Below are 287,667 nucleotides of genomic sequence, written 5' to 3' on the forward strand. Positions count from 1 at the left end.
CAGAAAGGCCTGGGTTTGAATCTGGTTCTGTCAGTCCCCCAGCCGTATGACTTTGGGTATGTCACTTAACCTCTCGTCTCCTATCTTCTGTTCTAAACGAGACTGGCCAAGCTGTCCTGGAGGCCACTATGTTCACAGACCAAAGTCCATGATGTACTTCTGTGCTTGAGACAGGCTGGTCCTTTTTCCCCTGCTCTTTATGCTTAGGTATGAGAAGAGGTCCTGCAGGTGCAGGAAACCTGACTGGCTGGCCCTGCAGCGGCCACTTGGTGGAGCATAGCAGTGGATGAGGTCCCAGCTTGGATCTCTGCCAACCATCAGCTCCCAGTGTTTCCACAGCTGCAGAGGCTCTGGCCCCAGAGCACAGCCAGCCATGGAGTCTCCTGGCCCAACTGTGGGGGCACAGCTTGACTGGCAGGGTCCTGGGCCTGGGGTCTGGGGCCTTGAGAAGCCCACTGGAGGCTGTCATCCTGGGAACCAAGCTGTCATTAGTTGTTCTGTGCATAATTGAGCTATAATCACCCTCTGGCCCCAGATGGGGTGTCGCTGTGATTATGTGTTATTAGCCTCTCCGTGCCTCAGACTGCTGACTGCATGCTGTGCCTGGTGCCCACTCTCCACAGCCCCGCTGCAAACACAGGGACAATAGCCTCCTGCACAAACCCTGGACAGCATTCTCTCACCTCTGTTTTACGTGCTGAGGAAATCACAGCTTGGCCTGGAACCAGACACCACTGGATCACACCGGTTCTGAGCTGTAAGTTCCCGCTTGCTCCCATCCCAGCCAGGAAAGGAGCTGGGCATTCTAGAGATTACTTCCATCCAGCCAGGTCAGGAGGGCTGGGGGTAGAGTCCAAAGAAGTAAGGCATGCAGGCAGATCTAGAGCCGCTCTGATCTTGGGTAGATGAGATCTTTCTGAGCGTCTCATACCTGGCAGGGGCTCCAGGCTCGTGAGCCACAGTTAGGACCATAGGTCCACGGGCCTGTTGTCCAGCCAGTCAGCACGCTCTGAGCACCCCTGGTGCCAGGCGGAGCATCTGTGCTCCAAAGTGAGGGAGGTGTTTCCACTCCAGGGACACAGGAAGGGGCGTCGCTGGACCGGCCTAGCCAGCATAAAGAACAGAGGTCAGCATAGCCCAGAGCCACTACTCGGCACCCTGTGGCGCTCCTTGTCAGGCAGGCCCCTAGTGACTGAAGGGTTTCAAGAACTATGGTGTGAGTTCACCGGGATTTTGTACAGGACATGTGAGCAGTGTATCACAGAAGAGCCCATCTTTGCATGGGGAGCACAGAAGTTGCACCCCCAGACTGTCCTACTTGTACATGGCAGCTCCCCTGTGGAGCCAGGTTACAGCATTTATAACTTTAAGGAGGGTCCTTGTGAATCCTGTTAACTTTCTGATCTTCCTGAGCCTAGTAAGTTTCCTTAACTTCCTGAGTCTCAGGAGTCTTCCTGAGAGGACAGAACATTCAGTTCCCATGAAAGACTTAGTCAATGAGAACGGCAGGAGGAGAAGGCACTGTCTGGTGGAGTTAGCAAGGATGTCTCAGCAGAGGCTTAGCTAGACTTTTAAGAATGAGTATATCTAGACCCTCCTCTCCCCTTTTCCCTCCCTCTTCCCTTCTGCACCCCACCCCCACCTCCATGGCACAGACCCTCTCTGGGTTCAGGACTAGGCTCAGTTTTTCTTCCTGCACATTCCCCTTCAGCCTGATATGAGCATTTGCTCGGGCTGTCACAGCTTCAGGCCGAGCAGCTTCTGACCCTCTTCAAACTGCGCTTCTCCCTTCTCCAGTGAGGGCTGCCTGTCTTGGTTTTGTCCCCTCCTGGTGCCCGGAGTGCCATTTGTCTGTATCCTGACTTCTGCACTGGGGCCTCCAGTAGGACACTGCATTGAGGTTTTTTGTTGTTTGTTTTTCCTGAAACCGTGGGTTGCCCTCAAATCCCTCCACTCTAAGCCTCACAAAATACAGCTAAAGGCCTTTGACATAGCTATATCTGAATCCAGCCTGGTCTATGTCCCTTGGGGTATCACATGCCAACTTCATCTTCCTGTATCCTCATCCCTGCATCTCCTCCACCTACACACCCATCAGGCCCAAGCTAGGCTTTTCTTCAAGTAGACACAACAGATCTGTGTCTGCCCGGTTCTGCCCTGCATCCAATTTGCTCAAATATCTGAGCAGTGAGCAGGCATGGGGTTTGGCAGAGGCCAGGAAAAGCATCAGGGCTTCCAGTGACTGTTCAACAGGATCAGTGGTGGTCAACAGATCACGTGAATGGGGAGCCCATCCCCTTTGGAAATAGGCTTTCAGGTGGCCAGGCCCAAAGCAGGAAAGCCTGAGGTGGTGTAGGGACACCCCAGCCTGCTTGCCTTCATTCCCAGGATTGTGGAGGTCACATATGAACCAGACCCGTTGTTCCACTTACTCAGATATGTCCCTGGGGTTTCCAAACCAGCCTCAGCCCAGCCATAGAACATGATGCTAAGGCCGACGCAGTGATGCCCACTGAACTTGCATCCCCTTCCTTCTGACACAATATCCCACCTCCTTACTTCCCCAAGGGACCTTAAAAGAGTACCTTTTGTTCTTCCTGCCTGGACTCAGTGTTTCCCTAGATTCCATGTGCTCTGTTGTCTGCAGTGAAGGGCAGGGGTATTTGAGGGGAAGGAGAAGAGAAGGAAGAAGGCACAAACAGGAAGGCTCCTTGTCAAAGATCTGGCAGACAACCTGAATTTGTTTCTTGGGACCCACATGATGGAATGGGAGAATCAACTCCTGCAAGTTGTCCTCTAACATCTACATGTGTGCTGTGGCATGCACGTGTATACACACACACAGGAGTGTGCACATGTTCACATACATGCATATACACAAACGTGCACTTATGCACATGTACACCCACATACATACGTAATAGATAAATGCAATTCTTAAAAGTTTGGTTTTGTTTTCTGTTTAAGAGTAACTCTTTTTTATTTTGCAGAAGTCGGTGAGCAAGCCACCAAGCTATATGACAGGCATATGGAAATGGTCACATGGTGGGCAGCTTCAAGGAGCTAATGGTGTCCCTGTCAGTCAACAAGGGAACTGTGGCCTCAAGCCTAGAGTTACAGAGATAATCCTGCCCCAACCTTTAAGACTGTAGGCTGGCCACCTCCAGGACTATGGTTAGCGGGAGCTGCCACGGTGTGAATACGGAATGTCCCACACAGGGTCATAGGTGGAAGGCTTGGTGCTACTTGGTGGCACTACTGGAGAGGGTGCGCAGGCTCTGGGAGGTAGGGTATAGCTTGAAGAAGTGAGTCTTTGGGGACAGGTCCCAAAGAATATTTTGTCTCTGGACCCTTCCTGGTTTGTTCTATTTCTATCCACAAAGACTTGTAAAGCAACCTCCACTTCTGCGTAAGTCAGGATTCTCTAGAGTCACGGAACTATGGGCAGCTGTGAGTGGGAAGTCTCCAAGTCTATAGCTGCTAAGTCTCACGGAGCTGGGTGTTTCCTCTGGTCTGTATAAGCTGGAATCCTGAAGACGGAGATTCCATCAGATGTGCTGGCAAGTCAGTGCAAGCAGGCAAAGAGGAAAGCCTCTCCAACAGAAAGTGTTTCCCAGACTAAAGGAGTAACTACCACACCAGGATCTAACCTCTCCTTTACTTGGAACTTTCTCTGTCCCACACTGGCCTTGAACTCAGAGATCTGCTAGTCTCTGTCTCTGGAATTAATGGTTTGTATCACCTTTGCCTGGGTCTAAGCTTTTCACAGCCATTATGCCTCAAGATTCCGATCTTTTAGATCTTGATCATAGGTGTGCCATTCATTTCTGGATTGTAGTTTATTCCAGAAATGGTCACGTTGACAAATGGGAAGAGTCACCACAGCCCCACACTCCCACCACCGAGGTCCTTTGCTTCGGTGCATAAAGCCAGGCAACTGAGGGTCAAACCTTTGAAACTGTGAGCCAAAATAAGTCCTTCCTCTTTTTCATTGTTTGGGTCAGGAATTCTGTCACAGCCGGGAAAAGAGTACCCAAAAGAGCCCACAGCAGACCCACCCATATCCAGAACCACAAGAGCGCTGGCCTGTGTCCAGAGTGAAATCTCTGGATGGCAGTGGGCAAGCTCACCTGTTTCAGTGGTCTCATTTTCGCAGAGGTGGCAGAGCTGCCATGCCTAGCCTTTCTCTGCCTGGCAGCTTCTACCCATCTGGCTCACAGGGATGCAGGGAGAGATGTAGGCAGACACTGCTAAGTGCAAAGTGGGCACGCGCACGTGGTGATGTCATCAGGGTGGCTCCCGGCATCGTCCCCAGAGCCAATCTAATAATCTGGTTGATGGACAGGTAGGAGACAGTTTGCATATCTGATGTGCTGGTGAGCAGGGGGATGAGGAAGATCCTTGTGCAACTCCTCCCTGGGACCTCAGACAGACACAGGCAAGAAGGCCATTAGCACTAATGAGGAAGGCACTGCCAAGCTTCATCACGAACGTTTCATCCCAGCACTGACAGCTCAGATGGTGGTCCGTTTGAAGGTACTCAGCATGGGACAGCTATTCATACTGCTGGCAGGGGAGGTGATGTTTCCCTCATCATTAAGCCTAGTTCTTTCCCATCTCAGCTTAGAGCTCTGCGCGTCACTGTAGTCAAGAAGGGAATGAGAGAACATAATGGCTAAGGGCCTCAATAGAGGAATCAAACCTGGTAGACACTGGCCCAGCTCTCAGCTATAAAATTTCAATGTATCAGCTAGTTCCTGCTGTATAACAAGCAACCCCAAACACAGTCATTCAAAGCAAAGAAAGTTAATTCATAAGTCTGTCGTCTGGCCAGGCCGTTCAGCTGCTCTGGAGTCGGCCTGGCTGAGTTTTGCAAGGCTTGCTTAGTGATGGACCGTTAGTGAGCTTGCTGGCTACTCACAGGTGATATTCTCTAGTGTGGCAGAGCTGATTTGGCTCTGATTACTAGATACCCTTCGTAGTGTCTTATGTTGCACTGGGTTAGCTCTAGCTATTCACATGGGTAACTCCAGCTACCTAATGCTAGTTTGCAGAGCTCAAAAGAAGGAACAGAAACTCAGATGAGGTGTGGCTTTCTTCTTTTCTATTTTTGTTGCATGTGTATGTAGTATGTATGTAGTATGTGCATGTTGACACCTGTGTGGTTGCACATGGGTATGGAGATCTGATGTTGGTATTTGGTGTCTTCCTCCATCTCTGCTTGCTTTACTGAGACGTCTCCAACTGAACCTGGGGCTCTCCTGTTTGGCTCACCTAGCCAGCCTGCTTGTCCTAGGATCCTCTGCCTCTGCCTTTTGTACACCAAGATTACAGATGGGCCACCATGGCCACCCAGGTTTCACACAGATGATGGATAGTCAGATTTAGATCCTTAGGTTTGTGCAACAAATGCTCTATCCACTGAACCAATTTCTAACCCCAGCACAGCTCTCCTCTATTGCATTGTACTGGCCGAAGCATGCCTTACATCTAGACTCACGCAGCTCCGTTACACAATGACTGACCTATGGGTGCCTGTGAGCCCTGCTCACAGCATTCCCAGTCTCTGTGTGTAGCTTGTTTGTGTACACTTTCACATAGAGGCACTTCTGTGAAATCACATGGTTAACAGTGAACTCGCCACCAGCAGCACCAAACAAGCCTGGCTGGGACACTCAGCGACCCTTCAGCCTGATTTACCCAGGGAAATCATCAGCCCAGAGCAGGAACATCCGGAAAATAGGACACTAACTATCCTTCAGAAAGAATGCACTCTTACAGGGAAAGAGCGGGAAACAGGAAGGCGGGTGTGCCCTGGCCCACCCAAGTTTCTAAGGAGACCTTGCCCATTCTTGCACATTGTGGTGCAGGATTCCTTATGGCTTACGTATGCACTTTCCTTAAGTGGTGACTTCTCCAGGGGCTTGAAGTGTTGGTTCTGCTCACCTGTGGACTCTGTGGTCTGTCTCTTGGCCCGAAACAAGTTAAATCCAGGCTAGCTGAAAGATCTTTGTAGCCTGTGACCAGGAGAGCCTGCTCAAAGGAGGCGTCTGCAGGAGGAGGAGGAGTCCACAGGAAGAGGAGGTGTCTTCAGGAGGAGGGGTTTCCAGGAGGAGGAGTCTGTAGGAGGAGGAGTCTCCAGGAAGAGGAGTCTTTAGGAGGAGGAGTCTCTAGGAGGAGGAGTCTGTAGGAGGAGGAGTCTCCAGGAGGAGGGGTCTCCAGGAGGAGGAGCGTCCAAGAGGAGGAGTCTGTAGGAGGAGGAGTCTCCAGGAGGAGGAGTCTCCAGGAGGAGGAGTCTTTAGGAGGAGGAGTCTCTAGGAGGAGGAGTCTCTAGGAGGAGGAGTCTGTAGAAGGAGGAGTCTGTAGGAGGAGGCGTCTGCAGGAGGAGGAGGAGTCCACAGGAAGAGGAGGTGTCTTCAGGAGGAGGGGTTTCCAGGAGGAGGAGTCTGTAGGAGGAGGAGTCTCCAGGAAGAGGAGTCTTTAGGAGGAGGAGTCTCTAGGAGGAGGAGTTTTTAGGAGGAGGAGTCTCCAGGAGGAGGAGTCTTTAGGAGGAGGAGTCTCCAGGAGGAGGAGTCTTTAGGAGGAGGAGTCTCCAGGAGGAGGAGTCTATAGAAGGAGGGGTCTCCAGGAGGAGGAGGAGTAGATCTTGTGAGTAGTCCGCAGTAGAACATTTGCCATCTGCTCTACCCTAAGGAGTTCATCTGCACCAAACCTCCCCTACACAGGTACCCTGCCTACTTCCAGGGCGGTGTGACCACACTTTATTTATTTATTTATTTTACAGTCCCTTCTGTTGGCGAGGAGAGGCGTGTTTTTATCAGGAGTGAATGTATGTATGTGTGAGACCAGAGATTGAACTCAGGCCCTTGCTCACACTGGACTACTCTACTACTGAGCTAGAAACCTAGCCCATGTTGACCTTGAACTTACTGTGCAGTGCAAGGAGGCTTTGAACTTTTGATCCTCCTTCAGCTTCCTGTGTAGCTGTTATGACGTGTGTGTACCACCAGGCCAGAATCCCATCAGGGTTTTCTGATAGCCAAAAAATCTGCAGCATCAGGGGTCCAGCCTTGAATAAAACAATGGTATAAACAGCAGCAAAAACGAGACAACTCCTTATCAGAAAACCTAAGGTTCTTTAATTCTGAAGCACACACCTAAACGCCCTGCATAGCTTTATAAAGGGTGTGGCCAAGGGAAACGCCCACCTTTTCTGCCCCTGACCTCCTTTTAGATCAACAACATCCTCCCAGTAGGGCGTAGCAGAGTTTCAAGCTCCACCCAAGGATCTGATCACATGGAAAACTTGCTCTTGTATGAGACTGAGACACTGCCCTGGGTCTCCAGTGCCACTGATTTGCAAGGGACTCATGCCTGCTGATGGTCCTTTGTCAGCACTGTAGCTCCAGCATGTTGGGCCTTGTCTAGTGACATACAGATGTATTATTATATGAATTTTAAATAAAAATGTAAAGCAGGATACCACATCACACATGCCTTGTGTCTGTAATTACGGGAGAACCGGTCTGCTCCCAGCCAAATATGCAGAAATGCAATCAGAGCTGTTCAGGATGAGGTTCCAGACTATATACCAATAAACATTAAGTCCCTTGCTGAAGAATCAGAGCCAGTGACAGGGTGGCTCACACCCCTTGTCTTCCTAAACTTGTTGTAATTTTGCTGCCTTTACGACAGAAAAAGAACAAAAGCTTTGTTCCCCCCAGCACAGTGACAGAAATGACATATCAGAGTTTAACAGCTAAAGTTGCCTCTCTGTACAGGGCCTGCTGACCCTCTGGAAAATCACCATATTTATCATCATTATCAAAATTGGTGCCACAGGTCCCGCAGTGCGTGTGTTCTGCTGTGCTGTGGAAGAGGGTATTTAGGAGCTCAGGGGGAGAGCTTGGCGGTCTTAGCAGGGTGCGCTGCAGAGTGGCAATTACAGACCATTTGTAGCCAGGCAGAGGAGTGCCCAGGGTGCAAGCTCAGCTGTATGGAGCATGGGGAGTGGAGGGGTGAGGGATCGATTCTGCACACCTTAAGTCCAGGAGGCCCTAGAACGCTGGCTCTAAAGCGGGGCAAGTTTAGCATTTTGGAGAGACATTTGGACATGTCTGGACAAGATCAGTTGTCAGGACTGGGGAAGGGTCCTCCTAACATCTAGTAAGGAGAGGTCAAGAAGGCCACTTGGAGTCTCATGGGGGCTTGGGCAGTAGTGAAGGCCCTGATAAGGAAAGAGCCCAGCTCCCAGGCTGGTGCCATTGGTGACAGCTGACACTGCACAGGGAAGCAGCTGGAAAAGTTCCTTCTAAGCCAATTCTATTTCAGGATTAGGAGGCCAAGGCTCACTGGAATATCTTGGTTTGGAGTGAACCCCTGCCCCACTGACAATTTACCCTACCAGGTCACAGAGACTACAAACTAACCTGTGAGCATGCTCTACCTCCCTGTTCTCTGTGCTGTCTGCATCCCACCCCCTGCCTTTTCCTTCCTCTCAGTTCCTTTCCACTTGTTGTGACAGGCTCCATCTTTAAAGGCTTAAGTGCTACTTCCTGCAGAAAGCCTGCCTCGATTTCTTTCTCTTATTTCTGTGTGAATAAACTCTTTTCCTTCAATGGGCCAGGACGGAAATGGCCTGCCAACTGGATCAGTGCTGGGGTGGTATGGAGAAACCTCACTGTCTCCTGATGAAGCAAGCTGGCATCCTATAACTGTGCCTTTTGAGCTACGCTAGCCTGGGATATACTCGGTCGCCTCCTGGGGAACACAATGTTTCTGTATCTGAAATGCAACCAGAAGACTCAATGCTTATAATTTGTCTGCTAAGCTCAACACAGGGTGGACAGCTATGGGCCGTCGGTCAAATGGAAACCATGCCCAGCATTTATAAACATGTCTGGGTTCAGCTCTCTGAATGCTTTGTACCTGTGGATAACGACACTGTCCTCACCTTCCAGATGAAGAACTATTTAGAGGATTTGTTCCACCGAGAGATGTGACTGCATCCGCCCCCCCATAAGACCCCAAAAACAGACTAAACCACAGTTTCTTTAAAGTTCAGCCTGGGGAACCAGTGAGCTTGTTGGGCTTACAGAGTATCAGTGTTGGGTTGGTTATAGAGCATAGAGGACGCCAAAGCAGCCACACGGTACATCCTCACCCCGCATGGACACTGGCTTCCTATGGTTATATAGTTGGAGTTCTTTCTACCCATCCATTAACCTCTCACACTCTTCCAACACCTTCCAAAGGCCCTAAAACCATATGGCACTAGGGCAGAATTACCGGGTACAGGAGAGAGCCTGACTCTCAGACCCTTCCTAACAGCCTTCTCTGAGGGAACGTCCAGTCAACAGGCCTGCTAGTAATGGTCTCTTGCAAGCAGGAATAACCGCATGATAAAAAATGGTGGATGTTAGGTGTGGTTGTGCACACCTTTAATCCTAGAGTCATGAGGATCTCTGTGAGTTCGAGGCCAGCCTGGTCTACAAATTGAATCTGGGGGTAAAATGTGTTTTTTTCTTCTCCTCAAAGAACCAGCTTCTACAACAGGGTCTGAAACCCAAAGAATGTGAGCATCACCCAGTGCCCTGCTTTGGAAGCAGGGCTAGCTACAGTCTTCCCTGGTAGATGAGTTTGGGTGCAGGATCTTGCCTGGTCCAGCCTCTACCTAACTGACTCCTGCACAGCTCATACATGCCTGTTTCAGCTCCTTCTCCCAAGCAAGCCTTTGTACCTAGCCTGATACTGCTCTACAGTGACAGAGGAGATTCTGAGAGGCCAACAAGCCTGGACAAGGCCAGGTTCAAACCCTTATCTACTGTCCTCAGGACTAACCCACACTGTGTTTTCATGTTGACAATGGAGAGTCCATCACCAGTGAATTACAGTAGCTGTCAGCACATACCAAGTACAGATCCTGTGCTACAAGCACTCTGCAGATATCAACCTACACATCCCATTTTTGCTCCACTGACATATTGGCCAGGACACTGGGCTTTGCCAAGATGCCAGCTACTGATTTTCATATACCTCACAGCTTGCTAATGTTCCAGGTGCTTGGTCCCATGTCAAAAACTCTATGTCTACCTCCAGGCTAGCACGCCAGAATTTCTAACAGCCAACTCTGGACACACCATGGTGACAGTCCTGTATAGACTTATCTCAGCTGCTCTCTAATGAGCACCTCTGGAAACAAAGACAGCAGCTCCTTGTTCAGCTGGGACAAAGACACGAACAAAGATGCATCTCTCTCTGTCCCTTTGTAGAAAATAATTGGCTTCAATTAAGTGGGCTGGGTAGAAGGAGGCATGTGGAGGCCCGGGACGTGGAGCGGGTGGAAATGAAGGTGTAAGTGGCCCTGTGGGAACTGTCCTTCATTGCCACCCGGGGACAGAGCTTTGGCCTCTCTGGATTCATCTCTGTGGGGTGGGAAGAAGAAGAGCAATGTCTGGTCTTCAAATGGCAGTTAGCAAAGCCACAGGACATGGGCTGGAATGCTGAGAACAGACCCTTCTAGAACTCAGTGAAGCAGCCTCTTCCGACTGGCTCTCATTTGTCCTGGATCCTGGCAGCAGGAGAGAAAAAGTTTGAATCCCTAAATAGAGTCACAATAGCTCCATCCTGGCCACTGGTTTTCCTAAGCTTTCCCTGTAGTACGGGTCTTACAGTAGGGGTATCCATTGATCCCTTCAAGTGGGTGGATCTGTGGTTGGTCACCAGGTCTTGTCCCTCACCCCCATGCTTACTTCCTCCGCTGCACACAGGTGGCAGAGACAGTGACAGCAGCAGCAGTCCTCAGTCACCAGTCTCTGGGCTTCATGCTCTGACTCAGTGTCTGACCAGAGCTCTCATGAACCAGAAGCTGTGTCCTGGGGGTGAGGGTGGAGGATGTAGGGCTCCTCCTACCAGGAGGAGATTGGTACAGAAGTCAGAAGGCCACAGTAGAGCTAAATAGACAGTCCCAAGGATGCTTTTTTGAGAAGCGTGGCAACCCTTGTGGGGATAAGAGTGAGTTGGGCGAGGGGCTAGAATTGGCGATGCAGAGATTGATGAGTGATCCCAAGCACAGAGGATGTGATGGTTTGCATATGCTCGGCCCAGGGAGTGGCACTTTTAGAAGGTGCAGCCCTGTTGGAGTAGGTGTGTTACTGTGGGTGTGGACTTTAAGACCCTCATCCTAGCTGCCTGGAAGTCAGTGTTTTCTTAGCCTCTGGATGAAGATATAGAACTCTCAGCTTCTCCTACACCATGCCTGTTGGATGCTTCAGTGCTCCCACCTTGATGATGATTGACTGAACCTCTGAACCTCTAAGCCAAGCCCTCAATTAAATGTTGTCTTTATAAGAAGAATTCTTGGTCACAGTGTCTGTGAACAGCAATGAAAACCCTAAGTCAGAAGCCTTCTGCCTGGGTTGAGGGATTATCTTTGGGGACACAGATATGACAAGCAAGGATGACTCTGGAAGGAGAGGTGGGTGGATTAGGAAGGTACTGAGAAGGAACACGGTGGGGTGGGGGTTGGTATGGGGAGAAGAGAGGAGCTACAGAGGCCCATATAGGGGCGGGAGGACCATAGACTAGGGGCCCAACACTGAGCTGAGTGTCCAGCCTGGGCTGCTGTGTGCCAATGCCCAATAGCATTAAGGAGTCGACAGAAAATCTGCAGGACCCCCGAGGCTGCTATATGAGGTGTCAGAAGCCCATGATGACAGTTGGAGGTTGGGAGGAAAACAGAAATGAGGGGTTGGAGGAGAAGGAGGAGGAAGGTGATCACCATTAGTGCCCCTGACATGGTGCTTTGGGTGGGGTAAAGATGATAAAACTTGATGCAAATGGGCTAGAATGGGGTTGTTCTCAGACAGCCTGGCTGCTCTCCAGGGCCTTCACTGTAAGGGCAGTGGAGGACACAGGTGTGCAGGGTGGGGGTGGGGCTTCTGTGGGTTCCAGCTAAGGTAGAGAAACAAACTGTTTATATCCTGTTCGGAAGGGAAACTGATACTGAGGGATGGGGAGTGGGGGAGGGAGGCATCAGTCCAAGCATGTCGCTGCCCAGCGTCAGTCGTGGGCTGAGTGCCTGGATGGGAGGTCGTTGTGGGGAGGCAGATACAATACAGTTTCCTGCAGCAGGAGGTTGCTCATCTCGGAGGGTAGCCTGGAAGAGCTGTACCATGTCTTCCCTGATCCTCATGGTTGGTCCACAGCCACCGGTTCTAGCAGCCTCTCAAGCTGGCTGCGTTCCAGGAGTGGGGTGTTTTAGAATGCTTCTGAGGAAGGCCTGAGTGTTCTGGGTGGTCCTTGGGTCTGTGGAATTGTGCAGATGTCTGCACCTGCTGAGCTCACCTCTCCCCATTCAAGAACAAGAAGATTGGTGGGGGGAAGCTCCCTCCTCCCTTTGCCCAGCCAGGTGCCCGCTCCATTCCCACACCTGCCAGAGAGCCTGGAGTCCCAGGAGGCAGAACACAGGACACAGGGAACTCCAAGCCACCTCTCCACCCACTGCAACCTCAGCTTCCAGAAATGAAGCAGGTGTTTAATTTCATTCCCTGCAGAGGTGACACTGCAGAGCCACAGAAGGTGCAATTTCCCTTGTCACCTAGGTCACTTTTGCCTGTCCTCACCTCATCATTCCCCCTGTGAGCATCACCTGGCCAGTGAGTAGGACAGTTAGGGACTTATGCCTGAACTCCCAGTGCCTGGTTCTCAGCAGGTGATGGAGTGATCTACATGGAGAAGCAAGCAGGACTCAGTAGTACAGATGCTAGACCTGCTCTCTTACTGTCACCTTCTCTCTCTCTCTCTCTCTCTCTCTCTCTCTCTCTCTCTCTCTGTGTGTGTGTGTGTGTGTGTGTGTGTGTGTGTGTGTGTGTGTGAGTGTGTGTGTGTGTGCATGTTTCTGCATCTGTGTGTATGTGTGTGCACCTGTTTCTGCATGCGTATGTGAGGGGGGCAATGGTATTCAGAGTGTACTGTACATGTGTGTTTGCATGTTGGGGTGCATGTAGCAGTATCCGTTAAACTGCTCTAAGCTTCCAGCGGGTGATTGCACTTCTCGCCACCTGCCAGAGTTCTTTGGATTTGCAAATGAAAAGACACACAAACTTTATAAATCATCATGCCTTAACTAGCTCAATGGCTGGGCCACTTCCGAACCTTCAGGTGACTAGCACACTCCCCTCCGATATTTCTCAGTTAGTACTTGCTAAATCTATATTTCATCTCTGCTGCCCTAGACCTACGTGGGGAAGTGGCCCCTGGGGCAGCTTCCCTGACTCTTCCATGGCTGGATGCTTTCTCTCCTGCAGTGATTCTGCTCCTTCTTTCCTTCATCCCTTGTCTGGGAAATCCCACCTCCATCTCCCTACATAGCCACTGGCTGCTAGTAACTTTATCGCCCAATCAAAAGCCACCTGGGGTCAGGGACCCTAAGCACCTGGACATGTAGATTCCCATGTGATTTTGGGAGCTGAACTAAGACAGCATTATCCCTAACAGGTGCGTGTGCCTGTGGAGGTTTGAGGTGAGCATCATGAACGATCCTTGATGGCTCATCTACCCTATTCAGGGAGACCAGGTCTCTCCTCGAATTCAGTGCTCTGTGGTGTAGTTAATCTCCCTTACTACATTACTCTGGGGATCTTTTTACCTTTGAAGGCTGGAATCACAGGCAGACAAACTCCAGCCCTCAATACAGCAGTCATTGCAACCACTGAGCCATCTTCCCATCCTTCTCCTTCCTTTTCTTCCCCCTGCTGGGCAGTTGTTTGGGAAGGGAACAGAAGAGATGCCAGGCTAATATGGATGTAACTTCCCTCTCACTGTAAACCACTCCACGCAAGAAGCTTGGGTTGCACAGGACCCAGGTGCTAGTGGCTCAAATTGCTGTGGAAGTCAGCCCCAACCTTTCTGTAGAGGATAAAGTAGAATGTGGATGATGGAATATTACTCAGCCTTGAAAAGGAAGAGATTGTGATATGTAGGATGATACCACTTAACTGAAGGTCTTGAGGACACTACTTGATGTGAAATCATCCAGTCACAGAGAGCGACTGCTGGGGGGGGGGATTCTGCTATGGGGGGATTCTGCTGTGTGTGGGAGGATTCCTCTTCTGTGAGGAATGTGGGCAGTCAAGTACGTGAGACAGAGACTGAAAGGTGGAAGGATCTGGCACTGAAGGAGGAGAACAGAGGATTGTCAATGGGCTGTGTTTGTGCTTAGTGAGATGACAAGAGCCCTGGGGATGGATGGCACTGCAGGCTGCAAAGCAAAGCAAGTGCACTTACTGCCACAGAGCTGGACACTTACGGATGCCTAAAGTGGCAGATTTCACAGTAAGTGGCTTTATCACAGTGAAAAAGAGCTCCGAGGGGCCATCTGCCAGCTGCCGGGAAAGGGGGGCTGAAATGGGAGCCACAGGGGTGACTAAGGGATGCACCTACTTTATTCTTACCATTTTTCCCATGAGCCGCTGCATCGAAAGCTGGGGAAAGACGGGGGCAGGTTAGCGAAGCTGGAAATTCCTATGGACAGAAGCACACTCATCCTGGCTCTGGGACCTGGGGAACGTGGGTGGAAATGACTCAGACTCCATAAGAGAAGACCTCCAGCCTGTCCTGGGTGCAGGTTAACCAAAGAGAGGTTAAATACGTACAAAAATGGAGGTTACATGCACATAAAGGTCCAGTAACTACAGTGGGTAGCAGGAGGGAACCAGTCTATTCCATCTTGGGGTGCTTGGAAGCATCGGTTCTAATCACAGGGTAGAGAGAGAGATGAACGGGAGACAGGGCATGAGGTGTCTTTCTTCAGTAAGGTTGCTGCCTTAGCAATCTATAGTGGGACATGTCACTCACCCTGAGGGTGACACCAGGCTTGTATGACTAAGCAGGACTGAAGAGAATTAATTGGTTCTTTGTGTCTCAGCTCCTTGTTTTGTTCATGTTATAAAGCATCTTAGCTCCAGGTGCCATGGGTCCAGGGATCAGCCCATATCACTTGGGTCCATTTTTCTCTTCTCCATCTTACTTGTTCTGCCTTCTACCCCCTTTGTTTTTATAAATGAGGCTGACCTTGAACTCCTGAACTCTACCTAAGTGTTAGGACTACCATACAGGTGCACACCCAGTTCTATGTTTTACTCTCTTTACTTCATTCTAATCTCTCTTTTGTTGTCTATCTCTCCTCCTCCTGCTCTTCCTCCTCTTCCTCTTCCTTTTCCTCCTCCCTTCCCTCCTCCTCCTCCTCCTCCTCCTCTTCCTCCTCTTCTTCTTCTTCTTCTTCTTCTTCTTCTCCTCCCCCCCTCTCTTTCTCCCCCCCCCCGCCCTCTGCCCTTGTTTTAGTTTGAGACAGAGAACTCTACAGCCCAGCAAATACAGAGTTTATTAAGGAGCCCTGGCTGGGCTTGAACTTGCAACCACACTCTTGCCCTACTCCAGGTATGAGGCATTCTACCCAGCTCTGTCCTGACTCTGGCCTTTTCCTAAAACAGAATCTGTTCACCAGGCTTTCTTTCCCACACTGGAGGACTCATCTTTTTCCCCCAGGCTCTCTGGGTGACCACCTAGCACTGAACTGCTATACACTCAGAGAATGGTCTAGGCTGTGGCTGGGAACTTGAGAGTAGAGTCAAGTAGACGCTAAAAGGATGGGGATGGGAAGTAGGAACACCAGGCGTTCTCCAGGTGGCCAGAGCAAGGGCCATAGATAGCTCCTCTCCAGATCACAGCTGCACCCGGTCTGGCTCCTTCCCTCCCCAGCCTCCATCCTGCTCTACGAGATGCACCCAGTCTGGCTTCCTCTCTCCCCAACTTCCATCCTGTTCCACAAAATGCACTAAAATCTCACCTCCTGGTTCTTCTCACACAAGTTGCCAAGCGCCCAGGATGCTGGGTGAAATCTGGTCCTGCTTAGGTGCCAGAGACACATTCTGATGCTGCTGCACCCGCCAGCTGACACCCCCGCCCCTCTCCTCTCCGCTGCGCTGCAGGAGTTAGCAGGAACTGGTTGGCTGGGTGTTTGCCTTTGGTTACTAGTTTCCTCTTGCTTTTACCTCCTGCCTGCCACACCGTAGGCCATCTGAGGTAGCATGGCTATCTTGGTTACACATGGTGGCAGCCTATGGGGCCAGGCAGGAAGAGCTGTCTTACACAGGGCAGAGCTGGGAGGGACACTAAGGTTTGCTAGGTGAGCAAGAAGGCATTGCCCACAGTGAGCTGCCGGGGTGACTCCAGGGTCCTGCTGTTAGCCTCCAGGCCTCTGCACCATGCCAGTGGGCTCCCATGCTGTCTGCAGGCTCCGGCTGCTCATAGGCAGAGCAACAGGCTGTCTTGGGAGTGACTGTAGGGTTCCCCCAGCTTTGCCTCTTCGGGGCTAACTCGCGAACATTCATACAGCTCACACAATGTCTACCAGGGTGGGGCTGGTGCTGGGCTCGGCACAATCAGGACAGCACAGACTCTGGGGTTAGAGGGCGATGTAAAATGAATAAGATGCATGTGACGGAGGAGAAACCCTGACAGGATAAAGGAACTACCTCTCAGGAGAGTGAGCATCCTGCCAAGGACGCCATTGAGATGTGCTCCAGCCTGAGGCACAGTTAGGGTGGAGGTGTGGAAGCAGAGGTCTGGGTGACTTCTGCAGCAGAGGGACATTGGGGAAACTGAAAGGTGGCTTGAACTCCATCACAAAGCAAAGGACATACCGTGAGAGACTCTGGGTGGTGTCTGGCCTGACCTGAGGTGTCATGATTGACACTGTGAACACACTGGCCTTTATGTCCCAGATACAATGGTCACAGTTTGCTGCTTTGTTTTGAGACTGTGTCTCATGTAGCCCAGGCTGACCTCAGACTCCCTATGTAGCCAAGATGAAGGATGACCTTCAGCTCCAGATCCCCCAGTGATATCTCTCAAAGCTGCAATGTACCATGCACCACCACATCCAGGTTCCCGAGTGCTAGGGATTAAACCCAGGGGTCTGTGTATGGCAGGCAGGGGTCCTGCCAATCACCCATCCCTCACCCCTGCAAGCTTTACTAGTCACTTAAAAAACAAATGTGCCCCGGCCCCTGTACACTTGAGCTCAGAAACTACAGCCTATTTGGAATTCATCTTTGATCTGGCATGCTGCTTTGCTAAGTTTGCTGTTTGCTGAATTGACTGCCTCAGGGCCCCTTCTTACCTTCTGTCCTCAGCAATAAGACACACCTCTTGCTCTCTGTCTCTGACCAGTACCAGGAAGCAGTTACTACTTCCCACTAAGCCTCCAGTTGGACTTCCCTGGACCCCATTTTCCCAAGGCGAGCCGTCGGAATGCCATGGAGCTTGTTTTGTTTAGGCCCTAGTGGCCTGCAGGCTCCTGAATTTTCTTTATCTTTGCTCCACAGAAAACTCTGAGACACTCAGCCAGGGGTTCAAGGGCCCCTGTAATCCCATTGTCCCCAGCCTGAGGCTCGGGCTCCTCTCTCACCTCTGCTGCTCAAGTTACTGGGACCAGGTTCCCCAGAGTCTCTGCTGCCAGGCACCAGGAAGCAGACTGGGGATGGGCCGGAGGGAGCTTCTTTAATAGGAACTTGCTGAGAAAGACAACGGGGGATATGGATGTAATTGTGTGATAATAGCTCCTCATCATGAGTCTTTTTTTTCAGCACCTACTGTGTGTGCCAGAAAACATTTTCAGCTGTGTGGTATAGCCAAGGACACAGTGGAATCTTTTCCCTAGCAACCCCCTAGCAACACTGGTGTCCTTTGGGGGAGAAACTGCAACCCCTGCATTATCACCACGAGAGACCACAGCTACATATGGAGGTTTATACTTCAAACCTATAACACGATGGAAAAGTTAAAACCCAGGTTCTGTGTCACACTGGCCACATTTCAAGGGCTCAGGGGACGTAGGTGGCCTGTGATCATGGTCACAGAGCATATCAGGACAGTGTTGCTGGAGGCCAACAGGTAGCAACAGGTGGACACTTTGCAGCCAATGCAGACGGGAAGGGGCTGGAAGCCAGAGAGAGGCTGGGGTGCTGTCTGGAAAGAAGCACAGCATGGGTGTATGTCAAGATGTGTTCCTGGGAGGAATGTGAGGAGAGACATTTTCCGGAACAGCAAGCTAGCTCGTGCGAAGGCCCCGAGGTTCTAGCGAGGCTGCTGTGCCCGAGAAGAGACCAAACTGAGAGAGTGGGTTGACCTACAGAATCAGGATGAGGCTGAGAGGGATGTTTGGTGCCTTGGGCATCATGAGGAGGACTTTGGATGCAACAGCAAGATCATAAATGGGAATCAAATTGCAGAGGGAAGGATATGCTTCTCGGGTTAAGAGGACCATCTCAATACCAGGAGGAGGCTAGCCAGATGGTTCTCACCCGGGGCAGGGGTAGAGACAACTCGGGACTGAACACACTCCGGCTTGTGTCAGGTGAGAGACTGGGCCCACCCGGCTCTGAAGATGAGCACAATCCTTCTAAAGTTGGGGAATCCAGGCCCCCAGCCTCCTTTGTACATCTTTCAGGCTGCGTGTTTTTTCAGTCCACACTGAGCTTAAAACCTGCAACAGCTTCCAGAGGGCCAGGTAGCCTTGGTCCCACCCAAACCCCTATTTGTGACTGTGCACCCTCCAGCCTCAGTCTCAGCCAGGGTGACTCTGAGTGGGCTGACTTTCTTCATTTTCCACAGGGGCTTGCACTATTTTCACACAGCAGCAACCTGCCTTGCCGGACACCTGCCTGGCCACCTCCAGTCACATTTATGGACCAGGAATGTGTGAGGAGTTTCTGCCCCGGAGGAAATCTCACTGGTGGGTGGAGCCTGAAATAAATGCCTCTTCTGGTTGCTCCTGTCCCTGTTCCCTCAGTCTTTAACACACATGGCTGGACCTAGCTTCAGTTAACCCAGAGGGATAGAGCTCTAGGTTCAGTGAGAAGTCAGAGAGTGACTGGGGAGGACACTAGACATTGATGTCTGGTCTCCACACATGCACATACAATGCACATACGTGAAAACACAAACAGATAAAAGAGATTCACATAGAGCAGGCTGAGAGAGTAAATCTGGGCTTCCTTCTTCTTCTAACAGGAACAACAATCCCATCATCCCCCCACTGCTACCCCACCTCTAATAACTCCTTCCTACAGCCCCTCTCCATGGCACCACACCTTCCTTTCTACTAGAGGAAGGCTCCAACCTAGCCGAGGACTGGCTTTGGTAGTTTCACAGAGAGATACCATTGATAATGGCAGGTGAGCCCTCCTGAGGCCTCCAGGGTCCTTCCCAGTGCCCCTCTGCGGATCCCCTGCCCCACCTGCTTGGGGTAAGCAAGGGTCTCCTATGTAACAGTCCTTCCCAAGGTGACCCTGAGTATCATTCAGAGGACACTGTGGTTACACATGCCACAAAATGTCAATTTAAATAAGGCCAGGGCCTTTTCACACTAGGATCTTAAATATCTTTCTTTATAGTAGTAGTAGTAGTAGTAGTAGTAGTAGTGGTGGTGGTAGTGGTAGTGGTAGTAGTAGTAGTAGTAGTATTAGTAGTAGTAGTGGTAGTAGTAGTGGTAGTAGTAGTAGTAGTAAAGACAGGGTCTCGTGTAGCACAGGCTGACCTCAAACTCATTATGTAGCTGAGGTTGACCTTGAACTCCTGATTTTCCTCCGGTGGGACATAATGGCAGGTTAGCATGACACTGGGAATGGAAGCCATGCTTTGTACATGCAAGGGAAGCATGCAGCCCTACTCTGCAGTTCTAGGCTTGCCTCTTCTAAGTAGTACTTCCTGAATTTGCTGTCCCAGGTGACCAGATTGCCTCTGAGTTCTCGCCTGTAGCTTTCCTACCCAGACAGTGACTGCCAGTCCCAGAGGCAGAGCCAATCACAGGGAGGCATTTGCAGAGGGTCAGTGCTGGTTGTTAAAGGCTGATGGGTCTGGGAGTGCTGGCCCAGTGTGCTATGCAAGAAAGAGTGCCGAAGTTTGGATCCCAGTATCTACATAAGAAGGCAGTGTGGTTTGGTTCCTGCATTCCATTCCTGTAAGGTAGAGACAGAGGGACCCTGGGGCTAAAGGGCCAGCCAGCTTAGACAAAAGGATGGGCTCTGGGCTCAGTGAGAGACCCTGCCTTGAATAACAAGGTGGAGTGGAACAAAGGAAGTCACCCAATGCTGACCTCTGGCATTTGCACACTCCCTCGTGTGCATGCACACACACACACACACACACACACACACACACACACTCTCTCTCTCTCTCTCTCTCTCTCTCTCACACACACACACTCTCTCTCACACACTCTCACACACACTCTCTCTCACACACACTCAAACACATACTCATTCACACACACACTCACAAACATACACACACACTCACACACACTCTCACACATACCCTCTCACACACACACACACTCAAACACACACTCACTCACACAAACATTCTCATACACACACTCAAACACTCACACACACTCTCACACACACATACATACACACACATACACTCACACACACACTCACACACACACACTCAAACACATACTCATTCACACACACTCTCACAAACATACACACACACACTCACACACACTCTCACACATACCCTCTCACACACACACACTCAAACACACACTCACTCACACACACATTCTCATACACACACTCAAACACTCACACACACTCTCACACACACATACATACACACACATACACTCACACACACTATCACACACACACTCACTCACACATACTCTCACACACACATACACTCACACACACACTCACACACACATACACTCACACATACACACATACACTCACACATACACACATACACAAATGCACATGCACACCTTACAATTATGCCAATGAGGCTGCAAAGTGTTCCTACAACCATTACTGACCCTGAGGTGAAATTGAAAGACAGATCAATTGTGGGGACCGGGGAGGAAAGAAGCCGCTCACCCCAGAATCTGATTGAGGCCTTTGCCAGATGACAGCCAAGAATTTTATCACAGCCAAGGCCTGAAAGATGCCAACAGAGAGATGAGATTGCTTTTCTATAGCTCCATTCTAGCAGGAATACACCGACAGGTGCTTATGTTTCCCCTTACCCATTGGAAAGCTGCGATTTCCAGAGATCTCATCAGAAATCTCCCTTACAGTCATAGGGCAGGACTCTTCTGCAACACGCAGCTCCTGGTTTTATCTTATCAGAACAGCGTCCCGACAAAGGTATCTCCGGAGCCATACTATAATTTCATTTTATTGATAAAGTGGAGCACAACTTTGAGATGTTGCTTCAGAGGCACCAAACAGTATGCACAGGGCATGTGAAGGTGTGCATGACACAGGGTATGAAAGGTGTGCATGACACAGGGTATAGGAAGGTGTGCATGGGAAGGTGTGCATGGGAAGGTGTGCAGGTGTGCATGGGAAGGTGTGTATGGGAAGGTGTGCATGGGAAGGTGTGCAATGGAAGGTGTGCATGGGAAGGTGTGCATGGGAAGGTGTGCATGGGAAGGTGTGCAATGGAAGGTGTGCATGAGAAGGTGTGCATGGGAAGGTGTGCATGGGAAGGTGTGCATGGGAAGGTGTGCATGGGAAGGTGTGCATGGTTAGGTGTGCATGAGCGGCCACTCTTGGCCTAGCCCACACTCATGCTCTTGGGTATACCCTTCCCTAGAGTGGCCAGGGATGGGGCTGATCCAAGTCTAAGTCCCTAAAATATTTAGAGAGAGCCTCAGGCTGCTGCAGGCTACAGCATGGCTCTCTGCCTTTGTCCCAGCTTCCACTGACCCACAGAAGATCGGGTGTGCCCTGGCTGCTCACAAAGCTGAGCGTATGAAAGAGGAGCAAAGATATGGAAGAAGAGAAAAGGCGGGGCTGGAGAGATGGCGCATTTAGTGTGGAGTTTGGCTACTGCACTTTATGCCCCTGGCAGGTTACACTCCTCTAGCCACGGCCCAAACAGTTCTCAGGATCCAAGAATAAAAAATGAAACACACACACACACACACACACACACACACACACAAGCTTATTTTAACATGCCATCTAGCTCAATGACTGGGCAGTTCTAATCCTCCGCCTGCTACCCCAAGCCCAGTTGGGGAAGTGGCCAGTGGCCACTTACCAGGATTCTTACATGGTTTGTTGGCTCTAAATCTGACCTGTCTCCCGCTGCATCACAGTGATCCTCCGTCTCCTTTGTTCCAGTTCCAACCCACGCAAATCTAAAGGTCCCATCCTGTCTCTCTTCGCCCAATTGCTGGCTGCTGACATCTTTACTGATTGACCAAAAACCAACAAGGACCTTTAGCATTTGGACACACAGATTACTGATTAAATCAAAGTGTTAGAACTGATCACCCCCCCCAAACACACACACACACATACACACACACACACACACACACACACACACACACACACACAAAGGCTTGCACAGGATCCTGGTTCTGTCTCTCAAACGACAGCTCACAATGACCCACTTCCAGGAAATCAACACCCTTTTCCGGCCTCCACAGGCACTGCATGGACACGGGGCATATCCACACAGGCAGACAAAAAAATACCCATACACGTAAAAGATAAGTAAATCAATATGAGAGAGAAGGGAAGAGGGAGGGAGAGAGGAGGAGGGAGAGAGAGAAAGAGAGATGGTTGTACTTCTCACTGCTGTGGACCATGCATGGGAAGGTCTCACCTCTCTTTCTGGACCCCAGCACCGCTTGTCCTGTGTCAGGAGTAGGGGGCTTGGCTGGTGACCTCATCGTAGATGGTGGTGTCACCTCCTGACTCATACAGTTCCTATGCATCTCACTCACCCACTATTCCCATCCACATCTAAACCCCCCCATGCTGTCTCTGACCTGCTACTCCCCAGCTTGCTGTGTGTTCGCTTGGACTCTGGGCCACGTGGGCTCTTCGATTCCTCTCTGGCTGGGAACCACAGCCTGGCTAAGGCTGCCTGGGAATGACTTCCATTAGTGGGACCTTTAAAGATGGAGTTCCTAATCTGGCTATCCTGAGACAGTTGTGTAGTAGCAAGTTTAAGGCTAGCCTGGGCTCCCTGAGAAAGAAGGAAGGGAAGGAGGGGGGCAGAAGGCAGGCAGACAGGCAGGTGGGAGAGAGAAGGAAAGAAGGAAAGAAGGGAGGAAGAAAATAGAGACTGAGACAAGAGGGCAGTGAACATATACAACCCAAGATCATGTCTGTGGGAGTTCTGGTCCTTTTATTCTTCCCATACTCTCTGACGTTCATTCATAAAATACTTACTCAGAACACACTAGGTCCTGACTTGATTTCAGCAAGCCTGGGCTCCAGACACTTGGGTCCCAGACTTTCTCAAACCAGGAACCTTTGCAGCCATCACAGTGGCCTCTTTGTTCTGGCTGCCTCTCCCGGTGGAAATACTGGACCCTGGATTGGCCAGGGAGTCTCTCAGGTCACACTACAGTGTGTATGTAGCTGCTAATGTGGAGGGCTGGACGAGGCACACGGGCAGTGGAATGGCGTCTCCAGGCAGAGTTCCCTCCTCTCGTCATGGGCTTTCAACTGTCTTCTCTTCAGTGCTCTGATGGGACCTTGGCTGGATTGGCAGGCCATGTGAAGAGGGAAGGGCTCAGCATCATGTCTACCCCACCTCCCACGGACCCTCCTGCTAGATACACAGGCCAGACCCCTGGGGCTCTGCTAGCCACCTGCTGAATTCACAGTCATCCTTTGGTGTTTAAAGCCACCAAGAGTTGGGCTGTTCTGGTCTGCAATGAACTCTGCCCAATTCAACATTACCTCCTTGCCTCCTTCCCACCCACCCCTTCACAGGCTCAGCTAGTGACTGAGGAAGAGGGGCATCCTGGGAAGTCTACAGATTCAGGGGCAGGAGGACCTGAAGCCCACAGGCCCCATCTTCTGATCTGACATGGAAATCGACAACAGACACCCATTCGGGCTTTTCCACTGGAGGCACACACTTGCAAATGGGACTGTTTCACAGCACTTTTGTTGATGTCCAACCCACTGGCACTGCTGAGGCCAGAGCTAGAAAACAGTCATTTCCCTCACCAAATTGCCACTGCTGAACTTCCTGCCGTGCCCGGCCCCGGCCATGTGAATTAATTCACTACATGAAAATCTGGCAGAGAAGAGAGAAAACGGGCATGCTGGGTAGGCGGCAGATCTGAGCAGGAGTCCAGAAAGACATGGTATCAACAGATTCAAACTCAGAGGCAAGCAGGCATGCCCTGGGATCCATCGTCATGGTCACAGGATAGCCGCTACAGCCCCAGACCTCATGCAGATTCTGACAGAGCAAGGGTTAATTGAAAGGCCTCTTGGAACCTAATTTCAAAACCTCATATAATATTACACTTTCCACTTTTGACTGCTGGAATGACTCTTAGGCCAGCTGAGACTAGAAGAGGCAGGGAACTGGATCCTTGCTAGATGGGTGCCACATGGCCAGCAGTTAGTGGCCTGGGAAGGAAGCGCTTTGCAGCCACTGAACATTCTCCCAGGGACTGAGGCTGCAGCTCAGTCGACAGCATCTGCCTAGCGTGCGTGAAGCCCTGGGCTTGCTCTCATGCGTTACTTAAGCAGGGTGAGATGACTTGTACCCGTACCGGGGTGTGGAGGCGCCCGTGGAGGCAGAAGGATCAGAAGTTCAAGATCATGAAAGTGAAAAAAAAAAGTGCTTGCAGCAGCTAGAGGCACAGGACTGGTCTAGGTGACATTGGCTGCTAGAGTTCATAGGTCATGACAGAAAGCCCAGTGCAAGCCACCTTCAGGCTGTGGGTAGGCTCTCAGAGCTTTCAATCCGCCCTAGCACCCCTGTGGCTTAGCTGCTTAAGGGAGAAGTAAAATGTTAAATTGGGGGCTATGGTAAGGTGTGGTCAGGTATCAGCAGCCCTCTGCTCTCAGCCAAACACCCACGGGGAGAGTCAGGGCATTGTCTGTACTTATTAGGGAGGGAGCTCACCGAAAAGTCTGAGGGAGTCAGTCTGACCACTCCTACCCCTCTGCCTTTGCACAGTGTGGGGGCGCATCGTGGGCACTGAGTGGTTGGATCCATAACTTTGAACTTTCAGCTTCCAGAGCTGGGAGGGAAAACAAGCAAACGAACTTCTCCTACTTATAAGTGGCCCAGGGTAAAGCACTTGGTTATAGTTCCTGAACTAAGCCAAGAAGCTCTGCCTAGCATTTCTAATTTGGCTGTGCTTCCTTTCGGTTTGCTTTTTGAAAGAGCATCTCACATACCCCAGACTGGCCACAGACTCCCCATGTACTGAAGGATGACTTTGAACCTTGTTCTTTCTGTCTCCATCGCCCACATGCCTGGATTTGTTGTGTACCACCACGTGGTTATGCAGCTCTGAGATCAACACCAGGGCTTCACAAGTGCTGTGAAAGTGCTCTGCTAGCCGAGCTGCACCCCGGCCTTTATCAGCCTAACGTTCAATGACACATGAGAAAAAGAGATGTTTAAGAATCAAAGCAATGGCCGTCTCTGGGCTGTTCACAAGACACGTGCCTTCTGTCTTGCTGATAAGCCTGGCCACGGGGTTTCTCCTCTGTTAGTGACCAGGGGTGGTTGTCTAGTGTGTTCCTTCCTCTGTGACCAAGTGCACTCATTGTCCTGGGATGTTAGGTACTAAATACTTGTGTCCTCGAAGCAGAGCAGGCTGTCACTTGACATTAATACTGTTCTTTGGCTAGCTGTAAACTCCTTTTTCCAGAGCACCATCCTCCCATGCTCTGAGCACCGTCCTCCCATCCTTTGAAAAATTGACACAGGGCTCACAAGTTCTCCCTCCTTCCCCTTGTCAAAATATTTTTTTTCCCCAAACAGTATCTCATTCCTGTGACAGGAATTCTGATGCTAGCTGTTAGGTTAATAAGTGTACCTCCACTCCACATCTTTCTTGCTTTGCCCGTGGGTCCAGAGTCCTGGATTTCTGCTCGTTTGATCTCTAAATGGAAAATAAAACCCCAGAAACTAGAGCCCTTGGCCCAAGAAGAGAATCACACACTCACACACGCACTCGCACGCACACACACACGCACACCTGCAGCATGAAAAGGTAGATCAGAGAGTATCAGATGGGGACAAAGAGGCTAAGGTCACATGTGGAGAGCACAAAGCCTCAGCATGAGCCTTGCTTCCCAGCTTAAGAGGAAGCTAGGACATGTCCCATGTGTTTGTCTGCCATCCACATGTGCCCAGGGGACAGTTTTAAAATGACTTGTTTTGACTCATGCTTTCAAAGGTATCCGTTTGCACTCCTGGGCTCTCTTGCTTCCAGACACACAGTGAAGCAGGATGTCTTGGTGGCCTTAGCATGGAACACAGAACAGTTTACTTCCCAGGGGACAGGAAACAGAGCAGAGACAGGAGGGGCCAGGGTTGGATGTGTTCTCTAATGGAGACCAGAACTGCTTCCTGCAGCCAGACTAGGCTCCCCATTGTTTACTTATGGAGGATGCCCTGAGGGAAGAGACATCTAGTACCACAGATAGGCTCTAGATGGCCCTGTGATATGGCCCTGTGTCTGGGAGTTCAGCATCAGCAACAGAGGGGGTGATGAAAGATGCCCAACTCAAGTCAGTGCCAAGTTACCATGGCAATAGATGTCAGGAGGAAGACCATCCAAAGGCTTTGAGACCATTAGAGGTCCTGCCTGTGGATTAGGAAGGTTCTCCAGAGAGCTGCCATCTCTCCTGAGAACACAGTGCTCCCCTCAGGCTGAGTACTCCCAGAGGTCGTTGCCAGCAGAACCCACCAGTGGGAGAAGCAGAAGGTACTCAGCAAACAAACTCAGGCAAGAGGAAGGAGGCACTGGGCAGCTATAATGTGCTCTCATTACGACAAGGTTTGCACACCATGGATAGAACTGAGTGACTGAGATTAGCATTATCAGCCTAAAAGCACAATTGTTAGAAATGTTCTTATATGGAATGAGAATCCTCTGCCAGTGATTGGGATGAAAGCATGATGGCTGGAGCTCAAGCAGCCATTTTGAACTATGAGTTGAGAGCCTTGGGTTAATAGTAGTAAAACAAGGTAGACACAGCTTGTGACTTTAATCATTTTGGATGTTTTTTAATCTCCCCTAGACTTTATCTTTCCTAGACTTGTCCTACATTTTTGTGACTTATAAGGAAATCCAAAAAGTAAAATATCCTCTGAAAAAAGCCAGAAATCTGAGCACACCTAAGCTGGAATATGGATTTAGCTGATATTGCTGGAGTCACACGGTCTCTAGTCCCCAAAGCCAGGAACTGGGAGAATTTCCTAGAGACCTCAGTGTGGAGTGGTGGACCTCATGATTCTAGAGCTTTTTAGGCCTGTATACTGGTCTTCAAGCAGAGGACATAAAGAAGTAAAATTTCCTGTCCAACAGAGGCCAATGCAAGGGTCTAAAACCAGTGACATAAGAGACAGCCAAGCCTTGAGTACCGATTTAAAGACAGGATGTCATCAGGGGATCTGGGGTTCACAGTTGAGTAGGGGTGGGTGTTGGCTGGCGGTGTCCTCTCAGCCCAGCAAGGGATTACAGGTGTGTGCCACAATCTCTGGTCTTTTTTTTTTTTTATGGCTTCTGTGGATGGAACTCACAAGCTTGTTAGGCAAGTACTGCTTGTCTAAGCCTTCCCCTTGCCTAGGATCATGCTTCTCCTTTAAAGAGCTGCAGTAGAGGGGCTGGGAGTGTAGCTCAGCTTAGAATGCTTGCCTTGGCTTGTGAGGTCCTGGGTTCTGTCTCAAATACCAACAGTTCTTCCTCAGCTACACTTTCTGTGTTTGCTTGTCTGTATTCAGGTTCATTCTGGATCAGACAGCCATGAACTTGACTTCCCCCCACCAAGCTCATCCCAAACTGGAGCATAACTCAGTTTTTACCTCAGGACAAAAGTAAATACCCAGTTTTCACCTGGGTACCACTGGGTATGGGCCAAGGAGCATCCGCCTTGCTCAGTAAGTTCCTAAGCTGAGCAGTTCTTGCTCAAGCCAGTGCTGGGGTTCTCTAGGGGATGCACAGTTGACCTCAGGACTCAGACACTCAGGAAGGTGGCTGGAAGAGTGCTGGCCAGGCTTCTTGTGGGGTGACCACAGCTGGAAGAGTGAAGATGCCAGCATTCCCCAGAGCAACATTATCTCAGCCGAACCCAGAAGGAACCCAGGAATTTGCCAGGCTGACCCTTCTGAGAGTGCTCATCCCAAAAGGACAGGAGTTTGTTTGAGGGGTGAATAGCAGAAGAAAGCAGAGTTCCACAGTTCCTTCCCTCCCTTACCTGTCTTCCCGCACCTCAGGCTACCTGAGGGAGTACAGCAGAACAGAGGAAGAGCTTGCTTTACACATTTGGGAATTCCGGAAAAACGGGTGTCATGAGCTAAGGACCTGATGCTACTGTCCTAGCAACTCTGAAAGGTAACGGGTCTCAGATCTGAAGACCTACGTCCCCTCCAAGTCAGGGAGACTTGGTGGAAATACACACATAGGAAGAGAGGTAGACTCATCTCGAGCCTGCAGCCCTGTTCTGCCCTGCCAACCGGATGCCTGGGAGGCTGGGGCCTGCCATGCCCTCATGTAATAAGGGAGGCTGGTTTATATGTGGCCATGCACATAGCTCCCAAGTTCCAGCTTCTCTCCTGCAGACGTCATCACTCCCGATTTCTCCCTCTTCATCTCCTCTACAGCCCTTATCTGACTATTTCTCGCTCAGTGCAGATCTGACCCCAGAGAGCACAGCAATTACTGGCTAATGGGGATGATGCTGACGCAGAGCCGTCTCCAGGCATCCAAGGTGCGGGCTGAATGCAGAATCCCTCTTAGAAAGTGTACATCGGAGGCCTCCAAATGTCAGCACCATGCTGTGCCTCGGTTGGTACGTGTACACACACACACAACCTGTGGGCATGGCTCCTTGGGGCCCTGAAGGAATGATGTCATTGCTATGCTACTCAGCCACCGCCTACAGGAAGGGTCTCTCATGAGGCTTTTCCTCCTCTACATTGTCAACACCAGGAAGGGAGCACTGTACCCATCCCAGAGCATCAGTGGCTCCTGGAAATTGCTCTGGCTGTTGTGAGGCTTCTGCACCTTCATAGGAGTCGTACAGATTGCCTGCCTTCCTATCATTGCAAAGAATGCACTGTTTTATAATCCAAAAGAGGCAGCTTCAAATCGCCAAGGGACCAGAACTTGGGGTGTGGCACGCGTCTGAGCTAATACACTCTCCAGACGGTGCCTGCTTCCAGCTGAGCCTGAGACCACCCTGGACCCAGGTACTCTGGAAGAAGAAGGAACTTCTAGTGAAGGCCTGGGAACTTAGGGAGACGCTGTTTTAAAAACTGCAGAGGCTGGGGAGATGGCTCAGTGGATAATCACTTATGCAAACTGGACCCAAGCTTAATACCCAGAACCCAGGGTTAGAACGGAAAAATGCCACAAGTGGTGGTGGTGTGGAGGTCAGAGGACAATCTCCAGGGTTGCCCTTGCCATCCATTTTGTTTGAGGCAGAGGTTCTTCATTGTTTGCTAGCTCGCCCGAGAGCACGCGGAAGTTCCTTCATCTTTGCCTCCCATCTGCCTCACAGTGAAATGCCGAGAGGAGGTGAACTACGATGCCCAGCTCAATGTGAGTCCTGGGCACCTAAATTTTGCTTGCCCAGCAAGAGTTTTATCCACCAAGACCGTCCTGGCCTGGGTTTGAAATTCCTTCAGGGTGACTTTGGTCAGGTCTCCTGACTCAGCCCCGGGAAATCCTGGAAGTGGCCGCTTAAGAGTGAGGATCACACAAAATGGCGTTTGGTGTCAGCCCAGGGATCCAGGCTCTGCAGCTATGTAGCTTTGGTTAGAGTCCCAGATGCAGCTGTGTGGCTTTGGGTAGGTGCTGTCCCTCTCCGAATCTCACTTCATCTGTTTGCACAGGACTGTCCGGGGTGAGATGAGCCGCAACCACGAAGCAGGTTCAGCTGTAGGCAGTGTTTTCCGAGTTACCGAAGAAGAGCACGTGGCAGGGTGGGCGTGGAACAGCAGCCAGGAGCAGGGACCGGCACTTGTGAGGACTCCGGGCCCAGAGTTCTCAGTCCTAACTGCACATTGGCACTGCATGGGGGCCTTGTCCAGTGCCCACCTCCACATCCTCCATTTGGTCTACAGGAGACCTGGCATCCAGTGAGATTTTTAGATGCCCAGGGAATACTGACAAATAGCCAGGCCAGGCCCAAAGGCCACGGAGCGAGGTGAGTTAGAGAGGTGCTCTGACTAGGCAGGCCGGGCCTTCCCGAGGAGGTGATATCTGAGCTGAGGTCCGGGTGGTAGGCAGGAGCTGATGGCAGCAGAGGCTCAGAGAGTGGAGTGGGGGCCAGGGTCGTGGGGAAGCATGAATTTGGTATGTGACGAAAGCAGCAGGGTGGGAGAAAGGTGGGTGTGTATAAACTAGCTAAGGGCCCAAGCCCAGAGGGCAAGAATAGGAAAGTGCAGACCCCTCTGGCCAGAAGGACTATATTAGTCATTGGCACCCCGGGGAGTGCCCCACCCTTTGCTCACAGCTGACATAAGTCCTTCAAACGTCCTTGAGTAGGAGAACAAGGATGGTTCTGAGGGAGTACCTAGTCTCACGGACAGGTCACTGGCTGAGGAAGGGTCCTGAGGAGAATAAAGTGGGAAACGTTGTAGTAGCCAATGTAGAGGGGGTTGGCCAAGATGGACCAACTGTGCCCCTGGAACCCATCACAAAGACCTTGGGGGAAGTTGGCTGGCAGAGAGAGGCAGCAGGCTACCAAGAAAATGGTACCTCCTGCCAGGGCTTAATTACCGCTTTGCTGCGGTGTGGGCTGGGTGGGCGCAGGTGTTTCTATTTTCTGGCACAATTATCTGGGAGGCAAAAGCAGAAATGTCAGAGACTCAAGGATGTGTCTGTGTCAGGGGAAAGCATATCCGCTCTGCTGGCTGACTGGGGTTTGTGTGTCTGTGTGTCCACTGTAAGCATACAGGGCTATGCATGTGGTGTTCAGGTTTGTGTTTGGACATGTGTGTACCTATGTGCTCATGTGTAGCCAGCTGCAGGCTCTCCAAACAGCTTCTACCGCCCATACCTTGGATCACTGGCTGTTAGTGAGCTGTTGGTCTTGGTTCTTGGCCACACAGCCCTTGCCCACAGGACAGACGCCCCAACCTGGTGGCTCAGTCTCAAGAGGAATGTGTTTTGGAGCAGCTTCTTTGTCCATGGCATCCAGTTGATCCTTCCTGCTGCAGGGCCTAAGGTGGCCAGCTGCATCCTGTGGCCCGAGCTGACGTGGATCAACACACAGCCAGGCCTGGCTCCAGGCCATCTGGCCCGCTGTGCTTCTTGTGTGGAGGGAGCACTGGGGAAGATCTACAGGTCACTGTCTGGATGTCTTCCCAGAAAGCTAGGGCCCTAGTGAGAGGAAGAGGAAGAGAGGCCCCACCACAGGGAGGTGAGGGGTGTGCTCCCAAGCCGGACTGGAAGGTATAAGAACACAGACTGCTCAAATGATAAACTGGGGCAGGAAGGGTTTTCCAGTTACTCTGAGGCCTTCACACACTGGCCACTGTTCAGTCAGCCTTGCTGTAGTAACCTGGATGTCCTCTGTGAGGACGGGCTCCTCCCACTCACCTCTCACTATGCTGTGGTAGCACTAGACTTCTCTGAGTTCTGGAGCTCCACTCCAGGACCTGTGCACACACTTGTCTCCCTTGGAAGTCTGCTCTTCCTAAGAGTGGCTCTTTCCAGCCATCTGCTGTCTTAGATGTCCTGATCTGGTAGCCCTCAGTGATGGCTGTTCTTGGTTGTCAACTTGACTACATCTAGAATTAATTAAAATTCCAAAGAGGCACACTAGTGAGGAACCTTTGGCTTAATTTGAAGTTGGAAGATCGACTACTAATCTGGAATTCTGAAATGAGAAGGTCCACCTGTAATCTGGGCCACACCTTCTGTTGGAATTTTATATAAGGACTTGAAAGATCCTGCTTGCTCCGGCCTCGTAAGTCTGTTACTCTAGAGAACCCTGACTATTACACCCTCCTACCCCAGGTCTTCGTCACATGCTATCTGCTCTCTTCTTGTTTGCCTCTATCGCACTGTCTTCCCAGGAACTGGACCCTGTGCAGGTAACCTCTGTGTGTCTTGTTTAGTCTCCTCACTATATGGTCAGGGTCTGCATGGAGTATGCACACAACAAATCACAATGGCTTAATGTATACACTGAGCATGAAGCCATGCGTCAGGAACTGAGTTTTATTTCAAACTCATGATAACCCGTACATCAAATGCATGTGCTCTTATTAGCTCTCTTGCTGATGAGGGAAGGTGGTGTTTAGGGACATTGAGAGACCTGTCTGAAATGACGCAGTGGCCAGCATAAGAGTCTAGATTGTCTCAGGTTTGTCTAGCATACCTTCATGGTCTTAGTACTTCCCAGGGGTCAGGAGGCAATTAGAATAAGAAAAGTCTGACTCAGTCGATGGCAGAGAACTGACAGTTATCCATCATCTACCTTTCTGAAACAAAGTACTGAGATTTAGTGGCTTAAAATAGCCAAGTGTCCATCCAAGGGATGGAGAGATGAATCAGCAGAGGACCAAAGCTCAGTTCCCAATAACCACATGACAGTTCTCAACAGTAAAACTCTGATTTCAGGGACTCTGAAGCCCTCCCTGTTCTGACCTCTTAGGGACCACATGCTCATGGTGCAGATATACAAGCAAGAAGAACTCACATATGAATAACACAAAAATAAACTTTTAGAAAAATTTGGGAGGGGTGAAGGTTGTTTTATAATAGTAAGTTTTGATGACTTCCTTCCACAGCTTGGCAGTGCTTGGCTAGTCTGACCTATTCAGCTTCCATGATCGTGGGAGACTCAGTGGACACAAGGTAAGGAACCCTTGGTGGAGGGCTGTTGCTGTCTGCTCCCAGGCTGCCCCACTGAGAAGTCCGGCAGCTGGCTTGGGCCTCAGTGTTTGCTACAACTTCTCCATGTGACTACTGGATCTGGACCTAACAACTGTGTAGAACAATCACAAATATTACATCTGTCACATCCAGTTGACCAATTACAAGGCCAAACCCAAGAGGTACCTGAAAAGATGTTTCCTCTGTGTAGGAGACTGCAGGGAGGCCTTACTTAATCCACAGAGCTCTAGTGACCATAACTACAGCTGCTGTGTGTAACCCTCAGATAGACCCACAACCTTTCTGACTCTTGGCATCAGAGTTCACAGCCCTGTAAGGTACCCTGGAGACAGACCCTTGCCTCCACATCCTCCTACTCTGCAGAGGAGGCTGGCGGCAGATATCCTCTTGGCTTGTCCCCTAAGAAGGACCTGTGTGTCATCACTTTATGGACAGGAAAACTTGAGAAACTGATTGTCTCTGGGCTCCCTAGAGGACTTCTGCAAGGATCAGGTAAGGATCAGGGCTGAAGAAGTTCTTGACCAGGATAGCACCTCAGCCTCAGGGCAGAGCATATGCTGAGGGCAACCAGAACCCTGATCTTAAGGATGATTTTCTTCCCCTTCCTCGCTTTCCTGCCCTGAGAACAACCCTGACCTGGAAGTCACAGCAAAGAAAAGATTCAAGACCTCTAAGTCCTGGATCAAAGGCCGACCCTGCAGCCCTGTGTTCACCAGCCTGTGAGATTCAAGACTCATTGCTTTCTGACGCTGTACCATCTTCCTGTCTGTTTGCATCTAAGCAGGCAGCAAAGAGAAACGTCCCTGTAGGGACAAGCTTGAGGGTCCTAGGTCTGTGGCCTCCTGTTGAGCCAGGGGAGAGAATACCATCGGGAACCAGATTAAACCAGCCTAAACTAGAGTTCTCCACTTCTAGGTGATCTAGTATAAGCTATCTCTGTTCTCTCCCTCCCTCTCTCTCTCTCTCTCTCTCTCTCTCTCTCTCTCTCTCTCTGTGTGTGTGTGTGTGTGTGTGTGTCTGTCTGTCTGTCTGTCTTCTCTCCAATTTGTTTTTATTTCATTTGCATTGCTAGCATGCATGTCTGTGTGAGGGTGTCTGGAGCCCTGACAGTTGTGAGCTGCCGTGTGGGTGCTGAGATTTTGAACTGGGGTCATCTGGAAAAGTAGCCAGTGTTCTTAACTAACTGCTTAATGTAACTGCTGAGCTATCTCCCCAGCCCCATATCATCTCATTAGAATGCAGTTCTCTGCCCAGTTTTGGAGCACGGCATGTATGAAGAAGCATGATCTCACATGAAGAAGCATGATCTCACACTGAGCTCCACATGCAGCTGTCTGCTGGCCTCTACGCAAAGCCACTGGGGGCATGAGGAGTCTTCCGAGTAGAAGCCCCTTGTCCCCTCCACTCTGGGAACTGTCCTTGCTGATGCAGTCACCCTTCTTTGGTTTTCCCTGTCAGTTTGGGACCATGTACCAGGGGCTGAGCCATTAGACCATTGAAGAGGCTTGTATGAGAATGTTCCTCTGGCATTTGAGAACTGGATTCTCAGTTTGTGAAGGTCTAGGGGGTTCAGCATTGCTGTAGGAAGTACATTGTTAGGGGTGGACTTAAGAGGGTTCAAGGACTCCCCCATGCCCAATATGCACTCTCTGTCTCTCTCTTTGTTTCATGCTGTGGTTCAAGTTGTGAGCTGCTGCCTCTGCCCTGCTGTTATGGATTTTAACCCTCTGAAACTGTAAGCCAAAACAAACTCTTTCCGCCACAAGTTCTATAGTATTTATTCCAGCAACAAAAAAGCAATGCAGTCCCCTCCTGAGAGCACGCAGGGACATTGCAGAAAGCAGGCCCCAGCCTCAGAGCCAAGCAACTCCGTGCATTTCTTCTTGGCACGTTCGCCATCCTTCCCTAGTGTTAAGGATGTCAGTGCCCACTCCGAATCTCCTTCCTCTGTGGCCTCACTGATTTCTTAGGCTTAAGGAATGGGTTAGGACGCAGACAGTGGTAGTCAAGCCTTTAGTCCCAGCTCTCAGGAGGCAGAGGCTGGTGGATTTCTGAGTTTAACACCAGCCTGGTCTACAACCACGGCTACATGACAAGAGCCTGTCTTGAAATGAAAAAGGAGTTAATTAATAAATGTATGTGTTGGGGAGGTGTTGGATTTTGGACCTGTTGACAACTCCCCTTGAGACTGAACTTGGTCATTCCTCTCCAGATAAGTAGGGCTGACCCATTCCCACAACATGTCTGCATCTTACAGGATACTATAGCTCTGAAATACAAGAGATTGGAGGCAGACGGGAGGGTGGTCACTGAATGGCCACAATATGAGCCACCCACAAAAGCTGCCTTCCTCCTGGGGTATAGCAAACATCTGGTTGAATGGTACGGGAGGTGCTTCAAAGAAAACCCTCAGGGACTCAGACTCTAGGTGGTAGAATATTGCCTTGAAGGGTGTCCCAAGTTGCCTCCCAAGTGCTGGGATTATAGGTTTGCTCCCAGTTTACGCTATGCTGGGGATGCATCCCAGGCTTTCCCTTATTAAGCAGGCTCTCTATGGGCCGCACAGTCTCTCTAGGCTGCCGGTCAGACTCCAGTGTGTCGGAAAGCTAGGCCTGGGCTCTCCGGCTAGGAGACTCTTCTCTCCTACTCCACATTCTGCTGGGACTTACATAAGTCAGAATGTGTTTCCAGTCATCCAACCTCGAGTGGCCTCTTTAACGCCCTTCCTGGGAGTTTTAGCTCTGAGAGAAGCTCGGCAGCACACAGTGAAGAAAGGTATCCACGTCTCCGTGATGCCGCCATAGCTGGATGGCTTCCTGCAGCTGTAGGCGCCATGACACCTGCTTCCACAGGTTCCTCAGTGCCAGAAATACACCACCACATCCTTCCTCCTGCCCATTCGTGTAGGGCTCTGTGGGTCATCTCCCGTCTATCCCCTCCTGAGCTCTCTTGTCAGAGTTCAAGCCCACACCAAGGCGTTTCCATCCTGGCTGGTTCCTATTGGCTGTGTTATCTGAGGCAAACTACTTAACCTTTCTGGGCCGCCATTCTCTTTATACAGAATGGCAAGGGATTATTTTGTGTAGAGGTTTTCACCTACCTTTTTTCTCTTCTTTCCTTCCTTCCTTCCTTCCTTCCTTCCTTCCTTTCTCTGCCCCCCCCCCCCTTATTTCAAGACAGGGTCTCTCTGTGTCTATCTAGTTGACCTGGAATTCAATCTATAAACCAGGCTGCGTTTGAACTTGGGGGTCTGCCTGTTTCTGCTTCTTGCATATGAGTGTCTAAAGTGTGGGACACCACCCTCAGCAGAGTTTTGACTTTCAACCCACAGACTGAACGTCTGTTCTGAGAGGAAGACTGAGGCCTCAGAAACTCGAGGCCATCGCCTGCTCCAAACCATACAATTTGAAGTCAGTCTGGGGCCCTAGTATCAAGTTGAGATTAATGTGATTCCGAATTCACCATTTTCTCCTTTTTTCCTTTCTTCCCTTCCCCGTTTGTTCAGCTCTACTCTAACCGAAGGGGACAATCTGGCAGGCTCAGCTCAGCTTTTTGACCCTGGTGTGCCTCCTGCTCTTCTTCCTGACGACCTCCTGAGCTGAGAGCGGGTGAGTCCCACGGCCCTCTGCGGTGGCTGCCAACAGAGTGGGTTGGGCTCTGCCCAGATGTCACGCTGCCAGGACATTCTGCTGACAGCGACTGGCAGGCGTTTATTTCCTTTTAAGAAGCAAACAGCTGTGGTGTGTTTATGGTTTAATTTTTGTTTTCTCTTCCACAGGTAAGTAGAAGGTGTAGAGAAGCTCAGCTCTGCCCGTGCACCTGCTCCCTCAGCCCTGGAGACAGTCCCCTCTCAGTGGCAGCAGTCGCTCACAGGGTAGGGCTGCCTGGGCAAGCCTACTGTGTGCTCCTTGACCCACATTCTTAGTGAAGAGCCATTGAAGGCCGTGTCAGTTGTACCAGGAGGCTCGGCTGGAACCCTAGGCCCTGTGCTCAGGACCTGGGCATAGGTGACCATTATAACGCTTCCTTGTGGAGGGTGTGGCTTCGGGGGTGGTGTATTCTCTTACTATGGTTTGTTTGTTGTGTTATGTAAGTTGTGTGTTTGTGTGTGCATAGGCATGTGCATGTGCACACAGGTGTCAGCGCCTATCTGCACATATATGGATCCAGAGGAGGATGGGGTGTCTTTACCATGCTCCAATAATATAATAATATCTATTATTCCCTTAAGACTGAACCTGGAACAAGGCAGACAGAAATCCCAGCCATCCTCCGTCTCTGTTCCCACAGCACTGAGGTTGTGGGGCCCACAGCCACACCCAGGCAAAAATCTGGGTGCTGGGATTCGATTTGAGTCTTCATGTTTGTGCTGGACCACTCCCCCTGGCCCCCAATACTCGCTGATACATTTGGGCAGTACTGAAGCTCAGACCGAGTGCCCCTGCCTGCTGGGCAAGTGCTCTATCAGTGGGCAACATGGCAGCCATTTCTGTAATTTTTTAAAGTGATATGGCTTAAGATTTGGTTTAAATGGTTTAAACATTTCAAAAATAACCCTGAGAACCCTACACAGCTACCCTTACCCAGATGCCCCACACTGATGCCTTTGGTGACCCTGCTGGGGTCAGATCTACCCTAGGAAAACTTGAGACTCGCTTTATTCTGGCTTCTCCAGCTCTTGCCATCCTGATTTTTAATTTTCAGTTTTTACCATCTCTCCCAGTACTGACTCAAGACACTCCAGTCTCCAGCCCGTGCCTAGAGCCTCCTTCTGTCTGTCTTTACCTTCTCACTGTCTACTCTCACCCCATCCACCCCCAACCCTCCCAGCCCTGTTCCCTGCCATGCATGCTCAGATGATGGCGTGTTCCATTTCGGGCTGCACTGCAGGCAGGAACCGCAGGCAGGAACCGCAGGTCTCAGTCGGGGACCTCTCTTTCTCTGCCCTCTGCCCTCCCTTCCTCTGTCCCCTCTGTGATTTGGGGGAGAGGATGGCCTTTGCTGTGGCATCCACTGTTTATTTTATTTTCGTTCGCGGTAGTTGTCTGCTCGTGAACCGCTCATTTTCTAACCTCAAACTTTCCCTGTTTGCCCAAACCAGCCTGGGTGTTTTAATTCACATCAGCCTTTCTCCAGTTCGCTCTCTCAAAGGCATCTTCTTGGGACCTACCAGCCTGGACTTGTAGGCAGATGGCCTCATTATGTGAGGAGCCTTTTGCCAATCCTAGCTCCTGTTTCTTTAATCCATCTATATTTTTATGGTTTGCTCTCTCATTTGAGTAAGGGCATCCTCTAGTAGGTTTTTTTTTTTTTTTTACGGCAGCTGAAGGCAATTTTCTTGATATTTTAAATGACTAGGGCTATTTTTCTTTCTTTGCTTGAAAGAAGTCTGAATGGGGCCTGCTGGTTCCTCTGGGACCTTAAGGACAGTTTTCGGTCCTGTTGTCACCGAGAAGACTGCTGCTGAGAAGCTTGAAGCTCCCCTGAGGCTATCTTTAACTCTTGGGAGTCCCGCAGCCTCCACGAATCTCGTCCCTAGCACCTCCGCTGATGCTCTGAGGTGGGAACCTTGCTTAGCTGTTCTTGCTGGAACTTTCTAGAGTCCTTTCAGCTGTAAGAGCCACACCCTTCCTTGAGATATTCTCCTTGAGTGTCTTACTGACATTTCTTCCCCACGTGCCCCATCATTTTTCACAGCATCCTTGTCTACTATGAGCTCTCTTGTAGGGTTTGGGGAACTGTGACCAATTGTTCATATGGTTATCACAAGTGTGTCCTGTCTACCTTTCTAGTTTTCGTCACCTCTAGGACATCATAGTTGTGCCACCCAGGGCCCTTCACCATCCTCTGGTCACCTGGCAGCCATCCCAAAGGGTAGAAAAGCTAGAGTCAAGAGTAGGTAGCAGTGTGGTGTCCTTAGCTGTCCTCTTGGTTCATTGTTCCTAGGAGGATGCTCAGCCACTATTGCCTCAAAAAGTACAAGGTCCCTGGATGTTTGACTGGAGAAAAGGCAGCTAGTGCCAGCCTCCTATGCTAGACCATGGCTTTTCTCTGCCTCCTTCCATCTTCCTTATGCCTAGAGACCTCTAAGATCACACCAGAGGTTAACTTAGATTCTGGAGTGGGCTGCATCTCATGGGCTGGATTTCAGACTGACTAAAAAGGAGAAAGAGAGCTGGAACCTAGCATGCATCACTCTCTGCCTCCTGGCTACAACGTGACCAACTACCCCATGTCCAGCTGCAGTGACTTCCCCAACAAAGTTGGACTGTACCTTTGAACTGTGAGCCAAAATAACCCCTTCCTTCTTGAAGTTGTCTTCCTTGGGCATTTTGCCACAGCAGTGAGGAAAGTAGCTAATCCAGTCAGGGACTCTAAGACCTATGCGGCTGTGACAGAGCACTAATCTCTACTGTGGTTATAGTCTTCCATGTTTATCTTACTGATACTGCTATATAACTCTACAGAGACCTGTATTTCTGGTGATGATGTAGGAGAGGGACAGGACGCAGCAACAAAACCCTGAAATATTTTTAAAACCAGGCTTCGGTTTTCTGTCAGATGCACACATGAGGTCAGAGGACAACCTGTAGGAGTTAGATCCCTCCTTCTCAACTGGATCCCAGAACCCACACTGTCAGGCTTGATGGCAGGCACCTTTACACACTGAATCACCTTGTCTGCCCCAAACTATACCTTCAATGTGCTAATCCAAAGCAGTAGAATCGAAAGGCCTCAGTGAACCGAGTCCTGAAAGGAAGCCAGAGCTGGAAGAGTGCATAGTCTAGGACGGTCAACTGGAGATCACTTTAGCCTTGAGTGGAGTGCTGTGGGCAGGGCGAGTTAGAGTTTGGAAGACAGGAAGTCAGTGAAGCCAGCAGACCGGAGATGCTGTGACGCAAGAGGAGGTGTTGTTCTGTCACTCAACTTCCTACCCATTCCACCCAAGGTCTCCCAGAATGCAGAGATGGAAGAAACCGACGGAAATGAAGAAGGCCATGGTGGTCACACACACTCTCATGTTGAGGGTCTTACTGATGCGGCTGACCTTAGATAATAAGAAAACCCATCTGAAACTGAGGCTCAATCCTGACAGGAGAAGACAGGTGCCTGGGAGCTGTTTACAGGTCTTTCCAGCTCTCGGATCCAGATGAACTGCATGTAAAGAGAGCCAGCACCAGCTTCTCCGTCCTTCCACCAGGCAGCAGGAGGGTCAGACTCTAGAGCAAACAAAGAAGAAAATAAAGGAGAAATTGTGTTATTTCCATTGCATAATTCTCATACACACTCTCAAAAATGCAATGGAAGGAGATGGTAGAACACCCCGGAAGCTAAGTGGGAATATGTGACTTGTGACTAATAGCAAATAGAGATAATGGAAGGAGATGTGACATCATCTTTGTGTATGATTATTTATGAGGAGACTTAGAGGACAAAAATAGATGTATTGTGTGTGTGTGTGTGTGTGTGTGTGTGTGTGTGTGTGTAAGTGGTGTTTCAGGGATATCAAGTGAAACCTTAAAAAATAACAAAATGGCAGTTCTAGAAATAAAAATTAAAATCTCAGAACTGAAAATATGACCGGTGAGCAGCAGATTCAACTTGGGAAAAAGGGGATGGGTAAGGGGGAAGATGGAAATCAGCCTAGTACAGGCAGAGCTGGGGGTACAGAATGAGCATTTGCCTCCTGGTTTTGACATTAGCCAGTTTTCAAGTGTCTAGCTGGAATCCCCAAAGGAAGAATGTCATATAGGCACAGTGAAACCCATGGTCAGGCACATATACTAACATTGATATTTTTTAAAGCAATGGTAAATAACTGCATCTTTAATATGTTTTTTTTTAAGTCACACAGGAATGAGGTAGTAAGAGTGACTGCTGATTGGTAGTTGGAAACTATAAAAGTCAATAAGCAATTGAAAGTAGCTTTGTGGGGAGACAAGAGGCAGAGCACTGACCCGGGCTTGAGCTTGCTAGGCAAGCACTTTTCCATAGATCTTACCCAAGGGTTTGCTTTTATGTTTTGGATAGGGTCTTTATGTAGTATAATCTGACCTGGAACTTGCCATCCCCGACCTCAACGTCCTGGCTGCTGGAGTTATAAGTGTATGCCAGTAGGCCTGGCTGGAAAGAAGCTTTTAAATGCCTATAGAAACCAAACCTACTCACCTAGAATTTTAGATCTAGCAGCATTATGTTTTAAAATAAAAGTGGAGACCAGGGAGATGCCTGAGTAGGTAGAATAGTTGCCACACAGCATGAGGACCCGGGTTTGAAACCATAGCAATCATGTTAAAAGATGGGTGGGATTTTTGTTTGCTTGTTTGTTGTTTTGTTTTGGTTTGGTTTTTTGGTATGCCTGCAGCCACAGTACCAGAGGGACAGTCTGGCTGATTTGATGTGCTCCAAATTCAGTGAGAAACCCTGTCTCAAGAAACAAGGTGGAAAATGATTGAAAATGTATATACATGTGTGTGTGTGTACTGATATAATATATATAAGTATAAATATATAACCAGGCTATAGTCTGGTTAGTCTAACAGTAGATGTCTTCTAATAGAAAGTGCTGTAGTGCTTCCACTCACAAAACTGGATGTCTCAGATTGTCTTCAGTACACATTAGAATCCTGAAGAACCAGGATCTAATAGCAGTGAAGGAATGAACTTGCCAGCAAGAGCGAGTGCAAGCATCTATAAGGCAAATTCTTCTTTTTTTCCATGTCCTATATAGGTTGCCACCAGAAAGTATAGCCCAGGTTTAGGGTGGATCTTGTGATCTTGAATGATCCAATCAAGAAAAAAAAAAATATCTCAAAGGTTTATCCAACTGTTTGACATTTAGTTAATTCCAGATGTAATAAAGGTGACAACCAAGAACAGCTATCACACCTGACTCAACTGTCTTAGGGTCTACTGCTGTGAAGAGACACCATGACCACAACAACTCCTATAATGGAAAAATTCCATTGCTGTGAAGAGACACCATGACCACAGGAACTCTTATAATGGAAAAACAGTTATTTGTGGCTGTCTTACAGATTCAGAAGTTTAGTCCTTTATCATCATGGCAGGAAGCATGGCAGCACATAGGCAGACATGATGTTGGAGAGGGGGCAAGAATTCTACATCTGAATGGGCAGGCAGCAAGAAGAGGAAGACAGCTGGCCTGGCTTAAGAATTTGAAACCCCAAAGCCCACTTCCAGTGATACACTTCCTCCCACAAGGCCACACCTACTCCAACAAGGATACACTACCTAATTCTTGTCAAACAATTGCTACTCCCTAATAACCAAGTATTCAAATATATGAGTCTATGGGAGCCATTCCTATTCAAACCAGCACATTGACCTTTCACCTCCACACATGATCTATGTGTGCACACATGTAAATACACACTTCACTCAAGGATTAATCAATCTAAAGTAAAGCCACTTTAAAATGATCCCAATTGTAGAGTACTACACAGCAGCAAGACTGCAGAATGAGGAGTTCAGGGTGAAGGAGAAAGATGCTGGGCTACAGAGAGAAACAGAGCACCAAACCATCTGTGAACAACAGGAAAGACTGTCCCCTCCTCTGTAACTACTTTAAAGTTTGTCATCTTTTGCGAATGAGAATACCACTGGCAAAACCTCACCAAGACCAGTTTGGTAAGTTTGTTTGTTTGCTTGTCTGTTTGTTTGTTTATTTTTAAATATTAAACATAATCTTACTGCAGAACCAGTGATTGCATTGCTAAGGATAATTACTCAAGAGAAATACAAATCCCCAAACACTTGGGTTTAGAAGGAATGTCCCTAGCAGCAACAGAGCTGAAAACCACTAAAACCAATGATGGGTGGGTAAGCAAAGCACACTGACCTTTTTAACTTTCATTTTCAAAATGTGGGTGCCTGAGGAAACCAGAAGCATCAGGTCCCCTGGAGGTGGAGTTATAGAAGGTTGTAATCCACCTGATATAGGTTTTGGGAACCAAACTTCAGTTCTCTGCAAGAGCAGCAAATGTTCTAACCACTAAACCATCTCTTCAGCCCCCAATTCCTGCTTTATTATACTAGGTGTATGTGCAGATCACCATGTTACTGTTTTATCTCTAGAGTTGTTCTTCAGCATAAACAGAGCAAAAGTAAACTTAAAAATAATCAAAAGTAAACTTAAAGAAAACCTATGGGGATCCAGGCCCAGTTGTACAGGCCTATAAATGGGGAAGGAAGACCAGAAGTTCAAAGCCAGCCTGGACAACTTATCAAGACGCTGTCTCCAAATAGAATGTTTTAAAACAAAGGGTGATAATGTGGCTCAAACTGTAGAGCACTTGCCTAGCATATATGAGGCCCTGGGTTTGATCCCCAAGATCATCAAAAGAAAGACATATAAAAAAATTGAAGAGCAGAGGGAGAGGAAGGAGGGAGGGAGCAAAGGACAGAGAGAGAGAGAGAGAGAGAGAGAGAGAGAGAGAGAGAGAGCCTGGGATCCTGCAAGATGTGTCTGAGTAGTTAAGGAGGATCAGGAAAGAATAAACAAACCACATGTGACTGACTCAACCCAACTCCCCAAATGCCACCATTACATTAAATAATTAAATTTATACTCATAACACTGCATGTTCAAGCAAAGGTTATCTGACTGTACAAAAACGCAAGGTCTACCATATGCTATCCACCTGTTTTAGATAAAAACACAGAAAAGTAGAAGTTCTATGATAACCCTTGCAAATGTTCAGCAGAAGAAAGCGGAACAGCACCATGAAGGAAGACCAGGCCACAACTACAAGGTGAGCAACACCAGCTGGCATTTCTTACTGCTTAAACTGTCCGAAAGACTCAGTGGTCCTGATGTGTATGTGCCCACTAGCAGCACTGAGACACATGCAAGGACAAAGTTGGGAGAACAGACAGAAGTCAAAGAATCTTACTGTTGAAAATAAAGTGCCTCCAATAAAGAAGGAACAATAAAAGAAGAGCCATGCATCTCAACAATCAACAGAACTGCATTTAATAACTTAGATGCAGCAGAAGAATCTTTTTTTTAAAGTGTGTGGAACAGTCATCAGAGTCTTGACTCAAGATTATGTGTTGGAAAAGAATAAAATTCCCCCAAGTTCAAAGGATTGTAGTCATTTCTTACAAAGTTAAACATGCATTTATCTCGCTTGTGAGCAAAGTTCCTTTTCCTATGAGCCGGAGAGAAACAAAACATCTGTACAAAGAAAAACAGATGCAAATGTTCTGCTTCCTTTACAATTAACCCAAAGGGTAAATGACCACATGGCAGTCAATGAGGCAGATCTGCTGGCTGTGGTGGTGGCTCACACCTTTAACCTTGGCAGAGGGGAGGCAGAGGCAGGCAGATCTCTGTGAGTTCAAGGCCAGCCTGTTCTACAGAGTGAGTTCCAAGGAAGTGAGGTCCACACAGAGAATTCCTGTCTCAAAAACAAACAAGCAAACAACCCCCCACCAAATAAAAATAAGAACATAAAGGAGGAGGAGGAAGAGGAGGAGGAGGAGAAGGAGGAGGAAGCCCGGCTCCCCACTGGGACTCTAAGGGAATGATGAGGTCATCATGATAGTGCTAACCTCATAGATGAGTGAGTTCATAGCCAAATGCTCTACCAAAAGGTAGGTTTGGATGGAGGACAAATGCCACAAATGGGCCACTTTAGTCTGTTACACACTCCCCAAATGGTGTACCACATGGGCCCAGGAGCAACAGAGTAGCACCATGGTCTGAAATATCGGAAAGTGTAAGTCCAAACAAACTCATTGTTCCTTAGGTTGATTTCTCCTGGGCATTATACCACAGCAATGGAAAGCTTACTGGCACAGGTAGGCATCACAGGAGTTCTTGCTTCTTGAAGGAAACGTGGCAGCAGTTGGTCTGAGTGGACGGGGTATGCCCTGGGACTCTCTAGAGAGCTGCGAACAGGCTGTCTTCACTAGTATGGGCACACAGACGGCAGCTATAACTGGTATCCTACCAGCGAGGGTTCAACGTACAGGTTTCCAACATTTGACAGCATGAAAGCCATACACACCGTGAAAACCACACATCTGTTTCTGAATGTGGATCTCTGCCGGGGTCAGTGACACTGGGCTCTGCAGATGCTGCAAGAACAGCAGCTGGTGGCAGACCACAATATCAGGAAGGGAGACAGCTGCTGCCTGCGAGGTGCTGGGAGTTCTGCTAGAACCATCTGTTAGATATACATGCACATGCATGGCATACACATTCAATACAAACATATTTACATAGGATATGTGCATGTGCATACAGACATACAATACAGGCATACACATGCATGCATGCATAAAATGTGTTCCATATATTATATATGTGGTTATATGCTGTATATGTTCATATTTATATACAGTATATGTAAATAGTACCAGTATATAAACATATGCAAACATAATATGCACATGTATAAATATAATGTATACATATGTATTGTAAACTCTATACCTATATAAATTCTTGCAGGAGTGTATCAAACTATAATCTGGGAACTAAGGAGGTTGAGGCCAGAGGATTTTAAACAAACCCCAGATACACAGGGATACACTGCCTCAAAAACCCATACAGCCCTGCAGCTCAGTCATGGAGGGCCTGCATAGCAGGCACAAAGGCCTTGGATTACAGTCCCTCACTGTGGTGAAATAACACAAAACTTGAGCATTACCAGAGCCTTCACGGATCTCATATTTAACATGTATAAAGTCATAGATGCACCACAACCACACAAATGATGAAGCAGACACACCAAAAGTGGCTACAAAATCCAGGTCACAGCAGCCTGGTGCACCCAAGGGCAATGTTTGGGTCTGGTGTGCTCCTCTGCTCTGCCAGGTGCTCAAAGCTTAGCCTTTGTTACAAACAGCCCCCTAAAGGAACTGAGACTCTGAGTCTGGAGAAAGTGGTAGAACTAGGACCTGAACTTGGCTCTGGCCTCTCCGGCTTCCAATGAGCCCTGTTGAAGGGCAGGTCTGACCCGGGCAAGCCCCTCATGTAACTAGGCAAGCTTGACCTCACCCTGTTCTCCTCCCCTCCCTTTCCTGAAACCAACCACCCCGACCCAGGAGTCCATGCTCAATCTGAGAGGAGAGGTGACTTTCAAAGCAATGAGGCTGGAATCTCAGTAAAGAACAAAATTCCGAAGCTGCTGCTCTGGTGGGTGAGGCATGACCTGGAACACACGCCAGCCTGAGAGCTGAGTTATTCCCATGTGAGGAAAAGGAAAACAGTGGCAGGGAGGACACTGGTGGCCCCCATGATGTGATAGCTGAAGTGAGACTTGCAGGACATGTGCCTGGGTGAGTTCTAGGGTCATACTGCAGAGCTACGTGTGCTTGAGAGAGGCGTGAAACAGTGTGAAGGTGAGTGACATTGTGGTCTGCAGGTTGCACGTGTTATTTCTGTAGATATGGCCCAAGCCAAACACACTTGAGTTCTCTGAGACAATAAGGGGAAAAGGAAGACGCTAGATCTGGCCAGAATTAGGTCACAGCCCAGGGAGAGCCAGGGTCAGGCTTCCTGCTGAAGGAGCAGAGTTGTCTTTGGCTAGTGGCCTTGACTCTTCTGCGTGAGGCAGTTGTAGACACTTTGTGTGCACCCCAAGCAGAGAGTTCTCATTCTAGCCCACAGAGTCTCTGCTGTAGTCTAGGCGTGCTTCTCAGGACTAGTGTTCGCTGCTTCATCAAATCTTTGCAGTAATCCGGAGCTAGAAAGCATTAGTTCTATTTTCTAGTTAGGAAGACTGACATCACTTGCTGAGTGGTAAAAACCTCCCTTCAGATACTGCCAGGAAGGAATGACAAGGGTCATGGTGGGAGAGGAAATGTTCTGGACAGCATCAAGGGTGGACATAGACAAGGGGGTACTGGATGCTCTGGCCACACTCAAGCCCTCATTCTCTGCAACAGAACCAGACACATCTACAAAGTCAAGGAAGGCTTTGAACAATGGTGCTCTGGAACATTCTGTCTTCACATTTAAGAGCAGACATTTTAAGGAGAGGAAGGGAGAAATAGAAGGTTTTAGCCAGGCCCTGCATACTCCTACATTGTTTAGCTATCTGTGGTGCAGATACTGAGCCCAGGTTGCTGCAGAGAGGAGCAGGTGACTCAGGCACCGGTGACACTGACTAGAGTCCAGGAAGCTGGCAGAAGTAGCCAGCCTCAGCTCTTGGTGATAACCTTCTTTAGGCTCCCCAAGAAGGTGGGACTAGACCAAGCAAGATATCCGTTTGGTTCTCCTGCTTCCATCCGTGTGGGGATTGCCTGTGGCTCCTGTTTGGGAGCTATTGAAAAACAGCATTCTTGGCAGGGGCCAGTCCCAGGAGAACACCTAAGGAGCCTTTGTCTCCCGACTTTCAGCTCCAGTTCCTACACGGTATGGCGGTATGGCGTCTTGTGACTTGTATTTTCTACAGAAAGGCAGCAGGACCCAGGGTGAGTCCAGCTCTGCTGTTTGCTGACCTTGTAATCAAATTACCTATATTCTCCACAGACTCATCCCTGCACATCTATCCTGGTTGGACTCGTTTACTTAGGCTAGAGCCCCTTAGCTGTCCTCAGTCTATCTCCCAGCATGCCCCAGCAGCCCCCTCTTTGCCTCTTTTTCCCTAGGATTCATGCTCACTGTGGTTCCCTCTGAGAAACCTCTCTTCTCTCCGTGGTATGTTTTTATGGAAATACCAAGAGTTGAAACAAATAAACTTCAAACACTCTTGGTTGAAGATAACGGGTTTATTGATTGTTCTCACAGCAGGTGGGAAGAAGGTGTTTGAACCTTGCAGGTGACCAGTCCTCACATGCTGGGGTACAAGTGGGGGTATTCTTCCATTCCAACCTATCTCTGCCATTCCCGTCTTCATCTCTTTATCTGACTCCAGATGGGAAGGAGGAGATGCCTGAGAACACACACCTGCTTCTTAAAAGCCCATCTAGATTTGACACTCAAAACCTCCACACAAGATCCCACCATTAGCCCACACCAGTAAGGGGAGGGTGGGTTGCATGTTAGAGACCTTTTCCTGTGACAACTTCCAGACAGAGATAGACAGGGAGTCTGGATTCCTGGATTCAGGGAACCGTTCCCACCTTCACCACATCTGGCTAGCTTCACTTAATTCTTTATTTATTCTTTACATGGCAAGCTCCCATTGCCTCTTCCAGGAAGCCTGCCTTGAGCCTCCAGGCGCAGTGGTCAAATGTCCCCATCCTGTGTAGTCAACATCCCATCTTTCTTGGTGCTATTCTGCCCTGTAATAGCCTGGATATGGAAACTTTGGGGAGTGAAACCTGCAGGTGGAATCTGGGTTTACCTGAATACCCATGGCATAATTATATTACATGGCTAATAAGCTATTGGATGGGTGAGTGGATAGGTGTGGAGGTAGGTAGAAGGATCGATGGATAGACAGACAGATGGATAAGGTGGATGAATGAATGACGTAGGTCCGTGGTTAGATGGATAGATGGATGGGGTGGTTGTTTAGGTAGAGTAGGTAGATAAATGCGTGAGTAGATGGATGGACAGATAGGTGGATAGATAACAGTTCAATTGGTAGATGGATAAATAAATAGACAGTCAGATAAATGGAGCAAAGATTCGTTTTCCAGGAGGTGCTTTAATCCCGAGCCTGCGGACTCGCTAGGCAGCTTCGTGGCTCCTGAAAGCTTTAGAGAACTGGAAGTCTGCTGGGAAACTCCAGAAGGTTTCCACAGAAACTTTGAGGCTCTCCTGCTGTGATCCAGCAGCTCAGACCAAGCTGGCCTTGCCCCTGCTTCATTGTTCCTGGCAGCCTGAGGTGGGTGGATTTTAACCCCAGGGGTAACTAAGTCTTCAGGGTTCCTGAGACTGGTGGCAGCCCCAGTGAACCCTAGAACAATTTTTCTTTACTCTTCAGGGAGTGAGCTCCGGGCCCCACTGAGCTTCTCTCCTTGGCCTCATGGAGAAAATTTTTATTACTCTCATTTGACTGGATCAGCCCAATCTTATCCGAGACTCACTACTGAGAAAAACCAGCAGCCTGCAGCCCCTACCCATAGCTCTATCCCACAGCCCTGTCTGCCAGGCTAAGCCTTGCAGGAGGGAGGAGGCAGGACCTCCCCTGAGGGATGAGATCATTTCCGGATAGATGGACGGGCTGGTTGTGTGGGTAGAGTACATAGCTACCTAGAAAACATGGCTCAGTAACTGGGAGGAAAGGCTGAAGTGGAAAGCAGAGAGCTCAGAAGTTCCTTCTCTTGCTCCCGAAGAAGACATGCCTAGAAGGTTCTGGGGTGTGAGCACTGATTGAACACCCATGCAGGGATGCGCCCCGCACCAGCCAGAAGACAGCAAGGGCCAAGGGATTGGGTCTGGGGCAGAGCTTGGTCTATGGATGCACCTCTGTCGTGAGGAGCCAGTGTGTTTATTTCCCTGGAATCTTTCTGGAAGGATTGTTCTCTGAGTTTCAGCTCTGCTGGAGAAAGACGCCATGTTCAGCCAGCTCAGAGTGTCCATGGGGACACCTGTCAGCTCTTAGAATCCAAAAGAACCACTGTAAATATTGCAGGAACCCTAGCAGAAGCTACGGTTTATGAAGCAGCTAGGATATCTTGCGTGTTCTTAGCACTATTCTCCCAAGCATTCATGACGTAGGGGTGGTTGCTCTCCTCATTCTACAACTAAAGAAACTGAGGCAGAAAGAGTTAACATGTTGCCCAGTGACACCCAACCTCACCTCCCTCAAGGTCACACTCTAGGTAACACAATACACAAACCCTAAAGCTCAGGTTTGGGACTTTACATGGATGGACTTGCTGGTGTAAGAACCACTCCAATCAAGAAGTAGGACATTTCCCATCACTTGGTCAGCCTTGCAATCAGTCCCCCACCAGGAAAAGCTGCCATTGCTTCGTGCTGCCTGTCCCAAGCCTGGCATGGGCGGAGCTGCACAGTGGAGCTGCACTTGGCCCATCCCTTTTCCCCCTCACCGTGTGGGTAGGAACTGAGCTCAGGGGCTGCAGAGATGGCTCAGTGGGTAAAGCACTTGCTGAGCAGCATGAAGGTCTGAGTTCTGAGGCCCAGCACCCATGTGAAAGACAGACATGGTCTTTTGAACACATCTAACCCTGGCACTGTTAAGAAGAGACACAGGAAGAATGCTGAGGCATCCTGGCTGCAAGCCTAGCGCCAGGGTCAGTGAGAGAACTTGACTCAAAGGGGAAAAGATAGAGAATGATAAAATAGGACACTGTTTCCTTTGGCCTCCATTCGAGGTACTCACACATACATGGGGCACACACATACACACATGCACACACACACACATGTCTTTCACATACAAAGTGACACTGAAGTCTAATCCTGATGACTGTTGAGTCTTCAATAAACAGATTGCAATTCATATAAGCACCTTGATTAGGTGGAGATAGGGGATTAGTGGGGCGGTTAGATCACCCCAGGGAAGGGAAACAGAAGGGATGCATATGACGGGTGGGAGATGAGGGAGGCCTGGCATAGAAAGAAGGAAATAGGGAGAAGGGTAAAGGGAGGGAAAGGACAGCTGACACCAAGGGCCACATGAGGGGTCGTATGGAATGCTAACAGAGTAGAAGCTTTTTTAAAAGACACATCTATAAACATGATCTAAATGGAAACACCAAATTCTGGAGAAGCAGAGTCCTGACTGGACCTCTCTTATTACCAAATCAAGGCTCCAGTTCTGGGAATGGAATTGTTGGCTAAACGGGCTCCATGGGAACTCCAAAACAACCCAGACTGTTGCCAAGGCTACTGGTTGCTCTCCACAAACTCATGGTAAGGCCCTGTTGCTAGAGATACCACCTACATAACTCACTGACTGTGGAGAGGTATCTGCCTATAGCCTCTACTCTACACGCTACCAAAGGAGAAAGGTAAACACCAACCCAGCTACAAACTCAATCTACAGTGGTAACCTGCCTGCGTGACATGCTAGTACAATGGAGTCACAAAGCCGGTGGGTCTAATCGGATGAGATTCGATCCATCCCCAACACTGCTCAGGGGCCAAGACCTTGAGACCAAGTAGACCAGGGACTAAGGGAAAACCAAACGCTACTGTTCTGCTAAAGGAACGTAGCAATCAAATGACTCCTAATGACGTTCTGCTGTATCAGTAGATCAGAGTCTCACTCAGCCACCATCAGAAAAGCTTCCTCCTGCAGTGGATGGGAGTTGATACAGAGATCTACATCTGAATCATGTGCAGAGAGTGAGAACTCAGTTCTAAACAAAACGTCTCCACCAAATCCCTTCAAGGCTTAGGGAGCCCAGTCAAAGAAGAGGCAGGCAGAAAGAGTGTAAGGGCCAGAGGGGATGGAGAACACCAAGGAGACAAGGTCCTCTAACACAGCAGGACCAATATACATGTGAACTCAGAGACAGGGCCTGCGTGGGTCTGGGCCTGATGGTCCCATTGCCTAGAAGCTGAGAAGCCCCCATCCCTAACCCAGAAACTATCTCCAATTGATGACAAATGAAATATTAGTTTTCTCCAAGGGAGTCTCACTGGGTATACAAACCACACTAAAGGGCAGACCCCATGCCCAACAATAGATGGACAACATAAAACAGATTCAGTGGCATTTGAAGATTTTCTTTGTTATGTAATGCTTTATTTGGTCCTCCCCCTCCCCTTTCTTCCCCTCCTCCTTTCTTTATAGGTCCTTATGGTTTCCAGTTTTATGTCTTTATGGGATTTCTATGTGTTCAAATGCATGTGTCTATGACATAAACAAACGCCTATGAACTTTTTCTTTGGTTCTTTGTCTTCTGTTCATTTGTTTCATATTATTCTAATTTGTTTTTATTTTATATGGTTTCTTTTCATCATCCTTCTTTTTAGATATATCCAAAATCCAAACGGGGGGGGGGTGGATTTGAGTGAGTAGGGAAGTGGGAGGAGCTGGTATGATACATAATCAAAATATATTGTACTAAGAAAACTACTTTCGATTTAAAAAAGCATAAAGAAAAATTTTATGCTGATGTTTCTCAGGAATCTCTGAAATTCTTTTCATCTTCTCTAACTTTTTGACTGACTAAGAAAAAAGACAATATTACCATTATTAGAGAATGCTGACAACAGGAAATTGTGCTTGCCTCCCTGAGAAAACAAGCTTCCTAAATCTCAACTCCAGAATCAGACAAACAGGAGCCCCTGCCTGGAGTGTTGGACACTGTCCTGCTGGGGCAGCTGGCCTGAGCCACTGGCAGCTAAGATGAAATCCCAATGGCTCTGTGACCTGCACTAGTTTGATGTTAGACTAGATGTGGGGAGGGACTAGAAAGCAAAGTAGGGCAGCTCTTGTGTGTGTTGCCTGGGTAGGGTGGGGGTGAGTCCTATCAGTACAGGTGAAAGACATGGGGACCAGAGCAAGTAGCTTAGGAGGGAAGAAAACCACCAGACAATAAGGCAGTCCACACCATTTTTAATGGGCCTAGCTGGATACAGAACCAATGTGATTAAACCCTTCTTCCTAGCCGTCTCTAAGGTCTGGCTTTGCTGATAAGCAGAAACATGTGGCTTCCATTTTCACATGACTATGGCTCAGACACATCTTCAGGGGCTGGGGACCCTAGTAAGCATCTCTCTGAATGGTCAGTAGTCTCATGGGTGTCACTCTTCCTAGGTGCAAGTTCCTCTCCTAGCATCCTCTCAATGCTGGGGGCATCTGATGAGCTTACAAGGCACCCAACGAGCCTGGAGAGCTGAGAAACATAGCCCTGCTGGGCCTTCAGGAGGAGAGTATCTGGTAGCAAACTCTGCCCATGCAGCAGCTGCTCCTAAGAGGTGGCAAGGCCAGCATCAGCCTCTGATTCCTGGCCATGCCCAGCCCACTGGGAACGCAGTCCCCAGCTGCTGACCCCCTCCCATCTGAAGCATGGCTAGGATGGTTTTCCCATGTGACCTGTCTCATGAGGTCACAGCATGCTCTGTGTATCTCTCCTTGCAAAGCCATCCCAAGGTCACTCGCTGGGAGCTTTGCCTGAGACTGTACAGATTGTTTGGGGGAAAATATTATTCTCTCACACTGTGAACCAGCAGGTGTCAGAAGAAGTGTGGGTGGAGAGAGGAGGAGACTTTCTACCCTGTGAGAACTCAGTCCTCAAGAGTGGGCCCATCCCAGATATTGAATGACCCAAGGAAAATACCGCATCAGGACAGAGGCCCACATAAACAAGTTCAGGCAGCTGATGGCTACCAGGTCCCAGTACTGGCAAGTCTGACCCTAAGGGGATTAGCCTTCTCAGCCAAGGTCAGAGGCCATCACAGACCCAACCAGAGGAGAGCTGAGGACAGAGGGACTCAGTCCAAGGCTCCACCTTCCACTTGCTCTGTTTCCACAGCCATTTCTCTGTAGCCAGAGCCCATCAGCCAATAATTAAAGAATGTCCCTTGGTAGTGAAGCCATTGAGGAATTTGCCTGTTTAGAATCATTTTTAGGGAATAAAATAATCAGCTATCCATGCTGCTGTTGACGGCCTCTGTCATAGGCCACGAAGACCCAGCTCCATTCATTTTTCCTGCACCTCAGAAAGAGCTAGGTAGCGCATTTGGCTCCCGTGGAAGGCATAGAACCCCTAAAAAACAGGGGGCACATGGTGCTAAGCTGATACCCCACAGTACTCAGCAAAAGGACACATCACTGTGCTTACTAATAAATCCTTGAGGCACAGGTACAGGGCTTCCCGAGGCAACCCATTCCGCTCCTACTGTCCCTTCCTGGTGCCCGGCAGGAAGGGTTCCTCACCGCTGTCCCATTCTCTTTCTTGCCCACATTTCCCTGGCTATTCTCCAGCAATTTCTCTTCCAAATGTCCTTTACAGCCCCGCTGCTACCTTTCCTGAAATAAGATTCTGCTCTCTAATTCATATGGAGATGTTCACATCTTTCCCTGGGGACTTCCTTTCTAGAAACTCAGATGTGTCTCCATCTTACTCAGCTATTTTTTTCCTGCACCCAGCCCTGCAGAAAAGGGTTAAACATTCCTCCCAGCGACACTCAGGACTCTACAAATTTCACAGGTACCTCTCAGCTCCTGGTCTCCATTAGGAGGGGAATCCTCCTTCGAATAGCAGTTTAAAATTAATGATCGTGAGCAGTATTGTAGCGAGCTCATTTTTCCGAATTCCGACTCCTGGTCATTTCAGCAGCTCTCCCTGTAAGGGCTACTTGGACTCGCTCCTGGATGCTCACGGCCAGGGCATTTGTTCAAATTTTTCAATGTGGAAAAATCTCCCATCAGCAGATTCTTAGCGTGTTTCCTTCCTTTTCACTATTGATAATTTTGACTTGTGTTTCCTTGCTCTTGTAGCCACAGAGGGCTGCTTCATGATTTGCCAAAGCCTGATCCTGGTGAGATAGAAGCTCTTAGGCTGCTGCATGGGTCTTGACGTCTGCTCTTTGGAGGAGGGTTTTACAAGCCAGACCTCAGCTGGCCCTTGCATGGTGACTCTCTTAACCAATAGGGCTAAACCAACCCGTTTGTGCTGAGGGTTGGGCGTGTGGCTTGGTGGGTGTGCACTAAGCTGGGTCTATCCCCAGCACCATGAACATGTTGTGGCTGCACACTCTTGTAATCCTGGCACTTGGAGGGAGAGACAGTTAGATCATAAATTCAAGGTTCTCCTCAGTTACATAACACATCTGAGACCAGCCTGGCCTATGTGAGACCTTCTGTCAAAACACAAAAGATATCAAAAGCTGTGCTGCACCCCTCAGATGCACCAGGTGCTGTGGCACATGCCCTTGTCCTCATTGTCACAGCCCAGCATGAGCCTGGAAAGTTCACATGACACCCACCATCACAGTAAGCAGAGAAATCCAGAGCGCTTCAGAGTGAGAAGGGTCATCCTCATATTACAGTTGAGGGCAGAGCCCTGCACACAGTCCCACAGCCAGGGTGTGTCGGAGCCGAGGGGCTCCTGCTCTGCATCTCAGCCCGAAAACCCAGCTCACAGGTTCCTAAGGGCCAGCTGGCATCCGGGCAGTGCCAGAGTCCCTGCTGGCACCTGTCCTAGTTGGCCAAAGGCTAAAGACAAGGCTGGCTTTCCTCGATAGCCAGCCAAGAAAGAAAACATGGCTGTTGGTGGAGATTCCATGGAGGTCCAGGCCAGTCTGAAAACCTATATCCTATAAGTGCCACTTGACCCTGGGGTTCACTGAGTCTTGCCTTTCTATCTGGCAGGCTCCACACCCAGAAATATGGCTGTGGGATACGCCCTAATTCTGTTTATATCCTAGCTCCAAGGCCATTGCCAGGCCTCTAAAGGAGGGAATGGGCGTGGCCTTTGGCAGTGGGGCCATATTCACCTGAAGATACCCACTGGTCCCTAGTGGCTAAGATGTGGCAGTGCAGGGGTAGAAACCTCTGTGGTTGTCACTTGTCATAAAACCAATCCTAAAATGGGGAGTAGTGGCTTACACCTAATGATTCCAGGACGTTAAAACCCGAGGTAGAAGTAGTGCCATACATTTAAGGCTAGCCTGGGCTACATGTCGAGTTCCAGGCTGGGCTACAAAGTGAGACCCTGTTTGAAACAAAACTTGAAACACACACACACATACACACACACACACACACATACACACACACACACACACACACACACCAGAAAAGAAGGGGAATAAAAATAAATAAACAAAACAAAAACCCCCAAATGGAAATTCTAAGCCATCTAATTTTGGGCCATGTCATCCGGCCACGCACATTTCCCCTCCATGGTTTATATTCCAGGCCATCTTCTAGACTTGTTTCCTCTGTATCCTGGATCACCCTGTTCCTTACACTTAGGAGACCACTCTACTCTCACCCCAGTCCCGCCCTAATCTTTCCACATCCAAATCCCAAATCTTCCCAGCCACAAGCTGAATCCCATGTCCCCAACGAGTCTCATCCACTCCTCCCCATAAAAGATATGTCACTCCCTGTGTCAAGTCACACAGGATACTGGTGGCTCTCTCTGATCCTTGGCTTCTCTATTGGCAGAGTGGAGAAGGCCCAGAGATGAAATCTTGGCAGCTTCGGGTACTTGCTGGCTGCCAATTACTGTGTGAAATTGTTTTCAAATACTGCCTCCATTGGCCTCTCTTCTGGTGTCTGGATGGGAAAGAGAGCCTACAAGAAGGCTCCTGGGAGACACCGTGGAAGGGAGCAAAGTGGGTTTGGCTGATAGGAGCTGTGGTTCCCAAGACCCTAGGCTTTTGACTGTCTCCTCTCTGTATCTCCATGTCAGACTCACCCTGCTTCCTTGCTGTCTTCCCACCATCCTCTGAGCATCCTTGTAGAGATGTCCACTGTGAAGAACAGCTAGAAGTCAGCTCACGACCTCTCCAGCCTCCAGGGACTGCTTACCAACGCAGAGAATGTACCCTGTGGACACCTCCAGGCTCAGGAAGCTGGTGGTTACCACGATTCTTACAGGATGCTCCAGTTTATTACCATTTAATGGTTGCCACTCCTCTCTGTCAAGTGACCACTGCCCTCTCTATTCCTGGGGCTCAGAAATGAATCACCCGCCCAAGGTCACACAGCTAGGACACCAAGCAGCATCTGCAGTGTTTACTTTTTCTTGGACCCCCTGCTGCTTAGAGTAGGAAAGAGAACTCCCCCTGGCTTTGCGGTTGTTGTGGCTAGCAGGGCAGGAAGCTGGCTTCTTCTTCCTTTTTTGCCTCTACCTTTCTTTCCTTTCCTAGCCTGCTAGCCAGCCAATATGTGCCAGGTGAGGAGATAAATAAGCCATAGAAATGAGTAAAATGGTTTTGGGGATGTGGCTCAGTTAGAGCGTTTGCCTCCCGTGTAAAATGTTCTGGGTGTGGGTTAGCAGCCAATGAGGCCTCAGAACCTGATCTGAGCACTAGTAGCATTTGACCAGAAGGAAAGAGGGAAGGTGTGCCTACTGGGGAGCAACTGTTCTCAGGCTGGGGTTGAAATCCTGGGTCCTGCTGACCTCTCTACAAACTCGATAGCCCTCCATACTCTGAGTCTTGATTGATTGTTAACACTTCAGTACAAGGAGACATCCTTCCAGCATGAAGCTGTCGTGAGCTGAAGTGAGTAAAGTCACACACTGCACAGAGCCTGGTCCCGGTCAACAGCTCCCTGCTCTGACATCTCTCTTTGAGGGAATAATGGAAGCCAGTCTCCCTGAAGAGCCCTCTGCGGAGGGCTGTCCTTGGCATCAGGTCCAGGATGAAAGTTCCTCTGGGGCCCTGAGAGTAATTTTACCTCAGCTGTAGGAGACGCTCTTAGTGTCTCTTACAGTGACTTGAATGTTCATACGAGGTCAAGAGCATAGTCTGAGGGAGACTGAAATAGTTGCAAGGGTCCCTGGGCAGCTGGCGATTAGGGGCCGGAGAGTGGAGAAGACTCAACAAATACCAACAATGAGAAAGGAGAGTCTTAGAAGAGAGGTGAGTCAAGATGAGGGGAGGGGAAGTAAGGAGAGGGAGGAAAAAAGAGGAGAGAAGAGGTGAGGAGAGGGAAGGGGAGGGTTAGGGAAGGGAGGGCTAGGGAGGGGAGGGGAACAGAGGTGAGGAGAGGGGAGGGGAGGGGAGGGGAGGGGAGGGAGGGTTGGGAGGAGAGGCTAGGGAAATGGAAGGGAAGGAAGGTGAAGGGAAGTGAGGAGAGGTGAGGGTGGGGAGGGGAATGGAGGGGAGGTGGGATAAGTTGCAGTAGAGTATGAAGACAGTGTGGAGGGGAAGGGGAAAGTAAGGTGGAGGGGAAAGGACCTGAGGCTGAGGTGAAGTGAGAGGAAATGTAGTGAGGGGAACTGGAGATGAGGGGAGAGGATATGGAGGGACACAGGGATGAGATGTAGTAAGGTAAGTAAAAGCGAGGCAGAGGCAAGGGAGAGGATGTTGGAGATGGAATGAGGTGAGGTCTCCATGGTGGCAAAGTGAGAGAAGGCTAAGGTAAGGAGAGCTGTGGCAGACACGAGGTGAGGTAGAGATGAGGGAGATGGCAACATTTAGAAAGCAGTGTGGTGGGAAACTGCACTGTCTGGGGAGGAGACGTCTCCAGCGTGATGGGAACATGGATGCCAGGAGCTAAGGCCAACTGCGAGGATGCCTGTAAGTGAATAACCTGGGAAACCTTGTCTCCTGGGCCGCTTTAGTCTGAGGAGGAAGGATGGTGCGAGGGTTAGCTTTAAGTGGTAACTTGACAGGAATCAACTAGGACAAGACTGTCAATACAGGATTATCTATACTGGGTTGACCTGTGGGCGTGTCTCTGTGCGGAGGGATTGTCTTAACTAAGTTAATGAATGTAGGAAGCTCCAGCCCACTGTGGGAGGCACCATTCTCTGGGTGCTGCTGGAGTGGAGAAATCCTGTCAAGCAGAAACCAAGCAAAAAGCCCAGGCACGTTCACGTCTCTGGGTTCCTGACTGGGGTGCGATGTGACCAACTGTCTCTCACTCTCCTTCCGTTGTAACCTCCCCACCACACCAAACTGTAACCTGGAATTCTGAGATACCATAAATTCTCTCTCCCCTAGGCTGCTTGTTGTCAAGCATTTTATCACAGAAATGAAACTTGGACAGATGGCAAAGCGAAGTCTTCATCTGTGCCAGCTCTTAGTGCTGAGTGGCTCGAAGAAACGTCACGTTAGAGCAGTCTAAGCCCCTAGAGATTAGTAATGAGGTCTACGGTGGCATTGCTTACACCAGGCATTTCCCATCTTGGTTGAGGAGGCATCCTGTGGTGGGAAAAAGTTAAGGTGGAATGTTTGTGTCCTCTAGATGTATGTTCACTTCAATCCCAAGTGTGATGGTATTTAGAAGTGGGGTTTTTGAAAGGTGTGATAGTTTCAGTCTGAAGTGTCTGCCAAAGCTTCATTTAGAAAAGGCTTGGTACCCAGCCTTCGACGTTACATGTGGCCTTGGTACAGGAAGTTAAGTCGGTGAAAGCAAGCCCGTAAAGGGATTATTTGGCCACTGGTTCCTTCCGCCCTCTCTTTGTTTTCTAGCTGTCACAAAGTGAGCAGCCTCAGACTGCACTGTCAAATCCGGATGACCAAGCAAGCAAGGGTCTCTTTCGCACTCCAATATCCTTTTATTTGTACTAGATTTACTTCTTCTGTGTAGGTGTACCATGTGTGTACAGTCCTCACAGAGGTCAGAGGAGGCTGTTGTGAGCCACCACGTGGATGCTGGGAACTGAACCAGGGTCCTCTGAAAGAGCTCCAAATGCCTTTGACCACTGGTCATTCTCTCTGCCCCCCAGCCTTTTCTTCATGTATGTTGATTTATCTCAGGCTTTGTTACAGAATGGTAGCAGAAAATGGAGTCAGTAAGGTAACATCCATGAGAGCAGCAGTAGAGAGGACTGTGAACCCTGGAGAGACTCTGGTGAGGATCCTGATGGCCAGAATGTCCACCCTCAAGGTTATGCTCAGGATGGGAAGTGAGCACGGATTCAGCTGGGAACAGGAGCAGAAGCCATTCCTGTTAGTAACTGGACGAGAATTTGTGTGTGTTTCGTGCATGCCCTGAGACTAGGGAAAGGTGTGTTTAAAGACAATGAGATACCTGGTCAGGTAGAGCACGTTGCAGGCAGCCCAGCATTCAGACTCTGACGTAGCATTGCTGGCTGTCTTTGAAGTTCTACAGTGGGAGTAGGGAGCAAAGGCCAGAGTAGAAAGGTTTGAAAGGCATGCAGTTTGACCAGAAAAGGCATGGCCCAGAAGGGTGTGGTTAGCAGCGAGGTGAGTGCATCTCAGGAAACAAGCGTAAACTTCATTCAGACACTGACTGTGGGTAAGGTAGTTACGTGTGTCAGAGTGCTCCCGTGCAAGCTTAGGAATCGGTGGCAGCCAGCCAGCTCTGTGGTACAGTCCACTGCTGTGCAGCAGGGTGCGAAACAACTTGTGTCTGGTCTGTGTGTGAGGACTCAGGCTCCAGCCACACAACACCTGGTCAGAAGCCTGGTGACTGCTTGAGGAAAAGGGATCCTGGAACACACCTTTTGGAGAATCTGCCCCTGAGGTCTTAACTCCTCATTCACCCAAATGGAGAAGGCAAATCTTCTCTGATTTATCCCTGGCACACACACCCGCCTTGAACTATGTCAGGTAACCACACTTACTATGTAGCAGACAATTACCACATGCTGATCATTTCTTGCACGTATTTTAATTTTTATAATCGCACCCTGGATTCCTTTCCACTTTCAGAGAAAGGAAACCGAGGCTCGGAAAGAACCCAGTGAGCCAATAGGACAGGAGTGTAGCCCCTTGGGTTCGGCAAAACCTTGAAAAGCCGTCAGTGTGGTTGTCAGGTCCTTAGAAGTAGGAAGTAAGTGTTGAACTTTCCTCAGCCTGTGGGCTCCTGAGAATGTTGCGGGAAGGCTGCCTGCAAGCCTGGAGGCTGCCCACCTCCATTCAAGACCCTCCACGCTGGCCTAGTCTCTAAGAGCTATCAGCAATGGCCACAGTTATGGGTTCTGAGTTGACTTTCAGCAGCATCTGTGGACCGCATGACCTCTGACCTCCAGTCCCTCCAGTCCACATATCACAGAGGGTGAATGGTACAGTGCGGTTCCTGACACCTGGCGGTGATCCTGTCCGTCAGGCAGGCTTAGGAGACACCAGCAGGCTTAAGTGGCTGTGGAGGATCTAATCAAGGGGCATTTACTGGCTGTCATGGTGACTCTTGCCTGTAATCCCAATGCCCTGGAGATGAAGGTAAGAGGATTGCCACAAGTTTGAGGCCAGCTTGTTCTACATAGTGAGTTTGAGGACAGCCAGGGTTGAAGTGTGATATCCTGTCTCCATAAAAGGTAGAGGCAGAGCTTTTCCTCAACACTACTATAACTGTGGCTCAAAATGACACCAGCTTCTTCTCTGGAAATCAGAAGTTCCAACGTGCATCACACAGGGAGGAAATTGAGTCAGCTGGGCTGATTCCTTTGAGGACCCAAGAGAAGAATGTGACCCTGGCTTTTCCCACTTTCTAGAGTCGCTTTTGCTAAATGAGGGGACAGAGTCACAGGGCTGGGTGTAAGACCTAATGTTTTAGAGCCCTTATTCAAGAGGCTGCAGGAAAGTGGATGAAAGAGTGATTCTTTCCCCAAGCTCTCAAAGGAGCCTTGGTTGGGGGAGGGGAAAGGTGGCAGGCACCAGGCTGATCTCCATGGGGAAAGTGCTGAGGTCTAAGCATGAGTGTCCCAAATTCCTATACTGATGTTTTGTAGGTAGAGTTTGGGAAGATGACTAGAATCCCATGAGAGTTTGAGGACAGGGCCCTTACAATGGCATTTGTCACTTTAGAGGAAAAGAAGGTGACCCCAACTGGCATGCTTGCTTTATCTCACTGTGTGATGAGCTTGCTACACCAGAATACAACTTCATCAGATTCAGACAGGTGTGGGTGCTGTGCTCCTGAACTTTCTAGACACCAGATCTATAACTAAACAACATCTGTCTTTATAAACCAAGCAGCTTTGGGTGTTCAGTTATAGTAACAGAGAGCAGACTGGGAAACTCTGTGACTCCTAAAGTCTGGAAGAGCGAGGGTAGGGAAGAATAGAAACGTTCTCCTTTATCCTTGGGGTCCTACTGTTTGCAGCCTCACCCCTCTGTGTTGCCTGCCCCCAACCAGAGAGCAAGTAACTACCAGCCTTCAGGGTGCATCTGAGCAGGAAAGAGAAGGGTGTGAGGGGGAACACAGTGGGTTGCACTGTCTCACTATGACTTCCCCATGCTGAGGATCAGGTGACTCTGGAGAGGGTTTAGGGCAGTGACTTTCAAGCTTCCTAATGCTGCAACCCTTTCATACCATTTTTCATGTTATAACAATGTGAAGCATAGCATAATATTATCATCATTGCTACTTCATAACTGCGATTTTACTACTGTTATAAGTTGTAATATAGAGCTCTGTGTTTTCCCATAGCCTTTGGCAACCCCTGTGAAAAGGCCAGATGACCCTTTGTAGGTCAGAGGACAGCCCACAGTTGAGAACCATTGGTCTACGGCTCAGACTCACTTCAGAAGAGCAGACATCCCACCAGCCCTGGCATATGCTGGAGCTTCGAGGAATTCATTCTTCCCAAGCTAAGCTGTCAGGATTTGGGGCAGAAAAGCCACAGGGGAAATTCAAAGCAAACCGCCAGCAGGCTCTTCAATGCACAATTCTGTAACAAAGATTGAGAAAGCTAAATGCTCCAGGCTAGCAGGGAGCACACAAACAGCCCAGGCCCTCTGAGAAGGTGGGCAATTAGAGGAACTGGGAAGCAATTAGAGCCACCTGTCCTCTGCTGTCCTCTGACGTTCACAGAGCCCTCCAAGGCCTAACACTACCCCACAGTGGACTGCAAGCTGAGCAGGAAGCCAAGCAACCCAAGACTGCAATCTAGAGATGGAGATCCAGTCCTGGCACTGCCTCTGACATGCCTCTGACCTTGAGAAGGGCAGGGTCACTCCCTCCACACTTCAATATCATGTTAGTTGAGGAGAATCTGTAGGTGGAAAACAGCCTCCTGGGGGCCCATCATCCTTTGGAAGGAATGGATGCACTGGGCATGCTCAGTAAGGCATTTGCCCATAATGAGGGAGAAGCAGAAGCCTGCAGTCTGATCATAGTGGAATCCACAGGAACCTGGAGTGAAAACAGCCCACAGAGCAGACCTGGGGATTGTGGCAGGGCTTCAGGTGCCAGATGCCCTAACCATCCCCTGCCTCCATACCCACAAAGGAGTCTACGCCTGCATTCCATAATTCTCTGACTATGCTACTTACTTGGTGACCAAATCCAAATCAATTCCCATTCTTCACTCTTAAGACCACACATGTTTGGAGCATTGACCCATGAGGCCTTTTACAGACCTAGGGGCTGGGGGTAGCTCATGTAGAGGTTTAGGCAAGTGGCCCTTCCTAAAAAAAACATCCCCTGCAAACTTAACTGTTCAGCAAGATAATGAGATGTCTGACTACCATGCAGCTATGGCTCATGACATAAACCCAACAATTTTCTTTCAGGGTCCCTGTCGCAGTAAATATTAAAAAATAAAAAAATGTTTTATTCCTTTATCGGCCCCATGCCTCACTCCACAGGTCTGATTCTAGTACCTCTGCCACCCAGTCCAAGCCACCACCCAGGTCTCGCTCCCTTCGCACAACCCCCTTCTCTTGGCGGTTTCCTCCGCCTTCCCTATTGCCTCCATCCCGGGGTGTTTCTCTACCTCAAAATCCCACACAAACACAACTCTATAGCCCAATAGCTTTTCATATAGGTTTATATATTCAACTCTCAATCCACAAAGTCTCTACACAACAAGACTTCATCAAATAGACAAAGATACAAACTGCCCTTCTATATGAGATATTAGACCTATAAAATCCTTAAATGTTTGCAGCTATTTAATGCAAATTAAGCCCACCTGGATCTAGCTCTTGTTTACAGAGGTTCATCTTGGAACTCTCTTTTGTTCTCCTCCCTCCTCTGACCTCTCTTCTCTGACCCTCTCTCTCTCCACCTCCCTTACCCCACCCAGTCACTGGCTCTCCTTTATTTTTCTAATTAAAATGGGAAGGTTCAGATGAAGTCACCTCATGAGTATATGACTAGGCAGCCCTTCTTGGAGAAGTGGAATTAACAGTAAAATACTAATAGCTTCAGGACAATCTACAGGTCCCTTTCTGGAACTCATCCCCCACTGGCTCTTGTGTTTTGATTCTTGTCTCCAGTTGCTATCACTGATTGGGGAAGATGGGGAGCCTTTAGAAAGGGGGCCAGGCTGGTTCAGGTGGTCACTAGGAGCTGGCCTTTGAAAGCATAGCCTCTCCTGGTTCTGGTCTAGCTTTTTCTGCTTTCTGTCACCCACAATGAATAAACCCACTGCCACACAGTCTGCAACACTGAAGATGGATGGACCACCTTGTCACCATTCTGTGACAAGTGGAAAGCCTTGTGAAACCACAAATCAAAACTCTCTCAAGTCGCTACTGCTAGGAAGTTTGTCAGGGTCATGAGGAAAGAAGCTGCTTTCATTATTGTTGGTGGGATAAACTATTGTCTCCCAAGGCAACTTAGAGACAAAAAAAATGTCATTTGCTGTATGGTTTCAGGGGACAAGAGTTCCTCGTGGCAGGGAAGCAGGGCAGCAGGTTGCAAGAGCAGAAAGCTAGATCACATCTTCAACTGCAGATAAGAAGCAGAGAGAGAAACTGGAGGTCACTTGAGTTATAAACTCTCATCCCCCAGTTATCTATTTTCTCAACCAAGACTCAACGTCTTGAGAGTTCCAGACTTCCTCAAAATAACACCGCCATCCCAGGACAAAGTATTCAAATACATGGCTTCTGGTGACATTCCTCATTCAGACCATTGCACTGATAATACAAGGGGGCAGAAAATTATTGTCCAGTTCCAGATGACTTACAATCTACCCAGGATTCCCTGTGGTGCTGCTTCTCCTCTGGTAGTATGTCCATCCTGGTAGTATGTCCATCTCTGCAGAGATGGAAAAGCAGCTTCCAGAATTCCTGGAGAATGCCTCCCACCCAGCCCAGCAGCAAGACCAGAGTCCTTCTCAGCCTTATTTCCTGGGCCCTCTAGCATGCACTGTGAGCTTATGCCCCTCCCTTTCTTAAACTCCAATGTCCATCACAGAGCATATACATGGCTCTTCCATAGATCCCAGACACTCAGCCAGATCCCATGTGATCATTGGGCAGACCCCAAGATGTTTTGCAGGGAACCCCGAAACTGGGCAAGTAAGACTTGGATATGCACTCCAAAAGAATAACTTGTTAAATAAAACTAACCCAGAAAACAAAGTGAGTCTAGACCTAGCTATTCTGGAAGTTCTGGTTCCTTCTAGCCTGGCTCTAAACTGGATTAAGGTTGGGAGTAAACCACACTTCCCCAACAAGACTGTCACCATCTGCTAATAAAGAGATGGAAGGGGTCTCCAGGACATCTGTGGGCAGGATGGAAGGTCATATTTTCTACAAGATTTCAAGGCTTCTGCTAAGAGAACCATGTCACACAGCCTAGCTCCTTGGCCTGCTGGAAACTCTGATATTTTTGGTTTGGCTATCTCCTCCTGTGACACGTGGGGCCTCATTTTCCTGTTTCCGGGAAGCAGCTGCAAGCTTCATTTGCTTCAACCTCTTCTCTCACAGATTCTGCACCCTGGGTATGTAAACACATACACACACACACACACTCATGCATGTGTGCATACACGTGCATGTGCACTCAAAGACCCCTGCATGTACACACAGACACACACACAAACACACAGACACACACACACACACACACACACACACACACACACACACACACGGTCCCCTTGATTGTTTAAAGCAAGTTAACAGCCCCTTTTGTCACTGGAATTGTCCACTCCCACTGTCACCACTGTCCCAAGTCCCCTCTCCCCTGAAGAGAGTCAGCTAGGTGTTGTCCCTGAAGGGAATTTCTGTGATTCCAGCCTTTTCAATCTCCTTTCAAATTAAAAGCAGCCAGACTAAAGTGCTCCAGGATTTTAAAGCTCTGTCACCAGGCTTCAAAGCCTGTTCTTGCTAATGAAATTAAATGAGATAATGTACTGGGAACTCAGCACACTGCCTGCCAAGCTTGAGCTCCTGCGCCTGCAAGCTTAGTCTAGGATTCTGGGACTGTAGAGGAAGCTTTCAGTCTGCAGCTGGGAGGTCTCAGAAGGTTACAGAAAAGGAAGGGGTGGGCCGTGGGCACTATAACCTTGTCAGATCTCCCTTGGGGGAAGGGGAGAGTGGTCTTTGTGGCTCTTTCTTATCTTCACCATTATGGTGACATTAGGAAGTTACAATAGCCACCAGTCACTTCTGGCATGGGTGGAGCCCCTTTCTAACGGTTTCCTTACCTAGAAGAACTGATCATCTTTTCCTGAAGTACAAGGTAGGATCCATTTGCATCCTCTGGCCAGAGGGCCTAGAGATCTTGCTACTCTGTGAGTCTCCACCCTAGACTACCTTCAAAGACAAAGTGAATGCCCTGGGGACACAGCAAGTATACTTCTGGGCCACTAAGTGGAGGTAGAAAGGGATGCTGTATCTCAATCACCTTGCTTGGGCTCCAAATGAGCCTCGGAACTGCAGGCCAGTCTTTCATTTATCCTCAAAACAACCTCATGACAAACTTGCCTAAGGTCAGCATTGGAAACATGGCCCCATTTCTAGAACATACTGAGCCAAGTATATAGCTAATCCATATTATGCCTGTAAAATTGAGGGATTTTCCCAGAACTGCAAAACAAGGGCTGCTGCTGTCACTGCCATGTCATGAAGTAGAGACAGTCACCCTGAGCGGGCTAGGAAGTGTCTTCTTCTCTGCCCGATCCCAGATGTCTGGAGTCGTTGAGTAAACACAGCAGCTTCCAACTTTCTGAGGCCTCCAGTTAGGCTACATTAAATCTAGGGCTTTTATAGGGTTCAAAGTCCAGCCAGACAGAAAGAATGTGGCCATTCCTTCTCTCGGACTTAGTTGGAACAGAAACTCCAGATTCTGCGATCCTGGTGAGCCGTGGCTCCGTGTCCAATCATCTTCCTTCTTCCCCAGCTAGAGCCAGTCTTTCCTCTTCCCGAGACAGGCCTCTGGCTGAACCTAGGCTCTGTCATTTCGGTAGGGTTCCTGCAGTTCTCTGCTGCCGCTGAGACTGGCAGTTCTGACAAGAACTTAAGGTTTACCAAGTTCTTAGTCCTGCCATGTACAAACTATGTGACCTCAGGTATATCAACGCACCTCTCCGAGCGCAATACCCACCTACCTGAAAAGCTGCTATGCGGTTTAATTTTTCTCCTTCTCCCATTTTTAATCTCATAACATGATTTCTGTAATATTTATTTGGTGCCAGGCACTTATTCCAAGTCTAATCCCTTTGATAAGCCTACTGTGGCCATCAGTGGGGAGAGCACAGAGGCCTCCTGAGGCGTCCCTTTAATCTCTTAGGGATCTCCACTCAGGCAAGCCCAGGATTCTTGGCTTTGGCACAAAAAAGAACTTCAGGCTTAGCCAGATTGATACCATGTTGGGGGTTTATTGGAAATAGAAAAATACTGAGGGAAAGATGAAGGCACACATGAAAACATTGGTGTGGGCTTCTCGAAGAAGATGCAGGATTCATTAAAAGATGCTTTTCTTTCATTATTGCTGATGTTGGGTTTTCAAGACAGGGTTTCTCTGTGCAGTCCTGGCTGTCCTAGAACTTGCTCTGGAGACCAGGCTGGCCTCGAACTCAGAGATTCACTTACCTCTGCCTCCTGAGTGCTGAAACTAAAGGTGTGTACCACCATGCCTGGCTTTAAAAGAGATTTTTAAAACATAGATTCAAAGCCAGGGGGTTAGAGAGCAGGAGGCAGTATTGGGAAGAACAAGACAGGTCCAAGTGTGGGCACAAGGTTCCTCAAGGGAGAGGGACAATTACATGTCTTATCCTCAGCCATATATAATATGTTTATGGTTCTTAAGTTACATCTCAAAGGCTGCTATGAAGCCTTGTTTGTGTGTGGGGGGTGGTTTTGTTTTATATGTTTTTCTTTTTTTGGTGAGTTTTCAGTGCTCTGTAGGGACCTTGGGATTATAATCTGCTGAAATAAAACTAGGAGTCACTGTGGTTGCACAGGGAGGTTGGAGCAAGTCTTTTTGCAGGTCTTCAGCTAAGAGGAGAGAAAGGCCATGATCAGTGGTGAATTGTGCTGACACTTTCTGCATCTCTGGTAGTGAGAGGTTTCAACCAGACTCCAGAGGGCTCTCTCTCTCTTCCCACTTTCTCATACCATCCCTTGCCTGTCCCACCCTTCTTGGGGTAAGCACCCAGCTCTACCCAGCAACCATAGATCTACAGAGGGCCCATTGGAAGAAAGGTAGGAAGCATCCGGCAGAGGTGTCCCAACCAGGCAAGGAGTCAGAGGGTGCCAAGTCTGGTAAGGAGGGCAGACCTAGTTCAGGACAAGAACAGGCCACAGGTTTGGCTGGGGTCCCGCTCTGTACTAGGAAAGTTCTCCCGTGGTAGGAAGGACCCTGCCTCAGTAGAGTCACACTAAGTATCTCTCCCTCCACAGGCCTTAGCCTTTGGAGTCACAGGGGTAACAGGAGATCTCTTTGGAAAGGCTGTCTGCTGGCTACCATTCCCTGAGACCAGAGCCCTGTGGGAACCAGGCCTTGCCTGCTGCTGGAAACAGGGCTCAACCTCACCCACCGGCAGACCACTGGGAGCACAAACTCATTTTGGATTTTATTATTGTTGTTATTTTGTTTTTAGATAGTTCCTTTTTCCCTTTTTTCTATGGCAATGTCAGAAGCAGGGCGAAGGCAACTCATCCCAGTGCAGGGTCTTAGACAGAGTCTACTTCGGGGAAGCCTGGCTTTACATTTCTATGGGGATGTCTAGGATGCTGCCATGTGTTCCCAAATTCGTGCTATCAGATCACAGCTGAGCGTGGCAGGCTGGGAGTTTACATGGGGCCCACTGTGTGCATATATGTACTTAGGTCCAGGGGAGAGACATTTGGCAGACCTTATAGGGTGCCCCACTTTCCAATCTCTGAACTGAACCACTCTTCACCACTGTCTCCTGATGGATATTTCAGCAACCTGGTCTCCATAGCAACCAGCTTGGATGTCACAAGGAAACCCAGGAACCCTTAGGCAGAGTCAAGAAAGCATGAAGACGCGTTTAGAAGACAGTGTTCGCCCTGTTCCCTCAGCTATTCTCTGCCTTTGCTGGGTGTGTGAGGCACAGTGCGCACACGAAGGCCTTGCTGGAAAACGCCTGCTTTCCTGTGACTTACACTCACGGTTTCTCTGAAGATTTGAGCACAATCTCAATAAAACCTCTCTTCCTTTCTTTTCTCCTGGGGTTTAAGAAAATGACTTTCATTTCCTCCCATGTCGAGCAGGGATAAGGAAGCCAGTCTACGGGGAGCCTGTGAATTCTAAGCACCCGGCTCGTGGCTCACCCAATTCAGAAGCACCCAGGGCATGCTTTCATCCTCAGCAGAGGAAAAGGAGGCCGAGCAGCAGGGCGGGCAACAAGCCCTGCTGGCGCCCCAGCCTGCTCTCCCCACCGCTTGGGAATGGCGCGGTTTCCCCTGTGCCGCTTCCCGTGTGAACACGTCTCTATAAACAGCCGGTGGTGACAATCTGTGCCAGGTGGGCCTCGAGTCACTATAGTGCTCAGGCTCACTGGGGAGAGGAGGGCCCTGTTTCCTGCCCTGGGGTGCTTCTGGATTCTGCTGAGCCAATGGCTGTCTCCTGGCCTATAAGCCTAAGGGTGTCTCTACTGTTGGCCAGACTCAAGGCTGGAGCTCCAGTCTCCTGTGACTGAAACCCGCCTTGCAAATTGGCTTGTCTGCTTTCCCTTCTCTTCCTCTTATATCAGCCCCACACTTTTGTTCCCTGCTGTCAATGTGTACCAGGGAGGATTTCAGAGCTTCCCTAAGGCTAACAGGGCCCCATGGTTGTGGAATGTGGGAATGCAGGAATACGGAGCAGGGCAGCGCTGAAGACTCACCGCCACTTGTGGCTTAAATGAAGGGGTGGTAGACGGTGGGCGGGTGGGGGAGAGCTAACAGCTGGACAACGCTGAACAAGGATGACATGAGGCCTAGGGGCTGGCTTCCATGCGCTGCGCCTTCAGGGGTGTGTGGCAGTCCTGCTAGGGTGAGCTTGAAGCGTTTCTGTTTAGGGTCACTCTTGGAGACATGGCTCTGGCCCTTGTAGATCTAAGCAAACATACTCTGTGTCTAACTATATAGCGTGTTCTGTAGCTTTGCATGAGGAGATGTAAGCAATATCTGCTCATTCCAGATAGGGAGAGCAAAGCAAGGATTAGATCCAAGCTCCCCTTGGTTGTGTTATTGGGCTTTCCTGCAGGAGTATGGGTGACTCAGGCAGCTTCACGGATATGTGTTCTTTGAATGAGACAGTCTTTCTCAGCTCTTGGTCAGCTTACATCAGGGAGCTGTGGTGGTAAGATACAGGAAACCAAAGCCATTCTGAACCAGTAGCTTCGAGTTATCTCAAACCCAAGAAGAATAAGGAAATGCAGGTGAGGAGTAAGCAGAGAGCAGGGGTGGGGTAGGGAGAGTGGGGGGGGGAGCACAGACTTATTAAGGGACACTAAGGAAGAGCTCCAGAGGACTCCGGGGGAGAAATATACTTGTATCCCTGTTCAGTAGGCTTTGTTGGATTTTATAGCAGGAATTAGATGGAGACTTTATTGAGTCATCTTTATTGAGATCGATCCATTTTGAGTGCGCTGTGAGCCGAGCCAATAAGAAGTCCATATGAGGCTCATTTTTGTTGTTGCTGCTGTTTTGTTTGCTTGTTTGTGATTCCCAGCCCAGTGGAGAGCTACTCGTCCATTCAGGGAGGAGTTAAATGTGCTACCTGATGTGCTTATGATTTCCCATGGATGGCATCTCGTGGTTCAAAGGTTGCTTACCTCCTGTCTCAACGGCACTGCAGAGGACTTCCCTCAGACACTTTTCACCTCTTAGTGTAACCAGCATTTCAAGGGGATGCGTGTTTCCTATCCCCACGAGTCTGATCTTCCCTCCATAAGAGAAGGCTAGCATTCCTGACCCCCTGAACGTCTCTTGTAGGCCAGCACAGCTCCTCTGATGGAAGATGAAGACAGGCACATTCAGCTGGACGACATAGCTGCAAGGCAGCCCAACAGTAAAGAGGCCAGCTCCCTTGGTCACAGTCTCATGGCTTTCCTGGTGTCAGCTCTTACATCTAGGTCTGCAGGATGGAGCCCCAGAGTCCTTCTGTTCTCCATGGACGCACGGCATATGGGTTACCTCCTGAGTCATGAATCAAAGGGGACACCTTATAGCTTTCCCAGCCTAGTCAGCTAAGTGGGACAATCTCATGACTGTGAACCCCACCCCAAGCTGGTCTTTCCTTAACTAGTTGCGCCCCCCCCATTCCTCTTCTTAGCATGGTTGCCCTGAGCACCAACCCAGCCAGAGGAGACCCAAGCATGGTCCTCTTCTCTCTTCTCTTTCTCTTCCTAGGGAAGAAAGGAATGACTGGACCAGACTGAGCCATGTGTCTAACCTGGGTCCAACTACCCATGTGTAGGTATAACCTACAGGCAATATAGCCCTGCCCCTCCCTGGAAGCGGCTGGCGAACAAGGAGTCTTTGTCTCTGCCCCTTTAAGTGCTTCTCAAGTAGACGCTTGAGAGCCCAACACACCCATTTTGAATCTATACGAAGCTACCTCCAAGTTTCTCTGCAAGGAATATTTTTTTAAATATCTGGTTGGTTCTAGCTCTTGATCCATCTGTTGATCTTCAGATGATGGCTGATTCTGTCAGAGGAGTTCATTATATCATACTATTCCTGGTAGTTATTGTAGATGTTCTTGGTCACTTGTAGAGACCTTCCTGGTTTCCAGGCTCAAAGAACAAAGGGCGGAGCTGGGGCTGGAGCCCCTGAGCTGCAGCTTGGTTCTGTATGCACATGGAAGGTTCTAGTCCTTTCTCCAAGCCTCTCCCAAAGCAAGGAGGGGACCCAAGGAAAGATGCTAGGAGATACCTAAGTTGGAATGAGGGCTTCTTAGAGGTGAACTTGGACCCCAGAGGACAGGGGAGATTTAGAAGAAAACAGTGCTTTGGAAAAGTCCCAGTAGGATCAGCTGGGGTGTGGTCCAAGTGGCTTAAGCACTGGAGCCTCCCACAGATGTCTGTTGGATGGATAGTCATTTGGCTTCTTGGCTCTTGCTTCTTGCTGCACCTTGGTCCCTGGTACACTAAGGATCCATGCTCCCAGTGTTTGTTGCATGGAATTAACTTAGAATGATGGTAACAGTGAGTGGCCCAGAGCAGGAACGCAGGGGCCAAGTGAGCAGCTTACCTTCCAGATGCTCCCTAGGACCTGCAGATGTATCTCCAGGTCAGATGTGCGGTTTCTCACCAGTACACAGTGGAGTGGAAGCGTACCCTTCCCTCGTTCTGGGTAAGGGGAGCACAGACAGGAGATGCTGCCCACTCGCATACAGCAAGTTGGGGATCCAACTCCGTGCGCTTCAGGGATCCCACAGGGGAACATTTGGATCACACCTGTGACGGGGTTCCAAAGAGGAAGAGAATCCACGAAGTTCCCAAACGCTGACATTTAGAGCAGAAAGATGTTTTGAAAGCACACAGACCTGGCTTTCCTGTAGGATCTGGGGCAGTGACTCATCTTCCACGTGGAGATTAAAGGAATGGATGAATACAGGTTAGGATAGCGGGAGGAAGCCCTCGAGGAATGTCAGCTACATGTACTGCTAAGCTGCTTTGTCTCTGGCCTTAATTTTCTAGGATGCAAAATGGGCTGAGTGACCGACCCTTCCTAAGAAGGGCTGCTGTGAACATGAATGAGACGATGCGCTCAGGTCCTGTCCCAGTGTCTGGAACCCTCCCTCCCTCTGTTGAAGCTCTGCTTGCTGCTAGAGTAAGTGACACCCGCTCTAAGAAAAGCCCTACGTGTGAACTGGAACGCTCAGGCGCCAGCCAAGGAAACAGACCGCCCGTTCCACTTCCCTCTGCACCTGGCGAGAATTTCCAGCGATCAGGGTAAAGCGGATGAGTGTGTGGGCCCAGTGGGTGTTCCTGGGGCTAAGGAGCCCAGCTGGATCCAGCTCCCAGAATGCTCCTGGGGGAGGCCTGGAGAGGCGGCTACGGCACTCAAGATGCCAAGCCTGGCTAGAACTCCATCAGGCAGCTGGGCACTTCCTGTAGTATGGTTTGGGGCAGAATGTGCAGGGACACAAAGCTGAGACATCTCTCGTCCAAGAGTCTGAGCCCATGCAAAAGATGACCACAAATTAATGAGTATTTATGGCGCTCTGGGCACTGAGCCAAGCGGCTGAATGGATCCCAGCCACCACATGTGCAGCAGGGATCATAACTTCCTGTTACCTGAGCCTCAGTCTTCCTCTCTGAGAACTGCCCCAACAACCGGAGTGGCATCATCTCCAAGTGCATAGGGAATGGCTGACTAGAGGACTAGTGCAAATGTTACCTGGATCTGGGGTTTGGCCATAGGTATCCACTGGTGCAGCCTTCAATACTCTGAAGAACGGAAAAGCAGTTGATGTTAAAGGGTGGCTCCCCTGACTCCTGGTATACAGGGAAAGCGTTAATAAATTGTGTTTGTGGAGACGCTGGCTGAGAGCCAAGTATGAACTTGCTATGCTTGCAGTGTGGAGAGAAGTGGAGGCCCGTGGAGTCAGGGACTTGGAGGCAGGGCCTGATGGGAGACTTTGAATAGAAATCCTATAGGTCAGCGAACCTGGAGGTTGGGGAACAAGGCTGGGTCAGGGGATTTGACAAGAAGGGAGCTGTAGGCTCAGGACTCTTAGAGGTGGGAAAGCTGGTGAGCCAGGACATTTGGAGGAGGTGTGGAGCTTGTGATGTCAGGGTCCCCCTGACATCAGGAGACTTAGAGATGAGGAGCCTACAGATAAGGTGATCTGGCAAAGACCACACAACCAGTCAGGGGCAGGGGCAACACTGGAATGGCAGGTGACCCCTGTAGGTGATACTTAGCATAGCTTATTACACAGGGTATATCCCCAGCTCCTGTGCCAACCTGCCTTGTCACACTAGGCTGGGGTTTCTGGACTGCCTCCTACTCTGAAGGACAGTTGGGTGAGACTGTTGCCCAAGTGGCCATTTGCAAGCCACCCTGACCTCATCATAGCGGGCACCTTTCCCACATGCCATGGAGCCAAATCATGGAGATGCGCCCAAGCCCGTGGATTCAGAAAGTGTGACACCACTGGTCAGGGACACAGCCTCCGTGGCTCTCACAGACATTCCCCACCTCTACATTCTGGCGTCTCTGGGCTCTCAGGCTTCCCTGACAAGCCTTGGTGCTGCCAAAGCATTTGGTTATTTTGCTCATTTTATTAATAAATGTATCCTGATGCCAAGCACATTGAAACTGCTGCCTGAGAAAACATGCTCTGAGGAATTATCTATGTGAGCTGTGGCTTCAGGAGAAACAGACAGGGATCCAAGGCGAGAGGAGGCAGGCCACTGGGTGGCCCATGTGAGAAACCTGGGGGTCTGAGGACCTCAGCGACTTGGAGGAACCATATGGGAGTGTTGCTATTAACTTGTGAATGGAACTACCAATTTCCAGACAACACAGACAGGAGTTGTTCCAAAGAGGCATTTTTAAAAAGGCCTAACCCCCACTCCCCATCCTGTACCCTTTCTTGTTCATTAACTCTGGTGGGTGGTGGGCTTAAGAGGAGGTTAAAGCATTTAAGAACCATTATTAAAAGTAGTATTTGAAAAAAATTAAAGTTACATGGGAGCAAGCCTGTTGTCTTAAGCCCACAACCAGATGGCCCAAACACTGACTGATAGGCACACTTCCTCCCAGAGCTGCTGTGCCTCAGGCAGCAGGGATCAGAGTTCAAGGTAGCTACAATGCCCCTGCAGAGGACCTTGACATGTTCAATCAGAGAGTAAACCCAGCCTCAAAGAAGACAGAGGCCTAGGGCCTGTTCTATGGAGGGGCTGGCAACTTCACACGTTAAGGATATAGCCAGGGGACTGCCCCACCCCCTATACTGTGGACTCTGCTCCTAATAAGGATGCTGTCAAGGGAGGTACCCCTAAATCAAACACCTCATGAGCGCAAGTGGGCCAAATGGGCTCCTGATCCCTTTAGAGTCCCTTTCTCTCCAGCCAGGGTATGTGTTCCAGTCTTTTACTGGGCAGTGAATAATTAATCCCAGGGCCCAGGCAGGATCTTGAATAGAGCTCAGTTCATTTGAGAAGGAGAGGGCAGTGCCCCAGATCAAAGCTGGCCGAGGGAGTGCCGCTTGCAGGGGTTATCATGGCTTAAGCAAAGCAGACAGACACACAGGCAGCAGGCCGGTGAATAGAAAGATGGGTGAAAAGGCCAGGCAGATCAAGGGTTTCTGAGAGGGTCCCTCAGCAGTATCAGGACAAGCAGTGACTGTGCCACTGTTCAGACAGCCACCTCCTACGGATGCTATCAGTGGGCCCGTCCTGGGCTCTTTACATGCTAGCCTGGCCCCTCCTCCCGGTTGGATTCCAGCCTTGAAAACGGCAAGTCTGGAAACTCAAGCTGTGATCTAATTGGTAGAGTGCTTGCCAAGCATGCAAGAGGCCCTAGGTTCTATCCCCAGCATTGCAGAAGCTGGATACATCCTCTTACTTCTAGTTCTTGAAAGGTAGACACAGGAGGATCAATGCCAAGGAGCTATGTTTATGTAGAAAGTCTGAGGCCTCCAAGACCCTACCTCATGATAGTAAGGTCCTCCTGACTTTTCTTGGGCTGGCCATACTTCCCCTGTAGGACATGTGACTGACCCCCCCCCCCCACACACACACACACTCCTTGGTCTTAGCTGCAGTGTCAGCCTTAAAGGACCTCTATCTGATTTGGTACTATGTCAGTCTGGACACAGACTCTGTTGTCTGACTTATGATGAGATGTTAAGTCCGGGGATCATCAGAAGATCCAGCTACCTATACTGCCACATGCCCCAGCACTCCTGTACTGCAGGTGCTCAGATGAATAATGCTTGGGGAAATGAATGAATCAGGTTGAATGGCCTCAATTGCATCTTGAACCTGGAATGTCTGGCTTCTACCTTGCCTGGTCAACCATCTACCCTGTCCTGATACCACAGAGCAAGAGGTGCAGCCCAAGAAAGATTCAGGAACGAGGGCGGCAAAGGAGGAGGGAAGACAGAAAGTAGCCTTAGCACTCTGGGCTCCTTACAGAGAATGCCCATTTTCAGCCTCAGTCCTGGATAAGCCACGCAGTAAAAGACCTGGATGAGCCGTGTAGTAAAAGACCTGCACTCCTTGGTGTGGTGGCTCTGAACATCTCTCTTCCCGTTGTCCATCAATCACCCTTCCCTAAGGGCCTGATGGCTTGTCTTTCATGGGTTGGCTGGGCTGTGGCTGTGCCCAGCTGCTCAAACCTCTCTCCTCCTCACACTGTTCCTCTGGAATCTGCGAATCCCTTAGACCAGCTTCTTCCTGACAAAGATGACTTTTCTTCTCCCAGGAAGAGGGCCTTGTGACTTAGTAAGGGACAGGGGCTAACCATCTGTTCTTCAAGCTAGCTCCCTACAGAGAGGCCATTCAGAGCTCTGTGGCCTGTGTCTGCCCCTTCCTGTCCCAGGAAGGGGCAGATGGCCCAGCTGCCATCCAAGAGCACTAAGGATCATGGGGTGGTGGTGGGTCTGTCCTGCACGTACATATGTGAGCATCTTCCCTTCCCAGGTCTCTGCCCTAGGATTAGATCGGGAGTCAGCCTACCACATCCAGCTCCAAGACACCCATCCTAAATCTTTAAGGATGCCTTCTCCTTCTGGGGTCCTGAACTCTCCCAGGAGACACTAGTCACCTAGACCAGGCCTCACAAATAAGGCAGTGGTTCTCAACCTTCCTAACACTGTGTCCCTTTAACACAGTTCTTCATGTAGTGATGACTCCCTCCCCAGCCAGGAAATTATTTTCGCTGCTACTTCATAACGGTGATGAATCATCATGTGAATCTCTGTGTTCTCTAATGGTCTTAGGTGAACCCTAGGAGTCACAACCCACAGGATGAGAAGAACCCAGGACCTCAAGTGCTCTAGACAAGTGGTCTAGACTAGTGATCTGTTACTGAGTTGCATCCACAGCCCTCTTTTTACTTTTAAATCAACTCACTAAATTGCCCAGGCAGACCTCAGCTCCCCTTCCCATCTCACCCCCCCCCCCCCGTGCTGAGACTTCAGGGGTGCATCAGGCCCAGTTGACTGAAAGGTTGATTAAGATAGAATGTTACCCCTGACCTCAAGCTCCTCTGTAGCTGGGGACAACATTTAATGTCTGTTCCTGCTGCTCCTCCCTCCACTCTAATATGGGACTACATCGGGGGAGGGGCATCATGCCCAGTTTAAGGGGTGCTGGGGATCAAACCCAGGCCCCCATGCATCCTATGAGAGCACTCTACCAACTGAGCCACATTCCCAGCTGTGTTTTTAATAGACCTCACAAGAGTCTATGAAGGTCTCCCGAATACTGCCCTCTGGCCGTTTCTGTTTATTTCCAGCCTGGACAACAGTCAGAGGTCTGTGACTAGGGGCATGGGAATAATTGTGATCCCCACTTAATCCAGGAAGAAACTGAGACACACCCCCCGCCATAGGCAGGCAGTTTTCCAAAACAAATTTCACTAGGCCTGCCCTTGCAGAGCTGGTGGCTCCTTAGTTAATGACTTCTGGACACTTAATCCTCAGGGGGAAGGAGGGATCCCCTGAAACACTGCTCTCCTCTACACAGCTCCCTTGAAAGGCCCCAAGTCCTGAAAAGATTATGCTACCTCCTTTATCCCCAGTGAATCCTAAATAAAAATAACAGAAACTCAAATTAACTGTAGGGAAATCCCACCGCACCACAGGCACTCTAAAAGCAGTTCTTAAAAGAAAAAAGTGAAAGCTTTTGAAATGTCTCTCCCAAGTTATTAGTGGGCCTGAGTCTAGGACACAATTTCTCATCTTGCTCTTCCTGGTGTCTGGACCCCACCCCCACCCCACCGGACTCCCACCCCCTCCCACCCTCAGCATGGGATCTGGGCAGGTGGGAAGCTGGAGCACCCTCTGGACTAGGAAGACTGCTCTTTTGTCTCCTTGACAACCCAACTTCCCTGGAAAGACATCCCAGGTTTCCTTGAGCCCTCACTTCCCCACATCCCCCTTCCTCAATTAAATCATCTCTCCTGGAAGGCAGGGAAGTCCCCCACAATTTACCAAAGACCTTTGAAAACGGGAGAAAGAGAAGCCTAGAGGGGCTACAGTGTTTCCCTGAGCAAGTTCCCTAACCTCCCTGAAGTAACACAAGACCTACACAGCATGTCTGCCATGACCCTAAGGAAGGCAGGCAGCAAGACAATGCCCTTCAGAAGAGCCAATGGCTGAGACTCATGAGCCCAAGAGCAGTTGGCCACTGGAGTCAAGAATGGTCCAGGCAAGATGTCCCTCTGGGATGCCTGGAACTGTCTAGGAGACTTCAGCCAATCCCACCACCATTTAGAACCTCACTCTCACAATCCACAAAGAGAAAACAGGGACTAGAACCATGGCCTAGTCCCTAAAGGAGCTGGCTCCTCACTGTAGCACGCCCTATAGCTCCCACATACCGACCCCAACTATCTCTAGACACCTGCCCCCAAGGCCCTTCCAAATGGAAGCTCTTGGCACAGGGTTTCTCAGTCCCCTCTGGCGGAAAAGACAGCCCCCCCATGCCCCCCCACAGTCCCACTGTCACTCTGAGTTCCAGACCCAGAGGCAGTCTCTGGGGGCTGAAACAATCTCCTCCACTGTGTCTATGGGGACAATAATGCCCTGGATTTAAGCACTAAACTCAGCCCAGAAGCCCAGGATTCCCGGGCTGCAGCTTGAGTCTGTGTTGACTCAGGCTTGGACAACGTCACAGCAGCAATTACTCGTTAAATGGGCAATTTCTCACTGTTGATGTAGCTAGGTGGCCTTTTTATTTTCTTTTCAGTTTGCATTCAGCAGGCAGGGGGAGGGGACTCAGCTTGAGGGAAGAAACAAAAGGAAGACAAAGAAAATGCCATGGGATTGGAAGAGGTCTACAGCACGGAAAGGCGCCGGCTGCCCGATTTCTCACCATCTGGGAGGCCACCCAGAGAGGGAGGGAGGAGGGACCGGCTCGACAGCAGGTGTGTGGGGGCGGGGTCAGACGTTGCCATTGGCTCCTGGCTCTTTCTAAAGTTCTGAAGGGAGAGCAGTGGAGTGCCCTCCCTTTCAAGTGGCCCTTGCTTCATTTCAGATGATTCCCATGTGCCTGGCACTGGGTTAGACAAGAAGAAGCAAGAATCTCATCTGGGAATGTAGCTGAGTTGGTAGAATGCTTGCTCTTTCTGCACGTCTGGGGTTCCATCCTCCAGCATCTCCTAAGCTGGGCAGAGTCAGACACACGTGTAATTCTAGCACTGGGAAGGTGGAGGCAGGAGGATCAGAAATTGGAGTTCATTATAGATTAGCCTAGGCTACATGAGGTTGCCAAAAAGAAAAGGAAAAGAAGAAAAGAGACAAAACAAAGAAACATATGGCCTTGACCGTGGAGCCCAAAGCTAGCCCTGGGCACTTAGAACGCAGCTGTCAAATCTAGTTCAGAGCCTCTTGGGAGTGGCTGCCAGTTTGAGGTGTCTATGGGGGCCTTGGCTCCCGTCAGGGGTCAGGAAGGCTTTTCAGAGAAAATAATACCCACCCCGACATGAAAAGAACATGAACAAGGAATGCTAATTAAAGATAGAGGTGAGCTGGGCAGAGGACAGTAAGCATGGGGGCAGAGGGAGGCACCGAGGGGGCCTGCCAAAAACATCTGCTCTGCTTTCTCTCTCTCACCACAATAGAAGGGGCTGTGGGGTGTGTGTGTGTGTCTGTGTGTATGTGTGTGTCTGTGTGTGTGTCTGTGAGTGTCTGTGTCTCTGTGTGTGTGTGTGTATGTATGTCTGTGTGTGTCTGTGTATGTGTCTGTATGTGTGTGTCTGTGTGTGTGTGTCTGTGAGTGTCTGTCTGTGTGTGTGTATGTATGTCTGTGTGTGTCTGTGTGTATGTATGTGTCTGTTTGTGTGTCTGTGTATGTGTGTATGTCTGTGTGTGTGTCTGTGAGTGTGTCTGTGTGTGTGTGTCTGTGAGTGTCTGTGTGTGTGTCTGTGTATGTGTCTGTGAGTGTGTCTGTGTGTGTGTGTCTGTGAGTGTCTGTGTCTGTGTGTGTGTCTGTGTTTGTGTGTCTGTGAGTGTCTGTGTGTGTGTCTGTGAGTGTCTGTGTGTGTGTGTCTGTGAGTGTCTGTGTGTGTGTGTGTGTCTGTGTGTGTGTCTGTGTTTGTGTGTCTGTGAGTGTCTGTGTGTGTGTGTCTGTGAGTGTCTGTGTGTGTGTGTCTGTGAGTGTCTGTGTGTGTGTGTGTGTCTGTGTGTGTGTGTCTGTGAGTGTCTGTGTGTGTGTGTGTGTCTGTGTGTGGTGGTGTGTATGTGTGTGGTGTGCATTCATTCGTTCATTTGTTTTACATGGCTCTACTTAAAGTCTACCACAGATCCTACCATGAAAAACAGCAGATCTATGATGGCCTGGACCCCGCGGCCACCGTGTACCGCTGTACGGGCTGTGCTCGGAACCGCTCCATCTGCTTCGAGAGTAACAGCCTATGGCCCTGCTCCACGCTGCCATTACTAGTAATTACCCGTTCTCTTTCTCTCTGTTTACATAACATGACGAGAGTAGGAGCTAAGAATATGGAGGAGTATGTGGTAGATCAGAGAGAAATATATGTGGTAAGGACTGGATGGAATGAAGCAGTGGAGGGCCATGTTTAATGAGAGAGGGAAGAAAGGGAGCAAAAGCAGGCTTAGGAAGAGCATTTACCACCGAGGGTAAGGCATATGCAAAGAGCCGGGGGTAGAAACACATTCACTGGATACAACAGGCAGGACGGTAAGTTTCCTGTTGTTATCCAGGAGGGGTTATGGGCAGGGAACAGCCCACAGGGCCACAGTGCCCACAGTGACAGGTAAGAAGGGAGGCTGTATCCCCCAGTCTCTGATCTGGTTTGCATAGGCTCTGTTGGGCTGGTCAGAGCCAGTGCTTAGGGCAAGGGCATAAATTAGCACTGACAGTGCCTGAGGAAGAAGAAACAGGAGTAGCCACTTAGAGTTAGAAAATATTCAAGGGTTACTCCCAGTGGCTTACTGTCAGGAGGGTAAAGTACATTTAAACCTGTTTTACCTATCAAGGAAATGAACATCATACTGACTGTGTTCCCATTAGATGCTGAGCCCATAGGCTCAGATATGGGGAGCACCACTTTGCTTTTCAGGCTCTGGGGAGACTTGAAAACCTGGCTCCCTGTCTCAGCATCCCCATCCCCACCCTCTCTTGTCTCTGTGAATGTGGGTGCCCTGCCCACCCCTGGACCTGAGGTTCAGGCATCACGGGACTCAGTGCAGGATGCATCTACAAGCACATGTTAGCCATTAATGACACCAGAGGGTGCAGTCCACATGCCTGCTGGGCTGGTTGGCACACACTGTGCCCTTCACATAAAGCTATAAAGCTGTAACTTATTTATACCCAGATCATTGCCTTCTGCCAGCTCTCCTGCATCCCTTCTCAAGCCAGGCAGAGAGACTCCCAGAATGCCCTGGTGCTGAAACATAGTAGAGTGGAAGAAAGGGCCAAGGCAACTGATCACCTACTACGTGCCCTTTATGATCTTTCATTGAATTATTTAATTCTGTAAAGGGGAAGAGAGACCAGGGTTCTGTCTCTATCAGCAGTCCCCTCCAAGGGCTCATGTGCAGACTTCCAATAGTCACCCACCACAGTGATGTTTGGCATAGTAGTAGTGAGGTCTCAAAGGATCCCAGAGTCATGACACTGTTTTGCCAGAAGACGGGGGACCCGGAAGGCCACAGTCAGCCGAGGCTACACAGCTAAGAGTTAGCTGACTGAAGGACTGAGGTTTCTCAGCAAGCATGAAACCTCTCTGAGGGTTGGTCTCAAAGTTACCCAGGGCTGCGAAAGCCCTACTGTGTCTGGGGGCCTGTACTGAGGCCAAAAGAGCCAGCCACCGTGTGGACTTAGGAGGACAGACAGGTGACAAGGGTTTCTGTGATTCACTGTGGCAGCTGCTATGATCAGGTTTGCTCAGATCTGGTAGAGAGCCTTCTAATTCTTGGCAGGAAGGACCTCTTCGAGTGAGGGGGCTGCTGGGAACCCAGGCTGAGAGCCAAGGTCAGAAGGGGCCGGTTGCTACTGTCCTCTGTGATGGTTGGAGATCTACAGGACCGGTGGGTGGGGAGAACAGCAGCTTTGCCACCCACAGATTTAGGGATATAACTCTTTTGTGTACAAAGCCAACCTGGACCCCAGTTTTCCATCTAAGTGATGGGCCACCTCCCAGAGGTTACTGAGTTTGAGATGTACTCATAAGATCTGTACCCTGAAGCCTCATATAATACTTTTTTTCTCTCTCCCTTGCTGTGATGGAGGGAGGTGCGTGGCTGGTGAGTGAGGGCTGAGGGAAGGGAGTGCCTGTTTAGTCCTAGGGGTCCCTTGGGACTGGGGATAGTTCACCAGGCTCCTTCTGAAGATGGAGGCTGTACCTAGCCCTATAGAGGGAGGAACACGGGGTGAGCAGTCTCACAGGTGCTCCTGTAGACCCAGCCATGGGTGAAGCAGGCCGCTCAGGGCTGCGCAGCTCCCAGCAGTTACATAAGGACGCTGGGCGCCGGAGAGACGCCTTTGTTGCTGCGATCCGCGATCCGCCTCGGCAGCGCCGAGTATTAATAAACCGATCGCCCGGAACGCAGGCGGGCGGGCGTGCTGCGGGACGATTGGGGCTGCAGCGCTGGGAGGGAGCGACACCCACGGCGTCCTCCACGCAGGAGGAGAATGATTCTCCCTCCAAGCTTTCCGGCGCCCTTCCCTTCTCCACACGCCTGCCTTAGCAGGTGCGTGCTACGAACGCAAAGAGTGATCCAGAGCCCACCACCGCGCTCCAGCTACTTTGTTTCCATGATGCATAGTGTCTGGCCCTGGCCTCACCTGTAAAACTGCAGAAAAGCACCTAAGTGTTAATTAAAATGCCCCCTCCTGTCTAGTCCTCTCGGCCTCCTCCTCCCATTCCCATCTTCTCTCCACTCCTTCCTTTCCTTCCTACTTGTCTGGTCCTCACAACCCCTCCCTAGTCCTCTACGTCTCCCTGGCCTTCCCTCCCCCTCCTCCCACTTTTTCCCTGTCTCCTCCTGATCTTCTTCCCCTTCCCCATTCCACCTCTCCCTTTTCACCTCACCCTCCTCTGGGGTGCTTTGAATTGAAACCAAACCCCATACTACATCCCCCTCCTCTTCTTTCCCCTCCCCTCCCCTCCCCTCCCCTTTTCTCCTTTCCTCTCCTCCGTATACTGGAGAGCAAACTTACTGGTTTGTGCATGCTAGACAAATGCTGTAGCACCCAGCTACCCCCCCTCCCCCGTACCTCAGGCCTTCAGTTAAGAGTGTTTTGTTTATTTGTTTTGTTTTGGACAGGCTGGCCTCAAACTCAGCACCTTTGTGGCTCAGCCTCCCGAGCTGGAATTACTAGTTTGCATCTCACCTAGAAAAGAGTCAGTTTTATGAGCTAACCAGGAGCCTGCCAGCTCCCCCAAGTCTGTTCAGAGCATCCTGTGGGGTCCCTTGGAGGCTGTGGCAAGGTCACTGCCCTGGGAACCCCTGCTCACCCCAGCTTTCTACTCTTTTGCTTGGAGCGGGGTAAATCCATTTGCAGTCGTGAATTCAGAGCCTGGGAAAGATAGCCCTGAGTTTAAGCCCTAGAACCCAAGCCAAACCCTGGTGTAGTGACTTGTACATGGAACCCCAGCCATGGAGAGGCAGAGACACTGGTGTCTGGGGCTCACTGGACAGGCTAAATGGTCAGCTTTAGAGACCCAGTCTCAAAAGTGTTCAACATTCCCAAGGATAACACTTGAAGTTGTGGACATGTTCTACATGCATGGCACACATGTACACAGGTACACACATGTATACACACATACATGAACACTTTGAGAAGTCTGCTTGACAGATGTTTTCCTGGAACACCATGTGACTTCATAAATATGGTGACAGTTTGAAAGAGAGGTTGGGACCCTAAGGGACATTGTCTATGGGCGGCATGGCAATCTCTGCTGTGGTCACCAACAGAACCAGAGCCACTTTGAGCTAGACTGCCAGGGTTACATACTGATCTGTCTAATGTATAATTCATTGAGCCTTAGTTTTCTTATCTATAAAATGGATGAATCATGAGGCCAACCTCATAAAACATATTAAGACCCCACTCAGACCAGGAAAGCTTTTAGTGTGGGATCAGGTCAGAATGTTCTTCTCTGAGAGAATATGAAGTCTCCTGGATGTGGTACCCAAGGGGCCCAGCATCCTTTTGAGCAGGAGGCAGTTAAAAGACTAGTTGTAGCCTAAGATGGAGGTCCAGGGACCAGGACATGGTCCTCAGCCCAGAGCTACTGTTGTGAAGGCGTCTGGGGCGTTACCAAGCTGAAGATCAAGAATCTGCCACCCTCTGCCTTCCTACCCACAGGGAATCTTTGCAGATCAGGGTCAGCATTCAGAGAGCCTCTATCCAGCCTGAGGTTCTTATCTGATTTGTGGGAGTGTCATCTGCTCCTCTAGGTGAACTACACACCCTTGAGCTTAGAATACCAGGTCCCTATCCTATCCCACCCTAGTGGAGAATGTCTTTCTTGCGGGCAGCAGCAAGCACCCTCTGTCCCTGTCCCTGCCATCTGTAGCTCAGTCATCATGAACTCAATGAGTGTCTTATGACCACTTGCTGTGGTCAGGCCTGGAGTTAAGGACTCACACAAGTGTCTTCCTCAGTCTCTCAGGACCCTGGATGTCACCATGGGCTCTCTTTCTGTTGATCAGGTGAATGGACTCAGAGAGGCTAAGGGACTTGCCAAAGGCCACTAAGGTAGTTAGAGAGGACCAGGACACCTTACACCTCACTTTGTCCAGAAAAGATTTGCTGGGTCAGTCCTGTCAGCTCCTCAGTGTCCTTCCTGCCACTGTGGGCACAGGTTGCCCACCATTTTTTCTCTGAGAGGCCCAAGTTCCACTGTCATCATGACCCTCATGATGGCTTGTTTCTTCCAGGTAAGGAGCTGCATGACATTTCCTCTTCCCACAGATCCATAGCCAAGTGTCACAGTGGAAATGAGTCAGCTAGGGAGGGCAACCATGGGGTTGTGAGTTAGGGATGGCTAGTTTACAGACTGGAGGAGAAGAGGAGGAGAAGGCAATGTGGGGAAGGGAGGGACAGCCTGGGAATTTCTGATCTTCCCTCCTCCTTCAGACCCCCCAAGCTGTGGTCAGCCTGAGGCTTCCCCCAAAGGTCTTGGCTAGGCAGACTCAGAAAGAAGGGGCTGTGGAGGTGAGAGAAGCCAGCTAACTTACTCTTCTATGTGGCAGCCGTCACTCACCGTGGTTCATCAGCTGTCACCTCAGAACTACGCTTTACAGTGTCAGAAGCACCTTTAGCCTGCTCCGGGCAGTGGCTGAGGCGGTGGTGGTGTTGGCAGCCCCTTTCTGTGTACAGCTCCAAGCTAAAGGCTTGCGACATACTGTGCTATCATGGCTGAAGTTTCTGACATTCTGACGAGGTTTGCCCAGTCTTTGACTCGGTTTTACAGAGAAGGAAACAGGCGCTCAGAGAAGTGGCACTTCTTACCCATGGTCCCATAACCAGGATTTAAACCTATGTCTATCCAGCATTCCCCAAGCTGAACTACGGCTGAACTCAGACAGTCCTGTCTTCCTCCAACATGTCCAGAGAGGTACCATCGCTGAGATCTTCCTCAGTGCTAGAAGCTTCCATAAGCCCTCTTCAGTCCCTGCTCACTCTGATCAATTATTGTCACTGTTACTATTATACTGTTGTATGTCTGAGGACACCCATGCCATGGCACACTTGTTGGGGTCAGAGGACAACTTAGTAAAATTAGTTCTTTTCTCCCACCTTTGGGTAGAATCCAGGAATTGAACTTAAGCCATTAGGGTTATACAGCAAGCTCTTTACCCACTAAGCCATCTCTCCTGCCTGCTTCTGACTTTTTGTTTCATTTTGAGATGATGTCTCAGATAATATATATATAGCCCAGGTTGGTCTTAAACTCCTTATATAGCTGAGGCTGTCCCTGAACTGCTGATCCTCCCGTCTCTGTTTCTGGGATCGCAAGCACACATGTGTCACTATGCCCTGCTCATGAGAGTATATTCTTCCCTCAGGGAACATTGTCCAGAAGTGAGTGTACGCCCCTCCCCCATTGTTCACACCCACCTACACACAGAGCCAGCATAGCTACCACACACTTGCCCATTCTCCCTCCCTCTAGGATACAGAGGTGCTGCCTTTCCTGCAGGGGGAGCCCAGGGCAGGACAGATGGAACAGCAGCTGCAGGGTCTCTGTGGGAGTGACCCTCACTGTTTGGCTGCTCCCTTCTCCTGCCCAACTCCTAAGGCTTTTAGTAGAACATTTTAGCACATTCGGAGTTGAGCTTCTACAAGAACAAGAGGAATCTGAGTTTCCACTTGGCAAACCCTTTAAAGCAGTCACCTCACTGGCTTCTCACAAGTTCCAAGGAACAGTGATGGCTGCGTATCCATTTCCCTCCCAGATGCAGCACAGGGGCACTAGGAGAGGGAGTCTGGAGAGGCATTTACCATCAGAGTCCATGCGGGCTAAATATGCGTGTTGCTTCACGTTACTATGTGCATAACCAGGTAAGCTTGCCTGCAGCAGATGGAAAGGTGAGGTAACTCAGAAACATGTTTGAACAACAGACTCAGCACATATTTTTCTCCTCTGCTGCCAGGAACCTCTGGGAAGGACACCCCATTCTGTCTTCATTTACTGGTTGAAGAAATACCAAAAACTAAGTGGTGATCTTAGACAAACACGCACAGCTCGGGAGAATGTGGGCACAGAGGTGGGCACACTAGAGGAAGGGGATGGTGAGATGGACAGTGGTCTCTTGTCCCTTGGCAGTATTTTTCCAATTAGGAAGAGGCTCCTTGGCTGTAGTGAGCGCTCTGTGTCTAGCAGCATGCAAGCAGAAGCCAGAGAGCCCTGGTGAGGTACACGGAGGGTCTGTACTTGGCGGTGCTGGTGTGGGTACCCTCTGATCTCTGTTCTCTCGGTCTGCCAGCCCATCAGCTGTGACTGTGAGCAGCTCCCCTTCTGTTAGACATCATGGATAGATATTGGTCCTCTGAGAACAGGGATGCCCTTCGGTCAACTCCAAGGTCCTAGGACCTGGCACGCAGGGCATATCTGGATAGCTATACCTTCTTTGCAAAGCATTATAGGGCTCCCACCTCCAGACAGATGGACACAAAATCCCAGAACACAGATATCCAGAGCTTATAGTCTCTGTCTACGCTGAGCACCACTGAAGGTGTAAGTCTTGCCACTGGCGACCCTGTTTGGCTCCGCTCGCATGCTGCTAATGACGGTGAGATCACCACTTCTAATACAGCCTCCTCTGGTGGAAAACTGGGAGGTGTCTCTAAGTTCCAGTGACACAGGTGACACAGCCAGAGCCCTGCATGCCGAGAGTGCAACAGTGAATCCATTATCCCACCTCCACCGAGAGGTGAGACCCTGAACCAGGCCAGGATGGAGCTCTCCGTCAGGGACTGGCTTGGATGCCTACTTCACTCCACACACCTCAAGGCAGGCCTGATCCAGACGTGACTGGCTGAGTGATTCATTCATTACTGGTCATCACTAGCCAGGTGTTCAGCAAGAGCGGGTGGCACTGTGGGAGGGGAGTTTAGTTGCCTTGGTAATCAGGAGGCTAACAGCCACCTAGAGCTGGCTTGCTATGCACCAGGCACTGCTCTGTTTACTTCCTTGCATTGCGAGGGCCATGGAGCCTGCCTGGTAGGTTGGCACTTCACACGTGGTCAGGCTTGGTTAACATGGCCTGCTGCTCTAATTGGAAATCCTAGAAACAGCCACAAGGCAAGTCATGCTGTAAGGTCACGCCCCTTTGTAGGTGAGGAGGCAAGACTTGGAAGGTTAGGTAACTTGATTGCCTAGGGCTAAGCTAAAAGACAGGGCCTGGATTTGAATTCAGGTATTCTTGTTCTGTAGTCTGGAGCAGAAGAGCAAACCTTAAATCAGGAGCCAGAGGCACAACTACTTGGGTCGGGGTGAGGGGCAGCCACTCTTCATCTCTGCCCCAGTTCTTTACCTTCAGCTTTGCTTCTCCCCCTCCCCACCCTCCCTCCAAGCCTGCTGTGTATCTGCTATCAGTCCAGAAGGCAGGATGCAGAGGTTTCTCTCAGCAGGAAGCAGGGCTCTGGGCAATCGATCCCATAGAGGGTTTCCCAGGGAGTCCAGAGCCAGGCATGGGATGGGGGTTGTAGGTGCCTGTCTCTTTAATTTGAGAGACTCCCGAAGACCACCTAGGCTCCCTCAAGACTCACCTAGAACTCTCTCTTGGCTGTTTGGTTCCACCAAAAAATACTCTGAAGCCATAAATAAGACCCAACTTTGCCCCATGAAGCACATAGCACAGTGGTGGTGGTAGAGACTCGGTGGGTGTCTTAGTCAGGGTTTCTATTCCTGCGCAAACATCATGACCAAGAAGCAAGTTTGGGAAAAAAAGGGTTTATTCAGCTTACACTTCCATCTCACTGTTCATCACCAGAGGAAGTCAGGACTGGAACCCAAGCAGGTCAGGAAGCAGGAGCTGATGCAGAGGCCATGGAGAGATGTCACTTACTGGCTTGCTTCCCCTGGTTTGCTCAGCTTGCTTCATTATAGAACCCAGGTCTACCAGTCCAGGGATGGCACTACCCACAGTGGTCCTCCCTTGATCACTAGTTGAGAAAATGCCTTACAGCTGGATCTCATGGAGGCATTTCCTCAGCTGAGGCTCCTTTCTCAGCTTGTGTCAAGTTGACACAAAACCAGCCAGTACAGTGGGTGAAAGTTCTTGTCATCTGGGATTCACACCAAACTGGGGAGATAAGGGTGGCCTGGGTGAAAGAACATCTCCAATATCATCAGCCCTAGGCTAAATATGAATGACTCAAGTTTTGTGAACTGGGACTAGTCCTATTTACATATTAGACTGTTGAGAACGCTACTTTGTTCTTAAAAGTGTTTTAGCAAACGGTGATGATTTTATTAACCTTGTTTCACACGTGGGGGACCCTACGGGCCAAAGCCGATTCTTTCCTTCCACCCTAGACACCAGCCTAGACCTGAGAATGGGTGTTTTATAAACCCATAGAGATATGTTTGCTCTCCAGAGGAAAGGGGCGCTGTCTTCAGAACTTCCGCGAAAGTCCTGGGTGGCGCAGCGGCAGGATGTCCCCGTCCGGGAATCCCCTAGCCAAGCGTGGGTGCGCCCTCCGCAGGCGGCTCCCGGTAGGCCCTCCGTTGCAGCTCTGGGTCCCCCCCATCCCCTCTGTGCCCGCCCCGGCCACCTCGGGGGCGAGGCAGCCCAACGCGTGGGAGGGGACGGCGCGCCATTGGCTTGTGCGCGGCACAAGAGGAGGGACCAGTGCGGGCCGCCAGACTCGGGCGAGCCCGGCAGCGCCAGGAGTCCAGCTTGCCCTGCCCTGCCCTGCCCTGCCTGCCCAGCGCGGGGCCGCGATGTGAGACTCCCCGGGCCGGAGCGTCCGCAAGGCACACCAGCTCCGCGAGCGCAGCAACCCGCGCGCTAGGAACGTAAGTCTGCTGCCCGCAGCCACTAGACTCGCACTTCTCCACCGCTGCCACCGCGCCGGCCGCTGCCTGCGCAGCGCAGCCCGTGGACGCCGGGGGCCTTAGGGACCGCCGGGGGCAGCGAGCACCCTGTGAGCGACAGCCGGGCGCCGAGACAGCTTGGCACCTGCGGGTTGGCGGGCGCCAGGAATCCCCGCTGAGCTCCTCGTGGCACTGTCCTCCGTCCTTTTTGTTTGTCCCCTTGCTCTGACTTGGTTTCCCTTTCTCCACCAGCTCTCTTCTCCGTCACCTCCTTCCCCCAGGGCCGTTTATTTTGCCCTCGGCCTCCTCCTCCTCGGCTTTATCTCTTTGGTTCGGAGCTAGAGAGAGCGGAGAGTAAAGCAGTTTCTTTTATCTCGGGGTCTCTGTCTTCCGCGCTCGCTCTCGGTCCCCTCCCCCTTTCTCACCACAGCCTCCCCTCCCGCCTTTGTTTCCTGGCCCGAGGATTGCGTGGTGTAAACTTGCGAGTTTCCGGGTCCTCGCCCCCACGGGTACGCGGACGGAGAAGGTGGAGGGGTTCCCGCTGTCCATTGGTCTGGCCGAACCTTTTGTGTGGGTGCCCGGGTCTGAAGGAGTCTCAGACTCCTGCCTCACAAAGTAGGGGAGTGTCCTCGGCGCGGGGAGGAGGATAGATCAGAGGGGGAAGGGGCAAAGCCGGTGACACTCCAGAGTCCCTGCTGGAGAGGAGCGCACCGAAAAGTGGTTGGGCCTGACCCCAGTCGGGGGTGGCGGTGTCAGGAGGGTGTTGCAGGAGGACCCGGGCGACTCTCTTCGAAACCGCGCGGTTAGCTGTGAGGGGTAGCGCCATTGCCTGGTGCAGGATGGATTGGGGTACCATATAGTGCGCATAAAATACTCAGCGCACCATCCTCGGGGCACCTCGAGGCCAGCCGCTTGCTTAGGCTCCCCTCCCGCCGCCTTTTTGCGTCCTGGATGAAGCGGACTTCTCCCGCCTGTGAGATGGAGGAGCAGGGATAGGCCCAGGACCCACTCCCACTTTGACCCAAAGCCTTAAAGCACACGACCGAGACCTCCTCAAAGCCCCCCAGCACGGACTTTCTGTTTCGTTTCGCTTAGACAAACTTTCTGGATGGGCCTGGCGGGAGTATAGAAGTCTCTGGGTTGTAGGGACACCCACCCAGCTGTGTCTCCTGTCTGGAGGCTACTAGAGAGAGGCCGCCACCTGCCGCCAGCCGACTGTGGTGGGTACCTGGAAGAATCCGAAGGAACACCACCTGCCCCTTGGTGGCAGCCTCTGGCTCAGTGCGAGGCAAAAACCAAAGCAAGCAAACAAACAAACAAACAAAAAAGCAAAAAAAAATCTATTTTCCTGTAGGATCGTTGGGAAGTCAGAATATTCTTCAGGTTTCTGTTGTCACCTTCGAATAGACAGCGCTCTTTACCCTATGGCCTCGGTGCCCTAGGTGCCCTCTGCCTTAGTTTCTCTGCTTAACTCTCAAGTCTGACTGCCTCCACTTTCCTGGCCCAGGACCTCTGCCTCCCCTCTCACCCCAGTTCACAGCCTGGACTGTGACAGCCCCATCTGCTGGACAGAGGACAGAGGCTAGGGGCAGGGCCTTCACTAATTATTCTTGGCATTTCTGTGTGTTCACTCACTGCCCCAAGAATCTTCCAGTACTCCACAAAAGAGTTGGCCAGCACTGCTCCCACAGTCCCTGCACACCTGTGAAAGCTGTCAAGATTCTAGGTAGGGCCGTGGCCGAAAGCAAGAAGAGGCAAATAAACAGTAAGCTGACTGGGCCACTCGCCATGCCTTGCCCAAGTACCAAGAAAGCCGAGGCAGGAAGAGTCTGAGTTACAGACCAGTCTGGTCTACGCAGAAAGAGCCCGTCAGAAAGACAGCCAGAGTCGGGAACATTAAGGCGTTGAGGCCATTTGAAGGAGTGGTCAGTGCTGTGTTTTGAGTCCCGCAGTGGGGTGGGGAAGAGATAGGAGGTACTGCTGAGAAAGAACGGGGACCCCTATCTCATAGGTGATATCAAGAGAGAATTTGTAAACCAGCATCCCCCAGACCCCCAGCTACAGGATGGCCATTTTGTTCTGGATTCAGATGGGAAGGCCTTATCCCCAGTACCAGTCTCTGTGCCCCTCCCACAGCCATAGTAGCCAGGGACAGGGAGACAGCTTCTTCACAGCTGCCTGGGTCAGTGCGCTGGCCGTGACCCAGAGTCACCTTTATTCTGCCCCACCCCGCTTCCTTCTGATACTGCCCTCTTTGGTATACCCCGAGTGTGTGGGCATGGATACCCAGAAGGGGTTCTGCTCTGAAACTGCTTTAGTAAAAGAGGAAACTGGTCTAAACAGCATCGTTGATCACTGGCTACGGACCACAAACTATTCTGGATGTTTGTAGAGCAACTTCTTCTATTCAGGGCTAAGTAAGTGTCACTGTGTCCATTTAACAGACCGGGAAATTTGAGGCCCAGAGAGGCTGGCCTCTCTTCCAACGCCATACAAGTTCACGGGATCTGGAGGCTGACGGTGTGAGCGTGGAGTTTTTGAGGGGTGACTTGCCCTATTAACCACTCAGCCAGAGCCTAAGTATGGGGAGGGAAGTCTCAGCTTTGGTCTGTGATGCAGACCATCTTGTCTGGAGACCTGGGTTAGCATGCAGCATGCCTTCAAGGAAGCCCTGAGTTGCATTGCCGCCTCTGCTTTGTCGAGCACGGGAGGGGCCTGCTGCCTTATTCACAGGAGAACTCTGGCCCTGGGGGACTAGAAGCTGATGAGTGACAGGCCAGCGACCCCGAGGGCACTGACTCGGTCACCAGGCCCCAGGGAGGCAGGCCCACTCGGGGTTGAAAAGGACAGGAATTCTCCATGCTGCATCTTGCCTTTTGCAAGTGACAGGCCAGGCAAGGCCTTGTCAGTGACTTCTGCGAGGCTGCCCGAGAGACTGGCTTTGGTTTACACGGGGCGGGCGCAGCCTCAGAACTCTGGGTGAAGCCAAGCCCTCCTTCGCTGCAGGGGTGTGGCTCCCAGACCCGAGCCCCACCCACCTTCTTGCTGCACAGCCCAAGGCTACAGCTGTTGCTCTGAAGATACAGGTGATGAGAGTCAGGCCTTTCCTCCATCTCTCTAGAAGTCAGCCACCTCCCAAAGACAGAGAGAGCAAAGAGAAAATCTCCACAGGAAATTGGGGGAGGCCCCACCGGCTGCCTAGGCTGAGCAAGGCCTTGTTGAAATGCAAATGGATGTGTTTATATAGCTGGGGTCATGTTTGCCGAGTCAGACCCGGGGAGGGCCTTCTGGACCACATTTACCACCCACACAGAATTGTCCTGACGGCAAGTCCTGCTCGCTTGCCGTGCCCGTGATCTCAGCTGTCCTTCTTGAAGCACAGTGGCTCTGAGCACCCTGACCTCCCAGTGGCAGGGCAAACCTGTGACTCCAGATCCCAGAGTGAGTTAGGATCTCGAAGGCTCGAGGAACTTGGCATGGACCCCATAGCTTTGTCACTGGGATGCGCCTGTGGCCACGGATGCCACACTAACAGTTTTCATGGCATAGTCTTTGTCATCTGCACCATTCACTGGCATCTTAGTGACAATCAAGCTGGTGAGAGGCAGGTGGCGGAGAGGTGACAGGCCACCAGCACTGCTTGGTCCACCCAGGCGGCTATAGAATAATTCCATTCTCTGGGGCCTGAGGCTCTGCTTGTCTACCAGCAGGCCCTGTGCATGTAGCATCTTCTCCATTTCCCCTTTGCTTGGGTCTGGACGATCTCTGAAGAGACCCGCACAGCAGAGGACACTATGTGTTAGTCTCACTGGCCGTATCCCGTGACCCTTGGCTTTGTGGGTGAGGCGTGGCACCTATTTGCAAGGAATGTGGCTCTTCACAGGGGAGCAGGTCTGCCTGAGTCCAGGTCTGGTAATGCATCCTAAGGTGGGAATGTGGTACCTTTACCCTCTGGTTTCTGTGACAATCACAGAATGTGGCCACTTTGCCACGGAGACCTAGCAGTTGGTTCCTACTGGGTTGCTAGACCTTAATCTTGTCCCACATGAGTGGGGTTCTCTAGAAGAGGCCTCAGATGACATAGCTTTGGGGCCGAGAGCTCTTAAAGCTCTGACTCTGACCATCCCTGTCCTCCCCTGAATGCAGCCCTGTTCACACCCATTTCCTGCCATTCTACACAGAGGGGCCACCGAACAGTGGGCTCCCGTTGGTGGCACTGGTTCCCAGAGCCCTGCCCACAGCACAGGATCTGAACCCAAGAGAGGCCCGACAGAGTCAGGGTGAGGCTTCAGACACTGGGGACACACCAAGACTTTCAGGGGAGGTTGCTCTGGAAGATGGGTTGAAGCTTAGTTATGCTTGGGGAGAGAAGCTTTCCAAGTTCATAACGAGATACTTGTGCACACACAAGCACACACATTCATCCCCCAGCCTCCCACCCACCCCAGATCCTCTCAGGAGAGCCAGTGCAGCAAGCTCAGCTCACAGTGAACTTGAATTCCAGCTCCACCACACCCTCCAAGCCAGGGACTCTTGAATAAAAGTCTCTCGGGCTTTAGTGCTCTCCTCTGAAAAAGACTGGAAATATGGCTGCTGTCACAGGCAATAACGTGGACTTCAGGGGGTTCCCAGGCTGGATGTGCCAGCAGCTAGCTACTGTCTCCAGCTCAGGCAGGACGTGTGGGCAGCTAGCTCCTTCCTCACCGGCAAGAGGGCATTTGCAGCCACTGCACCTGTACCCACACGGGGGGGGGGGGGGGGAGGAAGTGGCTCCCTGGTTGAGGGGTTGTGGCAGTTACTCAAGGGAAGTCACTGGAACAGCTGTGGGTGTTCTGGGTCCCTTCTTCCCCTCCCCCTCCCAGGCCAGCAGGTTTCCTAAGCCAGCCCTCCTGGGCACAGCCTCCCTGTCGGGACAGCTCTGCAGTCCATTGGTTTCTATGGCAACCAGGCTTCCTGGGAAGGATGGGGAAGTCCTCCAGGATCAGCATGAGAAGTGTGGGCCCTGCCTCTCAGATCTGCTGCCCAGGCCTGAGTCTGGCTAGGAGTTCATTAACACAGGTTTTGTTGTTGTTTGTTTGTTTTGGTTTGGCTGTCCTTTGTAGATCGCAGACCAGGGACCTGGTTCTTCAGCTGTAATCTATGGTGTATCACAAACTTGCTGAGTAGACCCAGTCTAGTTTCTTAGATGTGGACTTGGAAGTAATCTTCCTGAGGTCACAGAGATGTGAAGAGGAAGACTTGAACTTTGGCTCCAAGTTTTCCTAATCATTAGGAGTGTGTCCCTCTGCTGGGCATGGTGGCATATGCCTTTAATCCCAGCACTGGGGAGGCAAAGCAGGCAGATCTCTGAGTTCAAGGCCAGCCTGGTCTACAGGACAGCCAGGACTATTCAGGGAAACTGTCTTCAAAAAAGGCACAGGTGGTGGGGAGAGCGTTTCTCATCCTCTGGCATTGTACACCCAAGAATCCCCCTTTTCCTGCGTTTAGACACCCAGTCCCCTAGTGTCTGCACCACCTCAGGACAGCACTATCATCTAAGCTGGTATACTGGAGCTTCAGATGACACTACTGGGTTAAAGGCCCCGCCTCTTAGAGAGTGACCAGGTTGGAAGTCAGCCCCATGGACATCCCTCTCCACCCTGGGCCAATAGCTCAAATGTAGTTTAGGGCAGATCTCGCCCCATAGGCCTTAAGTTTCTGCCTGTTCAGTGTGTGGTAGGAGCAACAGCCCGCCTCTTCTCTCTTCCTGGCAGTCCCCATAGATTGCAGGTAGGGAGGTCTGGGCTGTGAGGACAGATGCTCTGAGGAGCACAGCCCTCCTCTGCTCTTCTGTTACTAGGGAATGAAAAGTGATGTTGTAGATGTCTAGGAATGAACAGTCAAGCCTGAGGAGGAGGGCAGGGTAGAGCTGGTCTGTGGAGGACCAGTGCACGGAGTGACTGTCACTCTTAGAAGGATGAAGGCTTGCCGGGCACCTAGTTCATCTCCACCATGTGAGCATGAGGGTGGATGATTAGCCATTCCTCCCACTTCCACAGTCAATGGGGAGTGGGGGGGGGGGCTCGGAGTAGCGTGTAGGAAAGCAGGCCTGAGTGGAAGGGGCCTTTTCCACGCTCCTCGTCTGGGTGAGGAAAGAGGTCAGTGGGAGGGAGAACAGACCCTGCCCAGGGTATCCTTCTACAATCACTGGCACTTCTGCATCCCCGTTTCCAACAGAGGGAAACTGAGGCTAGGGGTGTCCTAGTAGCTCTTCTGCAGTCAGTCCCTAAGTGGATAGCGCCAAGATTCAAGGCCAGCATGTGACCAGCCTTGCCCGAAATGGAGTGGGGGAGGGGAAGGTGCCCTCACTTATGTTAAATGATACAAAGACTGAAACCCATGGCTTTGGTGGGGGAGAGGCTAAAACGCTCTGTGTGTGTGTGTGTGTGTGTTGGTGAGTGAGTCACGGGGCAGAGGAAATCTGCCCGTAGATGAACATGATATACCTAACTTTGCATTGGGTACTGAGGTCTGGGGTCTCGGTCCTGTGTAATGGGGAAAGTGCTGATGAGATCATTCTTTTGGCCCTTTCTGTTAAGAGACAACTCCCAGTGTAAGGGAAGTGTTCAGGAGGATGGTGGCATCCTGTCTAATAACTGCCATCTTCTCTGAACACTGAACAGGACACTGACCACAGAGTTGAGGGAGACGACATGCTTCTGAGTGTTCTGGGAGTCAGCCCCTTCCTTCCCCATATAAGTGGGGAGACTGAGGCACAGAGGCTAAGCAGATGGCTTACAAGCCCATGTAACCCACTGGAGAGCCCAGATGTGAGTCCAAGCAGCAAGTATGCAGTCCTCCGGTTGTCACTTTGTGAATTCGTCTCTGCCCAGGGTCTTGATTCTCCTTAGACCAGCTTGGGGCAGGGTTAGGGTTGGGTGTGACTGCTGAGGACAGCAGTGGAGCTCTGGTGTCTGACTGTCCACGACTCACGGAGCTCAGGGGATGGGCTGTCTTCTGTACAGGGCCGGCTCTTCGTATTCTGCCCAGCTTCTCCTATTTCCCTCAAGGTCTTGGAACGCTCAGAGATAAGGAAAGCGAGGCTTGGATTAGTTAGGTGACTCACCCAAGGGCACAGCAGGATTGAGTCAAGCAGCTTGTCACACCTGGTTTCATCAGAAAGTTTAAGAGTCCAGGGATCCCACAGAGTAGGGCTAAAACAGAAGTGACCCCCGCAAGGGGTGTCAGGAGTGTGTAGAAGGCATGTGTGCGGTGACCTGGCTGTTTGCTTTGTCCACACACTTCAGCACTCCCACTCTGGGCTATTTGCCTCGGAGGCCTGCAGATGTGTGGTCCCAACAAAACCACACAAAGGACAGATACCGTCAACCGAATGTCCCTGTTTGGTATGACGTCACACAGAACAGTGACGCACAGTAGAAAGGAACGGACGATTGGGGACTGGGCCTAGCCAAGCTGGGAAAGGCATCCTGTTGAGTGGGAGGCGCTGGGCAGGCAAACGTTCATACGCTTTATGATTCTGTTTATACTAAATTTGAGAAAAATCCAGACGGAGCTGGAGAGACAGAGCTCAGACCTGTAACTACTGCAAGTGCGAGATCAGGGTAGACCTGGGGTAGCACACTGCAATCTGGACACGTGAACTCACTGTGTCCTGACCTGGTGGTGGCAGTGATGTGAATGACCTACAGGTCATTTCTGTGTGAATTGAAAGGAGGAGTCAGAGGGGACATCGGAAGGATGTGGGCAAGTGCTCTGTTCTTCAAGGAGGGTTGGCCAGGCTGAGTTCTGCACCCTTGTGTGGTCCTGTCTGTCAGGTGGGGGAGAACGAAGTGCTATCCTGGGCTGGGCATTGGGCCCCTCTTGGGACAGTGTGACTGAAAGGACATCCCTGCTTCCCCTTGGGGGCACTGAGTACCTCTCTATTGGGTGTGGCCAGCCTCGGGTCGTCCCATCCTGATTCCAGCACCCCCATCAGGTACCGGAAGGAAAACATAGCCACTCATTTCACACGAAAAACAGGGTTGTGTGTCAGGACCTGGGGCCCAGGTCTCGCTCTCCCTTCAGCCCCAGCGGTGACTTTTGTGTCACGTTGAAGAATCCCTCCAGGGCCTCTTCTAATGTACCCTCACCCCACCCGGCATCCACACCAGCTGTGCCTTTCTGCTGTTGTATTTGTTGGGATGGTCTATTTCATTCCAAGACTCTGGAGGGTTTGAAAAGCAACCTGGGGATATTCATGGGGCTAGAAGACATTTGCTCAGGGACATGGCTCTGAGCAGCGGGCGGCTTGAAGGAGGAAAGACGGCTTTTAAGTTCTGCCTTGAAATGAGTTCTCTGGGTGAAAATGAGATGCTGGGGTAGAGGTCCTTGGCATTGGCTGAGTGAACAGGCTGGTGGGATGCTGTGCTATTGTTCAGTGGGACATCCTGTTGATCTCACCTCACCTGTGGGTCAGCCAGAGCTTCACTTTGTCCCCTCCACGCCCTGTCTTCTCTCCTAGGTTGTGAGGACAGAGCACAGGAGAGGAAGCTCGCCTCAGACTCCAGTGTCCGTCTCAGAGTCTAGCTCACTGCCCATCTCAGTGTGTGCCCAGAACTGGCCTGTGGTATTGCTGGGGGTGGCATGATCTGGGGCTGTGGAAGATGGTGGGCGGGCGTAGGCTGGGGTACAGGCTGTGGATGCTAATGGCAGGGAGTGGTTTAGGCTTGGGTGGTGTGGTCACTACTTAAAGCCTCATTTTCTTGGCTTAACGTCTTCTTTCCTCATGACTAACCCTCTCCTCCTCCAGGTCATGGGCAGTGATAGCTGTTTAGGAGGTAGAAGGACCGGCAGACCATCTTGTAGGTGGTGGGGGCGGGGGAGGAGATTGTCTGAGCAGGTAGCCTAGGACCTTACTCTGGGCTTGGGCAGGGTCCTTACCTCTCTGAAGTCTCCTTTGTCTCTGTGACTCAGAAATCTTGTCCGTGAGATCCATCCAAATGCCTTTTCTAAAGCCCATATGCTGCTCCAGGGCTGACTGTAAGGCCTTGTCTGACCCAGTCACCTGGGCTGTGGCGTGTCCACTGAGGCCAGGCTGGAAGCATCCTCCTCAACCCATTTTACAGGAGAGGAAACTGAGGCAGCAACAGCGTCATCTCCTCTTAGGCCCTGAATAGGGCCTGGCCACATCCTTCTCACCCTACATTGGGACCTGGGGTCTGGAAGTCCAGCAAGAACAATGGCTGAGGCCAGTGTCTCCCCATGTCCCTCAGCAGAAGAAAAAATGGCAGCCAAACAGCCTCCACCGCTCATGAAGAAGCACAGCCAGACAGATCTTGTGAGCCGCCTGAAGACCAGAAAGATCCTGGGCGTGGGCGGGGAAGATGACGATGGGGAAGTACACAGGTCAAAGGTGAGCTGTGCTAGGAAGAGGATCCATGACTTTATGACTTGCCTATGCTTCTAGGACCCTCTGCAGCGTCAGGGAAATGCTATGTCTAGTGGCAGAAGTTTTTGGGCATCTTAGGGTATGGGCATCAACTGACTTATAGCGCTGCAGGTTATCCATGTGGTCATCAACCCACTGTACAGATGGGAAAGCCAAGACTCACTCAGAAGGGCTAAGTAACTTCCTTGAGGTTATATGAGTAATCCACAGAACCAGGCTTCCAGCCCATGATGGGCAGACCCTGAGCTCTCTTTCCCAACCACTTTCAGCGCCTCTTGTCTGGGTGCCAAGGGGGGCAGCAGTGGATGAGCTTACGTTGAGGGAAACCTCTGTCTATCAGAGATGCTCTGGTGGGCCCTGGGTGTGCACAGGTGCTGGGATGAAGGTGGGTGGTGGGATGCTGAAGGTTGTCTTCCCTGATGACTCTTAACTTGTGTGTCCACAGATCAGCCAGGTTTTGGGCAATGAGATAAAGTTTGCTGTTCGCGAGCCTCTGGGGCTCAGGTGAGTAGCAGGTCTTGTTCTGACAGTTTTGCATCCTGGGTATGTATGTATAAGGTCCTACATTACTGGGCCTTGTTCTGGATTACCTCTACACTGTTCATCGTCGTCTCAAATGGCCCTGGCTGTTTGGGTTGCACAGGGTGCCTCCTGGGTCTGGTTTGACCATGGGCATCAGGGTGCATGTGGCTGTAACTGTCCTCTCTGAACCTCCCCAGGGTCTGGCAGTTTCTCTCTGCTATGCTGTTCTCCAGTGTGGCCATCATGGTGAGTCCTGTGTTTCCTGGCCCAGGCTGCAAGTAGATCCTGTGCTTGTGGCACCTCAGACTTAGAATGAGATGGATGGAGGGAGATAGTTGGGCGTGGCCCTTCGCCTTCCCCCAGACACTCCTCCATGCCAACACAGCTGCTGTCTCCACTCTGAGGCCCATCCTTCAGGGTCTCTGCCAGCTCCCGGGCTGACATCCTGCCCATTACGGCTGTGTTGTACCCCAAAGCAACAAGCACAGATATTCTGGATTCTGTGAACCCCAGCATCAGATGCTGCCCTTTGTCCCTGGCGTTCGTCTCAGATCATAGCTGACCCTGTTCTCTCCTGCCCACAGGCCCTTGCCCTCCCTGACCAGCTCTATGATGCCGTTTTTGATGGGGCTGAGGTCACGAGCAAGACCCCCATCCGCCTCTACGGCGGTGCCCTCCTTAGTGAGTATTGCCGGGCCAACAGCGGGAGAGTGGGGCTGCCCAGCTGGGGATCCTGGCAGAGCCTCCCTTCTTTCTCCAGCAGGCTGGTAGCTGGGCTCCTTCATCTGTGGCTGTGCTGCCACCTTGTGGCCATTGATAGAATGCATGTAGTTGGTTCATGCCCTGGTAATGAACACAGAGTTGGATGAGACTCGGGGCCTGCCTACCAGGGAAGGTCTCATGGTCTAGAGGAGGAGGGGGCAGACTCTCAGCACCATGTTCTCCAGACTCCCTCTCCCACTCCATCTTTATCCCCAGGACATTGGTTCTTTTAGTTTCTTCTTTAATCTGAGGGCACATAGGTGAGAGGAAACCACATTATAGTTTAACATCATTCCGCTCCCTAAACACTACATGGCTCACCCTGTGTGCACAGCAAAGTCAGACACTTACTCCTGTCAGTCAAGGTATGTGTGGGGTCTGGGCACTTCAGGGGACCTAGCCTCTCTTCCTAGACCTATTTCCTCCGTGTTTTATGTTGGGCCTCAATGGCAGCCACCTTGGAAGATGGCCACACTTCAGTTTCGGAAGACCACGGGGCTTTTCACAGGCAGGTCCTCCAGTCTTAGGACAGTCGGGCCTGAACTTGCTGTGAGCAAGGCAGTGGTAGAGATAGACTGTCAGGGCTGTCATCAAATGAGCCGTCACTTCTCCGGTGATGAGACACAGAGGGGTTAGCCGCAATGGCCATTCTTCCACTAAAATCAAGGTCTGTCCTGTTCTCTCTCCCAGGGGAATTTACCTAGGGTAAGTCCTTCCTTGCCACAAGTTTTCTGTCTCCAGGGGCTCCTCTGTTAAAGGACACTAAGTTGTAGGCCCAGGTAACAGAGCTCCCAGACTTCTCCACATAGACTCACAGGGACAGAGCTAGCATGGGGCTGGAGGTCCTCGCCCCACTGTGTAGATGAAGCTTCCAAGTGCTGGGGAGGTGAGCGCCCTGCCCGTGTTGGACAGGGCTTTAGAAGCTTTGTGAGCAGCCTCTGGGGAGCTGGATCTGCAGAGCCGAGAAACCACAGGATCTGAGGCGTGAGTGTTGTGGGATAGGGGGTTCAGACTTCTGGGCCAGGGGTCAGGGGTCAGGCTGTCCCTGTGCTTGATCCCAACAGGCATTTCCCTCATCATGTGGAATGCGCTCTACACAGCCGAGAAGGTCATCATCCGCTGGACTCTGCTCACCGAGGCATGCTACTTCGGGGTGCAGTCCTTGGGTGAGTGCTGTAGGGTGGAAAGGCTAGCAGGGTACAGGAGGAAGAAAGCAGAGCACTGGGCGCTCCTGCAACATAGACCAGTGTCCTGAATCCACAGCCCAGCTGCTCCCTCCCATAGGCGTATCTTCCAAGCCTGCCACCCTGACACTCAGCGTGGTGCACTTCTGGCCTAGGCTGGTGTTAAGCTTCCGGAGTTCTGCCAGCCCTTCCACCCCCACAGGGATGGTTGCGGGGTGTTCAGCATAGCGTCATGATGGGAGAGACTGGAGCATGTGTCTGCTCCTGACCTTTGACTCCCCTCACTTCCTTCACAGTGGTCACTGCCACGCTTGCTGAGACAGGCCTCATGTCTCTGGGGACCCTGCTGCTCCTGGCCAGCCGTCTCCTCTTTGTTATTATCAGCATCTACTACTATTACCAAGTCGGCCGGAAACCCAAGAAAGTGTAGCGGGCTGGGACCTGCCTGGACCTGGGCCAGAGCGGCTGGGGACTTCACTGTCCCAGGCAGGCCTGCAGGCAGGCAGGGTGTACACACCTTCCTTCACTCCCAGGCACTCCCTGGAGTCAGCCTGGATCTCCTGGGATTCTAGAAGTGACAAATCAGGCTGTGGCCTGTGCTTCCCACCCCTCACCCCTTAGGGGACAACTCTTTGCCCTGCCTTTCTCGTCCTCTAGACTCCAATGGGCACAGTCTAGAGTAGAGTTTTGGGGTCTGGGCTGAGTCACGGTTAGTTCTTCTGCCAGGAAGCCCTTTCTAGGACGTTGTATCAGCCCTGGCAGCAGCTCTAAGCTTCTCCCCATTCAGAAACACAATGTGTGAGTCCATCACACACACACACACACACGCGGTGTTTCTAGAGCCCCAATTGAGGTCATCTAGGAAGGGGAGTGGCTGCCTCCCTTGAGCCAAGTTCCCCATCCCTAGCCTGCACAACTGACCCTCTCTTTGGCCCGCTGTAGGGTGTTCTGATTCTCTGGCTGGCTGGCTGCCTGCACCCCAGAGCCCCAGAGTTCCTTCCCAACAGGCCGGAGTTAGACAATATACCACAGGCCTGACAGTCCCTGGCACCTGACTGTCCACAGGCTGCTAGTGCATGAGGAATTCTGAGAAGAAACCAAGTGGGGACATTTCCTTGGCATGGCCTCCGAGGTCTGCATGGCTACACCTGGCTCAGTGCCTCCTCCAGATCCCCTCCAGAGGCTGCCCCAAGGCCTACCAGGTAAAGCCTAAAGCCCCTCAAACTCTACAACAGAAAGAGACAAGAGCGAGTCTGCCGTTCCTTAGCATCCTGAAAGTGGGCCTGTAGAGCTGAAGACTGTGTGGCCCCTCCCCTTCAGCAGCAAGCACACTATGAGATTGGCCTGAGGCCCCTCCCTTCTGCAAGGGCACGGTCCCCATGCCCGAGGACTCTTCCTCTAGGGTACCTGGGCTCAGTTGTTCCTGCTGCCAAGTGCCCCATGACGATTGCTTATAGCCAGTGGAGGGGACACAGTGGAAGACCTGCTCAGCAGTGGCCCAGGCTGCTTTTGTAACCAAGGTCTGACAGAGTGACAAGTCCCTGTGCATTCAGGAAAGGCCCTCTGTGTATATCCGCCCCCTGTCACTGGCTTTGTGCTAGTCCCTCAGTCCCACCTCTTAACTCACAGCCCAGACAGACACTGCTAGCTCGTAGTACAGGCCCCGCTGCCCTAGACCAGATGACATCTGTTGACTGTTCTCAGAGATGTTGAGCATTTATCCTCTGGAATCCTCCGCGAATACAGACATAGTCCCAAGAAAGAGTAGTAAAGTTGAAGATGCAGGCTGTGCACAGCCCTCAGGGACATCTGCCAGGCTTGCCCTCAGCACGAGGAGGTGGCAGAGCCTGCCCTGGGGGTGGTGGCCAAATCACCCTGGTTAAACTGCAGTGACACTTTTAGATGGGGCGGGGTCAAGGCCAGATCAAGGTTGGCATATAGATACCCGTGGCCTCCAGAAGATGCTAAGCTTGGAAGGAGGCAGCTGTGGAGGTAGGAGCCCCACCCTGAATTTGAGCTCAGGGTGTCCTGACTGCCTCCCTCCTCAGCTCCTTTTGTGCTTCTGCCTGGCCCCCAAGACTGCCTCTGTCACAGTCACTATTTATTCCTTGGTCCCTTTTCTTTTTGTAAGAAATAGTCACAAAAACAAACAAACAAACAACAACAACAACAAAAAAAAAAAAAAACCAACGAGAAACAATCTGTGTGGTGTCCTGTTTTATATTACAAAATTTCTCTTGATATAGAATATAAAAAGGGGCGACTTGGGAGATACAATGATAAATTAGCTCTGTTTCCTACTGCAAGGGACATTTACAAATTCCAAAATAGACTTTAGCATATGATGTGTGTGTGTATGTATGTATGTGTGTGTGTGTGACAGAGTTCCTTGGGAGTGAAGGTGCTGCTCAGAAGCCAGGTAGGCCAGGGGCTTGGGACAGGGTACTGTGGAGCATGAGCTACAGATCCAGTCATAGCTCACTGCCTGTCAGATACACTGTCTACGTAGCTCTGGGACAGGCAGGGGCTGTTCTGCTCACTACTGGGTGAGGGTCTCAGCATCTAGCTGAGGCTGTTGGTCCTGGGAGCACACAGAGCAGCTCACCAAGCCCCACAAGGATGCCCTCAGCCTTGTAGATGGCTACGAGCAACCTCAGAGGATGAAGACTGTCTCTGGTCCCATGAGGATGCTGAGGAACTGGAGCCACAACTGGGTTGAATCTGGGCTACTGTGAAGTGCTTCAGTATACATGTGGAAAGTTCTTGTGAGGGTCTGTGATCCACCCTGGAACTGCCTAGGTTTGATATCTGTCTGCTCAGTCCTCTTTATCCCAGCCCTGCCCATCTCTGAAAGCCTGGGCCAGTTCTGGGTAGCAGCCACTGTGGTTGGGCTCTGTCCTCAGCCTGGCCATGAACTTCCAATCAACAGCTGAGTCATTTGCCTTCCTGGGCAGTTGGAGTCCAGTATGTGTTGGGTTCTGAGTCAGCCTGGGTCCTCAGTCCAGGGTGGGAGCCAGCAGAGGGGCCCCTGACCTGGTGACTCAGCCTCTAGGGAGCTCAGTTTCATTTATGGAGATGTCAAGCTGTCATAAGGACAACTTCGGCGTGGCACTCAGAGACCCTTGGGAAGGCCAGGACCACATGAAAAGGAGGAAATGGAAGAAATGTCTCCTTGAAGACAGACCGCAGTACAGAACAGGCTATAGCAATGACTCAGGTGACAGGAAGGCAAAGGGAGGCTGGAGTTCAGGCTAGGCTCTTCCATGTGAGAGAAGAAGGGCAGGCACCTAGTTGTTCCTTCCATCACTGTTCCCACTGCTGTGCCCTTGGCAGACACAATTTATCAAATGTGAGATCCTGACAGACAACACTAACAGATTTAACACGGTCCTGGCAGGGTCAGGCATCTTGCAACCAGTTGCTAACCTAGTCTGCAGTTCAAGTTGTGTGTGTGTGTGTGTGTGTGTGTGTGTGTGTGTGTGTTTGTGTGTGTGTGTTGGTTGGTTGGCTTTGAATCTGTTAGTTTGATAATCTAAGCCTAGAGAAAATAACAAAACACACGTACAAGGACAGAAAGTGTCACGGTAGAAGACGCTGTAGGGTTAAGTTTCCAGGTAAGAGGCATGACCTTAATCTCTAGGAAAGAGAGTGAAGGGGGACACTGACAGAAAAGTGGAAACCCCTTCTGTGCTGAGGTGGTCGATGGTGACATCAGAACATCTGAAGGCAGGAGGCTGCATTGGGAGGTAGTGCCCTCCACCCATCCGTGGAGGTGTGCAAGGGGGAAATTCTTGGCAGGGACCTTGAGGAACACTTTCAAGCCTCAGCTCTGGAACAATATTGGGGTGTCTTCCACCTGAAAGAACAGGGATGGGGTATGGCCCACGAGGACAGGTGATGTACCACAGTTGGATCTCTGACAGGTACAAGCAGGCCAGAGTGGACACAGTACGGACTTTTCTCAGCCGTAGAACTTGGAGCGGGCAGGTCCTGGCCAGCTTATGTTGGGGTGGAGTCCTGGCTGGAGTGACAGCAACCTGGAGATGATCTTGTCATGCACATGCTATGTGACTGCGGACGGGCCACTGCCCTTTTCAGGGCCATGGAGAGGCCTTGATCCGAAATACAAGGAAACGAAAGAGCCACCTTCCGAGCCACCGTGAGCCAGGAGCAGGAACAGCTTCATTCTACGGCAGATGGCGCTGCCAAGTTTGTCCTTGTGTTGTGAAAAGTGGTCTCCTCAGAGCCTGCGCCCTGGATTCTCCTCCAGGGTGTCTTTCTGCTTCCTGGTTGCTCAAATCCTGGAAATGCTAAGAGAGGGGACCCAGGCCAAGGGACACTGCAGTCTGACAGGGCCAAGGGGCACTGATGAGCCTTTGGTCTGAGGAACAGCTGATCCCAGGCCAACCCACGGTCCTTGTAGAGCTCCTTGCCTTTGAGTCTAGGCGAGGCCCCTTCACTTCATGTCTGTCTTGGTTTTGTTTTTTAAAAAGTAACTCTATGCTCCTGGCCATTTGGGCTGGCTTTGCTTCCTCTCCTGGGGCCTGAGGGCAGGGAAGAGAGAAGGCTGGCTGCTGGGCAGTGGTGGGCTGACTCTCCTCAGGCCACGGCCTACTGGATGCCCCGGAAGAGGCACATGGCAAAGATCATGAGGAAGAGCTGCAGAGAGAGGAAGGTGATCTGGAATTAGGTTGGGTGCATGTTGAGGGGTTGTCCAGCACCTCCTGAGGGGAATATTGACTACCCAGAGCAAGCGTCTGCTCACCCCTTGGGTAAGAAAGGGCCTTTGGAAAGAAAGCCATTGGTTTAAACAGTTCAAATTTGTCTTTTTGGGTTGGCAGAGCCTCTTAGCAAAGCACAACCCTTCTTGGGCACCAAGCCATGTAAAGTACATTTCTATGTGCTGTTAACAGCCGCCTTTCGGATCAGCAGGAAGCGAGGCACAGAGATGTCCGAGAGGTCTTACGACTTGATTTAGGTCACATAACTTCAGTGTGCCAACCAAGCTTGAGCAGAGACACGCTGTCCTCCAGAGCCCTTTGTTTCTAAGTCCCTGCACTCTCAGCCAGCTCACAGGAAGCTGGGGAGGTCTGCAGAGGTTGCAGTTCCCTAACCCTGACCTGTGGCTGCAATGAGGCAAAGCTATGTGCATTCTTGAAATGCCCGGCCTCGGGAAGATGTGTCTCTTGTTGGTTTTAGCTCTCACAGGAGGCCTTTCACTTCCAGAAGTATTGGTACATACAGAACAGGCTCAATATATGCCTGTGGAATTAATGAATGACATCTGTACTTCCCCCATAACTTACACAGAACATCCTGAGAGACAAGGCACAGGGGACACTGAACAAGAACATATCCGGTGCCAAGTGACCAGAGCTTCCTTGAAAGGGTCTCCAAGGAGCAGGAGGTGCTTGGCTTCATGGCCCCAGAGTGCATCTCTGAACCGAGCAGGGCCAGTGAGAAGGGAATGCTGAGTGGTAGCATTGGATGAAGGATTCTAAAGCCCCATTGCCAAGTTAAGGAGACGCCCTGAACATTTGCAAAGACAGAACTCGTCCAGAAGCCCTCTGTCTTCTAGGCAGCTCGTGTATACTGCAAAGTGCGCTTGGAAGGCAGAGCTAGGGTGAGGTGGGGTGAGATGGGGTGCCTCTGTGGAGCTGCCTGGTTTCGTTATTCCAGGATAGGCACAGATCTGTAGCCACCGGCCACAAGAAATGACTCTAGCGACACATTTGTATCAGGCAGTGGCCATGGATCTGGAAAGGAGGTTGAGTGTACAGACCCTGGGTCTTCCCCTCCCCCCCCCAGGGCCCCTCCACTCACCTCAATAGCCAGTACCCCGATGGCAAAGGCTCCAGCCAGGTAGACATAGGTTTCGAAGGTGTTGAGGATCACTGTGTAACAGCCCTGGGAAGGAAAGGCCAGAGATGACGCCACAGAAGGGAGGTGGAGCCATTGTCAGCACTGAAGTCCCTGGCGTGTGGTCTGGGGTCTCAATGGCTACAGGCTGACATTTTTATACTGACGTGGGGAGGAGAAAGCATCTGGTCACTGATAGAACGCTACCAACATAGCTCCCTCTGAAACATCCAGTCCCCAAGACAGGCCGAAAGCTTCCCAAGGCTAACTCAGCCACACACCTAGAATATGAGGAAATGTACAAATACCTGGGTCTCATGGTGCTCTTTAGAAGTGGGGATCAGACCCCCAGGGAAGAGCTGGCTGGGATGGATCTCTTCAATCAGAATGTCAAATGGTGACCCCCACCCCAGGTTGTCTGGTGGAAATTCTCCAGTGACCAGGAAGCTCTTTGGCATGAATGGGCAGAGGGGACAGTGCTACCTACGCTCAGCATCCCTCTTCCAGGGTCTAAGTTCTCTGTGCCTTACATCCTTTGGTCCTCTGTGTAGCCCCTGTTGAGAAGTAGCTTATCTGTGGTTTACATCCTTGCAGACTGCAAGAGAGCAGATGGGAGGCTCCCTCGAGGCCACACACACACACAGCAGGGGGGAAGCCAAGATTCAAAGAGAGGCCTGGGGTTCCTTCACCTCTGTATAGAGGAAACAGGAACTATAGTTTATATAAAGCCTGGAATCGACTAGAACTTCACGCTCTAGATGCCTGTCATAGCACCTCCAGTGTTCAGACAGGGAGTGTTCCTTACCCCAGCTCCTGCTTATAGTCACCCCAAAACTAACTAGACAGAGGGCAGCTGGTCCTGGGCAGCAACACCTTCATTCTCATCACTAGTATCCCATTCCTAGGCTGCAAGATGAGTACTCCACCTCCTGCTTGGAACCCCTGCCTAGATATTTTTTTTTTTAAAAAAAAGGTATTTCACTCTAACATTCCCCAAACTTTATACACACACTGTCCCCCAACCCAGAAGGCATAGAAACACCTTTGTTACATGTCTGGATTCCATTGTCATTTGTTACAAGGCCAGTAATTCACCTCACCCTTCTTGGGACTCACACAGAACTGTCTTGGATTCGCAGCCCCAGAGCAGCCAGAGTATCAGCCTCACCACATTCACCCCCAGGGAAACTCTATACTTCTAGAAGTCTGTCTTGTGCCAGTCACAAATGTGTCCCGGGCTTTGTGGGAGGCAGTTCTGGAGATAACCCAACTGGAAATGGTGTCCCGATGGAGGCTCTTAGCAGAAAATAGGGCTCAGAGGGGATGGGGTAGGAGAACCAGTCCTGGGCGTTAGTCTCACTGAGTCCCAAGAGGCTGTGATGGAGAATTGATATGTTTGTGTGGCCCTCAGTGCAGAAAACAGCAAGAGGATGCTCATGGAGGAAGTATCTTGTGGTCGGTAGAAGTTCAGAATTGGGGGTCCCAAGAAGCTTCTCTGAGGCTGGCTAGTGGCATTTGCAAGGCAGTACCCTGGTTGTAGGACTCTCTCCCAACCCCGCCCACCTGCGGAACCCCCAGCAGATCTTTCGGTGTGTGCATCTTGTCTAGTGGTCTGGCTCCTCCTTTGCATATCTTCTGCCACCTCAGGGCTCCCTCAGCAAGGTCCTGTGTGGCTGCATTCTGGCTGAAGTTGGGGTATACCATTTTCTCCAAAGGGTGTGACTCAGCTACCAGAATGTGCTCAGCTCATCTCCCTTGGTTAAATATGTGCGATTCCAGGGCCTTCGAGAGACATCAGGAGAAACAAGACTTCTGCCTCACACTCCTAGGCTATGGTGGACTTTTCTTCTCCAGCAAGGTAACAGAGCAAGGAGGCATGGCTTTCCCTGGGCAGGTGTCAACCTAGGCCTGTGAGCAATGGAAGCATGAAGCTCCCCACAACCCTCGGTCCTTCCCAGATTCTATTTGCTCTTCCCATAGATCCCTGCAACCCCAACCTTCAATGGGCTGATCTCCACATCTCAGGCCCTTCCTCTTCATTGCTGTCTCTTTGCCCTGGGTGGAAAGGCAGGATGTGTGACAAGACAGCTGAGCTCTGGCCTATCCAAGGGGAGGTATAAGCTGAGCTCTTGGTGTCAAGCTGAGATCATGGGGCTGGGTCTCAGCCCAGTGATGTCCTCCTCCCTTGGGGCTCCGAGAGCCCTAAGCTCCAGCTCATTCTAGCATGTCATTCAACGTATCTTCACTGTCACAGCCACCACCATAGGCAAGGGTCACCATCTATCACCTCTCCCTAGACCGGGACCCCATGGGAGCTTGGCCTCGCCTCTTGAGCTCTGTCAGCTCCCCATTATTTTGAATTCTCCCAGAAGAAGTCTGACCCCAAAAGCCCAGGTATAGCTCTCCTCATCCCTTCCTCCCTCTCTGCCCCACCCAACCTCTCCCTGCCTCTCTTTATGGACAGGGGTGGAGGGAGGGGTCTCCGGCCAGCAGAAAGAAAGTGACCGGGGGTGAAGTGGGGCTATCTATGCTCCTTGTTGAGGGGACAAAGCTGGGACCTTTGTTACCCTTAGGGCAAAGGCTGAGAGGAAGCCCCAGATTATAAGAAAAGAAAGCAGTCTGGGTGCTTCCCTGGTTGTCTAGGGTCAGGTCAATAAGAATCTGCTGCCCTGGGATCAAGGACTCTCTTACTTGGCCAGAATAAGCTTCCTCGTAAATACAGGATAAGCCTAAGGACTGCCCCAACCTCCCGATTAACAGAAGTTTGGAAAGTCGCCCTGGAACCACAGACCAAATCCTTACCCCAGCCTGAACCTAGCTCATCTGCTCTGTCCGTGTGATCTTCTCCCCCTTCTTTGGTTCTCAGAGGCAAGGGTAGCCTGTGCCACAGCCAGAATTGTTTGCAAATCTCTGGACCACCTTCAGACCCTCTGGGCAGACATTGCTTCCCCCAGCTCTGACCATATTTGTGGAGTGTCCCCTGCCAGGGGAACCTACCTGCTTGTTTATGAATGGATTCCTCCCCAGCTGGCACTCCTCCCTGCTCAGTACCACCCCATCTCGAGTCTGGGGTTCTCTCCGACAGCAGGCCTTGGGCACTTCCTCAGTGTCCAGTGTCAGCAGCCGAAACACTGAGGCCAGCTTGAAGTCTTCAGGTCCGTTGACTCCACAGCAGCCAAACTAGGAGAGAGGCGAATGTGGGAGCTGGTGTGGGACCGGAGGGGATATCAGCCTCTGCCAGGGCCAAGATCCCTCTGCCCTGCATATGACTGTGGTGATGACCCGTGTCCCTGAGCTTCCGGGTCTCCTTTGTAAGGGGCATGGCCACATGTCCCTTCCCTCACCCTGGTAAGCAGTGCACACATAGTTGCTATGAGTTTGTATTATGCTATGCGAATCATTTCTACTTTGGCCGGTGTTCGTGTGCAGATGTGTGTGTTGTGGGATCATGTGAACGTATACTTGTAGACTAGAAGTCAATCTCAGGTGTCATTTCTCAGGTGCTGTCCGCCTTATTTTTGAGACAGAAGCTCCTACTTAGATTAGGCTAGGCTAGGCTAGCTGGCCAGTAGTGCGAGAGATCATAATAGGTGCTGGGATCAAACTCCGTTCCTCCTGGTTACATATCAAGCACTTTACTGACTCACCCATCTCCTCAGACTCTGTACTGAGCATCATTAACATCAGACACGATGGCACTGCTTGAGGACCTAAGTTGGGGCAGTGGACTGTAAGCCACTAGGCTTGACAGCTTGGAGTGCTGTGCAAAGGGTGATTCCCAGGCTGAGTGGGATCAGTGATTCTTGATGGATTGTTGATGCCTGGCGCAGGCAAGGGACTAGGAGGGCTCTAGAGGGCAGGCTTCTTTGGGTCAACATTATAGCTTGGAGTGTTCATGGCATCCCAGGAAGACATGGGGAGGGCACTCACTGTGATCATGACCGAATTCCAGGTGGCAGAGAAAACGTCTGTGTCATTATCGCCTTGGTAGTGCTTGGTAAGCTCCTTGGTGAAGAACTCTCGGGTGAGCTGGGGACAGAGGAGAGGGCGCTGAGTCCTCCCAGCCTGTCTTTCCTGGGTGATACTAAGCTGTCTATCTTGAGCAGGAACCCCCTTCCCAAGGCTCGGGACCTTGGTGTGTCACCATAGGCGGAGACAAGTATGTCTGCATTTACAGGTCTCATTTAACTCCAGGACGGAAGACACTGGGAACACTGCTCAGCCTTGCAGCTCTCTCCTCAGAGGGAGAGAGAGAGAGAGAGAGAGAGAGAGAGAGAGAGAGAGAGAGAGAGAGAGAGTGTGTGTGTGTGTGTGTGTGAGTGTGAGGGGGTGAAGGACATGACTGACATTCTATCCTTCAGAATCAGCGGTGTGTGGCCCAACCTAGGAAGCCAAGGTGTAGGTAGAGAGGGAGACTTCAACTACCCATCGTTCCCAGCTATGTCCTCACAGTGTCCTCAGGCTGGCTCCTTGTCCCAGTCTGGAACCTTTCTATCTGTGGTACCCGGCCTTGTCCACTAGGCTCAGGGTAAGGAGCTTGCTGAAGCCCATGGTAAGGGCTAAGCAGGGAGTCTAGCAAGGCACACAGCGACGTGACCACGTGACACCCATCATCAGGTTCTCCCTGGGTTCGATAGAGACTCTAGAACCAGACTGGGGTCTACAGCAGGTGCTCCAGGAGTGGGGTCCCTTAGGCACCCCTGACTGAGGCCTGGGATTCACTGGTCGAGGACTTCACTTGGTTGGGTTTCTTTGGACCCCAATGCCTCCCTGAGGTGCAGGTCATGTTTAGGCCCGAGGCACTGGATGAGACAGGTAGTCCTAAGGGTGTCTTTGAGGAGGCAGGGGTCCCCAGTTCAGGATGGGAAGCTGAGCGGTACATACGTGTTCCCTGAAGATGAAGGCCAGGATGGCTGCTGAGAGCTCTACCAGGAAGATGATCAGGATAAACAGGAAAAACTGCAGAATGAGAGGGCAGTTGTGAGACCCACGCAGGCGCCGTTATGTGATGGATGGAGTGCACTCATTTGTTCGACAGGCCCTCACTCCCATAAATCACCGCTTTCATAACAAACATGCTGATGGTCTGCCCTGGGAGCCACAGAGTCGTGACAGAAAGTCTGAGCAATGCGGATAGATAAATCTGTCTTCTGAGCACACTGTGGCCGAGAGAGACCACCCTGTGCCATGCTCAACCTGAGCAGCCCTACCTGGTGGCCCTGAGAGAAAGCTAGCTCCCTTTGGGGACATTTCTTTTGGTGAATTGTCCGAGCTGTGGGATCCCAAATTCTTGGGGATACCAGGCTGGGTTTCCTACCATTTTTTTTTTCTGCCCCAGGCCTCTAGTTGCTGTGGAAATAGGAAGCCATGCTATCTTGAGTGAAAGTAGGGAGGTCATGCTATCTTCAGCTGAAACAGAATCACAAGATAAGCAGAAAGGTAATGGGACTCAGGGAGGAGAGTTGGATGTCTATCACAGAGCCCTGTCTGCTCTACTCTGTACATTCCTGTGTCCCACAGTTATCAGGATGCTCTGATGTGGGCCCTCCCATGCTGGGTGGTTCCTTGTGCCAAGATTGAGCTCCAGCCCCACCCCTGAGAGGCCCTCCTGACTTCTCCCAGCAGAGGGGGGCTGTCCACATCATAGCATTGAACAGAGGCAGCTGGTCCCTGCAGGCTGCCACACCCTAGCACCCGAGAGGTCCTACAAAAGATAACTCTGTGTGTACCCTTGCAAACTCCATACTCTCCCCAGCTGGAGTCACCAGCAGAGGGACTCACAGGAGCACACAGGTCCCTATGTCCTATCCTAGCCTTGTAGGAACAACTCTCAGGCTGATCAGCCTGTATTGGCCAAACTGCGCCAGAGGAGATGGAGGTGTTGGACTCAGCCTGAGGGCATGTTGGGTCCCTCGTTCCCAGTAAAGTGGGTCTTGTGGTGTAATGGAGCGGAAGATGTCCTTATACTGTGAAAATGTGGGTCTTGGGCCACTTGGACAAGCTGTAGAACTCCTCTTGCTAAGAACTCAACCACTCAGTTATGACCTCTTAGGTGCCTTGGGCCATGGTGGATACTTTTGAGAGCTCTGTGCTAAGCAGACACTGAGGGAGTGTCCCTTTGCAGCCCCACTCCCAGCCCCTAGTACAGAGCTGGCACTTCTATTTGGCTGGTCATCAGCTCTACTCAGCATGGCCCAACAGGGCCTCTCCCTCTGTCCTCCCTGACTGTTGGCAGGTCCTCAGGCTGCTGACCCCACAGTGACACCACATTGCTGGCTGTGGCCATGAGTCACAAATTACGATGACAGATGCACAGTCACTTTGCTCCCCGCATGAGATGAGTCTGTATGAGAGCATCCTTGCTGGTCTCTCGGAAGGCCACCGAGAAACCAATGGAAGCCTGGGCAGCTAGGAACAGAGAAGGCCAAGCATGCTGGACCCCCCCCCCCATTTTACTGCTGGGCTGTGGCTCTAAGAGGAACTGGTGATACTGCAGTTTGGGGTGGCTGCAGGAGCTTCCAGTTCTGAGAGTTATGAACAGCCAGCAGAGCCGTGATTGGCCAGGACTGAGCATTTGTTATCTCCCAGTGTCAAGTGAAGCCAGGAGCTGAGCTAAGCAAGATGCACACTTGTGGACTGTGGCCATAGGATGCTAGCTGGGAAGATCTGGGTCCCATCATTCACACACGAGTCTTAGGTTCAGAGAGGTTAAGCAGCCCCAGCCAGGACACACAGCCAAAACATCAAAGCTCAGCTCTTTTAAAAATATTAAAATTTATGTTCTTTTTATTGTATGAATATTCTTTCTACATGTACACCTGCATACCAGAAGAGGGCATCAGACTCCTTTCTAGATGGTTGTGAGCCACCATGTGGTTGCTGGGAATGGAACTCAGGACCTTTGGAAGAACAGCCAGTGCTCTTAACTGCTGAGCCATCATTCCAGCCCCCAAAGCTCAGCTCTCACTGACAGCTGATCTGTCTCTTCCTTGTGCTTCATCCCAACGTTTTTATTGAGTGCCTGCTCTGAGATACTCTGGGCATGGACAAACGGACACATGCAAGACAGACACTAGGCCCATCTTGCAGTGGACCGCACAGAGCTGATTTCTCGGAGAGATGCCAAGAACGAATGTTGCAAACTTGGCCTGGAAGAGGGCAAGAGAATCCTGTCCAGGGGCAGAGACCCTGGGAGCTCCCACCGGGCACAGAGCTGTCCAGCCCACGGTGTGAATTTCAAGAGGAAAAGTACAGGTTGCGGTACCCACAGCAGAAACAACGCCACACCTCCCCACACCCTTCCCTTCAACCCAGTGACTTCGTCCTGTTCCCACAGCTTCCTGCTGCTTAGGGACTTTCCTCCGGGGCCACGGGCTGCCCTCTGAGGGAATCCCTGTCCTCTGACCTCTGTTAAGCTGTGAGGTTAGCGGAGCCTTGGTGCCCCTACTCATGAGCAGGGTCCCAGTTCTCCTTTTCGTAAGCAGTCTTCAACCTCCACACAGTACAGCTCATGTATTTTCTTCCTCTTCCCCTCCTTTCCTCTCTTCCTTCCTCCTCTCTCTCTATCCTACCCCACTGTTAAAATTAGAGTCTTTAGGTAAGTTGGCCACAGGGGTGTTTGTGACACTCTGAGAAGACATACAGGAAATGGCTGGTGTGGGGGACACAGACCTACCTATACATGCTCTTGTCATTAGCTAAGCTAGTGACTGGTCACAAGGCCTTATTGCTGCAGACTTTGAGGTCAGGGTCCCAGGATGACTAGAGCCACTCTCTGTACTTTCCTGGCAGCCTGGGCAAGGAGGAAGTCCAAAGCCTTCAGGATGCTCCTGGATGCTAGGGTCTGACTCCGAGGTCATCTTCTACAGGAGCCACCACACAGCCCGCTTTAGGTTGGAAAAGAGAGCTGGTTTTAGGTTCCAAACCTTTTGGAAAACCTTCCAGAAGGGCTCGGGATGTTGCTGAGCAGGCAGAATGTCTGCCTAGCATATGGGAGGTTCTGGGCTGGACCACACAACTGCAGAGACTGGCCGTGGGGGCACAGCTGCGATCCAGCTCTTGAGGGGTACAGGACTGCCAGAGGCTCAAGAGTGCTGTCCTCACCCACAGAGCAGCCTGGACACATCTATTCTGGGTTGGGGCCTGGTTTCCATGGCAGCAGTCCGAGGCCTAGCATGACGCCCTGCCTCTGACCCACACTGGTGTTAGCCTTGTGTGAACTGGGCTTGGCAGAGGGGTGAGCAGGCAGCACAGGGAGCCTGGTGAAAGGGAGCAGGGAGAGGAACTGAGAGATGGAAGAAGGTAAAGGGGGAGAAGGGGGCAGGCCCAAGTGGTGGTCAGCTCTGGACTAATCCGGCCTGTCCCCCCCCCCCCCCCCCGCTCTCAGCCTTCTTAAACTTCATGCACAACAAATTTTTCTCTCTTGCTGGCAGGGTTCAGGGCATACTTAGCCGAGGCTGGCAAAGCAGCCAAGCACAGCCTGCTCTCAGCCAAGAGCACAGGCTGCCTTCCGGGCTTGGCTGCAGAGATGGGCCCATTAGCAGTGATGCATCCCGGGGGGGGGGCAGGGGGAGGCGCGACCTGCTTTCCGGATCCCTTTTCTCCCCGTCCCTCCAGACTTTAACTCAGTAGCCCAGGCTGGCCTTGGTCTCACGGTAGGTCTTCATTAAGCCCTTAATGCTGGGGTTACAGGTGCAGGCCACCATGCACCACAGACTTGCTTGTCATGCATGCAAACACACGCTCAGTTAGCACACAAGCAGCACATTTCCTCATGTCACCTCCACAACTTTTGGTTCATCCTCCCATGTATCCCCTCGACAGCCCTTCTCTTCACCCCTTTCCTTCCTAGCCCCCAACCCCTGTTTCATATTCACACACACACACACACACACACACACACACACACACACACACACACAGATTCCTGGTATCTTCCCATCCTCTCCCTTAGGCCTCCTTTTTCCTCTCTTGGGCCCTTGTTAGTTTTCTGGACTCTTCCCAATACTTACTCCCACACAAATAAACATAAATAAAAATTAGAGCTCGGATCTGCACGAGAGAGGACAGGAGCTCTTTGTCTTCCTGAGCCTGAGTTACCTCACTTAATGCAATATTTCCCAGTTTCGCTCACGCTGCCTGCAAATTTAATAAATTCCCCCTTTTCTTTACAGCTTGATAAAATTCCATTGTGTATATGTGCCACATCCTCGCTACCCACCCATCTCCCGGCTACCGTGAACAGAGCAACAGTGGACAAGCATGAGCAAGCATCCCCATAAGGAGGATACGGAGCCCTTTGGGTACATGCCTAGGAGCAGTAGAGACCGGTCAGCACAGGCTGAGACCAGGCTCTGGCTCCCCAGCATGCAGGAGCTGCTGGCTGACAGGGAAGGGGACAGTCCACCAGGGGGCACCGCAGGCTTTTTTGTCTCTGGCAGTAAAGTGCTTTGAGAAATACAGGGACCTACAGCTCCCCTGCCGCTCACGTCACAGGCCATTGCACTTCCTCTCTGGGAGGTGGAGCACGCAGCTATGAGAGGGAGGAGCCGAATGGGGATGGCTTAATCTGGGAGAAGCCTCAGGCCAGTTGTCTTTCTCCAGCGTACCTGGCACCCCTGACTGCAGGAAAGAGTTTCAGTGCCTGCAAGGCAGTGCCTTTGCTCTCTGGACACGCAGCTCTGTCACCTCCACACTTAGGAAATCCCCCTGTGGTCTGAACCCAGTGTCCTGCCCTCCAGGAGTGAGGCATTGGCCAGGTTTCCTGCCCCAGCTCCTGAGCCTGCTGTTGGCTCTGGCTCTTGGCCCATAGTTCGTGAAGTAGCTTCCATGGTTTCCCTACCATGAAGTCCTTCAGTCCACCAGCCCAGGTGGCCCTGTCACTGAATTGCGTGCCATCTACACACAAGGAGCATTCTATGCATGTACCTCTACGTAGGAACCATGCAGCAGGTCTTGGTTCAACATTGACAGCCTTACAAATACTCTTGGGAAAGAAACCCACCCACCAAGACCAGGACAGGAGCAGTGGCCTACCTCACGACAGCCCAGGGGAAATCCAGACAAAGACCACCTGCTGCTATTTGATCTGCTCAGCTTCAGCCTCCAGCAAAGCTTGTCAGTCCCTTGACAGCCAAAGATGCCACGGCCAAGAGGTTAAGAATCCAGACACACAACAAAGTGCACACTCACACCCAGGCTTCCTTCCTGCCTATCACATCCTCCATGGTTAGGTAACCTCTCACAGCGTGGGTATGAGGGAGGGGACAGTTGCTCCAGGGCCCTGGCACATCTCAAGCACTGAAGGAGCTGCAAGGGTTAACCCTTGAGCAGGAGTAGAAGGCACGATGGCTAACTCGGACTGTCACCTTGTCACCTTGAGAGGGTCTAGAATTACCTGTGGCCATGGCTGTGAGGGATTTCTAGCCTTGTTGGAAAGTGGCCTGTCATCTCCATTCCGGAAATGGAGAGTTGCGGGTGAGTGATCTGGACAACAGCCAGATTGGCTTCAGTACGAGGGTTTACATCAGGGCTCTTGAAGGAAGGAGGACATCATAGCTGCACCAATGTCCCCAGTGGACTGTAGCCTAAGAAGCCAGGCTGTTTAAACTCAGAGGACAAGGCCACTCCCAAGAACTGTGGGCAGAAGCTCCATGCAAAGCAGCAGGCACAGGGGCCTGGGAACTGCCTTGTTCCCAGCAGGCACTCCCTGAGCGTGAACACGGTCAAGTGTGCAGTGGCCAAGGTCTGAGGCAGGGAGGTGGGGGAGCCAAGAGGACTCCCAAAGACATGGTAGGACACCCCAAAGCAGCACAGGGCCATTCTAGGTATTGGGATGGCAAGAAAGTAGACCTGGGGACAGGAGGGAGATGTTTGGAAGAGGCAGCTAAGAATCTCCAAACACTAATGTCCCACCAAGCTGGCTTCAATCTGCTTGTCATTGCTGAGCCATGAATGAACCAGAACAGCTCGGGCCACTCAACTGGCCACAAAGCCAAAATGCCAGTTGGTGACAGTAAATACAGTCACTGTGTGTCCTGGCTGGCTTTGTGTCAACTTGACACAAGCTGGAGTAATCACAGAGAAAGGAACCTCAGTTAGGAAAATGCCCCCATGAGATCCAGCTGTAAGGCATTTTCTCAACTAGTGATCAAGGGCAGAGGGCCCAGCCCATTGTGGGTGGTGCCATTTCTGGGCTGGTAGACCTGGGTTCTATAAGAAAGCAGGCTGAGCAAGCCAGGGGAAGCAAGGCAGTAACATCCCTCCATGGCCTCTGCATCAGCTCCTGCTTCCTGACCTGCTTGGGTTCCAGTCCTGACTTCCTCTGGTGATGAACAGCAATGTGGAAGTGTAAGCTGAGTAAACCCTTTCCTCCCCAACTTGCTTCTTGGTCATAATGTTTGTGCAGGAATAGAAACCCTGACTGAGACATTGTCTCTTTCCAGGTGACAGTCACTGACTGCTTTCTGGTGACAGTAAATACAGTTACTGACCCCATCCTGACCAAAGTTAGAAGGTAAGCTTGTGACAGTTGTTAGCTATCGCCCATCTGTAAACAGCAGCCTTGAGTTTGGGGCTACTCAGAACAGACCTGAGCAAACCCAAAGTTAAACCAAGGAGAATAGAATGTGGTTAGTTATTTTTTCTATGGTCTACAGAAGTGGAAAGCAGCTTGTTTTTGTTTTTGTTTGTCAAAAAGTGCAAGAGTCACCCTGGGCAGAAGTGTTTCACACCCACTGCCAAAACCTCACTGGACCAAGATTTGAGGGACCAGGTTCTTCACTCTCTCATAATGTTCATCTTGATCCCCTTCTCCAAAGCATGTCCCTCTACTTCTGCCAAATACAAAACTCTCTCAAACATTCTTTTGGTCTCTGTTTCATGCTTCTGTAAAGATATTCTGGGCCAGTGTCCTTGACCTAAGGCCTCCTCACCCAGGGTGGGGAAGCCATCTAGCTCCTGAGTAACAGATGGCCTGACAGTGCAGTGCTCTGATAACAGGTGGCCTCTGCACCAACCTCCTGCAGGGCTGCAGGTAAGTGCCCAGGACACCCGGGCTTGCGGATCACTGACCAGTCATTGTGATGGAGATTCAACCCGGCTGTGTGCATGGAATATAGTCTTTCTTATACTAAGCTGCAGCCCCAGATCCCAGGACCCAAAGTTCTTAATGCTGACAACCACCCTCATGAGAACAGTTTGGTTTATGAAGCCAGGTTAAGTTTTGGAGTCAACAGCCCTCTATCCCCCCAGAGCAGCCACAGGAAGAGGGGGGTAGGAGATGAGTACTCACAAACAGCAGCAGACACCTGTTCTCTCGGACAGCCCCGCAGCAGCCCAGGAAGCCCAGAAGAAACAGCAGACCACCCATCGCCAGGACAATGTAGGCACCGGTGGTCAGCAAGGAGTTGGTAGCCACGATCTCTCGGAAGCCGGTGGGATCCACTAGGACCCAGATGCCAAAGCCCAGCAGACAGGCACCTCCCAGCTGCCCATTGGCAGGCATGAAGAAAAGAGGACAGGCAGTCAGATACTCCTCCTACGCTATCCCCTGAGTCAAGCCTGGGGCTGAGGTGCTGGGGCCTGCGGAGTTGGGTAGGACCTCATCATGCTGAACCCAGATATCCAAGGCCCACTGGCCACTCTGAGTCTCTGTGAAGCTCCTTGGCCTTCAGTGTAGCTCACCCCCTCTCAATCCAACTTCTGACCCATTTGCCACATCAAGCTGTGAAAGAAAGACTGTGCCCCACAGGGTTTGTTCGCGACGTTCACGTGATTTTTAAATGTCACAGACCCAAGCTTATGGGGTTCCCACACTGTGGCCCAGGGGAGGCCAATGACTCTCAAAGGTCACCTCTCAGGTGATTCAGAGTGACCCCTGATGCCTAAGCCTGCCTGACACTGAACTACGCCATGGGCAAGCTCCGAAGGTGTTGTTGAGAGCTCACAGTGGCCACACTAAGGGCAGGGTTAGCTCATTCTTAAATATGTGCCCCAAAGCCTCTCACTGATGTCTTTGCGTGGCCCATCTCTCTTTGTGCCTTGCTTATCTTGGGACGGAAACTACTAAGGTTGGAGCAGGGGCCATGTCTACTGCTTATTAGCTGTGTCGCCTTAAGTGGCTGTCTCTATCTGAGCCTTAGCACCCTCGTGTTTAAATAGCCTCTTGAATTCCTGCCTCTCACAGCTGGGATGGACAGTATTGGAAGTGGATCTGCTGTGTGCAGAACTGGGTTGACATTCAGTCTGGGCACTACCAGGCCTTGATGTTCCTGGTGATACAGATGAAGAACAGCTGATAGGCTAGGGGTCCCCTGCAGGCTCTGGCTGGGTCAGCAGGTCTGTAAGCTGTGGGTAGAGCTGGAAATCTGGGTGAGAGCCATTGCTTGGTAAGTGCTTCTGATGGAGCGAGGAGAGAGATTGGAGAAGTAGGCAGGCCAGAGGAGGTTGTTGTCTGCTGCACCCTAATTTTTGCCTCAGTTTACCCACAAATTCTCTGGTAAGGTCTGCTCCTCTCATTACTGTGGGTGACTTCAGTGTTCAATAGTCATTTGCTGAGGGCTGACAAGGAAGGTTCAGGCACAGCCAACATGGGCTAGGGTCCCCAGCTAGGAGGATGCCATTTTTGAATCTGTAAGCTGCCTAGCCCCACGGTCCAGGACATGGGTTCCAGGGAGACACAGAATGGTATGAAAATAGACAGGAAGAATTGCAGACAGCCTGCACTGAGAGCAATAGACTCTTCTTCCAGGACTATCCTGAGACCTCAGCAGTGGTGCCTGAGATGGAAAGCCTGGGTTGGCCAGAGAAGCCCATGGGGGCCAAGAAGTGGGGGGAGGAGATGTGGCTACTGACAGGGGTTGTGGGCCTGAGCAGGGCCCTGGATGGCCTGTCAGTATGAGGCAGGCTGTCTGATGCCACAGCCCTTCTTCATATCCAGCCACAGTTTGCAGGGAGATGGGAGAACGAGGCACGTTCGAGTCGCCTTATTCACTGATCTTGCTAAATGTTCAAAAAACCTGTTTTGGTGAGTCATTCAGACATGATGAGGTTCAGAGTAATCAAATGCACTCCTAGGCTGCAGAAATGGGGTGCAGGGACAGCCTCCTCTGAGAAGCTTCTAATTACAAGGCTGGCCTGAACAGCTCCGAAGTCACAGCTTGACTGCAGGTGGGGGTAGGGGACGAGCAGGTGCACTTGCATATGTGTGCATGTGTGTGAGTGTGCACGTGTGTGCATGTGGAGGCCAGAAGTCAATCCCACGTGCTGTTCCCCAGGAGCCACACCCACTGTTTTTGAGACAGCCTCTGGGATGTTCCTCAGAGCTGGAGTTATGAACAAGTGCCACCACATTTGGCTTTTTATGTGGGTTCTGTGGACTAAACTTGGGTTGTAAATGAGCCATCTCCCTAGTCACCTAGCATGTCCTTTGCAGAGGCTGTCCTACCTCAGGGCCTGGCTGAAGTGTCTGCTGTGATGGGAGTGGGGGTGGGGACTCAGGAGTAGGGCAGTCAGTGCCAGGTCTCCCAGGAAGCCTACTGGTCAGGCACTTCTGCCTCTGGGCACTCAGCCTTCTGTGGCCATTTAGGGAGAAGGCTAGCCTTGTCATCGGCAGTGGCCAGAGACCCAGGGGAGAGCCAGTAGAGAGCCGGATGAGAGTGGGGCTGGGGTGGGGTGAGCAACGGGAGGGGGAGGGGAGAGCCCAAGGTACTTACAAATATGAAGAAATTGAAAACGAACATCAGATACTTCATGCAACTCAGACAGTCGCCCTCCATGGTTCCCCACCTAGAAAACACAAGGCCAGTCAATCCTAGAGATACTCAGACTTCTCAGAGCCCAGCCCCAGCCCAGCCCAGCCCCAGCCCAGCCCCAGCCCCAGCCCCAGCCCAGCCCCAGCCCAGCCCCAGCCCAGCCCCAGCCCAGCCCCAGCCCAGCCCCAGTCCCAGCCCCAGCCCAGCCCCAGTCCCAGCCCCAGCCCAGCCCCAGCCCAGCCCCAGCCCCAGCCCAGCCCCAGCCCAGCCCCAGTCCCAGCCCAGCCCCAGCCCAGCCCCAGTCCCAGCTAGGACACCCAGTAACAACTCTCTTTTAAGATCTGCAATTATCCCAAGACCAGCTGGAGCTTTAGCTTTAATCTGGAGCCCTGACTCTCATCCTCTAGTTCCCTGACTCTGGTCTGTCACCCTCCTCTGAGGTGTATACCACATACCACACACAGACACATTACACACTTTGTTTACTACACACACACACACACACACACACACACACACACACACCCCACAGCATACCTCACCACCACCACACACAAATAGTTACCACAAAAGAGACAGTCCATGGAGTGTCAGGGCCTCTGTGTTACTCACTCCAATGAGCCCACTGGACATGAGGAGTAGCCATAATGAAGGCTGTGAGGACAGACCAACCCTAGCACCCTCGGGGATGGCCAAATCACAGTCTCTGTGGGGTTTGTTTTAGGGTCTAGAGCCCAAATTCCTGGAAAATGCTGGGCTCCCTGGGGATTAACCCTTGGAGAGTTCATCCCTCTTGCCTAGGTATTTCCTGCGACCTTGCCTGCAACCCAGGTTGGGAGAGGATAGAGGTTTTCACTGTCCTGGGAAGCATGGCTATAGTGAATTGTTCTCTGAATGGGTTCCCCTGAGGCCAGCCAAACCCTAATTATCTTCAGTATCCCCCACCCCCACCCCACACCCCACACAGCCCAGAACTTGGCCTTTCATCTCCAGCAGGCTTAGGGGCCAGTGTCTTGGACTGGGGGAAGAAAAGTCCTCTGAGGAGGAGACCCTGTTTTTCAGACTGCTCAGGAGTTCTCTGGTCTTTGTGACTCTGCAGAACAAAACCCCGTGAGAATGATGGATGCTTGATAAAGACAGGACGTTGCATAGATAAAGTCCTTCAATCTTGGCCCGGAAGGATAGAAGCAAGGCCAGCATCCAGGGCCAATCTGACCTGGTGGGAACCCAGTTCTCTCACTGGGGGTGTGGGGCAGAGGAAAGGCAGCTGAGAGCAGGCCAAGAGTTGCTTCTACATGGCCCTTTGGCAAGACAACCCAAGGAGACAGGAGCAACAGCCTGGACCTGTTGCCAGAGCTTAGATACTTATTTCAGGGATCTTTCTCCCAAGCCTCGAAGGGTCCTATGCTTACAGATGTATGTCGTCCAAATTACGGCTTTAAGTAGAATAAAACTTTGAGGCCTTGAGGGTGCTTATGTCTGACACAACTAACCAATGCTAAGCTGACTTAGAACTGGCCTGGGATACCATTACTTCACCTCACTAGCATATCAGTGGAAGTCGCCATTCATTCCAAAGACTGGAGAAGTACTAATGTGGTAGTGATCATGCCATATAGCGAGGCAGTTATGGGCCCTGCCCGAGACAGCACAGCACTCTACAGGCACCGCCCACCATAGGGGCTGTGTGGCTATCCAGAAGCACAAAGCCATGATCAGTGTGTGTTCACTGAGATGCTTTCAGGTCCAGGACAGACCAACACAGTGGCAGAAATTAGCACAACTTCATGAATGGGTGAACGGTGGGAAAGAGACAAGAGACAAAAAGGCAGGAGTAAGCAACTCAGAAGTGGAGACCTGTACTCAAGAGAGAACCTGGAGGGGACAGGGAGTAAGCAAGGAGAGCTGCAGGAATGGACACACAGATTGGACAGAGTCTGAGTGGGGACAGTGTCAGGAGACAGAAACCTCACCTGGGCAGCTCTCTTGGAGTCGGCAGGACAAAGTGTACTAGCTAGATGGGCTCAGGTATGTCTCCCAGCAGCCCAGCTTGTCCTAGAAGAGAAAGTTTATGGTTACAGGCATCAGGTCATAGTGAGTACAGGGCCCCAATGTGCACCCAGGCAATGGCTTGTTAACTGGCTCATGGCTCTAAGGACAAGCTGCCGAGACTTTGTGCCATACTGGCCGAGGAGGGCTGCACTGGCTATCTCCTGACTACCCTGCTGGCTGCATAGAGGCTGTCTTCAGCTCTCTGAACTGATATTAGACAAAGAGGAGATAGCAGGCTTGGGTGGCCACCCATCTGATGCCATCTGGGTATCTGCAAGGATGTCTCTGCAGCAGGGCCAGGCCACCAAGTCCTTTGAAGAAATGCAGGCACCCCTCGGGGAGAAATCTGATGCAGGGAGTCTTTCTTGGTTCTGCATTAAGATTGCTGGAGATGGACAGATCCCAGCAGTATGAAGGAAGCTGGGTTTGCTCTGTGGGGGTGTGTGCTGATCACGCCTGTGAGGAGTTCTACAACCCAGAACTGCTTACAGGCTGTGTTAGATAACAGACCCAGGAGAAGATCTGTACTTTGCCTAAGAGCCTGGGATCAAGAGTTCTTCCCAAGAGGACAGGAGGATTTCCGGGGCTAAAACACCTGCTCAGATGTTCTGACTCAAGGAAAAGCCCACTTTTAGTGAATTATATGCTGGTGACAGATTCTCCCTCTTCCTATCAACTTTTCTTTTACTCATTCACCACTGATTCCCAGGATTCATTTGCCCATCCAGCCTTCCATTTATTCATCCATCCATCTTTCCATCCATCCATTCACCCATCCATCCACCAACCTAACCATATATACATACATTTGCCTATCTATCCATCATACATTTATCCATCCATCCATCCATCCATCCATCCATCCATCCATCCATCCATCCATCCATCTACTTGCATACCATTCTACCTGGCCTGTGTGGTTAAGATTCCCCGGAAATTGGTTCTGGCTGGAGGGGAGGGTCTATATACTCTGCCTTGGCAGGACTCAGCTTACAAAAGGAACAACTCCAGGGAGAGCAGAGGAGAGGGCTTCTAGGTCTGACAAGCACAAGAGCTTTAGATAGAACTTCACTAGGGATAGTAAACTGGACAAGATGAAGCCACCTGACTTGTCATAGCTCTGGTATCATTATGGGAGGTACGGTTCTGTGGTGCATCTATCCTTTGCCATGGGGTGTAGGGGAACAGGGCTGGGGTAATGGTTTCCCAAGTCCTCAGTTTCCCCTGCCTAATCCTACCCCTGGTCCAGTACCATCACACATGTCTACCAACCCAGGCCATGACCCTAAGTGAGCTCTGTATCATTTTCTCTGAACACAGCTGCTAGGGTAAGGAATGCAGGTCACGTGGCCATGTCCCGGAGGAGCAGGTGGCAGTGACCTCATCACCAAGGAGCCTCCACCACTCGTGTGCTGGCCGCTGACACAGGCCAGGCAGTCTCCGAGGTTACCCCACCCCTCTTTTGTCTCCACTCCTTTTTCTCTGTGTCCTAAAAGCCTGTCCCACAATCCAACTCTCACCTGCCTAGAAAATGTCACTCCATTCACCTCAGAGCCTGGGACAGTCCCTGCCTTTCCAGGTCCTTTGAGGGCTCGGGGAAGTCACTCTGAGAACCGAGATGAAGCCAAGGGTGGCTGATAGAGGACATAGCACCAGAGGTGAGGGACTGAGGGACTGTGGTCCCCAGTGTGGTTACACACCAGGATTGAATAAATGTCTGACCCAAATCCCTGGCTATGGGTGGAGGAGGGTGTGGGGAGGACCACGGATGCATGGTCGGCATCAGTACAAAAGTCCACGTGGCCCCATATTCAGGTTAATTGTTCCAACACTGTACGTGCTTCTGATCAGCCTTCTCCTGTGCTTTCTTATTCAGTATTTACCTAGGAGGTGGGCAACAGGACCCCCTTAGAGCTGAGGAAGCAGAGGCTTAGAGCTGCTATCAGGGTTGCCTGAGTTCACCTACCTGCTTAGTAAGGTGTTTCTGAAATAGATTTGGGTAACTTAACCAAAACCATAGCTCCTGAAAGACGGTGTCCATGGGACCCAGAGGCAAAGGCAGCCCCTGAGAGAGGAAGTCATACCTTGGTCCCCAACATGTCTGACCTGAACTAAGTAGCAGAGCACAAAGCCTGGAAAAACTGCTCAAATGCTTCCCTGAGCCAGCAGGGGCAGAACCTCGCCCTGCAGTCTCCTGACAGATGGGAGCCTCAAGATCCAGAGAGGGCAGGGATGGGGCTGAGGTTACGGTGCCCTGGGGCTTTCCTCAGCAGGCTCCCCGCCTGGACCTGACAGCTTTATTAATCTTGCCCCTCTCACAGCCCCAGATGGCAGCTCAGCCCATCTGCAGGGATGTGGGGCTAGGAGGGGTGCTCTGAGTAAGAAGAATAGCTGGGCCCATAAATCACTCCTGCCTTCAGTACCCCCAGAGCAGGATGGAGAGCTGGTCTGAGGAATCACACCCAGCCCAGATGATCTTGCATACACTGGTGCCAGCAGAGGGCGCTGTGGTCCAGGGTGGAGCTCCCGCTGCGTCCCAGTGCAAACAGGTCTGGATTCTACTCCAACAAACTGGGGATGGTGGTATATGCGTTGTCCTCTCATCTGGGGGAACTTGCACTTCTCACCTGGGACAGGAGCACACTCAGCTCCAACTCCCTACCCCCTGCCCATGGTCACTGCCAGTATGGATAGAGGCTGACTGGCTGCAAACATTTAAACACTCAGTGTATTAATTTCCTTGTCATTCTTCTCCCGGTATCTACAGAACCAGCCGTGGATTCAGTGCAGCGGAGGCCAGCAGCTGTGTTTTCCCTCGGCTGCCACCACCACTAGTGAAGACCAATAGCCCAATCCCCAGAGAGCAGCGTTAACAGCCACATCCTCAGAGCGCCTGGGCATGCCAGGCAGGACACAGAAGTGCAGCAGCCCAGTGTGACCAGAGGGGGCCTGGAGGTTTTGGGGGGTGGGTGGACTGACTTTCTTTTTAATGTGAACTGAAGATACCGCCAAGGCCTGTAAGCTCACTTGGTCCTCCAAAAGGCTCAGTAAAAGTTGATGATGTCATCACTGTCATAGTCAGGACAGAGCCACAAAGGCTGCAAGTGGCTAGAAAGTCCCAGAAACAGGAAACCAATGTGCAGCTGAGATGGGCACTAAAATCAGCAGTAGCATGTAAGGCACTTGCGAGCACAGCACCAGTTCAGGCCATCGAAGTCTGGCTAGGGGGTGGGGAGGGCTCTTTGGCTCATTGGCTGTGCCTCTGGGCCTCTTCCCAAGACAGACGGGCCGGGGCTCGTAAACAAGCAATTGGCTTGAAATCCTGGGGAGTCTGCCCATGGCACAGGGCAGACGCAGTGAAAGGGGGGTTGAGAGCCTAATTAGGCTCCAGAGGGGCAGTGCCTGAGTGGAGGGCCACTGTAGTGAAACTGAATTCAAAGGACAGCCTTTCCTGCCGGGTGCTCATTGAGGCATGAACATCCAGGGCTGCGGGGCAAGGCAGCATCTGGGAGGCCCCATCTCAAGTTTGTGAGGCTAGCCAGGTTTGGGGCTCTAGCTGTGCCATGGGCCCCCTGTTGCATTCAGACACTTCCCAGGGCTCCTCCCACCTTGAAGACAGCGACACAGTGGGGACCGTCTCTAACTCCTCATTTCACAAGCCACACACATGTCCAGCAGCCTGCGCTGTCAACCCTTTACCTTGTGTTCCCAGAATCTTCTTTGCCTTCAGCTGACTAGCAAAAGTACGTGGCACTCTGACCTCGCTGGGTTGTCTATGCCAGGAGGTGGCATTCCTGTGTCTCAGATGAAGACGTTGTGCCACCAGACCAAACACACTATATTCGTGTTGGTAGCTACTGGGACAAAAGTTTGTCCCCCCAGATCAAGTCCCCCAGCGACAGCCAGCCTGCTGAAGTCCCTCTAGCTCCAAGCTGGGGTGCCCTTCAGCTGCAGAAGCCCTGGTCTCAGGACTGGCTCGGCAGGCCCTCAGCAGGCTTCGCTCACCCTCATCTGCTCTCTCTGTCTTTGATCTCTCAGAGCCTGAGTTGGAACAGACCCTTTGAAAGGCTTAGTGACCCATCCCAAAATACTCGGTGCTGTTGCTGGGGCAACCTGGCCTATCACACAGTCACAATTGAAATGGTGAATGGGTTCACGGGTGTTAAGGGGGCCTGGGAACTGGGAGGGCAGGAGCACAGGTCTGACTGGGAGAGAGGGGGCATAGAGGACCCCAGGAATTCCCGATGGAGCTGCCTCCCAGCCTCCACAGGGAAAGGATCTTGACTGTCATGGCTGTGATGTGTCTGGCAGGCTCAGACAGGGGACACGGGGAGGAAGACAGGCAGAGGGAGAGACAGGGAATGTGCTAGCTGAGAAAACATGGTAGGGTGGTCTAAGGGGGTGTCCTGAAGGAATTTCCCCATTTGCAGGTGGGAGACAGAAACTGCATTTCCCTGGATGAGTCTCACCATAACCTCACAAAGCAGGCCCACCACCATCCCTTCCTGAGCTGACCAGAGAGGTGAAGTAAACTGCCCAAAGCCACACAGCTGCCAAGCAGCAGACTGCAATCCAGTGTTCTCTACCCAGCTGCCATTCGGAAGCCATGTCAGGAAATCGGTGCCAGTCAGTCACTCACAGCAGCAAACAGGAGACATGTTCACAGACCTTACAGGTCCCAGCTCCCTTTCACACCATCTCTAAACAGCTAGTGGATGTTAAAGACCCACTGAGAGGACAGCCTCACTCTCATGCCTCTTCAGGTAGGGAAGTTCTTTCTGGTATCTAGTCACAGTCATACCTGCTTTAGCTCAATCACAGCCTAACTCTGCACCAATCCTTTTGCCTGACAACCCTGAGCCCTTCCTTTTTTTTTCTTTCAAGATTTATTTAATTGTTTTATGCATATGAGTGAGTACACTGTAGCTGTCTTCAGACTCACCAGGAGAGGGCATCCGATCCCATTACAGATGGTTGTGAGCCATGTGGTTGCTGGGAATCGAACTCAGGACCTCAGGAAGAGCAGTCAGCGCTCTTAACCGTTGAGCCATCTCTTCAGCCCAAGCCTTTCATTTCATGTTTTCTCTTGATTCTTACAACAGCTAGGCAGGGAGAGGCAACTGCTTTATGGGGAGAGGGGACCAAAGAGGTCAAGGAGCATAGCCTAAGTGGCACAGCTATACCCAGACTTGCTTTCCTTAGCCCAGATACTTGGTCTTCGGTTTCCCTGCCACTATGATGTCACGGTCTCTTCAGCCCCATGGACATACCAGTGTTCCCTCTTCACTGTCCGCCTCTCTCTGTATTGCGTTTCACTTCCTCTTACCTGAACTGTCGGGGGAACTCAGATTCCAGGGTTGGGGATGAATCTCTCCAGAGGCAGCAGGTGCCTTCCTGGTGCAGAGACAGCACTTCTGGGCCCTCCCTTCCCTCACCAGGTCCCCAGACCCACAGCTGGCTTCCCACACCCTGTTGGCCTTCCTTCTCCTTTCTAAATAAATGTGTGTGCATGCAAGTGCACACGTGTACACACACACACACACACACACACACACACACACACACCTTCCTGGCCAGATGGATGACCTCTTACCAATTCAGCTGGACCACAGCCTTGACCGGGCCTGGACAGTCCTTTAGCTTTGCCCTGGAGCTGTGACCCTCAGAGGGAGGTATCTGCCTTTCATTTCGAGGCTGTCGTGTGGGCATCACTATATAAAGCCACTTACTGAGGTGGCCTGAGGAAGCAGGGCCCTGCTGAGGTTAGGAGACCTGGGTGCCTCCCCTTTGGTAGAGGAGAGATGTGAAGGAAGTCAGGTCATTAGGGGACGGAAGACCCCGCAGACTCTGAATGTCTGTGGTGTTCATGGGGACCACAAGAACATAGCTGCGCTTCGGTTGGGTGCCAGGGGGTGAGGAACAGACTTCAAAGCAGGCCATCTTGAGTGGGTCCAGCCCTGCCTGTGGGTGCTATGTGAACTTGGGCAAGTCATTTCCTGTCTGGACTCCAGACCGCAGAGGTCTCAGTGCCCTTACGCTGCTGGAGCCGCTGGTGTGGGAGGAGCCTATTTGTGCCCAGCAGCTGCCTGCTCAGACCCTTCTCTCCTTGGCAACTCCAGACTGTTTTAAGAGTCTCTCTGCTGTACAATATACATGTGTTTGCTTGGCCTCATCACAGAACCCAAGGACCCCTCCTTTCCAGCTCCACTAGGGGTCCTGCCTCTTCAGAAAAGGCTGGGAATTCATCGTTGACCAGTGCACAATCCCAGCCTTGAATATGATATCTGCTGCAGAGGGAGGGCCCAGTGGAGGCTGGGAAAAGGAAAGAAGAGAAGAGGGAAGGGACGGATTCTCTGTGTGGGCCTCTTTCACGGGCTCTGGTCTGGCCATGGCTAAACGCTCCTGGGAGGCACAGGACCAGCTGCACAAACTGTGAGGCCCAATATCACACAGCGCTCCCAGGAATCATGAAGTTGGCCTGCACAGAACCAGCTCCAGTCTCCTAGCCTTCACCGCCCCACTGCTGGCTGTGGACCACTGCTCACAGCAGAGCTGAACCAACAGGGTACCCGCACTGAGACAGCAAGCAGCCACCGCCTCTTCCGCTCCTCCCACCTCAGCAGCTTCAGGTCTGCCTCAGATGTTTCTAGAAGACCTGGGAAGACATGTACCCAGTGTTAAACTGTCATCTACAAAGGCTTGACATTAGTTGGTGCTGTGTGACCCTGCCACTTGCCACCTTCTCTGTGCCTGTTTGCTTAACTATGCCCTGGGGTCAGTCCACATGATCTTACATATTGAGGACAAACCAGTACAACAAGGGACACAGAATAGCTCCTGACTGAGGGGGTCGTTATTAAACGCTTCCCTGACAGACATGAGGAACATGTCACTCTGAGAAAAAGGCAGACAGACCAGGGACTGTCAGGAGGTCAGAGAGGCCTGTGCCTCTGCCCCATACCCAGGAATAAAGTAATCACACTGCTGTGGGGCCCACATTGTGTTAGTTCATGGCCAAGCAAGCTGAGGAAGAGTGGAGGAGTTAGACATGTGTGCCCAGGCTGTACACGGGGCTCCCGGAGACCACAATGTGTAATACCGTTCCCGTGCTGCAGGGAGCTCGGGCTGGCACAAGGACGTCCTTTAGCTGGATTAGTACACCATAGCTGGCTAGACTCGGCAATGCTAATCTGGGACAGCCCGGCTCAGAGGAGTCCTGGCTGCCTGCTGCCATGCTTCCTTACAGTGATGATGATGATGGTGATGGTGGCGGTGGTGGTGGTGGTGGTGGTGGTGATGGTGGTGATGGTGGTGATGGTGGTGGTGTTGGTGATGGTGGTGGTGGTGATGGAGGTTGTGATGGAGATGGTGTTGGTGATGAAGGTGGTGATGGAGATGGTGATGAAGGTGGTGGTGGTGGTGATGGTGATGAAAGTGGTGGTGGTGGTGGTGGTGGTGATGAAGGTGGTGGTGATGATGATGATGATGATAATGAACTCTTATTTTTCTGAGCCTGTGAGTCCTTCTGAAAGTTTTGTTGGTCATGCTGTTACAACAGCAATAAGAAGACAACCAATAAAGGGGCTTTCAGGGCCCTCTGCATGAACTGCTCTCCTCCAGAGCCTTGGGATGCACCCCTCCAGCCCCATCACTCCCATTAGGTTTTGTATTCCCAGCCAAAGGCTCACCCACTGTAGTGGTTTGAGTGAGAATGGTTCCCAAAGATTCATAGGTTTCAATACTTGGTTCCCAGTTGGCTGAACTGTTTGGGAAGCATTAGGAGGTTCGGCCTTGAGGAAGGCAAGCTCTGCGGCTTCAGAATTCTCCCCCTACTGTCCCCAGCACAGTGTTTCCTGCTGCTGTGCATTTCTCTGCTATTGTGGACTCTAACCCGAAGCCCAATTAAACTGTTTCTTCAGAAGTTGTCTTGGATATGGTGTTCATTGCAGCGATTACAAAGTCACCAGGTCACCCACCCTGCGTTCCTACACTTTCCCCAGACACACTCACAGGCGATGCAGGACCCTAGCTAGGGCTGCCTTGACATCCCGCTATTGTCTGTGCACCCAGACAACTGTGTCTATCAGAGACTATCAGAGATCTAGGCTACTGAAGTGTGGCAAGAGTACCGTTGGCTGTTGCTGCTTCTTCCTCCTCCTTCTCCTCTTCTTCCTCCTCCTCCTCCTCTTCCTCCTCCTCTTCCTCCTCCTTCTCTTCCTCCTCCTTCTTTCCTCCTCCTCCTCTTCCTCTCCTCTTCCTTCTCTTCCTCCTCCTCTTCCTTTTTCTCCTCATCCTCCTCATCCGTCCTCCTCTTCTTCTTAACTTTTATTTATTTAATGTGTGAGTGTTCTGCTGCATATACATCTGCATATCCATGCAGAAGAGGGCATCGGATTCCATTACAGATGGTTGTGAGCTACCATGTGGTTGCTGGGATTTGAACTCAGGACCTCAGGAAAAGCAGCCAGTGCTCTTAACAGCTGAATCACTGTACTAACCTGCTCCTGGGTTCTTTCTTTCTTTATTTATTTAAATTGGATTTTTTTACTTACATTTCAGATGTTATCCCCTTTTCCAGTTTCCTGTCTGCAATCCCCCTCTCCCATATCCCATCTCCCCTTCCCCCTGCCTCTATGAGGTGCTCCCAACCCACCCACTCCTGTTCATTTCTCTGCACTGGAGTTCCCCTACACTTCGCATTGAGCCTTCACGGGACCAAGGGCCTCTCCTCCCACTGATGCCACACAATGCCATCTTTGGCTACTTATGCAGCTGGAGCCATGGGTCCCTCCATGTGCACTCTTTGGTTGGTGGTTTAGTCTCTGGGAGCTCTGGGGGGGTCTGTTTGGTTAATATTGTTGTTCTTCCTATGGATTGCAAACTCCTTCAGCTCCTTTAGGTCTTTAGCTCCTGGGTTCTTTAGGCACTAGAAAGACTCTGCCAAAAAGTCCTAAAAGCAACCTGAATCCCAGATGCCACAAGAAGGTTCTAAGGTCTCTAGACCATGTGGAGCCTCACACTGCCACAGGACATCACTCAAGAACCTCAGCCATGGACTTTCCCACCTTCCTCCCTATCCACGCCCACCTCCCTCCCTATCCACGCCCACCTCACTCCCTATCTACGCCCACCTCCCTCCCTATCTACACCCACCTCACTCCCTGTCCATGCCCACCTCCCTCCCTATCCACGCCCACCTCCCTCCCTATCCACGCCTGCCTCTCATCTTGTTTCAGATTTCAAATGAAACACTTCCTCCAGGAAGCTCCCTCACAGCTTTGTTTCATCCACAAGACTGATTCTCTGAGGGGCAGAGGCAGGTGATGAGCCCAGACAGACTCCATTTGGTAAATATGACTTGAAAAATGAACTGGATGCTGTGTGGTCTTAGGTGAGTTCCTTCACTTCTCTGTGCTTTGCTGCTTTTCTTTTCTTTTTTAAATCTGCACAATGAAGACACAAAGAGTGTGCCTCTCACCAGGCTACTGTGGTGCTGAAGGCATGGAGCAGAACATGTAACATGTCTGCTATTGTTAAATAGCATGTGTTTATTAGGTTGCTAGAGTCAACTGCAGCCAGGGTAGGAAAGGACTCTCTGCTCAATGTTCCTGTGGCCACTGACACAGCAAGTATCCAATTATAGTGAGGGTGACATTTACCAAAACCACTTCAGATAAGAAGGTGTCCGGTGCCAGGAGCTAAGTTCCTGGCTGAGGCACAGAGCAAGCGGAAGATGTCTGTGAAAAGCAGGAAGGTGGGACTTTCAAAACAGTCTGAACTCAGCTTTCTTGGTTGGACGTGAGCTGGCCATTGCTAGAGGTATGTAAACAGAGACTCAGTGGCCACCCCTCAGAGAGTCAAAAGACACCACCTGGACATCTTCCCAGTCGGGCAACTTCAGAGGAACAAATCCTCCCAGACCTTTCCCCTAGAGAGTTACACATTCTGGGTCAAGTAAGGGAGAGGCTTGAAGCCGCCCAAGGGAGGGGACTGGAGGTTAGGACCTCACTGGAACCTTCTGGCTGGAGTCATGGCTGAGTGAAAAGTCAGATGGAGCTGACATGACATCTGAACACACACAGGCCCCAGGCCAGGGCCAGAGTTGCCTTTAATGGCTCTGAGCCCACTCACCTTAGCCTGCATTGGCTTGGCCTGTGGCTGCATGTGGCTGTAACCGCGGCTGCCAACTCCTGACCTTCAGGAGCTTTGCCGTCCCTCTGTTCTGCTAATGCCCTGGAGGCCAGGCTTGAGCACCCCCCTGGAGGCCAGGCTTGAGCCACCCTTTATGTCCCTCCGCCCTGCTGGGCTCCCACAGGATGAGCTCCGATGCACTGCCCTAAGAAAAGCCTGGTCCCATTTCCTCCCAAGAGCTGGACTCAAGAGCCCAGAGAAGGAGGTTGGCATCTTAAGAAAGGGGTGCACTAGGGGCTCCCCTCCCAGCTCTCCATCATCTGTGTTACTATTTGGTGTAAAATGTCTGTCCACGCAGACTAACGTGTTGGAATACCTGATCCTCAGTGAGAGGAGCTGTGTGTGTGTGGGAGGAATGTCTTGCGGTTTCTAAGCCCACATATGTCTAACCTGTGGCCCGAGGTTCACGAGCACGAATGTTGTATATGAGAATATCTAACGATTGCTCAGCCTACCCTGCTTCCCGCCTGAGCCCTGAACTTCCTGGTCCACTGGCACGGAACCCGCTGAGCTGCAAACTCCTGCTGCTGTTAATAAAGTCCTGTCTGCCGCACCTTCCCTTCATGATGGACTGCATTCCCCAAACCAGAGACAAGACGCATCCTTCCTCCCTGAGGCAGCAGCCAAGAGAAGAGAAACTTCTATCAAACATGCTGAGGTCAGCGGGCCCAGGCTGCTTGGACTTCATCTGGTCTCCACCACTCCCTCCTGGGGACGCTGCACCCTGTTCTGGCCTTTACATTTACAATGTAGCTTCCACTGCAAGCTGTGGGCCCAGACACGCAGCCGGAGCACTGTCTCCTCTGTCCCGAGTGGGGAAAGAGACACGGAGGAACAATGTAGGCCAAGACTTACTGCAGGGTCTGATTGTTAGGGTCAGCTCAAAGTCCTCAGACAAGGAGAAACAGCAGAAAAGCACCAGGATCCAGGCACGAAAGAACTTTCTAGCCACAGGGCAGGGCTCCTCCTTGAAGAAGGGCATCTGACATCGGTCCCGCCTTTCTCCCCATCTACCCGAAGGCTCATCTTGTTCCAAAAAAGCTGGCACTGGCTGAGAACCTCTCGGTGACAGCTTCTGGATGCCAGAAATACCTTCAGCCTTGATGGGCCCTCAGTGACTCATTCATGACCACTGCCCGGGGCTTCCCACCACATTTCCAAGGGCACAGATCAGCTGTGCTCCTCTCTATAAACTTTGCCATGGCTCCTTGGTATCCCTAGGAGAAAGCCTGCACCCCACATGGAGGCATATCTGTTTCCTACTCTCCCATGCCTTCCTCTCATTCACCGTTTAGGAGTGAGCAGGTGGCGGTGGCAGTGTCGGGGTAGGTTCACATGTGCTATGTGTCCCTTCAGCACCAACTGTCTTCTCTCAGCCCCAGCCTCTTCCCCCAAAAGGCAGTGGGAGACACTGAGTGTGGCAGCATAGATTCTCCACAGATGTAGAGTGGTCAGAAGCTGCCCTGACAGGCTGCAGGAAGCTGGGCTGCAGTAAGACCTAGATTATGTGACAGGGGAGAAAGACCTAGCCTGTGGCCACATCTGCCTGGGCTCTGCCCTACCCATGTCTCTGAGGCCTCAGGGCCTTGGGTCACAGCCTGAAGCTGGGCTGCCCCACTCCCATGGGACCATTCTGTGATGAACTCTCTAAAAGCTTATGGCCTGGACAACATGTCCCCTTGGCAGCCATTGGCTGACTGTCCCCTCTTGACTGTTCTTAACCAGAGAGGCCATGAAGACACACTGTAGTCTGGGAAAGCTCCGTGTTGAGAGAGAACATGGCCATGGAGGGGGCATGAAGGAACAGCGAAGTGACACAGGAGTTCGTGCTTTTGAGGTTAAACCCTCCACGTTATTTGAATTTGTTTTGCTTTATTTTGTTTGTGTATGTGTGATGTGTGTGAGCAAGCATACAGAGACATGTGTGCATACTTGTGGAGGCAAAAGGTCCACCTCAGATGCCGTTCCTCAGGCACAATCTACCATTGTTAGAGATGGTCTCTACTGGCCTGGGGCTTGCCAAGAAAACTGCTCACTGAGCACAGGGCCGCGGGGATCCTCCTGTCTCTGCCTCCCCGAGTGCTGGGATTACAAACATGGCATCTGAGAGTCAAATTCAGGTTACCATGCCTTCCCAGTGAGCATGTTACCCACTCAGCTACCAGTCCTGCCCCTTTTGGATTTCTTTTTATTAGAAACTTTGACTATCCTGGAACTCTCTATGTAGTCCAGGCTGGCCTCAAACTCAGAAAGATCTGCCTACCTCAGCCTCTTGAGTGCTGGGATTAAAGGTGTGTGCCAACAAGCCCAGCTCCTCTGAAATTTTTAAAAGAACATGTATTATCCTGCCAATGACTTTTAAGAGAGAGGTGTTCGTTTATTTTATCTGATGTGGGTATTCATAAGTGTACGTACAGGAACCACAACGTCTGCCCCCTACTGGAGATGGCTGCAATCTACCCAGTGTGGATGCTAGAACCCAAGCCAGAACCCAAGCCAGGTCGGCTGCAAGAGCAGCAAGTGCTTGTAATTTTCATAAAATATCTTGTCTTAAAATGCAAAGCACTGAGCTGAACTCTATTAGGAAGAAGGCTTTATGTAACAGTTTAAGTGGGTCTATGAACACCCTCTCCCAGCATCCTTCCCAAGACCTTATCCCACACTCCACGTGCTATGAGGCGGTTGTACACAGGGGTTTAATTTAAAGCTTACCACAGCCCTCTATAGTTGGACGCTATGAGAACTGGTTCAAGGTCTTCCTGTTTGGAAGCTGAGCCAAAATTCTCAGTTTTGACAGCCAACACCACGAGTTGCCTCCTGCCATTGATGCAGAAACCGAAAAACTCAAAGCCATTTGTGCTTGTCCGCTGCATTACTGGAAAACAAATGACATTCTCCAGGGGCAAAATCCAATTGTGACAGGGACACAAAGCTGGAAACTAACATCTCTACACACGGGCTAGACCTGAGGAAACAGATTGCAGAGAGCCATTGTAATCTGTCCAGTGGTCCCACACATCCATCAGCTGTGCTCTGGGCACTGCTGGAGTTAGAGGGGCAGAGATGCCCATAGGCCATAGGAAGAGGCCAGGAGTATGCTGGACAAGAAAGGCCCTCTGCAGCTTCCATATTTGTGCTGTCTACAAATAGCTTAACCCGTTGCAATTCAGGATCCAAGCACTGAGAATGAAGTGTCAGGCCACCATTTCTGCCTACAAGCACACACTATTGCCTCCCTGGGACACATCCATATGCAGACAGCAGAGCTTGGCCTTGACACCCCAGCCCACACTTTAGGCCCTGGAACTTCACTTGGACTTCAGTCTAGGAAGGAAAGAAGGGGTCAATGGAAGTTCTAGGACCCGCTAGGGCAGTGGTGTCATGCCCAAGGTTTTAGTGTGCAGACCCAGTGAGCCATGTGAGCAGAGTGCACGCTATCCTGTTCAAGGGGATGCTGTATGACTCCCAAACATGTGCTAAGGGCTCAGTATAGCATCTCAGGAACCAATGAATGGATGTGATGGGGGAGAAGAAAGCTGCAATTAGGGGTGTGATTCCCAGCCCAACACCAGGGTTTGCGGAATTAGATGAATAACCTGTGCACCAAATCCTGCTTAAAATGTTCAAGTTGGAATCTAATGGTTGACAGGATGCCTGACCAGATAAAGGCAATTGCTGCCTGTCCTGGTTACTTTTTTTGTTTCTGTCAAAAACAACAAGAGTTTGGCAACTAACAGAAGGAAGGGTTTCTTTGAGCTTATAAGTTCAGAGGGAGAAGAGTCCATGACCATCACAGGTGGGAGGTGCAGCAGCTGGAGCAGCAGCTGGAGCAGGAGCTGGAGCATCAGCTGGAGCAGCAGCTGGAGCAGCAGCTGGAGCAGCAGCTGGAGCAGCAGCTGGAGCAGCAGCTGGAGCAGCAGCTGGAGCAGCAGCTGGAGCAGCAGCTGGAGCAGCAGCTGAGAGCTCACATCTTAAACTGCAAGCAGGAACTAAGAATGGTGTGTGACTTCGAAATCTCAAAGACCTCCTCCAATGACAAGCTTCTTCCAGAAAAACCACATTTCCTAGACCTCCCCGAACAGCACCACGAACTGAGAACCAGCTGTTCAAATCCCAGAGCCTATCGGGGCCATTCTCATTCAAACCACCACACCATGAAACAAAGACCCAATTCAGTTCCCAGGACCTGCATGGCAGAGGGAGAGGACAATTCTGAAGACTTCCCTCTGACTTCTACATGTGCATTGGTTAGTATACATGTACATACTTCTGTGTGTGCTTGCACACACATGTACATGCTCATGCACACATGTACACACAGATGCACACCCATACACATGCATAGATACACACACACACACACACACACACACACACACACAATAAAAAGACTACAATGCAAGTTGAAATCTAAATAATAAGGACATTGGCATGCCTCACTCTGGGAAGTACACCAGATCAACACATGAGTTCTGAAAACAGTGGATTATTATGTGTGCTTCCCAGTATGGAGGAAGGCCCTTGGGAGTGGCAGAGGAACTCAGAGAGAAGTGTGTGGATGGCTACTGAGTGGGGATAACGTAGGTAAAGCTGGGAGGCACTTTGTTCTTCACAAACGACAAACTGGAGGACAGGGAGGCTGGGGTCATCACCTGCAAAAACTAGAATGAATGAACGAACAAACAAACAGAGGCTAGACATGGGCCCTGCAGTCTCAGCATATGGGAATATAGGCAAGAGGACAGGGGTTCGAGATCAACCTGGCCTACATCACGAGCTTTTACCTCAAAACCAAAACAAATTTAGCCAATCTCTAACTCAGGGTCTGCCATGAGTCTTGAGTAGTGTGGTCATGAAATCTAAGTACCGGGAGTGTGGGGGCAGAAGGCTGCTGACCTCCAAGCTGGCTGAGACTAGATGTGCGGCAAGAAACAAGCCAGAACAAGCCATCGAAATTCTGAAAGCAGTTAGGGAATGTAGTGACCAAGTTCCTCAGAAAGCCTCCCACAGGCTTTCCCTAGAGCAGTAGAGAACCAGAACATCAGGTCAGGTCAGGCTCCAACTGAAGCAGCTTAGCAGGGAAGCCATCCCAGGCCTTCAGCCAGCCAGTTCCAAGTGCACCAGATTTGCCTGCTCTGAGGACTCGTGTTCTCTGACATGTACTCTTCCTCCTGCATGACATTCCCAGTGTCTTCTCTCAGCCAGTTTTCAAACGCAGTTCCTAGACACTGTGGCCTAATTTACTGCCCTGCCAGGCATCTCCTCCCTTTGGCTTGAAGCCCTAGGTCTCCTGTAGAGTGGGCGAGGGACGCCTGAAGCTGAGAACAATAGTACAAGAAACTCCGCTGTTGCTGTTCGGTTGCAGAATGGCTTGGAATCCAAGAGGTCTGCACAGAGATCTCTAGTAGAACCTTTCCACATCTAGGCCATCTGGAACGCTGAGCCTTGGAGGCAAGGACAAAGTCACTGTGTAACTGTTACTGTGTCAGACCCACATGAGGAGGCCTTTAAAGAATTATGGAAGCTAAGAGACCCTGCAAATGACCCCCATGCCTGACCAAGGTTGAACACAGAAGGAGACTCTTGGGAGTGGTAAAACCCCAGAGGAGAATCCTGTCCTCAAAGGATCTCATGGAGGATAGGGCAGAGTCTGAGAGCAAAGGCCTTTGTATCCAGATCTCAGTGTCTAACCACACAGCACGCAGCAGCCACTCAGAACCCAGAGGCTGGACCAGGGAGGGAGCAGGCTTTGACCATGAGGAGTAAGCACACCATATAAGGCCAGCTCTGTGTGGTGACTCAGAGTGTGTGTGGGGAGAGAGAGAGAGAGAGAGAGAGAGAGAGAGAGAGAGAGAGAGAGGGAGGGAGGGAGGGAGGGAGGGAGGGAAGGAGGGAGGGAGTGTATTCTGGTAGAAAGCCAAAAGGTTTGTAGGTTTCTGGTTGACCAGAACCATGCACAGGGCAGCCCTTGACCACAGCTGCCTGGCGCAGTGTGTTCTGCTGTGATTTTTAATTCTGTTTTCTGCTGAGCAATTTTTGTTGTTGTTCCCTCCACATGAAATTCTATATTACACCCTAAACACAGGGCAGAGGTGTTGCTTTCGGATTCCCAGGAGGGAGCTTCCAGGCTGGTCTGTTCCCTGAGACTGTCTCCTACCCTTTCCTCCCTCCCTGACCAGTCCAAGTTGGTCCTTTGGGAAGGGCCCATCCTAGGCCTGAATCTTCTGAGGCTAAATCAAATTTCTTCATCATAAAAGGGTAGGGCAGCCTTTCCAGCGAACAGAACTCAGCCCAGGCCCTGGGTACTCTAAGAGCAGGGTGACATTTGGGAAGCAGAAGGAAGCTCATGAGAAAGCCACCACCTGTGTATCTGGCAGATGCGGGCTACACAGGGGTAGCATCTGGCCTTTTAGATGCTTTGATCACTGAGTCCTTGTGCTGACCTATGGGATAATGAGGGCTCTGGTGAAGGACAGGGTGCCCTGCCAGTGGTCTTAGTGACAACCAAGACTTTCCCTAAAAATCAACCCAGTCACTTGTATGGTAGCCAGTGTTGGGTAGCCTGCATAGGATTGCATCTCTGGTCTTTTTAGAAAGTACACCCCAGAGTTTACCTGCAGAGACAGCAGGGCCAGGGGGCTGCCCAGCATGTGTTCACCTATTGTGGAAGCAGGAATCTTTGCAGAGAGCTGCTACTCAGTGCACATAGGCAGGTAATGTGATGTGCGTGCACGTGCGTGAGCGAGTGTGTGCATGTAGACCACATATGCAAGGGAAGTGGAGTATGCATTGGTGTCCTTGCAAATGTTTAGACACACAGCAACTCTAGACTCCTCGAGTTGCTCCTCTCTCTGCTCCAAGTATCCCACCGAGGCCTCCACCTGGCTTTCCTGGCCCTCTCTCTGGGCGTCCAATCCCCTGCCTGCCAACGATGTCCTCTATCCCAGCCACCAAGCACCACCATTTGCCAGCCAGGGAAAAACAAATGTCATTAGAACTCCACATGCTGGTGAGTGCTAATGTTGTACCAGAAGTGCAGGGGGGGGGGGGCGTGCAAGAGTGAGTGCAAGCCTATCTCTGAAGTAGGGCAAGTCTCTGGATGAAGTTCATTATCCCTGCCTCCACTTCAGCTACCAAGGTGAAGTCTCTAAGCCTCTCTGTGGACTCCCTTCCCAGAGTTCCTCTTCTCTCGGTATCCCACACAGACTTGTAGAGATTTATTTTGGGGGCCCTTGCCTATCTGCACCCATACTCCCTGAAGCAACCTGAGTCATCAGTCATGGGCAGGGAGATGACCTAGGATGAAGTCTTTCTCTCAGAGAAAAGTGGCAGCAGGTCCTACAGGGATGGGCAGCAAAGGGTCAGGGTTCTGGCCACAAGCTAGGCTAACTTGCACAGATCTTGCCTGGTATGTAGTGCCTTGATTTCCCCTTCTCTGAAAAGCAACTTGTGCTTTTTTTTTTTTTTTTTTTTTACCCACATCTGCCAGTGCAAAGGCCCATGATCAAACAGAGGGGAAGTCCTGTAATCCACAGGCTTCTCATTTAACAGGCATGGCACTGTCACTCCCATTTTATGGATGAGAAACTGAGGCTTAGAGAGATCAAACCAGCAGACACAGTTGTATGTGGTTTCATGACTTGGTCACTGTGGGATAGTGCTATTGCCTGTATTGAAACAGGTGACATCTAGAACACCATAGGTGTCACACACATGTGTGCACCAGGACACAGGGCAGTGAGGATGGTCAGTTCCAAGTTGAGCAGGACATGTGGTTCATGTCTGTCATCTCTGTTACAGAATGACGCTCCTGACCCTGGAAGGGCCAGCTGGAGAGGGCATGGCCCAGTGGAACATGGGTGTGACACTGACAGGCTCAGATTACCCCACAGCTAGGCAGCCTGTGTGAGCTGGGTGTGTTCTCATGTCCCCATGGACCTTCACAGAGGGTCCTTGGTTCGGTATTTCCACCCGTGGGCGGCCTGTCCAGCCTGGGGAAACTGACCCTGCAGATGGAGGCTGGTGTATGCTGGGCCTGCTGCCATGTGTAGGGAAGTTCACAGTGCATGGAAGGGTTAGGGGTCTAGTGGAGCCTCAAGCCTACATTCCCATCCCAGCTTCTGTTGCCTGCATGATCATGGAAGGCAAGACCCTACCTGACCCTGTGGAAGCTCCGTGCTGTAGACACCTCCGTGGCAGAGTGCATTTACTGTGAAAGGCTCTCGTCCCCATCCCAGAGGCCCGCACAGCCCAAAGAAACAGTCCAGAGTTCCCTGTAGGCCTTGACTAAGGCTCTACCCGTGCCTTTACGTAAAACCCCCTCTCCCTCTTGGGTCTCTGTTTCCTCCTCTATACAACTGAGAAACTGGCTGGAGTTTTACTCAGTAGGAGAAAATGTCCCTTGCACATCTCAGGCCCTGGTACCATCACGGTTAAAGCAAAGGGAACACTTAACTACAGTGAGGTACACAGCCCCCCAACGCCATGCCCTGTGTTCATTATCTCACACCTCTCAAGTCCTCGCTAGAGCGACCTGTGAGAGACCAGAGACCCTTCAGGCAGCAGGAGCTGGGAGAACAGTCATCCGCAAGGGGAGAGGAAAAAAATGGCTTGTGTCTGAACCATTGACCAGGAAGGAAGGTGGCAACCTTGGGAGGTGAGTGAAGTAAACGGATTGGGGGGATGGAACCAACAGAGGGGTGACAAGAAGGAGAGAGGGAGGAACTGGTAGAGAGAGGAATGGAAGAAGGAATGGATAGATGGGAGAGGGGAGGCTGACCACACTGCTGGAATTGGAGTGGGCCAGGGCTGAGCCTTTCCCTAAGTGTTCATGGCCTGATCTCAGGCTCAGTGCCAGGGTCCTGGAGGAAGGAAAACCTTTACTCACTCAAAAAGCGCCAATCAAACACCTGATGTGTGTATTGGGGGGGGGGGCTCCAGGGTGTGTAATTGCTTTCCAAGGAGCCCAGAACCTGAGGAAAAAGACAGCCCAAGTGTGGGAAAATAGGGATAGTTAAGAACGATATGGCTGTGTTCAGAAGGGAGATGAATCCCAAGAAGGTTTCTCAGAGCAGAGGCCAGATTTGAGTGTCTGAGGATTAGAGGAGGGCGCAGTTGCAGAGACAAGGTTGAGAAAGGCATTCTAGTGCCCAAATGTGGGATAGGCACTCGAGGCCATGTGCCAAGGTGGCCATTGGGGATGACACGGACAAGGGAGGGGGCAGAAGCAGGGGCTTAGGTCCTTGAACATCAGTCTGAGGATGCTGAACAGGCAGTGAGGAACTGCTGAAGGGTGTAGAGTTGAGGTCTGTATCAGACATCCTGCAAACAGCAGGGAGCCCAGGTAAGTCAAAACAGAAATGGCAGGGTGGACAGAGGTGGGTAGGACCTAGGAGGCTGGGCACAGAGGGCTTCCGGAAGATGGGGCTGTGGAGGAACTCTAAGGCAAGTCAAGATGAGGCAGAGACCCTGTGGGAAGCAAGACAATGAATTGTGGTGTTCACAGCTCAGTCTGCCACTGCCACCAAGTGTGTAGCCTCAAGGAAGTTATTTCACTCCTCTGGGCCTCAGTTTCCCAAGTCACTACTCATAAAATGGAAAAAAAAATAAAGCCATCTCATAAAGCTAAAGAGTTCAATCAAGCACTTTGAATACAATGAGGGCTGGGTGCTGGATACTGAGTGCTGGGTGCTGGGTGCTGGATGCTGAGTGCTGGGTGCTGGATGCTGAGTGCTGGGTGCTGGATGCTGGGTGCTGGATGCTGAGTGCTGGGTGCTGGATGCTGAGTGCTGGGTACTGGATGCTGAGTGACGTACTATTGATTTTCATTCTCTTCCCTGTTGCAGAGAAAAGCACTGATGCTCAAGGTCAAACAGTCATCGAGGGTTGGCCTCTCCAGGCCTCATCAGGCCCCACATCCCAGGAGGAGCAAGTTACAAGCAAATAAACCACGATGACTCAGAGAAGTCTGATCTTCAGATATTATTAAAGAGAAAGACTGTTGTATGACTCTGAGTGGCCTGTTTATTAAACTCCAGCTAATAAGTAAAATGAGTTAAGCTAATGAAGAAACAACCTTCGGGAAGGATCTCATCACCTAACGGAGGCCCATAAACATCAACATGAAAATTTAAAGCACCGGAATGAGTATGGACGGTGGCCTCCTGCAGGAGAGCAGCCACCATCCCAGCAGCTTCTCCTCACTCCTGGGGTCTTTGGGAAGCCGTAAAGGAAGGAGTTATTTCCCATTGTTCACACACAAGGATGCTAGGTGCTGAATTTAAATTGTCTCTCATTCCCAATTAGTAAGGATGAAATTAGAATCCATGTATGGGAGAATTGGAAAGGGCTAAGGAGCCTCTGCATATAGATTTCTTTGTTTTACAGACCAAAAGCCAGAGAGAGAGAGAGAGAGAGAGAGAGAGAGAGAGAGAGAGAGATAGACAGAGACACAGAGACAGAGACACAGAGAGACAGAGACAGAGAGACACAGAGAGAGACAGACAGATAGAGACAGAGATACAGAGAGACAGAGAGACACAGAGAGAAACAGAGAGACAGAGAGAGACAGAGACACAGAGACACACAGAGAACACCCTTTAAGCCACACAGCAAAAGGGTATATGTTGATGGCCGAGTTAGCAGTCAGTTCTACAGAAAGGGTGAGCCCATGTGCCAACCAAGCTTGACCAGGAAGAAACCTTACTCTGGGGACCTTGTGTTCTGGACCAAGGGGCTATAGATTACTAAGTCTCCAACTCTGGTCAGGAGCTCCCTGGGTCCCAGATGAAGCGCATTGTATGCATTTGTGTTTGGGTTGAACAGTTTTTTCTAGACTCAGTGGGCTCTAACACACACACACACACACACACACACACAAACACATGCACGTGCATACACACGAGAATGGGGATTATCAGTGAGTGGCAAGCACACACACGTGCATGTGTGTGCACACACATGCATGTGTGTATGCCATGCTTCAAGCTGTGTGTGATTATGAAGCAGATGTTTAATTAGTACCTGTGTGTAATTAATCAACATGATTAATACACAAACACCACTGCATAATTACCTTGCAATTATATGGAAAAAAATTATTACTGAGGGTTTGCTAATCACAGGGCAGTTGGTGGCAGCAAGCTTTCCTCTCTTTTCTTTTTCCTCCCTTTCCCTACTGTGGCTTTTCTGGGCCGATGTCCCAGTCATTCAGAGCTCAGGTGGCCTGCAGCCTCCTCCCCAGTGGCCTGGCATCCTGTCAGTTTAAAACTGTTGTTTTGGTTTGTTTTAGACAGGGTCTCACTCTAACCAGGCTGGCCTTAAATGCACGGATGGTTTTCTTACCTTAAACCCCAATCTGTGATTCCTGGCATGCACCAAGTCCAGCCCTTCTAGGGAAGCGACTTGAGAGGGAGAAGCTGTGACCCTGCAGGAAGTACAAAGATCCCTTGCAGGTGACCCCACTGTCACAGTCTCCCCTTTCCTCTCGGTCTCTCACTCTGGTTCCATCAGAGGGGAATAGGTATCAGGGAGACACAGGGAGAGGCTGGGCTCCTGGTGGATGAAAGAAGCCACCCAGGCAGTGGGCTGGGACTCTCTAGTACAGAAATCCAAAGAGCCGGCTCCTTGAGAGAAGATGTACTGAGGGGGCAGCCTCCAGGTCCACAAGGCTACAAAGCTCACAGAGTACCAGACATTGCATCTTCCTTCCCATCCTACAGGGAAATCCCCTCAGAACTTGCTGGCCTAGGGGTAGAGGCAGCCTCCAGTCTCTCGCTGCTAGCCCAGCCTTCCAGGCTCATTAGTGCAGCTGCCCTGACGCCCGGAGGCCTTGCTGCCTTATGTGGTTTCTTAACTGCTCATTCCGTCTTTCATGTAATGACGGTCATTACCTCTATCTACTGTGCAAGGAGGCACCACGCTCTCAAGCGTTTCCACACAGATCAACACATGTCACACCAAGTTTACTCCCGGGTCTGTAACAGAAGGAGATAAACACTAGATTCAAAAACGCTGCGGGAGGGGTGCACATGCATATTCTCATAGCATCTGAGTGGAAGCCACCCCAGTGCTGGCCCTGTTTCCATGTGGCTGAAAACAGAGCAGGACACCAGCACAGTGTGGAGGAAGCGCTGGTGTCGGTGAAGGAGAAGCCGCCTCCACCAAGGCCACCGATTACAAAACTCCAGGAACTGTTCCGTAAAGATCCCACCCCAGGAAGACGGACAGCACATGGGTGCCTATGGTTGGGACCGGATGCTGAGGTTGGCAGCATCTCCCTTTTTCTGGGTGAGGAAAAGTTCTGGAAATAGACAGAGGCAATGGCCATACAATGTTGTGGATGTGCCGGATGCTGCTGAACTGTGCAGTGTGAAGAATGATGTAGTGGAATGTGTCACCTCAGAGGGAGGGAAGGAAGAGGGAAGGAAGATGGAAGGCAGGCAGAAAGAGAGATGGCAAGAAGGCAGAAGGAGAAGTCAGAGTCACCTTTGGGTTTCTGACTCTCGGTCTGTATCATCCTCACACCCTCCTTTGTTGCACCCCTTTATCTGCTCACCTCAGTCAGTGCCTTTGCATCTGCTGGGGCCTGCACCAGGAAAATCATCTCCCAGTTTCTGATGTCAAATTCTTACAGCCCCTCAAGGCCTTGGTTAGAAGCCACCTTCCTTCTTGGTCTGGAGTCTGTGTCCTGCTATTCCTTGCCAAGTGTCCCTCAGTTCCTGCTGGAATAGGAGCTGAGCATCACATCATACTAGCACCCAGAGTTTCAACTCAGTGCCTAGATCTGGGTTGTCAGACACTCATCTATTTCCTGACCAGGTTAAGTGGATAAGTCCCAGAACTGTGATTTTGCTGGTCTCTAACATCACACATCTGATGAGACTATTACTCATCTCTCAAGGCCCGACTCACGCTTCTTCCTATGTGTGTCTCCCTGAGCGAGCAAGCAGTATGGTGTCTAGCACACACTGTGCACAGTCACCATCCTGAGTGACTAGGGGGTCTCTATGACATCTTCATGGTACATTATTATACATGCTGCTCACTAGACTCCATTCCATTGCTCTCAGCCGTGCCTCCTGCTACCGACAGTTCTTCAGTAGAAAATCTACTGGCTGAGATCTTTCTAATAACTGCTGCCACGCCTCCCTCACTGACTGAAACTAATGGATGTACAGCCACACAAACGCGGAAGCACTTTACATTGAAGGGTTGGCATGGAGAATAATCCCAAACACCAAGAAGCATCCCTTCCAATACCCTGTGGGAAACTTCACCATCTGCATCAGAATGTGAACTAGGGGAAGATGCCAAGAAATTCTCCCTACTCTAGAGAGTGGTGACAGTTTCCCTGGTTACTGCCCTCTGCAATGCTGTGGATGTTGGGACACACTAAGGGTAGGGAACATCTTTTCTTTAGGTGAAACCCAAAGCAGAAAGAGGTGACTTTTGGACCATCCCAGCTCCTTGGTATCTATGAAATATATGGCTAGTTCACGTATAATCATTGCTGGGAAAATGTTAATGATATCCTCAGTGAGACATCACTACAGCTCCAACAGAAGGCTCCAATGTAGCAGAGGGATGATCCAAGTGTAGGGCTCACACAGTGCAGGCAGATGCCACGCCCATTCGACTTGATAGCTGTGAAAGCTAAGCCCTACTCAGCTTCCTACTCCTAGTCATACAATAGAAATGTCTGCACCTGACCGCAAAATGATGTGGACCAGAATATTCACTGCAGCTTAAATCACAAGCACACCAAACAGAAAACGACCCGATGCTGTGCCACCCTGCATGTGGAGGGCAGAGGACAATGGGTAGAAGTTGGCTATCTCCTTCCAGCAACTGGTTTTGGAAAATAGAACTCAGGTTATCGGTTGGCAGAAAGTGCTGTTTCCCACCTAGGTCATCTCACCTCTCCTTCCCCCTTTAATGGACACAGTCACCAGGAGTCAAGGATGACCTTAAACTTCTCCTGCCACCACATTCAGTCCCTGCAGCACTGAGGTTTGCAACTAGGGCCTAGTGAATGCTAATGAGCCATACTGCCAACTCAGCCACATCAGTGACTTCGGTTGTTTTATTTCCAAAGTCTAAATCGCATCCCAACCCTTCCTGTTCAAAGCTTCATCTACAGCTTTACATGCAAGTTTGAATTTATAGTAAGATTTGAGTTTAAGATTTTTGTGTTAGGCTACCTTCATAGCTATCCTGGGGTACGCAGGACCCATAGTCTACAGGTTGTTGGCATACCAAAAATTAAGGTGTCTATTTGTTGAGCCTCCCAGGTGCTACAGCAGTAGCACAGAAGCTCCAGTGTAGGAGTTTCCCAGAAAGAGAAGGAAGTCGAGTATGGAGGCCCACCAGGTGAGGGTGCCAGCTTCGGCTTTGGCAACACTGGAGGGGAAGGCTGAACTAAGAGTTGAAAGGCATGCACATGGTCATCCATTGGTAATCAGAGGCCCTGTGCCTCCTGCTGGCTGAGGAACACAGATGTGTGAGGCCGGCTCTTCATGCCGGTGTTTTTCAGTCTGCCAAGTGGGACAGCCAGGCAGCAGGCCGGGGCATGAATAAGCAGGGTGATTAACAGTGTGCCAAGCAGCAGGCAGCTGGGCCAGGGTTGAAAGAAAATCTGGAAGCTTGTTTTGCCTTATCAACCAGAGTCTGTTGCCCTATCCCCTTCTGGTGACAGCCCAGGGGTGGACGAAGCTACTCTGCTGGAGCTAGCCTGCCCTACTTGAAGAATCTAGATTCAGGCTCCTGCCCAGCCAGAGTCAGGTGCCCTTGGGGCACACAACACTAAAGTCCTTTGAACTTCAGTTCTCTCATTTGCAAAATAAAAAGAATAATTTTCCACCCCCGGGGCTGCTTGGCACATTAGGAGATCACTTACAAAAAGCGCTTTGAATTTTTTCTAAAGTACAATGCAAATGTTGTTGTTTGATGTCTTACACAGCTAGTTATAATTATACTGGCTCTCCTGAAAGACTGGCGAGGTAGGTGGGGAAAAATGCTGGGGGCTGCCTCTCCACCACAGCACTGTTGGGAGTCTCCAGTCCCGGCAGGGTGTGAGGGAGGCACCTCAAGTAGCACCTGCTCAGCAGGGAGCCTCACCAGCCCATTCTACAAATGGGTAAACAGAGAATTGGCTTCCTCGTTAGCCATGAGGCCTCTGGAGAGTCTCCCTGGATGACTTGGTGGAGGTGTTGTGCTTGCTTCTTGCAGAGGCATACCCAGGTCACCAAGGGCACTTTCTCCTCATAAAGCTTCAGGTCCTTGCTTGGAGCTCCTGTCATGGTTCTGTCAGGGGACCATGGATGACCACCAGCGCTGAGTGTGGCACATGGATTAGACAACAGGTGGCCTGGCCGCCTAGACTGACAGCCGAGGTTGTTCCTGCTGCTTGGCTGTTCGTGGGCCTGAGGCTCTCTTGGTTGCTGGCCCACCCCCAACCCCACACTCACCTGCACATCTTGACTCCAGAAAGCAATCAGGCAGGTGAGTGAAGCAGAGAGGAGGTTAACAGTAGCAGGGAATTGACTACAGTCTTGGGGGACAGAACCTTGGTGGGAGAGGGAAGACAGGGAGACTGGAAGAGAGGTGCTTGGGCTCAGGAGCATCCCTTAGGGCATGGCAGACACAGGTAGGAGTGGGGGCTGTTGATTTAATCTCAGTGTGTCTGAGAAACAGTCCCTGTAGGCAAATGGCAAAGGAGGTATCCTTAGAGAACAAGACAGGAGAGGCTGGAGCATCCTGGCTCCCTGAAGCTACAGTGTTTCCCAGAATTAGTTGGAGCCAGCTCGCAGAGCGGGCAATGGCCGGGAACTGGAACAGGAGCTGCAGCTGGGGTCTGAGGAGGCAGAACCACGGCTCTTAGAGATCTTTCATATTAGCTCTCAAGGCCTCTCAGGAAAAAGACAAAGTCTACTCTCAGAGGACACCAGCCACCAGCCACATATGCACAACCCCATGGCAGCCTGTGAGGACTAGTTGGGCCCTGCAACCTGCCTGAGGCCACAGTGAAGTAAAACCACCCCACAGAGAAGCAAGGTTCCTATACTCAATCACCAGGCAGCTAGCGCCCATCTCATCCTGTGCATGGCCTTCTGGGTGGTTCTCACAGGGTTAAGGCATCACTGGGTTACATTCCCCCAGAGGCTGGGATTCAGGTTGGACACTGTTTCCTTGCTGTTTATAGCTTCTCTAACAATCTGTCATCCTAGGACACACTAGGAGCAGCGTTCATGTCCTCTGACGTCCCTTGACCTGCCTGCAGATCCTGTGTGACAAGGCTGTCTCACATGAAAAGTCCAGAATATTCACTGTCCCCTGAGTTCTTTAACTCCATCACATCTACAGAGTCACCTTAGCCATGGGAGAAGAGCTAAACACACTTGGACTCCCAGTGTGTGCTGTAAGTCCATTGTAAATTGAAAACACCCTATGTGGAAAACACTGGACACCTTCCTAACTCACTGGTCTTAGCCTAGCCACACAGTGAAGAGCAGCATATAGACCACAGGAGATTTAAACTAAAGGCACAATCTCTGCATTAAAAGGTTTTTAGATATTTATTTGTTTGTTCTGTGTCGGGTGGGGAACATCAGTATGCCCACAGCGCATGTGCAAAAGCCAGAGTACAACTCTCCTTCTACTATGTGGACTCTGAGGATGGAGCTCAAGTTGCCAGACTTGGTAGCAAGTGTCTTAACCTCCTGAGCTGCCTCTATGTCCCCAAAGAGTCATTTTTTATTAAATACATATTATTTTCCCAACATCACAAATTAAAGAAAACACACGCTGAGCCATCGTAAACAGAGGTATGTCTCTACACTCACAGTCCCCAGACACCAGGGCATGACATCTTAGAGGAGTGTCATTCTGTCCATCATCCCACCTAGAAGCTTGTCACCTGTGGACCGGGTCTATTTGTGTGACATCATCAAGCAGGAAACACAGTGGACCCAGAGACTAGATGCTGGGATAACTGGTTCAGAGCTGGGCTTTACCCACGCTAACCTCCTTCTTGGAGAGCTTCTCAGATTCCATGAAGGGGGATGAGGAGCATCAGGATATAAGACCGTGCCTTGAACTCTCACTCGAGTCTGTGGAAGGGCTTGCCAGCTCTAATAATCACAACCTTGCACTTTGCAACTTCAGGCCCACAGCTTAGCTTCTTAGCTTCTACAGAGCCTCTCTGACCCTGATCCCTGGCTCCAGCTACACAGGCCCCTCTAGACTGTGTGCCTCAGAAAGCAGCTCTCGACACTCACCAGGGAGGGCTGCTCTGGACATACTGGAGTTTCCTGTGGAAGTCAGAAGTGTATGGAAGCACCCATCCCTTCCCCCATTAGGTGGCCCTCAGTCACGGAGTGATAGGATGAAGACCTAGCTCTTTTATCCCAGGTAGACACAAACCAGCTAGCAGCTTTGAGATTTGAACTCATACCTACCTGACACCAAGCCTGTGCCTCATTACCTCTGTGCCTTGCTGAAGTCCCTACAGCCCCAAGAGAACAGGAAGGGAATGTTGGGGAGACACACATAGGAACGAATGGTAATGGAAATGCCTTGTGGGGTCTTGTGGTCTCGTTGGCCATATTAGGAGCTAGACGCAGTGAGCCCCAGGACACAGGCAGAATTTATCCCCTGGACTAGCTCCCTCCACAAACTTGGAAGCTCAGGTCAGGACTTACTTCCAAGGGTTCAAGGGGTTCACAGGTCTCCCTGTGTGGGCTGCTCCAGGTCCAGGCTGGAAAGTACAGAAGGCACCATGCTCCCCAATGCCCCCACTACTACAGCATTTTGAAACAGAGTAACAGTAATATAACCTCTTCCTGGCCCTAGTAACCTCACCATCCCCTTCTGCTTGGAGCTTAAATTACAGACAAAACCTAGGCCTGGGCTGCTCTTCCAGAGGACCCAGATTTGATTCCCAGCACCCCCAGGGTGGTCCACAACTATCTGTAACTGTCTTAGAGGACCTCGGTCAGTCTTTTGGCCTCCCTGGGCACTGTGTGTCCACAGGATACACATATGCAAGCAGGTAAGACACCCATCCACATATAAGTAAATGAATAAATGAATGGAAAATGAATGAGTGAATGAATGAATGAATGAATGAATGAATGAATGAATAAATAAATAAATAGGCTTTGGAGTTCAAGTTGGAGAGTGCTTCTGTTGTAGATGTCAGGCCTCCTAGAGGAGGTGTCTTCCAAACATGGAAGTCTGAAGCAGGCAGGCAGGCAGGGAAGAGCAAAGTGAACTTCTGAGCAGGAGGCTGTGAGGAAGGACCAGAGAGAGAAGGTGCAGTGGAGACAGTGAATGACCTCATCTGCAGGCTCCCAAGGGACATCAGTGGGAACTGCAGTGCCAGGAACACTGAGGACACCCAGCTCTTCCTGCCCCCAAGATCTGCAGACTGTACCATGGGTGTCTCCAGAGTGGTCCAGGCTCCCGAGAACAGAGGCAAAGGGCCACGGGGTGGACAGGAGACAGGTCAGCAGCTCAGGAGGAATGGGTCTCCCCGGTTAGGACGGGTTCAGGGGGAATGTGACTGTTTTACTCTAGGCCCATGTTCCAGTTGTCATGGAGAGAAGCAGATCAGAGCTGGGAAGATGCTTTGGCAAGAGCGGAGCAGGAGGGTCCTGGATCTGGCTGGCTAACAGCGGAGCAGCAGAGGGGGGTGAGGGCGGGAGGGGGTAACTGAGCACAGGAAAGAGCTTTTCCTCTGTCCAGAGGAGTGTGGCAGGTTATTCATCCCTTACGGGACGGGCTGTGCCAGGCGTTCTGCAGGGACCTGTATGGGTGCATGGATGGAAAGAGGGACAAGGGAGCCCGCCTGGGTCTCTCATGCACTCTCTGCCTGAGGCTGGGTGCCAACCTTGGCAGAGGTGTGTGGTGATCTCTGCCTGTCTGCTCTTATCTGACAACAGCAGGGATGCTGAGCCTCAAGGCAGGGGTTGAAGGAGATGCCTGTGACAAGCCAGCCCAGGCAATGTCTGGTTGACCACACATTCACCTACGCAGCTATGGCTTCTTCCCCTCCTCCTCTGCACCAGCACTTCCGAAACCCTTGTTTTGAGCTACAGCTGACTCAAACACTGGCCACCCAGCCTTCTCCATCGGGCTGGGAGCACTCAAGGACCGTGGTATAGGATCTGGTTCCTTCATCACATTAATTCAAGGCCAGGTTCTGGTTTTCTTTAGCACTGAAAACTACACACAAGGAACTATAGCAACGGCTCCAGATCCAGGTGAGTGTGCTCCTGACATCTTTGAGCCACATCTTTTGTCTGGATGCCAAGCTTTGGGCACACTGGTGTTTTCATTAGTCTCTGAGGCAGGAGAATGCCTTTTAACAGGTTTGGTGAGGTGGGGCAGGTAGAGAGTCCCAGGAGGCTCCTCCCACCTCTGTTTCCCAGCACAAAGCCAGAGCTGAAACTCAGCATCTCCCAGGCCCCAGCTTACTTGGTGGAATACATCAGAGGTACAGGGCCACTTACAGCCTTGCAAAATAGATCAGGAGTGTTGAATAGGGAAAGCCATTCTCAAAAGTCCGAGGACCAAAGATTAATCCCTTCCAGGAAATAGAGTGTGTGCTAGACTACAGTCACTTCCAGGCCCAAGTGATCCCCAGCTACTGGGACCAGAAAATAATCCCTCTAAGACTTTGGAGCATGGGGTAGACCAGTCTCCTCTGTGTCCTAGTGACTCACATGTGCTGGGACCAGATTTTAAATGTTCTTAGCTACTGGTCTGCTTGTGTGTTTGGTTTCTATTCAAGCTGCTCACTGCCTCATAGCTTCCTGGGTTCCCCTGCCTATGCTTCTCCAGGTATTCATTCCCTGAGTAGCTGATAACATAAAGGGCCAGCCAAGACACTGGGGGAAAATTATGAACTAATTAACAAGTTCCCTGTCCTCAAGGCCCTTGCAAAATGTCATTATCACCACCACCGTTATCGTGTCTTAAGGGAGGGTGTCTAGCCCAGGCTGGCCTTCAACTCATTAGGTGGCTGAGGATGACCTTGAACTTTTGTGTCTGGCATTCCTCTCTTGACCTCTTGAAACCTGAGATTACAGATGCCCACTACCATAACTGGTTTTTGTAATGTTGGGGTTAAAGGTAGAGTTTGTGCGTGCTAGGCAAACATTACCCACTAAGCTCTGTTCCCCAGCCCCACAAACAATTATGTCATAACTAGCCTAGCAAATAAGCTTAGGACTCCAGTGTGAAGTCACTCACAGCAGTGCTGAGAGAAGATCTAGAACATAGGTAGTTTCCTCAGAGAAGAGCATCTGCTCAGCTTGAGGGTGAAGGGCTCCCTGGGGAAGGGGCTGGATGAGCCCTAGGCAGAAGGAGCAGTTGGTACAAGGCTTCCATGTAAGAAACGATCAGCAGGGTTCTAAGGTTCAAGCAGAGAAGGCTGGTATAGATGGCCTGGGGTGGGGAAGAGGAAAGAAAGGTGCTGAGTGGGTAGGGTGGGATCTCCCAGCATTCCGTGTGCTATCAAAGGAGTGAGGGTTCATCTTGGTGCAGTGGGAGCCACAGGATGCTCAGACACATGGCTGATCCAAACTGATGTCCCAACTGGGACCATGCAGTCATCTGGGGTTATACAACAGGACACCACAACTCACCAATTAAAATGACTACTTTTTTTTTAAAGGAATGATTGCAAATGCTAGTAAGAACGTGGATCAACCAGGACACTCACTGATGACTGGCTGCAAGGAAATTGGTACAGCTCTCTTGGAAGACAGGCTAGTAGCTTCATCCACAACTACAAGTTCCTTACCATGCCACCTAATAACTGCCCCTCTTTAGTACTGATGTAAGCAGTCAAAAGCTCATGTCCCCTCAAGAGCCTACCCACAGTTTTATTCACAATTGCCCAAACTCTTAAAACCACCTTGAATAGGGAAGTTGACAACCAAGCTATGCTGAGCTCATACTAATGAAATACTACCATGCCCAGAAAGACATGGAGGGACCTAAATGCATCACCCTCTGGGCAGAGGAGCCGGTCTGAAAGGCCTACGCAATGAATAGTTATAGCTGCACAGTACTCTTGAAGGGGACTAGGAAGACACAGAAAAGACTCGTGGGGGTTAGATCAAGCAGGGAGAAATAAAAGATAACACAGGAAATAATTGGAAGGCAAAAAAATTTGGTGGCTGCCTGGCATTCCTCACAACCTGTGAAATCTACAATTCAAAGGGGGGCAAGGGTCCCTAATGTGAACTATGACTTCCAGATAACAACAATGTATCAACAAATGTACCACAAGAACACAAAATGGGAATAAAGGAGTAGCTAGCTATCAGTGTCTGAGAAACACTGTTTTCTGACCACATTTTTGTTTTTGTCTTTTGTTTGTTATCAAAAACCTAAAACTCTGTTTTTAAAAGTCAATCAGAAAAATAAATGAATAAAAACATGTTGTAAAAGGCCTGTCTGGGTTACAGTGTATTATGATACGGGATAGGTGAAGAGGCAGAAGTCAGGGAGGCTGGCCAGTGTCTAGTGAGGGTGGTAATGTTGGTGAAGGGATGATAGAGAGGAGGGGTGGACTTCATCCTTCCCCACTTAAGAAGCAGAACTTGGTGAGCTGATGGGAAGGGAGGAGGGACAGTAAGTCACTGGGAGGACTCCTGCTCACACAGGCTATAGAGCGGGGTCCTAGATAGGGAACAGAAGCATCGGAAGCTGTCAGCGTTCATGGGTGGGCAGGATGCAGGCAGATGCAGGTCAGGAGGGAAGGAAAGCAGCCCAGCTCAGCCTCCAGGAATCTTCAACACACGGGGGCTATGAAACCCAGGAGACCATGCAAGGACAATTTCTATCAGCCCTCTTTGTTCCACAATGTTCTCTCCCAGGCTCTGCCATGGAGCTGATCACACCAGGGATTCCTACAGTGGCATCAGCCTGAAGAAGCCTTGTGGGACCTCTCTGCATGTTAGGAAACCGAGTCCTGTTAAAACAGGGAGAGTTGCCGTGGATCCTGCAGCCCAGATGAGGGCATGAGCGGAGCACCCTCTCTGCCATCTGACATGTGACCTGATCTCTATCTCCCAGCATGCCTTCCATCAAAGGAAAGTGAGAGTCTGGCCAGAAAGGCATGGTACGCAGAAGTGAGTGTCCTGAGCAGGGTTCGAAATCCCAAGTGGGCTAGTGTGGTGATGCGGGAGGGCTCACTTTCCAGCCGAGTGACCCCAGGGTCTCTGACCTCCTGCATTCTTCTGTCAGAAGGGAAGAGTTTGGTTCTGCCCCCCACCTGCTGTCATTGTTTAAGGACTGAATTTATTGGCCCTGGTTATTTATTTGGTGGGATGATTTGTAGCTCACCTCCCTCATCCCCCATCCTTAGTTAATTCGTGGGCCTCTTTGTAGAACGCTGACCACCAGCCATGTGTTTGGGGACAGAAGAAATCAAACTGTAAAAGGAGTGAGCTGGGTAAGGTCCAAAGGAACATCAAGGAAGGGAACTAGTCTCTCTGCTCTTTCCTTCCTGTACAGTGGGGGCGTTACCTCTACAACACAGTGCCCTTGGTCTGGGTCTTATGACACTAGGGAGGACAATAGGAGGAAGGAGAAAGCTCAGTGGTAAAAACAAAAGCCAAGGTCCTCTGGCCTATGCCTGGAATGTCTCTTAGCTCAGCCTCACCAAGAAAGGAGGAAAGGGCCTTGGTAGACACAGGGCCAGGCTTCAACCCTCTGTGTCTAGGACCAGTTTTCTCTGGCTGTTATGGTTAAGGGATCCCAAGAGACGGCCAAAATAGGACAAGATGCATACCTTGTGCTTCTCAAGGACCCTGTTCCCTTTAACCCCTCCTTCATTGTGCCATGAACATTAATTGGCATCAGGTGGATACCAAAGGTTTTGCCAGTGCTTGGAGAAAAAACTCATCAGCTCTCCCTATTCCCTGTCTGTTTCCGTAGAATGGCTGCCAATCACCTTTGTGAGCGGTGTGGTCACAGATAAGAGGCCCTGCTCTTGATGGCTCCTGAATGTTTAACTGGGTGGCCTCAGGACCCTAAAAAGGAGACTGGGTGTAGAGTAGAAATAAGATGTAGGCTTGAGAGGGTGAGGCAGTGTCAAGAAAGACTGAGCTGATACCTACTGGAAGGCTAAGAGAGAATTCCAGCATAGGACCTAAAACACACAAGCCGAGGCACACAGATCCTTCACTTCCAGAAGCAACGGACCCTGGGCAGGGCATCCTCCTCCCCTTTCTTCACTCCGTCAGTAACGCTGATCACATGAGTTTGTGGTCATCAAATGTTGAAGACACTTTGCTACTTCTGGCATTGGTCCTAGGTGAAGCCCTTTGTGATGTGGGATGAGGCCCAATGTCCCACAGCTGAGATAAGGAGGCGATGCTGTAGAAGTGGGGTGTTCTAAGTACCCCAACTTGGTTCTGCCTCTAATGAGAGCCCTAGGTTCTTTGATCCCCTAAACTTGGTCCAGTGGGCTAAGAAATGAAATAAATGGAGAAGCCAAGGCCAGATCCACAACTTATCTCTCTTGTGTCCTAGTCTTAAGGCGGTCCTTACCCCCAAGTCCTTTCTTGAGACTCTAGGGAAGCACTGCAGAAAGAGGTTCAAAGCCTGGAAGGCCAACTGAACCACCCGCAACACAACACTGAAGAAAGGGCTACCTGGTCAAGGACTACATTTCCCAGGGTGCTTTGTACCCACATACCTGTAACTTGTTCTCACCAATGGGAATGTCCTTAAGCTTTGTTTTATTAGGGAATAGGACTCTTGTTTCCTCTGTGGTGATCTTGAGAACCATGAATGTGTGTATTGGTGGAAAGGGTAGGGGTGGGAATCTGGGCTCTAAACAATATGGGAAATGCCACCGGCCTTCTACTGTTGCTGACTGAGAAACTAACAGTGGGCTAAACCATGGAGACTCTTGAGACCTGCACCTGCAGTTACATCATCCACATTTTCCAGAGAGCTGGGGAACACCCTGGCATTGAGGGACCCTTCTTTCCTTCCTTCCTTCCTTCCTCTCTCTCTTCTTGGCTTTTGTTTGTTTGTTTAGTCTGTTGTTTTGACAAGAACTCAAGTACCTCAGGCTGGTTCACAACTTCCTGTGGAGCCCAAGAATGAAGGATGACCCTGAATTTCTGATCTTCTTGCTCCATATGCAAGCACCAGGATTCTAGGTGTACACTATTACTACAGCAAGGTGTCTGTGGTTCTGGGAAGTGGACGTTGGTTTTGTGCCTGGCAAGTATGCATTCTGCCCGTGGGATCACATCCCCTGTCTCATCACATCCCCTGTCCCACCACATATTAAAAGCCATTTCTTTCTTCCATCATGGCATGGCTCATTTCAACTGGATTTTGGAAGTGACATTCAAATCTCAGCTTAGTGGAATGGACACAGCTCTCAGAAGCCTGCCCACATATCAGCAACCTAGCACATGGTAGGCAATGTTTTTGTCAGAGATAAAATGAGGAAACCATTTCTAGCCTGGAGAAACTTTGAGTCCAGGAAGGCAGAGAGGTAGTTTTGTCTGTCAGATGAGGAAATTGAGGCTTAGAGAAACCCATTGTCTGAAATGGCATGGCTAATTAGCAAGCATCCTGTTGCTTGAAGACCCAACATGGAATTGTGTGAAAAAGTCTGTGCACACACATTCACACACGCCACACATTTATATAAGCCTGTCTCAATTCCCAAACAGGGACAAAGGAGAGAGAGCAATTCCTACGCAGTGTCTCATCTGATTTTATTATTATCTATAATGTTCTAATTAAAAGTCAAGCACTCTCAATAATTCCCAGGGAGACCCAAGAAAATGTCTTGGTCCCAAATTTAGCTCCATGAGAAATAGTTCAATATAGTCTCAGCCAATATTATTTGACCTTCCAAAAGGTTACCTGCTGTCTCCCGCACTTAACATTCCTATGTGTGCCCAAGAGGGCAGAGACAGACAGACCTCTCTGGCTTCGGTTTCTATGGTTGCGCAATGTTCTCATTTTCCTTATTAGACACCAGGAACTGTCTTACCTATCCCCCTGCACCTTAAAACCTAAAAGTTACCCCATGTGCATGTATGTGTCCTGTGATCAAATCGCTCTGTCCTTCATAACAATATTAGAAAGTAGACGATGTTACAGATTAAACAAGAGTTCTTAGGCCCAGAAAGTTTAAGTAAACTTGTCCAGTAACTTGAATAGCTAGTAGGTGGCCAGATCAGGATGTAGACCCAAGCCATCTAGGTGGTGTGTACTCTGCTGGCCTCTCACAGATTTTTAAACGAACCATCTCTGCTTCTGAGAAGCAGATGGTGGGCCAAGAAACATGACCCCAAGCACCTGGAAGAGGCATTCAGGCTGACCTGGGAGGCAGAACTCAAGCCATGGGGACTCAGAGCCCCATCACCAGCTGGAGCGGCGTGAAGGTCAAGGGGCATCAATCTAGCCCACGCTGAGAAGGTAACAAGCCACAGTAAAGGACGCTGGCCATAGGTGGGTCCTACCTTTTGGCTCCAGGAGCTCAGAGGTGCCACTTTTTTTTTCTCTTGGTTGGTGGGGCAGGTGGCCCTATACCCTCTGTAGTCCCCAGGAACCAATCTTTGAGAGAAACGATTCTCTTACCCACGGATCACACTGCTGCTGGGTCACAACTCACCTCTACAAAACCAATGTCTAGAAACACCGAATCATTGATCAGACTTTATGCTACAGATTTTTTGGTGACATAAAGGTGTGTGCTGTCACCGTGCTCGGTTTAATAAGAGTTGACAGAGTGCAGGTGTGAGAAGCTGTGCGTGATGGGAAAAAGGGCGGGAGGGGGAAGTAAAAACCTTTCCAGCTCAAGAAAATGGGAAAAGCAGAGTGCATAACAGAGGGGAGAAAAGTCAATTAAATCATGATAATTACTTCCGCTGCCGTGCCCAAGACTGCGGGAGCAGCTATTAATTAGGACTTCCATGTTGGCTGCAGCCGCTTGACTTCCACCAGGCTGCCAGTGTGTTCCTAATGGCATTCTCCCCAAGAGCTGGTGTGTGAAAATATTTTCACCCTGGCAATTAGCAGTTTTTAAAGAACACAACACACAGAGACACACACACACTCACTCACATCTACATATGGGGCCAGGCCACTGAAATTGGCATAATGTGTAACAATTTTTTATGTTTCTAGTCCCCGCTCCCCATAGTCCTGGTAATCACCAGCCCCACCTTTCTCTCTAATTAGCACCACAAGAATCTTGTCTCAGTAAATCCCTACACTGAAGTTCAGACGTAGGCTAGGAGCTCAAAGACTTACACCTACCTTGACTCCGGTAAATTGTTCCAGATCAGCCCAGAGAGACAGCCCCGGCCTGTGCAGCCCCACGCCCTCCCTCCGGGAAAGGGGCCCCAGAATTCCCCTCACATATGAATGCACATCTAGATACCACCCTACACGGATGGTTTAAGAACCAGGAAGGGTTCTGGATGATTCGCACATCTGGAAAAAGAAGATGCCTCTTCTCAATGCCTGTCCAGTCTACCTCTGCAACATGATCAGGACAGACAAGAGAGGGCATCTGGGCCACCTGGAAGTTCCTGGAAAACCAGTCCCAGTACTTTTCTAGGTCTAGGGTCCTCTTCCAAAGATGCCATAAGCAAACCTCAGATGGTATTGTATCAAATGGTATTATTTCAATGGAGTAATTTGCTACACAGTATCTGGCCCACAAAGGAAAGGCCAATAGCAGCCCTCTTCTTTGCTATGCAAGGATAAGGAACAGACATCCGTGGCCCTAAACAGCTGCTGGGGGGAAAGGAAAAGGGAAACTGGGGTGCTCCAGTTCTTTCTCCTTCTTCCTGCCTGTGGGCTGGCCTGTTCTCTTGCTTCCCAGAGAACACTGGGGACTCAGGTCTCAGGCAGATGCAGGACACTGGGGCACTCACCCACCCTGACCAGAGGGAAACAGGGGCCCCCATGGAGAATGTGGTTGAGCCCTGGAAATGTTTAGCAGCTAGTGGGCAGAGCCAGGAAATCCTGCAGCCCCTGGCCCTGGCTTTCTCTGGCTACAGAGCAGAGGAGAGAGGAAGGCAAGGGTCAGAGGCCTGGGAGGGCCTTATCCTGAAGGATGTGTGGAAATAGCAAGGCCCGACCCTGGAGGGTTGTGAGGACAGCACTCCTTCAGGAAAGGGTCTTTCCTGTCATTCAGACACTTTTGCCCTGGCCAAGTTAAACAACAGGACTCACAGGACTCAGCCACATCACACTCTAGCAGCTTGCAAAATGGGATATCCTGACTCAAAGGCAGGTGCACCCTGCTCTCCTAACCTAAAAAGTGTTGTAGGATAAAGGGGACAGATGTCAGCACATAGCCTGGAAAGGACCCAACATCTGTTTGCCCCCATTAACTCTCACTTCCCCGTCCTTGGTCAGCTGATCTCAACTTGGCTATGAGCTTCTCTTTGGTGTCCTCAGTGTCCCCAGGTTCAGCAGAAGCAGCCACAGTAACCTCTGTGGACTCTGTTGGACAGACATTCAGAGGAACCATGCTGAGAAAATGACCTGGACCACGGTGACCGACTGAGCCAGGGTCAGGAGCTGGGTGGGACTTCAGCTCCAGGGACGTCTTGCCCTCTGCGATGCACGCCAGGAGGAGGCCTTGCACTGTTCATGGAAGAGAGCGTGCGCTCAGGAGCACAGGCCAGGCCGGCATCTGCACCTTTCCCACCAAAGCTACAGTTCCTGAACTCACTGTCTGTACACCCCTGCTGCAGCCCCACACCCCTGCTGTAGCCCCCATACCCCTGCTGCAGCCCCACACCCCTGCTGCAGCCCCCACACTGCAGCCTCCACACTCCGCTGTAGCCTCACAGTGCTATTCTCTAGGAGTTTTGATTAGGTTTGATTTCTCTGGCAGATAAAGCATTAAAATACAAGAATAACCTCACACACCAGACCTTCGTGAGAAAGAAGCCACTGTCTTAGAAATCTGCCCTCTTTATCACCCAGTTAAGGTGCCAGGCCCTGTGTGCTCACCCGTCATGGATCTGCTTCCTCCTAGTTCTCAGAAGAGTGCCCACTTTCCCAACCTTGACCACATGACTCCCTTTGGTCGATGGGATACCAAAGATTAGGCAGGATGAATCTAATATCAGGAACACCAAGGCCCCTTGTCTGCTGGCCAACAGCTACAAGAACAGCTCTCAATAGTGGAAGCCACTGCAGCCTGAGCCTCGGGTGAATATGAAGAAGAGAGCCAGATCACAGGGCCCAGAAAGCTTAGACTCAAACCAAAGGTGCACAGGAGACAGGAAGAGACAAGGCGGCGGCTGGCCCGCAGCCTCTGACCCTGAGAACAGAAGCCGTGCTGAGCCACTGGGCTCTGGGGGCTTTGTTGAGTGGGAAGACTTTGTTGGTGACTAGTATAGTTCTCACTTCACTCCGAGGAAGAAAGACCGAGGGACTCACTCGAATGCATGATGCTAGCAGACAACAGTGCTCAGGCTGAGACCCAGTGTGGCCCTTGGGCACACCCAGGTAGCTTCTCCAGCAGGCTGATCTGTAGATAACAGAAGCCAGGTCAACCTTGGATGCTCACTCGAAGATAATGCTTTCTTGGGGGAGGTTTCAGGGGAGAGAAACCCCCCTGAAGACTTGGAACCAGTGCCTGTCTGGCCAGAGGCTTCTTGCCCTTACGGCCATCGGTAATCCAACCTGCACCCACCACTGATCCAGCACCCTTTTGTTCAAGACAAGACTGAGTTAAAATGGCATGAAGAGGCAGTAGCAGCTGGCTGTTGGGTGGCCCTGCTGCCAGGCTCTTGCCCATTTTCCACAGCCAGGGGGACAGCCACTGGGACCACTCAGCTCTAGACCTGCTAGCAGAATCCACCACAAAGGCAGAGAGACTGGCAAAAGTAGGAAACACAAGTTTTCCGGCAGTGCTGGCTCACTGCTGACTTATACCCCCAGTGACCCTCCTTAGGGTACAGACGTCCTCCCTAACCAGACCCTCTTAAAAAGCTGAACCTTGTAAGTCCGTATATGGCTTGTCCTTGTAGCTGGCATATATGCTACAGCAAACCGGGGGTTACTGACAGATGAGTGGATGCCTACATGGTTGAATGAGCCACTGCACAGATGAGTGGGTACACACATGAATGGATGGGCACAGGAGTGAGTGAACGCATGAATGAATAGGCACACGAATTAATGAATGACTTTAAAATGGATGGATGAGCACGTGAATGAGTGAATGAATGGGCATATGAATGCAAGAATGAATAAATAACACATGAATGAATGGGCACACGATGAATTGATAAATATACAAATGAAAATGAATGATGAATGGATGGACAAATGAATAACTGAACAGAAAAATGAATGAGTGATGCTGCCACCAGCTCTTATGGGATCGGTCCTCCAACTGGCCTTTCTCTGAAGCCTGACGCAGCGACCCACACTCTTGGAGGAGCTCACAGTGGTCTTGCTTTGGGAAACATCCGCTCCAGGAGTTGGCAGCGGCTGCAGCCGTATATCCCAACTTCACAACAGCTTTACTGGTAAAGGAAATGAATCCTGGGGCCTCTGCCCCAGCACTCTGAGAGATGGCCCAATAACGCTGAGTTCCCCACAAAACAATGAAGAATCAAACCACCGCGGAGGCCCTTCTGACTTTTGTCTGCTTTCTATTTTGGGTTTCTTTTGAAAAAACACTTCTGCTGCTCTGTGCAGTTTGGTGATTCTGAAGGCTCTGTCTCCAAGGTCTGTTCCCAGAGTGTCTGGGCCCTGATTTTTATCTTCATATCTCAGCATCTTGTTCTTTTTCCCACTTGTGGATGTGAACGGATCCCACACACCCAGAGGGCCAGCAGGGGTGGAGGGAGGGAGATCTGCCCCCACTCATGGGTTTTTATGGTGGCCATGAGGGGTCACAGACCTCCCGCTCAAGCATTCTATGATGGCCTTGTCTGTGCCAGGCTCTGAGTGCCTTTTGACACCCTTGGAGCCACATTTCCACCTATTTGTGCAGCTAGGACCTGGTAGCTGGCACTGTTGCACGAAACCCCATTTTCAGACTCATTCAGAAATAGCAAGCATTCTGGTCAAGGTCACACAGCAAGAGAAGGCAAAGGTTAGTGCCTGGAGGTCTCCCCCAGTACTGCCGGCTAACCCAAGACATCGAGAACACTTTGGAGCTGCTCTCTGATATGAGAAACTGTAAGTCTGTGTAAAACTTACACACTCTGTTCTTATAGCAACCATATGGAGAACTTATGGACTGTATCGGGTACTTTACATATATTGTTTCAACCATACGAAGGCAAGCTTGTATTATAATTTCCCCATGGAAACTAAGGCTCAGAGAGGTTCTGTGACTTGTCTGGGAACACACAGTAAGCAACAAACAAGATTCGTATCCACTCGAAGGACACCCTGTCCTTTGGTCTGGACCTGCACACCATCTGTGAGTCCCTGCTCAAAGTTGCCCAACTGACCATTTCTGCTCGGGGTTGCCTCTGCCAACAGCTTGGCACCTTTCTTGGAGGAGGATAAGACAAAATGCTGGTACCAGGTATCACCATGGAGCATCAAGTCTACTCGCTGTCCTCAAGGGATGTCCTGGAGCCCTGCACAGAACGCTCAGTGTCTGCTGAGAGGTGAGAACATAGACTCTTAGAGAGAAGCCATACTGGCAGACTGGGCTGCTCGCTGGGTGCTTATCTCTGTCTTCTTGCACACCGACACAGCAGCATTCCCAGGAACCCTAAGGTTCTAATCACCCACACAGCAGCTGCACAGGATGCGGCTGCCTGTGTCTCCCGCAGTGCTCCTGTGGCTCCGGAGGCTCAGCAGCCCCACCACACAGTGTGATATATCCCTGGGGGAGGGTGTGGGAGGGCTGACCTGACTGTTCTTTGTAAGGAGTCCATCCCTTCTCTACCTTTAAGGTTTGAGATTCAGCCTGTGGCAGTGGTGCCCACCTTTGATCCCAGCACTCAGGAGGCAACCGCCTTCTGAGTTTGAGGCCAGCCTGGTTTAGAGTGAGCTCCAGGACAGCCAGAGCTGCACAGAGAAGCCCTGTCTTAAATATTTTACCTCCTGACACCACCCACTGGAAACTATTTGGAATTAGGCCATACTATTCTTTCAGCTCTTAGAAAAGCAGACCCTACCTTCCAAACCTGGATTTAGCTCTCCCCCAGGCCTGAGGAAGGAGGTGTCACAAAGGCTACCCTAAAGGCGGTGATGCTCACTGAAGATGGGACTCACTGTCACCGAAGCACTCCCTTCCCACCCTACATTCCAGATGCCTGTGGACTCCCCCGAGACCGTTCACACAGCACCGGCTGGAAAGCAGAGAAGCCCATTAGTTAATTAATCACAGAGGCTACAGTGAATTGGACATGGGGAATATCCAAACTATGGAGAAGAGAAGCAGACCGTCCTGTCATGTGGCAGGGACCTCGTTGAGCACAGCAGTCTAAGCTCATGACGTCATTACTGAAACTCTAGCAGGGAACTAAGATCACACATTCAGGAAGTAACCAGGCTTGGGTTTGAACCTAAGTCTACAATGTGCAAAGCATTATGTTCTTTGTCCTAGCTTTGTCATCCACCTGGCTTTGGGGCGGGGATGGGGCACAGCGGATGCTCCCAGCCTGAAGACTTCCTGGTGAGATCTTTGAGACTTGCTTTGATGACATTTCTTCCTTCAATCCCAAGCATCCCAGGCTAGCAGCTAAGCCTGTTTGTGCTGGGGGCAGGGAAGGACAAAGCTACCGACTGATACCAGTACCAGTACCACGTCATCCCAGCTGTCTCTTTAATTCCCTTACACCTTTGTTTCTCCTCATTCTCACAGACTTTGAACAGCTCCAAGGGCCTCAGAGAGGCAGAAGGAAAAAAAAAATCAAAACATCAGATCATGGTTGGGGATGGAACAGCAGTGGGGGTGGGATACAGGGTGAGGTTTGTGCACACGTTTAAAATTCTAATTATGGGAGAAGACGATGAAAGAGCTTCAGCTCCATTTGTACAACAGGAAGCCTATTATTATTTGGGATGAGACAGATATTAGCCAAATTCTTTAATTATAAATGCCTGCTGGGTGATATTAAGAAACGACAATGGGGCACATATCCTCCTGTTCTATCAAAATGAAAAGGGTTGGGCTAGTGAGATGGTTCAGCCAGTAGAAGAATTTACCACATGAGCCTGACAGCCTGAGTTCATCCCCTAGAACCCACAGAAAGGTAGAAGAAGAGAGACAACGCCACAAAGCTATTTCTGATATCCACACCCATGTCCGGGCCCAGGCACACACACACATTTTGTGCAAACAATAATAAAAGAATTAATAAAAAGAAATGAAAGGGGGTTGGAGACACAGCCCAGTGGTTAAGAGCACATTGTCTACTCTTATAGAAAACCCAGGTTCAACTCTCAGTACCCCCATGGCGTCTCACGACCATCTAGCTCCAGGGGATGTCCTCTTCTGACCTCTGTGTGCACTGCACATTAGGGCACATGGACACACAAGCAGGCAAAACACCATGTACATAAAATGATGCCTTAAAAATGGAGGGGAGACAGCAGAGCAATATGGTGCTTCCAGTGTGTGTAAGACCTTCACTTCAACCTCCAGCACCCCTAAAGAGAAGGCTACTTGATAAAAAAAATGTCTAACCAGAAAAGCCTGTTTTCCAAAGTCTGTGAGGAATCACGAGTCTCATATAAACAGGGAGGCTGACAGTTAACACACACCGTGGAGAGGAGGTGGGACCAGAGGTTGCTCGCAAATCCATATGGCCACTGGGGAGCCAGGGCTATCAGTTCCGAGAAATGTCAAATCCCACTCCCTCCCCATGGAGATCAGACCCCAGGGAGTAATTTCGTGTCCAAATTGCCTTCTAATCCTACAAGATTGCAGCCCCTACCCTTGGGCCTTCAAGGGAATGAGTTTGAATATCAACACTCACCCTGTGTGTTGGATGCAAGTGAACACTGAGGTTCAGTGGTATCTCTACACCATCTCAAAAATGGGGGGGGGGTGATGGAGATCCCAGGAGCACCCTTCCCTGGAGCTCTCTCCTTGGGGGAGAGCTTTCTTTACACAGGGCTAGAAGCTTCTTGTCGGTTTCCTGACTCTTGTGCAGTGCCACAGCTGCCTGTGAACTGAGATTCTGGAAAGCCCACTAGGGAATATTAGAGGAAGATGGCACAGGCTTCTGTTCTGTCCCCTGCTTCTTCTCCTCCTTCTCCTTCTTCCTCCTCCTCCTTCACCACTGCCTCCTCCTCCTCTTCTCCTTTTCCTTCTCCTCCTTCTCCTTTTTCTTCTCCCTCCTCCTCCTCCTCCACCACTGCCTCCTCTTCCTCCTCCTCCTCTTCTTCTCCTTTTCCTTCTCCTCCTTCTTCTTCCTCCTCCTCCTCTTCTCCTCCTTCTCCTTCTTCTTCTTCTAGCTGCATTGCCCTATTCAGCTTACTTGACCTCTCCGAGCCTCAATGCCTTAGGTTATGAAATTAGCAGTAATAACACTTTCCTCAGAGGGATGGTACAAGAGAAAACCATTCACATGATGCACCTGGTGCATAACTGGAGCCTTAAGAAAAGCAGAATTCATGGCTAGGGAGATGCTCAGGGTGGAGAGATTGCAATCTTCCCAGACATTGACTACTGTGTGCATGATACGTGACCATGGAGGCCTGAGATGATTCTCTGGAAAACTAGTTTCCTAGTAAAGCTAGGAATGGCAGTGTGTACCTGTAATCTCTGTACTTGCAGGAAAGACAGACAGACAGAATTTCTAGGAACTTACAGGTCAGTCAGCCTGGTCAACCAAGGTAGAGGACAAACCCAAAACTGGAAGCTGTCTTCTGATGTTCATACCAGACCAGATCATGGCATTCTTCACCTACACTGATGTGTACACACACACACACACACACACACACACACACACACACACACACACATCCATGCGAAGAATCAAATACAGCTCCCTGGATGATTAGGATAGTGTCTTCTCCAGGACCTGTTCCCATCTTGGAATCATATGTGGTTGCCTCCTAGAGCTATACCCTAACACATAAAGCATTCAAGGGAACCTCTCTGGTTCTGGAACCAGGCCAGCCCCACACGGCCCCTCCCTCCAGTACTGGGAGTTGTGTCTGCCCCCACGTCCCACAGAATCCACCTGGGATCTGGTGTCAACATCCAACGAGGTCAGAGGTCTCCCATAGGTGCCTCCCATACCATTCACAGACAAGAAACAGGCTCTGGACAAGTGGTCGGCAAGTCCCATAAGCAGCACAGCAGAGATTCGAGCCGGGAGTAAAATGTGAATCTGTACTGTCCTGCGGGGGGTGAGAAAATCTGGGGAGACACTTGGCTATTAGACATTAAACAATGGACCACAAGAAACTGAAATTCCTGAGGACCAACATGCTGGAAGAAGGGAAAGGCTGAAGCTTGGTGCCAGCTTCTGGGGAGCCTGTCTCCCAGGAAGAGACTTCACACATTCTGACAACTTGTTAGACCACTTTTGGGATAGAGACTGGTGTTGAGACTCTGATGGGTCAGTGACCGAGGTGGGTGGAGCAAGCTATGTGCACGTTTTGCCTTCTTTTAAAGCCCAAAGTTCATGTCAGGACACTAAGAATGCACCAAGGAGTCATTATTCCTCTTCCCAATGTGGCCCCATTAAGTAACTGTTTCTCTGCCTTGCACTATTATTTGTCTGTTTGGAGCTGGCTGACTTAGATGAACTTGTTAGGGTTGCCAGGAACCAAACTCTGACCCTGAAAGCTGTAGGAACTGATCCCTTATAGCCAGTGTCAGGAGTAGAGGGCCCAGCTTTCAGCTGCCCTTCATCTTCCTGTTTGCAGAAGCCACACCTCTGCATCCTTCTGCACCCAGCTGCATCTCACCTGCAACCAACTGCATGCCACCTGCAACCAGCTGCATGCCACCTGCAACCAGCTGCATGCCACTTGCACCTAGCTATATCCCACCTGCACCCAGCTGCATCCCACCTACATCCAGCTGCAGCCCACCTGTACCCAGCTGCATCATCCCACCTGCACCCAGCCGCATACCAACTGTACCCAGCTTACTCCATCTCCAGCATCCGGCTGGCACACTATTCTTTGCTAAATGTTTTTCTTTCAAATGATTTCAAAATAAACTCATATTTTATGCACACCCTTGTTTCAGCACACTACCGAGGAATCCACTAGCTAAAATATACTCTACCAACAACTCATTCAGGCAACCCCAGAACCATCTGAATGAACAGGGTTTGAGTTTAGATGAGTCAGACAAATCACACGGCATCACAGCCAGCCTCACTTCATACTTGGCTGAGTTCTGCCAAGGACATCTTAGATTATTGGCTGAACTTCCCATAACCGCCAAGGAGGGCTGCTGGAATTAGAGGCCTTTAGCCCCATGGCGAGTAAGGTTATTTTACAGAGATGGGTGACATTAAAAGCAGAGTTGGGGGGCCTGGGAAGGGGTTCAGTGTTTTGCTTTGAAAGATCAAGGACCCAAGTTTAAGCCTTAACACCCCTTTAAAACTGCCAGGAGTGGTGGCATGTGCTGAGGGGGCAAAGAAAGAAGGGTCCTGTGGTTCTCTGGCCAGAAGACATGGCCTAATGACATTGCCAATGACAGACTTTGCTTCAAACATGATGAACTGTATTCATGAGAACCTTTAGTGGTTTTAGCATGAGTAGGTGTCTTAATTAGGATTATACTGCTGTGAAGACACCATGACCAAGGCAACTCTTGTAAAGATGACATTTAATTGGGGACTGACTGGCTCACAGGTTCAGAAGTTCAGCCCATTATCATCAAGGATGGAACATGGCAACATCCAGGCAGGCATGGTGCAGGAGGAGCTGAGATTCTACATCTTCATCTAAAGGCTGCTAGCAGAATACTGGCTTCCAGGCAGCAAGGGTGAGGGTTGAGGGTCTTAAAGCCCATGCCCACAGTGACATACCTTCTCCATCAGAGCCACACCTAATAGTGCCATTCCATGGGCCAAGCATATACAAACTATCTCAGTAGGCACACTCATACTGCTGTGTGTGTGTGTGTGTGTGTGTGTGTGTGTGTGTGTGTGTGCTCACATACACATGGGCACACACAGAGACAGAGGGGAAAGGAAGATAGAAAGAGAGTCAGAGAGAGACAAAGACAGATGGGGGATGGACAGGGAAAGAGAAGAACACACACAGAGGCAGAGACAGAGGGGGAGAGAGATGAATGGAGAGACAGGGGAGGGAGAGGAGATCGAAGGACAGACAAGAGTCAGACACAGGGATGGGAAGGAGAGAGAGTGAGACAGAGCTTTCACTATTTAAGACAGCAGAGTAAGCAAATTTGATGTTGTCGAGGCAAAGGTCACAGGTGTTGCTGTGTACTAGATGAATCTGAGGAAGTGTCCCTGTTTCCTTTTAACAGCGGCCAATTATGAGTGAAAGCTGAAAACCCAGGAGGGCATCTTTCTCTGTAGTGGGGCTCAGCGAGGAACTCTGTGTCCAACAGGCACTTACTGATTGTCAGTGAACTACAAATGTTCAGCTTTGTAAAGTACAAGCAGCAGTGTGCAGAAGGAAGGTGTGGTAGATGAAATAACTTCCCCTGGAAATCCTCATCGTCCGCAAACTCTGAACATGGCCTTATTTGGAAAACATCTGCTGATGTAGCTAGCAGGATGAGGTCATGCTACGTCCCATGTCTGTGTCCTTAAAGACAGATGAGGGCACACAGAGGAAGGGCTCTCAGATTAGACAAGGCAGCCTCATGGATCTGAGACTGCATTTCTGTTGCTTTAAGCTTCTCAGTTAGGGCCCAGATGTCACAGAAGGTAACCAACAGAGAAGGTAGAGGAAAAAAAACATTCAGCAGATCCCAAAACTAGTTCCCTTTAGAACTGGGGCTAGGAATCAGCTTTCCAGCCTACAGATGGAGCTCAACTGGAAAGCCCACTTCCTGGACTCCCAGAGCCTTCCTTAGGCTTCCCTGCCCAACAGACCTCAGAAGATGCCTGGCCGGATGCCTTCAGTAGGAACCACTTTCTCTAAATGACCACATCATAAAAAGCTATGCAAGTAGCCGGGTAGGCTCCATTGCTCCCAGCCAAGTCCAGCAGAGTCCTCTGTGCCTCTGCAAAGACACCAGGATCTGGGGCTCCTTGTTCAGGCTGCCTCTCACAGGAGTGAGAGCCCAACCATCTCAGCCTCTCTTGATGGCATCTATCACTGGAGATGCACCTCCTGGGAAGGAGCATGGCTTCCATCAAAAAGGCCAGGGCGCATCCCACATGGTACCACAGGGTGTTCCTCCCACTCCTCTTCCCTAGAGCAGCTGGGTTCCCACTACTAAATGCAGCCCACAAAGAAAGGTCTGTTATTTCTCCATAAACTGATTCTTCTCCTTTTCCCAGGCCCTCTGGGGGCTGGGCCTTGCAGATCACCCCACTTAAACACCCTGTTGTGTTTTTATTGCTCAAACTCCATCCCAGATCATTAGGGGGGTGGAGGGATGGAAGGCGGGTGGGGAGTGGAAAGGTTCTCTTGGTTTCTTCTTTGCCTCCCCCCCCCCCACCCTTCCTCCTCAGAAATGCAATCCAGTTGTTGTTTTAGGCTGGGATTTGTAAAAGGCCTCTGGACTTAAAAGAAAAATGTCACTCCAGACCTTAGGGATAAACACACCCCACTGTAAGCACAAGTACCGGGCTTCCGCAGAAGCCGAGGAGCTCCAGACCCGGGACCACAATGAATCACCCACCTGCCCTCTGCTCCCTCTGATCAGTGAAGGAAGGGGCTTCTAAAGGCAGCTCTATTGAACAGAGAAGAATAAAATCTCTCTCCCCCTCTCTGTTGGACCAAGAATATTGAAGAGAGGGGATTCAGATATAGGCAGGGGATGAGAAGGAATTCTTAATTTTTTTGCCCAAAGCCTGGTTTATCATCCAGCCCCACTTTGGTTCTTTCTGTCATTCTTCAACTTCCTTTTTTTCTTTTGGTGCTTTGAGACAGGGTCTCTCTCTACATATCCCTGGCCACCCTGGAACTCACTCTGTTGACCAGGTTGGCCTCTGACTCACAGGGTCACCTGTCTCTTCCTTAGTGCTACAGTGCTTGGCTGGTCTCCAGCTGTTTGTTCCTAGTCTCTAAGCGTGGGACTTAAGACATTTAGGACATTTCTGACCTTGTGCTTTCCAGCCTTCGCCACGTCCTCCTGTTGCTGGCTGCATTAAGCCTGCTTACTCCCCCCCACCCCCGTTTTGTAGTAGAACGTAAAGCCAGACCCTCAGGCCACTGGCCAGATCCCGAACTCCTGAGGACTTTCACAGCCTGGCCCTGGCTGCCTTTATGATTTTACTGCCTTAGCATTTCAACATGGCGCAGAAACACCATAGGAGAGGAACATCCCTTGGCTGGAACACACCAAGGTTTCCCACATCCAAGCATGACCACGGGCCGTTCCATAACCAGGAAGGCCATCTTCTCAGCCTTCATGGATACCTCAGTAAACATGGTCTTGACCTCTCTTTCAATTCCTGTCCTCTGAAAAGCCTGAACTGTCCCCATGGCTGGCTTCTGATGCCATCATGACCCATCTGTACCACCATGTTCTACGGTTCTTGTTATTTTCTAACTGGGGTAGAAACTTGGTCATAGAAATCATACAAATTTCCCCATCTAGCATACACCCAGTGCTAACTGGTAGGTGGCCTAGGACAAATATGGCATTCAAGTGGTGGTAGCTCTGCCAGCCTCCTTTGAACTATGTACATCTACCACACCTCCTTCATCCCTCCACTGTCCAAATGAACTCATGGTCATGGCTCACAACAATGCTCTGAACAACACAGTAGTACTGGGCTGGTTGTAGGCAGGATGGGAGTGAGGTGGGGCTGGGCATTTTTTCCCCTTTCTTTGCAGCACTTGTGGGGGGGAGGCACACTCAGGCTCCTTCCCACCCTATAACTTCTCCCACTTAGTGTCCAGCCACCTTCCCAGGTCTACAGGCAGGCACACGTGTGTGGGTGTGTGCTGGTGTACCCTGAGTGCAGCACTTTACCTGCTCCCAGTGGGCACTGGGGATGCTAGAGGCTGCTGTCCCCTAATAAGGTCTCTGCCCCCATCAGTATCTAATTCATTCTCCATGGAGCAGCCAGAGGGATTTATTGAAAATGCAAATTAAGCCCTGGAGTGCCTCTTTTTCAGACCCTGGAAAGGTTTCTCTATGCACTTAGAATAAGATGTAAACCCCAGCCCCGGCCAGCCACCTCCCCTTCATTGCCGCTGGGTCCCCAATGTAGGACAGTCAGCACTTAGCCTTTGTCGGGAACTAGTCACTTTTCCCCACAGGACTCCCAGCCCATCAAAGTCTGAGGACAGCCTCAACTTTACCACCAACGCTCCCCAACACTGGCCACGTGGCCTCTTCACCATTGAGGCAGGCACCTCTAGCTTACTTGGAAGCACATTTGACAACAGTCAACTGCTGTCATCATCCGGCAAGGTCAGAGGTGACACTTGGAGCAGAACAGGCCCTCCCCCGGGGAAGCAGGACAAAGCCAGGCCCACGTGATGCGAGAGAACTGACTCCTGTTGTTCTGTGATCTCTACGTGTGTGCTATGGCATGGACAGCCCCATAAACAACAAACAAACAAACGTAGTACGAAATCTTAGAGGCTTTCTGATAAAGAACAAAAGCATATCATAGGCCCTTTTGATAAGACTCTATTTATACTGTCCTGCCAGTCACCTGAGCAAGAATGTGTCTTCCAAGTAAGCTGCATGTTCTGGAGGCTTTACACACAGTATAAACCCCATGTAAAATTCAGGGTCTCTCAACAGTCCCTGTCCTATGGCCAGCGTCCACTCTCATATCTACTGTGTTCTCCTCTGGCCCACTACACTCTGCCTGTCTTCTCCACTACTCCGTCTCATCTAAATTCTCTTGGTGGAGATCACCAGGGCTGAGGTGAGTCTAGAACAAAGCTTGGTGATGACTGAGAGACAGGAAGAAGGCAGATGGTACCTCTTGCTCAGCAGCAGTCCAGCCCGGGCAGAATGGAACGCTAAGGCTGCAGAAAGGGCTGGTAGAATATTCTAGTTTGGCTCAGGCCCTTCTAAAATAAGAACTGGGCCTTCATTCATCAGCACAAGTAATTTACAAATACTTATAAGCACAAACTCAAAGTACTGCAAGGAACCTAAGACCCAATCAATGGCCCAGCCGTGGCAATACTTACCACGCTGTTGGCAGAAACATCTGTAAACATGGCCTGGCTTGGAAATATGAGGTGTGAGGTACAGTCTGGCCTCATCAGACATGTGGCTCTGGGCTGTCACCGGATCATAGCCCTTCTGCCCAGCTAGGACCTGCATGGAAGTCTCTGTGTCCCTTAGGCCTTTCTCAGGAGACAGACAGACAGATGCAGAGCTGCTGAAGGAAAACCTGAGCAACTGCACCTGTCTTCACCCACCCAGTGCTTACCAGCTCCTTCTAGGGAAGGAGCCACATGGATCTAGGAGAAACCTGGCCTAGAAATTTCTACAGGCAAATGCTGGCAAACATCCTTCCCAGGCAAGGTTGGGGAGACAGCAGTCACCAACGTAAATGGAACACAGTCTCCGTCAGCTTCAAGAGAGAGTAGAGAACATACTGTGGTCTCAGGGCTTCAGCCAAGCTGAGCCAGCCAGAGGGAGGGAGAGTGCTCTATCAGCATTACACACGAATGTTCAACCAAGGGCTGGGTGTTGTTCAGGGCAGCTGCCTCTTACTCATAACCCAAGCAAGGGGCTCTATGCGTGTGTCCCGCTGTGCAGAAAGGGAGTAAGCACAGCGGTGTTTACCTCCTCACACGACCTACCCACCTCAGTCAGGGCTGCCACACAGTAGATGCTCAATAAATGCAATTCTGCACAACATTCCTGGGAGCGTTCAGCCTCATCCAGGCCTGGCCAGCATTGGCCCATCTCCCACAGCCCTGCTTGTTGAATTGAACAGGACAAGGGACAGTCTCTTCTTCTGAGTCTGTCTGGCTCCATCAAGCCTCGCCCCCCCCAACCCCTGCAGGGGCAGATGGATGTCTGCAGATCAGAAATGCACTTGGGTGGGGGAGGAGACCCTTGGGAAGAATGAGATGACCAGTGCATGAGGAATCAAAGAAGAAATCTGAGGCCAGAGCTGTTTGGGGATTGTGACCTTGGACCACAGGTTTAGGGTCCCCTAGGGAAATATGAAGCTCTGAAGGTCTCAGAGAGGGACTAGAAGGGTTCTGGGGTGAGAAAATCCACTCCTCACCAGACCAGTTTAATCTGGTTTTCCAAATAGACTAGGGTTCAGGAAGGTCTTGGGCAAGGGTGAGGAATGTTCACAGGCCCCTGGGGAAGGGGCAGGGGGTTGCAGCCTCACAGGCTTCCCATTGTGTCTCAGCCAACCGAGGGCCCCACAGAGGCCACACTCTCCCAGAGGAACACAGCTCAGGGAGGGCAGGGGTGATGGGGAAGGGCCCTTAGGGACAGAGTCTGAGAGAGGAGTGGGGGAGGGGTTATACAAGTAACAATGGTGTTGGAAGGGGGCAGAATGAGTGAAAGGAGATGAAGTGAGTTAGTGATCTGTGTCCCCTCAAGGCCCCTGTCCTGCTCAATTCAATAAGCTGGAATGTGGGCGATGGAACAGTGAATGCCGGTCAGGCCTGGACTGGGTTAAATAAAACTCCCTTATTGGTCTCACTGTCCTGTGAACGGACAACCTGAAACACTAAACCCTCTCTATTTCTCTTGGATGTGGCCCTGTCTGGCAGAGCCTCCTCGCCTTTACTCCAGCTCCTGACCAAAATTATACCAGCTTCCTGCTGAAAGCCTTCCAGTTCCCTGGGCTTCTGGTATGTTCTGCCTCAGCTCCAGGAGGGTTAGGGGAGGGTGGGGTGGGATATTCCTGGACAGAGTCCAGACCTGAGCTAGCAGCAGATTCTGAATGCGGGTTATGTGGCTTGGCCGAGGCTTGGGATGGATGGAGCAGTGGACACATGGCTGGTCCAGCAGGGTGGGGGTTGGGGGGTAGGGGTGGGGGAGCTTCATGCAGATTTCCTAGGCCTACATCCCAGCTCTGCTCTTGCCAAAAGTGTGACTCTGAGTGACTGGCCCAATCCTTGCAAGCTGTGTTTTCCTCCTTACAATAAGGTCGGGGATGACAGGGTCTCTGTCACAGAGAGCTTTCTGTGAATTGCTTGATTGAATGTAGCTCTTGCCACAAGGCTGTTGGTGGCATATCTCCAGGCATATCTCCCTCAATAGCAGACAGAGACTTCCAAAGAGCCAGCGTAGGTCACTGTGCCCTCCATCCTCCTCGGGAGCAGCCAAACACTGAGCAGATGAAGGGGCATCTGTTATGAGTAGCCACGCAGAGAAAGCATGTAACAGTAAACAGGGTCTGGGGGCTGCAGGAATACCCTGAGTTAAACAGGCTTCTTGCTGCAAGACTTCTCAGAGCTTTTATTCCACCTCAAGTGCACTCTGAGCTTCCAGAAATGGAGGCAGAATACATACCAGTTCCTAGACTGCTCTGCTACAAATCCTTTGGTGTTTGGGGGGAGGGGGAGTTCAGTGTCAGGGCCAACACCCTGCATCTTTGTCTTCCTGTGGGGACTCACCCTGTGACCAGGTCAGAGCCTGACAGATGCAGCGTGAGAAGTGGTGGATGTGAGATGGGTGTGACTCACACAGGAGTCATGTCTGCACACTGGAGAGGGGAGCCCTGCTGTGGGGGATGGGGAGGTCCCTATCTCCCTGCAAGCTCCACCTCAGGTTACCTTTCCAGGTGCCAAAATGGCTGGGGAGCAATGGAAGGGAGGTCTCACCAGTTTTCGGGCCCATCAGGTCCTAAGTCTGGTCTGCTATCCACGGGCCTTCTAAGGTGCAGATTTCTTTGGGTCTCTTGTGCCTGTCTGTGAAATGGTCTCAGTCTTGTTCTGTCCACCTCTTAGGCTGTGGTGGACAGACAGCCGAGTACAGCAGTAGGTCATGCTCATAGGGTCCCTGTGGACTCAGGGGTATCTCAGAACATCCACAATGGGAGGGCAATGTTCACCCTTTGGAGAAGACTCTCCAAAGGCACACACCCGAAGCATCCTGGAGGAGGGGCACATTTTTAGCACCCTCAAAGCCAGCACCATGAGACCTTGCCAGCCACCAAACCCAGCACACTTTGGAAGCCAGTGTCTCGGGGGAACCAGCTAACTGCCTGAGACAGCCACGCAGACTCGGGTAGGAAACAAGTCCATTATAAAAGTTCTGACAGCCAGGGTAGGAAAGAAGGCAGCCAGCAGGGAGGTGGGCTCAGTTTAGGCTGACGGGGGTTGTTGCTGTGTGGTACAGAACAGTCCTCTTTCTCTGGCTCAGAGCCTATCCGGTGCTCAGACTAGAGCAGGAATGAGCAGCTTCCTTCTTCTGTCATCTGAGTTCCATCCTGATGTCTCACCCTGCAGGTGAGCTGACATTAAAACCCAAGGACATCAGCGAGGAATGAGGTGAGTGACTGAAGCCAGCCCACCAGGTTCTCTCCAGTGTCTCCAGGACACGGAAACAAAACAAGTCTTCCCTGAGTCAGCTGAATACTGAAGATGCCATCTCTCGTTGCTACATCATCTCTCCCACATGGAACACATGCCCAGGTCACGGCCACTGACTGAAGCTGCACCATAAATAATTAAAATGAAATTATAGTTGTCAAAATTAATTAGCAGGGAACCAGGAGCCTTGCCACTGCTGTGAGTTCAGCTCTTCTCTGAAAGCTGGCTGTGGGCACGGGGTCTCCCGGACACAGGGTGACTTTGGAAGTGTGATAAATTCCTGATACAGGAAGAGCCAGAGGCACCATCGGGGCTGTTCAGCACCAAGGGGGACCAGGCTGAACACATGCAGCTGGGGTGCACCCTGACGACTTCAGTAGGCAGTGTCTGGCTGCATGTGTGATGGTCTCACATCACCCGAAGCCTAAGGGCCCTGGGAACAAGTTTACAGGACTCAGAGTACAGAATACCCCACATGGAAGACCCCAAACCACCTGGGAGAAACCACTCCATTATTGGCTCTTTATCCCATGGCTAGTGACCTTTTGCATCTGATCCCGAGCAGAGCAGCCCTAGGGCAGACATGGCAGAATCAGGACTCGGGAGAAGTCTACAGCAGTAGCAGTCCCAAGGTGATGTCAAAACTCTTCTCCATCAGGGAGGGAAAGCAGCACAGAAGCTGGTGGAAGGAGCTAAGGAGGCCAGTTGCTGACATGAAGTGAGTGAAGGCAGGAGCCACCTCACAGGTCTGACCCTGACAGCCACAAGAGGGTCTGGGCAGGGTGGAAGAGGGGAGAAAGAGAAGCAGCTTCTGGGGACAGGCTGTGATGTCACTTCTCCAACATTGTGCCAAATGGCACCACTGTCCTCCTGGGTCCAGTTCATTACAATAAAGGCTAGTTGTGAGCACTTACTAAACACCTACTGTGTGCCAGGCACTGCCACAGATATTTCTCCTCTCAGTCAGTCCTCATGTGTGTTGTAGGAAAAGATGCTTTCATTATCCTCCTCTGCAGATGAGGAAACAGGACTCAGATATAAGGACTCACTCCTTAGCCAGCCCTGGAGTTGCTGAGTCTTCTTAAGGCTCAGCTTCCCCACTTACTGGCAGCCTGGGTGGTTCATTTAGTTCCCAGTCAGAGCAGAGCCCAAGTCCTTAATAACTACTCCCAAATAATCAGTATGCGAATGCGAGTGCGCAAACACACAGCACACACACAGCACACACACACAGCACACACACACACCACAGCCCCCCCACCTCAAACATGCACACACGCACACACACCCCACAAACCCCACCTCCCACCTCAAACATGCACACACACACATACCACACACACATACCACACACACTCCACACACACACACACATGCACACCACACACGAATGCACATACATATATACCACACACACCCTACACACATGCACATGCACATGGAAGTCTCTCTGCAGGCCAGATACTCCCAGGTACTGGAGAGCTCTTGATGGGACTACTGAAGCCTAGAGGGCTGTGATTTCTCACACTAAAATGCCAGTGTGGTTTTCTCTTTGTTCCTCTTGCCATATATCCAGAGGCATCCCCAGCTCAGGCCCAGGAGACAGGGTGCTGGGACCCTGCTTTTCTCATCTCAAATGTCTTGTGTTCACTCTGGGATGGAGCAATCAGAGCCTGTGGATTGATGGACATGGCCCTTGTCTTTAAGTCCCACCCGCTGACAGCCCACCCGATTCCCTCATCCCGCTGCTCCTCAACCTTTCAGGGGGGAAAATACAGGCAGACTGCTTATCTTAGTGTGATGTTGCCATGGAAACAGCATCCCTTGTGAGATGCTGTCATAACACTTCAGTGTGGTTTGGAACACTTAAAGACACAGCTTCCTTTCTGGCCTCAGCCATGGGGCAGCAGTCAAATGACTGGCGGAAGGCAGGGTAGGAGAGGAAGAACCGGGCCGACCCGGCTTCGGATGAGCCTGCCGTCACCACGTGAGAGTGTGGAGTGACCAGCTGCCCGCACGCTGATCAGGCAATCCCTAGTGTTCCTCACCAGTGCTGCTGCAAAGCTGGCTCAGTGATGCCCATTTTACAGAGGAGAAAAATGAGGTTAGCAGATGAACATCACAGTAGATATAGCTAGATATACAGTCCCAGCCAGGTACCCGGAGCCTAGCAGGTTCTTGGTTCAAGTCCACACTGGTGAACAAGAGGACCCTGCTCACTCAAAGCAGAAAATGAGGTGGGTCTTAGGGTACCTACTCCCAGCAGTGGAACAATGCCCAAGCCTTAATTCTTAGAGCTCCTTTTCCTAATTCCTACCTCCGGTACATCCCTAGTTAGAAGCCCAGCCCAGCCTCAGCTCCTGTGTCTCCACAGGTCTTACACCCTGGGATTCCTTCTGCTCTGAGATCTATTTTCTCCTCTCAGCTGGTTCTTGGCATGCACTGTCCACTCACCCTGCTAGAGTTCTTCCTGGTTCGCCCCCAGAATGAGGTCATTGACCTTCCATGCCAACTGAGGCTTCTTCCTTGAAGGGCTTCTTGGCCTTCATCCCACCATGGCCAGGAAGCCACAACATCACTCCCACCCGGCTTACTGCAGCCCTATGGTGAACCACTACGAGCTCTTTTCCTGCTACCACGAACCACAAAGGGTACTACCTGTCTTCATCACCAAGTTCTTACTGCCTATCTGTGGTGTGCCTCTGAGAAAGTACCAAGGAAGCAGGACGGGTGTGTGAGACTACATGCATGGAAGCACCTACTGTGTGCCAAACAGCAAGATAGACACCACAGTCCCATAAGCACTTGCAAGGCCCTACATGGCTGCCTTAGGTTACTTCCTCCTCGCCCAATGCTGCCTAACTCACTCACTGCTCTAGTTACTATCCTCAGCCCTAAGCCATGCAGAGCATGAGGTAGTCCCTGGACAGATGCCAGTCCTTCATCATAGTTCCGGGATGCACATAAGCATATATTTCAATATATCTATACATGATTAAGATGAGCCAAGAGTAGGTATTTAACTGTGTACATAGATTTATGACTACATCATATCACATAACATATGGGAAAGTAGTTGTTGTCTATGAATTCATTCACACCGAATCTATGCTGAGCTGCAGGCATTCTGAGGGGAGTGGAAACTCCACAGCGGGGGAGGGGGGTTGTTCTTGTTCAGTGTTATAATTCTAGGATTCAGAAAATGGTCACAGCACACTGAAGGTGCTCTATAAATGTTCTTCAGTGGATAAATCCAAGGCTAGAACCACTGAGACAGACAGCCCTTTGCTATAAGAGCTGTGCTGTGAGATACGGAAGCTGGATGGGTTAAGTCAATCATGGTAGCCCAGAACCCAAGGTGGTGACATCATCCCATGGGCGGGGTTCTGGGCTGAAGGAGGAGAAAGCAAGCTGAGCACTGGCATTCATCTCTCTCTGCTTCCTGCCTGCTGCTGGCTCGTTCTCTGATACGCTGGACGATACCTTTAAACCATGGGACAAAATAAACCCTTCTTCCCGTAAGTTGCTTTTGTCAGGTCTTTTTATAATGGCAATTCAAAAAGTAACAATGACAACACCCACGTGTGTAACAGGACAGACACTGAGCTGTTCTTCAGCCTGGTAGTCAGCCTCTAGCGGCCACTGCAGCCATCAGCTGCCCAAATCCTCCATCCAGGGTGAGAAGGATGTGCCCCAGACAGGAAGGTCCACTTGGAAGTTTCACAGTGTCTGCATGGCCTGTCTTACTCTGACCCAGTGCCAGGCTAAGGAATTGTCTTAGGTTTCTATCACTGGGACGAGACACCGTGACCACGGCAGCTGGCTTACAGTTGCAGAGGTTTAGTTCATTTTCTATCATGTGGGAAACATGGCTGCACATGGATAGACAGGAGGCTGCCACACTGGGACTAGTTTGAGCGTATGAAGCTGCAAAGCCCACCTCCCCGGCGACTCACTTCCCCCGACAAGGCCACACCTCCTAATGCTAATGCTCTGTATGGGCCAAGCCATTCCTATTCAAACCACCAAGACATACCCTCAGACTCTCTAATATGCTCTCTCTCCCTCCCTCCCCGCTCTGCCTCTCTGCTTCCTACTTCTCAGAGTAGGGGCATGTGCAAGTTAAACACCCCACACATGCACATTTACTCCACTCTCCGAGTACCTTCTACTCCAGACACAAAGTTCCTGCCTCAGTGACAAAACCTAGGGCACCTAATCCGTGACATCTGAAGCCCCAAACTCAGGGTCAGAGTAAAGACACATGCATGATGGTATCCACCTGACTGCCCAGAAAATCCTTCGAGGCTAACTCCCCTGAGCATGAGCTGTGGGTCTCTTTGTCCCCAGGTCCCCAAACAAGCAGCCAAATAAGGGGACTTTAGGGTCCTTGATACCCTACATGTTCCTAATAGAAGAGACAAGAAAAGGATGTCAGAGTGCTTGTCTCCAGAGCCCCTAGAACTTAAGCATACATCACTGTTTTTCTCCTTCCCAGTGTGTCCCGTGGGCAGGCAGTGAAAATAAAGACATTTCCTGCTGCTTCTGGGGATATTTTTCTTTTCATTCCCCAAATACCATAATTCCTGGTATTCGGCATGCACCCCACCCCTGAATGGCTTCCAGACCAGCATCCCCAAAACTGATTTCTTGTAGCATGCCTCCTGTGCATGATAAAATGACTCGCAGTCAGCCAGCCTTCTACGAATCATAGGCTGGCCTAAACACTCTCAAGTTTCCTCAAGGTTTATCTTCCATGACTTTCTAAAAGAAAATCCTTATGAATCTGAGCTTGAGCAACACAGGGCTGGAGCATTCCTACTGTCACAGAAAGTTCCATGGGACAATACTCAGTGAGAGTTTCAGAGATGACCCCCGGCTGATATGTCCTGGGAGCAAGACTCCTAGGAAGAAAGGCTGTTCCCTGGGGCCCCTGCTCTCTGAAGTTTAACCTGCCAAATGTTTACTGGGCTCTGTCCTCTGAACTCTCAAGTGACCCTTGAAAGAAAAGGAGCAACACTTACCCAGCCAGCCTCTATTTCTGGGCTCTAAATTTGTGACGTTTTTGTCAAAAAGAATGGAGTGTGTGGCCCACTAAAGCCAGTTCCACTCTCCATAGGCCCACAGTGAGTGACTGGGGAGTGGCTCAGTGGTGGAGGGCTTGTCCATCATGCTCAAAGACACACACCTGAAACCCCAGCACTGGGGAGGTGGAGGCAGGAAAAGTCAGATGTTCAGAGTCATCTTCAGGTACATAATGAGTTCAAAGCCAGTCTGAACTACATAAGACCCTGCTCCAAACAAACAGGATGTTACATCTAGTCCTGCGAAATCCAGTCAATACCCCATGTCTACTCTATAAAAAAGAAAGTGGGGAAACTCTAAACAAAGGGGATATTGTGAACGCTCTAAGCCCACTGTGCCCAAGTTGAAAACACCCCCAGGGATGCAATGGCTGAAAGACAAAGAGGGTGTTTGGGAGGTGGTGGGGTGCATAAATGAAGGAAAACTTTGCCGTCAGAGTTAAAGTTGGGAAACCTTAAGACTGGCATCTGAAAATTGCAGCTCTGTTTACAGGAGACTCAGCTGGACCTGCCATTAACAGGCCAGTCAAGGTTACAGAAGCAGTCAGAGGCTGTCCTCTTTGCAAGTGAACTCTGATGAGGGAAAGCCAGCTGTCCCTCCCGAATTCCAGGCTGGCCACGGGGACCGGGGATGCCTGTGTGTGTCTCTTGTTTTCCTCCACAAATATTCTTTTGTGGCTGTCAACAAAAGCCTCTGCAGACATGGAGTCTCAACCCTGTGTAGCACCTTTCTTCAGAGCCTGCCGTGTTCGGATTTAGCTCAACACTTCATTTTGTCACCATGTTTAGGGCAATTAAAATCACCACTGAGATTTTTAATGATACATTTTATTTATACAGTACCCTGCATTTTTATAGCATTCGCCGCCGGCGTGATTGGTGAATAATTTAGAATAAGGAGTAAAATCAGCCTCCCATAGAATTCTCAAAACCACATCTGCTGCCCACTTCCTAACCCTCCCTGTACCTGCTGTGAGACCCCTCCCCCCCCACAACCTCAGCCTCAGTTTCCCAGTAGGAAGAAGATCCTCACTCCATTCTGCTTGCAGATGTCTATGTGCTGGCATTGGATCAGCCTGAGATATCTGAGCCCTTTCTGTGCTCTGGGCACAGCTCAGAGCTCTGAGACATAAGCGGAGAGCAAGATGGAGGGCCTGTTGCCACCACTATCTGGGAAGAAAACCAGATATCGAACAAAGAATATCCCAATGGCACCTCCTTATTCGGAAATCAACATGAGAGGCAGAGCTTGGGTCCTGACTTTCTGTGGCGGTTAAACTTGTTAGTTTGGCTGGCACATCACTGAGTGTTTTTGTTAAGATGCTTCTAGAGGGCTCTTCCTAAAGAGGGAAGATGTGCCCTGGACTTGAGTAGCATCATCCCATAGGCTGGGGGTCCCTGGACTGAATAAAATGGAGAAAGTGAGCTGAGGACCAGCATGCATGTCTTCCTGCTTCCTGCCTTCGGATGCAATGTGACCAGATGAACCAAACTCCTGCTGCCATGTGTCCCCTCCCTGATCGACTGCACCCTTGACTCTGAGGGAAAGGTTTTCCTAACTTGAACTCAAGTTGGTTTTGCTAGGTATTTCATCACAGCAACAGACTCTGGAGAGTTCACCTCAAAACGTCTAGCCTAGTTTGAGGGCAGAGCTGGGAGCACCAGTGGACTTTGGGAAAAGGCAGTGAGTTAACATGGCCGCTGTGAAGATGTCAACTGTCACTCCAGTCTCTCCCTAGGCCTTGGCAGCTAAGGTGGAGGTTGTCCCAGGAGGAGCCTCTGACAGTAGCATGATGGCCATGTGCCCCAAACCCATCAGTACCCACACACCACTTGACTATGAGCCATTTATGTACGGTGCCTGTATCAGATGACCTGCTTCTAAGATGTGCCTCAGTTTCTCTCAAGCCAATCACAGTGACTGTGCCTGTCTCCTCGAATGCCATTGTGCTCCTGGGATTCCTGGAGACTTGCCGGTAAAAGCCTTGTGGGTGAATTGAGAAAGCTGCATGAGCAGCCAGAGACTGTTCTGGAGAACAGTTTGTACTCCCATGATGCTGTGGAGTCTGGGAGGCAGGGCACAAAATACCGGTGCAGACAGTACAGAGAAGAGAGACAGAACCTGTGGCCATGGCAAAGGTGCTGGGATCAATCCAGAGAGCTAGGGAGTTCCATGAGGCCACCCACGATGGATAGGGGCCCTGCAAAGCTCTCTAGCATGTGCAGGGAGTAGGTGCACAGAGGACTGGGCAAGGTTCCTGTGTGAGCAAGCTCAGAAACACTGCCGAGGCATCCAGATATACATGTTGTGGTTATTGTTTCTCAGTCTGTGGCTTTCCTGTTCATTTCCTTACACTGTGCAGAGGTTTTTCATTTTAATGAAGTCCAATTTATTGAACCTTCCTTTTATGGTTACTATTTTTAATGGCCCAAGAAATCTTTGCCTACTTACAAGGTCTTAAAGAGTGCTTCCTATATTTTCTGTGAGAAACTGAAGAATTGCCTTAATGGTAAAACGACATAGAAGACAAGCAGACAGATCACTTCAGGCAAGAAAATATTCAAATGACAGAAAGTTCATAGTGAAACATGCTCATTATCACTGGATCAACAGAGTGCAACTGAAGACAAGGGCAGTGGGGAGGGCAGTGGGGGAGGGCAGTGGGGAGGGCAGTGGGGAGGGCAGTGGGGAGGGCAGTGGGGAGGGCAGTGGGGGAGGACAGTGGGGAGGGCAGTGGGGAGGGCAGTGGGGAGGGCAGTGGGGAGGGCAGTGGGGAGGGCAGTGAGCACGAGGGTGACACCCACTGAAAAAGCTGTGGTGGCATGTGCTTTAATCTCAGCACTGGGGAAGCAGAGGCAGGAAGATCTCTGGACCTTCTGGCTAATAAGTCTATCCAGTCAGTGGGCTCTAGATTCAGGGAGAGACCCTGCCTCAAAATAACCTGGAGAATGATAGGGAAAGGCACTCCAACCACACATCTCATACACACTTGTGCACATGTGAAAACACATACACAAACACACAAAAACAGATACACATACATGCATACATGCACATTCACACACACACACACACACACACACACACACACACACAGCTATGCATGGTGGCAAAGAGCTATAATTGTAGAACTCAGGAGTTTAAGGTAGGAAGAAAGATCCTAGCCTGGTCTACATAGCAAGACTCTGCCTACAGAACAACTAACAAATCGAACCATGGAGAGCTCCAAAAGTGGAAAACGTAGAAGGGAGAAAATAAAAAGCAAGCTTTAGAAGCTCTGAGTAGTGCAGGGAACAAGAAGGTTTTAGGAACAACAGGTAGGAGCCTGAAATACCATCTGCTCTTCAGAATACACCTCAGGGGCATCTCTTAATACCTTAAGCCTATATTTGATCTTTGATACAATTATTATGACTCTAAGATATTTACCAAGAGTGTGGGTTGGGGGGAGTCTGTCTCCAACTGCAGACTTGGACTCAATTTCCACTGAGGTTTAATTACAATCACAGTCCCAAATGGAAACAATATAAAGGTCATCAACTCAGCAGATAAACTAGTTGTTACTAACACAGAGAGAAAAGCTCTACTCAGCACTAAGAAGTAATCAGCTACTGATGCTGGCAACAGCCAGGATGAGTCTCAAAACATTAAGCGTAGTCCTGGAAACCTGAGGTAATACTCCCTGTTGTAGGATCCATGTTTAAGATGTTCTAGAACAGATAAAGCTAGAATGTAGAAACAGAAATCACTGTTGTCCCTGGGGAGGGGTCAACGAGAGATTGGAAAGGGATGGAAGAAAACTTCATGAGTTTATACAGTGTAAATGTCTGTGTTTATGCCTGCGCATAGGTGTGAGCTTACACTCCTGTTCATGCCATAGTGTGCATGTGGAGGTCAGAGAACAGCTTGCAGGAGTCAGTTTACTCCATCCACCATGTGGGTTCTGGGAACTGAAGTCAGGTCTGCAGACTTGGCATCAAGTGCCTCTACCCACTGAGTCATCCTGCCGGCTGGACAGGAGAGACTTCTGGGCAGACGGAAACCCCGATATCATGACAGGACTGTGCTGTACAAGGTCAAAGGGATTAGGCTGTCATGGAGTCACTAGGTCTGCACTTCTCTGGGGAGCGAGAATGAAACATGGAGGGATGTATTGGTGTGGGAGTTTTTGGTCAGTTTTAGAATTTGCAGAGCCCTGTATTATTACAGAACATCTCAGATATATGATTCTTTGCTGGAAGATCCCATCATTAGCCAACAAAGATTTGTTGACCTTCTGTGTGCTTCCACAATGCCCAGAACAGTAAAGGTGGGACAAAAGTGTCTATCATCCATCAAGAAAGTTTAGCAGACACCTACACGCTTGTGTGTACACAGAGCTGTGTGCCAAAGCATCACAGGGGACACATTAGATGCTTTAATATTCCATTAAAGGTGTAAAACATTCTTTTAAAGCTACCGGAGCTGGATTGGAGCTCAGTTAATAGACTGCTTGCACAAAATCCTAAGTTCCAACCTCAGCATTGCGACCCACATCTGTAACCCCTGGGGTTAGGCACTAAAAGCAGGAAAATTATGAGTTCAGGGTCATGTTCCATGACATAGTGAGTTCAAAGTTTAGTTTGAGCTTTATGAACCCCTCCCCCAAATAAAAAAACCCACTCAGCCTTGTCTTCCTCCCCAAAGGCCTGCATCATCTGAACTTGCATGGGGAAAAAAAAAGCCCTGCCCCTCCTTCCACCATAGCAGATGAGAAGCCAAGGGCTCTGCCTGCAACCTGGGTGACAATAACTCAGCACACAGGTGATGGCCTTCAGCAAGGTAGCAGCCAGTTTCTGGTCACCCAGTGTCCCATACAGAGAGAGCTCTGCACACACAAGGAACTGCAAGAAAGGAAAGGGAGGGTTGTGGGAGTGTGATCTGTTAACAGTGGGAGAGAAGAGCAAATTCATTCCCTCCCTGTAATTCCCTGTAAATATTCACAAACCATGCAGTTTCTCTCAGCCTTCCCATTAAAGATAAACGCATAAATAAAGAAGCCAATGCAGGTGCTATGCGCTCACGCAGGGTTCCTCTCTTACAACATACAGTGATTGTGTTTGTGTGTTTGTTTTAAAACGGTCTCCAGTACTCTATCCTGACTTTGAACTCACTTTATAGCCAAGGATGGCCTGAATTCCTGGTCCTCCAGCCTCTGCCTCCTAAGGGTTGATGAACCAAGAGGTGTGCTTTATCCCTTTAATATACAATGACCCTGGTGCCCACACTCACAGGTTTGTACCCAGCACTGGAGGTGGAAGCCTGGGCTTTGTACATGCTAGGCAAGTACTCTCCCTACATCCCCAGAGTGACCAGCTGGTTTGATGCCATTACCCCAGCCATATAGTCCTGGCAATATTCTGGGGAATGGGTGACCAAGGACAATCAGGAATAAGTACTCTTCCCCAAGGAGCAGAAGCAGACTGACTCACAGGACCCAGGAGTAGCTGACCAAGCACCCTAAGGGACCACACCAAGTGGGCTCACTTGGTTGAGTCTGTCTCAGCAGAATATTTCTCCCCTTCTACAGCGTCTGAGGTCACTCACAGATACACCTCTGGCTTCCTTAGGTCCTTTGATAAGGGAGTCTGTTAAATGCTCCAAGTTTATGGCCTAAGGAGAGATACCTGGAAGGTCCCTAGCAGAGGGGCTATCAGAGGACCAGCACAGCCTTGGCATGGGCTTGCAGTTGATCCTTGTTAGAAAGAAATCTTCTGGACCCGAGGGCCTATCATAAGTTACCCACAGTCCCTTTGCAGAGAGGCCATTCCTTGAAATCAGGTTGGGTGGGGAAAGATCTGGCAGGAAGTTAGCCGCTCAGGAGCTTAATGGCTCCCTCCTCTCCGGGCAGAAGATAGAGAACCAAGCCAGGTCCTGTGGCATCTTCACCAGGAGCCAAACTCATGAAAGCTTGGGGACTTGAACTTGCGTCACTAAGGCCTGGGGTGATGGGGCCAAAGCCATGGTAGTGTCTGGGAGTCCAGCACCCTTCACTGAATCCCTATGGTGTCTGTTGGAGACAGCTCAGGTCATACTGGGATCCCATTTTCTAGAAGAAACTGGGGCCCAGAACTGTAGTCACACAGACAGAAGGGGACAGAATCCAAATTTGAACTGGCCATCCTCGCTGCAGTATCTTTCCCCACCAGACCATGGAGAAGGAAGGAAGTAAAAAATGACAAGTGGGTGGACACACAGAACCCCAGGGCAGGTTCGCTCCTGGTGGACGATGAAGGGTGTACTTTATTCCCTTAAATATACAAAACCCTGGTTCCCAGCACACCCACAGTGTCCGTCTTAGCATAGTAACCCTGTGCAAAGACAGGCCTGGCTCAGGAGAAAAGTGACAGTCATGTGCTCGTGGCTCTGCTGGGTTCAAGCATCAGGGCCTCTCTTGGTGCCAACATCATGGCCATTGCTTTTGGCTTTAGACCCAGCTCTTTCGTCAGCCAGATATGACTGATCAGCTCTTTTATCAGACAGACATGGTAAGTCAAACACCGGGTGGACCTGACTTTCTGAAACTTCCTTGAGCCCGTGGTGCAGGGTCCAGAGGGAGACAGAATGTGACCACACAGCACATGGCCTATGCAGGCTCCTCCAGTCAGGGCTGGGACACTCTGTGAAGACTGACATTTCCCATGGTGCTCCCACCACCCCCAGAGGATCCTCTTCCAGCACAGAGATTCAATTGTGGTCATTATGGTGCACTTAGGAAAACCAGGGAACAAGCTAATACATTTTTGAAAGGTTGGCAACAGCGGAGCTGGAGTCAGAACAAGTGTCCTATTTAACCCGGTTAAACAGAAACCCACTTAGCCCAAGGCAGCAGCCTTTCTTCCCAGCCTCCTTCATGGTTTTGCTTTTTAGTGGTCTGACACTCAGCTTAAATCTTTAACACCCAAAAGCTGTCATAGAATTAAAACTAAATCACTGATGGACGGAAGGAAGCCAGCAACCTCTAGGAGAGCAAGGGTTCTCAACCTTCCTAATGCTGTGACCCTTTAATATAGTTCCTCATGTGTGGTGACCCCCATCCCAACCAAAAAAATAAAAAAAAGATTTTGCTCTTACTTCATAGCTGCAGTTTTGCTACTGTTGTAAATTGTAATGTAAACATCTGGTATGTAGGAGATCCAATAGGCTATCCACAAAGGAGTCATGACCCATAGACTGAAAACTGATGCTCGGGGCATTTGTAGTCCAGGACTCAGCTCCCTTAAACCATCAGGGCAAGAGGAAAACCATTCTTGCTTCTGCCTCCACCTTAGATGGAGGCAGCAGTCCAGAGTTCCAAGAGGGGGGGTTAATTGACACCACCAAGTCACAAACCATACACAACAGTCATTGGAGGCTACCAAAAGGAGACCGAAGGAAGATAGGTTAGAGGAGACCCTCAGAGGCCCAGTGACTCCTAAGTGTGCTAAACTGTAGTGGGCTTATGGATAGTTCCCCCATGAAACGAGAAAGAATCTATCAACCACAGGGTTTCTATATTAACTACAACTTCACTAATTACATAATATTGCCTCTTAAAACTCCTTAACTATGTAAGGGGTACAGAAAGTCACCAACCAAAGGGACCACTGGAAAGCCAGCCTGCCCCAAGCAGGGGCCTGCAGCAGGACTGTGTTGAGAAGTCTTCCAGACAGTTTCAGGACCCCTAGGAGGTTACCCACACGTCCTTCTCAGGGCTCTCCCAAAGGGAAATGGAACGACCCCATACACCTGCATGCTGGTACTCCTGGGAGGAGGAAGAACTTTAAGAGTTTGCCTTCTGTTGCTGTGATGAAGCCACCACAATTGAAAACAACTTGGGTGTGAAAGGTGTACTTCATCTTACATGGTCTGACCACAGTCCATCACTAAGGGAAGCCAAGGTAGGAATGTAGGCAGTGACCATGGAGGAATGCTGCTTACTGGCTTGCCTTCCTTATGCCTGGCTTAGCTTGCTTTCTGGTACAATTCAGGATCATCTTCTAACCCCATCCCTCAACACCAGTGATGACCCTACCCACGGTGAGCTGAGCCCTCCCACATCAATCATTAATTTAAAGAATGTTTTAAAATATGACACTTAAAATATGGAACTGTGTTTCTTAGTTATCTTCTCAGATAACTCCAGCTTGTGTCAAGTTGACAAAAAAAAAAAAAATTCAACTAACAAGAACAGGAGCTTAGCAAGAAGTCTTGAGGTTGGTAAGGATGTCCTTGAAGAGGATTGGTAGAATCCTGTCTCTTTCCCCTCCCTCACCTCCTGTGAGGTGAATAGTTCTGACCACATAGTCTCAGCCAGATGCTCTATCATATCCCAAAGCAACAGGGTGACAGAGGCATCCCAGACTCTGAGCCCCAGTAAACCTTACCTGTTTGTAAGTGATTCATCTCAGTCATTTGTTACAGTGGCAAAACCTCACTCATACACTAGTTCAAAGACACTCAAAGGATAGGGTTATCAGATAAAACACAAAACTTCAGATAAACAACATGTCTGTTCATGGATGTCACAAAGAGTGCACGAAATAGCACATACTGTCCCAAACAGGCTATCCTGCGTGTCTGTGGGCAGCAGAGGCCCCTGCCCTGTCTGCAGTGAGAGGCAGGAGTAAAGAAATGCAGGAAGCCAACAGAGAGGCTTCTTAGCCAGGGTTCTATGGAAGCCACGCCTGGGCCCGGTGAACAAAGGCAGGAAAGGAAGAGGCCTCTTATCCTGAGAGGGGAGCAACAGAGCTTTGCTGCATTTTTCCAAGCCCCCAACTGCTGTTTTACTGCCTGAACAATAAGAGACATGCTCACGCAACCCTTGTTATCTTTGGAGAACACTCTGGTGGGCTAACCTAAAGCAAGCACTTTGAGGCCAGAGATTGGGGTTTGGAATGTCCACACCAAGAGCTGCTAAGAATGCCTGTGAGGAGGGAGGGGGGAAGGAGAGTGAGCCAGTCCCCGTGTGCTAAGGAATCCTAAAGGCCACAGGGACCTCTCTAAGGGAAGAGACCAGTTCTGTTTGGGCTCTCCTCACTGCCCCCAGGAGGCTTCAAGGTTATGCTTGGGATAGGTGCTAATTGGGCAGTTGAAAATCCCAATTCCCGCCTTTGGCCTGAACCCCTCTCTGTGATGACATGTCCTCTGTCTTTCTCAGGAGCCATCACCCCGACTGACACTGTCCGATACAAACAAGCCAGAAGACTAGGACAGTAAGACAGCAGGCAGTTTCGGCACTCCATGCTCCAGCCGCTGGGTCTCCTGCAGAAATGCTTGCCTTGTGGCTCAGTGGTTCCTAAGAAGTCTCTTCTTTGAAGTTGATCTTAGTTCCCGAGGGACCTTTCCTTTCCTACTGAAAAGGCTGTCTGGGGAGTCTTGGCTGAAGTACAAGACAAAAGCCCCTGGATTCTTATCTCTTGGTGTTTATGCGATTTTTAATTAAAACAGCTGCCTCCACACAGAACTTTGCTGAAAGGGAAAGGGGTGGACAGAGGGGGAGGGGCATGGGCAAGGAGAGGGGTCTCCTTTTGTTAAGCCACCAGGGTAAACTTCCCACTCTAGGGACCAAGTTTTGTGCTCAGTTTCTCAAACACCAGGCCAGACACAAAGATGGTTCCCAAGACTCTGTCTACAGGAAGCTACATGTGAACAGGTGCTCATCTCCAGGACAGACACAAAGATGGTTCCCAAGACTCTGTCTACAGGAAGCTACATGTGAACAGGTGCTCATCTCCAGGACAGAGCACCTGAAGCTCCAGAGTCATACGGCAGGACCCCTGGGAGCCATTTCCAGATTACTAGTGAGGGAAGGGGACAGTCGGCTATTCTTCAGGGGGCAAGTGACAGGGGCAAGACCTGCATGTGTGGAATTTTGAAACAAACCTCAAACCAGGGAATAGAGAAATGGCTCAGCCATCAAGAGCTACTTACTGCTTTTGCGGAGGATCTGGGTTCAGTTCCCAGCACTTACACTGTGCCTAAAGCTGTGGTAACTCCAGCTCCAGGAGTTCCAATGCTTCCTTTGACCCCACCCCCTCTCATGCACATTCACGAGTTAGTAAAATGGTTCAGCTTATAAAAAGCTTACAACTGAAGTCTGATAATTGAGTTCAATCCCTGGCGCCCAGAGGAGGTGTTGAGACTCAGTTCTACAAAGTTTTCTTCTGACCCCTCCCACAGGTCCTGGCACACTCACATACATGCTTCGTGTATTCACAATGCATATGTGCACACACATATGAGTATGTATGTAGCAGGGCATGGCACACACCTTTTATTCTAGCACTCAGGAAACAGAGGCAGATAGATATCCGAGTTCAAGGTCAGCCTGGTCTATAGAGAGAGTTCTACAGTCAGAACTATGTAGAGAAAGCTTGTCTTGAGAAAACAAACCAAAAAAAAAAAATGCATGTATGTGTGTTTATACAATAAAAAAATACATAAAGGAAGGTCTTGTCATGTAGCATAGAGCTTGCTTTATCCTCTTTGCTTAGCCTCCCAAGGGTGTATTCTACCACTGCCTGGCCTTTTAGCCTTTGAAGAGCATGGCGCTTGCGTGGGTGACTGGGTAGAGTACAACCTTACCTCCAGAGAGAGCAAACAGCTGTGGATCAGAGTCATGGGCTCATTTCCAGAGCAAGGAGCCATAGTCGTCAGAGCTCCCAACGGTGTTGGCTACCCTGCAGCTAGTCGACAGTTTTCAATTAAACAGAGGCACAGTGACAATGGGGACAAGGGCTTGCACGCAGGATGGCTGCGTGTTTCATCTGCACTAGCCATCACTGTGGGCATCACTTCCAGGGATTTCCTCAAGTAAGTTTTTCTCTGTGTGAAAATATCCGGAAGTGTAACGAAAGTGTGTTAACACAGGAACTGAGGAGATGGCTCAGTGGGTGTGAGCATTGTCTGCTCTTTCAGAGGACCTGGGTTCTGTTCTTAGCACGCACGTGCCAGGTCACATCTGTAGCTCCAGTTCCCAGGGAATGTGACACCCTCTTCTGGCATCCACGGGCAATGCATGCCTATGGTGCATTACATGCAGGTAAAAGGTCCATATATATTTATATATATATATAAAGATGTTATATATATATATAAAGATGCTATATATATATATATAAAGATGCTATATATATATATAAAGATGTTATATATATATAAAGATGTTATATATATAAAGATGTTATATATACATATACATATACATATACATATACATATACATATACATATACATATACATATACATATACATATACATATACATATACATATACATATACATATATATAAAGATGTTAAAGTATCAGTCGTGCAAGATATGGTGGTACATGTCTGTAAATGAAGCTCCCAGGAGGCTGAGGCAGTAAGGTGAGTTCAAGACCAGCCTGGGCTACATAAGGAGGCCCTGACTCACAAAACAAAACAGTATCAAATCACCAGTGCTTGTGGCTTTGTCCTTCCCCTTTGAAATTTTTTCTTTCATTTGTGTGTGTGCACACGTGGGATCATGCACAATACAACACACATGTATGTGGAGGTCAACGGACAACTTGAGAAGCCATTTCATTCCTTCCACCAGGTGGGTCCCAGAGATCAGACTTAGGTTACCAAACGTGGTGGCAAGTGCTTCTACCAACTGAGCCTTCTCACTGATCCTTATCTTGTGTGTGTGTGTGTGTGTGTGTTGTAATCTTCACTTCCAGGGTCCCACATACAAAGCCCACCACTGGGCTGACTACCTGAGACCCTCCTCTATGCCCCCTTCCATCCCTATGACTGAAGACAACCTTGTGCAGAACAATGAGGATTAAATGCTCAGCCCCGTGTGCCCCCAGGTGCACTATGCCAGGATAGTGAATGGCCGTGTGTGCCCACATGACTGGGATGGGGCACTTACAGCATCTTCCTGGATGGTCAGTGGACGAGATAACCCTGGCCTGGGAAGGAGAAAAACTTGGCTGAGCCTCCCCAGTATGGGTAAGCCTTGTCCAATCCACTCAAACCAACACATAACCAAAGGCCTAATGTCTCCCCAGAAGCTGTGTGTGTGTGTGTGTGTGTGTGTGTGTGTGTGTGTGTGTGAAGGTGATGAGAAGGGAGAGCACGTGAGGATCCTTCCTAAGCCACAGGATTTTATCAACAAGACTTCCAGCAGCACCAGCTCTTGCCTTTCTACCTCCACCACGTGGCGACACAGTACTTCCTCATGGAGACAGGGTCCCCATTTAGTCTGAGACACCCCAGTCTCGGGCTCCCCAGCCTCTACTCAGGAGGAGGCAGGGATCTGTTCTCTCTAAATTGTATAGCTAAACTTCAATCGTATCTTGAAGTAGCATGAAATGGACCAAGACTCTAAGTGTGGAAAGACTGTGTGACTTCATGACCAGGAAGGGACACTGGCTTCCCTTCCTTCCTCTCCTGCCCTCAGGCGGAAACTTACGCCATTGGTTCTGCTGGATCTCTGACTTGCCAAGTGCTGGCCTTGGTGCTTTTCAGCCCTTCTTTGCAGAAGCCTGTGTCTTATAGACGCACACACACAGACACACAAGCTCATGTACACACAAACACTCACACACATACACACTCTCCTGATTGTTATTTCTATTCTTGTGGGAAACCCTGCCTAACACACCTACATATAGTTCTACTAAACCAACTGCTTTCTCATGTATCAATAATCATATGAAACTTGAAATTGAAAAACAGAGCTGGAACGATGGCTCAGCAGTTGAAGGCTCACACTGCCCCTGTGGAAGATCTGAGTTTGGTTCTCAGGACCCACGTAAGGCAGCTCACAACTGCCTCTCATCCCACCTCCAGAAGACCCAATGCCTCTGCCTCCATGGACTCTCTCAGTGTTGTCCACATACCTAGACACATTCATACACTTAAAGATAAAGTAACATTTTTTTTAGGAACAGACAACCATTCCTACTAAGACACAAACAAAAGAATACTTTGGGTTTGCACAAGACAAATTTAGAAAAACACAAAACTCAGATGAAAAGAATCAAAGGAAAACCAAGGCAAAGGACAGTCCACGTTCATGGGTGGTAGGACTTCCTACCACCAACTCATCAGGGGTCCAACCAGAGCTCCAGATTCAGCAGAATATGCCCCAAAGCTCTTAAGCCATCTTTGGGTAATAACATCTTTGGGTAATAACAAGGTTTACATAGATAGGCAAAAACCAAAACCCAATTAAGCAGGACAACCAATCCAGTGTGGAAGAACAGAGCCTGGAGACAGGCACTGCTGAGGTTAACACTATGACACTGCTGGAGTGATCATGTCCATGTGGGACCGGCAAGAGCACAGACAAACAGTGAAAGGAACAGACCTGAGTGCAGACATAGACCTCACAAATCCTGTCAGTTGATCTGTGACAGAGAAGCAAAGGTGACACAATAAAGAAGAATCTAATCAACAAGTTGTGCTGGGGGAAACTAGACACTACACATACATCATCACCACCATGGTTACTATCACGTCCACCATAATCATCCTCCTCATTAACATTAGCATCACCACCGTTACCTTCACCACCACCATCATCACCACCACCACCATGACCATCACCCTCACCACCACCATCATCTAGACAAAGGCTTGTCATCATTTACAGATATTATGGAGCACAGACATAATATAAAATGTGAAACTATACAATTCATAAAGAAAAGCATATAAGAACTAGCATTGTGGCCATACCTGTACCTCCAGTGCTTAGGAAGCCTAGGCAAGGAAATTGCAAGGTGGAAGCCAGCCAGGGCTACATGGTCAGTAAGACTTTGTCTTAGAAAGAAAGGGAAGAAGGAAGAGAGGGTGAGTGTCTTAGTCAGGGTTTCTATTCCTGCACAAACATCATGACCAAGAAGCAAGTAAGAGGTTAATTCAGCTTACACTTCCACATTGCTGTTCATCACCAAAGAAAGTCAGGACTGGATCTCAAGCAGGTCAGGAAGCAGGAGCTGATGCAGAGGCCATGGAGGGATGTTGCTTACTGGTTTGCTTCCCATGCCTTGCTCAGCTTGCTTTCTTATAGAACCTGGCAGGTCTACCAGCCCAGGGATGGCACCACCCACAATGGGCCTCCCCCCTTGATCACTAGTTGAGAAAATGCCTTACAGCTGGATCTCATGGAGGCATTTCCTCACCTGAGGCTCCTTTCTCTGTGAGAACTCCAGCTTGTGTCAAGTTGACACAAAACCAGCCAGTACAGGGAGAAAGTGAGGGAAAGGGGTAAGCCCTTTAGTCATGAGAAGATGCAGCATCAATGGCAGACTTGGACTCAGTGATCTCCCAAGTCACGAGACACCCTGGAAAAGGCAACACCGTGAACACAGGCATACACGAGTGGGTGCTATGATGAGGTGGAAAGGAGGGATGACCAGGTGGGGCTTAGACACCTCTAGGGAAGTGAAATTATCTTGTGGACACTTTGGTAGGAGACACATGACATGTTCTCATTTCTCAGAACACACGGAACCGGACATGAGTGATCCCCCACACAGGCTTCAGACCGTGTGGCAGTAACGTGCTAGTGTGTGTGGTTGACTATGACACAGTGAGGTACGTTCTCAGTGGGCGGCTGTGTCTGTGGTGATGGGAGGCATATTAGAAGCTCCCCACCTTCCCTCCAATTTCTATGAGCCCTAAAATTCTCTGGAAAGTAATATCTGTTTAAAAAAAGAAAATGAAGGAAAGAAAGCTTCTGATTCCAGAGAGAATCTCCTTACTTAATACCACAGTCTCCTTCCTTCACAACATGGGATGGGTCACTCCCTTGCCCTGTTGTCAGCAGCTCTCGGGGCAGGGACATTAGGGTGCCAGGCTTCATCCTTTGTTTGCAGGCTGTTTATTATGATATTCTCTTTTATCTTTTCCACCAAGGGGCAGGTGGGTACAGAGCAGGTCAGAAGACTTCTGGTGAGGACTGTTCCTACCGCTGCTTGCTGTGTGACCTTAGGCCTGTCACTACCCTTCTCTGATGCTGAAGACCCTGGATGATAAAGTGTTCATGCAGCCCTGTCTGCAGCAGAATCCTTCTCCAGCTGTGACTCGAAGCTTGCATTTGCATCCTGATTAAACAGCGGCTTCTCCTTCTCGGAGCAGTGTCTGTTCATCACTGCCGCATGACACAGAGAATCAATTTGCTCGCTGGGGAAATGAAGACTTTATTATCTCTCCAAAATGCCCTGGAATGGGGACCCCAGTGAGCAAGCAGGCCTGTCTGCTTGGCTCCATGACAACCAAGCTAGGGATCTGTGGACTCCCAGACAGACGGTTGGTCCACTGGCTTTGCCCCCTGTAGGGACCACAAGTGTGTGCCCTACCCCCCTTCTGAACCTGTTCTGTGCAGACTTAAAACTGAATCTGAGAGGCTGAGGAGATAGCTCAGTGGTTAAGACCACTGTTGGACTCACAGGCTTAGTTTCTAGCACTCACTTGGTGGCTGACAGTCAGGGCACCTGATACCTGACCTCTACAGGCATCAGGCACACATGAGATGCATACATGCAAGCAAAACCACTAATACAGTCAAAGTAGAATAAATCTACAAAATACATAAACCTAAACAGCAATCCTGAAACTGTAAAGGGAAGAAGGCACAGATCTGGGCTGCAACCTTCAAAGGGGGTAGAAAAGGTAGGGGCTGTTGTGAGTTACAGGTACACACAGGAACAGCCTGAAGCTAGAAAGTTCTGGAGGATGCTGAGGTGAGTCAGGAGGACCCTCTGTGTGCATATCTCAGGCAGAGCCATGGAAAGCTAGAGAAGGAATGGGCTGGAAAATGCCTCGTGGAGTTATGTTCTGGCTGGAGGCCCCAGGTCAGGATGTATGGAAATGACAGTGAGACACTGATGTCATCTTTCAGGAACACTGGCTCTCCATCATTACAGTCATTGCCCTGAAAGTAGAAATGCCCACGGACTGAGGCCCTCGCCCAGGCTGATAGCAAGTAAGGAGGGAGCCTAAGTTCTCCCAACCACATGGTGCCCTCATGCCCAGGAATGAACCACTGGCAAATGTGTCAACTACCAGACAGATTCCTTTTGCACCTTGAACACACACAGAAGCAGAAGGTAGAAGCCCAGCAGAGTCACTGTGTCTCAGTATCACAGCCAACATGGAGAACAGCCAGCTGCCTTCTTTTCCTGGTTGGGCTCAGAAGCTAGCTGGGGTCAGGCTGGGCACTGAGGCTGAGGAAGGAAGCAGTACAGGCTGAGCCTGCTCATAGGAGGGTGGATGGGAAGCCAAGGCAGCACCCACCTTTGCATCCCAGAGTGGCCAGGGATCTTCAGACAGGGTGAGCAGGGCTGGGTGAGCTTGAGAACAAGAGCCATACTTGTTCTCAGCAGTCCTGGGGAGCAGATTTGGGGCAGGCAGGCAGAGCCTGCAGGGTTTTTCTCAGCCCAAGGAGACGTTCTGATCCATTAGAGCCAGTTCCCAGCAGCAGGAGCATAAATCCCCGAGAGTGAAGAACCCCAAGATAGAGGTCCAATCTGTCCAGTCACCTTTCAGCTACTCCAACTCTGCATCCTGGCCCATTGAAGCCCTCCCAACCCTATGTGTGAGAAGAAATCACACACGTACACACACACACACACACACTTGTATATGTGTATGTATGTATGATCTCCATATACAAGGTCTAATTGTGTAACTAAGTCTGGCCTCTCAATCTTGCCTCAGTCTCCCCAAGTGCTGAGATTACAGGTGCCTGACAGGGAACTTCCTTTGTCCTGCCTGCCCTGTGCACAATGTACAAAGCTTAGTAGAGAAGGGTGCCACCGTGCATGGAAGATGTGTCCTTTGCATGTTCAGCAAACAGCTGCAGGGGCAGGAGGCCTATGCTGAGTTCTCCCCTAACCTCTTGGGAGACATGCACCCTGGAGCAAGTCACGATTTCTCTGAAGTTTAAATGGCCCTACCCATAGGGCACTCAAGAAGTTGGCTTTTGAGTGTTGGTACAATCAACAGTTATCTGCAGTTGAAAGGGTTCAGGAAGGGTGACTAAGAGCTATGCTAGCTTTGAGTAGAAGCTGGGAAAGGCAGCTTACACCATGATGACCTCAAGCCCCAGGACTTCAGAACTGAGCGCTCACTGACACAAGCCAGACCCTTTTCCCAGCCATTTTTAGACCAGGCACAGGAAAAGGTATGTGTCTCCTGGGAAGCATCACTCTTTGGTGATAAACACCAACGCTCACATCCAGAAGTCTGGGTATTTTTAGGAAGGTCCTTTGGGGAGCCACGGACCCCATGAGGACTGTCATTGTTCCAAGCAAGTAGAGTAGGTGACACCCAACTAGTCACCACCTTCCCCCCGGACACCTGATAAGAACGCTGGGATTACAGGTGGCTGAGAGGCTGAGAGGGCAGAAAAGGATGACGTGGGGAGTGTGTGTCACCTGGGCCCCAAGAGGTACATGCTATTTGTCTTTCTCACAGTTGAGTTGTCATTCACTAGCTAGATATAGCTAGGTCCCAGCACAAGGTAAGGCCATGAAGCCCCTGGCCTCTGCCTGTTAATTCGAGGCCATTTTATGTTGTTTCCTGTGACTAGCGTTTGTCTGTTTACAGGAGGACCCAGGCTCAACTGTCAGGCTTCCAGACTCCCTCCAGAAGGCCACCCAGTGATGACTCCTGCTGCTTGTATGGGTGAAGGACTGTTCTGGGGAGGCAAGCTCTCTCCCAGCAGCTTGAGGCCTCCGCTGAAGGAAGCTGGGAAGATTCAGGCTCTGTATATAGATGCCTCCTGTGGGGATCAAGGCTGAATCTACTGCTGGAGGTTGCAGAGCTAGAAAACTGCAAGCTACAGATGCCAAAAGAAGGCCACTGTCCACTTGAACCTCAGCAAATCCCAGCACTTGCTATCCACTCAGTCTTAGATCACAGCCAGAATAACCACAGATGCCTGCTGAACAGTGCAAAAAGTCAGCTAAGGAAGTGGCAGGCCAGCCAGAGACAGCAGGGCAGCCACAGACAGTAATGCAGCCACAGACAGCAGGGCAGCCACAGACAGCAGGCCAGCCACAGACAGAGGCAGCCACAGACAGTAATGCAGCCACAGACAGTAATGCAGCCACAGACAGTAATGCAGCCACAGACAGTAATGCAGCCACAGACAGAGGCAGCCACAGACAGTAATGCAGCTACAGACAGCAGGGCAGCCACAGACAGAGGTAGCCACAGACAGTAATGCAGCCACAGACAGCGGGGCAGCCACAGACAGCAGGCCAGGCCATAGACAGAGGGCCAGCCAGCCACAGAGAGAGAGCAGCCACAGACAGTAATGCAGCCACAGACAGCAGGCCAGCCACAGACAGCGGGCAGCCACAGACAAAAGGCCAGCCACAGACAGTAATGCAGCCACAGACAGCAGGGCCAGCCACAGACAGTAATGCAGCCACAGACAGAGGCAGCCACAGACAGTAATGCAGCCACAGACAGCAGGCCAGCCACAGACAGAGGCAGCCACAGACAGTAATGCAGCCACAGACAGCAGGGCCAGCCACAGACAGCAGGCCAGCCACAGACAGCAGGCCAGCCACAGACAGCAGGCCAGCCACAGACAGCAGGCCAGCCACAGACAGAGGCAGCCACAGACAGTAATGCAGCCACAGACAGCAGGGCAGCCACAGACAGAGGCAGCCACAGACAGTAATGCAGCCACAGACAGCGGGGCAGCCACAGACAGCAGGCCAGCCACAGACAGAGGCAGCCACAGTCAGTAATGCAGCCACAGACAGCAGGGCCAGCCACAGACAGCAGGCCAGCCACAGACAGCAGGCCAGCCACAGACAGCAGGCCAGCCACAGACAGAGGCAGCCACAGACAGTAATGCAGCCACAGACAGCAGGGCAGCCACAGACAGTAATGCAGCCACAGACAGTAATGCAGCCACAGACAGTAATGCAGCCACAGACAGAGGCAGCCACAGACAGTAATGCAGCCACAGACAGCAGGGCAGCCACAGACAGCAGGGCAGCCACAGACAGCAGGGCAGCCACAGACAGCAGGCCAGCCACAGACAGCAGGCCAGCCACAGACAGAGGCAGCCACAGACAGTAATGCAGCCACAGACAGTAATGCAGCCACAGACAGAGGGCCAGCCACAGACAGAGGCAGCCACAGACAGCAGGGCAGCCACAGACAGCAGGCCAGGCCACAGACAGAGGGCCAACCAGCCACAGAGAGAGAGCAGCCACAGACAGCGGGCAGCCACAGACAAAAAGCCAGCCACAGACAGCAGGGCAGCCACAGACAGCGGGGCAGCCACAGACAGCGGGCCAGTCACAGACAGTGGGGCAGCCACAGACAGCGGGCCAGTCACAGACAGTGGGGCAGCTAGACAGAAAATCCCACCAGCCCACGGTTAAAGCAAATCTGTGTGCCTATGCCATGCCCTACTGACAACCTCTGGGATGGAGAAAGCAGCAGAGGCGCACACAAGGAGTTGTGTAGGACACTTCTAGAATCTTCCTCATTTCAGCTCTCCCCAGATAATTCGAGGGGTTACTTACTCTCCTTCTAGTTTTCAGAACAGAAACAAACAAGCAAGCAAACAACAACAAAACAGAAAAAAACAAGACCCATGGGTATTTTATTAAAAAGTCCAGTGTTAAAGCACAAACTGAGGACAAAAGAACAAACCACTTTCATGCTTTTATGAGAACCAGAGTTTCACACAGTTCATAGGTTTAGTTTAATCTTGACCACCAATCACAGAATGAATAAAATACCCAGGACTCTGATGCTGCTCAGCCAGGGATTCAAACCCTGCCCTACCACTCGAGGTGTTTTGTGACCCTGAGGAAGTCTCTCCACCCGAGACCAGGTTTCTCTTCTCTTTTAAAATGGAGGTAGAAATAGTGCCGAGATTGCACCTTGAAGAGGCTGCAGCTAGCCAAGAGACAATAGGCCTGTACTCCTCAATCAGGAACCTCCCATGAGGCCACCCAGCATATCTGGGGCAGAGTCCCCAGAGGTAATTCAGTCTTGTCATGCTCAGTATTATCACGGGCAAGGGGACAGACACATTCCTGTGATGTTAAATGTTGCCCTCAGGGTGGCGAGTGCCCTGGGGATTCTGCCTCCTCACAGTCCTCACTGAGGTGGATGCTGAGGGCAACCAGAAAGTGCTCTGGGAGCTGTGCTCCTCTCCAAAAGCTAGTTTCTACTTCGGATGGTCCCCAGCTGCTTCTGCCATCCCTGAATTAACACCAAGAGACAGAGACCGCTACCCCAGGGCAGGAGCCCAAAGACTCAGGAGGGTGGTAATGGAGGACAGGAGCCAAAGGAGAAGCTTAGTTATCTTGACCGAACAAGCCAGGCCTCTGTCACCATGTCAAGAAACCCTACCTCCTCCAGCTCTGCTTTCCTTTCTGGGAAGGAACTGAGAGATCCTTTGAAGTCTCCTGATGACAGCTTCAGAGCAACTCTAGAGGGAGAAGAGGGAACGCAAGGATTAGTGGGGCATGTTCATGTGGCTTCCAGAATACGTCTGCCCAGACACGGCACACATCTCTCCACAGACTCCCTTCCCTCTGGAATCTGTACCCGACCAGGACTCCCAGGGCAGGGCATAGAGCCTAAGCCCCTCAGGAACATGCCTTCCATCTTGCCGGTCTTTCCACACTAGCTACCGGGACTCATGCACCCAAGACAACGAGCTGGGGACCCAACACCAGCATGTACATCTTTGTTCTGAGCTGCAAAGAGCTTTCTGATAACGGAAGAAGGGGAGTCCACCATCACCTCATGAACGTAGGCTCTTTTGGGCAGACCTATTATTTCAAGTACCATGAGGTATCTCAGCTCCACGGTGTGGCCCAGAAGCCCAGCCTCTCCTGCCACTTTGATGAGGAGGAGTCACAGAGGAAGGGTAAAGTTCACCACATCCTAGTGACATGTTGGCTAGTCAAGGCTTAGGTTAGTCCTAAGAACTGACTTCTCACAGCACAGAGTAATAATGTAAGCAAGGCTTACAGCCACCACGGCAAATAAGCGGAAGCAGGTTGTAGTTGTGAGCCTCCAACCACAAAAATTGAGCCAAACTGATCAGTGGAGGCTGTCATTTCATGCCACCTCAGACAGGAACCAGGACACCACCACAAGAAAGCCTGCTACTGAGCACAAAGAAGGTAAGCAAACTTCTCAAAGTCTGAAGAGAAAGTTTTGGCAAGGCAGGGATTAAAACTTAGACCTGGGGAGCCCAGACTGACACAGGTAAGGTTTCCACATGAGGGAGTTTCCAGGACATGGGGAGTTTAAGGTTCCCTACATTCTCTGTTCATTAACCAAAAGAACACAGTACAGCTCAGGGAAGGCTTGACTTTACCTGACTGTCTGTGCAGTTCCATAAGGCAGTGTGAGCCTGGGGACCTCATGCATCATGGGTCAGTTGAATCCAAGCACACACACACACACACACACACACACCAGTATGCATGTGCACATATACAGACCACATATGCATGTGTGCACAACTGGACATAAGCACAAACATATATATGTGCACATGTGAAATGCACACATGCACACAAAAGTATGTTCTCTTTCTCACACACATGTGCATAGATATGAACATACAGAATTTTCATTTTGAAAGATTTTGTTGTTGTTGTTGTTGTTGTTGTGTTTCGTCTGTTGGCTTTGTTTTTATATTTTGGAGACAGAATCTCACCTAGCCTCATTAAGACCTTCAACTTACTATGTAGCTAAGGCTGATTTTGAACTCCTGATTCTTCTACCTGCAATTTCCCAGTGCTGTGAGCCACCACTCCTGACTATATTTTTTTCATTTTAGACACAAAAGTGACCATCCTTACTCACTCAAAATACTTGATAGAACTTTGATACGGAAGTAGACCGTGACCCACATCTATGATTGTCTGACTGTGTGCACACACCTCCATGACATACAGAAAAGAAACTGAGTCTTGACACACCGTATGAACACCTCATGAGTCTCAGGCACTGTATTCCTTTCAATGTAAAAATGGCTCCTGGTCTGGAACATTTCCCGTGGTGCTAGTGGGGCAAACTTCTTTCCCATCTGCTTATCAGATCCATGGCCATATCTCTATCAGGACACAAAAACCTTTCTACCACCATACCTCGGTGTCCACGTCACATGTCTTTATCAGACAGATACACAGCAAGTACAGTCAGAAGGTGCCTCTTGTCTTGGTTGTAAACCTGAAGCAAGATTTCTGCTTTGGGGATGTCTGTCTTCGTCCCCTCCCAGGAGCTGAAACGCTGAGTCCCAGGACAAAGGGAGGAGTCTGACGGCTGGTGAAGACAGATGTCCAGGGCTCTACTGCCCGGGGCACCTCTGAGGATCGGGAACTGCATTTGCTGGCTCAGAACTGATAATGAGGTTTTATGAGCTCAAGGGAACACTCAGAACACGTATTAATGTCAAGCATGCCCGTCAGCTACGCAGCTTGGGTGAATGTCACACATTAACGAAATTAAAGGCTCCAGACAGAAGCAGCTGCAGGCTTCGTGTCAGGAGGTTGAACAGGGCCCAGCTCTGACAAAATCACTTTCCATGTCTGCTGTCCTCACTGGAGCATCTGTAGGGCAGACAGATCCCCATCTTCCTTCAGCCTAAAGGAGATGAACTGTAACCACATGGGCAGGACAGACACACTCCCACCAAGCCGTATCCCAGGAGGCCACTCTGCTGGGATCTCTTTCCCATTCCTCCTGTCCCTGGGGATGGGCGTTGTCCCCCATGTTCCAGCCAGGGCACCCCTGAGAGACAAGAAACGGATCCAGGGAAGGAAGTATGGAAAGATGGCAGCCAGATGAAGTGGGCAGTGACCCCTGACATGATGAAAAAAACAAGAAAGGTCAGGAGCCGAGCAGAAGGGGCCCAGCTCCCACCTGACTACCTCTCTGGTAGACCAGATTTATCTTGGACAGAGCTCTTCCTGAGGTCTGAGGTAGCCTTGAGTGAAACCAAAGATCTAGCTCAGAGAGTGGGTAGTACAAGAGACCTACCTACACAGAGCCTCGAGACCTCACCTGGGAGAGCCAAGATTGGTAATTAGGGCCTGATGGGCAATTCCCCGGGAAAAGCAAAGATAGAGGCAGCAGAGAGCCTGACACCAAGTTCCAAGATCACAATCACTGTAGTTTTAATTACATATAATAGCACCAGTTAATTTAATTAATTGTGACCTCACTTTTATGCTATTCAGCCTAGTTTCTGAGATACTAAAATTTTATTTTGAAAAAAAAAAAAGGTGACATCTTAAAATCTCTCACAGTGAAAGCCTGGGTTGGAGGGTCTTATCAGTACCTCTCTTTCCAGACTCCTACCTTATGATTTAAATTCATCAGGTTGGGGGTGAAGAGATGGCCTAGCAGTTAGGAGCACTGGCTGCTCTTGTATCCACTGACGGCTCATATGCATCTATAACACTGATTCAGAGATCTGACGGCCTCTTCTAGTCTCCTTGGGCACCAGGTAAGCATGTGAAGTGTATCCATACATGTGTATATGAAACATCCACACACATATGTATTAGATAAGTCAATAAACACAGCAGGCTGCCACAAAGTTGCTGCCCTTGATAATGCACCCTGTCTGTCTTGCTGCAAAGGGTTTCATGGCCTCCTTCTGCCGGTACATAGATGTCTATCATTTGATCTTCCACTGGCCCCGGGCCCATCTTTAGGTCCTCTCCTGTCAGACTGAACTCACCTGAGCAACCCTGCCAGCAGGCTTGGCTCTACTTAACTAATGTTCTCTCTTCCTGGAACTCTTTTTCCTTTCCCAGGTCTGAGCTTCACTCCCCCCAACACTTGCCAAACCCCTAACCACCTTCAAAACCCTCCTTTAATGATCTTTTCTGAAGAGTATCCCCAGCATCATGGCAGACATGATGAAACATGGTTCTCTTATGTTACCCAAACAATGTGTGTCTGGGTATGGGGGTGACAGAATATATATTGTTTTGGTTTTGTGATTTCTTTCCCACCTACCTGACTACAGCCTCTGCCAAAATAGGGACAGAATCTTACCCCATCCTTTGCCCTTTTGTCAGCCTCAGGCCTGGGCTGGTTGATGGATGGCTCTCAGGAAAGGGAGCTGGGAGGCAGGTAGACAATGACTTGTGAAGATGTGTGTGTCTGAACAGAGTAGTTGAGTTAGAGTTGGTTGCAGAAATGGAGAGGTAGAGGGTGGGTGGATGTGTGGGCGGGTGGATAGGTAGATGGTTGCAGGGTGAAAATGGATGAATGACGGATGGACGTGTAAATGGATAAATGGATGGTGGATGAATATGTGGATGGTGTAGACATGGGATAAGTGGGTAGGCACAAAGATGGTTAGAGGGTGTGTGGATAGGAGGGTAGGGGAATGGGCAGGTGGGAAAGTGGGTAGATGATACAAGGACAGGTAGAGGACAAACGGATCTCTAAGGTCATCAGCCAGGAGTGAAAGAACAAGGACCTGAATTTGGATCCCCAGCACCCATCAGCTCTGGAGGCTCAGACTAGATCACCGGGCAGTCTAGCCAATCAGCAAGGTTCAGTGAGAGGCTGTCTCAAAAAATAAGGTAGAGAGTAATTGAGAAAGACACCCAGTGACGACCTCTGGCTTTCAGCACGAGCTCGCACGCGCGCGCGCGCACACACACGCACACGAGCTTGCTCAAAATAATGAATGTCTTATGTGTATTTACTTATCACAATAAAAAAAATTTGGAGTAGCCAAAATGAGTGTTCCCTAGTTACGCTCCTAGGAGCCCACCCCCTCTTCTTATGAGACTTCTGCCCAGAGAACAGATATGTCTCCTCCCCACCCACAAGCCAGCATTTAATCAGCAGCAGCTGGACTCTGGAATACTCCTTACATTGTTCCCAGATAATGTTGATGAACATGAGTTTAGTCTCTCAGTGTGGCAGGCCCACTGTTCCAGGAGGAAGACATCCCATCTTTTCCTACCCAGCTCCTGCCTGCAGCCCTTCTTTACCCCTTACCCTGGCTCTCCACTGCAGTCGGCATAACACTACCTAGCTGCTGGTGAGACTTGAGCCCAGGACTCTGGGGCCTGGTCCCTGGAAGAGGCTGTGGAGTCCAGATGCAGCTCTCCCGGAGCACCTTGCAGGGCAGCCATGCCAAGACCCAGAACCCAGGCTGGCCCTTTGCCACCCCGAGGCGTTGTTGCTGACAGATTAAAGCTTCATGGTCCATGACCCCAAACCAAGTCATGGCTTTGTTTTGCTTTGCTTTAAATTAGCGACGGGGAGGGGTGAGCTTAGGAGTGAGGAGTGAGCAGAACCCAGACATGCTGGGATGCATTCCTGCTGTGCCCTGCAACACAGGGGTCCCAGGGGTCCCTTAATGAAGCTACTGGGGTGCTGGGCCCATCCAAGGCTCAGCATGGCTCTCCACCTGCACTTGTCCTGTGAATGGGAGTGAGGCTTTCACACCAGTGCTGTCAATCAATCTCATCAGACCTAGTAATAAATCCCCACGTGAGCCTTCTAATTGTGCTCCAGGGTCTCAATAGTGTAGTTAGTGTTGGGATCACAGCATGCTCAGAACACAAGGCATAAATGGATGCCCACCCCAACAGCACAGGGTCTCCAGACACTGCAGCAAGGGTCCTCCAAGGGTCTTATAGGATGTCACGGCTTTCTCTATGAGGCCTCACCAGCATTCAATTGCTCTTGCTTGCTCCCATCACCTCTGCCTATAAAACGGGGACCTCACTCATTTTCCCTTGCAGCTGGGGAGAAATGAGAGTAGGGTTCAAACGTGAAGGTTCTGGGTGTTCTTGGCCATGTTTTTCTCCAGGCCAGGAGCAGGTGTATCCAGATAGGATGAAATGGGTACAGAAGCAACTTGTCAGCAGCTGATGATAAGAGGGCTCCAGGGACATAAAAGACGCCCAGCAGTTAGCTGTCAAGGACCTGGGGAGCCAGAGAAGACAAGCTCCGATGTACTGACCCCATGAATCTACACAGGCTCTGTGGGCTCCTGGTGCCCACTGTTAACCTCCCTTCCCGTCTCCCATCTGCTCAGGGGCTTGGGGGCTGTCTGTGATAAATGTACGTGCTAGCCAGAGTCTCACTGGTGATTTCCTGTGAAATCTGCTTTAGACAGACAGGCAGGAGAGCGAGTATATGGCCCTGGATCCCTCCTGTCCTCAACTGGTATGAAACAGCTTCTGTGCCCATTTCTTCCCATTTGGAGTCACCTGCTCCTGGTCTGGAGAAGAATATGATAAGGACACCCCAGAACCTCACTTCACATCCTAACTCTACTCTCATCCCCCTCCCTGCCCCCAGCTTCAAGGGACACATGAGATGTAGTCCATTTTCTAGGCAGAGGTGATGGGACCCAGAACACACGTGCATAATTAAATCCTGGTGAGGTCTCATAGAGAAAGGGCCAGATCCCGAGATCCTAACCCTATTGGCTGCCACTCACTGGGCTGGCTGGCTGACTTACTGGGCATTTTGCAACAGAGGAACCTACAAGCCTTGGTGGCTTAAGGGACTCATCCATAGAGGTGGAGCCTAGACTCTGAAGTCCCACAGTCTTCCTAGGGAACCATCTGCCCGAAAAAGCCTATGGAAGGTGAGGGCTTCGCAGGGCTTCCAGAAAGAAGCAGGTGTTTCCTACACAAGACAGTGAAAATCAAGGGAGGCAAAGGCTCTGTCCAGGCCACAGAGCCAAGCCTGGAAGAAGGAGCATCAGAATCCAATGAGTGTAGTCAAAGCCACTCGAGCTATGACACCATGCATCTGGTGAGCAGCACCATGGTATGTATGCTTCCATGGAGATACCCAAAATGCCTTGCTCCCATGCCAATAGAGTGCCTAAGTCTAGATACCTAGTGTTCCAAGGGCTTCTGGACCCTCCCATGCTCAGGCATAGGAGTCTAGAGCAGTTCCAGCTCCAGTGCCAGTGGTCGCGCATTCTAGACCTTGAATGCCACATGCAGCCATGTGCAGCCGTGACCCTGTGAACGACATGTCCTCTGCTATTCTGCCTTCCGGAGACCCCGTGTTTAAAAAGCCACACGGCGGTAATAGAGATGTTTTAAAGTGGCCACCCTGCCGCTAGAAAGGAAGCTGAAAGCTGAGAAGTCGAACCTGCCGCTGAGGGAAGCGCCCAGCCTGTGGCCAACCACAGCTTTCCTGCGCAGCTGGGGTTATTAATTCAGACTTTATAACCTACAGAGCTGCGGTGGAGGCCGGGCAAACTGCACCTCCACACTTTGTAATCCTCCCCTGCTCCCACATAAATATTCCCGCATGCAGAAGGGGCTGCAGGAGGTAGGAACACGGAGCTATTAGCATTTTGATGGGGTCTCCCAATGCATGAAGCTACAGGGCTTTAAAATTCATAGTGCGAATTAAAACAGCCCTTTGCAGCTCTCCTTCCTCTCCCCTTCTCAGTGGGAGATGGCCAGCAAGGTTTACCCCTCTCATGGTCCTGACTAAGAAACAAACTTAGAAATCCAGAGAGCCCAGTCCCATCTTAAAAGAGCAGACCCAAGGCTGCTTTCTATGTGGAATGTCTCCAGCTCTCTGAACTGTAAATGGCAGAAACAAAACTGAGAGCTGGAAATGTCTGTACTCATAGGCAACAAGGCCAGGTTCCTGCGAGGAACCCTTGCCCATCCCAACAGCTTGGCTCATTGGTTTGTCACGGACAAAGGCTGGCCTTTTAACCTCAGCATCATCACTGTGTGCCAGAATATTAGCCACCGGGGATGAGAGGCTCAGGGAGGAACTTTGGCTCCACAAACCTTTGGACCCTAGAAACTCAGTTCAGCTGAAGGAGACAGAGAAAGTATCAGCTCAAGGAAGCAGAGTGAATGAGCAAAGCCCATGTGCGCCTGTGAGCTTCTCCCACATTCAGAGGCTTCCTTGCTCCTTCTCCAGCCAGGCTGATGTGAAAGCGAAGGCCCCTCACTCTCCAGTACCCCTCAAAACCAAAGCCAAAGAGGACAACGCACATCACTGCTGTTTGGAAGGTGAAGCTATCTTGTGTCTTGGTGACCAGCACACTCAGATCCTATTAAGCATTGTGGGGAAAGAGAGAGAAGCCTGGCCTTTCACTACCCAGCAGCCCACCCAGAGTGCAGTGGAGTCTCCTCCAGGTCCCAGAGAAATGAACTTCGTGGGGCTACAATGGAGTATGTTGCAAACTCCCCCCTGCCTTGTGCTCCTTGTAAAAAGATCACTCCCAGGGTTATGCTTTTATCACCCTACATAGGACACTAACCGTTTCATATCCTGCCCTGATGCCTGTACCACTCCGCCTTGGATTCTTCTTAGAACCGCCTCCAACATCCTGCTGGCTTCTTCAGACTGAGTCCTATCCGCCTTGGACGGCACACATGCTAGATATATATGCGGGCCTGGTTTTAATTGTCTCTCAATTACATGTGCAGTGCGTCTGTATAGGGACACACACTTTATATACCTGCATACAGACACAAATTGTCAACAAAATCTATGCAAGCTGAGTATCTGAATCAAATTGGCTTCTGCTGGCCTATCGTCTCTGCATACTGGATTTGAAATCACCTAGAAGACACATCTCTGGGACTGTCTGTGAGGGTGTTTCCAGATACTACTGTTCAACTGAGGGAGGATTTCAGGGTGGGGACAATGAGAGCTGAGCCAAGGCCTGTGTCTCTGATACCTGAGTGGTTGTGACTGTGACCATCTTCTTTGCGCTCCTAATGCTAGGGCTTGACAGCCATGATGCGCTCCCTTAGGTCAGGAGCTAAGAGTTCACCTTTCTCCCCTCGAGCTGTCTGTCAGTTTTGATAACGGTGAGCAGGGTGTGGCTTCAGGCGTGGCTCATGAACAGCCTGAGTCTGGCTGAGCACTCACTGGGGGTGCTCCTGGGCAGCAAAGCTGAGGGACTAGGGAGATGGCTTGTCAGTTAAGGGCCTGAGGTGGTCCTGCAGAGGAGTCCAGTTTGGGTTCCAGCACTGGTATCAGGTAGCTCACGGCTTCTGTAACTCTACCTCCAAAGTCTCTAGTGCCCCCTCCTGGCCTCCGTGGACACTGTTCTTACATGTACATATCCTCACAGACACAGGCACGCACACACAATTTAAAGTAATTTTTGAAATCTGAAAAAAAATAAAATAAAAGATTGGTGAAGCAAAAATAAGGATAAAAGGTCAGGTGGGACAGTTTTTGTCTTTTCAAAAAGTGTACTTATTCGTATTTGATGTGTGTTGGTGTTTTCCTTGCATGTATGTCGCTGTGAGGGTATCAGATCTTGGAGTTGTAGACAATTGTGAGCTGACATGAGGTTGCTGGGATTTGAACTTGGTTCCTATGGAAGAGCAGTCAGTGCTGTTCACTGCTGAGCCATCTCTCTAGCCTCTAAACTCGGTTTCTTGATATGAGTTAAGGCACAGGGGACTTCCTAACAACCTAGGCAGTGAGGGCTTTCTTGTGAGGTGGTCTCTTCCTCGGCTCCTCAGAAGGTCAGCTCTTGCCAATAAATTACTAAAGTTTCAATATTTTTATTACATTTATTTATGGTGCATTGTGCATGTATGCATTGAATGCATGTGTGGTGTGTGAAGTGTGATAAGTAATGTGTGATGTGTAATGTGTGTTTGTGTGTGTGTGTGAGAGAGAGAGAGAGAGAGAGAGAGAGAGAAGAGAGAGAGAGAGAGAGAGAGAGAGAGAGAGAGAGAGAGAGAGAGAGAGAGAGCACGCATGAAATTTATGACATTCAACCTTGGAGAGTCAATTCTCTCCTTTCGTCATGTGAATTCTGGGGCCCATGCAGGGTTGTTGGGATTAACAGCAAGTACCATTTCCCACTGAGCCATTTATCCAGCCCTCAGGTTTTAATTTAGTTATTTGGAACTTTTTAGCTTGCCTGCTTCCATTTTGGGTGGCCTGCTGGGGCCTTGTAGAGCTCAATCCAAAACAATGGCCTCTCATAAACTGTAATTAACAGCACACACACACACATGAACACACACACACACACACATATACACTGCACAGGGGAAATAAATACGGCAAGAGAAACAGGCAAAATGCTATCTCTAGGTTGTATCTATATGTGCATCCATATATATGATTCTGATAATCACAGAAAAAAAAGGGTAAGTGTAATTTTTAACTTAAGAGTCACACAAGCTCCTCTCTGAGAGTCCTCAAGCTAAGAGCTAAGGTAGGCAGCTTGTTCCTGCATCAGATTCTTTCCTAAGCCCTCAGGAATCGACTAAGTCCTTCCATGAGAAAGGGTGTCTCAGTCCCCACTCTGGGTGAACACATTAGGTAGTCTGAAGTCCTAGGTGCAGACACTGAGAGCCACATCTGAGCCCCAAGCATTAGCCCCAGAGCCTGCCTCTCCCTGTCCTGCTGCCTGCCTCCCAAGTGGAGAAGAAAGAAATAAACACATCTGTGGGGCTGCCAGGGTCAGGCTTGCAGAAGATGGTGTCCACACCCACTCCCAGAACACAGAGGATGTTAAGAGCCAAGCTCGAGTCAAGCCAGCCTGGAATTGAACTCACATGTGTAGCCTCACCATCTGGGGGCAGGCACTGGGTCTCCATTTCAGCTCTTCCCATTATCTGAGGGCAGCGGACACACAGAGGGACCCCTAACCTCCTCTGGCTGTATCATCGTCCCACAAACAATGCAGGACTGGTTGACCACTGCATCACAAAGAAGGGGGCATTTCAGCCAACAAATGTCTCAGCATGCTGGGAAGCCTCCAGGCTAGGAATGCCAGGAGACATGGCTGTGTCTCTAACTCCCTGGCCTTGGCCAAGTCACCACTACTCTCTGAACCACGTCCCCTTGTCTTAACAATAAAGGGCTCTGAGCACTTGGTGTTTTCTAACATCAATCTTTCTTCACTGACTCTCCAGCTTCATGGGGTGTTTTACAATCACAAGAGACTCTCCTAATATATGGATTCTTACAAAAGTGCCTCATGTGCAGGGTCACTGCTGGCTGAATACATATGGAATGAGGTTTTGAGGGAAGCACGCTATGAGACGTAGCAAACCAAGCTAGAGTGGGTCTGCAAAAGAAGGAGAGGAGGGATGGGGAAGAATAAACGTCTTGCCAAAATGGAGCTATCACAGAATTGGTGGCATCACATCTAACATTAATATTTGTTTATTTATTTATTTAGTCAAATACATTTTCCTCGGTTTCCAAACCCCTGTGGGAACAGGCAAAATTATTTGGGTAAACATTGTGTCTCAGAAAAGTAATTCCCCTGCCTCAAAAAGAAGGGCTCCATTCTCTCCACTTAATCACTTCTCAGTGAACACCCATCCAGTATTCCTCTTTGCCCACAATAAAGAAAGGATAAAGATCAGCCGGAATACTGAAAGATCCCTGGTCAAAGACACACTGGAGACCAAACAGTCACAGCTAACGAGGCCCTGAGAACAGGCTCCTGTTTGGTTTCCTGGCTGAGCTCCTAAAGCTCAACAACAAGCCACATTTACAGCTGTCTTTCAAGGGCATACCTGAGTTTTCAAGGGCACATGTAACTGAGTTTTAGTTCTTACCTACATCTCTAATCTGTGATAAAACACCACTTACAGAAAGAAGAATTTCTTTGGGCTCACAGTCCTGGTGGGAGAGGAGTGTATGACCACCATGGTGGGGAGCATGGCAAGAGGCAGGCAGGGATGGAACCGGAGCAGAGCCAAGAGTTCACATCCTGATCCACAGACAGGAAGCAAAGCAGAGTGCGACGAACACAAATCTTTTGAAACCTTAAGCCTATGCCAAGTGACACACTTCCATCAAGGCCACGCCTTCTAATTCCTTCCCAAAAAAGTTCCATTAACTAGGGACCAATTATTCAAACACATGAACCTATTGAGGCTATTCTCATTCAAAGCCACCACATTGATGCAGTCAGTTTCTTATTCAGAACAGCTAGGCACCTTGACTGCAGGTCACAGTTTCTGGGCCAGAGGGATTCATTTACATCTTCCACTGGACCGATTATTCTCCTCGTGAGTTCATGGGTACCTCATAGATCCATGCACCTCAAAGTAAGTACACTGAGTACTGATGTGAAGCCCAGACAGATTCTGGCTGCTGTGTTCAGCATTGATCTGCTCAGGTGAACTGCATCCGCATCACCTGAGCAGACTCTTCTACATTCCAATGTCCAGTCTTATATGGCTGGACAAAGAAGACATGCAGCGATGATTATATGTGACACTTAGCTGAATTCAGTCCTTGGGTCACATGGCCACATAACCAGTGACAGTTTTCCCAGGCCCTGAGCTGTACCCAGAACCTCCATGGTCCTGTCATTCTGTTTCCTTTTTCTAATCTTGCCAGACATCAATAATTGATCTTGGCAATCCATCCTGCTGTGCCTGGATCAAACAGCCCCATCCACCCAGCAGAGGGCTCAAGGCAGACCCTACTAATCGATCAGCACTGACATTTGAGATCAAACATCTGCCTGCCTGCCAGGTACTGTTACAGCATGCTAGTCCTGCTGGTCAGCGTTGGTCCCCAAGGTTTGGTGTTTCCCTCACTTCAGTCTTCTTGAACCTGGAGTGACTATCAGAGAAACAGAGAACGAACAAAACCAAGTCATTGATCTCTGCTGTGGTATAGTTTCATTGTTGGTTGGTTTTGGTTAATTATTCCACCCCTAGGTTTTTACAGAAGGCAAACAGATCTAGAGAGGTCTAGAGTCTTGCCTAAGGTCGCCCAGAGAGGCTGTGGTAAAGCTAGAACTTGATGCCACACTCCAACTTCTAATCCCGGGCTGTCTTCCCACCCCATGGAGTTTCTCCTGGCCAGCTGGGAGCCCCTAGAAAAACCACAGCTAAGCTGGTAGCCCCATTGCACTCCACCTAATTCCCTAGGTTACCTCTGCCCCACTAAGCAATAAACAGCAAGTGTCAGCCCAGGCTGGCTGGTGACTAGACTCTCCAAGCAGACCCGCCTCCTTCTCGTCCTGATCCTGGGCTTTAAGAAAGAGATTTTCACTAATGCGACTGAGATTGGGGATCCAACATCGCCGAAAATTGCCCTTTTGCTAGGCGCTAATACACACAAGCTGGAGGAGGTAGCCGGCCGGAGGAGGCCGTGGGAGGTGCTTCAGCTCCGCTCGGGAGATCTCTGTTCTTTCAGGCTTCCTGTCTTTATTAAGCTTTGCAGACAAGCTCACAGTGCGCCTGGCTGCAAATGAAACCCAAGCTGTCTCATTTTCTCCCCTCAGCCAGGACAGCTCCGTCTCACATCCTCCCCTCCCCCATCCATGGAAGAGATCAAACAAGGAAAACAAACAAAAAAACAACCTGAAACCTCCCCAGCATCTGCAGCCTGCCTTTTTGAGGCTGGTCCTGAGCCTTGGGGTTGAGTTACAATAGAGCACCCTCTCTTCAGATCTGCTGGACACTCTCACCCACACCGGGAGCTCCCACCCCAAAGTCTGCGACTATGGAGTTCTAGGACAGAGGGGAAGCGCTGGCCTACGTGTAGCACCAGCAAGTGAGGCAGGAGCCCTGAGAAGGCATCCTTGTAGGCCTTCTTTCCTGTTGCCCCTACACTGGGAGAACAGGTACAGTGCACCACAGCTTCTTTCAATGACCACAAACCAGCAGGGACGGTGTGGCTACCACCCCTCTTCCCACTGTCACCCTCCCACTTCGGGCACCCTTATCTATGGTACAACCACTGTTGGTCAGTCTTCTGCTGACTTAGCACACGCTAGGAAAGAGGAGCCTTGACTCAGGAAAAAGCCTGCCTCGTTGTGGCCTGTGGACAAGTCTGTGGGGGCATTTTCTTTATAGATAACTGATGTAGGTGATGGCCAATGCCCCTGGGCATACCTCACCTGGAGGTATAGGAAAGGTAGCTACACCCGAACCTGCCTGGTAAACAGCCTTCCTCTATGGTCTGTATTTCAACTTCTGCCCTGACTTCCCTTGAAGATGGACTGCCTTGTGGAAGTGTGAGCAGACAAACCCTTCATCCGGTACCTTGCTTTTGGGTCATGGTGCTCCTCACAGTGATAGAAAGCATATCTATCTAAGACATAACTCTTGATACTGTCCTAAGGCCCAGGCCCAGGAAAGACTCACAGACACACGGTACTTAGACACACGTCACCAGTTCCTGGGTTTTGGAGGGGTCAGGCTGTTGCTGCTGATAGTCTAGTAATCAACAGGAGGAGAAATTCCACAAGTGCAGGAGACAGATGGCTAGTCACGGAGACAGACTGCTTTGTATGAACCCCCTCAAGGTAGTCAATGGTAACTTAGTCAGCAGAGAGCAGACAGCGCTGGGAAGAAAGGGTAGAGAGAAGCAACCCTGCCAGGGGACGGTCGGCCAGTCGGAAGCTCCCCAGGTAAGCCTGCTCGGGAGAGAGCCACAGCAACGAGAGGATTTGTAAAGGCAGGAAAGGGTGGACATTAGTGTGTGGGGGGCTACTGTATTAGCAATGGCCAGTCCTGGTTACCCATATGCTACAGAAGCCTTCTGGGTCCTTGGGTGGCACTAAAGATGGGGTCTGGGGACATCAATGGGGATAAACGTAGGTAGAGTCTAGCTGGAGACAGGGACCTAGAGCAGGCTGAAGTGCGCGTGAGGGTGGAAAAGACGCTGTGCACAGGCAGCTGGTTGGTGGTCCCCACCCTCAGACTCACGCTCTCAGTACACAGTGGAGGAGGGAGCACCAACAGGAATCAGCACTGTTCATCAGCAGACCCAGGCAAGCACACCCATTAGGGCCTTTGTGTCACAGTGCCCAAAATGCACAACAAAGACAACCTTCAGGAAGGTGAATTTACTCTGACTTGGGCTTTCAAAGACTTTGGGCACATGGCGGTGAGGCTGTCATGGTGGTGAGAGTAAGCATGGGAGAGCTGTTCAGTTCAATGCTGCTATAGTGTGTAGTGGCTGTAAGAGAAAATGCAGCAAGAACTAAATATGGGTAACGCTTCCAAAATCCCGTCCCTAACAACCCTCTCCCACTAACCAGTCCCCGGCCCTTAAAGGCTCCATAGAGCCCAAAAATAGTGCCACTTGGCCAATGTTCCCAATAACTTGTGGGAGATAATTCACACCAAGCTGTCATGGCTTAATGTGGAACATGCCCGAGTTTGTAGGGGTTCAGACAAACCTCACACCTTTTCCCCTTACTTAGCCATCTACCAAGCACATAACTTATGCACCTTAGCTCTTTATTCTGCAAAACATGTGGGTGCAGTTTATCCTCCACAAGAGTGTTGCTTCTGTGCAGGTGTGTGGGGAAGGGACGGAGTACTTGGTTTTGCCTTACTGTCCCCACCCTTAAACTGAGGCTTCGATAAGTCACCTACAGTCACACAGCTGACCAGGGTTAGAGTTTGATCTCAACCTGTGGGACTGCAGAGCTAAAGTCGGCCTCAGGTGCTCAAAGCCTCACTGGAACACAGGAGAACTTTCCAACAGCTTTTAGAACACTTCCTTCTAGACGTGCTTCATGGGAATCCATACGTTGTTCACGCAAAGATATGTGTGAATACATATACAACTTTGTCTGGCGATATTGTTACTGCTAATACTATTTCCCAGTGAGAAACTATCACTGCCAAGACCTTCACACACACATGCATACACACACCTCAAACAGGTTTGAATAGATCTTTACAAGTAGTTGGGCTACTTGGAAACAAAAATACTCATTATTTAAATTCAATTACATAGCAACCATTTTCTTAAAAGATCGTTTTTATTTGAGCTTATTATGCGGTGATCATCAGTTGCTTGTATTCCTCAAACTATCTCAAAAAGAAAGGATTATCAAACAAAAGGGAGGAACACACACACACACACACACACACACTCACCCCAGCTATTGAAAAGAAACATATCTCTCTTAGTTTGTTTATTCTTCCAAAAGATGCTCAGCTGCAGTCTTTTCTCCTTCTTTTCAGCATTCTGAGATGAACCCAGGGCTCCAGGGTTGGAAGCAATTTCAAGTATCACCTGAATAGGTTTCTCCTATGAGGGTGAGGCATCAGATGCTCACGGTGGGACTGGCAGATGGTCTAGCCAGTACTGTGCCTGCTATGCCAACCTGAGGACCTAAGTTCAGATCTCTACCCACAAAGGAACTGCATGAGTGGCACGCATCTTTATCCTGGACAGAGGAGATTGTAGAATCCACTGAAGCACAGTGGCTCCATAGTCTATTCAAACCTATGAGTATGAGCACCTGGTTCAGTCTCCTCTGAAACCTTGTCTCAAAAAAAAAAAAAAAAAAAAAATGGAAATCAACAGAGGAAGACAACCAACATTGATCTCTGATCTCAATGCAGATATGTATACATACACCTGTATATGCATGTACACAAACACACACACACACACACACACACACACACACACACACGGACACTCATAGAATATACAAGAGTTTTCCAGAGCCAAATAGAACCAGACCCAAGGCTTGGAGGCAGTGCAATATATCACAAAAGGTGGCCGACAGCCACTCGAAGGCTAAGTACGAGCTACATTCTAGTCTAACTATTAACTTTATGATGCTGATATATTCCCAAGCCTGCTAGGGACCCAGGCTCGGAACCTGGCCCCCTTCAGTTACAAGTCTTTAGGCACAGAGGATGGAATGCCCCCAGGCTCACAATTCACCAGGAAGCTCAGCCTATGCTGCAGACCTGTGCATCAGCAACACCCAGCAACCCTCACTGGCTCTCACAGCGTAAGTAGGCAGGACCTCAGAGGCTACTGCTTGCCTTGGCCCCCAGCAACTGATTTTCTCAGCAAGACACCTCTGGGAAAAAAAATCATCAAACAACAACAAAAGGCCCCTGAAGACCAACAACGCAGTCTGGAGGAGTCTTGAAGAGAGTGAAAATGGCCCTTCACCTGTGCAATCCAGTTCAGTAGGGGGAGGGGACAGATGGTCTTCTAGACCCTGCCAAGCCCAGGCCCCTGAACCCTGTGAGATAAAAAGGTAAATACAATGTTTGTGGGGACCAAATCAAGACAGAGAACAGGTAGAGCTCAGAGAAGGACAGAAACCCATGAGAGGCAGAAGGCCCATGAGTTGGTTACCTGGTGCAGTGTGTGTGATGCACCAGTCCCTTGGCAGGGAACGAGTGAGCAGGTGGATTCCACGCAGTTAACCGACTCAATCGCAAAGCCATGCCTACACCTCAGCCAGGTGAGCTGTGCACCCCTGCTCCCAACCCTGTGTACGCCTGTGTTCCAGCAAGGGCTCCTGAGGCTTTGTGGAAGGTGCTGCTCTCTCTGGTCACCCCTCCCTTGAGTATTCAGCAGTGCCTCTTGGCCAGAAGGTAGGCTGGAAGCATCCAAGAGCTGGAGTCTCTGAGAGCATCCTTTATGAGTGACACTAAATCTGGTGACTAACAAGTGAGCTTCCCCTGCCTGGTGGAATGGAAGCGTGTTTTATACAGTTGTTTACAGAGTCCTCAAAGAACTGGGCCCAGCAGCCCACAGAGGGCAACTCACTTCTTTCTCATGTATAAAGGATTGGCCCTTAAATCCCTGATTGGAAATCTGATGTTGGAAATACCCTACAAAAGCAAGGCAGGCTGATACAGGGTGAGTGAGTGAATGAGAAGTATGGGACAGTGTGTAGGAAGTCACTATGAGTGAAGGGCTTTGGTAAAGGCCAAGTATCTGTCATGGCTGCCAGCCTGGCTGAGGACTTGAACACAACCAGGTAGCTGTGCTTAGACATGCCTGCCCTGTGCCCGAGGACAAGTTGCCTCCTCTGATTCTTGCATCAGGGAGAGGACCTGGGTGTTTGAGCCTTTCACTTCTCTGGGTTGGAGCTGGGATGGCCTTTCTTCTGCTGCTTGTATCCAGCCCTAAGTCATTCCATGTGGGATCCACAGGGGTGTTCTGTGAGCCAGCGCCTCATTCTCATTCCCATGGGTGCCTGCTAAACCTGCTTGAAGCCACAGCCATCAGCAGAGCCTGCTCCTCTGGCAGGGTCCCTGAATGTCAGGAAGCAGGTGGCCCAGCCTGCTTCCCACGAGGCTGTACACACATAGCCAGCCTGAAAGCAATCTGTCTCAGCAGTAGAGATGGCCATGTTGGAGTGGGTTGGGTGGCAGGGAGCCATCCCTAGCAGTATCTCTGGGCTCAGGACCCATGAAAGGGCTAGTTCACTCCAAATCTATCTCCTATTCTCGACTGAAGCTCTGTTAGTTCATCAAGAGACAGAGCTCAGTCCTGAGCTCAGAGGGCTCAGGGTGGGCAGGAATTGGAGCCTTTCACCAATAGGCAGAATCTGTCTCTGTGTTGGACAGGATCTAGCTGTTCTCCTGGAGCTGCCCTTTCTGTTTTCACCAGGCACACAACCTCACGCTCTAGCTCACATTGTTTATCCCAAACTAGACTCTCTCCTTCCACGCCCCTACCCTTCTCTTTGGACTTCCAGATGAGTCCAGCACCCTTGGCTCTCTGACTCCCCACTCCCACTGAGACGAACACAGAAGAGTCACCTTATGAGGGAATGGGAGGAGATAGGGCCAGAAGTGATTACTGGAAAAACTTGGAGAAAGTTCTGGAAAGTTCTCAAAGCAGTAAGTTTCAGCAAGCCAAAGGAAGCCATAGAGCAGTGGAAAGTCAGGAAGTGGCTGAGTGTGTTTACCACGTTCCACTTGTCAGCCTCTATGGCCCCACCACCTGAAGTGTGTCACCGGCCCAATATGATCACCTAAAATAATGTCCCCATGTGCAGAATGTGTCCCACCGGGGTCAGTTATGGATAAGCCTAATGTTTGAAGGGCTGGTGGCCCAGTCATCCCAAAGGAGCCTTCCGCTTAGTACTCTGCTGCAAATGCCGTCACCAAGCTGGAGTTTCTTGTTGTCCCAGCTGCCCTTGTGGCTGGTTAGGACCAGGTAACAGATCTGGCCAATGTCCCAAAGCTGAGTGATATGTACCACCTCCTGCTGAAGTATGGAGTACCTGCTGGCATTCCCATCATCCTCTTCTCCTCCTGCAGTGACTTCAGTGTCATCTACATGGCTCAGAAGAGCAGACATAGACATACCCAGACAGAGACATACCACTAAAAGCAGAGATAGACAAGAAGGGAATCTAAGTGCCCAGGCACTGAGGTTCGCTGTCACTAACAGAACACAGAGGCCCTCATTCCGATTTTCACAGATAAGGAATCGGAGGCCACACCATTGCACACTGATCACAGATCCAGGACAGCAACAAACCTCTTCTGTTACAGCCTGTTGTGGCTTCCTAAGGTTGTTCCCCTCCTGTGAGCAACTCTGTCTCCAAACTTCTTAACCCACCTGTCCCCAGAGTGACGTATGCAAGATGAAAGGAGGGATTCTCAGAAGGTGCCCAAGCAAGAATAGCCAAAAGTGTGTGTTTGTGTGTATTTGTTGGGGGAGCAATTTCAAAGAGCCTTACTGGGGTTCTGGGGCTCCCGGGAAACCTGACACAGTGACTGAACACATAGGATAGGGAGCCAAGATGAGCTAAACTCAGACCCAAGTCCCACTGCTAACCCCACATCTCAGAGCCTTATCCTCCTACTTATAAAATGGGAGTTATAACTGAAGCCCCCAGAGACAGATGAGGACAGCGTGTAGTCCAGCCCTGACTCACACAAAGTCTCACATGTCTGTACCATGCAGATATCACAGTTAAGATGGACCAGAACCACAGCCTTCCCGGGGAAGAGGCAGGTGCAGTCTGAACTGTTCCCTCCCCAGGAGTTTGAGGAATGTGCCCCAGCCCAGACAGAGGACACAGTCCCACTTCACAGGCCTCAGACCTGGCCCAGCCCACATGAAGGAATCTGGATCAGCTGGGGGAAATGCAACCCTCAGATCCCAAGAGCGTTTATCTGAAAGTCCAAAGTGCTTTAGAAGAAGAGCCCATGGCTGCAGTGATTTTGGAAGCTGTTTATCGGGCCGGCTTCTCATCAGCACAGGCAGGCTTGGTACCCAGTTAGGGTGGGAAGCTGAGCGGAGAGGAAAGGAAGGCCTGGCAGATAATGGCAGAGGGACTAGACATAACACTGCCTATCCTGCATCAGGACAGGGCTGCCCACTGAGGTAGGAAAGGAAGAAAACAACCAGAAGACCAGCTTATTGACAACATTCCACCCCTAAACACCAACAATGGAAAGATAGTGGTGTTTGCTGTGTCAGATACTGTGCAGAGTAATTTACTTGGATCGTCTCACTGAGGGGCTACTGCAGGCTGAAGGGAGAGATTGCTAATTCCATTTTATAGAACATGAAAGGCACCAAAAGGTGGGTGACCTAAGGTTATGTAATTGACAAGCAGGTAGACAGAACTTAAACCCAGGTACTCTAATCACCATGCATTGACTTTTCTAAACAGAGCCTGAGGCTCCGGAAGGGCAGTGACTTAGCTGAGGTCATACAGCCTCATCTATGGCAGACCAAGCCTTCTAATTCCTGCTTCCCTGGGTTTTCCACTGAATCGTGTCTGATCACAGCACTCGTGAGCCTGTTCCTGCGTATGTCTAACCCAGAAGTCCAGGGTGGAAGTCAGGGCCCTACTGAAAGCCTGTGTAGGCTGCGGACACTGGGTTCACCATCTCATTCTTCTTTGTTAAAAAACAAAAACAAAAAACCTGGTGATCTGCCTCATTCCATCAAATGGAACACCAACATTAGTCCAAGGTACCAGCTTTGGTGGCAGGAGGAACCCAAGCTGGCGTGTTTGCCTGAGAGCATCAGCTTGCAGGGATGCTAATCAGTTGCTGTCATCTGTTCCCTGGGACCAAGCCCTAGGTTCTGCACTCTCTATTCAGAGGTCCCAGCTGAGTTCAGACAAATGTTCCTGATTCCTCTTTTAGGTAGCCCATAAAATGGTCCAGAAGAACACCTCTCTGCACAGGAAGGGGTTGCTAAAAAGTGTGTGGTCCAGCCACAACCTCTAGCTCTTCCCAGGGAATGGTGGCTAGATTGGCACCCCAACAAAGACACCTACACCAGCTGCTCTGAGACTCCTAGCAGGGGGTAGGTCACAGCATTTCCTCCACCCCAACCTGCTAGAGAAGAACCAGCATCCAGTTCATTTATACAAGTGGTAGCATCCAGCCTGGCTGTCCAGAACCCCAAAAGCTTTCCTGGATTTAAGTCACAAGGCCCGTCCATCTCCAGAGCTGTCTGAGAGGGAAGCAGGGCCACTGTGGAAGGGGGTCATCCAAGTCCTTGATGATTATGCTAACTGTCTGGATTTCAAAACTGCCTTTCCTCCTCTACCAGCCCCTTCCCACAAACACCCCTAATACCTTCACTCCAAACCTGCCCCAAGTCCAAAGCACTGAGCTGCCATTTAGATCGTAGGGAACTATTTCCAGGCTGCTGTGGAAGTTACTAGAAGACTGGGGCAGGGGTCCTTTCTGGATTCAGACCAGTCTGTCCGACACACAAGTCCAGAAGTCTGCTTCCTCAAAGACCCTGGAGATTCAATGGCTGATTGGCATTTTAGACCTGGGGACAGATGAGTCAAAGAAATGAACCCCATCTTGGATTACAGAAAAGTCAGAGACTGGGGAAACTTCCTGGAGTTCAAGACAGCACCAGAGACATGAGCAACTTTGGAAGGTGGGGAGCCTCTGTATTCTCTTCAGTGTGAGGGTTGGAGTAAGAACAGCACCCAGAATCTACAGGCATTTGGGTTGGGGACATGCTAAGATCCAAGTTCCAGGGGTGGGCGGGGCTGTTCAACTAGGCTTCACAGACACACTAAAACCAAAATAAACCACACACTTCTTTTGTTTTCTGGCATGTCTTAAAGACAAACCCAGAGACAAGGGCTCCTCACCCTTCCTTTACCTCTGCGTTGGCTCTGCCATTCCAAACAGAAGCCAGGCTGATAAGATGATTTTTCTAATGGAAACTTTGCTTTGAACCAGGGCACTAGGTACATGCAATAAACACACGTGGCTTCTACCCAGGCTGAAGAGTCTTCATGACCCATCCCAACACCTTAGTGTGTGTGTGCTGGGATGTGTGGAGCACAAATTCCAAGGAAGGACGCATGAAAACTTCCAGTCAGTGTGAGGCCACCGTCTCCAGTGAGCTCATGTGTACTCTCTTGGGGGAGCATAGAGGAGTTTAGTGGGAAGAGAAAGTGCCAGTCCCTCCAGGGTCCCCTCCACAGGCACACAACAAAGATGACACTGCACACAACACAGCAGTCAGCGTGTCTCTTTCCACGGACACAATACGGGAGTCTAAGAGGACAGGCAGGAAGGTGAGTTTTCACCAGGATGTGGGATAAATTCATCTGGGACCTCAGGCCCAGGACATGGGGTGCTCTCCGTGATGGCTGGGGAGTATAACCCTTTTGATGAAACTACAGAAATTCCTATGCCCTGAGAGTACCTACGCCCAGAAACAGGACAAATCCTGCCCACCTCGCCCAGAGATCTGGCTGGGACCAGGACAAAAGATGCCATTTTACAAAAAGGGCTGGGTTTCTGTAACTTCAAGTAAATACCAACTGTTCCTCCCCAGTGTCTCCATGCTGGCTTGCTGTTCGCGGAAAGTTTCCTTTGTTTTTCTGGATGTAAATTGTTTGCTCATCCTTGCCAGCAGCACACCTCATGACACTCTGGTCGTTGCACACCAGTCTCATAGTGGGGCCCTCTGCCCGATTCTCTGGGGCAAGGTGGGGAGCTCCTCCAGACAAACCCCAAGCTCCTTTGCTGTGGTCCCTTTGCTGTTCCATGAACTCAGAAACTCGGTCTGTGAAGCTGCTAGGCTGGACTGGGAAGTCGATCCGGCCGGGGAAGCGCGCCCCCTGGCGAGGCAACTTCCCTCAGCGTAAGCAGGACCCGGAGCCCGCGCGCGCCCACCTCGCCCAGCTACGCTGGGAACCCGCGGCCACCACACCCCACATCCGGCCTCAAGGAGCTCAGGACCCTCCTGGGAGCCTCCTGGGTCTCCACATCCACGGAGCTGAACACCTTCCCTCGCAGGGAATGATAACCCGGGTGCGAGAGCAAATCTAGGAGCGTTCTTCTGGCCCGCTACCAGGGTCCCACAAGGCGACGAGCCCTCGGTGCCCCAGCCCGATCGGCGATCCGCCGCGCCCAAGCCCGGCTCCGAGTCCCCGTTCGTGACATGCCCGTGCTCAGGATCACCTGGGCGCACCCCTTCACTCTCGGTACAGCCCTGGCCAACACATCAGACCTGGGAGTCCCACCTGCCGCCTGACTGTCGCCTGAACCCCGGAGATCGCCGGGAGCAGAATGGCTGCACCTGACCAGGGCAAAGTCTGTGACCTGAGCATGCTCTGGGTCACTAAGTGCAGCGCTGTCCCCGCCCCCAGGGGAGTCGCAGCAGAACTTGGTGGCCTCTTTCCCGAGCGTCCTGAAACACGCATTGGTCCGGGATCTCCCCAGAAGCGCGTGGTGGCCCGGGGTTGTTACGCACAGAGGGGCTCAGTGGTTGTATCCTACCTGGCAGAGACTCGGCCGCGGGGTAAAGTTTCCCTAGGCGCACAGTGCGCTCGCAACTTGCGGGGCACCGGTAGTCCTGCGCCGCGGCGCTGGGCCAGGCGTCAAGGCGACGATGAACGGCGACGCCCGCTGGGGGCCAGGGCCCGGCGGCCTGGTGTGGCTGGGCTTTGGAATCGGCACAGCGTTGCGTCCGCCTGCAGCCCCTGAGACGCCAGCGGCAGCTGCAGCGGCTCACCCGCCACCGCCGCCGGCCACACCTCCCGCCACCCTCCGGCCCGCCCTCCCGCTCCCTCCGCCCCAGCCTCCGCCCCTCGGTCTCCTGTCGCCACTGCTGCCGCCGCGGTGCTGGCGCCTCTCCGGAGCGGACTCGGCCCTCGTGGTCCACAGCCGCTCTCTCACCCAGCCGGTTCTGGCGCGTGATTTCTGGGGCTGTGGTCTCCTGATTTCCTCTGCACTTCTAATCTCAATGTCTGAATTTAGGAGATGGAGGAGTGCGAGGGTGACATCCTGGACTGGGACATTTATTCCCGGGAAGCCTTCTGGTCATCACACCCTTGTGGGACTGCAGGGCTGGGGTGTGGGATTCCAATGCGATGTCGTCTCTTGGTTTCCCACTTACTGCCAGGGAAGAACCGGCTGGGAGACTGTGCAGCAGGATGTGCAGTCTTATTGTTGGTGACCGCTTCTAGACTGGTGAGCCTTCCCAACCCCATCAGCTGCAAACGGTGGCTGGCGCTGCTCAGGACCAGACCTGAGACTCTCACCACATCCTCTCCCCGACCCTGGCACTGGGTTTCAGTAAGACAGCTAACCTATGCCGTACAGGCCCATACAAAATTCACAAGGAGGCACAGAAGATCCACGACCTGAGAGAAACTGCCACACAAAGGCTCAAACGGCAACTCCTGTTCCCTCGTTGGCAGCAATTATCACTGCCTCAGCTTTGATGAGTCTACTTTGAAAAGTTCTGTGAGGACACACACAGACATATACAGACACACAGAGAAACACACACACACACATACACAGACACTCACATACACACACACACACCAAACTACACTCTACAGGAGACCTCTCGGCCCACTGACCTCATCCGGGACGGACACTCTTGAGTTCAAAGTGGAAGATGGTGTGGTCAGGATGTGAGATAGTTTAGAAGGGTAGACAGAAAAACAGATGTGGTCTTTTCAAGCCCACAGACTAAGAAGTAAAATGTCTAAGGTCTCGGGGCTGTTCCTTTGACCCACTTCAGACTCAAGAGAGAGGCCAAGGAGGGGATTTGCCAGAGGCATGTAGTTGTGGGAACAGTGGACTGGTGTATAGGCATGAAAGTCTGTCAAAAATAGACACTTCTTCAGCCTTCCAGTGAGAGTCAAGGGGAGGCCAAACCTGGGACTGAGAACCCCTGCAGGCTCTTCACACAAGGCTGCTGCTGTAAAAGTCATGGCCCTCTTGGGAGCAGAGAGAAGCATCACAGAAACAGAAGGAGCTGTGAGGGAGAGGGCCCAGGCTGGGCACACAGGAGGGCCCTTTAAAGACTTAGCTTTGGTAAAAGCAGGCACCGAGTAGTTGAGGGGAGACAACACCTGGGGGCCAGCGAGATAGCTTAGGTACCTGCCACCCACACTCCACCTCAGAAACAACTGAGTAGATGAAGAAAAGACTGGGCTGCCTGAGTGTCCCACAGCCAGCAGGACAGTGGTTGGAGCTCCAGGTCTTCTTCTGTCTCCCTTACACCGTGAGCCTGACTGGGCCCCAGGATGAGGGCTGCCTGCCTAAGTGCTTCCTTTAAATCAGCGCATATTTTATATTTTGTTTTACTTAAACGAGTTTGTTTTTAAATAGTGGTGTGTTCTACTGCGGCCGTAAATGGAAAAGCAGCGTCGGATTGCTATAAATAGAGGAATATCATAAAACAAATACAGTGCGAATAAGATGCTGTCATTAAACTCCCCAACAATGGATCTACAGTCATAATAAAAGAAAGTGTAACCAGACACCCGGCTGCTTTGTCCTAAGGGCTGAGCATCTCCAGGCTTACTCCCTCCTGGAGTGCAGGGAGTGACGGAAAGGTTGCTAAAGACATATTAGCAACCAATGTGGGACACCCCACATCAGGAAACATGATTCCTGTATAGCCGAGGCAGAAAAGTGCCCTTTTCTCCCCCATAATGGGGACCCCGGAAGTTTGCCCCATGAGACGTAAGACCACATTTTGTTGCTGTGAAAGCTAGTCTCTTCCTCTTTACAGAACAGCTTAGTCTTAGTGTTTCCACATGTAAAGTCGAGCAAGCAACCTGTAGAATCCCTTCAACTGTTCTTTCAAGAGAGCACAGAAATTCCCCAAATGGTGGCTTATCACCAGTTTTCAGGCAGGCAATGGAATATTCCGAGGAGACAGTGGGGAGGGGAGAGAGACAGTCTAGGGGTGAAATGAAAATGTCAGCCAGCCCTGACCAAGGAGAGTCCAGGTTAGAATGGACCCAGGAGCAACCTGGCTCAGAAGGTTCTAGATCCTTTGTTTGCCCATTCCAAAGAATCTCTGTGGAGAATTCACTGTAGCCCAGCTATTTTACCATCTAGAGGGGAATGCAGAGAAAGAGCGATCGGTCAGCTTGACAGATGAGGAACCCAGCGGTGGCTTGGGCCTCCTGAACTCCCAGCTTTAGGGAGGGTCTTGATAGTTAATACTGTCAACTTGACAGAATCTGGACTCATCTGGAAGATGAATCGCTGTTATGTATACAAGGGAGTTTCTAAATTGGGTTAATTGAAGTGAGAGGATTGTGGGTAGCACCATCACATGGTGGGGGGGGGGGTATCCTAGACTAAGTAGGAAGAAAGGGGGCTGAGCATTAATATCACCCTGTCCTCCCTCCCCTCCCTCCTCCCCCTCCCTCTCCTCCCTCCCCTCCCTCCCTCCTCCCCCTCCCTCTCCTCCCTCCCCTCCCTCCTCCCCCTCCCTCTCCCTCCTCTCCCCCTCCCCTTTCTCCCTCCCCTCCTTCTCTTTCTTCCTCTCCCTCTCCCTCCTCTCCCCCTTCTCTTTCTCCCTCTCCCTCCCCTCTCTCTCCTTCTCTTTCTTCCTCTTCCTCTCCCTCCCCTCCCCTCCCTGTCCTTCTCTTTTTCCCTCTCCCTCTCTTTCTCCCTCCTCCATCCCCTCCCTCTCTCTGAATCTTGATGGTAAATGACTGTGACCAGCTGCAGCACCTTCCTCGACATGTCTTTCTGGTGCTGGGCTGTCCCTTCAAACTGTGAGCCAAAATAAACCCTTGCTTCCGTAAACTGCTGCTTACACACAGGAAGTATGGGAGAAATAGATTTTGAAAAGGCTTACCTCTCCCCTCAAGGAGTTCTTTTTTCCAATACCACCCCCCCCAAAAAAGCCCAAAATGTCCTATTGCCTTAAAAGTCTCAAGTCAAGTGCTGGGACTCAGCCCCTGGACAAGGGACAATGACATTCTTGCACAAAGAGGCCTGAGCCAGGAGCCAGGAGACTGCAGTCTGGAGCTCTGCCCTGAATGAGCTTCATTGCTCACAACTGGAACGTGAGGCCCCAGTGTAAACATGGGTTCTGGCTGGGCCGTCAAACCCTGCTCCAGCACCCCGAGAATTATGAAAAAGGGGAGAAACACCATCTCCTCTCTCTGGCTCCACTCAGGTCTTCGTCATGGGCTCTGTGCCATGGCAAACTACTTAAGATTTAAAAGAGCACGTGTCTTTATGAGAAAGACTGGCTAGTGACTCGGCTTTTAGGGGGAGTGCTGCCTTGGGTCTCCAGCACCCTAAGTGGAGGTTGCCCTCAGACATTTGCATAGAGAATTCCAACCCTGCTGCCAGGAGTAGGGCACTTGAAAGCTCTGGTCTTTCTTCTTTCCTTCCTTGCCTCCTTTCTTTCTTTCTCCTCTCTTTGTGCATGTGTGTGTGTGTGTGTGTGCATGTGCCTGTGTGTGTGTGTGTTTGTGTGTGTGTGTGTGTGTGTGTGTGTGTGTGTGTGTGTGTGTGTGTGTGTGTGTAGGGGCAGCAGTACATAAGCCCCAACACACATATGGCTCTCAGAGGACAACTTTGTGAAGTTGATTCTCTCCTGCCTTCAAGTGGTTTCTCTCCTTCACTAACATCTTATTCTTCCAGTCCAAGTTACCTAATCTTCCCAAAGACTCCATGGTGGCCATCCTCCTGGCTTTGTGTGCAGTAAGGTTCTCAGGGATTCTCTGGCACATGTTCCACACTAGGTAAAGCTACTCCTGAGGGACACCTGCCAGCAGAGGCTCTCCCCACTCCCACTTGCAGGTGGTTGACCTCCTGATCTAATCTAGCTTTGCTGAGGCACTTGAAAATTGTAATCAGTGCCTCCTTGATTCTTTTTCTGAATTGTCTCCTTTTATATGTAATTCACAATCATTTCCCCAAACATTGACAGTTCATTAAATGTGCGCTCAAGAGTGATTGCATTTGTTTATCTTCCCGACACCTCTCACAGAAATGAATTCCCAGGTCCCAAGGACGCCCAGTGAGAATGGAGGGATGCATTTTTGCATTCTTGCATCCTGAAGCAGTTGTCAACCCTAGACTTTCTCCCATTTTTCCAGTGCACTGCCCCAGCCCACAGCCCAGCCAAGTCTTTGAGGTTTTAGCACAAATCCTCCAGGGCCCACTGCCTCCTCCCATCTGGAATGCTACACACACACACACACACACATACACACACACACACACACTTTACAGAAAAGAGATGGTGGTCTGGAGCCTCTGTTGGGAGGGGCCATCAACCAGTTTCTTTTTGTGCTTTGTGGATAAACTGTCTAGAAATCGAGTCTGAGAATAACAAGAATCCCTACCCAGGAGGCACCTGCTGCTCTTCTGTGCCACTGAATCCCACTGTGGAGTACACAGAACCCCTGGATGAAGAAGTCTAGACACATGTGTGATGGTTCAATCTTGTGTATTCGAGTCAGCCATCCTGCCTAATGACATCTTTGTTTTCCAGAGGGAGGCTGATTCTCTTACTAAGTGAATGTTCTGATCTTGCCTGACTCAACAGGAACAGCAGACTGACCCCTTAGAGCCTTTCGGCTCCAACACCTGCATTCTATTCTTGGCCAGCAGCCAGCTCTGCTTTGACAGGATGTGTTTGTCACAGCATAGCCTGCTTACCTCCCCACTGTGATCTGCCAAGCAGGGCGGACGAGCATGTAGGAAGAAAGGCAAGGGACGCGGCTCCAGGCAGAAAGAGCAAACAGATATTGTTTATAATGGACCAACCATAATTTTGATCAGAAGAGGAGCATCCCAGGTCAGAATGGGAATGTGTCTTGGCCAAGTTTGCTTCAGCCAGGCAACATGCCAAGGGCCGCACCCATGGCTGCAAATAGTCATCTCAATGTTAGCTTTCCTTTCTTTCTTGGTTTTCCCAGCTCTGCAACTGTCCACTGATTCCCTACTTTCATCCCAAGCATGTAAAGCTGTAATAAACTAGAGACAGGCTTCTGTCTGACCACTCCCTGGAGACCAGAGGAGCAGGAGCCAATTACAAGGTAGATAAGCATTCCCAGGAGAGCTCCTTACAGATGCCAGCCCGGCCCAGTGCAAACAGCTGAGCTCCATAAAGCTCCCAGAATGTTTGCTTAGTGGCTTGGTTTGTAAGAATCGAGCTTTTGCTGTAAGACCCTGAGATTCTTCCGTTACAGCACAGAGCACCATAGCTCAGGTCTGCGCTTGCATGAACTAGCTGCTTGGCAACAGCCTGATCCCAAGATTCATTCCCACTGCCTGGCTCTTAAAAGGGACTCAAAAGAATATTTAGCGAATCAAAGGATGAAACAAGCGTGGCTGAAGAGTTGGGAGAGTGATTGCCTAGAACACACTAGGCTCTGGATTCCATCCCCAGCATAAGTCAGGCATGGAGGTACATGCCTTAATACCAACACTCAGGGAGATCAGAAATACAAGCTGTTGACTACATAGGGAGGCCAGCCTGGGCTACATAAGACCCTGAATTAAAAAAGAAAACAATAAACAAAGCAAACAACCAATAAATATTAGCATTATCAAAAAAGAATTAAGAGGTTATAGCCTTTGGGGTGGGGGACACCAAATAGCATATTCTCATCACAAACAACATTCTACAAGGACCTGATCTCAAAGCCAATAGGCTGCATTGTAAGGCTCTAGCTCAAGAGTAAAACAATTGAGGTGGCCTTTGGGTGCACCTTGGTGGTAGAGCTCTTACCTAATGTCCATAAGGCCCTGGGTTTAATCTTTATTGAATTAAAAAAATGGTTGGGTGGGTAGATGAGTTGCTGGGCAGGTAGATGAATGGATGAGGGGGTGGATAAGTGAGTGGATGGGGAAGTGGATGGGTAGGTAGGTGAAGAGATGAATGGGTTATATTGAAGAATGCAGAAATAGATTGAGGGATGAGTGGCAGTTGGGTAGATAAATATTTTGGTGATAGATTGATGGAAGAGTAAATGAATGTATAGGTAGATGGGCTGGATGGATGGATAGATGGATGGGTAGATGGGTGGATGGGACAAGTGGATGGATGGGTGGATGGATGAATGGGATAAGTGGATGGATGGGTGGATGGATGGGTGGATGGATGGATAAGTGGATAGGTGGATGGATGGATGGATGGGTGGGTGGGTGAATGGGATAAGTGGATGGATGGGTGGGTGGATGGATATATAGGTGGATGGGTGGATGGGTGAATGGGATAAGTGGATGGATGGGTGGATGGATGGGTGGATGGATGGGTGGATGGATGGATAAGTGGATAGGTGGATGGATGGATGGATGGGTGGGTGGGTAAATGGGATAAGTGGATGGATGAATGGATAAGTGGATAGATGGGTGGATGGATGGATGGATGGATGGATAAGTGGATAGATGGGTAGATGGATGGATGAATAAGTGGATAGATGAATGGATGGATGGATGGATGGATGGATGGATGGATGGAGAGCTGGATGAATGAATAATAGATAAGAGGTGGATGAGTTTGTAGCTGGATTGATGGCTGATAGATGGGTAAATAGGTGGACAGAGGGAGAAAAATAAATGGGTAAATAGGTGGATGGGTGGATGGATTTCTTTGTTTCTGTCTGGCTCTTTCTGTCTTCCTATGTCTCTCTGTCTATCTCTCTTTTGTGTTTCTGTCTGTCATTCTGACTGTCTCTCCTTATGTCTTTTTCTGTCTTTTTGTATTTGTCTGTCTGTGTCCATTTCTGTCTGTGTGCCTCTACCTCTTGCCATCTCTGATTTCTTTCCTCCTTTTTCTCTCCCATCAGTACTGTCTTTCTTCTAATTTCACTCTCCTTTCTTTCCTGGCTTTCAGGAAAGGGCTGGGGCCTGGAGACCTGGTACTGCATAAAGAACAAGGCCATCATATAGTGGCTGCTGAGCCATAGTCTGCCACATAAATGATCCCTTTCCCCACACCAATCCCTTGGCCTCTGAGACCCTGTTCCCTGTCTCCCATCCAATGCAGAAAGTGGCTGTGGTCCTGTTTCTGTTCTCTGTGCATCAGGAAGGAGGGAAGACATTGCTATAGTTACTCAGTGCTTCTCAGAGACCAAAGTGGAAGCCTAGAGCTAATGGCAGGAATCAGTCCCACTCAGGACCCAAAACATCTCTGGGCACCCTGGGACCTGGAACTCGAAACAGACTTGCCTCAGTTCCTCCTAACATAAACTGGAGAGGGTCACCCAACTTTCAAAGGGACTTAACTAATTGTTTCTTTGAAAAGATGTTAAATCCATGGCGAGCTCAAGCTATTGGGCCCTTAACCTGAATTAAATCAGCCAAGTGTAGGAGTAGCCTGGGGTCAAGTGCTGGTCTCTCACTGATAGTCATTCAATGTGTGCCACGTTACCCTGACTTGAGAGTCTCAGATAACAGTGCAGAAGATTCTGGACATCCTGATCTCCTGTGTGATGGTCATCTGGAAGGCTTCTAGATAACAGGAGACTTTAGGGTCTATAGAGACAGGGACAAGACAACTGGTATTTAAGGTAAGGAGACAGTTTGTGCAAAGGTCCTGGTTGGAGAAGGGTGTGATATGATGATTGTTAACACTGTTGTAACACCAGAGCCTTCTTCATCATCTGGCATATAAATATTAAACAATTGCTTTGTGAATGAAGGTGTGAATGAACAAATGGGATGCTGGTGGCTCCATGGAAGCCAGAGACTTAAGGACAATAATGCCTGTGCAAGAAACGCTGGACGGGGTGGAAAATCTACAGTTACACAGTGTCTGAGACTCAGTACTTCTATGCATGAGAATGTGTTAGGGTCACTGTTCTGAAGGTCAAGTGTCTAGTGCTGGCATCTGGCCTTCACAGTGTACCATCTGTAATGGAAAGGAGTGGAGGGAGAGGAATTGGAGTGAGCAGACCAGCTCTGCTTCAGGCCTTTAAACGACATGATCATCTAAAACTCAATGTGGTTCACACTGATCAGAACATGTGACTGGCATTTCTTGGGCTAGGATAAGGTCTTCTGTAATAATATCTATCCACCACTCCCGAGGATGGACTTTCATCACCTAATGTGTTTCATGAGCCTCCTATTCTAGGGCTGCTGCTCTGGGACCAAGTTTCTGACCAGCAGAGTGTTCGGATACATGCTGTGATCCCAGAATCCAGGAGGCAGACATGGGATGTTGGAGAATTCCAGACAAGCCCAGGATAGAGAGAGACCATGTCACAGGAACTTTGAGGTAATCCAAGCCCTAGCAGGCAGGTTTCTTAAAGACTCTCTGCTCAAGAGAAAAGCTTGGGGGACATTGAGGCTTGGCCACCCAGCATTTTCTGTTTGTTATTTGATTTGTTGGCTTGTTCCCTGAAGAACATGATGGGTGGCTGGGAATGATGCTGCAGTTGGTAGAGTGCTTGTGTTAGAGACACCAGCTTGAGTCTGGAATACAGTCACTGGAGTTCGAGGGCACTCGTGCCTCTGTATAAATTGAGACTTACAGGAAGAGACATGGGTTATTTCAGGAGAAATGCAAAGGAGCTTGGAGGTATGCCAGACTTCATTTGTGACCTGGCTTCAAGACTGGAGGAAAGGCTGGCTGTACCTTTTATGGGTCATTTACACAGAGCTAACCTCCCCCAAATGCCCGATTCTGCCTTTTTGGAGCATGCACCCTTGGTTGACACACACCCAGGTAGACTGAGGGCTTCGAGTCTTACCGTTGCTTTTCAAATGTCAGTGTTTGGACTCTCCACCTCCGTGTCACTGGCTTACCCTGGATTTCATCCCCAGTGCCTTATGTACTAGGCACGGAGGTATAACACCTACAAGCTTAGCAATAGGCAAGTGCTATGTAGATTCAAGAGGATCAGAGGTTTAAGACCATCCTTAGCTACATTTGGAGTCAGAGGGCAGCCTGGGACACTTGAGACCATGTTTCAAACAAATAAACAGATGCAGAGCCTCCAGTGGCAGGCATGATGGTGCCTTGAGCCTGTACCCTGAGCACTACCAAAGTCAACCTGCCATTCCAACTCCCGAGTTTCAATCCACAACACCAACCCACTGGTCCTCCACCTGCATTAAATTCTTAGATAGATAATTTTCTGAAGCTGCTGCCATTGGATGCTTCTGCTCATCCTGGACAGAGGCCGGGCAGAGCTGTGGTCAGGGCTGATGTGCTGCTGGTGGCAGGGAGAGATCTATTGTAGCTGGTGATGGGCCAGAGGCAGCACTCAGCACTTCACAATTCTGTCCAGCACAGACTGAGAGGAAGGGCTGTCCTCGATCCTGCTGTATCAACATGGTAACTTATCTCCATGCCTTGGGCCCCTTGAGATGACTCTGAGGTCCAGCTTGGATCAGGTTCTGGCTCCCCTGAGTGCAGGTCTCAGACGCTGTCTTCTTTGCTCAGGCCCCTTCCTAGAGTCCTTGCTTCCCGTGAGAGACTAAGTTCACAACGTTTCAGAAAACTGAACTTAGGTACCATCCAAAAATGTCAGGGCCACTGAAAGCCTGGCCCTGCCCAGAGAGCTGAGACTTACTGCCATAGGAGGAGGCCCAAGGCTAAGAGAAAACTCACTCACTCACTGTCTGATGAGATCCACTCTGCTTCCTTGATCAAAGAACTGGGGCTCCTTCAGCCTTCCTCCATCTCTGGATGCAATGCAGAGAAAAATCCTCATTCTAAGAGGCCCAAACAGACAAGATGCTCCTTCTCTTTTGAGGGAGATGGTAGTGGGGGTGGGCTAGATACTTGTCCACTGAGCTACATACATTAGTGTACATTAATACGTTAGTATTACTGTATATTAATCTACATAATAGTGGGTTTCATGGAGACATTTCCATTACAAGGACTGGATGAATTCTGATCATACTTGACCATGTGCCCTCCCCCATTTGCTGACCTCTCCTCTTCATTTTTGTAACTTCTTTTCATGTGACAAAGGAGTTTAATTAGAGCTGCATATATGCATCTGGGGGGAGGGGTTATTTACAGTAGCATGAGCAAATTTCCAGTCGCCACACTACTAAAGAAAATATCTGTCCCTCATCCCAGCCACTGTCTTTCTATGGATTCTCAGGATGAAGCTGCAGGAACCCCTCCCCCTCCATGACAGAAGGTTGACTGGTGGTCTTGTGGGGCTTGGGTGGAGGATCACAGCTGCTGTGAGTTCAAGTGTTTAACAGCCATGTCCTTCCATGTTCCACCTTGTCCACAAGCTCTTGCTTTCTTTCTACCCTCTTTTCCGCTAAGGTTCTTGAGCCTTAGGGAAGGGCAATTTAGATGTAGTGACTTACTTCTTCACACTTTGGGCTAGTCATGGGTCTGTCTGGCAACTGACACCCCACTGAGAAAGCAAGCTTCTCTCTACAAGACTTGGGGAGCACTGACCCAGGGGCACACAAACATTTTAGAGGGCAATTGAACAGGCACATTATAGCCATTTGGGGGAAAAAAAGTCAGTGAGTTCCCCATAAGACCTAGGCACGTCCCATCTATAGTTTCGTGGTTTTTGTTTTTATTTTGTATCAATAGACATGCAAAATTGAAATGGGGTGCTATAGCTCAGTGATCTCAAGAACCAGGTTCCCTCCAACTTTCTATATCCATTTCTCTTCTTTGCCTCATGATAGCAAGATGGCAGCAGCAGCTGCGAGTTAAACACCCCAGGTACTTCCCATGGGCTCAAAGACAGTGATCACCTTTCTCCTCCTTGGGATTCTGTAAACCCCACCCCTCAGTTACCTGGCAATAGCTTGGTATGCTCCGCCCCAATTAGCTGACACTATAAAAAGGGCTGCTTTCCCCATCCTCTCTCTCTTGCTCTCTCTTGCTTTTTTGCTCCTTTGTTCTCTTGCTCTTTTGCCCTCTAGCTCTCCCACCCTTGCTCCTCCTCTCTCCCTCCCCCCACATGTGCTTATAGCTGGCCTCTACTCCTCTATTCCTCTCTCTCTCTCTCTCTGCCACTACTGCTCTCTTAACTCTCCCCATGACCTGAATAAACTCTATTCTGTACCATACCTTCATGTGGCTGGTCCCTCAGGGAGAAGGGATTCCCATCATGGGCCCCCTCAGAGGCATCTCCCTTGCCCCCCAGGCCTCGCCGCACCTCCATGGGCCATATCTCCCCACACACTCTCTTTATCCTTTTCCTAAAATTGGCGCCAAAACCCGGGACATCATCTTTTAACAACACTCCTAGAGTCTCCTTTTGATGTCAGGATTCAATGCTCTCCATGGGAGAGAAGATCCTCCTTGGTTTACAGCTGGCACCTCCCTGCATCTTTACTGGCTCTTTCTCTGGATGTGTCTGTGTCTTGATCTCTCTCTCTCTCTCTCTCTCTCTCTCTCTCTCTCTCTCTCTCTCTCTCTCTGTTTAAATACATTCCAAATGTTATTCCCCTTCCCAGTTTCCTCTCCAAAAACCCCCCATCCCAACCTCTCTACCCACTGCCTCCACAAGGGTACTCCCCCACACACCTACCCGCTCCTGCCCTACCACCCTAGCATTTCCCTATGCTGGGGCATCAAGCCTTCACAGGACCAAGGACTTCGCCATCCTTTGAAGTCAAATAAGGCCATCTTCTGCTACATATGGAGCTGGAGCCATGGGTCCCTCCATATGTACTCTTTGGTTGGTGATTTAGTCCCCGAGAGCTCTGGGTGTCTGTTTGGTTGGTATTGTTGTTCTTCCCATGGGATTGCATTCCCTTCAGCTTCTTCAGTCCTTTTTCTAACTCCTCCATTGGGGTTCCTGTGCTCAGTCCAATGGTTGGCTGCAAGCATCCTCATCTGCATCAGTAAGGCTCTGGCAGAGCCTCTCAGGAGACATCCATATCAGGCTCCTGTCAGCAAGCACTTCTTGACATCAGCAATAGTGTCTGAATTTGGTGGCTGCATATGGGATGAATCCCCATGTGAGGCAGTCTATGGATGGCCTTTCCTTCAGTCTCTTCTCCATGATTTGTTCCTGTATTTCCTTTAGACAGGAACAATTCTGGGTTAAAATTTTCGAAGGGTGGGTAGCCCCATTCCTTAATCAAGGGCTGTGCCTAACCTCTGGATATGATCTCAACAGGTTCTCTCTACCCTTTGTTGGGTATTTCAGCTAATGTCATTCCTGTTGGGTCCTAGGAGTCTCTTCCTAGTGTCTGGGACTTTTTGATGGCTACCACCAGTTCCCTATCCCCCATTACTATGCTCTTCTGTTTAATTTCCTGACCCTATGTATACCATTCCCATCCCCTGTCCTCCTTTTTCCTCTCCCCCTGCTCTCTTCCTTCAAAGTTCTGCCCAACTTCTACCTCCTGTGATTATTTTGTTCCCCCTTCTAAGTAGGACTGAGGCATCCACGCTTTGGTCTTCCTTCTTCTTGACCTTCATATGGTCTGGGAGTTGTATCATGGGTATTCTGAGCTTTTATCTTAATATCCACTTATCAATGAGTACATACCATGTGTGTTCCTTTGTGACTGTGTTACTTCACTCAGGATATTTTCTAGTTCCATTCATTTGCCTTCAAATTTTATGAAGCCATGGTTTTTAATAGCTGAGTAGTTCTCCATTGTGTAAATGTACCACAATTTCTGTATCCATTCCTCTGTTGAAGGACAGCTGGGTTCTTTCCAGCATCTGGCTATTACAAACAAGGCTGCTATGTAGAGCATGTGTCCTTGTTAGATGTTAAAGCATCCTTTGGGTATATGCCCTGAAGTGGTATAGTTGGGTTCTCAGGTAGTACTATGTTCAATTTTTTTGAGGAACCTCCAGACTGATTTTCAGAGTGGTTGTACCAGCTTGTAATCCCACCAACAATGGAGGAGTGTTCCTCTTTCTCTGCATCCTCACCAGCATCTGCTGTCCTCTGAGTTTTTGGTCTTAGCCATTCTGACTAATGTGAGGTGGAATCTCAGGGTCATTTATATTTGCATTTCCCTGATTTCCCTGATGACTAAGGATGTTGAACGTTTCCTTAAGTGCTTCTCATGTGATATTTCTTTGTTTAGCTCTGTACCTCATTTTAATAGGGTCATTTGGTTCTCTGTTGTTTAATTTCTTGAGTTCATTGTATATTTTGGATATTATCCCTCTATCAGATGTTGACTTCTCTTTTTCTCTCCTTTCTCCTCCTCTCCTCTCTTCTCTTTCCTCTTATCTTTTGAAACATGGTCTCTTGTTTCCAGCATGACCTTAGACTTAATTCGTAGCTAAGGAAAGCCTTGAGTTTCTGACCTTTTGGCCTCTGCCCCTGCTCCAGAATGACAAACCCACAGTGTTGTGCCCACCTTTTGAAGTCAGCTTCCTCAAATATCCTCTGATGGTGTAAGTTTCTAATGCATCACTTTAGCTCAACCCTCTCTCTAAAGGCCCAGATGTCCAAGGTCAGATATGCACAGTCACATTCTGAGGAAGGGGCTTCAGTGTGAGTTTTGAGAGACCTTGGGTCAGCTGTGACACCTGGTAGAAGTTCACCAAACATGAGCCGCTCTGTAGTTTCCTGCAAGGGCTTTCTCAAGCTGTGAATGAAGCACAAGGCTTCATCTATCCAGGAACTGTTTGAAGTAAAAGGAGGTGGGGGGGACGAGACTTCCACAAAGAACCGAGGGCAGTGGTGTCCCAAGGACAGGGAAGGTGTTTTCAGCAGCTGCTGAAATGATTGGGGCAGTGGTCATGGGACTCAGGACCACCAGCTCAAGTGGGCTTGCCTTCTCCCATGGATCAGTGTTTGAGAAAATGGCCTACTCTAGCCTTCCAGGTGACATGTGAACTACAATGGTCACAGCTGAGCTTGAGCAGAGCTACTTGGTGGTAAGAACATTGGAAGCCATAAGATGGGTCTTCCTCAGGGTGAGAAAGGAAGCACCATAGCTGGTAGCAGCCAAGACCTCCTAGGAGAAGGTCAAGAAAAATGCTTTCTCTCCAACCATCTTCCATCTTTGCTTATTCTGAGCACAACCAGAGAGCTTTCTTATAGCTGTTTTCAGAACAGTCCTTTCGACCCTGTTCTTTTAGAAACAGAAGGTAAAAGAATGGAGAAGTGAGCTGAGCATGGCTGAAGGGTTGAGAACACCTCTACTATGTGACCCAATCCTTCCTTCTTTCTCTCACTCTCTCACTTACTCCCGGACAGATGTCTAAGGAGTGCCTGTGGAGAGCAGCTATTGTGACCTCTGGTGACACACTGGGGAGGAACCCAGGGCCCTGAGTCTTCCGGTAGGCAGCAAGGGTTCTTCCAGCCAGAATGAAATGAAAGCCAACACAAATGCCATATCCGTGTCTGCAGGCCCGGCATCCGAGGACCTGAAAGAATGCAGCAGACTGCAGTCTGAGGCTGTAGCTCGCTTTATTTCAGTCTCAACGCACTTGTATATACTGATGGAACAAAGACAGCAATGATCTGGAGAAGGTTGTTTGAGTTCAGAAAAACATGTAAATAAACATCAGCAGGCACATACTAAATATTAACAGAGCAGCCTTTTCCCAGAACTGTCTCAGGAAAGACCAACTTTAACACAATAGCCTGGCGTGTACTATAGATTATATCTGGGGAAATGCAAGAGCCAGACAGAAGGTCATAACCAGACCCAGAGTGCAGTGAGGACAGTGCTCAGCATGTCCTTTCTTCAGATTAGATTCTATAGATATGTCCCGACACCTAAAAAAAATAAACATGCCTCATAAATTAAAGGCAAATGTTTGTCACAGGAAGCATGGAATCACATCCAAGAACAACCAAGGCTACAACACACACCTAGGGTCAAAGGCCCTCTGCCTATTTTCCTGGAGCCTCCCTCACGGTCCCCCAAGGAATTGTTCACCATGTATTGTTCCTTTGGCTGTGCTCTGGCAGGGGAGGAGTGGGAGAGTCACACTTCAGCTGGGAGTCCCAAATCGTGCCCCTGTATAAGGCTACATGAGGCCAGCAAGGTCACCCAGCCCTGGGAGAGGTCCTCACTGCTGAACAGCATACGAGAGACCCCCAGAGACAGTCAGGAGCCAGAAAAGCTGGGGAGGGAGAATCTATACTTCCTGAACTTGGCCAAGGTGAGGCTGTGGATTTGTTAAGACCCCAAGTTTAGAAAGGCCAGGCTGAGGGAATGTTTCTGTCCCCCAGGGTCTCCCTAGGTCCTACTGTGTGATGTTTGGTCCATTTTGGGTTGCTATACTAGAATGCCTGAAGTTGGTTTATGAGACCAGAAATTTATTTCTTAGGCTGGGGAGTCTAAAGTCAAGAGGCCCATGTGTGATGAGAGCCTCCCTGTTGGGGAAAGGATAAAGATAGGGAACAAAAGAGACAAGAGAGGGGGAGGGAGGGAAGCAGTATACAAGTACACAGACCAACCTCATCTTTTGTCAGGACTCCTCACCTCTGACCTCTGACCTCTGACCCACTCCCACAGTACTTGTATTAATCCCAGCTCCAGGGCAGATTCACTGTACTTGATTTTTCCACCATGTTTCAGAAATGACATGTCTCCGCAAGCTCAAGAGTTGAGCACTTTGTCCCCCAGAGAGAGAAATTACTTTTGGAGATGGCGAGGACTTTGTTAGATAAAACTGTTATCCAGCTAAGGGGTCACAACCTGTTCCAAGTCAGACCTGACTTCCTGTCCTCAATAAGCCGATAAAAAGAGCCAAATTCGAAGTGGGAAGCTCAACAGGGAAATATTTCAGTGTGGACTCATTGGAAAGAGGGACAAAGAGGTCCAGTGACCTGCTCAAGTCCATGTCCAGGGTTCTGGGGCTAAATCAACGTTTAAATAAAGAACTCAGAGCATGTCCATCTAGGTGGTCCTGGTTAAGATGTGGTTTTGACCCATTCTTACCTGGGCTTCAGTCTCCTTTTGCAAGATAGCCTGTCTTTCTTTCAGAAAATAAGTCTCTCCCTTTAGAAGATCTTCATTCCTGGCAGGCTAGTTTCACAACCTCACAACAGGAAGTGGGTCACCGCTGCCTGTCTTCGCAGGTGACGCCAGGTGTCCAGTGCCTTCTCGACTCTCTGCTTCCTGTCCACCACGTGAAGAAACTCTTCAGCCCTCCTCCACTGTGTTTCTGTTATGTCAGAGCACCAGGAGACCACAGCCTGAACTCTGATCTGGTGAGCCCTCAGTCCAGAGCTGCTTTCCTGGGCATTTTGTCCCATCCAGCTCCACAAAAATCCCACCTGGGTTAATTCTTCTCTGTCCGAGAACTGAGCTTGCAGACAGCAAAAGGCCCACAAACCCAGGGGCCCACAAACCAAGACTTTCTAATTGTCTTGTAGGAATAACAATCCAATAGGAAAAAGGGAGAGTCTGAGGCCCCCATTACAGCAGGGTGCCACCTGACAGAAGTTTCTCTTACAGTCATGTACTCAGCAGGCTTCATGGTAGAGAAAATGCTGCAGTCTTACAGAATAAGACTCAGAAATCAGCTCACCAGTGAGTGTAAGAGGGAGCAGCTGCTCCCCTGGCAAGTCTGGAAGGCCAAGGCAGGAATGGTGGCTCTCAGAACTGGAGCAGCAGGAGCTGAGGAAGGGAGTCTGGTGAGTCTCAGGAGCAGTTCTCTCTAGTGGACAGAGCTAACTGAGAGCTTGACCCTGGCCAGGATCCAGACTGACAAAAATGTGGTGTGGTCTCACATTATATAGAGACCAGTGGGTTCTGATTGGCTGGGCATGTGTGCATGTGAATTACGTGGGGGTGTCAATCCTGGGTAAGAGGAAGCCTCCCAAAACTATGTTTCTTTTCTTTTAAAAAACATTTTGAACATATAATTATCTTAAAATTTATATGTAGGTGTAGTATGTCCATGCGTGTGTGTGTGTGTGTGTGTGTGTGTGTGTGTGCATGTGTGTGTGTACACATGTTGAGTGTGTACGTGTGTGCAGTCACCACAGGAAGCGCTAAAAGGACTAAATTTACTGTAGCAGGAATTACAGACAGTTTTGAGGCTCCTGACATAGGTCCTGGGAACAGAACTCAGGTCCTCTGGAAGAGCAGCACAAACTCTTAACCACTGGGCCATCTCAGCAGCCACCAGTGGGCTGCCCCAAACCTGTGCTTTTAGTGAGAACCACTGCTATTCCTCTTTCTGCCCCTGCAGCAGAAGAGAGAGAGTAGGAGGAACCCCACATGTCCCTGCTTTCCAGCTCTGGTTGCCAGTGTGCCAGGGAGTGTGGGCTTGGCTGTGAGAGCCGACATCGAAGCTACCCCTCAGTAGGCTAGATGCGGCCTGTTGCTGTTACCCTGCTCCTGCTCTGGGGGGCCCATTGCCCACTCCTGCTCTTCAGGTTGCTGTTGGAAACCCTCATGCTGCTGCCATCAGCCAGGTGACCGTCAGGCAAGGTCTACCTTTGACTTTCTGTCTCCCTGGTCACTTCAGAAGCCTTCCCCTCTAGGCCATCCTTTCTCATGCGAGGCTGGGAAGGCTTAGTCAGCCAGAGGCTCTTTGTGGCTGGCTGGACCGCTTCTCTGCACAGCTTGTCTGTAGTGAGGTGGCCATGCTGGCTGTGGGTGTCTGATCTTTGGAGCCAGATGTGTGACCAGTGCCTTGCCTGCTTGACCCCATCCCCACAGCAGTTGTGAGTCGTCCTTCACAAAGGCCTGTGACTGGGGCTACTGCTCTGGAGGAGATCAAGACCACCTGCCCCCATTGTACACTGTCTCAAAGGCAGGCTCTGCCTCCACAAACACATCCCTGGTATATATGGGGTCAGAGTGTCTCACCCTCTGACTGCGACACCTGGTCTCTCCCTCTGCTCTCTGGCCGTGCTCTCTCCTGGTTCTCTCCCCCTTGTCAGGACATGGCTTCAGTTCTCTCTGTACCAACTCCCATGGTTCCTAGGACATCGGCTTCTCCCACGCCTCCGACCTTCTGCTTTCCCGGTGTGTGGCTACCCGAGCACCTCTAACCACCCATTCCTCCAAGATGAAAGCCTGCCACTCTAGCATTCCAGAAGATTCTAGGCCTGTGTGCTCCTACACGGCCTCTGCTCCCCTCACGGACGGTGGCAGGCTGAAGGCATAGCTCTGGCAGGTGTTGTTTGGGGTGAGAGGAAGGGCGGAGATACAAAGCCGACCTGAGGAGAAAACCATTCGCAGATGAGGTCATTGAGTACATACTGCGGGCCAGGCCTGGATCTGGAGCACCAGTGCCCTAGGGTGAGGGACGGAATGAGAATCTGAAGCAGCCACTACGGCCAACATTATAGACAGGTAAGGGCTGTGCCTCCGGACACTGAATCTGAGAGTCAAACAACAGCTCCTGGGAGTGTTGGCTCTGTTCAAAGACCTGAAGAGAGGAAGCGAAAAGACAGAAAGTGTGGTATGAGAGGCAAGAACAGCGGCCATGAGAAGGGGCAGTGTGAAAAGCAGGGAGAGAGGTAGTGGGCGAGGGCAGTGACCACGGACAGGAACAGTCACGGTGGGCAGACGGTCACTACAGGCAAGCATGTTCTCTGTGAGCAGAAATAGTCATTGTGATCAGGAGCATTTGCTATGGGGGAGGAGCAGCCACGGTGGGCAGGAACAGTTGCTCAGGGTGGGAATAGTCACTGTGAATAGTGACAGTCTGTGGTTGGAAACACCCATCATGGACAATGACAGTTAGCTTTGGCAGGAATAGTCAGTGTGGGCAGCTACAGTCAACATGGACAGGAACTGTGGAAGGATGAGCAGGAACTGTCATGTCAGCAGAAACCGGGACTGTGAGCAGAAACAGTTTCTGACGAGGAACAGTTGCTGTGAAGTAAACAGTGGAAGTAATCAGAAACAGGTGTCACAGGCAGGAACGGGCACTATGGGCTGGGACAGCCATTGTGGGCAGGAACAGTCACTGTATTAGAATTAGTCCCAGAGATCAGTAGTCATCCCTGTGGCCTCAAGAACAGTCCTAGGCAGGAACAGTCAGCGTGAACAGGAAACACAATAGCCAAGAACGTCTGCTGTGAGCTGCAGGAACAGGTACTTGGGGAGAAACCACCCTGTGGGCAGCAGACGCCATGGTTGTGCTAGAATAGTCGTGAGCAGAGCAAACACAGTGGACGAAACAAACAGCCCCCATGGAAGAAGAGCACAGTCACAGTAGGCAGGAAGAGTTGCTCTTCATGGCCAAAACTATCCATGTGGGTGGCAGGGAACCAGGCGGTCACCAGAGGCAGAGAGGCGCCAGGAAGGTGGTTCGGGAGAGACGGGATGAAGATGAGCATGGTTGAAATGTTCAGGGATCTGTGGATAAAGAGATGTGACCTGCCTAGTTAACTATGGGCCAGAGCATGCGCAGGACCCCCATGACCACTGTCCTGCCCTAGCCTCACAGAAAGAGCGTCTGGCCTCAGGCCTCCCTGTCTCCAAAAGAGATAGGCTTGGAGACAGTGTTATTTAGTGCCACAGCCTCCTCCTCCCAGGCACAGGCTCCAGCCTCTTCCTGCTTCCTTCTATTCTTCTGCTCTGTCCACACTGCCGCTGTGGCCAGGCTGGAGGTTCAGAGAGGCTGTCCCAGCCCCCAGCTCCCTTATCTCTCTCCAGCGGTGTTTCCTGCTTAGGGAGATAGGGAAAGAGGGTGGGCCCTACAGATGGGGGTGGGGAAGAGGCAATGGGGACTTGCTCCCTCTGCCTCTGTGGAATGACCAAGCATGGGGCTGAGCAGATACGGTGACAGATGTGCCTAGCTCTCCCATGACAATGGGACAATGACTGTATTAATCGGGGTTCTTTAGAGGAGCTTAACTGAATGTGTGTGTGTGTGTGTGTGTGTATCTATGTATGCGTATATGTATACATATATGTATATATAGTGGGGGAGTAGGGAGGAGGCCAGAGAGAGAAAGAGGAAACAGAGAGAGACAGAGAGAGAGAGACAGAGGGGGTGGGTATTAGAATGGTGCACAGCCTGTGGTTCCGCTAGTTCAGCAATGGCTGTTTACCAAAAGGAAGGTCCAGCCTTGGTTAACAGCCATGAATAGTCACCGCAGTGCCATCACCAAGGGACAGTGGTAGTCATAGTCTAACAAAGACTGATGGGTCAGGAGGCGAGCAAGGTAGCTGCAGAAGAAGGCATGGTGGGGCCACGCTCCTACTGGGCCATGTTGGCCACCACGCCAGGATTTCTTGGGAAACTTGTCTCGGGCATCTAATTCTTTGGACTTCCAGAAAGGCTCTAGGCTCTGGGATCTAGCTTCCTCCCTTCCATTCAGCCTTAAATCCCCCTGAATACACAGGTGCAAGGGAACTTCTGTGGAAAAAGCCACAGAAACCTTGCAGTCTCTGCCCAAGGCTTTTAGAAGCCTAAAATGTCCCTTCCTAACCAGGTCTCAGTGGGATATGCTGGTGTCTCTTCCTGTGACTTTAAAGTGAATCAGCAAGAATGACAGCAAGAGGGAGGGGTGTGAATGGTGACCAGGAGCCTTTCTGAGTACCCATGGGGCATTCTTTGACTCATATACTATCTTATTTAGTCATTCAATGAACAGTTTTCGAGCACCAATGTGTGACAATACTGTTAGAAAGTGGACTGTGGGTAGGTAGGCCCTGGCTATTAGAGATAATAAAACCAGCTGGGCAAGATTAATTGTGGCTACTGTTTGTGATGAAGGCCTCAGAGCTCTGGAATGAAAAGAAAGGAAGACTGCTCTGGGCAAGGGACCGGGCAAGCTCTTTCTGGGGCACTATCGCATGGGGACACTGTCCTTACATTTGTATAAAAGATTTCCTTTTAATATAAGCTTTGCACATGTATGTGTGACAGCATGTGTGCTCATGCATGCATGTGTGAGTGTGTGTCTGTGCTCTCAGAGGACAAGAGGGCACCAGATTCTTTGAAGCTGGAGTTACAGGTGATTGTGAGCTGCCCAACATGAATGTGGAGAAAGAGAACTTGGACCCTCTGCAAGAACAGCAAACACACTTAACTACTAAGCCATCTCTTCAAGTTTCTATCTTTGAGTTTTCCAATAATGGGGGTGACTGGTGGCTCAAAAATCCCCCCATGGCTTCCCATGACCAGCCCAGTGCAAACTACATAGCATCATCAGGCCTAGGGAACACAACGCAACCTATTGCAAAGGCCTGTGTCTTCTCCTTTTGCTGAGGTCTCCTGTGGCTCTGAGCACACCATACTGCCTGTCCTCTGTGAGCTTGCTCATGCAAGACCCTGTCCCCGAGCCCAGTTCCTGCTCATGCCCCTACATGATGGCTATAATATTCCAGTCACCCCTCCAGCATGTCCCTAGCACTGTCCACTTCTCCATCTGAGTCCTTGCTGGATGGAGTTGGGTTGGGTGCAAGACTGTTGTCCTCAGTGCCGACCGGGCCTGACAGGCGGGAGAACGGGCAGAGTGGTGGTGGACCAGGTAGACGTCTGCTTCAGAATCCTTTCTTTTATCGTTTTTAAATAGCTTTTCTCTTGTAAGTGACTCATGATTGTTGTCAAAAGAGCTGTGTACGCACTGGAGCTTGGAATTTTCCGTTCCTTCTCCCCTGTCTTATGATCCAGAGGCAGAATGGCATTGTTAATGAATCTGACTGTGGCTGGCTCCGTGTTTTTGCTCAACAGGCTGAGCCCACTCACTTTAAATATTTTTTTTCCCTCTTTCTTTACAAAATCCAGAACACACTGTGTCTGTTCCTGCGAGGTCTGTTTTGACGGTGCGTGGGGCTCCGAGGCCGCCTGCCAGCAAGTGGGCTCTTTTAACGGTGCTTTCTCTGTGCGCACACCTTTGTTAATTTGTCTTTAAATGGTTTCATTAAACTTTTTTTTTTCCTCATGGAATGAATACATGCATGTGGTGAAGACTTAATAAGATGCTAATTTCTCTCTAGCTGCTCAGATGGCCTGTGTTTGTTTCTTATTTTTTCAAATGAAAGTTAGAAAACAAAACAAATGAAAAACCTTCCTGTGTTTCTGCTTGTTTGAGCCAGTGCCTACTGGGGAGGTGATTTATTTTATAGAGCAAAGATTGAGAGCAGATGCATTTCATTGTATTGCTGTGATTGTAACTGGCTAAAAGGCAGAGGCAGAGGCAGAGGCAGAGGCAGAGGCAGAGAGATATTGATGAGTTCAAGGCCAGCCTGGTCTGCAGAGCAAGTTCCAGGACCACCAAGGCTACACAGAGAAATCCTGTCTAAGGGTAGGAAAACAAACAGAAACAAAACAAACAAAAAAAGAAAAAGAAGAAAGAAAAGAAAAAGAGAGGAAGTGGATGGCAGTTGGAGACATCTAGATCACACCTTGCACAGAGCACACTTAAAACTCAGAACATACCAAGAGACACAGACAGAGTCTTTCTTAGTCCTCAGAATGATTCCAGAAAGTGTAGGCAGTGATTGTCCTGTTTTACACACCAGGGAACTGAAGTACAGAAAAGGAATAAGGTGGTGTGAGGGTTCAGTGAGCGAGGGTGTTGAACCACCAAACCCACGGCCTGAACCTCATTGTGAAAGGAGCTGTGCCCAAGGCTGCAGGTTCCACGTGTGAGACTCTCCTCACCATCTGAGGATGATCACACAACAGGAACAAAAACCCTTTGGAGGAAAAGCAGACAGTGCAGCCCTGTGGTGTGAGTGAGGGCCAGTACCCGAACAATCAAGACCCTTGTGTGCTGTGATGACTCTGAAGAGGACAGGCACATGTTGGGGAACTTTGTCCAGACCAGAGGCAGGAGGATGGCCAGACTGATGACCACATAGGGCTGTGGAGTCTTTGGTAGCCACACCAGCCCCAGGCCAGTCACTGGACCATGGCCAATGCACTAGAAGCTCTTACTCTTGCTGGGCACGAACTTGTTCCCCCAGGCAGTTTAGATCCGATGTAAGTGGAGGTATGTGAATAGTCAATGTAGTGTGTCTTTCCAATGTCTCCATCTTTCTCTTCTTTTACACTCACGTATTGTGTCTATGTGTATAAGATGTGTGTGGAGGGGGGTGGGGCTCATGCTCCATCGTGAGCATGTGGAGGTCAGGGGTCAACTTACAGGAGTCACTCTCTCCTGTGACCACGTGGGTCCTGGAAATAGAAATCAGGTCCTCATGGTTGCAAAGCATGCACTCTGACGATTGAGCTTTCTCCCCAGCCTGTTTTGTTTTCTATTACCATGCTCACTTGGTACAGCCATCAGAAAGGCTTCCAGTGAGGAAGGGAGGGAATGCGTGGTCCAGAACCTAGAATATAGGCTTTTGCAAGACCTGATGTTGCACATAGGGAGGCCAAGGTCCAGCGAGGTGGGGGTGTGCTCTGGCAGCGGGGCCGGATGTGCTCTGCTCCTCCAACTTTCTCGATGTACACGTATTGTGAGAGCCAGGGTGTGTGAACTCCTTGGCAGCCTTGGTGCACAGTGCAGCATTCACAAGGATGTCTGCTGTCTACATCTGGCAGCGCCAGGCCCTTGGCTGGAGAGAGAAGGAGTCTCCAGTGGGGTCAGGCTTGTCTCTCTTCTCCACTTGGGCCACCTCATCCACGTGTGGCTTGGGATTCACTGCTTGCTGTCCCAGCACAGAGGGCATTTCCTGAGCCGCTTGCCAGCTAGCGGGAACCCCACTCTCCACCCCGGATTCCTGCACCCCCACAAACCTTCTTCAGCCCCTCAATCACCAAGGTAGAACTGACTGCCTTTCCCTCGCCCGGAGGCAGCATGAGAGGTGGTCTTGATGGGGGAAGCAGACTTCTGACAGGACTCTGGGGAGGAGGGTGTTGAGTGTGAGCACAGCCATCAGAGTTAATGGCATTAGCAGGCCCCAAGGCAGACAGGGTAAGCTCTTATTCTGGGGCTCAAGGAGGAAACATGTGGGATTAGATGTTGGTCCATGGGCCCCATGAGCTTCCGTCCCTGTCACTTAAGCCACCTAGTATCCTGGGGTATCGGGGTGCCTAGAATGCTGATAGTCCTAAGAGCCAGAGTGTTCACTGCTATCTGATGTCACCATCCTGATAGCCTCAGACTTCACAGGGGCATTCAGATGGAGACAGTATGCTGTCTTCATTGTGTCTCCATGATGCCAGGGAAGATATTTGCCTAAACTCACATAGCATCTCACCAAGGTCGGGGGGGGGGGGGTTCCCCAGCTCACACCTTTGATCTCAACAGCTTTGTAACTCTCTAATTCAGTGCTGAAAATTTCATTTGTCGTCCCGAGAAAATGCTTGTTCTTAGCCTGGCCTCACCCCTTGGAATCATGCTGCACACAGAATGTGACAGAGTGAGGCTCTGGGAGAAGAGGTTTTGACAAGTGCCTGGGTCAGGATCCACTCAGCTGTGGCTCGTGAACAGCAGGGAGAAGGGGGTCTCTATAATATGGTGGAGAGAGCAAAACAGTCATCCCCACTCCTTTCCCTACATGCTCTTTGTCCAGGACCCTCACAGCGGGAAGATTCTCAGGACCCAGGGCATAAAGGTAGGTGTGTCTGTCAACCTTGGGTGTGAGGCATGGTAGGTGGACTACCATGTTCTGGGCTCACTCTTCCCTGCTCCTGTGCCCCTTCTGGCCCCGACCCTTCCACTCCCACTGCCTGTCTCTTCTAACCGGGACAGTTCCACCGTTCTGATAGACATCTGGTGCTGAGTCACCTCAGCCAGCCAGAACAGCTGCACTGTCCCAGGGCCCCCAGCCCTGTAGAATCCATTCATACCTTAACGTAGACTGTCCTAAGGGGGAGGCATTTCCCGTCTGTGGTGGTTTGAATAGAAATGTCCCCCACAGTTTCATGTGTTCAAATGCTTGGCCCATAGAGAGTAGCTATGGCCTTGTAGGGGTGGCACTGTGGGGGTGGGCTTTGCAGTCTCAGAAGCTCAAGCTGGTCTTCTTCCTGTGCCTTCAGATCCAGATGTAGAGCTCTGAGCTACCTCTCCAGCACCATGTCTGCCTGATGCTGCCATGCTTCCCACCACGATGATAATGGACTGAACCCCTGAGCTGTAAACCAGCTCCAAGTAAACATGTCTCCTCTGGATGACTGGCATACTTACAACATATGTCAGCTCCTTCCTTTAGAGAACAGCAAGATATAGAGACATTGTCCAGACACCACTGGGCTCCTGTTAACAGCCAACAGGCCTTGGGATGGAAAAGGAGAGGAAAATAAATGTTGGCATTTATCAATCCCACTACTGTTTTGATTTCTGTAACAATAGCTGTCAGTGACTGACACACAGATTTTTATCTTTCTGCTTTAGACCTTATGATGGCAACCAGCTTGTGATTGTGAGGAGGAAGCCAAGAGGCAAGCTGAAAAGCCAACCAAGAGTCCTCCACTGGGCTCCTGAATCAGCCACTTTTTGTTGCTATGATGAAACAAACACCATGACTATAAGCAACTTACAGAAGAATGGGTTTATTTTAGCTTACAGTTCCAGGAAGGGGGTTTGTAGGGGGGGGGGGAGTCCAGCAGCAGGAGGATGAAGCAAGAACCTGAGAGATCACATCTTCGGCTGCAAAAATGAAGCGAACTGTGAACCGGAGGCACTGGAAGCGGGACAAGACTAAACATTCTCAAAGCCCACTGAGCAGCGTACCTCCAGCAAGGCTGCACCCAAAAGTTTCATAACCTCCCCAACCAGGTTCTAAGTGTTCAAAAGCTTGAACCTTTGGGGGCATTCCACATTCAAACTTTGCTGCACAAGATGACGGCTTTCTCCTTCATCAGGGTTTTCTCCTTGGCTTTCTAGCACTTGCAAACAAGGAAGTCAACTGAAGTTTACTATCAGGTAACTACTATGGACTAGTTGCCTAATGTCACCCAGCAAGGAGAAAGCTATGGCTCTGTGGAGAGCTCTGTGGTGGGGCCCTTATTCCCTTGTGAGGGTCCTTCAGTCAAGCTGCAAGCCCAGGTTCAGCTCTATCCAAAGAGGAAGTGTGTAGTGTATCTCCGGATCTCGGGCTCCCTAACTTGGGCTGCTGTATCTGCCTGTGCTTGCATGTCTGCATGTCCTGGAGACCACGTGGAGAGCATTTTTGGCGCTTCTGGACAGTTGGCAAGAATTCTTACTTCACCAGGACAATCAGAAGCTGGTGACGGCAGAAATCTGACTCTGGCCCTATCCTCAGGAAACTGGCCTGGATTAAACATTTGCATTTGAAGCTCAGGGCAGAACACTTAGAGTTGTAGCTCAGGACAGGACATTTACACCTGTAGCTCAAGATGGGTTCAGCAGGATGTAGGTGTGCCTGTCTCTTTGTCTCTTGGGATCCCCTCTTGCCCCTGATCTTCATACCTGGCCTCCAAAAAGATGTTTACAGGATTTTTGATTGTTAACTTGCTTGTTCCTTGACTCAAAACTGATGTTATATTTCTGCATGTAATTAAAGTGGTTTAAAAGAGGACTGACTAAAGAAGGCTTCGTTTCAGCCTCAAGACTGGCCATAGCATAGTCATGTTACAAATTTGACTAACTGTCTCTTTTTTCTTTCAATCCTGTCCTGCCCTGGGGAACCTGTTGTCTGACCAAGCTGGGTCAGTTTAGGGTCTGGTGAGGAAGCAGAACTCCTTCAGCTCAGATCTTAAGCATAGCAGAGTGAAAAGGCCACAGATGGGGAAACCGAGGCACAGTCTCAGGGCACCAGCTCGGGAAGCCACAAAGCTCCGGGCTCTGCAGGCACCAGGGAAGCAGTCAGCTGAGCTAGAAAGACCTGACCCTTGGTCCTCCTCTCCTCTCTGGGGTTCAGCAGGAACCCATTAGCCCCACACCTAATCTTAGTCAAGAGCATATGGGATGTCATCCCTATAGGTCAACCTTTTGGGGCAAAAGGGGCAAATTGAAGAGAGGACAGGTCCCTAGGTCTATACCACAGCTGCTCTGGTAACAATGCAAAAATCACAATGCAGGAGCTGGCAATGGGCTGTCCTCCAGAAAAGTAGGCACCCCAGGGAGAAAGGAGTTTGATGCTGTTCCTTCCTGGCCCCAGGGGGCTTCACCAGAAGAGCCCATGAGAATCAATGGCAAAAGATGCAAAATGCAGACAGATAAAGGACTTAGAGGCTAGCTGGGAAGGGCTTCTGATCTCAACCTGGCTGCTGGGTAGTGGGGCTCACGAGCTCTGTATTTAATCAAGGCCAGTTGGGTGAAAACAACCAGGTCCTTCAGCAACTTTGAAAGAAGACCCTGCCTCCTGTCCCCTTGCTGTGTTCCCTTGCTCCAGCCCCAGCATGAGAAAGCTCACCAGAAGCCCCTGCTCAGAAGCAGAGGAGATGAGACTCCTGGTTCTAGTCCCATCTGTCTTGGGAAGCAGGTGCTACCTCACCTGTGAGATGGAGTACCAGGAAGTCCCGCCCCCAGGGGGTACTGACGACCTGCAGTTCTTAGCTCAAGCTCCTGGCAGAGAGTGAGAAAGCCAAGCTGAAACTCTAGGGTAGGAAGCCAGACACTCAGATCAACAACAGGCTGTTCTGCCCCTATAACAGCCAGTTGCTTTGTGGGCAACATGTATTGACCACGCTCACCACCCCAGCGAATGTGATCCAGAGAGATGTCACTCTTGTAGCATTAGCAACAGGGGCAGCTGTGTGGTTACTATTACTTTCTCCCCACACGAAGATCAGGAAGAACACATAACGAGAGGTTACCACCACCACGCAAGAACTAGTCCTCTGCCATCCCAGTCTCTTGTCTGTAGTGGAACAGGACGATGTTCCGATTATAATACAGTGACTGGGACATAGCCAGTGGGCATCATGAAGAGCAGTCTGGCCTCGTCTGTCCCCACTGAAGAGTGGTTCCCTTAAGTCACCTCTCTGACCCGTAGCATCTCATTCTGCTCCCCCACACAACAGCAGCAGAGGAAGTGAAGCATTGTACTCTTAATAAAGGATGGTTGTTCATATAGAACTTATTCTTTAGACAGGATCAAGGTCCCTGGTACCCTGGAGGAAGGGTACTAAACAGTCCCACTTTTAAGGAAGGCTAAGACATAGGCATGGGACGTTCCCACCCGGAGAAACAGAAATGTTAGGCACAGGGACAAAGTGAGACCAGAGCTGCCTGTCTTCTGCTTTCTCAGACAGCATTTTCTGGTTGACATCATCCGCAAGTGGCGCTCTGAGTGTCTGGTGCACTCCCCTTTGGACTCTCCTAGGGTGGCATATTGAGTCTCCCTCCCTACCTTAGCCCAGCTATGGAGCTACACATAGATATATAGTTCTGCCTTTAAATATGGACACTGCTGTGAGCCACACTCAGGCCAGGACTGGCCCCACCTCCTTATGTCATATTCACATATCACAGTCACAAGAAAGCTGTCCACAGATGCACAGCTAGGACAAGCTATGCACACTCTAACCATGCCTTGGCTCCTAGTTGTCCCTGATGATGATGGAGAGGTTGTGTGATGTTTATTTTAAGGGCTTTTTTGTTAGTTTGTTTGTTTGTTTTGCCTTTATTTGGGGAACCTGTGCTACGTATGTGGGCCTTGCCACCAACATTTCACCCAGTCCTCAAGCCTGGCCAGCCTGGACTCACTCACTATACAGTCGAGGCTCAAACTCAAGGGGATGCCCCTGTCTCTGATGCCCAAGTGCTGGTATTAAATGCATCAGCTGACATGCCAAGCCTCTCCTGGAGCAGCTGTAGGGTGTGACTCCCTGGACAAGTGCATCACACAGCCTGACACACAGACACACTCCTGGCCACAGAGTCACAGTGCAGCACACAGCCTGACACACAGACACACTCCTGGCCACAGAGTCACTAGAACAGAGAGCAGTGTCTATGGCAATTCCTCTCCCACTGCAGAACTTACACTTCCAGGCCACACTCTCCTTCCCAGCAGGGTCTTTCTTAGCCCCGAGGCTGAATTTGGGACCATGAAGCCCGTCCTCCCCCAAGAACACCACACCACTTTCCCTGTTGTCTCCTTCCATCCCTTCCTCAGGACAAAACCAGGCAGAAGGAACAGGAAAGGGTGGACATAGAGAGCTGACATCACATAAGAGGGACACTGGAACTGGGGTCTGTCATGTTCTGCCTGCCCTGCTCCCAGCTGGCTTGAAGCAGCATTTAGATGTCATTCCACAGGATTTGATCTGACAGCGGAATTTTTATATGGAATAGAAAATAGCATTTTCTATTCATGGTAGTTACACATAATATAACCATGGCTCACTCATTTTTAGTTAAGGATCCAAAGAGACCACATGTAACTAGGACCTGATGCACAGGTCCTGCAGAGTAGGGGCTCTGAGGACTCTTGGCCTTCTGGAGAACCCATGTTTGGTAGCATCACTGTGATAGTAGCTTGTAGCATAGAGCCCATAAGGTTGTTGCTTGCAATCGGAGCTATGAAAGAGATTAATGAGCGGGACAACCACGGCTCTGCCTACATTTGCTCATTACCTTCCTGGATTTCCGGTGGTTTCCTCTGCATCATGGTTTCAAAGAGGACTGGCAGATGGAACAGGGGCACAGCTCACAAGAAGCATGGGTAGTCATGGGATGAGCTTGGTCAAGCAATGGCCTAAGGACCCATCTGGCCTGGTATAAATTCAAAGTCCTCTACAGATTAGTGACATACAAGCCACTGTCATCAGCATGACAGGGAGCCACAGTCAGAACTTTGCAGACAGCAGGGCAAAGGCTTCTCTATCTTGGACTCCACCAATGGGCAGGGTAACAGGACGTTTGCAGCCAATGCCTTAATGCCTCTCTTCCCCAGACTCTCCTTGAGGCCAGCTTTGTACTCCTGCCTGGCCAAATGCATAAAGGCTTGTTAATAATGAATAGGGCCCTGTCTGCCTTACTTAACACTGAAGGTCTGAGCAGATGCGCAGGCCTTTAGAAATGATCCGGTCCAGCTGATGAGGCCCCTCAGGGTGCGTTCCTGCAGCCAGCCTCTTGTTCCTCCTAATGGAATCATAATGTTAATGTGATTTCAATTAGGGCTGTGTTACAGAACACAGGTGCTGGAGTGAGCCAGCCTGCAGCAGGGAGCTCCTTGGAGACTTTTCCTGGGAAAGGTGCCTGTGTTTCCAAAGTCGCCTTCAGTCCCAAGCAAGCGCCAGCCACTGGAATGAATGAGAACTGTGTGGTACAACCACGCCCCCTCAGGGGCTCCCTCAACTTTTGTTCCCACTCAAACCTGAACAGCAGGCCCCAACCCCTTACAGCTGATCGTGTGTCTTGGGGACTCCTGAGGTCGGAAAGCCCCAGTCTGAAAAGCAGTAGCCCAAGAAGTGAACAAAAATCTTACCCTAGGCAACTGTGTTTCTAAAGCGGCAAAGAAGAGGCACTGTGTTTTTCAGACGTCCACAACTTCTTTCTCTCTTCTTTAAAATTTATTCTTATTTTATTTTTGAGCATGGTGTTTTGCCTGCATTTCTGTCTGTGCACTATTTGTGAACATGGTGTCCATGGAGGTCCGAAGAGGACCTCAGATTCCCCCTGGAACTGAAGTTACAGTTAGTTGTGAGCCACTATGTGCATGCTGGGAATTGAACCTGGGTCCTCTGGAAGAAAATAACCAGTGCTTTTAACTGTTAAGCCCTTTATCCAGCCCCCAGATTTTCTTTCTTAAGAAGAACTTAAAACCCCACATGTCTGTGTGCTGTAGTTGCCAGATGTGATCTGAATGCTTATATGAATACATTTATTCCTCAAATTTTATCAAAATGAATGCATGTAAACATTTGGGGGCAATTTTCATAGAATGTAAGAGCCCTCAAAAACATACTGCCAGACACCCCACAAACCCCGAGAAACCCCGCCCAGAGCGGCAAGGCCAGCTGGGTCCTTGGGGGGAACACTGACCATCTGCTGTTCTGCAGCAGAGGAAGTCCAAGCCAGACACAGAAAAGGGCCTTGCCAAGGGCTGCTGGCAAGTCTGAGAGCCAGGTGAGATCAGAACTCAGGTTCCTGTCTTCCAGCCCTTTGCCTCAGATCACTGAAGAGAAATCAGCAGGACAAAGGAAAAGTCACCTCAAACTCCACTACACAGAATGCTCTGTGACTAATGTTTTAGAATATTATTCCACTCTTTTATCTATAAGCATATATAATGGCAAATAGCACAGTGATCTAGCACCTTTTCATTCAAGTACAGCACTGCAGGAGCACACTATGTCCTCTCTCTCTCTCTCTCTCTCTCTCTCTCTCTCTCTCTCTCTCTCACACACACACACACACACACACACACACACACACAGTGAGCATAGAAACCCAGAGAACTTATGTCAGCTGCACATTTTCTCCCCTAGGGAAGTGTTTTGATGGCACTTTATCTCAGTGTCCTCATCTGTGACATGGGATGTTTTGGACAGACACACACCGAACGAGATTGTGCAAACAATCTGCACAATCTTTCAGCAAATACTGGCTGCTATAGTTTGTACTCAGATTATTGCTGTAATGGTTATGCAGTCTGTGGGTTTTGAAGAAGTGATGTGTAGAGTGATGGAAGGAGGACTGGATAAATTAATGATTGAAGGATGATAGGTATATGGATGGATGAGTGGGTGATGGGTATATGGATGGATGAGTGGGTGATGGGTATATGGATGGATGAGTGGGTGATGGGTATATGGATGGATGAGTGGGTGATGGGTATATGGATGGATGAGTGGGTGATGGGTATATAGATGGGTGTTGGGTATATGGATGGGTGAATGGGTGATGGGTATATGGATGGATGAGTGGGTGATGGGTATATGGATGGGTGTTGGGTATATGGATGGGTGAATGGGTGATGAATGGAAGGCTGAAAATATGGGTGGTGATGAGAGATGATTAGTAAAGGGTGGATGAATGGTCTCATAATAGGTAGATTAATGCATGAGTGGATGAGTAGGGTGTGGGTACATGATGGGTGGATGATAGATAAATGAGTGAGCAGATGAGAGAGTGGGTGAATGTATGAATACAGGGCACATGTATGTATGTATGTATGTATGAATGAATGAATAATGGATGAATTATAGATGAGTGGATAAGAAGATGGGGATGCGGTTGCATGGATGGATGGATAGGTAAATAGATGGGCAAGTGAATGAATGAGGGTGGTGGACAGACAGGTAAGTACATAGATGAAGATGGATGATGTATGTATGCATAGATGAATAGGTGGGTGGGTGAGTAGATGAGGTGCACACATGGGTAGATAGTAGATAGGTGAGGGTGTTGCATCCGTGAGTGGCTCTAAGCTCTAAGGGTTTGCTTGACTGGGTCAGCGAGGGAATGATGAGAAAGTCGACACATGGGAGCACACAACCTGTGCTCTCTGATGGAGAAGCCACAGTGCTCCAGAATATCAGACATGTTTATGATATATGACTGAAAAGGGGGTGGGGTTATTTCATACCGCTAAGTCAAGGAGGGCGGGTTTACAGTATGGAGCTGAATAAGAAGTACCCGAGACATTAAGAGCCACCCCAGATCTCCCTTTCCTGGCTCAGGCCCTGTGGCTGATGGAAGAGAGTCTGCCAAGTCTCCGTCTGGCTCCGAGGCCCTGGGTACCATTCCAGGGTCCCTGGCCTACGGAGGGAACAAGATGGCAGTGTGCTCCTTCGAGGCTACTGTCACAAAATGCCTAGTGGAGATTCGTGACAAAGCTGAGGATCCCACACTCCTCTGGTGTGCCCAGCATCGAACTATGCAAAGTTGCTTCCTTCCTGCTGTCTCATGGCTTGAATAGAGAACAGAGGCAGGGAAGCTGGGGAGGAAACACTGAGCGGAGACTGGAACACTCTGAGAAGAGTCTCAGTATGCAGCATCTACCTGGGGTTGTGTCTCTGCACCTTGCTCTCAAGGCCCACGAATACATGAATTAGTCTGGAGGGAAGGAAAAACACAGCAAGTTTTTCAGGTCTCCTAAAGCACTGCTGGGGGCTTCCCATGTGGACGACAGTGTCTGCTTGGGTTTAAGCCACACAGAGACAGTACAGAGACAGTTCCACACCCAAGAGAGCCCAGATTTGGAGGAGCCTGGCTGATGTCATCTCTTCCTCCCTGGCTCTGGAAATCAGAGAAAGTGAAGCAGAAGAGGCAGACAGCGAGTTCATCCAGGAACTCAGCAACCTAGATGGTGACCTTTAGCTGAAGCTGAGGGGCTCCGAGGGAAAGAAAGAAGAGGTTGGGAATTAGCACATTGGAGGGCACCAACCCCCATTCCTCTCTGAAATCCTTCATGGTCACCCCAGCAATGGCTGGCCCTTTTCCAAGATGAGTAATCCTCTCTGTCTGTCTCTCTCTCTTTCTCTGTTTCTTTCTCTCTGCCTCTCTCTCTCCTCTCTGTCTCTCTGTCATGCACACACACACACACACACACACACACACACACATACACACACATACACACACATGCGCACATTAATGCAATGAAAACTAAAAGTAATAAAACAATAAAAAGAGGAGCCCTAGGGCTGGAGAGACGACTCAGTGGTTAGTGCTCTGGTTGCTCTTCCAAAGGATCCAGGTTCAATTCTCAGTGTCCACATAGCAGCTCACTGTCTGGGGATCTGGTACAGATGTACATGCAGGGAAAACATCAATGCACATAAAAATAAATAAATCTTAAAAAAAAAAAAAAAAGACCAGCAAGTCACAGAGATACTCTGGTTCCATCCCACCGGACCCAGTGCTGGGATTCCTAGTGTGAGTTCTACGTGCTGAACTGGGTACTCGAACTTCTGCAGCAAGTGCCTTATTGACTCAGCCATCCCCTGGCTTCTGAAGTAGAGATGAGTGTGGCAGTAAGACATGGGTTCTAGACCATCTGTATTAAGCACCAAATTCTAATGAATGTGAGTTTGAGGCTGAAGGAGGACTTGGTGAGAACACCATGCTGAAACTCGAGTCCCAGGAGTGGGCACTTGGGGGTTATGTGGGGTTTTTCTAGAAGTCTATGGTTTGTGGGTAATGGGCTACACAAGGTCCCAGAGGATAAAAAAATGTGAACCAAAAAATTGAGCTGATGTGTTTTTTTTCAAAGAGACAGGCACTGTTCTAGTTTTGTTTCTGCTGCTGTGATCAAATACCTCAACGAAAAGCAACTCAGGGGGCAAAGGTTTGTTTTGGCTCACAGTTTCAGGCTACAGTCTGTCATTGTGGGTGAAGACAAGATAGGAAATTTAAACAATCACATCATACATACAGTCAGAATACACACATGCATACGCACATACATATAGTCAATGAATGAATGTATACATGCTTACTTGCTTCTTTATGCTCAGCAGCTCCATTTCCCCACTCATATACAGTTCAAGACCCCTTACCTAGGGAATGGTTCCCCTCACAGTGTGCTGGGTCTTTCCATCAACCATCTTCAGACAACGCCCCATACACATGCTCATGGGCCAACTCAATGTAGACAACTCCTCATTGAGAGTCTCTTCCCAGGTGACTCTAAGTTGTGTCAAGTTTACAACTGAAGCCGACTATCACAGACAGAAATGCCCGTGACCGAAAATTGTGGGGGAAAGTGGCACTTTGTCTTTCCACAAACATTCTATTGAGCAGTAAAATTCTGTTGGCAATGGGATTTGTCAGGACAAATGGTAGAGGTTGGAGGAGCTCGGTAACACACCAGTCATAAGATCAACTCCATCAAATACAGAAGCGAGACTGAATGTGGGGTATATAACATACCGCTAGTGTAATAAACACCAACTCTAAATGTCATAGGAATGTGGTGACTAAGGCCCAGGAGACAGATGAGCGATGGTAAGAAGCAGTGTGAACCCGATCATTTCCTTGTTCCCCACAGTGACAGTCAAGCAACATGATGTCAGGTTGGGGAAATGTCACGTTGAAAATAACACAATTATTATAATCTCCTAATTCCCATTTTAAGTATTAAATTTCCTAGCTTTAAAGCGCCTGGTAGGAGGTCATGTTGCTACGGTGAAAGATATTTTCCTCAAGTATTTACGTAGAATTTAGCAACTTCTTCCATTTATTTTTCTTAAGCTTTTGATTCTAAAATAATTTTATTATTAAAGGGCTGAGGAAGTGTCTCCATGAGTTAAGTCACTTGCCACCAAGCCTGATGAGATGAGTCCAATCTCTGGGCCCCACGTGGTGGACATAAAGAACCTATTCCCTCAAATCGTCCTCTGACCACCAGACACATGCTGTGGCATACACTATAATGTAGTAATAAAAACCAGTTTAAAAAGAAACATTGAAAATACACCCTTTTGCTCAGTTTCCTTAGCCAACCCACTGTCTAGATGAAGATGCTGGCTTTGGGGATATTATGGATGGAATCTCCACCTAATTCCATTGTCCCCAGTTCTTCCCTGACCTCCTCCAGTGTGACTGTAGAATCTGGGATGCCACAATATAGTGGGATTTTCTGGACCCACTGGTAGTTAAATACAGACACAGAGACTTAGTAATGATTACCATAGTTACTATAGCATAGGCCCAGCCACTTCTACTGGTACATTCCACTTCTCAATGCTTCTACAGAGTCCCAGTCTGCCTGGAGGCTCTGGCCTCCCTTCCTGCTTCAGCTACTGGCTCTTATCATAGCCAATCAGCAAGTGAGGAAGGATGAATGTTAACAAAATCTGAGGCTGGTAATGGGCCATAGGAGTAACGAAACCAAGATCTGGCCAGTACTTAGGTCCCCGCTGGTACAGCAATTAACAGTTGACAGTAGAGAGACACCTTCACGAGATGCACCCCGACACCATGGTACCTCTGAGGTCAAGTCTCCTGGATCTCTTCCAAGCTAAGACCGCCTTTTGGTAACCTTGGCCCTCTTGAGGATTCCTGGGCAGACATTCTGTAGACTGTCCTGCTGTTCTCTAATGACGAGACTGAGATGGATAGGAAGGAAAGTAGAACAGAGGAAGAAGAGCCCTTCTTGCATCTTATCAGGAGAGATGTAATGTCCATGTGACCTGCAGCAGATGCCATTAGCCCCCTCCCCCCAACTTGGTCAAGAGATTCTCCAGCTAGATCACTCACTACCTTTCTTCCTCAACACAAACCACGTTCTTTAGCTACCTGTCTGTTCAGTCAGCCCTGCATATTTGTGGGTTCCACATTTATGGACTTAACAAAACTTGGATCAAAAATATTCAGAAAGAAGATATTTGTCTGTATAGGTACTTTTCTCTCTTTTAAAAAATGTAGGCTTTGTTTCCCAATCAGAAGAGAAGCAGGTCTGCCTGTTGAGACCTAGGTTTGGCAGACACCACACAAGACTTGGGGTGGGGAGGGCTCACATAGGAGACATGTCCCAACTTTGTGCACTTGGTAATATATTGGTCCTAGATGGTTCTAGGGTAAGTTTACTCAGGGATGGTGACACCGAGAGCCACAGCAAATGCAGCAGAGTAGCCAGACAAAACGGAAACAATAAGTGACAACGGGACCCAAAGCTGGGTGAGCTCAAAGTAACCTTCTCTGTCTCTCTCTGTGTCTCCATCTCTCTGTATCTCTGTGTCTCTGTCTCTCTCTCTGAGAGAGAATCTCTCTAAGGGGACCAGGGTTCTGAGGGCTACCCAGAGAATGCAGAGGAGTAAGGCCCCTTGTCCTGTCTCCTACATGGGGCTGGAATCACTAAGTTTGGGCAGTTTGGCCCTTCTCTAGCTACTGGAGCCAACTCCAATCTGGCCCCAGAGAGCTGAGGGACTAGGCAGGCCTGCTGGGTTGCAAGAGCACCATAAGAGTCAGTAAAGGTCCCCAGTACACATTCCAAACGTTAAAGCATCATGGTTAGACAGTGACTAACAGAGAGGGACGGCCTGGCTAGGGAACAGTGGGGCTGGATGATGACCCCACTGTGCCTTCCACTGTGCAACCTAACTCAGCCAGGGCAGAGACAGGCAAGTCGAGCAACCTGAACAATGTTCCACTCTCATCTAGAAGCCAAGGACCAGTCAGGGCCTAAGGGAGGAAGACAAAGGGACATCAGGACCTGAAAGGACACAGAGTAGGGTAGAGGTCTGGGTTGGAACACACCCCTTCATTCCCCCCACAACTTTTATATATTCTTTTTCTCCCTCTCCCTTTCCCACTCTCTCTCTCTGGTGTGTGTGTGTGTGTGTGTGTGTGTGTGTGTGTGTGTGTGTGTAGGCCAGAGGATGGCACCAGGTGTCTTTCTCTGTTTCCCGCCATCTTTCTGAAACATGACCTTTCACTGAAACTGCAGCTCACTAATCCAGTAACACTATCTGCTCATCTCTGGCTCCCCAGTAGTGAGATTTCACCATGCCCAGCTTTTTATCTGGGTGCTAGGGATCCAAACTCGGGTTTTTAGACCCAGTAACTCATTTTCCTGACCCCTGTTTTTTTTTAGGGGGCTGGAGAGGTGGTTCAGTGGTTAAGAGCACTGACTACTTTTCCAGAGGACCTAGGTTTGCTTTCCAGCTCTACAAAGCAGCTCATAACTCTGGAACTCCAGTTCCAGGGACTCGGACACCCTCTTTTGGTCTCTATAGGCAGCAGGCACGAAGGTAGTGCGAACATTCAGAAAAAGCAACCATACACATAAAATTGGAAATAAATAATACATTTACATTTTTTCATTACACCTATGTCTTATGTGGTGTGCATATGTTACTGCACTTGTGTGGCCCTCAGAGGACAGCCAGTCACTTTCTCCTTCTACCATGTGGTCCTGGGGATCAAACTCAGGTGGTGGGGCTTTGCAGCCATGCCTTCACCTGCTGAGCTATCTCACTCGCCCTCCCAGTGTTTCCTAAACACAACCACCTAATGTGTTGTATGAGGCATTTGCATCACATTAGGGTGCATTAGAAACATCCTAGGGGCAATCCCTGCAGGGAGGTGTGGCAGGTGTGCAGGTTACACACATGCAGGTGTCAGGTACGTTTTATAAGGAGCTGGAGCTGAGAATCTGTACATTTTGGGACCTGAAGGCTTTTGTGTCCGTGGCAGGTCCTTGGACTGTTCTCCCAAGGGAGAAGAATGCATTACAACAGACGTGACACCATCGTGTGTTCGTCTAGTGTTCCAGAATCCAGCGCAGTTCCGCGCTTACTCGCTGATAGCTTCATACTGAGAGAAGCCTGGCTCTCCTTACCCACCATATGGGGACGTATTTGTTCAACCTAGCAGACAAATAAAGTCATTTTAAGATTCCTAACCTGGGCCGGCTGAGAAATGAATGAACGAGCTCAGGGTTTGTGCCTGGCTCTTTTCTTCAGCTTTTACTGTATCCAAGCAACGCTGTCCACTGGGCTTCAAAGTTACTGACATCAGCTCTTTTTCCTCTCCAAACTAGACCACCTGGGTTCGATCTCAGGGACCCACAGGATAGAAGGAGAGAACTGACACCCACAAATTAGCTTCTGACATCCACTTTTGTACAGAACAGCATGAATGAGCCTTACACTTACACACACACTGCAAAAGAATTAAAATCAATGAAGTTCAATAAGATGATCTCAGTTTCCCACAGGCTATTGTTAGCCCACAATATTGTGGCCCAACCCGACATTGTTCCTACTGTCTGTCTGCCTTTCTTTCTGTACATCTGCCTTAGGCTATATTTAGAAGGGCATCAATCAAACATTTACTATAGTTCTCCGAGATGATGAACTTTGGTAACTTCCATTGTTCAGGTCCATAGATTATCATTCATTTTGATAACAAACGCATATTTTTACCGAAAACAATACAGTGATTGTTCTCTGTAGAAAGGGAGGAAGTGGCCGGCAGGTGGGAGGCTGCTGGGGGTGGGAGCTCCTGCTAAACTGAGTGATGTAGGGGTCATCTTTGGAGCTTGATGAAGCCAGACTGTCCCCTTAAGGACAGTGGCTCGGGTGGGCACCTCCCAAGGACTCATAGCATCTTGTCTTTTTTCTTTTAATGAAGAACTGGGCGTTTAGTCTAGAACCTGAAAAATGCTAGGCATGCCCTCCACCACAGAGATATATTTTATGTTCTGCCCTCTTTTTACTTTGTGGGGGAGGGCACAGGAGTGTATCTTTGGAGGGCAGAAATCAGCACTGAGTGTCCATCAATAATAGAAAGGGAGTCTCTGAACCCCAAACTCATTGATTTGGCTAGACTGGCCAGCCTGCCCCGGGGATGATTCTCACTCTCCTCCTCCTGTGCTGAGATTGTAGATGGAACCTGCCACACACCCTGCTTTTTATGCAGGGTCTAGAGAGATTAGAACTCAGGTCTGCATGTTTGCAAGCCAAGCACTTTACAAACTAAGTCCTCTGCCTCCCCCTCCCCCTCCTGCTTTGAGACAAGGCTTCACAAACTTACCTGAACTGGCCTTGAACTTGCAGTCCCCCTGCCTCAGGCTCCGTAGGACCCACACAGCACCTTATTTTGTTTCATCTCACCTCAGTCTTCCCAGAAGTCTGGGAATTACTCAGAGCCGGTTCCAAACGTTACATTTAGTTGCTTTTCTACCAAGTCTCCAGATAACACTGGGGATTTGAGACCTCAGAGGACTCTGAGCAAACCAGAGCTAACTAGTTTGGGCTATGCTGTGCAGAAAGGTGAGGGCAGCAGCTAAAATGGCTCTTTTTTTTCTTTCAATGAAATACTGGGTTTTGAATCTTGGGCCTTAAACGTGCTAGGTAAGCTCTCCCCCACGCTGGCTTTCAGGTGTTTTATCATCGTTTGTCTTTTCAATGTACCTACTAATATGTAAGCAGAGAGAGAGAGAGAGAGAGAGAGAGAGAGAGAGAGAGAGAGAGAGAGAGAGAGAGAGAGAGAGAGAAAACAAAAAGAAACAGATAAAGCATGCATGGGTGGAGAATTTTAACAGATGTCTCAGTAACCTACTGAATGATCCTCCTGCCTTAGTCAGTATACAGCACCATGCCTGGTTGGTTCCTGAAAGCCCTGTAGGGCGATGGTCCTCACAGGTGTTTTACTTCTGCCTTCCAGTGTGGGTAAAGAGAACCCACACATTAAGACTGGAATCTAAAAGGCAAGTGTAAAGGAGGGAAGAGAGGAACTCAGGAAAGTGGGGTAACTGTCGAGAGGGAGGAAAAGTAAAGAATGGGCACCCCCCCCCCACTGCTGCCTCACAGAGGATGCTTGGAGACCAGAGAAGGTACCAGCAGCCAGATGGTGGCTGAGAGGTGGGCCTTGCTGACACCAGTGGGCAGGGCCCACTTAGGCTCTAACGGATTCCCCTGTAACATAAGGGTTGACTGTCTTCAAGTTTCAACCGTCCTTGGCTTTTCACAACCAGGAAAACAAAATGGTGGTGGAAAGGCACCACATACCAAGAACCTTGTGGTTCAATTCTCTTTTGTCTTTTCCATGTCTGCCTTCTTGTCTTCTTCCTGCGCTCTCTCTCTCTCTCTCTCTCTCTCTCTCTCTCTCTCTCTCTCTCTCTCTCTCTCTCTCTCTCTCTCTCTCTCTCTCTCTCTCTCCACACACACACTTTGGTGAATGCATGAACTAACCTGTAGATGCTGAAAAGGGAGGAGAAGAGATGTGTGGGTGGCTGGGTGGGTTTCAGAGTGTTTAGGGGAAGTTCTTTATCCTCCCAGCCTGGCCATTTCTGCCCAGCCCACCACAAGGGAAACTAAGAGATCAAAGAGATCAGAAGACTTGCCCAGGGCCATATAACAGATCAACCCTAGGGACTGCAACTTCAGAAAGATCAAGGGAGAGAAAAAAGAAGGCCTAGGAGGAAGCCCCTACCCAGTCTCTGCTAGAGGTGGGTCCCCAGTGGGTGGATGGGGAAAGGGAATGCCCCTAACATTTGGCAGCCAGTTAATTTAATCCTCACCAGGATTTCCCTTTCCTGACCTACCTTTCTAGGCTTCTGGAGGAAACAGCTGGGCAGGCCCAGCTGTGTTTGCCTCCTTTCTCTCTGCCCCACCCCCACCCCAGCAAGGAAAAGGAAGAGGACAATTAAGAGGAAATCCAGGGGAGGCAGTGTTACAAGCCAGATCAGGGGTGGCCCTGGGAGTGGGAGACAGAGGAAGTCCTACAAAATGGATGTTTATTTTAACGAGAGGTGAAAACACAGAGTGAGGCCTGGGATTAGGTGGGCAGGTATGGGGGATGCTGTGATGACAGAGGTCTGTGTTCACCTGTTAGGGTTACGGTTGCCAGTGAGTAGTCAGGATGTAGAAGGCACAGGCTATCATCCTGAGTGAGGTAATCCAGTCACAAAAGAACACACGTGGCATACACTCACTGATAAGCGGATACTAGCTCCCCAAAGCTCTGAATACCCAAGAAACAATTCACAGATTTTATGAAGTTCAAAAAGAAGAAAGGCCAGAATGTGGATGCCTCAGTCCTTCTTAGAAGGGAGAACAAAACACTCACAGGAGGAAATACAGGGACAAATAGAGGAGCAGGGATTGAAGAAAAGATCACTAAGAGACTGCCTCACCTGGGGAGATCCACCATATATGCAGCCACCGAATCCAAGCACTATTGCTGATGCCAAGTAATGCTTACTGGCAGTAGCCAAATATGAATGCCTCCTCAGGGGCTCTGTCAGAGTCATACAGATACAGTTGAGGATGCTTGCAGCTAACCATTGGACTGAACACAGGGGACCCCAATGAAGGAGCTAGAGGAAGGACTGAAGGAACTGAAAGGGTTTGCAACTTTATGGGAAGAACAACAAACCAACGAAACCCTCCAGAGTTCCCAGGTACTAAAACACCAACCAGTGAGCACACATGGAGAGACCCATGACTCCTGTTGCATATGTAGCAGAGGATAGCATTGTGTGGCATCAATGGGAGAAGAGGCCTTTGGTCCAGTGAAGGTACATTTTCCCAGTGTAGGGGAATGCCAAGGAGCTGAGGTGATTGGGAGAGGGAGCACCTGCATGGAAACAAGGGGAGGAGGAGGGAAGATGAGAATGGAGAAAAGGGGGATAACATTTAAAATGTAAATACAAAGAATTTCAAATATAAATTTTTTTAAAAAGAAGGCACAGGTTTGTTACTGAGGCAGCCATCTAATAATGTGATGGCAGAGGTACATGGCTGCATAGGTTGCCAGAGAACCAGGGCCAACACCCCAGGACACACATACATGATGTTTGGGTTGCATCTACCTACCTGGCCAGATGTGGCCTATTTGCTCACTCACAAAAGTATTCATGCATGCATTCATTCATTCATTCATTCATTCATTCATTCACTCACTCACTCATCTAATTCTATCCACCCACCCACATTGTCTTCCTAACTCTTTACCAAACTGAACCTTCACCCTTTAACCTATGACCTACAAGGCCCCTGAATCCTAGATACCCATCTAGCCAGGCAAACAGTCTACTCCCTTCCTGGGGAACAATGCATGGGGTCAGCTGCTCAGACACATGGAACTCTGCTCCCAGATCTTCTGTCCTTTCCCAAGTCTGGTTCAGAGGTTCTTGTCACCCTAGGTAGAAGTGGGAACCTTCTTCGTAAGCAGTCAGATAGACACACTTGGAGGAAACTCACATTCACCCTCTCATTCAAATCACAGCCCTTCATGAACCCTGTAGGCCAGCTCTACAGTCAAGGCCGAACTGCTACAATCCCTCCCTCACTGGCTGTGTCTTTCTAATGAACAAACTCTCACAGCTTCTCCTGTGTTGGACACCATGCCAGCTACTGTGCTAGGTCTTGGGGGCTGGTAGTGAGCAAGTGCGTGAGAAACCTTCCCAGGAATGTGCATGGAGAGATGAGGAAAGGGCTGGAGTTCCGATGTGGCTCAGTTGGCAGACTGCCTGCCTCGTGTGCACAAGGCTGTGGGTTTGATCCCCAGTGCTATAGAAACCAAGCATAACCCTGGAGGTGGAGGCAGGAGGATCAGACATTCAAGGTCATCCTGGGCAACTTACTAGGTCTGATGCCATCCTTGAATATATGTGAGCCTGTCCTAAAACTCTGTGTCCTACACTAACAGCTGTTGAGAGGAAGGCTGGGGGAAGCTGAAGGGAGAGTCCCAGCAACGATATTTGTACCAGACGCTTGCCTCCCAGGAGTTTGTCCCCACTTCAGCTTGCTGGTCACCTTTTAGCTGGCTCTATGGTCCCTCAAGCTCTGTAAATGACAACAGAGAGGCCATCTAAAGAGGTGCCATAGTTGCCAACAATGACAAGCCATTTGGGGTACAGCCAAAGCTCAGTCTGCACCTACCAAGGAAAGAGGTCTTCCTTACCCCCAGGAACTTCCTATTTGGGAATTACCCATGGGCTCCTGCCTCACGTCTAACCCTTGCTGATTGAAGCCTTGTCTTAGAAGGGCTCTAAGATTGCCGTGTGCGCAGGAGAGAAGACACTGCATGGTGACCAAACGGTGGGACTCTGGGCTTCACCCTGCCCAAGTGGCTAGGTGAGGATGCTGATGGTCACCTCTTTGTCTCTTACCCTTCTAAACTGTGGCTTATCTAAGGCAATCCCCATAGCCCATGAGCATTTATAGCATAGTGTCACATCAACGTGGGATGTCTTGGGGACAGCAGATGATGATGGCTTCTTCTGTGAAGGCAAAACATCAAAGGGAGAAGCTCTCCTGGCTGTCCTCTGACAGACAGACAGACAGACACACAAATGTTAAAGAAAGTTTTAAACCTAAGTCCTTCCATGCTTCCTTTCCTCCCATGAACAGAAAGAATCTGCTTAGTGAGTCTGAGGTGCCTCACTTGATCTGGAACCTGTCACACTGGTGACAAGGACTCTGGGCCCGGTGGGCACTTCTGTGAATGTTCCCTCAACCTGCTTCCAGTGTAGAGTACTCCTCTGGATTCGTTCAGAGAGCCCTTACCCAATCATACATGCACAGACAGACGTGTACACAAACACACATGTGTGTACACTCAGAGAGATGAACACACACAGAAATTCCCAGACAAACATGCACACACCCTCATCCTCTAGGGCACTTTACAAATCCCTGAGCCAGTGATTAGGACATATTTGCTAAATAATAAATGAATGTAAACTCTCATATCCAGGAAACGAGAGAGCAGGGCTGGCTTCTGTCTGTCTGCAGCGGCCTCACTGCCCAGGCTGCCTACTGTCAGCTCCAAGGGGGAGGGCAGCTGAGTCCGGCTGGAATGGGGAAAACTGCTGAGCTGGCCCATCTCCCGTGGGGTGTGGGTGTTTCTCTGCAAGTTGCTGAGAATGGCTGGTCTTAGAGAAAGGATACTAGAAGGGAGGACAACGAGGGGAGCTCCTGGGTGATGATCTGTCCTTGTCTGGGAAGCCTCTACCCCATATACCACCACCTCCAAGGGGCCCTACATATGTCTTTTGGGCCTGGAGGGCCTCGGTAGGTGGAAGGGGGTTCCCAATTACATGTGAACCATGTTTCACGTGTGTGAAAGATCTCAGCCTTTGGTTTTGTCTCCTGTGGCCTGTCCCACCCAGCCCAATGGAGACTGAACTTAAGCTCGAGTCTCCCTGGACACAGAACACTCCCAGACATCCACTGGCAGCCCATGCTGTCTTTGTGGAGTTACCTGGGGTATCTTTGTGATTCCTGAGAGAGTGGGCATAGCTAGTTGAGCTGAGGAAGAACAGATCATCAAATGCAGGGTTGAGACACTGCATGTGGGACAAGTGACTGTGCTGGGCCTGAGAGAACTCTGCCTGTTCCCACATCCATGGGGTACAGATGCCTCTAGGGACAGAGAATAAACTCAAGAATGACATAGCACCTTCAGGTTTCCATCAGAGATGTGGGGGAGGGAAAGCATTCTGGGCTCTGCCTCTCTCTGAAAGGCCTTTTAGAATTGGCTTGTATAGGAGTTCATAATCTTAGGTTCTTTATGTCAGTCAAAATTTACAAAAAAAAAAAAAAAGGCTGGAGAGAAAGCTCAGTGGGCAGCATGCTTGCCACAAAAGCGTAAGGATCTGTAGCATCCATGAGACATGGCAGTGTGGGTCTGTAATTCTAGCACTAGGAAGGCAGAGACAGGAGGATTCCAGAGGCTTGCCAGACAGTGAACAGGCAAATAAGAAAGCTTCAGGCTCAGTGAGAGACTTAATCTCAATTAATAATAATAATAATAATGATAATGATAATGATAATGTGAAGAGTTAACAAGATGGCTCAGCAGGTAACAAAGCTTGCCTCTAACTTGAAAACCTGAGTTCAATTCCTGGGATCCACTTATCAGAGAGAGAGAATTGATTTCCCAAAGTTGACCTCTGACCTTTATGGTGTGCTCACCACAATAATAAGTAACTGAATATTTTAAAGAGTAAGATGGAGAACAACTGGTGAAATCACCTAAACTTGACCTGTGACTTCAACATGCATGTGTGCACATGTGAACACACACACACACACACTGCAGAACCATCTCCCAGCCAGCCCTTTTGCACAGAGTGCTGGATGCCTTGAGCATCAGCCTTGCAGATGAAGGTGGGTCTGAATCCCCCTTGGTGAGCAGTGGACCACATTGAGCACTTTGGGTTTCTGGGCTGTCTAATGCTCCATGCTTTGTGCTGTGCTGTTGAGAACCTCACTTACCATTAGCGTTCCGAGGCGGCATAGTATTTGGAACAATGTGAAAACTGCAGAAGGCCTGGGAAGAAGGCTTTGGAGGCGGTAATATGGCAGTGATAACTAGGACTGAGGGATCTCAGCACCCTGAATCGTCACTCTTTTCCTTGCACTTGATGGGGGAGCTAGTGGGAAAGAGGACTCTGTATGTGACAGAAGCTTGTCCCTGCTGGTGGCCCCAGGACTGTCATTCCCCAGCAGAAGCTTTGGTGACTGGGCTGAAGGAACCCTAACGATGTTGGGCCTAGCCCACAGCCCTGTGGACAGACAAGCCTCAGCCCCATTTTCTCTCAGCTCAGTTTCCCAAGTGGCCCACCCCACAGCCAGGCTCCAGGCTGTCACTTCAGGGCTGCCTCCTGCCTGCCTGCCAGTTCCCTCTGGGAACGCTCTGTGCCCTCGGCTGCCAGCATCTCCAGCATGACAATTCTCTGATGCCAGAGAGGGCCACATGTTACCCATATGCCACTGAGATGGAAAGTTTGAACCAAACAGCTGAGCTGGCCTCTCCTCCTTGTCCCGGATGGAGACCCCCCCCGCTTCTCTTCGCCTTTCCCAACAGACCTTCTACTCTGACCAAGCAGGAGAAAACTGGGCACATGCCATGCTGTCCTGCACTGGTCTCAAGTCAATAGCCATTCCCAGGAATCAAACTAAGTATCCAGGCACCTCCAGTCAAGACTGGTAGGCCAGGGGAAGCTGCTCCGAGGGCTGGGGATGAACAGCCTTCTCTCTCCAGACTATCCCCCACTTACCCATCTCTCACTATTAGCCCCATTTCACAGATTTCCCCCTCCATCACCCCCCACAACCTGCCTCCTCTTTGCCTCTTCATCTTTCCCCAGGTTCTCCATTGGCTATGTCTTATTGTGCTCTCTGACATCAAGTTTCTGTGTGGGGACCCTATCCCCAGGCTGTTAGTAATGAGAGGTGGTTAGGTGGGGGCTGCAGATGTGAACTCACTGCAACAGGTGGCCAGTATCTCTTGCTCTCTTTTGCCTTGTGAACCCCCCTTGCATGTTAGGACACATCAGGGAGGCCTTGCCTGGACATCTTCTCCACATTGAGTTAAATACATATCTGTTCCTTATAAGTGACCAGTCTGCAACCATTTCTTACAGCAGTATGAAACTGACCTCATTCTGCACCCTCTATCTGCCTTTCAATATCTTAAGCTGTCCATTTTTCCCCATCTGTCTTTCTATCCTTCCAACCATTGCTTTCTCAAGTCCCTACCCATTACCATAACCATCACCCAGCCAACAAGTTTCCCTCCACCACCACATGTTACAACCATGCAGTCAAACATCCACCCAGTCGACCATTCATTCATGAACATCCATAGCTTCATCTCTCCCTGAATCTCTCTATCCCTCTATTTTCCCACCCAATGTCTACCTTTCCATCTCTTCACTCATCTCTCTTGCTCCACCCACCCCTCTCCCTTCTTCTTTCTTTATCTTCTGTTTTTTCATACCTCTCTTTCCATCCCTTATCTTTCACATAGCAAACCAGTGGTGTCTCCATCACCCCACCTCTCACACTCAACAGAAGCAACGTAAGGGAGGAGAGATCGATTGGAGCTCACGGTTTCAGGTAATTTCAGTCCAACATGGCAGGTAAGGTGTGGTCTAATGGCTCTCCATCTGTGCTTCAGAAACACGTGGCTGGAAAGAGAGAGCTAGCCCATAACCAGAGGCAGGAATAACCTTCCCACCTAACCCCTGCCCCATGTCTCTGTTTACTTAATGAGAGCTCTTCCTGGCCTGGAGTCAGCATTGTCTCTTCTCTGACCAGCAGGCTTCACAGCGTGGCCTGTCCATTGTGTTTCTTTGACCTCACAGTGCTGCTGCCTCCCAGAGCTTCTGCAGCAGGGAGAGTTCAGCCTGCTGGTGAGCTCAGTTTTACAGGCTCTGCCTTTAGGATGGGGCCTATGCTTGGGGTGGACGGCAGAGAAACACCAGGGTGTGGACCCAGCTGCTGTGAGCACACACAAGGAGCCGGTGTCTCACCACCTCTGTCTGTGCCCTTCCCTGTGACACTATACAGACAGTGGTTTGTTCCATTGAGTCACTCAAGAATAAGAACAAAGGCCCTGGCAAGGTAGGGTTTGTGAGTGTGCTTCTGACCTTGCAAGGTTGGGGGGTGGTGAGTGTGCCTCCATCCTGGCACAGTGGGAGGTGTGAGTGTGCCTCTGCCTTCCCACAGCCCCACTCACAGCAGATTTTTGTCAGTTACTTTGCTAGTGTCTCAGACAATATACCTAACATCCTTACAAAGGCACTTTCTTGGCCCCTGAGCTTTAGAAGGCTTTGTACATCATGGTGGGGGAAAAATGAGAGGCTGGCTCTCCACCTTTGCCAGGGAAGTCCGTGGTGAATAGACCTGAAGGCAGTGCGCTCCATCAGTACCGCCCAGGTTGCACCCTAGTGGACTATGTCCGCAGCTAAGCTTCATATGCCAAGTGTTTAAGTATGAGGATGTTTAAACTCAAAGTGCAGAGGGGTTCTAGCAAAGGAAGTCTCCAGCTTCACCTTTGACCTCTCCTCCAGCAAATAGCCTAGCCTGCACCTATGTCACCCACCAACCCCCTCAGCCCGGAGTACCCCAGTCTCCTCACCAGGAGAGATCTGAACAGTCACCAGCACACCTTTCCAGGGACTCCCAAGTTTTCCTCAGATTACAAGCTTCTATCAGCTCCAGAAAGGGCCCCTTGTTTTGAGAACTCATACAGCACGTTTACCTTTCCTCATACATGGTAAATAGCTCCTTCTCTGTCTTGCTTGAAGATTTGTTGAGAGAGGATATATCTTCTCTCTCTGAGCAACACCAAGAGATGTGGCTTCTCTGTCAGTCACCACTCCCCTTCCATATGCAGTCTAGATCCAGAACGCACTCAGGGACAAAACAATGGTAAATACAGTGAGCTAGCTTTAGAGCTGGATTTATAGATGTACTAACAATGTCTACCAGCTAGCAAAGCATGGCTGTAGCCAGGAGAGCAGTAAGGGCCAGATGGGCAGTGACCCTGATCATAAGTCTCCCATCCAAATACTAACACATATGGACCCTGCTTAGCTTCCGAGATCAGAAAAGATCAGGCTTGTTCAGGGCAGAGTGGCCAAAGACCTGTCTGCGATTCTCAGAGTGCACCGAGCTGGCTCACAGCCCCTCCTGACCTCAGAAAATAAACCAAACTCTGTCTTCAGAAGCTCCTGATACTTTTTAAGATTCCCAAGACCACCTCCCTGAGGTTCTAATGAGCAGTTAAGGCTACTGGTGAGGGGTTCTCTGAGCTGCTGAAAGTCATCCAGGAGTTCCAAGGTTGCAGCTTTGAGTCTCTATACCCACTTGGGCTCCCAGTGAGAGTCATGCTCCTAGTCACCTGCCTACACACACACACACACACACACACACACACACACACACACACACACACACGTAAACGCTCCTCTCCAGTACTTCTGAGACTTCTAAACCTTCCCCTTGATACCCCCAGCCCAGTCAGTGAAGTGACCAGTGATCATTTGCCCAAACTCTTACATGGCTGGTTGGCTTTCTCCTCTGCAGCTCTTATGACCTATCTTCCTCCCCCGAGTCATGGCAATTCTCTCTCCTTCCTCTCTTCCCAGTTCCCAACCTGTGCAACTCTAAAGGTCCTGCCTCAGTCTACATGCCTAGCCATTGGCCAATTTATTGATCAATCAAAAACCAACTGGAGACAAGGACCTTCAGCATTTGGATACACAGATTCCTGATTTTGGAAGCCAGCATTAGAACAAGTCCCCAACGGGTGAGAGAGTAATGCAGCTGTCTTAGAGCCACCTGGTTTCCGTTAGTGACCCTTCACCTTCTGTGAATAACCTTTCACCCATGTTCTGTAAATAACTTTCACCTACACTTCTGTAAGGAACCCCAATAAATTCACTGGTTTACTGAGCTAGGCTTAGGTGAAATCACTTTTTCATCTCTATTTGAGGTGGACAGGTCCTATTCACGTTTTTGGGGAAAGCATACATCACCTGAACCTGGAGAAGAAGCTGGTTTTTGTTTTGTTTTGGGGTATTTTTGTTTGTTTGTTTGTTTTTGTTTTTTGTTGTTGTTGTTTTTCGATTCTGGGACAACAGTGGGCTCTAAACTTGATCTTACTATCTCAGACCTGAGCTTTTCTTGTCTTGCCTTTCTTACCCCAGCCCAGCTCTGTCCAAACTCTGGAGCAGTCTGGAAAAGGGTGTAGGGAACCCAGGAGCCATATAATGAGCTGATGTCTAACAGGTTTCAAGTGTGCCCTCAGTGTGGAGTTGCCCTGACCCGTACCAGGCCCCTCAGCAGATAAGGAAAGTGGGGTCTGTAAAAATAAGACAATCCCCTAAGACTCTCTAGCCAGTACAGAGCCAGGACTAGAATTTAGAGATTCTCAGGAGAAGCAGCAGTTAGCCACACACCACACACTTTCTTCTTGAAATCTACCTAACCCTAAGCGATGGAGCAGGTGCCGGGCACAGGGTGCTCACTCCTGGCTGTGGAGTTTGTGTTATTGGCTGGAGAGATGGTGCAGGTTAAAGGCTCGGTTCACAACCAAAAATATAAAAGTGTGTGTTGCTTTTGGGGTTTGTGGGAGCTGAGGTGGCAAAGGCTGATTGGAAAAGAAGCCCATGTAGTTTGCAGAGCCTGTCTTTCCCAGCATTATGCCAAATGATGGCATGGCTTCCCGTGCCCATGTTTCTGACTGTAAGCTGGGCGTAAGGATGTTTACACTTACTGAGAGGAAAGTTTGTGGTCAAGCTTTTGCTGGGACATAGAAGGATCACAATGACCCTAACCCTTGACCTCCTGCCTCTTGGACAGCCAGGCCGGGTAGACAAGTAAAGCTGTGAAAGTGACTTCAGACCAGTGTGCCTAGCAAGGTACCATCCTGTGAGGTCCCTGGTTGGCTGGAAGGGGCAGAGTCAGCAAAGATCCACTGTGTCTTCCTGGGCTAGGCATAGGCAGTGTGTTGCCCCTGGTGCCTGTAAGGCAGCTCTCCTCAGGATCCTGGCACACGGTACACCCTGGGTCTGCCTAAGTGCCCAGGTACCTATTGCCTAAAAGAAAACTTTGCAAACCATTCAAGGGACAGAGGGACATAGAGACGGAGAAGCAGCTGAATCTGCCCCTTCTTCCTGAGCTTTAGAGCCAGCCCAGGCTCCACTGGCCTCTCCCAGCTTAAGGCCCTGTGACAAGGAGGGCGAAGCTGCCCAAGCACGAGGAAGGCCCCACACGGCTCACTCTGACTCAGTCAGGAGCAAAAGCACAGTCAGCAAAATCCTGCCCTGGCCTCCGCCTTACAGCTCCTCGTCCCACATGTCCTAGTTTACAGCTGTGGCTAGAACACGGGACTCAGCATGAGGATTGCTTTAGAAAATCCTCTCTTGGCACATTGCCCCAGGTTGGTATGGAGACACAAAAGAGCTGGCCTCCAGCAAGCCCTTCCTGTGATAAGTACTGAGCGTCTTCTTAGGGGGTAGCATGTGGGTGGGAGACCCCACACCTTTTACAGACACCAGGACTCAGGCAGGAGTACCCAACTAAGCAGGGTAGGTTACACCTGCACTTAAATGCATGCCCCTAATTAGCCTGCACAAGGTTGTGTGTGTGTGTGTGTGTGTGCGCGCGCGCACGCGTTGTCTGCAAGGGCTGAGCGAGTTTGATGCCCCACCTTTGAAAGTCCCTACCTCACCCCAGTGGAGTTCACCAGCACCCACTCTGGTCCTGAGCTGTGTAGACAACACAGGCGGCCTTAGCAGATACTCCTGTAATCAGTAACCGTCTGGCTTTGAATTACAGGTTGAAACCCAGCGTCTCTGGTTATTGAGCACTGGGAGAAGGCTCAGCCTGACCACCCATAGGCATGCTTTTTCCCTGTTACATATCCTGGGATGAGCAGATGAGTGAAGAGGCTGTTGTCATGTGAGATGTCACAGTGTCACCTTCAGGACATTTCTGTAACCACTCAAGGAAATTCCTGCTTTTCTGAAGATGTGACTGTTTGACTTCGAGATTCTCCTTCAGGTTTCCCACTACCTTCAGGGCCCTTACTCCTCTCCCTAGCTTGTTTTCATGAGGAGGCTTTGAGACGGGTAGCCTAGATCCCTGCACATAGCCCAGTCTGGTGACGCCTGTGTCCTTTGTTCAGAAGAGATGACTTCTGATAGACTTGTGCATGTGTGTTGAGGGCTGGGCTGGTCGCTGAGCTCAGCCCCCCAGGTCTGCCTGCATTTCTCTTCTGCCTGCCCCACTCTCCTTACCATGCTGCCAGAGTTCATTCGAGACCCTGAGCTGTAAGTGCACTCAGGAGAAAACACAAAGCACGTTCTATTCCTGTTCTGACAAATGCCCACCAACGTTCTCCAAGGCAGCCAGGGCCCCGTCGTAGGACGGGCAGAATGGGCATCTACGCCTGGAAGCAGGGAGGGAGAGGGGAATAGCCAATCCACCCCAGCTGTTCAAACATCCAGGCCCCCTTCCTTCTTCCTTCCCAAATCCCCAGTCAGCACTCCACCCTGGCTCAGGGCCACCCTGGCTCCCCTGGGCTGTACAGTAAACACCTTGCAGAGATTTCCTCCTACAGACAGAAGAGGTCTCTAAGTCCCCCAGGCCAGAAAACCACCACCCCATTGGGGAATGGCGGAGGGGAGGTACCAGGTCATCAGAGCAGGGAACAGATCGGATGTCTCAACTGAGCTCTGAGGCCAGCATAGGGTGTGTGAACCATGAGAGAGCAGGACACGGGCTCCTATCCTGTGCTCTTCTGCCTGTGTGGTAGATCCCACCATCCGGAATCATCCCTTTGGCGCAGACTTTCCTCTTCATTACACTCAGCTGTGGTGGATGCCAGCCCCTCCCTCCCTAAGCATTCTCCTACAGCCTCAGCTGTAAATCCAGCACACTTGCAAGGAGAGCCTCAAACCCCACCACCCCTTAAAGGTCCAGGAACAAGCATCAAGTGCAGGACTCACCACCTAGGACCCATCCTGCTGCCCTTGGGTCATTCATTGTCTGCCTCGTGTGATGGTTTCTACACAAGGCTTCCACCTATGCTTCTGGAATTCCTGGGACCCAGGGACCTGAGTCTGGCCTGGTGGTCTGTCATAGAGTTGAACCCAGAGCCACAGGGACTAATGAGATGGCTACTCTACTCCTAGGACAGTTTACTTTCCTATTCTGTGTGAGGGTCACATGTCCTGGGAAGCAGACATTGCCATTTAGTCTGTGGAGAGGCAGCCATTTTAAACATGGGAGTCTGAGCTCTCTGAGTTTCTCACCCTTGGTACTGAGACTTACAAATAAAGTTGTGTTAATTCCATTATACTTCCTGCTCTTTAAAAACCAGAACTGGTGGAGGAGAACGGAGATGTCTCAGCAGTTACAGGCACTGGCTGCTCCCTCAGTAGCCATACTTTCTGTTCTTAGCGTCCCCACGATGGCTCACAACTGTCTGTAACTCCAGTTCCAGGGACATCTGACATTCTCTTCCAGCCTTCGAGGGCACCGCACACATGTGCACACATACATGCGTGCAGGTAAAACATTCATACACGTAAAATTATAATAAAAATAAACCAATTTAAAATATTTTGTGGGTTATTTGTTTGGTGATGGGGTTTAGGGTGGTAGTGGTGGTGATGATGGTGGTGGTGTGTGTGTGCATGTGTGTGCATGTATGTGTGCATGTGTATGTGTGTGTGTGTGTGTATACATATGAAAGAAAGTTCTTTCTTCCAGGAGTCAGTTCTTTCTGTCTTGCTTTTTGAGCAGGGTCCCTCTTGTTTCTGCTGGGCTAGCTGGCCTATAAACTTCCCAACGATCGTCCTTTCTCCACCTCCCATCTCACCTGAGGACTGCTGGGGTTACAGATACATGTCCTCGTATCAGGATACACATGGGTCCTGGGGATTGAACTTGTGTAGTCAGGGTTTGACCAACTAGCATGTTTACCCATGAAAGCACCTCCCTGGCTCTTACATTCTTTCTTAACCCTAACCATACACCTATGGATTCCTTTGAACTGTTTGTGTAGTCAATCATGTTGTTTACAAATCAGATTTTTCCTTTCCAGTCTTCTGCTGAAATGATTCTATAGCATCAGACCTAGAGTGAATGACGCCAGTCTTTTGTCCCAAAGTCAAAGTAGCCTTGTACTTCCAGGATGGGCTGACTTCAGCCATGAGAGATTGTGGCTTTCATGAATTACAAGATTCATTTGGTTCACACCTTGCCCAGAATATTGTGTTAACTTTGGAAAAGCTGGAAGGGTTTATGTGGCTTTTTCATGCTTCTGGCTTGGATGTCAGAGTTATACTAACTTCAGCACTATGTGCTGAGGGGTCTCCTCATTTACCTGACCTCTTAAATGCGCCAAGTGTGCTGTGTAACACTGGGATCATCAGGAGCTGGGGTGCTTGGCAGAAGTTGTCTGTGAAGCTATCTGAATGGGCTGCCAACTGTGGAAACCTTGAAACTTCTGATCAAGGTCTGAGATCACTGGGTCAGGTTTCCAGATGGGACCTCCTTAGGAGGTCCTTTTACATTACATTACTTAAGTTTTACACTTATTTTTATATTTCAATTAAATTATTATCATTATCATATTATATTATCATTTTGTTTTTATGAGACAAGCTTTCTCTGTGTAGCCCTGGCTGTTCCGGAACTCACTCCGTAAAACAGGCTGCTCTCAAGCTCAGAGATCTGCCTGCCTCTGCCTCCTGAGTGCTGGGATTAAAAGTGTGTGCCACCACATCCAGCAATTAATTTTTATGTGCAAAATATTTACCTACATGTAAGTCTGAGGATTGCATATTTGCCTGGTACCTAAGGAGGCAAGAAGGAGGCACTGGCGTCCCTGGAACTAGAGTTACAAATAGTTGTGAGACACCATGAAGATGCTGGGAAGTGAACCTGGCTTCTCCGAGAGCAGAAAATGTTCTTAACTACTGGGACATCTCTCTAGAACCTACTAACTGCTGAAACATCTCTCTAGAATCTCTTAACTAGTGGGACATCTCTCTAGAACCTACTAACTGCTAAAATATCTTTCTAGAACCTCTTAACTACTGAGACATCTCTCTAGAACCTCTTTAAAATTTTTAATTAAATTGTATTTTGGGTTGTACTGGCTTGTTTCATGTTGTCAACACAAGCTGGAGTTATCACAGAGGAAAAAGCCTCCCTTGAGAAAATGCCTCCATGGGATCCAGCTGTAAGGCATTTTCTCAATTAGTGATCAAGGAGGGAGGTGAGTAAAGGCTATTGTGGGTGGTGTCATTCCTGGGCTGAAAGTCCTGGGTTCTATAAGAAAGCAGGCAAGCCAGGGGAAGCAAGCCAGTAAGCAGTATGGTTACCTCCATGGCCTCTGCATCAGCTCCTGCTTCCTGACCTGCTTGAGTTCCAGTCCTGACTTCCTCTGGTGATGCACAGCAATGTGGAAGTGTAAGCTGAATAAACCCTTTCCTCCCCAACTTGCTTCTTGGTCATGATGTTTTGTGCAGGAATAGAAGCCCTGACTGAGACAGGGGTGTGCATGCCCCCAGCAAGTGTGTGGAAATAACTTAAGAGTCAGCCCCTCTCCTTCTATCATGTGGGTCATTGGCTTGGTGGCGGGCGCATCGCCCACTGAACCATGCTGCTAGTACTGTTTTATGTCTAAAAATTAATGGATGTCACATACTTTGAAAAGCACGTTTGGATAAAGTTAGCAGCTCAAACAGAATGCCCCATGCTCCCTTGCCTCCTGTTCTTCTCTAGCTCGCGTCTGACTCCCTTCTAGCCTTCAGTTCTTTCCATGTGGCTTACATTCTCCAGACTTTCATAAAATATATTCATACAGCCCTCTGCATCAGGCCAGCCTAGTTTAACCTTCTGTTCTAATCTATCCTGTTCTTATTCCACCCCGGGGGCTTTTCTGCAGAATGGATGCTGGATCTGACAAACACTTCCTATACATCGTTCGGATGACCCGAAGGCATCTATTTTTAATCTGTTACTACAGTGGATTCTTTTGATTGGTTTTGTGTTCTGAGCGAACCTTACATTCTGTAAGAGAATCCCATGGCCACTAGGCATCATCAATCCTGTGGTATTGTCACGATTTCTTTGGATTTAGTTAAGGCTTTTTGTACATCTGCCTGTATCCGAGCTATAATCCGATTCTCTTATATCTTTGGCTTCCAGTAGCCGCAGAGTGATACCAATCCACCAGAATGAGTTGAGATGCCCATTACTTTGTGTGTGTGAGTAAGAGTCTGTGTATTATTCATAATATTTTTTACTTTAAGGTCTTAGTAGAATTCCCCTGTGAAGCTATCTGAACTTGGCATCTTCCTTGTGGAACATTTTAAATATGCATTCTTTGTGTTGTTGTTGTTGTTAGAATTTGAGTTATTCAAGTCATTTTTTTTCTTGAGTGAGCTTTGATAGTCTGTGTCTTTGAAGGGATATTCATTTAATTAAAGTTGCCACACATATTGTGTAAGGTTTGTAATATTCTTGTGTTATGTTGGTAGCAGAGGAGCTTAAAGCGATCCGTCTTCTCTGATTCCTGATCCAGGCAGTGTGTTCCTTCTCCCTGGATGGAAGAGCTGATTCCACTCTTCCCATATGCTTCTTCTAATTTGAATTGTTATCACCTTTCCTCCAATCTCCATTATTTCATTTCTCTTATGTTGAGCTTCATTTCCTTTCTGTTTCAACTTTCATAGGATTAAAAACAGGTAATTTATGTCAGACTCATTTTACTTCATATATATATGCCTAATAGTATAAACTATGGCTCTGATTTCTTTATTGCATGCATTATAAAATATTTATTATCTTATTTAAATATTTATTCAATTCAAAGTCATTTCTACTCCTCTTTTTTAAAAAATGCCTATTTTACTCTTTAAATTATGTGGAAATATCTGTATCTGTGAGGGTTATATGCATGGATTCAGGTACATACAGAGGTCAGGAGAAAAGGTCATATCTCATGGAGTTGAAATTACAGGCAGCTAGGAGCCTACTGTTATGGGTACCAAGAGTGAAGTCCACTGGAAGAGCAGTTGGTGTCCTTAACCACAGAGTGATCTCTCCTGCCACTACCCTCCCCTTTTGAGAAAGGGTTGTACAGAGCCCAGGCTGGCCTTGAACATGCTCTGTACCTGGAGATAGCCCTGAGTGTCTGATGCTCTTGCTTCCAACTCCTCAGTACTGGTGTTTCAGTTATGTGCAGCTTTACTTGGTGTCTTAGTCAAGGTTTTTATTCTTGTTCAAAACATCATGACCAAGAAGCAAGTTGGGGAGGAAAGGGTTTATTCATCTTACACTTCCACATTGCTGTTCATTATCACCTAGAAGTCAGGACTGGAACTCCCACAGGGCAGGATCTTGGAGGCAGGAGCTGTTGCAGAGGCCATGGAGAGATGGTCCTCACTGGCTGGCTTCCCCTGGTTTGCTCATCTTTCTTGTAGAATACAAGTCTACCAGCCCAGGGATGGCACCACCCACAATGAGCTGGGCCCTCCCCGTTTGATCGCTAATTGAGAAAAATGCCTTACAGCTGCATCTCATGGAGGAATTTCCTTAAGGGAGACTCTTTTCTCTGTGATAACTCCAGCTGTGTCAAGTTGGCACAATACCAGCCAGTACAGCAGATCTGGGAATTTTACCCAGGACTTCATGCATGTTAGGTAAACACTCCACTAACCAAGCTACAGCAGCCTACCTTCGCACCCTTTGAAATTCCCACTATAAATTCATAAACATTTTGGATTACCTTTTTTTATCAATTGACTTCTTTATCATTATAAAATTATAATGTTACATTAGACTTATATATGCTATTCTGAAATATTCTTTAAATTAGTATATTCACTCTAGTTGTTTTTTTTTTTTAATTAAATTAACTAGCTCTTAAATCTTCCTCTGGTATCGCAGGTCCAGTCAGGTAAGTGGCCAGAGGCAACTTACCTGAAACTCACACAGCTGGCTGCAAGAAACTCTCAGTGTCCTGCCCCATGCCCAGTTATCGGCTATTGCATCTTCATTAATAGATCAAAATCCAATTGGGGGTAAAGATCTGCAGTATCAGTAAACACAGATTTCTGATCAAATATCAGAACTACCTTCTAAAGGATGTTTAGGCCATTTACACTTAATGTAATTATTGATGTCTGTATTAGAGTTCTCCAGAAAAAAATGTAACTAACTATCTCCATCTCTATCTCTATTCATCTACTACTAAAGAATTGACCGGATTAGCTTACAAGAGCAGAAGCTTAATTGTCTACAGTAACATTCATCTGTCAGTAGTGACTCGGGCCAAGAGGCCTCAGCATCAGAAGGAAGCATGCGATGTACCCCATCTTGGCTGAAATCCTCCTACTGAGCCCCTGGTACATATATATTTGCAAAGACTGAAGGTCCTGATGCTCATGGTCGTCAGCAGAAACCGCACCTGTCCAAGCAGAGATTATGTGTTCCTGTGAGTGTTTTCTCTTCTTACTCTTCATTCTAGCCTGTACTCAGAGGCCCACAGTCCAGATGTGTGTTTCTCAGCTCAGTTCATAGACCTGCATGTCTGATCTGGAAATACCCTTGCAGAGAATTTGAAAGTACATTACATTGACAGCCAAAGTAGCCATCACAATAAGGTTTAAACAGCACCATCTTTATTTTCTGAACATTTTCTGTTGTTTTTATTCTGTTGCTCATCTGCCTTTTTGGATCATGTTTATCTTATTTGTTGAGCTTATTCCTCATTATTTAGTATTTTCTGTATGTATGTGTGTGTTCACATATACACATGTGCACTTGTGCCATGGCATGTGTGTAAAAGTCCATGAACATCTGTTTACACCTACCATGTGGATTCTGAAGAATAAACTCAGTTGATCAGGCTTCAGAGGAAAGAACTGACTTCAGAAATTTGTCCTCTGATCTCCAAATGTACACTGTGGTGTGAATACATGTACACGTGTACACACACACAGGATAATAAATAAAATATACATTTAACATCTGTTATTTAAAAAAGAAACAGGACAAGACAAGCTTGTGGATTCAAAGATCAAACCAAACTAGCTAGCCAGGTATAGGGATGCATTCCTTTAAACCCTGCACTGGAGTAGCACAGGCAAGTGGATCACTGTGGTTTCCGGTCTAGCTTGACCCATATATCAAGTTTCAGGCTAACGGGGGACACATGGTCAGACCCAGGGTTAAGAAATAATAATTGTAATAATAAAATTAAACAAACGGACTTGCTTAGGACGGAGTATTCACAGAGTGGATTTATCCTGTTTGAAAAGCACATGAAGAACACACAGACAGAAGAGTAAGAGCCATGTTGACAGCGATGCTCAGTGATCTAGCAGCAGTCACAGCCATCTGAAGAGATGCGCCTGCCCCGTGGGGCTCCCTGTAGGCTTGGATGACCAGTGTAAGGCGAGGTCAGAGTTTGCATGTGCTCAATTTCTTTCACTCCCTAATGACTAACAGTTTTATTTTTTTTCTGCACGGTCTTTCGTTGCTGTCTTTAACGTCTCTGTATTCTTACCCCATGAGGTTGTAGTCAACATCATTTCACTAGTTTACTAAGCAGTGTGAAGAGCTCCTGGCCTTTCAGTCTACCCATTCTGCTTCGGACATAAGCACCTCTTGCCCAGCACTTCCCTTCTCCTTCATTAGGCAGCCCCTCAGCAGCCATTATGACTCTGAGGTAGGCAGCCATTGTTCTGATCTTAACCACATGCGTACTGCTACATTTTCCCACCATTCCTTTGCCTCTCAGGACTTCCAAATAAAATGTTTCCTTCCTCTATGAAGTACAAAATAAATGCTTTATAAAGCCAACAATTTTATTTCTCTATCATTTTATATTCATGAAACCCATGCATTTAAATGGCATGGTTCCGTGGCTTTTACACATAATAGCCAACCTATGTTTTTATCCCCTGCCAACCAACTACAAAACCATTAGCTGCTCCACATTGCTCTCTAAATCTCTCAGCTCATTGCAACCAGTAATGACTCTGTTTTCTATTTTTACAGATCTCACTGTTTTAATCATATACTCTATGGTGTAATCATACAGTATACAGATTTTGGAGGCAGTGGTCCATTCCTGTAATCATAGCACTCTGAAGGTAGAGGCAGGAAGATTGGGAGTTCAAGGCCATCATCAGCTATGTCATTAGTTCAAGGCCAGCTCGGGTTATATGAGATTCTGCCTAAACCAAAATAAAAACAAAATAAAGCTTGCTATCTTTGCCCATGTAACTACCTCTATTTTCCTTTTATTACCAAACAGTATTTCACTCTGTGAAATACAGCACTGATTATATACTTAATCAGTTTTCAACCAATGTTCAAGTGTCTGTTAAGAATAAAAGTATTGTGAAAATTTATGCATCAAATGTGTCTTAGTGTTACTATTGCTGTGATGAAACACCATGACCAAAGCAACTTGGGGAGAAAAGGGTTTATTTGGCTTATTCTTATACATCACAGTCCATCATCAAAGGAAGTCAGGACAGGAACTCAAGCATGGTAGAAACCTAGAGGCAGGAATTGATGCTAAGGCTGTGGAAGAGTGCTGTTTACTGGCTTGTTCCACATGACTTGCTCAGCCTGCTTCCTTACAGAACCCAGGACTCCCTGCCTAGGGATGGCACCACTTACAGTAGGCTGGGCCCTCGCCTATCACCAATGAAGGAAATGCCATACAAGCTTGCCTACAGCTCAATTTTATGGATACATTTTCTTCATTGAGGCTCTCTCCTTTCAGATGACTCTAGTTTGTGTCAAGTTGACATACAACCAGCAAGGACATAATGTTTATGTGGCTGTGTTTTCATTTAAATGAAATTTATATCAGGAATCCAATTGCTGCATCATGCAATAAATTCTTGTTTAATGTTTTGAGAAATTGCCAAACTGCTTTCCAAAGTGGCTACATAATTTTGTATTACCACCAGTAGTGTGGGAGCACTCCTGTTTCTCTGTATCTTTGCTAATAATGTATTTTCTGTTCATCTTCCTCCATCTTAATCACTTTTCTATCCCTGTGACAAAGCACCATGATCAAGGCAACTTATAAAAGAAAGCCTTTAACCTGAGGGTTCATGGTTCCAGAGGACTAGAGTCCATACTGGGAAGCACGGAAGCAGGCAGGCAGAAAGTCATAGCTGGGAGCTTTCCATCTAATACACAGGAAGGAGAACAGATCAAGAGCTAACTGAACCACTATGGATTTTTTTGAAGCATCAGTGCCCACCCAGGGAGACACCTTCTCCAACAGGACCACACCTCTTAATCCTTCCCAAACAGTTCCACAAACTGGGGAACAAGTATTCAAATATATGACCCTATGGGAGCAATTCTTATTTTTAAAACACCACACCCTCCTACCTCTCTTCCCTCCCTTCTCCCTATTTCCTTCCTCCCTTCCTTTTTTCCTTCCCTCCCTTTCTCCTCCTCTCTCTTTCACTTTGACATCCATCTTACCAGGTGTGTAGTAATAATTTCTCATATTAGTGTTGATTTGCATTTCCCTAATAGCTAATGATGTTAAGCCCTATGTGCCCAATGAACATTCATAT

General features: G+C 50.0%; 2 protein-coding genes across 7 annotated transcripts; one reads left to right on the plus strand and one right to left on the minus strand.

Moving 5' to 3' along the window:
- The first annotated feature begins 89,132 nt into the window (after window positions 1–89,132).
- TP53I11 (tumor protein p53 inducible protein 11) lies at window positions 89,133–103,328 on the plus strand. Of its 5 annotated transcripts, none has more exons than XM_080931670.1 (8): window positions 89,133–89,252; window positions 97,774–97,878; window positions 98,525–98,664; window positions 99,146–99,204; window positions 99,420–99,468; window positions 99,807–99,903; window positions 101,049–101,150; window positions 101,465–103,328. In XM_080931670.1, exons 3-8 carry the CDS (start codon window positions 98,536–98,538, stop codon window positions 101,596–101,598), a joined length of 570 nt encoding a protein of 189 aa, XP_080787796.1. In that variant the 5' UTR covers window positions 89,133–89,252; window positions 97,774–97,878; window positions 98,525–98,535; the 3' UTR covers window positions 101,599–103,328. The 5 variants fall into 5 exon arrangements, with proteins under 5 accessions (XP_080787796.1, XP_080787794.1, XP_080787793.1 ...); XM_080931668.1 differs by having other exon boundaries at window positions 98,528–98,664; XM_080931667.1 differs by having other exon boundaries at window positions 97,774–97,854; window positions 98,378–98,664.
- Window positions 103,329–103,431: 103 nt separating this feature from the next.
- On the minus strand, window positions 103,432–226,389 carry TSPAN18 (tetraspanin 18). Of its 2 annotated transcripts, XM_080931051.1 has the most exons (10): window positions 226,186–226,389; window positions 203,090–203,168; window positions 123,754–123,835; window positions 121,742–121,814; window positions 119,320–119,514; window positions 111,912–111,986; window positions 110,958–111,056; window positions 110,025–110,207; window positions 106,992–107,075; window positions 103,432–105,827 (listed from the first exon to the last, which is right to left on the minus strand). In XM_080931051.1, exons 4-10 carry the CDS (start codon window positions 121,802–121,804, stop codon window positions 105,780–105,782), a joined length of 747 nt encoding a protein of 248 aa, XP_080787177.1. In that variant the 5' UTR covers window positions 121,805–121,814; window positions 123,754–123,835; window positions 203,090–203,168; window positions 226,186–226,389; the 3' UTR covers window positions 103,432–105,779. The 2 variants fall into 2 exon arrangements, with proteins under 2 accessions (XP_080787177.1, XP_080787178.1); XM_080931052.1 differs by lacking the exon at window positions 203,090–203,168.
- Window positions 226,390–287,667: the final 61,278 nt, after the last annotated feature.

This window comes from Micromys minutus (assembly GCF_963924665.1).
Source record: "Micromys minutus genome assembly, chromosome: 17".
NCBI classification, from domain to species: Eukaryota; Metazoa; Chordata; class Mammalia; order Rodentia; family Muridae; genus Micromys; species Micromys minutus.

Bases quoted from the DNA above. Each gene is read 5' to 3' on its own strand.
- TSPAN18 (XM_080931052.1), bottom strand. From the start codon at position 121,804: ATGGAGGGCGACTGTCTGAGTTGCATGAAGTATCTGATGTTCGTTTTC. The intron at 111,057-111,911 runs GTATGTACCGCT...CTCTGTCCCCAG, and splicing joins CCTTCATCTTCAGGGAACAC to CTCACCCGAGAGTTCTTCAC. The intron at 110,208-110,957 runs GTGAGTGCCCTC...CCTCTCTCCTAG, and splicing joins GGAATTCGGTCATGATCACA to TTTGGCTGCTGTGGAGTCAA.
- TP53I11 (XM_080931667.1), top strand. From the start codon at position 98,491: ATGGCTGAGGCCAGTGTCTCCCCATGTCCCTCAGCAGAAGAAAAAATG. The intron at 98,665-99,145 runs GTGAGCTGTGCT...GTGTGTCCACAG, and splicing joins GGGAAGTACACAGGTCAAAG to ATCAGCCAGGTTTTGGGCAA. The intron at 99,904-101,048 runs GTGAGTATTGCC...TGATCCCAACAG, and splicing joins CTACGGCGGTGCCCTCCTTA to GCATTTCCCTCATCATGTGG.